We start from the raw sequence: 227795 nt of genomic DNA on the forward strand, positions 1-227795 counted from the left end.
AGGGGCAGAGGGAGAGGGAGGAAGAGAGAATCTTTAAAAAAAAATTTTTAATCTTGGGGTGCCTGGGTGACTCACCTGCTTTCAGTTCAGGTCATGATCTTGGGGTCCTGGGACTGAGCCCCACATCAGGCTCTCTGCTCAGCGGGGAGCCTGCTTCCCCCTCTCTTTCTCTGCCTACCTCTCTGCCTACTTGTGTTCTCTTTCTCTGTCAAATAAATAAATAAAATCTTAAAAAAATTTTTTAAATGTTTTTTCTTTTTTTTTTTTTAAAGATTTTTATTTATTTATTGAGAGAGAGGCAGTGAGAGAGAGCATGAATGAGGAGAAGGTCAGAGGGAGAAGCAGACTCCCCGTGGAGCTGGGAGCCTGATGTGGGACTCAATCCCAGGACTCCAGGATCATGACCGGGGCTGAAGGCAGTCATCCAACCAACTGAGCCACCCAGGCATCACTCTTTTAAAAATTTGTAATGTAAATTCAGTTTAACATATTCCATTTTATTAGTTTCAGAGTTAGAACTCAGTGATTCATCAATTGCATACAACGTCTGTTGCTCATTACTTTAAGTGCCCTTCTTTTTTTTTTTTTTTTTTTGTGCAGAAACAACTGGATCAGAACATTTATTTGTCAAAAGGGTTTGGGAACTGGGTGTGTGGACACAGCAAACACAGTGTGTCTTTAAGAAGGGGGACACGAGGGCTTTAAAACATCCGTGGGCTAACTTTTTAACTGAGGTACCAGCTCATTTGGAAAATTCTGGATACAGAAAAAACACTCTTATTCATGATTTCCATTTCCATGGAAATCCGTTTCCATTTCCTATTCATCCATTTCCTATTCATGATTTCCATTTCCATCCAAGTTAATCCACCATGATTTTCATGTCCAGCATGTAGAATAATCTCATATTTTTATTTTTTATTATTTTTTTTATTTTTAAATTTTTTATTTTTTATAAACATATATTTTTATCCCCAGGGGTACAGGTCTGTGAATCGCCAGGTTTACACACTTCACAGCACTCACCAAAGCACATACCCTCCCCAATGTCCATAACCCCACCCCTCTTCTTCCAACCCACCCCCCCCAGCAACCCTCAGTTTGTTTTGTGAGATTAAGAGTCACTTATGGTTTGTCTCCCTCCCAATCCCATCTTGTTTCATTTATTCTTCTCCTACCCACTTAAGCCCCCATGTTGCATCACCACTTCCTCATATCAGGGAGATCATATCATAGTTGTCTTTCTCTGCTTGACTTATTTCGCTAAGCATGATACGCTCTAGTTCCATCCATGTTGTCGCAAATGGCAAGATTTCATTTCTTTTGATGGCTGCATAGTATTCCATTGTGTATATATACCACATCTTCTTGATCCATTCATCTGTTGATGGACATCTAGGTTCTTTCCATAGTTTGGCTATTGTGGACATTGCTGCTATAAACATTCGGGTGCATGTGCCCCTTTGGATCACTACGTTTGTATCTTTAGGGTAAATACCCAGTAGTGCAATTGCTGGGTCATAGGGCAGTTCTATTTTCAACATTTTGAGGAACCTCCATGCTGTTTTCCAGAGTGGTTGCACCAGCTTGCATTCCCACCAACAGTGTAAGAGGGTTCCCCTTTCTCCGCATCCTCACCAGCATCTATCATTTCCTGACTTGTTGATTTTAGCCATTCTGACTGATGTGAGGTGATATCTCATTGTGGTTTTGATTTGTATTTCCCTGATGCCGAGTGATATGGAGCACTTTCTCACGTGTCTGTTGGCCATCTGGATGTCTTCTTTGCAGAAATGTCTGTTCATGTCCTCTGCCCATTTCTTGATTGGATTATTTGTTCTTTGGGTGTTGAGTTTGCTAAGTTCTTTATAGATTTTGGACACTAGTCCTTTATCTGATATGTCGTTTGCAAATATCTTCTCCCATTCTGTCAGTTGTCTTTTGATTTTGTTAACTGTTTCCTTTGCTGTGCAAAAGCTTTTGATCTTGATGAAATCCCAATAGTTCATTTTTGCCCTTGCTTCCCTTGCCTTTGGCGATGTTCCTAGGAAGATGTTGCTACGGCTGAGGTCGAAGAGGTTGCTGCCTGTGTTCTCCTCAAGGATTTTGATGGATTCCTTTCTCACATTGAGGTCCTTCATCCATTTTGAGTCTATTTTCGTGAGTGGTGTAAGGAAATGGTCCAATTTCATTTTTCTGCATGTGGCTGTCCAATTTTCCCAGCACCATTTATTGAAGAGGCTGTCTTTTTTCCATTGGACATTCTTTCCTGCTTTGTCGAAGATTAGTTGACCCATAGAGTTGAGGGTCTATTTCTGGGCTCTCTATTCTGTTCCATTGATCTATGTGTCTGTTTTTGTGCCAGTACCATGTTGTCTTGATGATGACAGCTTTGTAATAGAGCTTGAAGTCCGAAATTGTGATGACACCAACTTTGGCTTTCTTTTTCAATATCCCTTTAGCTATTCGAGGTCGTTTCTGGTTCCATATAAATTTTAGAATTATTTGTTCCATTTCTTTGAAAAAGATGGATGGTACTTTGATAGGAATTGCATTAAATGTGTAGATTGCTTTAGGTAGCATAGACATTTTCACAATATTTATTCTTCCAATCCAGGAGCATGGAACATTTTTCCATTTCTTTGTGTCTTCCTCAATTTCTTTCATGAGTACTTTTTAGTTTTCTGAGTATAGATTCTGTGCCTCTTTGGTTTGGTTTATTCCTAGGTATCTTATGATTTGAGGTGCAATTGTAAATGGGATTGACTCCTTAATTTCTCTTTCTTCTGTTTTGTTGTTGGTGTAGAGAAATGCAACTGATTTCTGTGCATTGATTTTATATGCTAACACTTTACTGAATTCCTGTACAAGCTCTAGCAGTTTTGGAGTGGAGTCTTTTGGGTTTTCCACATATAGTATCATATCATCTGCGAAGAGTGATAATTTGACTTCTTCTTTGCCAATTTGGATGCCTTTAATTTCCTTTTGTTATCTGATTGCTGAGGCTAGGACTTCTAGTACTATGTTGAATAGCAGTGGTGATAATGGACATCCCTGCCGTGTTCCTGACCTTAGCGGAAAAGCTTTCAGTTTTTCTCCATTGAGAATGATATTTGCGGTGGGTTTTTCATAGATGGCTTTGATGATATTGAGGTATGTGCCCTCTATCCCTACACTTTGAAGAGTTTTGATCAGGAAGGGATGCTGTACTTTGTCAAATGCTTTTTCAGCATCTATTGAGAGTATCATATGGTTCTTGTTCTTTCTTTTATTGATGTATTGTATCACATTGACTGAGTTGCAGATGTTGAACCAACCTTGCAGCCCTGGAAAAAAGTCCCACTTGGTCGTGGTGAATAATCCTTTTAATGTACTGTTGAATCCTATTGGCTAGTATTTTGGTGAGAATTTTTGCATCTGTGTTCATCAAGGATATTGGTCTATAGCTCTCTTTATTGATGGGATCCTTGTCTGGTTTTGGGATCAAGGTGATGCTGGCCTCATAAAATGAGTTTGGAAGTTTTCCTTCCATTTCTATTTTTTGGAACAGTATCAGGAGAATAGGAATTAGTTCTTCTTTAAATGTTTGGTAGAATTCCCCCGGGAAGCCTTCTGGCCCTGGGCATTTGTTTGTTTGGAGATTTTTAATGACTGCTTCAATCTCCTTACTGGTTATGGGTCTGTTCAGGCTTTCTATTTCTTCCTGGTAGTTTGTTGTGGTAGTTTATATGTTTCTAGGAATGCATCCATTTCTTCCAGATTGTCAAATTTATTGCCGTAGAGTTGCTCATAGTATGTTCTTATAATAGTTTGTATTTCTTTGGTGTTAGTTGTGATCTCTCCTCTTTCATTCATGATTTTATTTATTTGCGTCCTTTCTCTCTTCTTTTTGATAAGTCGGGCCAGGGGTTTATCAATTTTATTAATTCTTTCAAAGAACCAGCTCCTAGTTTCGTTGATTTGTTCTATTGTTTTTTTGGTTTCTATTTCATTGATTTCTGCTCTGATCTTTATGATTTCTCTTCTCCTGCTGGGCTTAGGGTTTCTTTCTTGTTCTTTCTCCAGATCCTTTAGGTGTAGGGTTAGGTTGTGTATCTGAGACCTTTCTTGTTTCTTGAGAAAGGCTTGTACTGCTATATATTTTCCTCTCAGGACTGCCTTTGTTGTGTCCCACAGATTTTGAACCGTTGTATTTTCATTATCATTTGTTTCCATGATTTTTTTCAATTCTTCTTTAATTTCCCGGTTGACCCATTCATTCTTTAGAAGGATGCTGTTTAGTCTCCATGTATTTGGGTTCTTTCCAAACTTCCTCTTGTGGTTGAGTTCTAGCTTTAGAGCATTGTGGTCTGAAAATATGCAGGGAATGATCCCAATCTTTTGATACCAGTTGAGTCCTGATTTAGGACCGAGGATATGATCTATTCTGGAGAATGTTCCATGGGCACTAGAGAAGAATGTGTATTCTGTTGCTTTGGGATGAAATGTTCTGAATATATCTGTGATGTCCATCTGGTCCAGTGTGTCGTTTAAGGCCTTTATTTCCTTGCTGATCTTTTGCTTGGATGATCTGTCCATTTCAGTGAGGGGAGTGTTAAAGTCCCCTACTATTATTGTATTATTGTTGATGTGTTTCTTTGATTTTGTTATTAATTGGTTTATATAGTTGGCTGCTCCCACGTTGGGGGCATAGATATTTAAAATTGTTTGATCTTCTTGTTGGACATACCCTTTGAGTATGATATAGTGTCCTTCCTCATCTCTTATTATAGTCTTTGGCTTAAAATCTAATTGATCTGATATAAGGATTGCCACTCCTGCTTTCTTCTGATGTCCATTAGCATGGTAAGTTGTTTTCCACCCCCTCACTTTAAATCTGGAGGTGTCATCGGGCTTAAAATGAGTTTCTTGGAGGCAACATATAGATGGGTTTTGTTTTTTTATCCATTCTGATACCCTGTGTCTTTTGATTGGGGCATTTAGCCCATTAACATTCAGGGTAACTATTGAGAGATATGAATTTAGTGCCATTTTATTGCCTGTAAGGTGACTGTTACTGTATATTGTCTCTGTTCCTTACTGATCTACCACTTGTAGGCTCTCTCTTTGCTTAGAGGACCCCTTTCAACATTTCCTGTAAAATCGGTTTGGTGTTTGCCAATTCTTTCAGTTTTTGTTTGTCCTGGAAGCTTTTTATCTTTCCTTCTATTTTCAATGATAGCCTACCTGGATATAGTATTCTTGGCTGCATGTTTTTCTCCTTTAGTGCTCTGAAAATATCATGCCAGCTCTTTCTGGCCTGCCCAGGTTTCTGTGGATAAGTCAGCTGCCAATCTAATATTTTTACCATTGTATGTTACAGACTTCTTTTCCTGGGCTGCTTTCAGGATTTTCTCTTTGTCACTGAGACTTGTAAATTTTACTATTAGGTGACGGGGTGTGGGCCTATTCTTATTGATTTTGAGGGGCGTTCTCTGAACCTCCTGAATTTTGATGCCCGTTCCCTTTGCCATATTGGGGAAATTCTCCCCAATAATCCTCTCCAGTATACCTTCTGCTCCCCTCTCTCTTTCTTCTTCTGGAATCCCAATTATTCTGATGTTGTTTCTTCTTATGGTGTCACTTATCTCTCGAATTCTCCCCTCATGGTCCAGTAGCTGTTTGTCCCTCTTTTGCTCAGCTTCTTTATTCTCTGTCATTTGGTCTTCTATATCACTAATTCTTTCTTCTGCCTCATTTAGCCTAGCAGTGAGAGCCTCCATTTTTCATTGCACCTCATTAATAGCTTTTTTGATTTCAACTTGGTTAGATTTTAGTTCTTTTATTTCTCCAGAAAGGGCTTTTATATCTCCTGAGAAGGTTTCTCTAATATCTTCCATGCCTTTTTCGAGTCCGGCTAGAACCTTAAGAATTGTCATTCTGAACTCTAGATCTGACATATTACCAATGTCTGTATTGATTAGGTCCCTAGCCTTCGGTACTGCCCCTTGTTCTTTTTTTTGTGGTGAATTTTTCCGCCTTGTCATTTTGTCCAGATAAGAGTATATGAAGGAGCAAGTAAAATACTAAAAGGTTGGCAACAACTCCAGGAAAATATGCTTTAACCAAATCAGAAGAGATCCCAAATCATGAGGGGGGAGAAAGGGGATAAAAAGAGGTTCAAAAAGAAAGAAAGAAAAAAAAGAAAAGAAATGAGAAAAGAAAAGAATTTAAAAAAAGAAAAGGAATAAAGAAAAATATAAAAAAGAAAAAATATATATATTAGATAAACTAGTTAAAAAACGTTAAAAAAGAAAAGGGTAAAAGTTAAAAAAATTTTAGCAGAAGAAGAGAAAAAAAATGAAAAAAAAATTAAATTAACTGCAAGACTGAAAAAAATCACAGGGAGAAAGCCATGAGTTCCGTGCTCTGCTTTCTCCTCCTCTGGAATTCTGCTGCTCTCCTTGGTATTGAAACCGCACTCCTTCGTAGGTGAACTTGGTCTTGGCTGGATTTCTTGTTGATCTTCTGGGGGAGGGGCCTGGGATAGTGATTCTCAAGTGTCTTTGCCCCAGGTGGAATGGCACCGCCCTTACCAGGGGCCGGGCTGAGTAATCCACTCGGGTTTGCTTTCAGAAGCTTTTGTTCCCTGAGTGTTTTCTGTAGAGTTCTGGAGGACGGGAATACAAATGGCGGCCTTCTGGTCTCCTGCCTGGAGGAGCCGAGAGCCAAGGGTCCCACTCGTCAGTGTGCCCTCAGAGAACAGCGCCCATCTACTCCCGTCTGCCTGACCTCTGGCCGGGCTCCGAGCTCACCGAGCCTGTGTCCGGTTCAAGGTAACCCTGAGCTGCGAGCTTACTGTCGGCTCTGTCTCTGTAGCCGGTTTCCCCGTTCCAATACCCGCAAGCTCTGCGACACTCAGACACCCCCGATCCTTCTCTGACCCTGCGGGACCTGAGGCCACGCTGACCCCGCATGGGCTTCGCCCCGTTTTAGCCTCTGGAGCGATGTCCCTCAGCGGAACAGACTTTTAAAAGTCCTTTTTATGTTCCGTTGCTCCGCCGCTTGCCGGGAGCCGGGCCCTCTCCCCGGGGTCTATCTTCCCGTCACTTTGGATTCACCTCTCCGCCAGTCCTACCTTTCAGAAAGTGGTTGTTTTTCTGTTTCTAGAATTGCTGTTCTTCTTCTCTTTGATCTGCCGATGGATTTGCAGGTGTTTGCAATCTTTAGATAAGCTATCTAGCTGATCTCCTGCTAGCTGAAGTAGTCTCAGGCTGCTACTTCTCCGCCAACTTGACTCCTCCCCCCAATCTCATATTTTTAATCTAGGGTTTACCAACTGTGGCTCCTCCAATGGCTCAGAATAAAAAGGGAAATAATCACATAGGATGATTCCAAAGAATTTTTGTTGCTATTGATTCCCTTCCTGTGAGGATGCGAGATGATATAATGTCCGTGGGGTAAGATGACGTGAGGGGAATGACACAGACGCTGTGACGTCAGGGACGTGGCATTAGTCTCCAGGTGACCTTCTGACCTCCCGCCAGGAGGACCTTCTCTTTAAGTGCCCTTCTTAATGCCCATCACCCAATTACCCCATCATCCTACCCATGCCCATCCAGCAACCCTTAGTTTGTTTCCTATAGTTAAGAGTCTCTTATGGTTTGACTTCCTGTTTTCATCTTATTTTGAGAGAGAGAGAGAATCTTAAGCAGGCTCCACACCCAGCAAAGAGCCTGAGACAGGGCTTGATCTCATGACCCTGAGATCATGAACTGAGCCTAAATCAAGAATTGGATGCTTAACTGACTGCATCCCCTGGAGCCCCAGTCTGTGCTCCTTTTTTTTAACTCTTATAAGGACACTGGTCAAATTGGATCATGGGCCTACCCTGCTCCAGTAAGACATCATCTTAGTTAATTACATCTGCAATGACCCTATTTCCAAATAAGGTCATATCTGGGTCTAGAAAGAACATAAACTTGGGGGGGGGGACACTATCCAAAATAATGCAGTCTCCATGTGGGCCTCTTCATAGACATGGCAAATGGGTCTCCCAGAGCAAGGATCTAAGAGAGCAAAGGCCATTCACTTATGGCCAGACATCAGATATCGCATACCATCACTTCCACTGTGTTGTATTTGGTGTGGAGGGATTAGACCAGGGAACAAATATCAGGAGACTAGGATCACTGAGGGCCACCCTGGAGCTGGCTACATGATACACATTTCTTCACTTGAAAAATACACCCATCCCCTCCTCAGGTCTCCTAAACGCTCATCCCATTACATTAGCTTCTGTTAGCTTAATGATCTTCTTTTGTTTATCTAAACATTTGTCTGAGGTTTGAACCTAGAAGTTTCTTTTTTTTTAATTAATTTATTTATTTTCAGAAAAACAGTATTCATTATTTTTTCACCACACCCAGTGCTCCATGAAATCCGTGCCCTCTATAATACCCACCACCTGGTACCCCAACCTCCCACCTCCCCACCACTTCAAACCCCTCAGATTGTTTTTCAGAGTCCATAGTCTCTCATGATTCACCTCCCCTTCCAATCTACCCCAAATCCCTTCTCCTCTCTAACTCCCCTTGTCCTCCATGATATTTGTTATGCTCCACAAATAAGTGAAACCATATGATAATTGACTCTCTCTGCTTGACTTATTTCACTCAGCATAATCTCTTCCAGTCCCGTCCATATTGCTACAAAAGTTGGGTATTCGTCCTTTCTGATGGAGGCATAATACTCCGTAGTGTATATGGACCAAATCTTCCTTATCCATTCGTCCGTTGAAAGGCATCTTTTTTTTTTTTTAAAGATTTTATTTATTTATTTGACAGAGAGAAATCACAAGTAGATGGAGAGGCAGGCAGAGAGAGAGAGAGAGAGAGGGAAGCAGGCTCCCTGCTGAGCAGAGAGCCCAATGCAGGACTTGATCTCAGGACCCTGAGATCATGACCTGAGCCAAAGGCAGTGGCTTAACACACTGAGCCACCCAGGCGCCCCAAAAGGCATCTTAGTTCTTTCCATAGTTTGGTGACCGTGGCCATTGCTGCTATAAACATTGGGGTACAAATGGCCCTTCTTTTCACTACATCTGTATCCTTGGGGTAAATACCCAGGAGTGCAATTGCAGGGTCATAGGGAAGTTCTATTTTTAATTTCTTGAGGAATCTCCACACTGTTCTCCAAAGAGGCTGCACCAACTTGCATTCCCACCAACAGTGGAAGAGGGTTCCCCTTTCTCCACATCCTCTCCAACACATGTTGTTTCCTGTTTTGTAAATTTTGACCATTCTAACTGGTGTAAGGTGGTATCTCAATGTGGTTTTAATTTGAATCTCCCTGAGGGCTAGTGATGATTAACATTTTTTCATGTGTCTGATAGCCATTTGTATGTCTTGATTGGAGAAGTGTCTGTTCATATCTTCTTCCCATTTTTTGATATGTTTGCCTGTTTCGTGTGTGTTGAGTTTGAGGAGTTCATTATAGATCCTGGATATCAACCTTTTGTCTGTACTGTCATTTGCAAATATCTTCTCCCATTCCGTGGGTTGCCTCTTTGTTTCTTTGACTGTTTCCTTTGCTGTGCAGAAGCTTTTGATTTTGATGAAGTCCCAAAGTTTATTTTCGCTTTTGTTTCCTTTGCCTTTGGAGATATATCTTGAAAGAAGTTGCTGTGGCTGATATTGAAGAAATTACTGCCTATGTTCTCCTCTAGGAGTCTCATGGATTCCTGTCTCATGTTGAGGTCTTTTACACATTTTGAGTTGATCTTTGTGTACGGTGTAAGAGAATGGTCGAGTTTCATTCTTCTACATATAGCTGTCCAGTTTTCCCAGCACCATTTATTGAAGAGACTGTCTTTTTTTCCACTGTATATTTTTTCCTGTTTTGCCAAAGATTAATTGACCATAGAGTTGAGGGTCCATATCTGGGCTCTCTACTCTGTTCCACTGGTCTATGTGTCTGTTTTTATGCCAGTACCATGCTGTCTTGGTGATCACAGCTTTGTAATAAAGCTTGAAATCAGGTAACGTGATGCCCCCAGCTTTATTTTTGTTTTTCAACATTTCCTTAGCGATTCGGGGTCTCTTCTGATTCCATACAAATTTTTGGATTATTTGCTCCAGCTCTTTGAAGAATACCAGTGGAATCTTGATCGGAATGGCATTAAAAGTATAGATTGCTCTAGGCAGTATAGACATTTTAACAATGTTTATTCTTCTGATCCAAGAGCATGGAATGGTCTTCCACCTTTTTGTGTCTTTTTCAATTTCTTTCATGAGTGTTCTGTAATTCCTTGAGTACAGATCCTTTACCAAAAAACAAGAGCCCAGGACCTGACGGATTCCCTGGGGAATTGTACTAAACTTTCAAAGAAGAAATAACACCTATTCTCCTGGAGCTGTTTCAAAAAATTGAAGCAGAAGGAAAACTTCCAGACTCTTTCTATGAAGCCAGCATTACCCTGATCCCCAAACCAGGCAAAGACCCGACCAAAAAGAAGAATTTTAGACCAATATCACTGATGAATATGGATTCTAACATTCTCAACAAGATCCTAGCCAACAGGATCCAACAGCACATTAAAAAGATTATCCACCATGATCAGGTGGGATTCATCCTTGGGCTACAAGGATGGTTCATCATTTGCAAATCAACCAATGTGATACAACAAGTTAATATGAGAAGAGAGAAGAACCACATGGTCCTCTCAATTGATGCAGAAAAAGCATTTGACAAAATCCAGCATCCGTTCCTGATTAAAACGCTTCAAAGTATAGGGATAGAGGAAACATTCCTGAACCTCATCAAATCTATCTATGAAAGACCCACAGCAAATATCATCCTCGATGGGAAAAAGCTTGAAGCCTTCCCATTGAGGTCAGGAACACGACAAGGATGCCCACTTTCACCACTCTTGTTAAACATAGTATTAGAAGTCCTAGCAACAGCAATCAGACAACAAAGAGAAATAAAAGGTATCCAAATTGGCAATGAAGAAGTCAAACTCTCTCTTCGCAGATGACATGATTCTTTATATGGAAAACCCAAAAGACTCCACCCCCAAACTACTAGAACTCATACAGCAATTCAGCAATGTGGCAGGATACAAAGTCAATGGTGCAGAAATCAGTGGCTTTCTTATACACTAACAATGAAAATACAGAAAGGGAAATTAGAGAATCGATTCTATTTACTATAGCACCAAGAACTATAAGATACCTGGGAATAAACCTAGAAGTTTCTTTTAACACAACTCTTAACAAAAGGTTTTATAGCTACACTCTTGCCTTCCATCTTTATACCATACATAGTTTTCTGACAGTACCCTGAGTTTTATCTTTGATCAGAAGCTACTTCTTAATTTTAACATTATTTGCCATCTAGAGGTCTAAGAATTTCCAAAAACACCAAGTCCTGACCTCTTTACGTTTAATAGTCCTCTATTTAGTTTCTTTCTTGGCTCTTACAATTTGCAGGCATACCTTGGAGATAATCCTAAAGCAGCAAAATACACATTCTTATCGAGTGCACATGGAAAATTCTCTAGAATAGATCCCGTACTGGGTCACAAATCAACCCTCAACAAGTACAAAAGCACCCAAGATCATATCATGCATATTTTTAGACCACAGTGTTATGAAACTGGAAGTCAGCCACAAGAAAAAGACTGAGAACACTTCAAATACATGGAGGTTAAAGACCATCCTACTCAGAAATGAATGGCTGAACTAGAAAATTAAAGAAGAAATTTTGAAAAATACATGGAAGAAAGTGAAAATGAATAAATGACAGAAGCCTTTGGTATATAGTAAAGGCCGTTTTAAGAGGGAAGTATATAGCAATACAGCCCTACCTCAAGAAGCAAGAAAAGTCTCAAATATACAAACTAACCTTACACCTAAAGGAACTAGGAAAGGAGCCACAAATAAAGCCTAAAGCCAGCGGAAGAAGATAAATAATAAAGATTGGTGCAGAAATAAATGATATAAAAGCAAAAAGAAATCAATAGAACAATTTAACAAAGCTAAGAGCCAGTTCTTCAAAAGAATTAATAAAATTGAAAAACTCCTAGCCAGACTTATCAGAAAGAAAAAAGACCCAAATACATAAAATCATGAATGAAAGAGAAATCATAACCAACAACACAGAAATATAAGAGAATACTATGAAAAATTATATGCCAACAAACTGGGCAACCTGGAAGAAACAGACAAAGTCCTAGAAATCTACAAACTACCAAATCTGAAACAGGAAGAAATAAAGAAAATTTTAACAAACCAATAACCGCAAGGAAATTGATTCAGTCATCAAAAATCTCCCAACACACAAAAGTGTTTGGCCAGATGGATTCCCAGGGAAATTCTACTGGATATTTAAACAAGGGCTAATACCTATTTTTCTGAAACTGTTCCCAAAATAGAGATGAAAGGAAAAGTCCCAAACTCATTCTATGAAGCCAGCACTACTTTGATCACAAAACCAGACAAAGACTCCACTGAAAATATTACAGACTTTATCTCTGATGAATATGGATGCAAAACTTCTCAATAAAACACTAGCAAATCAAATCCAACAGTATATTAAAAGGATTATTCACCACAATCAAGTGGGATTCATTCCTGGATGCAGGGCTAGTTCAATATTCACAAATCAATGTGATATACAACATTAATACAAGAAAGGACAAGGACCATATGATCCTCTCAGGAGATACAGAAAAATCATTTGACAAAATACAGTATCCTTTCTTGATAAAAACCCTCAACAATGTAGGGTAGATGGAACATACCTCAGTATCATAAAACCCATATATGAAAGACCCACAGCTAATATCATCTTCAATGGGGAAAAATTAAGAGCCTTTCCTCTAAGGTCAGGAACAAGACAGGGATATCCACTCTCACCATTAGTATTTAAGATACTACCAGTAGTCTTAGCCTTAGCAATCAGAAAACAAAAAGAAATAAAAGGCATCCAGACTGGCAAGGATGAAATCAAACTTTCACTATTTGTGGACAACAAGATAGTCTATGATGTGGAAAACCCAGAAGACTCCACCAAAAAATTGCTAGAGTACACGAGCTCATCGAAGTTGTTGGATATAAAATCAATGTGCAGAATCTGTTGCATTCTATACACCAATAAGAAAGCAACAGAAAAAGAAATCAAGGAATCAATCCTATGTGCAACTGCACCAAAAATAATAAGATTACCTAGGAATAAGCCTAACTAAAGAAGTAAAAGCTCTGTACTCTGAACTATAGATCACTTATGAAAGAAATTGAAAAGGACACAAAGAAATGGAAAAGCATTCCATGTTCATGGATTGGAAGAATAAACATTGTAAATTGTGCTACCTAGAGCACTCAATACACTTAATGCAATCCCTATTAAAATACCATAAGCATTCATCACAGAGCTAGAAAACATAATTCTAAAATTTGTATGGAACCACAAAAGACCCCAAATAGGCAAAGCAATTCTGAAAAAAAAAAAAAAAAAAAACAAAACCAAACTGGAGGCATTTCGATTCCAGATTTCAGGCTATATTACAAAGCTATAGTCATCAAGACAGTAATGGTAATGACACAAAAACAGACACACTGATCAAATGGAACAGAACAGAAAACCTAGAAATGGACCCACAACTATATGGTCAACTAATCTTTGACAAAGCAGGAAAAAATATCCGATGGAAAAAAGACCGTGTCTTCAGCAAATGGTATTGGGAAAACTGGACAGCAATATGCAGAAGAATGAAATTGGACCACTCCCTTACACCATACACAAAAATAAACTCAAAATAGATGAAATACCTAAACGTGAGACAGGAATCCAAAAAAACTCCTAGAGGAGAATACAGGCAGAAATCTCTTTGACATTAGCCATAGCAACTTCTTATTACACATGTCTCCTGAGGCAAGAGAAACAAAAGCAAAAACGAACTATTGGGACCTCATGAAGAAAAAACCTTCTGCACAGTGAAGGAAACAATGAACAGAACTAAAAGGCAGCCAACAGAATGGGAGGAGAAATTTCCAAATGACTTATCTGATAAAGAGTTAGTATTCAAAATATATAAAGAACTTATCAAACTCAATACCCCAAAACAAATAATCCAGTCAAAAATGGACAAAAGAGGGGTGCTTGGGTGACTCTGTGGGTTAAGCCTCTGCCTTTGGCTCGGGTCATTATCTCAGGGTCCTGGGATTGAGCCCTGCATCAGGCTCTCTGCTCAGCAGGGAGCCTGCTCCCCCCCCCCCCAACCTGCTTCTCTGCCTACTTGTGATCTGTCAAATAAATAAATAAAATCTTCAAAAAAAAAGAAAAACAACCATGATGGTAGAAGAGATTTTTTTTTTAAAAATGGGCAAAAGACATGAACAGGCACTCTTCCAAAGAAGACATCCAGATAGTTAACAGTCATATAAAAAGAAGCTCAACATCACTCATCAGCAGTGAAATGCAAATCAAAACCATGATGAGATTATCACCTCACACCTTTCAGAATGGCTAAAATGAACAATACAAAAAATAACAGGTGTTGGCAAGCATGTGGAAAAACGGGGAACCCTCTTGCACTGTTGCAAATGCAAACTGGTGCAGCCATGCTGGAGAACAGTTTGGAGGTTCCTCAAAAAGTTAAAAAAAAAAAAAAAAAAAAAGAACTACCCTACAACCCAGCAATTGCACTACAGGTATTTACCCAAAGAATACAAAAATATAGATTTGAAGAGGTATATGCACCTTAATGTTTATAGCAGCTTTGTCAACAACAGCCAAACTACGGAGAGAGCCCAGATGTCTATCAACTGATGAGTGGATAAAGATGTGGCATGCCTATACATATAATGGAATATAACTCAGCCATCAAAAATGACATCTTGTCATTTGCAGCACTGCGGATGGAACTAGAGTGTATTATGTTAAGGGAAGTAAGTCTAGTCAGAGAAAAACAAATACCATATGATTTCTACCGTATGTGGAATTTAAGAAACAAAATAGGTGAACATATGGGAAGGGGGAAAAGGAAAAAGAGTGAGAGGCAAACAAACCATGAGAGACTCTTAATAATAGAGAACTGAGGGCTGGTGGAGGGAGGTGGCTGGGGGATGGGCTAGATGGGTGGTGGGTATAAAAGGGGGCACTTGTGATGAGCACTGGGTGTTGTAGCTAAGTGATGAATGCAGATACCAATATCGCACTGTATGTTCACTAAAATTTAAGTTTAAAAAAATAAACAGAATGGAACAAAAACCTTAAAGTTAGCCCAGTGTGGATGAAGCATAAGTAAACTGTGTGGCAGCCATATGGTAGGTTACTATTTAATCTTGACAGGGAAGGGGTAGGGAAATATTTTAATGCCATGAAAAAAAAATGTTGGAGTAAAACAGGGCACAAAAGATTGCTATTTTATTCCCGTGTGTGTCCTTAAAGCAAGAGAGCTAGAAAGCCTGGAGAGATACCCAACTGTTAGCTTGGGACAGTTGCCAGGGATGTTCCTTTTCCTTAATGCTTCGTGTTCAGTCTACATTACATTTTCTGTAGTGAGCACATATTACTTTCATAATTAGTTTAAAAAACTAAATCCATGGGTTTGGTTTCTTTGAATGAAAAATATTAGCGGGGATTTTCTCGAGATGTATGAAGCATGATCCCATGTGGGGACCCCTTGGGTCCTTCCTTGCCTCCACCCAGTTTCACCCCCGCCCCTGCACCCTTGCAGTGGCCCTGGGAGGCATGGGCCCTGAGCTCAGCTGGTTGGGGCTGGCCTGCCATCAGCTCCCCTTGTGCCTCTCCCTTTTGGAGCGGTGCTGGGGGGACCCCAAGTGCTCTGCTTGGTCCTCACCCCACCTGTGTGCCTCTGTGGCTCTATTTTCCAGAGGGCGAAACGGAGACAGCCAGAGCTTCCAGGATCCCAGCGGTGGGGTGACACGCTGGCTTCGCAGTACCCAGGGACTGGCCCTGCCTCCCGCCCCACAGTCACACTGCAGTTCTGCCTGGGCCCGGATCTCTCTAGGACAGGGTGCACACCAAGAACACCTGTCCCATTGTGTCCTGTCTCCTAGAGCGGAAAGCCAGTGCCTTTACCCCTGCCATAAGGTGACGAGGCCAAGCTTTCTGAGGAAAGATGACTCGAGCAAGAGCAGAAGGCACAAAAATAGAGATGATCTCCAAGGTCGGTCCGGCCAGTGTGTCCTTGGCAGGTTCTGGGGCTAACACAGTGGGCAGTGGTCTAGGCTAGAAGTGGATAAAGCGAGCCTGAGCTATAAGGAAGTCCAGAACTGGGAAACACCTTCAGGGCACTAGACCAACAGACTATCTTTGCTAGGCCTCCATGTCTCTGTGAGGGATAGGGGTCACCTAGAAGGGTTCCTGGCTTTGCCTCTTCCAGGGGAGCACAGAGAGGGTGGAGAAACCATAGTACTTAGGCAATTGCTCACACAGAGAGCTTTTTTGCACTGGGCCTGTCCTGGATGGTAGAGCAAAGGACAGCATGGAGGACAGCCAGCCTGGCCCCAGGAGACCAGAGCCCTCACCACCCATCGGACTCTGTTGATCCTGTCCCCACCCCCACCTTCTGTACCTGTATTCTAGGGCTAGTCATAGACGTCAGGTGCAAGAGGTCCTGGACAACTTTCAGGCCAACCTTGTCATATTTGAGAGAAACTTGTCCAAGTGCATTCAAGTGGCCAGCAGATTTTTAGGGATGAGCCCTCTGATGAGAGGACACGATTTCCACAATTTCATCTTGATCTCTTTGTGCATCCACACTGTCACACTGGGAAGTTCTGCCAGACAATGACAAGCACGAAGTGATGGAATGATTGCCTTGTCCTCCCTTTAGGTGCTGATTAACAACCTGCTCCTTCCAGAGACATCGGGTTTCCTTGGAGAACTTGGTGAGAACCAAAGGAGTGATGGACTCGTGTCGGGCACACATTCGGGGCAGGAGACCAGTCCTCGCATCATTTACCAGACCAGGAACATACGGGGTTCCCACTAAACCTGTCTCCTGGGTACTCCTTAGCAGCACCTGATGCTGTTTTAGGACTGGCTCTCCAGCATCTTTGGACACTGGAATGAAACACTGAGCTACAATGGAGGGCCACCACCCTCTTGCACTGCCTACAGAGTGCCAAGAAGCAATTCAACCTTTTACCCCCCCCCCCCCCAAGACTGGCTTGTCACTGTTGTCACAGGGATCTATCATACCGGATATCTAGAGAATTGGGTCAGTTCACTAACAGTTGCGAACTATGTCACAGGAGGTTGAATTTCACCTTCAACCTTTTCATAATTAACTCAATTTTTATCCTTACTGGATTATGTGGTAAACAACCAGCAAGGACATAAGAGCTGAACATTTTCTTACGCACCCTTGCCCCACACTGTCCAATAAAGCAGTTACTCTGAACACGGGAGATGGTGCTAGTGAGCGTCACATTCATACAGGATTTGGAAGACAGCATGGAAAAAAAAAGAATGTTAGCATTTCTTTTTAATAAATTTTCTATTACACGTTGAGATGATGAAAATAAATTTCACTTTTTTTCATCTTTAGTGAAAAGCTATTGGAAACTTAATATATAACATATTTGGCTCACAGTATGTTTTTGATGGATGGTGCTGGTCTAGAAGAGCTATCTGAAAGCATTCCTCCTTGCAGAGTTTAAAGCAAAGTGCAAAATTCCTTTCTTCCACAAAACATGAAGAATTGTTTGTAAGGGCTTGTGTCCGGGCACGTTCCAAAGGTACATGCCTGGTATCATTCTCCTGCTCCTGCACAGTGAGTACCAGGTCTGTGGCAAATGATTCCAGGGCCTCGGGACTGTTTGCAATTTCCAGAGTCCAGAGAGACAAAAGCAGCTCCTGCTAGCATTCCTGTGACTATTGAAAAGAGATGGAATGATACCCCGCCTCCCTCTTCATACTCTTGGGACCAGCACAAGCACTCCCTCCCTCTGCCTTCTTCAAGGGTGGCAGCAGGGAGAGAAGCGTGTTGATAATCATAATCAATCCCCCATAGCATTTTAGGAGGGCTCTGTGCCCAGGAATGAAGCAGGATCCCTCTTGGATAGTGCGAGACAGCCAATCCAAAACAGGAACATTACAATAACAAGTCCTGGGGGGATGGGAGACAGCAAAAAAATACCCAAAGTAATAGAAACATACAAGAATATTGCTTGTAATTCGTGGCTTATTCTGGGGGTGCTCACCAATCGCATCTTAAATAAATGGCGAGGGAAAAACGCCCAGTGCCGGGCAGCACACACCATGTATTTTCTACCTTTATGTAATCAGGGTCCGAAAGGTGGCAAATACAAGGGGGATGTATTCAAAGATTCTCTCCCATACGCCCTGGGTCTCATCTGCTGACAGATGGGCAAAGGATTAGGTGGGAGTTCATTTTCCCTCCCTGTGCTTTAATTTCTCTTGCTAAAGGAACTGAGGAATGAGGGAGAACAGAGGATTTTCAGTATGACTCTCCATAGTGTGTCTGCTACAAGCCCGGTAGAAGCAACAGGTAGTGTAGTTCTCTCTTATAGTTGAGGAAACAGACCTGAGATCATTTGAGTGATGGAAACTTAAGCCGTTTGTCTGAAGACACAAGCTAACAGTAGACGCAGGGCAGGAGCAAGGCTGCCCATCTTCGGAGCCCACAGTCCGGCCGTGATACACAGTGGGTAGTTACGCCCATGCGGTTTGCCCTCATCTCTACTTTGTGCTGTCACCGTTGGCACTGAAAGAGTATTAGCAATTGAGAACTTGAAACTGTTAAGGATCACTTCAGCTGAAAGATGCTTGGCCAGTTGGGTGGAAAGGTCGGTGCAGTGCAAGTCAGGAGAAGGCTCAGCTGACCTTTCCTCCGGGGCCACAGGAAGCCTGCCCGCCTGTGGTCATGATTTCTCACAGGTCCTTGGGTTTCTGCTTTGCACGCATCTCTCTATAACCTTGCAACCAGGGCTGCGGGAACAGGATGGCAGGCCAGATTATGAATGTTTTCATTGACTGATACATTAGAAAATACTTGTTCTAATTGACTAATACATTAGAAAATGCTTACCTCACTTTAAAAAATTAAATGATTCCACTAACCCATCTCCCAACGCCTTAGGACACAGAGCGTCTCCGCTGTGAGAAACAGACTGCGGGACTAGCTGCTCCCCTTACCTGGGGTCCTGGGGCACAGAACACGGACCCCCGGCAGAGCTGCTCTCCAGAACGCCCACAGGTCAACACCTTGGCAAGGGGCCCTTGCCCATGCCTGCTCTCTGCACCTGTGAGCCTCACTGTGGACTTTTTGAAAAGCTCTCGCCTCCCCAGCAACCGTCTCTGAACATTTCAGTTTCAGTCTTCTCTCCCAATCAATCCTAGCTGGCATCTTCTAGTTAAGAATTACTCCGAATTTCTGTCTTGTATGTTTTTTTGCCGTGAGAGCCATTACAGATTTCTTGAAGTTCAATGACATTTGGAAGGAACAGAGAAAAGCGAGCACTCAGTCACTGTCTGCCATCTTAAGTTAGGACCTCTGACTTGTAAATAAGGCCGCTTCCAGTTTGCTGGAGGGAGTTGATAACCCGGTGGGGGTGTCCTGAAAATTAGCCCCGACTTCACCAGAGGAAGCTCCTTGACCTCTTCTGGCTTATGCCCTGTCCTGTTTTAAGATCCAGTGTTTCTTTATAAACATTATCTCACTTGGGGATTCATCTAAAATGCTGACTGTAGCAGCTTTACCCTCCAACAGATCTGTGAGAGAAATGCAGTTTCTGACCCAGCAGAGCTGTATTTATTTTTATTTTCTGTTCTCCTTCCTTCTCTTTCTTCCTTCTTATTTCTCTTTTCCTTTTCTCTTTTCCTTCCTTCCTTCCTTTCCTTTCCTCTTTTTTTCTTTTCTCTTCCCCCCTCCCCTCCCCTCTCCTCTCTCCTTGCCTTCCTTCCTTCCTATTAAGCAGGCTCTATGCCCAGGGTGGAGCCCAACACAGGGCTTGGACTCACAACCCTAAGATCAAGACCTGAGCCGGGACCAAGAGTCAGATGGACGCTCAGCTGACTGAGCCACCCAGGTGCACAAAAGCTGCATTTCTTAAAATCAAGGCTCACCTACTCATGGAAAGCAGATCCAGGCCCCCTGGATAACTAATTTCAGTATTACCTGTGCGTTTATCTAATTTATCCTTTTTCTACTTGCTTCAGATTATTTTTTCCTTAGCCAGACTTTTAAAATGTATTGGTGAACCAAACGTCCCTTGCATTCTTTGATGGCCTCTAATTGCTGGTGCTCCTAAGGTTAAGGGCACCACGGGGCCTCCTCCACCCCACCCCCACCGGGGGTTGGGGATGACCCATGTATGACCCATGACCCACTGTATGTCCTCCCTCATTAGAACTTCGTTTCCACCCTCTTTCCCCCTTCCCAGGAAAACAGTCGAAGCATGTGCCCAAATTTATTTTTTATTTTGCATACATAGGAAATGGGACTCTATCAAAAGAGAACAAAAAAGAGAAATGAGCCAAATGTTGCAGAGGAAAAACATGCACAGATCTGCTCCCAGCTTACTCCTAATCACTGACTCTCTAAGACTTCGACACACCAGGAGCTGGACCTACTCCGGGAGGGGGACACAGTCCACTGTCAGCACAGACGGAACGAGAAGGGCCAGGAGATGCCACCACGAGTGGAATTTCTACGCACAGTAGCAGTGTTCGCTGTAGCAGGGTTCTCACCCAGGTTCGAGGGAAAACAAAATTTATCTTCACAAACATGGAATACAAAATTCTTGAGCACTACCTAAATCATTCAGTCTCTGAGATCATTTGTTATTAAAAAGAGAAATGAAATTTAGTCATGGATATTTGGGTGCTTATTCAACTGCACCCGGATCCAATTCCAGGGGTGGCCCTTACTGTGCTTCTTCATTAAGACAACAACAAAAAAAAAAAAAAAAGGGAGAAATTTAAGTCAAAAATGCAAGATGAATGACCCGGAAGAAGAGGAACCTTCTGGACCCATGTAGTTGTCCTTGTTGTAAACAGCAAACGTTGTGCTTTGTTGTCTCCTTTGGATCAAGGACTAGATGAGCGGAGGTACTGCTGTCAGGGACAGGAGTTCAGAGGTCACATGAGGCTGGCCGAAGACACCAGCAGCAGCATCTGTGTTTAAAACCTGTGTTTCCAAGGCCCGTGTTCGGCTCCCAGCATTTCCTGTGGAGTTCCCTGGGAGGCTTGCAGGTTCTCCATCTTCGCAGGGAGGTCATTCTGGGCAAGGTGCCACAGTCCTATCCTGATCTCTCACCCAGGAGGAAAGGGACGCCCAGACTCCTGGTCTGGCGGAATGAAAACACTCAGCATCCATTCAGGTGACATGTTCAGAAGCTCAAGTCCAATGAGTATCAATTTCTCAAGAGGCTGGTCCAATTAGTTATTACAAAAATAACCCTCCGCCGCCCGCCGGCCCTATCCCACTACTACACACACAGGGACCCTCCCATCTGGACTACGCTGCTTTTCCTTCCTACACACCACCGGCTGGATCTCTGGGGGTTCACCTGCACAGCCAGCACTGCTTACTGCAGAAGCCGCACCTTCCTTTCAGCCGGGTGACCCTCACTAGAGCCCAGCGTTGAGACACTGCCAGGGTTTGCATTTCCAACCACATCTTCCATTCTCATTTTGATTAAGCTGTCAGTGAAATCTACTCAGTACTTTTTAAAGAGATCTTCCTGCAGTCCTGGGATTCTGCATTCCTCTTTTTTTCAGCAAGCTTTTCCTCTTTAGAGAACACCCCCCCACATACACACACATCTGCTGACATCAAACTGCAGGCCTGGCCTGCTGCCCCAGGGGCCACCACTCTCCAAGGGGATGGTGTGACTTCCCAGCTGGCGGTGCCTCTCCACTTGGAAAGTGTCCATCACAACCACCACCAGGGCTGCCGAAGGAAGGGTGTGGAGACCTCTGGTCAGACAGCTGCTGACATTCAGAGAAGACGCTCTGAGTCTGACCTTAAAGGACAGGACTCTACACGAGCTTCCACAGACTCACTAGAAAGCCTGGGGTGGGGTTGGGCGGGGAGATTGGCAAGGAGGTGAACCATTTTATTTTTGCCCAGTCAGACCAAGAGTTCATAAAATGCAATGTCCCAGTTTGACGCAAGAATCCATTTCCCATAAATTGCAGTAACTTTCCTTCGTGATTTTCGGGTAACTGTAGACATTCAAACTTGACCTCATCTGGATCCGCATCTCCTTGAGGTACACAGTCCCCTCCCAGCCCTGGCTACGCAGAAGGGAAGCCACTGTCACCTCTAGGAAGTGAGTAGAGACAGGAAGTGCTAGGAGGCTTCTCCCACAGCAGAGCTTCACAGCTTCCTGAAGAGGAAGACTGATAGGACGAGGGGCTCCGAGAGTGGAGCCTGGGAGGCCTCACTTCCGTGAGCTGTCTGCTGTGTTCTTGGGCCAGGAGTGGTCTCCTCCTTGTACTCACCTGCACACATGGGCCCTGCCTTGCCTCCTTCTCCTTAGTCTCTCTCCTGAGGATCTAGGGTGTCAACCCTTGGGGACTGTCCACACTCTGCCAGAGCTCAGATTACATCAGAAACAGAAGCAACAGAGGAGACACAGGATAAATTCAAATATTGGTCCTCCACAGAAAACTTGAAAGGGAGCTGTGCTTGCTTTGAAGATATCAAAGAGGAATTTGCCCTTAGTGGCTCAGAAGACAATTCCCGGAAGCGAACATTGATGGGGACTGAGAGGTGCGGTGAGAGCGCCCCTCCCCTTTCCTCCTGAGGTCGCACAGCAGGCGCCGGGCAGTGCCCGCTACTTAGCCTTCACCACCTGTTCATACGGGGGCGGGGGCGTGTTGCAGTAAGAAGGGGGCGGAGGGTAGGCCATGCTTCCCTGGGGTGAGTTGGGCTGAACCTGGAAAGCCATCGGTACAGTATTTCCGGCGGGATTCATCCCCGGTCCTCCAGGGTCGGTGTAATACGGCAGCCCCGGCTGCTGTGCTCCTGAAAAGAGAGATTAGCAGATATGAACACGGCAGAGAATACGCAGAGCCCACCACACCAGAGCAGTGTCCGGCCGGGGGTCTGTGGAGACCAGCACCCCGGTCCTTCACTCACCCGGCAAGCATGCAAGGCCAAACATCTGAACACAGTGGGGCACCTGGGATACGGTAACAAGCTAGAGCCACACGTGAGTCCCTGGCCTCGTGGGGCCTGTGCTCTACTGGGGTGTAGAGGGCTGAGAGGGCACACACAAACTCACCAGCAGGGCCAAGTGACAGGACGGACATTGACAGGATCAGGCATGGTAGGTGGCTGGTCACTAACTCAAAGCCTGAATGATAAACCCAGGAGGCTCTGCAAAGAGCTGGGGAAGTGTATGCTAAAAAATTACCAATGGAGAGAGCCGTTTCCACTCTCAAGGGAGGAAAATCGAGGCCACAGTAAAGTAAGCCGATTCGTAGCTCCCTCCTGGAAGAGCTGGAACGGGACGGGACCCTGGTTTCCTGACTCTTCCAGAATGATCACTGGCAGCTGCACACGCCCTCTGAGAACACAGTTTGCTGAAGCACATTTCTGAAGTACGGCCTCCATTCCCATGTGCTAGGTTAACATTTTGTCAGGGTGGCCAAGTTCACAGACAGGGAGACAATGGGAGCAAACACCAGAAGGGCGGGTTTAGGCATACGCAGAATCTGTTTTCCTTCGGCACTGCTGGAGGAGATGGTCGTCTGCTTTACTCCGACAGTGAGGCTATCAGATGCAGGCTGACTCCCCTGCTTCAAGCTGGGGTGTAGGATGTGGGAGGGGGGCGTCCAGAAAACAAAGAAGGTGACAAGACTAGTGTAACTCTCATTTTAATGGGTAGGAATATGTGAGCTGCTACTTTAGAGCCTAGTTTTTAGATCTGCTAACTCTGATCATGTTGATAACACTACAGAGTATGGGATGCATAAACAAAGAATTAAGAAAAACAAAACAAAACAAAACTGTGAGCTTTCCCTGTGTCCCAGGCTAAGCTAATTTTGTGGGTAGACTCGGGTCTATTTTTTGAGTTAGGCCTCATGTAATTCAGAAAGATACCTAGAGTGTCAGAGAAGTCATCCCTGTACATATATATATTGGTTAGGGCCTTTTTTTTTTTTTTTTAATTTCCAAGTGTCTCTTTCTGCAGTTTAACTGAATAAAGGTCAGATTACTAGGAAGACGCTCAACAACCTGTGAAAGGTGTCACAAACCTGGGATACGACAGATCTTGGAAATCTACAAATGTGCAAAAGGAGAGAATGTAAGACAGAAACCGAAGGCCAGAAAGGTATTCCAGGGTGTCAGCATGAGAGCAATCGGGCACAAATTGCACCTTTACCAACCGCCGCCTCATCTCGCACCTGTACGGCCCAGCAGACAACACCTGCTCCCATCTGTGCATCCCTCCGTGACCTTGGATGCATTTGCTCACAAGCCCATGACTGGCCATGACCATGAGTTTCCCAAGGGCAGAGATTATGATTTATTTATCTCTGGATCCCTGTATATTTTATATAAGCAAAAAATTAATTAAAGATTTTTTTCTTAAAAACAGGCAATTGTAATAGTTTGTAAAAGACATCATCAAAGTCCTTGACTATGAAAGAAGGAGAGATTAAGATATTCAGGAAGAATAACCGAAAGGCCCCAGGGACCAATTTAATGTGAAACGCTTGAGGACAGAGAAGAGGTATGACTAGAAAAGACCCTGGTTTAGGGTCTTGATAAAAGGGCCCAACCAAAAAAGAGGGGATACAAGGAAAGAGAGGGTGCAGGGTAAGGGCAGGGCCAATGAAAGCTCCACGCTGGGCCTGCTGGAGCTGAGGCAGCTTCAGGACTGTCCTGTCAAAGTGGGGACAAAAACATGGGTGGGTTAAAACCACGCAGGAGGTGTGCAGGGAGGCAGAAAGGATGGCTGAGGAGAGAACTGCAGGGCAGACCAACATTCAAGACCGGAAAAGAACCCCAAGCACGTGAGGTGGCGGAGAAGAAAGCAAAGGAGCCCGGGGAGAAATAATGAAACAGTGAAATAGGGGTTGGGCCATGCCGGCAAAGGGAAAGGGGAATTTTTAAGGAAGAAGTGACTGGTCCTCTACAATGTCAAATAGAGGGCAAAATAAGAACAGCAAATTTCCATTGGATATGGAATCTGGGATTTCTCCTCAGGAGCTGCAGTACAGTGGGAGGTACCAAGGGCAGTGGCGACACTCTCAGGGCAAGGAGGGAGAAGCCCAGATGAGGGGAGAGGTAGCAGCTGAAGGGTCTGCAGGAAGGAGAAAGATGTGTGTTTAAGGATGGGGAAAGCTCCCGATTGTGTACAGGGAAGAGGGGCACATATATAGGAAAGAAAAAGGATTTCTAGGGAAGAAGATAAGCTCAATGAGGGCAGGGACCTCATACGTCCGCTTCAACATCTGCACCCCACTGCCTAGCTGGGAGCCTGGTGTACAAGAGGACACCAATTCCTTCTGCTGAATGCGTGGAGGAGCACGGGGAACCCACAGTTGTGTTGGAAGGAGGACCAAGGTGCTTGTAGCAAACAACCTCTTTATGGAGCGAATCGGGGTGGGAGGTTATCTGAGCAGATTCCAAATGCTCCAAGAAGAGATGGCCATGGACAGTAGCAAAATAGTGACAAGGAGTGACAGAGCCCACTGGTGTGGGATTCAGTGTGACAGGGTTTATGAATAAGAGGAGAAGCCAGACACCAAAGGGATGCCAGCACCATCTCTTTACCCTGTGGGGGTAGAACATGGGGGAAGAGAGCCAAGCCCTTCAGGACTGAAGGTTCATGGCAGAGGGTCCAGTGAGAGAAAGAAAACATGTAGAGGATTCTATGAAGAAGCTGGAGTTACAGGAAGACTGTTTCTACAGTAGACAAATCGGAAAGGATCTGGAGGAGTGAGTAAAACGATGGTGGCCACACAATCGCTTCTTCTGTTTCCTCGTATTAAGTAAGTGTCTACAATGGCAATTTGTATGTCATTTGTATTCCATGGGTATACACATGTATTATATGGGTATGGTGTGGGGATAGTAAGGGGATGGGAATGTGATCAGAACTGTGTGTGTGTGTGTGTGTATGTATGTATGTATATATATATACTTAAGATTTACTTATTTGAGAAACAGCAAGCACAAGCAGGAGGGGCAGAGAGAGGAAGAGAGACTCTCAAGCAGACTTCCCATTGAACATGGAGCCCAACATGGGGTCCAATCTCACGACCCTGAGATCACAACCTGAGCCAAAACCAAGAGTCGGACACCTAACTGGCTATGCCACCCAGGCACCCCTAGAATCGTACGCATATCCTTGAAGATGCTGAGGCTCAGAAGAATGAATGAAGCAACTTGCCAAGGGCACACGGCTGATATCTGGAAGCACCAGGATTTGAACATAGGAGTGTAGTGGAAAGCCCAGGCTCTTTCCACTAGGACAGGTGTTTCTCATAATTGGGTGATGAGCTGGGAGAAATAGTTCAGGCTAGAAAGGGACAGGAAAACCAGGAAGATTGATGACACAATGGGCCTGAGCTCCAACCAAAAATGAAGGGCTTGCCGAAGAACTGTCATAACACGGACTTCCCATCTCGGCTGCGCTCTTATCCAAGGGGCACACCGTCTTGTCTCCAGAAGTCATTTCATTCTTTAAGGCCATCATCTCTTTTCTCTTTGAGCATCTAAGCATGATCTGAGAAGGAACTCTAGATTCAGCAAAGGTGAGTAGGAGCTTCTTAAAGAAGTCAGTTGACAACAGCTCCTCCAGTGAAGCTCTTTCCCACCTAAGCTGAAGGATGTTCTGGCAGCCAAGCTTTCTTAACAATGAACTTGCTACCACTCAACTAATCTGACTGGCCTGCAACCTGGCAATGGATGAGCTGGGGCAGTCTTTTCTTAAGATGCACAAGGATCTGGCTGGTAGCAGAGAATGGAGTGGAAATGCAGAGAGAGAGGCGGAGACAGCCTGAAGAAGACTGTGTGGCCCGGAAGAGATGGAAAGGTTTCCAGCCCTAGGGTGTCTCCATTTCCAAGAGCTTCCCTGTGTCTTTATAATGAGCCCCCACTTGGAGTTAGCTCTATGCATTTCGGTGTTCTTTTCACTCTACCTACTGCCTGTATTTTCAGTTTAATCAGACCCCATATCCCGCCTTCCCACATCCATGTCCTTTAGCCAGGCTGCTCAAGGTGTGTGCAGGTCTCCTAAACACACTGCGGGAGACACACGCTCATCCTTTCCACCCATGACTCAGACTTTCTGTATTTATTCTCCCTCGTGGTTGGGGTCCCTCTCTTCACCAGCCCACTCACGGGACTGCACACTAATTCCCTCATGAGGGATAACAGACTGTCTGTAACCAGGTTCTTAGTGGCTTCAGTCTCGGTTCTTACTGCCCTGCCTTATGCTCTGCCTCCCAACAAGAACCTAGTTGCTTGTATCCAGCTCACCTCTCCCTTAGCCCTCACCAGAGAGCACTTCCGGGGTGTTCCACACGCAGACCACTCCTCCGTCTCCACACCACCTCCTCCTTGTCCTCCTTGTCTAGCTAATTCCCATTTATCTCTCAAGTTTCAGATCAGAATCGCCAACTCCAGGAAGCTACATCTCACTGCCCACCACTCCCTTCCTGGCTGGATTAGGTACCCTGTCATCCTGGCATCCAGAACAGTGTAATTTCCTGAGCTTTCTGCACATGGAAATAGGATCATTCATCTTGGAACCCTCCAAGTACAGAACAGCATGTAGCATGTGATATTCCATAAATACAGGAGATGAATGACTGAAGAGGGACGAATGGTGATGTTGCTTTGGATTTCGCCTCTGCTATACTGTGCTGGGCACATTTGGCAGTTTCCTGAGGCACATCTATTTCTGATACAACAGGAAGAACAGGCTGCCCCAGCCCAGCAAGCCTGCGTCAACCCTGCCCATCACTCCTGAGAGCAGAGGCATTCGAAGATGACCTCAACTCCCTATCACAGATGACAGCAGGGTGGGCTGTGGTCTTTGTATCAGAGATGAGCCTCAGGCTGTGACTAATATCCATGCATCATGGCCACTCACACCAGATGATAATGAGATGCACTGGCAAGTGTGTCCAATTCAACTGGCATTTTTATGTTAAGAATCACAACTCATGGATATTGCCGGGAATTAGGAGGATAGGATTGAAATACTGAGGATGGAGAGGCACTTGGAATATTAAAGAAACAGAACAGATAGGAGGGGGATAAATTATGTATTTGCCAGGAACACGAGCCCTTAGGTGAAAACACTTGGCAAACACAGGGATGGAACATGCTGGAAAGACTGGTGTCGGTGGAAGGGCAGCAGAAACAGAGGATGGACCCTCGAAGAACACCTGGCCAGGTGGAGGCACCAGCTCACAGAGACATTTGCTAGATCTCTGCTCATCTGGCTAAAAGAGTGAGTCTTGATAAGACCCTGGCCTGGATGACCAGCTGGCCTCCCACAGAGAAGAGAAACCAAGGAGACAGATTCAGTTCTCACTCGTGCAGGGAAGTGGCAGATGGAACACTTCATCACCCATGGGAAAGCCAGAGGCAAGAACAGGTCTCTGTCCACAGGGCTGAGAGAGATCCTTTCAAAACCGTTCCCCAGAATGTATATATGATTCTGTGGCACAAAATTCCAGAATCCAAAGCATATTAAAAATCGAGATTTCAACTCCATAATCACAAATAGGCATGATGATAATGATTTCAAAGGTTACAAACCAAGCCAGTGTGAATGATTCTAATGAAGAAAACTGAAAAGTAAACTTAACACCAGAATGGAACCGGGTAAAATAAAGCCCAATGGAGCCAAGGGCTGACACAAAATGGGACGAAAAAAGAACCTGTTAAAAATGTATGCACGCGGGCACCTGGGTGGTTCAGTGGGTTAAAGCCTCTGCCTTCCGCTCAGGTCATGATCCCAGCGTCCTAGGATAGAGCCCCGCATCGGGCTCTCTGCTCAGCAGGGAGCCTGCTTCCTCCTCTCTCTCTGCCTGCCTCTCTGCCTACTTGTGATCTCTGTCTGTCAAATAAATAAATAAAATCTTAAAAAAAAAATGTATGCACGGAGGATAAAGAAGATTCAGAAAGAAAACAAAAGGCCAAGCAAAAAACATTCAAACTTACTCTCTTGTCAAAGAGAATGGTTTCAAATGGAAATGGAGATTAAAATGAAGGAAAATAAAACTCTAAGATAAGTAAGCACAGGCTGGGTTTGGGGAGAGCCATCAGATGGCCTGACTCTGACAAAGCGAGAAAATGAGCAAGAAAGCCGGGGGTCAAGTCCTGCCTCAGTCCTGTGAGATGCGCACCATTCATTCTTGTGTTGTATATGTAAAAGCTGAAGGCCAAGAATTCTCCACAATTTGCCCAGGAGGGTCTTCTTCCAGGAGACATTACTGGATCTCTAAGAAACAAGGAGTCCATCGTAGCTAGGAGCCAGCTGGGCTGTGCAGTGTGCCTGATGGAAGGAAGGAGCTTGAGAGCCCACAGGCCACCAAGCCATGGAGTGAAACCAGGGGCCTCCCTCTTTGTGACTTTTTATCATGAGAGGTAACTCTTAAAAATTGGGGTATTAGTTGCTACCAAAAATACCAGAGCTAATTCTTGCAGAGAACATTTTTGTCATCAGTAGACAAGTCTCCCCGCCTTCATTACTTGCCCCTTTCTTTCTTCTTCTATTGTATCTATTCATTTTACTAAATTGCTCATTGTCTCAGCTACAAAAAATATTTTCCAGTTCATTCTCCAGGATTTTTTTTAGATATATAATGATATATTGTTTACAATGAGAAACAGTTTTATTTCTCCTTCCTAATGGTTAAATATTATCTTTCATGTTAGTACTTTAGCCAGAAGTTCTAGAACAATGTTAAATGTTGATGATACTGAATATTCTCATTTTTTAATGGGGATACTTTGACTGTTGCACTGGAGATGATGTTGGCAGCAGGTCCAGAGTACAAATTTACTTCATCCTTATTGAACATTTCCATTCAAAAGGCACAGCTGGTAATAATACTAGGATATATCAAGTCCTTGCCTTCTGGAATCCTCAAGGAACATACACGCTAAGTCTTTATTATATTAAGAAAAAGCCTTACATTACTGGTTACATTACTAATTTACAATACATTAATGGTTTTGAAGCAGTTTGGGGAAGAGATTTATTTTATTTTTTTTTTTTAAAGATTTATTTATTTATTTGACAGAGAGAGATTACAAGTAGGCAGAGAGGCAGGCAGAGAGAGAGAGGAGGAAGCGGGCTCCCTGCTGAGCAGAGAGCCCGATGCGGGACTCGATCCCAGGACCAGAGAGCCCGATGCGGGACTCGATCCCAGGACCCTGAGATCATGACCTGAGCCGAAGGCAGCGGCTTAACCCACTGAGCCACCCAGGCGCCCTGGGGAAGAGATTTATACTGAATTTTATCAAGTTTTATCAACAGCCTTTTCAGCATCTACTGAGATCATTTTTTGTTTTGTTTTGCATTTTTTGTTGTGGTAAAATACACATAACCTAAAATTTACCACCTTGACCATTTTTAAGTTAATAATACGGTGGTAGTAATTATACTCCCATTGTTGTGCAATCATCGCCATGACAGGTCCCCATAATTCTTTTCATCTTGCAAAAGTGATACTCTTTATCCATTAAACAGTAACTCCCCATTATCCCTTTCCCTAGCCCTGGGCCACCACCAGTATACTTTCCCTCTTTATGATTCTGACTACTCTAAGTGACTCATATAAGTAGAATCATACAATATTTGTCTTTTTGTGACTGACTTATTTCACTTAGGATAATATCTTCAGAGGTCACTAATGTTGTAGCACATCGTAATTCTTTCCTTTCTGAATTAATATCAGATTAATAATAAAATATTGTGTATGATTGTGTACGTGTGTGTACATGCCACATTTTGCTTATCCATTCATCTGTCAATGGACACTTGTGTTACTTCTATGTTTCAGTAATTGTGAATAACGCTGCTGTGAACTTGGGTGTACATCTCTGAAACTTCTTTCAATTCTTCTGGGTATATTGCCAGATCATGTATGATGGTAATAATATTTTTAGTTTTTAAGGAATTGACACACTGTTTCCATAGTGGCTGCACTATTTCACATTCCCACCAGTGCAGAAGGGTTCCAATTTCTCCATATTCTTGCCAACAGTTGTTTTCTGCTTTTTGACAGTACCTATCTTAGCGGGTATAAGGTGGTTATCTCGTAATCTTGATTTGCATTTCCCTAATGGTTAGTGATGTTGAGCAGGTATTCATGTACTTGTTGGCCATTCATGTATCTTCTTTGGAGAAATGTCTATTCAAATCCATTGCCTATTTTTGAATGTTTTGTTTTTGTTTTGTTTTAGTTCTCCATATATTCTAAATATTGCTTATCAAATATGATTTGCAAATATTTTCTATTTAGGTATAGCCTTTTTACTCAATAGATCGTGCCTTTTGATACATAAAATATTTAAGTCTTTATGAAGCCAAACTTGCCTATTTTTTTTCTTTTATTATTCAGGCCTTTGGTGTCATATCCAAGAAATTATTACCAAATCCACTGCTGTGATACTTCTGTCCTTGTTTTCTTCTTCTTCTTCTTCTTTTTTTTTTTAGAAGATTTTATTTATTCATTTGAGAGAGACAGAGAAAGCACACAAGGAGGAAGAGAGGCAGAGGGAGAGGGAGAAGCAAGCTCACCGCTGAGCCAACTGGGAGCCTGATGTGGAGCTCCATCCCAGACCCAGAAAACACGAGCTGAGCTGAAGGCATACGCCCTACCATCTGAGCCACCCAGGTGCCCCATCCTTGTTTTCTTCTAAGAGTTTTCTTGTTTTACGTCTTACATTTAGGTCCTTGACCCATTTATTTTTTTAAGATTTTCTTTTCTTTTCTTTTCTTTTAAAAGTAGGCTCCACAGCTTGCATGGAGCCCAACATAGGGCTTGAACTCATGACCCTGAGATCAAGACCTGAGCTGAGATCAAGAGTTAGATGTCCTACTGAGCCACCCAGGCGTCCCTTAACAATTGTATTTTCAAGTAATCTCTACATCCAATGTGGTGCTTGAACTTACAACCCTGAGAACAAGAGTCACACGTTCTACCAACTGAGCCAGCCAGCAATCCCAAGTCCTTAATCCATTTTAAGTTAGTTTTCATATACAGTGTTAGGTAAGGGCCCAGTATCATTCTTTCGCATAGGGATTTCCAGTTTCCCCAGCATAATTTGTTGACCAGACTGTCCTTTGCCCATTGAATGGCCTTGGCACTCCAGCTAAAAGTAATTTGATCAGATATGCATGGGTTTATAATGCGGCTCTCTATTCTATTCCATTGGTTTGCTTATCTGTCTTTATGGCAATACCACACTGTTTTGATTAAGGTAGCTATTTAGTAAGTTCTGAAATCAGGAAGTGTGAATCCTCCAATTTTTATCTACTTTCTCAAGTTGGTTGGCTAATCAGTGTGCTTGGAGATTCCATATGAATTTTAGGATGGGTTTTTCTATTTCTGTAAAAAACACCATTGGGATCTTGATAGGGTTTGTGTAGACTCTGTAGAATGCTTTGGGTAGTATTGACACTGACATTTTAACAGTATTAAGTCTTCCAATCCATGAATATGAGATCAACTTCCATTTATTTACATCTTTTAAAATTTCTTTTATTTTAATATTTTATTTATTTATTTGACAGAGAGAGAGAGAGAGAGATCACAAGTAGGCAGAGAGGTAGGCATAGAGGGGGAAGCAGGCTCCCTGCTGAGCAACAGCCTGATGCAGGGCTCGATCCCAGGACCCTGACATCATGACCAGAGCCGAAGGCAATGTCTTAACCCACTGAGCCACCCAGGCACCCCTATTTACATCTTTTAAAATCTCTTACAGCAATGTTTATAGTTTCCATCGTACAAGTCTTTCACCTCCTTGATTAAATCACTATTTTATATTGTACTGCTAGGGTAAATGGAATTGTTTTTTAAACTTGTCAGACTGTTCATCACTCATGCATAGAAATTTAACTGGTTTTGTGTTGACTTGTTTCCTGATACATTGCTGAATTAATTTATTATATCTAAAATGTGGTGTGTTTTTTTTTTGGTCAAATCTTCAGAATTTTCTACATATAAGATCTTATCATCTGTAGTTTCCTTCCTTCCTTCCTTCTTTTTCCTCTCCTCTCTTCTCTTTTCCTCTCCCTCCCCTCCCGCCTCTACCTCACTTTCTTTCATCTTTGTCTGATTTTGGCATCAGGGTAATGCTGGACCATAGAATGTATTTGGAAGTTTTCCGACGTTTCCTACTTTTTGGAATAGTTGAACAATAGGTATTAACTCTTCTTTAAATGTTTGGTAGAATTCACCTGTGAGTCCATCTGGTCCTGAACTTTTGTCTGTTGGGAGTTTTTTGATTACCAACTCAAATTCATTACTAGTAATTGGTCTGTTCAGATTTTCTATTTCTTTGTGATTTAGTTTTGAAAGATGATATGTTTCTAGGAATTTATTCATTTCTTCCAGGTTGTCCAATTTGTTGGCATATGATTTTTGTAGTATTCCCTTATAATCTTTTGTTTTTCTGTAATGTCAGGTTTTATTTCTCTTTTGTTTCTGATTTTATTTATTTGGGTCCTTTCTCTTTTTTTCTTGATGAATCTGGCTAAGGGTTTACCAATTTTATATTTTCAAAGAACCAGCTCTTGGTTTCATTATTTTGATGAGGTAGTTAGTTACCCCCTATTCCTAGCTCGCTGAGAGAGAGAGAGAGAGAGAGAGAGTGTGTTATCATAAAAGGGTGCTGAATTTCATCAAATGCTTTTTCTATATCAACTGAGATGCTCATGTGGTTTCTCTTCTTCATTCTTTGATGTGGTTTATTACCCTGACTGATTTATATTTGTTGAAAAATCTTTGCAATCCAGGAATAAATACCATTTGGTCATTGTGTATAATCCTTTAAAAATACTCGTGAATTCTGTTTGCTAATATTTTGTTGAGGGTTTTTTCATCAATGTTCACTGAGGGCAATGGACCCCTATAATTGTCTTGTAGTGTCATTGCCTGACTTTGCTGTCAGGGTTATTGATGTTGGCCTCATAGAATGACTTATGAAGAGTCACTTCCTCTCCAATTTTGGGGAAAGTAAGAGAAATGAAATCACCAGGTTCAGGGCTTTACTTTGTTGGGATTTTTTTTCTTTTTTTAAATATTTTATTTCTTTGACAGAGAGCACACAAGCTGGAGGAGCAGCAGGCAGAGGAAGAGGGAGAAGCAGGCTCCTCATTGAACAGGAAGCCTGATGCAGGACTCAATCCCAGGACTCTGAAATTATGACACCTGAGCCAAAGGGACACTTAACCAACTGAACCACCCAGGTGTCCCTAAAATAACACTTTCTTCAAAAGATTTATTTATCTAAGAAAGAGAAAGAAAGAGTACCCATGTGTAAGCAGGAGGAGGGGCACAGGGCAAAGGGGAAAGAGAATCCTCAAGCAGACTCCCCACTGAGCACAGAGCCCAACATGGAGCTCAACCTCAGGACCCTGAATCATGATCTAAGCTGAAGTTGGATGCTTAACCAACTGAGCCACCTGGGTGTCCCTATAATAATACTTTTTATATTGCCAAGGCATCTCCCTTACTGAGATGTTTGTTTCTCCATATGACTTCAAGTTACTGTCTAGTGTCTTTTCTTCTCATCTTGCCAGACTCCCTTGAGCATTTCTGGCGTGTCAAGTCTACTGGTTGCAAAGTTCTTCAGCATTTGTTTATCTGGGAATGTCTCAGTTTCTTCCTCACTTCCGAAGGCAAATTTTGCATAGATATAGTATTCTTGGTTGACAGATTTTTTCATTTTAGCACTTTGAATATACCAGCCCACTGTCTTTCTGGCCTCCAATAGTTTCTGAAGAGAAATCTGCTTGTGTTCTTACTGAGGATCCCTGCTGTTTTTAAGATTCTCTCTTGGTCTCTTGCTTTTAAAGATCAACTAAAATGTGGCTCTTTGAGTTCCTCTTGGTTGGAATTGAGCTTTTTGGATGTTTATATTCATGTCTTTCATCAAATTTTGTATGTTTTCAACCATTATTTCCTCAAATATTCTCTGTGTCCCTTTTCTCCCTCTTCTCCTTCTGACACTTCCACGATGCAAATGTTGGTCTGCTTGATGCTGCCCCTTAGGCTCTGTTCACTTTCCTTCAGTCTTTTTTGTGTTCCTCAGACTTGATCAGTTCTCTTATCTTGTCTTTAGTTTGCTGATTCTTTCTTCTGCTTCTTCAGATCTGCCTTTGAATCCATGTGGTGAATTTTTCATTTCACTTATTGTACTTTTTAGTTCCAGGATTTCTTTTGGAATCTTTTTAGATTATCTCTTTAATGATATTTCCATTTGTTAATACACCATTTTTTAAAATCTTCTCTACATATTCCTGTAGTTCTGTGAGTATCTGTCTAGCAGATGTGGCATTATGTCTTTTTCACGAACAGTCTGTTGATTTAATTTTTTCTCTGAATGGGCCATATTTTCTTACTTCTTTATATGACTTGTGATTTTTTTTGTTGTTGTTGAACTCTGGACATTTGAATCTAATAATGTGATGACTCTAGAAGTCACATTCTCCTCTTTCCCTAGAGTTTGCTGTTTTTTGCTACTTTTTTTTAAAAAAATTAATTGTTGTAGGTTGTCTCTGTGCTGAGAATCAGCCTGAGATATAAACTTATAGTCTTTTCCCTGGGATGTGCAATCATATTCTAATTTTTTGTATATGCACTTGTTTTTTGAACATCCTATTCTTTAATGTCTGGCTCTAAAAGGAGAAAAAGCGGGAAATGAAGGGACAGGGAGAAGGGCACTGGCCATTTAAATTCCCCAAAGGTCACTTCTGCCGGAGGAGAAAGGGCCTGCAATCGAAGCAGCAGTGGCTGCCTGCCTCTTTAACCAGTAGTAACAAATAGCTATCAGAGTGCAGAGCCTCCATATTTGGAGGGCAGGGTCCTTTGTGCCCACCCTACTCTGCATGCTATGCACAAGCTCCTCAAGGAATATGTGCTCAGCTGCCTATCAAGTGGCCTCTGTTGAGGATGGGTAGCTGCTCGTGTGCTAAGAGCTGAAATTGACCAAATTAACTGCTATTTGCCCTCCAAGTATTCCCTGAAAGTTATAAGCTTTCAAAAGACTTAAAAATTGACCCTTGAGGGGCGCCTGGCTGGCTCAGTGGATTAAAGCCTCTGCCTTCAGCTCAGGTTGTGATCCCAGGGTCCTGGGATCAAGCCTCGCATCGGGCTCTCTGCTCAGCGGGGAGCCTGCTTCCTCCTCTCTCTTTGCCTACTTGTGATCTCTGTCTGTCAAATAAATAAATAAAATCTTTAAAAAAAATTGACCCTTGAACCACACTACAGTGAGGTGCACTTGCCACCTATACAGTTAAAATCCACATATAACTTTTGATTCTTGCAACTTAACTAGTAATAATAGCCAACTGCCAACTGGAAACCTTACTGATAACATAGCTAATTAATACATGTTTTGTATGTTATATGTATTACATATGGTATTCTTACAATAAACTAAGCTACAGAAAATGTTATTAAGAATACTGTAAGGTGGGGCACCTGGGTGGCTCAGTGGGTTAAGCCGCTGCCTTCGGCTCGGGTCATGATCTCTGGGTCCTGGGATCGAGTCTCGCATCGGGCTCTCTGCTCTGCAGGGAGCCTGCTCCCTCCCCTCTCTCTCTGTCTGCCTCTCTGCCTACTTGTGATCTCTCTCTGTCAAATGAATAAATAAAATCTTAAAAAAAAAAAAAGAAAAGAATACTGTAAGGAAGAGAAAATACATTTACAGAACTGTACTATATTAATTGAAAACAAAAACAAAAACAAAACAACCCTGCACAGTTCAAACATGTATTGTTCAAGGGTCTTCTTGTGAGTTACATCAGGACAGTTTCTGTCAATGCAATTTTTGCCTAGGTGAGGAGAGAAATTCCTGGTGTTTCCTATCCTACTTTTTCCAAGAATTCTCTGCCAATCATTGCTTTTTGATCTAACTTAGAATGTTAATAGCTTGCCTAACATTAGACTATCCTTGCTCTCTTACAAAAGATCAATGCTTGGTTATGGTGGTTTACTTCTTTGACAGACTGTGTAATTCAGTGTTCTAGGACTTTCATATTTATGCTCATTAAACACAATTCAGTATAAGGTAATTCTGTTGTTTCCAAGTTATACCGGCTTTATAAAACAAATTATGTAGATTTCTATATTTTTTCCCATAATTTTTTATACCTAGTAGTAATTCATACACTGTTAAAATGCACTGATTCTTAAAAGTTCTGAAGATACCATATGAATTTAGAGCCATTCTAGAAGTTAATTCTTTGAAAAGTTCTTCAAACTCTTGCTTGGTCTACTGAAATTTTCAATGTTCTGATGCATCTTTGATAATGTCTACTTTTCTATCTTTTGCCCAGCTTTCCATTTCATGAATACTTCCTTATAATGTTTAATCTTCTCTGTACCTTTGATTTTATTTTTCCCTGTTTTACTGATTAGATACATCAAGGGTAGGACTTGCAATGACATTTACTTTTATTGCTTTTGTACTAACTTCTAAATTTGCAAATCTATTCTTCTGCTTTATGCAATTAATTTATATTTTTATTATTTGCTTCTTATGCTTTCTGTGAGTTTATTAGTTTTGGAACCTCTTTTAAGGAGAGGTCATTTGCTTTCATATTTTAAACTTTCAAGAAAGAATAAAGCTATGAGAACACCTCTAGAAGTCAATTTCTTACATTTTTTATATTAACATTCATGCTGATTCCCACATTCACTTGTGTCTTCAACAAATACTGAATCCCTGCTACTTGCCACACCATTCCTGGCACTTAAAACACAGCAATGGCAAAAACGAAATCTCAGTCTTTATGATGCTTACAGCTAAGAGGACAATAAGATAAAGAACAAATATAGCACATTAATTGATATTAAGTGTTAAAAATGAAAATAAAGCAGGGGTGTTAGAAAAAAGCAAACGAGGGAGGAGGAAAGGGAATGCAATTTTCCACTGTGTACACACGGAGGGTCTCACGAGAAGGTGAAAGACATAAAAGAAATGAAGAAATCAGGGCACCTGGGTGGCTCAGTCGGTTAAGCCTCTGCCTTCAGCTGGGGTTGTGATCCTGGATCAAGCCCTGCATCTGGCTCCCTGCTCAGCGGGGAGCCTGCTCCTCCCCCTCCTCCTTGCTTGTGCTCTCTGTCGCTATCTCTGTCTCTCAAATAAATAAATAAAGTCTTAAAAAGAAAAAAAAAGAAATGAAGAAATCCACCATGAGCGTATGGGGCAAGGTAATGGAGAAGCGCACCATGTGTATATGGTAGGGAGGGTTTAGATGGAGAACGAGCCTTTCAGGCAAAAGGAATGACAGTGCAAAGAACACCAACATAGCAGCCTGGAAGGTCTGAGGAAAGCAGGAGGCCCGTGTGCAGTGGGAGTGGAATGAGCCGGGAGGACCGCAGCAGGAGCGGTGAGTGGGAGCAGGAGAGCAGCAGGAAGGGAGATGTACGAGGCAGGCAGGGGCCTTGCAGGCCAATGTAAGGACTTCTGACTGTGAGCAGGGTATGTGGCCTCAAGAAATTGTAAGTCTTCTACTTAGGGAGTGCCGGCCTTGCTCTAGGGTCTGCTTTGTTGGAAACAGACCAAAGCCAGGGAAGTGGGAAGCGGGAAGCAAGACGACTAGTTAGGAGGCTCCGGTGAGAAGGTGTATCAGAGGTGGGCAGTAGTAGGGGTGAGGGTGGGAGAAAATGTCAAGACTGCTTTAGGCCGGAGCAGCTGGAAGAACAGAGCTGCCATTTGCTCAGCTGGGAAGACTGGGTGGGCAGGCTCGGGGCGAGGTGGGGTAAGTCCCAGACCCTTAGGATCCTCCCTCACTCCTATCCTTCACTGGATCAACAGATGATTTAGGGAGGATTCTTTTATTTCCAAGTGGGAGCAGATTACTTATTTGCTCATTTACAGATTCCTTGAAACTGCAAGTTCAGAACCACTACTAGTAGTGATTACTGCCACTTATGGAGTGTTGCCTCGGGCCTGGGGCTCCACACTGTGTATGGACCATCATCTCATATGCAATGACCCTAAGAAAGTCTCTTAGGACCTCAGCCTCACAGCTCAGGAGCTTGGAGCTTAGGAAAATGGAGTCACATTCCCAAGATCTGCTAGAGAGGCATGAAGTTAGAAATGAAACTGAGATCACCCTAGCCCAGACCCTGAGGTATCTGACTTTTGCCTTTTTAGACTGATTTAGATTTAGATTTTCTTGGTAGTGCACAACTTGATAAATTCTTTTAAATGTGCCAGTAATTTTTATACTTTGGTCAGATTCAGAGTAGTGCACGGGCACTCCTACAGTTCACAGCATTCTTTCCTCTCATTTCTAAGTTTTCATTTTATACACTTGAATTTACTTAATACATGATTCAAGTCATATCTTCACAATAGATAATTATTTTTACCAGCATTAAAAAGACTTTTTAAAAAATATGTGTATATATTCAGGAAATCATGGGTTATTTATTGAAGGGTAAATAAAAGGCTGGTAATACTAATAAGCTGAAAAAAAGAGAACCAGGGCAGAAATGACTTTGTATATTCCTGCCTGCATTTATTACCCATCACAAAAAGAAGGGCCTTTTTCTACTGCTTCTTTGGGAGGACTGTGGAGGAAGAGTTAAAAAGAACATCTGTAGTAGGAACCTAATACTTTCATGAAGACCTGCCAGGGTTTATAGAGATGAAATATAGCTGAGACACATGTGAACACTGGGGCCCCAATGTCCCCCAAGAAAAGGCAGCCACAAGTTTTGTGAGCCAGGTAGAGCCGAGTAAGTAGGAAACAAAACCCTTCCACCAAAAGTTTTCACTTTTTCTTTCCTGGCTGAATAAATCAGAAGTTGAGTGAGGACAAGTTTTACTCACTACTGATGGATTTTTTTTACAACAGAAGCCAAACGAATTGTTCTGAGAATACACTGGTATTCCAAGAAGCAAACCTAGAGCACAAGGCAGAAAAAGAGTGGCAGTGATCACATCCCAACAGAGATTAAGGTCTGAATTCTACTCCAGTTCTGAGGCCCTCAAAGGTTCACAGGCTTTACTGTTTAGCTTATAGGAGATATAGTTATTACTACTAATGCCCACTCCCCATTGTTTTGCTTCTTATCAAACATCTAGTCTCCTCTGTGTGCCTGCTGTTCCAGATCACCTGGGGTCTTGTTAAAATGCAGCTGTCCACAGAGCATCTCTGGGGTGCAGCAAGAGGGTCTGCACTTCTAACAAGCTCCCAGGGATGCACTTAATGGTTTCCAGCTCAAATTTCGAGGTGCAAGAACCAGACACTTTACAAGTGTCATCTTCATAACATTACCTCCCTCCTCTCTTAGAAGAGAAACCTGAGTGTAAAGAGGTTAGGTCCCTCTGTTCACTGGAACTCTTCTACAAGTCCTGCCAACTCAGAGCCCAGATGGACCACACACCTGCCCCATTGCCACCGACCTCCCTGCTGTCACCCTGGCCCAGACTACCACTGCCTCCTACTGAGATGGCGACAGCCAGCTCCACCTGTGATTCTCGCTGCACCTTCTCCCAGTAGCTATCAGATCACCTTGGATCAATCTCTGCTGAACTCATGCACTCCTATTACTTTTCTGTTACATCCTTCAGCAGTCTCTCTCTAAAGCAGTATATCATTGGATTTTTAACACAACTTGATGAAATTTTAACACATTTAGAGTCACTGTAATATATATTGTAGGTAGTCTTCGACTGTCTTATTTTGCTTTTATGTTTCCTCAATGTTTCTCACCTAGTCTGCTTTCTTGCCTTAAAAAATGTTTATTACTATTTTTGATGCTGATTTAGAATGCAGACATGTTACTTTTTTTAGGGGGGAGAGGCAAAGGGAGATGGAGAGAGAGAATCTTTTTTTTTTTTTTTTTAAAGATTTTATTTATTTATTTGTCAGAGAGAGAGGGAGAGAGAGCAAGCACAGGCAGACAGAATGGCAGGCAGAGACAGAGGGAGAAGCAGGCTCCCTGCCAAGCAAGGAGCCCGATGTGGGACTCGATCCCAGGACGCCGAGATCATGACCTGAGCCGAAGGCAGCTGCTTAACCAACTGAGCCACCCAGGCATCCCCAGAGAGAGAGAATCTTAAGCAGGCTCCACACCCAGAGCAGAGCCCAACATGGGGCATGACCTCACAACCCCAAGATCATGACCTGAGCCAAAATCAAGAGTCGGATGCTTGATTGATTGAGCCACCCAGGTGCCCCAACATGTTACTTTTAATTACAAGAGCAGATACTATAAAGATGCGTAATACACTGTCAAACTGGATACTGGAGTTTCTTTTGTGGAAAATTAGCATTACGGACTTCCTTCCAGCCCTCTACCAGTCTTTAACTGAAGCTGTGGACAAACATGTTCTTTCCTCTTTCCAGCCCATCACGTGCTTCTCCAGTTTGTAGAAGCTTCATGAAGAAAAATGCCTTGGGCAGAGGTGCCCAAAGATGACAAAGATAATGTCAGAGCTGGCTTTCTTTCACTGAAGCTCTGGTGACAGAGAGGAGGCCAATTTGGGGGTATGGAGCAGAATACATGGGTGGGAAGGTGGGCTTGAACCTGATGACCAGTAGGATACTGTGACTTGTTACTTTCTATATTTTTCTGTCGTGTGCCTATGATAAACCAAAAGGAACTAATAAAATATTCCTGGTTGGTTACATGCCCACTGCTAAGCTCGCCTTGTTTTCAGTAACAATAATTACCTTCATGGGTCTCAAAGGAGCAGCCAACCTAGTTTTCTACTAGACAGTTTTCCTTCACAGGAACGTAAGGGTTAAAGTATCTTTTCCTTCAAATTCTGATTTAAATTCTAGTTAGTTAACATGTAGTGTAACATTGGTTTCAGGAGTAGAATTCAGTGATTCATCACTTATGTATAACTCTCAGTCCCATTACAACAAACACCTTCCTAAGTACCTATCGCCATGTAGCCCAACCCCCACCCCCTCCCTCCAGTCAGAGCAAGTCTTTTATGGTTTGCTTCCCTCTCTCTCTTTTTTTCCCCCTTTGCATATATGCATCTATTTTGTTTCTTAAATTCTACAACTGAGTGAAATCATATGGTATTTGTCTTTCTCTGACTTCTTTCACTTACCGTAATACACTCTAACTTCATTCATGTTGCAAATGGCAAGACGGTATTCCTTTGACGGTTCAGTAATATTCCGCTGTCTATTTATACCACACCTTTTTCATCCATTCATCAGCTGATGGACATCTGGCCTCTCTCCATAGTTTGCCTATTGTTGATAATGCTGCTATAAACATTGGGGTGCATGTGCCCTTTCATATCAGTATTTCTGTATCCTTTGGGTAAATACCTAGTAGTGGAATTGTTGGGTTATAGGGTAGCTCTACTTATAACTTTTTAGAACCTCCATTCTGTTTTCCAGAATGGCTACATGAGTTTGCACTCCCACCAACAGTGTAGGAGAATTCCCCTTCCTCCACATCCTTGCCAACATCTGTTGTTTCCTGAGTTAATTTTAGCCACAGGTGTACATCGTGATATTGATTTGTATTTCATAAGTGTTAAATATTAATACACAACAAACAGCAGACAGAAAACATTTTAAATTATCTCCCCAAGACATTAAAAGTCTTCTAAAAAAGATGAAATGTATTAGAGGACACTGAAAAAGTAAAAGGCAGATCAAGTAGAAAATGCATGTTGTGTTTTTGCTGAAGTTCCACATGCAACCCAAATATATAGGATAAGAGAAAAGAATTTCAAATTTTTAAATTTTTAACTTCAGGATCTACAGCCTCTACATTTTTCTATTAGATCAGCGGTCAGGGGTTACTACTGCTGTCACTCTGCTTCACTGTCCTTCCTGAAGAGCCCAGAGCCAGGGGCCATCTGTTTAATCTCCACTGTATGCACTGAGGTTAAGCAAGCACTTAACGCACAGTGCGTGCGCTTAAAACACACTGACAAGTGACAGAAGGAGACTGTGTGTGTACGAGACAGCATTTGGGGACCTCTCTGCAACAAGGAGCCCAAATCTGTCCTTACTTCCTCTCTGAAAGGACTAATAATAGCCCTTTCAAATACACTTAGGGAAAAAAGTTCATGATGACAGGCTTGGGAGGCAGTCTGGACAGATGAAGCAACAGACTTGAAAGGTAACCTAAGGACCTTTGATGCACATGAAGTGGGTGGGAACAGTCTGTCTGACCAGCTTTGCCCTTAGGAACCACATAAGGAACACATTTCAGACTTGTGTCATCTTCCCTCAAGTATGAGTGGTTTTTAAGAATGTGCACTGGGCAGGAAAGGGGATCAAACTCACAACTCTTTTCTCTGTCATTGGCAGAGCAGAGAATAATAAGCTGAAGACTTAAATGTGCTAGAAGTTTCTGTCCCCGATGATCAAAGATTATAGACGGGAACACTGTTGTAATTAAAGTAACAATAAACTGCCTACCAACAGGGCAGGCTAAAAAAAATGCCTTTCCTTTTGAATTGCACTCTGTGTGAAATGTTACCTATTTCTAGCAGCTAAGGATATTAAATGTTTTTAGGTGAAGAAAAAACCCTCATATTTTCAAATGGAAGGAAAAAATTATAACTCCCACTTTTATATGGTATGACATCTAGATACATCTATTTTATATGAACTAAGTAGTGCAAATCATACAAAATAGCAATTGAGTTGTCCTAGAAAAGGAAAGGGTGGCATCAAAGTTAGAAAGAATTACCAGAATAAGAATGACAGAAAGAGAAGACACACAAGCAGAAAATCAGACAAACAGACACATGGAACTTTCTGGAAAAATATTTCTGGTTAGCAAGAAGGAACTCCCTGATGTGAGGCTATAATTCTTGGGCTTCAGTAGATGAAACAGCCCTTGAAACCAGACCTCCTCACTCACCCGAATTATCTGGTCAACCAGGCACCTTCTGCCCTCAGGGAGGAAGTGGTAAGGAGTATTCTGGTAGCTATGAAAGTGTATTAGGACACTGGCATTTGTGACTTTTAAATAAATAACTTAAATATTTCCAGTAACTTTCTTTCATCCAAACCGTAAGTTCTGATATAATTTCCTCCTGAAGGGGGTGCTCCAGAGCAGCACAGCGGAGCGGCAGGGAGGAGACTCCCAGGGAAGCACAGGCTTTCCAGGCCCAGGGCAGCTGCTCACCCTAGGCGGCTCTTCACCCAGTTTCTTCAGTAAACACATAATGTAACCCTCAGAGCTACAGGGGTTAGGGACGGCAACAGGCTGTCTGGTCTCCGTCTCCACATTCCTGAAGCACCATCAGCCTGAAGTAGAATTATCCTTACCCCACCTGCTCCAAAACACCAGGCTGTCCCCAGAGCTCGAGCAGCTCTGTTTGCGTTTCGGCTCCGATGTGAAGGGTGATTAAACTATCAGACACGGCTCCGATATGAAGGGTGATTAAACTATCAGACATACCCCCCAAACCCCTCTTTCTACAAGTTCTTCAAGGGCAGCAGTGAGGACACCTTGGTCCTACCTCTGCTCCTGTGTGAACACAGCGGCTGCTGCCAGTTAGCTCGCACTTTCTGAATGAAAGAAGGAAGTCTATCCTTCCTCTCTACCCAGGAGGGCATACCCACATGCTGCCAGCAGCATGATGTGGAAAGATTTTGCGGGGGGAGGGCCTACAGCATTTAGGGAGCTCTGACTTTCTCCAATGACATTTTGGCTACCTCCGTATTTAAAGACTAAACTGAAACAAGGACTGTTTTTCTTCATATGATTCCATTTTGCAGCTGAAGTGCCTAGGCTCAAAAAAGTGGCCCACTGTGATCTCATAGACCTCAGGCCTCCTAAACCCCATCCAGCTGCCTCTTTTTGTTCCCCAAACATCAATACCCTCCACCTAGCTTGAGGCCCAAATGAGCTAAAGCCTTGGGCTTCAGCCTCTGCTTCTGTCGGAGCCCACCTCCAAACTTCAGCTGCACACCTGGTTTGTCAGCCTCTCCCCCCAGGTCTTGCTCCAAGAGCCCCCTAAAACCACGATGCTGTCACAGCCTTCCCCTTGCCCCAGTTAGGAGCGATCTCTGCAATGCGTAGATCTGCTTTTCCTCACTCGGCCAGGCTGTGCTGGGATGCTGGTCCCGGCTGGAACGCCACTATGTGCCACTCTGCATACCAGGACATGGGCCTCGACTCTCCCCCCATCCTGTGCACAAGTATGGGTTCTCTAAAATCTTCTGCTTCTTCTTCCTCACAAATAAGCAAAGCTCGCCAGAATCTACTTCCCCTCCCCCAAGCAAAAGAGAACAGGAGCCCCCCCAGCAGATCCATGAACCCTGTCTTGTGTCTCATGAACATGCTGCGTTCCTGAGCAAGGAACGGTCTATTCCTAGGCGTAACATTTATCCTGGAAGCCTACTGTTTAGTTAGCGCACTGCGTTTCTCTTGCTAGACGGCTGAGCTCGGCACGGCCTTCCTCTCCCACTGCACACCCCCAGGGACACAGTGCCCTGAGCATTACAGGATCTCAAGAAACTGCCGCGGAGGGGATGAAACCCACCGACAGCGTGAGATGGGTATGTACCTGGAATCGCTAAAAAGCCAACAGGCCCCATTTTTTTTATGACTAGTTCTAAAGAATCAAATCAAAGCACTTACACTGCTTCCAAGCTCAGCACTGTGAACAAATGGCACAGACCTTGATCTGGTCGTGAAATTATGGAAACTGCGCACGCCCGTGGCACAAAGCCAGCCTGCCCTCATGTGATACTACGGTGTATTTTGGGACTGATGGCTGAATCGGGCTACAGGCCCATATGAGGTGAACAAACAGAAGAAAGACGGCAAGGACTCCCTGCCGGGCAGAGGGGGCAGGTGTGAGAGGCTCTGGCACGCAGCTCCCATGGAAATGCATCAGGAGGGGGCCTGGAGGGCATGGAATGGCTCCCACTACTCTGAATGCCTCTGACCACAGGGGAATGGGCTCAACCAAACTCCCTGAGATGCTGGAGAGGCTCTGCTTCATCCCCACCAAGAGCCGCTCCCTGGTGTTTCTGGGCTTTCTTTGCCGTCTACAAAGGGACATTTTTTTACTGGGGACTCTTCTGCCTCAGATTCCTACATTTACGCTGCCTTCAGTAGTGTCCTCAGTGGATGTCATGGTCCCGGGACGGACAACAGGTGTTTAGAGCTCTGGGCGTGTTAAAGGCTGGAGGGGAAGGAAGACCCCAGGAGCCTATCTGACCACCTCCTGGACCCTCACTCCTTCCCTGCTCACCCCCACTTAAACAGGCATTCCCATCTCCCGGTGTGGCAGCAGCCTCCCACATACACGGCTTCTCCCTGCATCCTTAAGTTCTCCTCCACAGCCCTCACTACGGGTGGTGACTCTATAGTCATCTGTACAATCGCACAGGCTTTCACTCCCAGCTGGGCAAACTACACAATGCACCCGTGGGTGAGTGATGGCTGGAACCCAGGCTGCACCATGTCCCGCGAACCTGCTGCAGCACACTCAGGCTGAGTGAGCAGTTCAAGCCGGCCAGGGCTCCTGGCTCCGAGTGTGGCCACCGTAAACCCCCATCCCAGGCTGGCCGCTTCCCTCAGCTGGCAGAAAGGAGTCGGCCTGGTGCCTGAGATGTAAATCCTACTGATGCAGGGCTCGTGGGAGGGCCAAAGTAGACAAAAGGGATTAAAACTCACCCCAATCAGTGCTATTAAAGCACCTGGCAAAGCACCCAGGAGAGAAGGGCAATGAAGTCTGGGACAAGTTCACCAAGGGGGCATTTTCCAGGTAGAGAGCGCAGGTGGTTCACACAGGCCACTGAGCAGAAGTAAGGCCATGGGTGGAAGCATGAGGCTGTAAAGGTTTCTGAGTCCTTGGCTAAGAAGTGCGGACTTGCGGGGAACAAAGTGAGCTGGCGGAGAACCTTAAAGCATAAGAATAACATGACCTGTGTGCTTTTTAATTTTTTTATAAAGACCTTTCCAGTGGCACTGCGGTAGACAAAGAGCTGGAAGACACCAGTGACTGTGAAACTTTCAGCAGCCATTGCTCAGGGGTAAGAGTCTGAGATAAGACCGGGGAGGGTCTGATACCTGTTTATTGGGTGTGGTTGATAAGGGGGCTGAGGACCAGCGGAGTTGCACTGAGATGCAGGAAAGAGGCAGAATGAGGAAAGATGGTACATGGGGGACACACAGCGACCTCATTTGGAAATACCGAGACACCACAGACATTCAAGGGGTCTTATGCGGCCAGCACTGGAACTCCTCCTGCTCTCAGCATTCACCCTGACCATAAAGGGATGACAGACCTGACAGCACCATGGCAAAGGACATGTGGTGTCTTGCATCTGTGGCCATGTGGGACATGGACTGCTTTTCCCTGTACTATGAATTGACATAGTGCTAACAGGGGGGAAAAAAACCAGAGGAAATTTTGAAGTCTTTGACCCATTTCTCTGATCTACTGTTTCTTTCTTAGAAAAGAAAAAACAAAAATCAAAGGACTAACTCAGGTTAATCCAGATGAAATCTAATTTTGCACCCTCCCCAAATTTATCTGAAAATTTGCACCTCACGCTATGCTAGAGAGTAAATTTGAAGCTATTCAAATATTCCCAAATAGGAAAGATTAAAAATCCACCTGCACGTGAAAAGTCATGCTACCCCGACTGAAAATTTAAAGTATAGCAACTTCTGAACTGTTACGGGAAATCCATATTCAGATCTTTTAGTAACATTTAAAAAAATAATAAAGACAATTCTTTAAAAAAAAAAAAAAGCTGGTGAGTATCTGGTGTAAAAAAACAAATCAACAGATGTCCATCCTCACTCCCTTTGCATCGTGAGAACAACAGAGAAAAAACTTTTTATACTAAATTCCCCTAATTCTTTTTGGTTTTAGACAACTTTATAAAATCATGCCTGATATACAAAAAGCTAAACCACTGCTAACATCTACAACCTGGTGAGTCTGGAGATAAACATACACTGTGGAGTCATCACTGCAATATAAGTCATAAATCTACACATTACCTCTCAATTTATGATTATGAGGGTAAGAACACTGAAGGTAAGATCTACCCTCCCCACAACATTTAGGTTACCAGGGCTGTCAACTATAAGCCCCACAATGAATGTACAGTGCATCTCTAGACGTAAAAACCACGGCAGGAACTGCTCCTAGAGTTCTGTCCACTCGCGGTATGCACCGGAGATGCCCGCCACCTGGCCTCACGTACAGTGGCCAAAAGACAGAAAGTCTAACGGGCAATGCCGAGCCCATCCTCTACCCCTCCTCCTCAGAAGGCTCCCTCAAAGGGGAGGGAAACATCTCACACATCATGTCAAAAATAGGGAACCAGCGTGTGTCCCCAGGGAAGCTTGAGTTCACCCAACACAGTACCTGAGGGTTTTAGATAGTTAAAGCAATTTTGTAAAAATGAAGAGACCACTAATTTTTTTTGACTCTATGGCATCACTTTGGGTAACGCTGCCTAATGAGGCCAAATGGAACTGGTACAGCAGCACTATTTTCTGTAGTAGCACTATTCTGAGGCATTCCAAATACTAGTAGATTGCATAAATTATTGTTGAATGAATGAATAAACAACCAAGCAAGAGAAACAAATGATCAGCAATGACAGAATATCTAAGCAAATCACCACTTAGTGGCAAAATCAGTATCTAGTCCCAGTGCATAAGGAATGGCAAGGACACTCTTGTTTGTACACAGAAACTGAGACATGAAATTTTAAGGGAAAACAGCCAACAGGGTGCATATAGGAACCACACATGTACACATAAAAGGTGCGCCACGATTTGGGTGAGAACGCGAGGTGACAAAGGTACAATCCAACAGACACCGCAGCTTTATCAGCACAGACACACAGTGAGGCTGATCAGCAGAACTGAAATGAATACACGGGGCCTGAATTTTTGCTTCCAGCCCACGTGGTAGCAGGGACCCTTCCGGACGCTTGCAGGGGAGACAAACAGAACAGAAAGGAGAGACGAGGACAGAGGGCTGGGCTGACCTGGCGCAGGGTTCGGGGGCTGCCGGGTGTAGGACACGTTGAACGCAGGCTCCTCGATCAGCGGCGGCGGGTACATGCGTCTCCGGATGAAGAAGCCGGCTCCGCAGCAAAAGAGCACGCCCATCATCAGAAGGAACCTAAGGGAGAGCACAGCAGGGAGGGGCTGCTCGCGGCCCACCATGACTTGGCCCAGGCTCCAGGCCCTAGGACTCGGAGAGCCGGGAACAGGGACTCGAGAGTGAAGGGATCCTTGGGGCCCAGCATCTGGCTCCTCAGGCCGGCCTTCCCCTGACGTTTCCACCAGGACCTTCTTTAGTGGGTGGCACCTGGGAGGGCTCCTGGGATGCCCTTGAGCAGAGCTCGCTCACACGGAGAGGCTAAGTGAGCTTTCCATCTCAAAATGCTACAGCTGGTTAGCTGCCCTCAAAGACTTGATCGATCACTTTCTGTCCATGGCTCTGACCCCAGCTCAGTCCTTTCAGTCAAAACTGGAGATGGCTCCTAAATCTTGTCTGAATGCAAGCCACGGCTGATCCAGCTCTCCTCGCTGTCCATATCCCCTACTTTCCCTTCTTCACGGGGAAAGCAACAAGGATAAGCACATTTGTCCTTCCTAGCAGTTTTCTCTCTATTATTACATGAATAGTCAAATTTTAAATGGTGGCCTTCCTAGAGCACACCTTAATTACAGAAAACCTACAGGACCAGAGAAAATGCAGTCAATAAAACAGCTGCAGATGAGAAATCTCCTAAGTCTGGCTGACATTATCTTACTGTGACCTTAAAGTCTGACTGGTTTAATGGCAGGACCTTTGTCCAACTCAGATCTAAGAATTCTCAGGGTCTGTCACACTGCTGGCATTTGAGAACTGACAAATGGATAAATAGCTTCTTCCCACCTCACATTTATTTGCACTGTACCTTGTCTTTCTAGAAATAGGGGAAGTCATTCTGAGAAGAGCCAAGCTGTCTGTCCTGCACAGACACAGCTGGGAAACTCTTGCCTCTCTCTTACCTGACAGTATTATGGGACGCAGGGAACCTTCCAGAACCTCACCCAATATACCCACACTATGTGGGCAGCTTATCACCCTATGAAATATGAACACACAGCAGAGCCAGCTACATCATGGTTAAAGGCACCTGACCACACAGAAATGAAATTGAAGAAAATAGCAGACGATAAAGAATTTAAGATTCTTAATACGATGTTAAGAGCAAGTCCATCAGTCAGTCAGTCAGGAGTTACTGGACAACCTTGGAATGTGGAGTAGGAAGAGAGATCAGAGGCACCAGACAGGAAATGATTCAGGAAAGGGCTGAAATTGTGGCTTTCTGACCTGTCTCCTAATTCATTACACCTTCAACAATTTTTAAGCAGCTGCTCTGCTCTTGTGCATTAGAGAGAGTAAGGTGAGGTCCCTCCCCTCCCATTAAACCAGAATTCTGGTAGAGGAGGGAAGAGCAAACAGCACACTTACAAATTTATAGCTCTGGTCAGTGCTAAAAAAGAAAAGTGCCGGTGCAGACATGGGGCGGGGGTGTGCATGTGCACATGGTAAAATACACATAATGTAAAATGGACCACTGTCCCCATTTTTAAGTGTACAAGTCAGCGAAACAAGAGGTTTTAAACAAGGGTATGTGTTAGAGTGAGGCAATCAGAAAAACGTGCTTCCCTTCAACATTTGGGCTGAGTTCTGAAGGACGGAAAGCAAGCGGCAAGCTGGAGAGGAGGGAAGGCATGTTCTGTGTGGAGAGAACAGCTCCTGTGCTCCAGTAGGAAGCTGGGTAAGCAAGAGGCCCCAGAGGATGGCTGTGGGCCCTCGTCCTGGGGAGCTTCTAGGAAGCTCAAGAACCCCCACCGTGCCGGGGCCTGGCATCTCAGCGCTGGGGTGCTGGAATCACAGAGGGAACTGTTTCAGCTCTTAAAGCTAATTTCCCTGGGGTGGACTCAGTTATAATCTTACATTCACCAGTAGGTCCAACTGTAAGTATCTGAGCAGAAATAGAAAGCAGAGAGAGAGGCCGATTGTATGTAAGGATTTGCCTTTTCAAGTAACACTACAACTCACTTCCAACAGATCGGGCTCCCCAGATTGGAAAATACACAAGACACCTGAGCTATGGGTCTCTTCCCTGAGATAAGCTGAAACATGGTTTACACTGTCAAACGGAATTCTTATTCTCTCAGCCGAATAAGAAAGGTAGTGCTCCTCCTACTTCAGACTGCTGGCAAGTACAAGACAGGGACAGAACAAAGTCACAGGGCAGGAAACAATGGCCGGCTTCGGTATCAATCATCAACATCATTTCTCCTGAAATATTAGTCTGAAAGAACTCATTTTAAGAGAGAAACTGATAAGGAACAGGGAAATGGGCATATAGGAACAAGGAAAGAGAGAAAGCAGGACCTCAGTTAGGGAAAAGGAGTGGTACAGTTAGAAGGGCCGTTCTCTGAAGTACTCAGGACTGATTGCTGAGCAGGTTTGGGGAGCTTTCCATGGATTAAGAGAGGAAGTTCCTGCCTTTTCTATTATCAAAAGTAAGCTGGTTTGTTCAGTCCCATTTGTTTTTCCCAATCCCTTTCTGCCCTCCCCCAGCACTTGGTTCTCTCCCAGGACAACTCTGCAGGAGTGGGAGCCCCCCAGCAGCAGGGCTCATGGGCAGAACCCTGTCTGTTTTTCCTCCTTCCCAGTGAGCTTCCCAGCTGAAGCAAAGGTGCTCTCGGTCTAGTTGTTCTAAGCCGAATGATCTCATTCAAACAGTGTTGGTTAAAGATTACTTGAGATTTCAGAACTGGCATGGAGGTTTGAAAGCATTTTCCTCCAAAACCTTCGTCCTATGGTAAGTAGACAGACTTCTTCAAAAACAAGGTGGGACGCGGGTTGGAGAGCAGCCCTTGCTTCCCTCCATGTCCAGCTCTGTACTCCCATCCTGTCCCTCTCCCCCAAACACCTGCGCCCCACATGAGTTTCCTGCCACTCTCTCACCACATAGGCTCTTCTTATGTCTCTGTCCCATCAGTGTGCTGGTCCCTCTGCACAGAACACCGTTGCTGAGACCTGGTCAGAAGATTTGTCAGCTTTTCCCCATTTTTCTGGCATCAGACACTCTGATTTAAACACTGGTTTAAGACTCCCCACATCCATGGGTGCCTTTGGCTCAGGTCGTGATCTTGAGGTCCTGGGATGGAGCCCTGCATCAGGCTCCCTGCTCAGCAGGAAGTCTGCTTCTCCCTCTGCCTCTGCTCCCTGCTGCCATGCTCTTTCTCTCTCTAATAAATAAAAAATCTGGGGCACCTGGGTGGCTCAGTGGGTTAAGCCTCTGCCTTCGGCTCAGGTCATGATCTCAGGGTCCTGAGATCGAGTCCCACATCGGGCTCTCTGCTCGGCAGGAAGCCTGTTTCCCCCCCCCCTTCTCTGTCTGCCCCTCTGCCTACTTGTGATCTCTCTCTGTCAAATAAATAAATAAAACCTTCAAAAAAAAAAGTAAAAATAAAAATAAATCTGTTAAAAAAATAATAAAACTCTCCACATATAATTACCTATTTAGACATGTCTCTTTTAGGAGTCTGACTAAGTGCTCTCCAGAGGGCCCTGGTGCATACCAGACCCTTAATGTTTACCCCGAGAAGAAATGCATTGAGCGGGAAGAACCCAGGCATCCTCTGACTTCAGCTGGGGCACCTCAAAATTACACCTCAAAGTCTTTTCTGGCTATATCCCCACTTTAGGACATGTGGTGAGAATCTCAACACTAATAACTTGGCCACATCTGTCATCTGTCACTCCTTCTTTGATGACACTCACAAGATGTCTCTTTGTCCGGATCCCACTAGCTCACCGCATGCTGTCTTACTAATGTGCCCCAACTCTGACAAGGGGCCCTGGCCAGGGGCTCGATGGCACCTGACTGCTGGTTCAGGTAAAGCTTCCTGGGAAAGCCAAGAGAATATGCTCTAGTTTCCAGGACTTCATATTTTTCCTGGACTCTCGATATTTTAATTCTTTTTTTTTTTTTTTCAAGAGAGTGAGCACAGGGGCGGGGACAGGGGGATGTGAGGCAGGGAGAGAGAGGATCCTAAGCAGGCTCCATGTCCAGCACAGAGCCCAACACAGGCCTCTATCTCATGACCCTGAGATCATGACCTGAGCTAAAATCAAGAGTCAGATGCTTAATTGAATGAGCCACCCAGGTGCCCCCTGGACTCTCAGTTTTGCTTTAAGACTTTTATTTATTTATTTGACAGAGAGAGTCCAAGTAAGCAGAGCAGCAGGCAGAGGGAGAGAGAGAAGGAGGCTCTCCGCTGAGCAGGGAGTCCTTTGCAGGACTCAATCCCAGGAACCTGAGATCATGACTGAGTGAAAGGCAGAGGCTTAGCCCACTGAGTCACCCAGGCATCCCTGGACTCTCAATTTAAAAAAAAAAAAAAAATCACATAATACCTAAACTTTGACAATTTTTTTTTTCATTTTTAGGAACACTTGGTGCTTTAGGCAAGCTGGCTATTTCAGGATTCTTGTCCCAGGCAGTCTGGTCTTGTAGTACTACACAAGGCCCCATGGAGGAAAAACTCTGAGGGCCAGTAATGTGTGAAGCCAGGCCAAGCTCTGGAAGACCCCCCACTCACTGGTCCTCCTGTCCCTGCCGTGGTACTGATCCACTCCACGTTAAAGTGCACCCCAAAATGCTTGCAGTTAGAAAATCTTAGGCCAAAAAACATTTACCTTCATTTATAGAGTTTTAGGTACCAACATGGCACCTGATTCTTGCCAGAAGTGGTGACTTCGAGACAGGGAATGCCCAAGCCAGCCCTGAGGGAAGCCAGGGTAGGCTCAGATAGGACAGATGAGCTGAGCCCCCAAATGACTGATGCCTCATTAAGGAGGTGGTGACAGTGACAGGAGACTAGCCCCTCCTATCAAAGACAACGTGACATGTGGAATCCCCACTCACAGGTGTTTTCCCTAATCAAAAATGAGTAAGGGAACGAGAAAACCTCAAAAAATGTCAAATGGCTACTTTAGTATGCTCAGTAGAAGCCTTAAAGTCTCTGGAAGCCAGTGATGTCAGATCCAAAAGTGATCTAGAAGCTTTGGGAGTTTGCCTGGAGGGTAGCCTCACCGCAGGGAACAGAGGAGGGTGATTGCAGGAAATGCCCCACTGGCTTCACGCAAATCCTCTCCCACCCAGGCCCTGCCGTCCCTGGGTTCTGAAGCAGTATCTCATCTAGAGTGTCCAGTAAATTTTCAGATATACACCCAGACGGGCGTGCCCCAAGGACAGCAATGCAAGGGTTCTCCCGCTGTTACTGGAAACCACACCTCTGGCCTTCGGGGATGCTCTGTCAGCAGTACACTCTCATTCCCTCTGGGTAGAATTCTTCAGACTTCACACAGCTCCCGATTTCCCTCAGCAGAGCTGGAAGGCGGGCAGCAGGCTGTCCCTCCCAAAAGTTAGCTTCAGCTGACACAGCGTGAATGGGAACAGCTTTAAGGCAGCAGGGACTTCAGAGTGAGATTTGCTATTCTCAGTCTTTCAATCACCCTCAGTTCCATCTCAGAAACCAGGAGCTGCTGAAGGGACAACACTGTCATCCCGCCCACCCACCCTCCAACAGATGGGCTCCTCTTTCCCAGCCACAGCCTGTGAAAATGGGAACGAGCTTCCTGCAAACTGGGAGCAGAAGTGCTCATCATGAAGCCGGTCTGAACATACCTGTTTTCTTGACCGAGGCTGTCCCCGCGACCGGGACCCCAGGGGAAGGTGATGTGGTAATACTGAGTGTGGCCGCAGCTCTGGGGGGCAGGAGGCGGGAGGGAGAGCAAAGCATTGGAGACCAGGAAGAGTTGAGACCTACCAAAAATACCAGAGCCTCTGGATGGAGAGGGCCCGCACGCAGCACCTGGAGCCACAGCAGTCCTCGTACGGGCGGCATCTGCAGGAGAGAGAGGCAGAGGCTGCTCACTGTCAGGCTGGGAAGGCAAACAGAACCAGCATGAGATCCAGGCTGATTTCAGGGCCAAGGACGGAACCGACTGCTGTCAGTCTGGACGCCCAGACATAAAAGTACTGAGATAGACGCAACCGGCATCCTTCAAAGTGCCATATTGCCTCCACATCCCCATGTGCTGGACCACCTTCTGGTGAGGCGTTACCAAAGACCCACAGGAAACCCACCCACTCTGCAGCTGCAAGGAAACTCAACCACAGTCCTGCATTCATGCTCTGTAGGTCCCACTCAGAGCCCGACCCCCGCCATGATGAGGGGCAGGAGAGGGGCATCCCGCACTGGCAAGTCCCATGAGTTATGAAGTCGGACGGCACAGAGGGTTAGTCCTGGTCTCGCCACCTGATGGCTGCGGGACTTCTGACAAGTTACTCAACCTCTGTGAGCCTCAGTTTCCCATAACGGAGTTTTTGCAGTTTCCCAGTAAAATGGGGGGGGAAGGCAGGACCCCTTTATTTATTTTTTTTAAAAGATTTTATTTATTTGACAGACAGAGATCACAAGCAGACAGAGAGGCAGGCAGAGAGAGAGAGGAGGAAGGAGGCTCCCCGCTGAGCAGAGAGCCCAATGCGGGGCTCTATGCCAGGACCCTGAGATCATAACCCGAGCCGAAGGCAGAGGCTTAACCCACTGAGCCACCCAGGGCCCTGACAGGACCTCTTTAAATGACCACTGTAAGTTCTACAGCCATCGTCCTTCTCCAATCTACTCACAGGGCTGTCCTTGCTCTTGCTGAGGCTGGCCCCTCCCCGGTGCCTGAGGCGGGGGGCCTCAGGACTCAGTGTGGACTCTAAAGAGTCAAGTTAGCTTCCTTTACTGTTCCATTCCCCCAATCATTTTTGTGGAAAAGAGAGACTACCATGAAAGCTGAAGCCCCTTGGTTCGCATTTTGGAATTTACAGAGCAACTTTCACCCCAGTGACGTGAGTTCAAGTGGTCGTGGGTGGGGGAAAAGGAGCAAGGTGGGCTGTTTCTTAGTCGCTTTACATGGTCATAGAGCTGTGATCTACATTCCTATCAGTTTTCTTCTCTTAAAAGAAAATTGCTGGGAAGCAACACGGCACTTTGAACGATGCTGGAATTTGATTCTGGATCCTAGACACTGAATTTGTAGGTAAGTCCAGTACAAATTGACTTGTTAAATGAAGAAAAATGTGTAGAAAATAGCTCCCTAGGAAATATAAGTGAAGACTAGTTAAGATGGTGAGTTAGGAGTTAAGTGAAACTCAGTAAGCCTGCGCTCCAGTGCTGTTTGTCCTTAGTTGGCTCCCAGAGCTTGCGTCTGTCTTTTTAGCTCCCCAGCCCCGACTGCTGCTAAATCCTCCATCATTTCAAGGACCAACTGAGCTGAGTGACTCCTGCTGAACCACCACCACCAGCAGAACCAGAATCTCGCACACACACATTCTCGACAGGACACAGATGTTTTCCCACCCAGTTCTCCCACAGCCCACAGACATGGACTTGTATGTACCAGGTAGAACTCGTTACGACTGCCACGAGATGCTCCCATAAGTTGGTGACAGAAGGTGATCTGTTTAACCTGCTTTAATCAACCAACAAATAGGAAAGCACCAAAGTGTCTGCTTAAATAATGCTGCTGGTTGAACAAAGAAAAAAAGAGACAAACGAAAAACAGACTCTGACCTATGGAGAACAAACTGGTGGTCATCAGAGGGGAGACAGGCAAAGGGAAGGGGGACGGGTGATGGAGATTTCAAGTACACTTATCACGATGAGCACTGATAATGTGAAGAATTGTTGAATTGTCATATTGCACATGTGGAACTAATATAACACTATATATGAATTATACTTGAATTAAACAATTTAAAAAATGCTGCTGGTTCTTACAACCTATGCATCCATCAAAAAGCCACCAAGGCGCTAGTAGAAACGTGTTTCTGTGCTGGACCCTGGGGGGTGGAGCAATGAGAAGCCAGACAGAAGTCCCTGTCACGGAGGAGCTTCCTTTCTAGGAGAGAAAGACAAACAAGCAAGAAGAAAAATACAAACTGTGTTAGATGGCAGCAAGTTCTACTTTGGTGAAAAATAAAGTAGCAGCTGGCAGGCTAAAAGCAAGGGAGAGGGGGTGGCAGGTAAGACTAATTCCAACAGGGTGTTCCGGGATGACTCACTGAGAAGGGGACACCTGAGCAGACACCACGCAGAAATCCAGCCTGGCAACGACCTGGGCTGGCACGAGCCCTCAGTGCTGGTGGAGGAGTGCTGGCTCCAGTCCTAGCCACACAGACACTGCGGGTGCACGTGGAAAAGAACAGTTAAGCACAGAACATGAGAGGAAATGAAATGCCCGGTTCGGGGGCTGCGGGGGGGTGGGCAGGGGATCCAGGCCAGGGCTGGACCAGCAAGGACCCAATACCACTCAAGCAACACACTCTGCCCACGTGATGCACAGCACTATCCCCAGCAACTCCTTGGTGCCCTCCTCCTCAAGAATCTCAATGGTCTTGGGTAACCAGTACGTGTGTCTGTGTGTGTGTGTGTCGCGCATGCACACATACCACAAGGTGGTATGTAATCTAAGACTCTCCCGCTGGCTTTAAGAAGTAGCTGCTGTGTGTTAAGAGGCCACGTGCTGGAGATGGGGGGTGGTCTCCAGGAGCCGGATGCAACCACCAACCGGCCAGCAAGGGAACTGGGACTTCCGCCGGCCAACCACAGGAGCAGAATTCTGCCAACAACCTGCACAAACTTGCAGGAGAACCCCGAGCCACAGATGAGGACACAGCCCGGCCAACTCCTGACTTCAGCTTTGTGAGAACCAGAGCAAAGGACCTACTAGTGGCTGCTGTGCCCAGACTTGTGATCTACAGGAATTATAATAAATGTACATAATTTCAGTCTGCTAACTTTGCAGTAATTTATTACAAAGCAATAGAACACGAATCCAAATTAGAACAAAGGTTACAGGTAAGGAGCACTTCTTACATCCTAGACACTAGGACAAGTGTCTTTACCACTGTCTTTTTCTCCTAGAAGGAAAGCTCCTCCATGGCAGGGGCTTCTGTCTGGCTTTACCAGCTCTACCACTCTCTCATTGAACACGCAGAGCACCCACACACAAGGGAAGTGTTATTAGCTTCAGCTTTGAAAGAAGCTCAGGAAACAAAGCATCCGGGATATTATGCCTCCTTTCAGTCCAGGGCACAATCTGCTAAAGCTAAGAATGGACCTGGCCGGCATTTCGAGAAAGTGTTGGCACAGACACTGCCTCTTGAGTAATACTGAGTGTTCCATTACCAAAGGGTGACTTTGTCCCCACTTGGTTTGCCTCTTCTACAAGCTGCTATGGACCAAGCCATCCCAGCGATGGTGTGTGGTAACTATACTCAGTGACACCGATTTCATGACCATTTAGCTCCTGTGAATGAACCAACTGGAAGGGACAAAGAGAAGCGGGCAGTGAAGGGATGCCTGAGAACTAGCAAAAGAGGCTGAGAAAATGTAGAAGGTGAAGGTGAGGTTTACTGTGGTGAGCCAATCCCAGAGGGCAAATTCAGCCCTGAGGAAGTGGGAGGGAGAGGAAGGATATTCAGCAAGACCAAGGAAACTGAGACAATGTGAGCCAAGCACTGAAGCCTCAGGCAAATGGCAGCAGGTCCTGGGGACAGAGCTTACAGGCAGAAACTCAGCAACCAATTTTCAATAATGCCTGTGGGGGTTCTAGCTTTAATTTGGAACTGTATATTCACCACAAAGATTCCCCAAAATGCCTATACCACCCTATGTCAATAACTCTCTACAATTACTCACTTTATCATAAAAGATAGAAATAATACAGTAAGATATGATATCAGATAAAAGTATGATGTTCACTTGGAAAGGACTACCAATGCTCCCACAATATTATACATCAGAACCGTGTTTTTCAACTACTGTGACCCACTAGTGGGTCGTGAAATCGCATAAGTTGTGATATCTGTTTTATAAAGGTAAAGATTGATTTTAAAAAATCAGAGGGCATCACATATAATAACTGTTCTGTGAAACTTCTCCTTCGCTCACATATACACCATACAGATATGTGTGTACTTGGTCGCAACCAAGAAAAGGGTATTTCTTCAATGCTTCTGTTGTGTAAGCTCCAAGAGTGGACAAGCTCAGGTTTCTGTTGTATCTAAATGAGCTTCTTTCATCCTCCTGAGGGCAGTGTTCAGTTCCAACCAGAAGCTTACATCCTGCTGTCAATGGTGCTGGGCTAAGGTCTGTTTCAGGTCCCCTGTGACTTCTGCCTGGGTGCCACACTGGTCAAATGGCTGTTGCGTTTTTATACCAATTCTACTGAAAGATGCCTTGCGGTGATCAAATTCTAGAAGATGCAACTCTCATGAAAGACCTCTCAAGTGGGGACGCCCCCGCCCACGTGCCTACTTACGAGCACCCCCCTGAAGGGGGGCAGGAGGTGGCTGTGGGAGGTAGAGAACAGAGATGGCACATATTTGCAGCGTAGGAGGAATGAGACTGTTAATCTCTCCATTGCTCCACTGCCTTTGCCACCACAGTGTTTCCCATGTCCCTCCCTCTGGGCTCTGCCTCTAACTCTAACTAGAGCTGCCTCGAGGAACGGTTCAGAGCTGAAGCCGTACTCAGGGAGTCCATCCAATTCTGGTAAACGTAAACTTGGTATAAAAAAGGAAAGCAGGTAAAGGGATAAACATCTGGTGAATGGATCATCTTCCAGGAGCTGAATTTGATAAAAATGCTTCTCCTTCCCAGCTATACTTACAAGCAAGCATTTGGTACTTTGAACCCTAAGCCCCTTCAGCATCCTATTTCCCAGGTTAGAAAAAAAACACTTAAGACATGAACTTCTATAAGCCTCTTGTCTCAAACCCTAAACACACACACACTCCCCTCGGCCTGAGAATCAAGGCAGAAGTGTAAGGACTTCGAGTTCCTAATTCAAATTACTCTCTGTTGGCAAGAGTCAACATCTAAGTGCTCTAGCTCTTACTTTTCAGGATCCCAATTTGGAACGCTAGCAGTAAATATTTGTTGTCAACTGATTATCTGCTTTCTTTTCTCAAAACAGAGCAAGCTTTATGCTCCCTTGTTTCGCGGCAGACCCATTCACTCCAGGCCTACTTGTGGCTCATCTGTGGTCCTGGACTGGCTCCAAGTGTCGACGCTGATGGGTGCCAGCCTCTTGAAGGAGCATGTAATTACCCGTGGGGTGACACTTTTACCCACTTTCTTCCTGCTACTTTTTTCCCAGGGAACCTGCTGGCAAATTGGAGGCCTCAAGAACACACCTGTTGGTGTTCCAAACAGCTGTGATTGTAAGAGGAAAGTTAAGTGTCACACCGAGCTGAACTAAAAGTGGGAAACATTAGCAGGCGGTCCAGCATACTAAGTAAGCCATCATCTGACACATCAGGGCCAGTGCTCCTAGGGCCCAAGCCCAAAATGGCACTGATGTTCCCAAAGACCGCTGAAGACTAACAAGGCCCACTACCTTCACTGCGCAGGATGCAGAATAAATCAGATGAAATTTTCCTTCTTGTTCTACCCTGTGTGTCACCTTTCAGACTCGCAGTAGAAAGGAACAAACATTGCTTAAGTACATCCACCCCTCAACATAACTAATTGTAAGTCCAGGACACCAAAACACACACAACTGCTTCAAAGATGCAAAAACAGTATGTACTTCAGCAGCACCGGCTACTTCAGTGAGCCAGGTCCCCTCCACTGTATCCTAGGATCCACACACAATTTCTGAGGAGGTCAGAGAGGGGGTTGTGAGTTTGTAAGTAAGCACGTTACAGAGAGAGAATGAGACTGCTCAGCCTTTCGTGTCCAGTGATAGGAGCTGAGATCCTGAGGATACAGAATGTAAAAGGAAGTCTAAGACTGGACTTAGAAATGTGTCACAACAGTGATTAAATGCGACTGTAACAGGATGGAGCCCTCGGGAGTTTCAGGAGTCTGAGAAGTCAGCACACATCACATCTGGCACCGTCCAGGAGGGAAGGCGGTCTGGCCGCTGGACATGCGTTTCCTTAGCTGTTGAGTCTGAGTCTCAAGAGCAGAATCTCATGGAGCAGGGAACGCCCCATGTTAATGAAGTCACGGAATCTTTGTAGTAAAGAAAAATGGCCAAATGTTGATACGTTAACTCTTTCATGTGGCGTAAAATGGTCATTGATATTTAAACTGATTCATGGAAGATCATCTCGGCACCTGGCCAAACAACTAAAATATTAGTTAAGTATTCAGAGTGGAGGTCTATAGCTGGAGTGTGTGGGGTCTGTCATTTTTTTTAGTGTTCAACAGAGAACACGGCATGGTTAACAAATGACAACTTTAGAGTTTTAAGTAACTTGCGGTGGCCTGAGTGGGTTAAAGCCTCTGCCTTCAGCTCAAGTCATGATCCCGGGTCCTGGGATCGAGCCCCGCACTGGCTCTCTGCTCAGCGAGGAGCCTGCTTCCTCCTCTCTCTGCCTGCCTCTCTGCCTGCTTGTGATCTCTGTCAAATAAATTAAAAAAAAAAAAAAAAAAAAAACTTTATAGAGTTTTAAGTAACTTCCCATCAACATCGTGTCATTTAAAATTCCAATCTATTCCATTACCTGCTGGATTAAGTCTCAGCAAACTACTCCCTTCCCTTTAAGTTCTGCCAGTACAACATATTTTTCTTGTTCGATCCCAAGTTTCTTAGTCTGACAGGTGGTCTGGTCTCCCGAATTACATACTTTATGTACCTTGATATCTAGACTTGTTTCTTATCTTGCTTTTATCACCCTCTCTTTGCTCCCACAGAGCAAAGCACATGGCAGATGCGTGAAGACGATTTACCAAGTCAGAATCAGGAAATACACTCAGCATCATCAGAAATCCCCAATAATCTGCGAGAAACTAGACTCCTTGGAAAAACTAAACACAGTCTTACAAGATTTGGAGAGAACTCCAAGAGGTAAGTAAAACTCTGGGGGCACAGAGCAGAGGTCAACTCAATCCTCAGTATACCCGATGCCCCTGGGGTATCTCCTTGGCCCACCTCCTTATAAGAGCTTGAAGAGCTCCGTGCCTTAGTCGCAGGGAGGACGGTGGCCTCTGACCACAGCCCGTGATGGACTCCCACTTCCTCACACAGCGCTGTCCGCTCCCTCCGGCAGGATCTCCTGGGTACCAGCCTTCCACGGGGACAGACATTCCTCCTCATTCGGAATCCACGACCGGCTCTCACTGGGCCTATCCCGCTTCCCGCGCCCTCACAGAATGAGGAGCCCTGTCAGTGTCTGAAAGAATCCCCGTGGTTTCCAGAGTCTTCTGTCCGCCCGGAAAGTACGGGAAGTATACAGTACAGTTTTCAGACAGTCTCCGTTCCCCACACTCTGGAAGAACGTCCGTTCCCTCTCGCGTTTACACTGCCTGCAGCCTCAGACGGTGCTAACGTTCTCGGCAACCACGGAACACAGCGGAGAGAGGACGACCCACCAGCTAAAGCGTCCAGACTTTTCTCAGTCCGGAAGCTGGGTCTTCCCACCCTGCGCTGCAGGCTAGGCGGTCTAAATGCTGATCTAAGAGTGATCTGCAGTTCAATGCCTGAAACCCGGCCCAGCATTCCAGCCAGTCAGTCGGGAGCTTCTGGAACCTCATTCTGTCGCTCCAAGCATACACGAGTCCTTCCAGTTTTCTGTCATTTAAATGAAGACTCCGAGTCAAGTCTTCTTGGGACCCAGGAATGATGGACATACCCAGCCCCTGGGCTCCTCCCGTCGGCACCACCGGGCAGCGGACGACGTGACGCGCTGCGTCCGGTAACGCCACAGCAAGGTCAGGTGGAGGCGGCGGCTCGGTCCTAAGCATGAAGCGGGCCCTTTCCATACCTCACCACTGAAATCTAGAACAGAGGTCTTCCCAAAGTCCAACGGGCTGCCCGGAAGATGAAAACCGAAGAGAAAAAAAGAAACCTACGCTGCTACGTAAGCGATTCCTGGCCAAGCTGCACGGAATGGTAGCGGGTGGGCGGGGGTGTGCGCTAAAGCGGAGCACCACGCAGAAGCCGGAGCACGAGCCCCGCGCAGGCGCAGTACCAACCCCAGACGCTGGCCAATCAGATCAGCTCACTGTCTGGACAGAGAGAGAGCGGTTTTATGGGGCGCCTGGGTGGCTCAATCGTTAAGCATCTGCCTTAGTTCACGATCCCAGGGTCCTGGGATGGAGCCCTACATCGGGCTCCCTGCTTAGTGGGGAGCCTGTTTCTTCCTCTCCACTCCCCCTCCTTGTGCTCTCTCGCTGTGCCTCTCTCTGTCGAATAAATAAAATGTTTTTTTTTTTTTTTTTTTTTTTTTAAAAAGGCAGTATTGGAATTACATACGCATTTACAAAGGAAAGAAGAAAGAAAGGATCCAAGACCACCTCTCCCTACCCCCTATGAGTATGACTGCTGCAGCGGGCCTTCCACGCTATCACTGGAATCAGTGGTAATGTACGGGGGATGGAGCAAGTGGTGAACTCCATTGGAGACCTTCCTTCCATGTTGGTATTTTATTAATCATACTTTTATAAGTATAGTTCCTGCACCAGTTACGAACCCACCTAACTGGCCTGTTTATTTAGATGAGAATTCCCTGTCTCATTGTTGAGCTATTGTGTGAGAGGCTATTAAACGTCCCCATGAACCTCAGGCCCACTGTCAAGTCACACATCTCCCAGTCCTATGGTCTCTTTGAACAAATTAGCCCAACCTCACAGGACATTAGAGGGGCAAACCCTAATTAGTTGTAAACGATCACAAAATATTCCTTTAAAAATCTCTTCTAGATGATTCTCCTGAAGCCTCCACTTTGCCATCTGCCCTTTTAAAATCTCAGCTTGCTTCCTAAGCAGACAGAAAACATCACAAACTTAGAAAAATTAGAACTGGTTATACTTAGGGTGGCACTGGTATTTACCTAGGGAATTTTTACCTTTACTTTTACTTTGGGAGAAAATCCTATCCATGCTTACCATAAGTTCTAAAATTAACAGATTAAATGCGTTACAAAGGGCTCCTTCCCTGGCCCTCCAGCCCTTGAATCACTGCTGCCTCAGAGCAGGTGCACCCAGAGTTGAGCTGAGATGATGAGGTATAATGGACCAAGACGCTTTAGCTACTTCTGACCTGTGCTGACTCCCAAGTTTGGAGACCCTAACCTTGAGTTTCTGGGATAGAAGTTTCTCCTCTCAGCAAATTGCTCATCACTTAAAATCAGTTCTATTCAAGTCTATCCTGAAAAACAAAGGGTTTATTCCCTGTACCACTGGGTTAGCTCTCAGATCGAGAAACTAAAACTCCAGCCAGAATAATGAGTTAATATGGAAAATGAAAAACAGAAGTTCTCCTATAATCTTACAGAATTTAAATCTGATAATAATTTTCATCTTATTGAAACACACAGGCATGGAAAATAAAAATGAAATGATATCATTTGCCAATAAAATCTTGAAAATAGACAGATTCTAGTACCCATTAGCTCAGAAAGCAGGAAAGTGAGAGTCAGGCTGACACCTGGCTTCTTTTCTCCTCTTTACTTTCACTTGAGCTGGCTAACTGTTATTCACACGCTCAGAGCTCTTAACTCTCTACTCCATCTCCGGACTTCCTCCTGAGCTGCAAAAACAAAGCCTCCACTGCCCACGCTTCCAGGATGTTCTGCAAGAACTTCAAACTCAACATGCACAGAGCTGACATCCTCTTCTAAATGCCTCCCTAAACCTGCTCTCTTCATGGTCTCTCTCACTGTCTGCCCAACTAGAAATCTCTTGAGTAATGGGGTCCCTTTTCCCCACATCTGCTGGGAAATATTATTTAAGTCCACCACTGTGTTCTTTTGCTCCTTCTTCACAAAGTCAGACCTACCATATTTTGCCCCAACTGCAGCAACAAACTCCTCACTTTAGTCTCTACCTCTCACCCCTGAACTGTTCTGCCAGCTTTCTGGAAGGCCAATGGATGCACCATGCAGAAGGAAGTCTCAACCACTCAGACCCTTCTCAACGAGCCTCACCGTCTTTTTTTTTTTTTTTTTTTTAAGATTTTATTTACTTATTTGATAGACATCACAAGTAGGCAAAAAGGCAGGCAGATCAAGAGAGGGGAAAGCAGGCTCCCCGCGAGCAGAGAGCCCGATGCGGGACTCGATCCCAGGACCCTGAGATCATGACCTGAGCCTAAGACAGAGGCTTTAATCCCCGAGCCTCACCTTCTTTATCCATCTTACCTCCCGACACTTGCCAGGCACCCTAAACCCTAGGCTTGCAGTTCCCCAAATATCTGATGCATCTTCCTACTTCCATATCTTACACCTTCACTAGAGCCTCTGAAATTGCTCCTCACCCTTCAAAGGTCAGTCCTGTGAAGTCTTCACTAATGCCTTCCCTTCATTCTACCCCACACACTGTGATCCCCCCTTTGCTGGATCTCCATTTATACAGCTCTATCACATGCAGCATTACTGTTAGCTACTAATAATAGCATCTGTCCTTCACACTCGACCTTGAGCTTGAGAGCAATCCTATCTCATTCCTTTAGGTACTGCCCAGGTGACTATCATGGTTCCTGGCACACTGTAAGTGTTTTGCCTTACGCGGAAGTGACAATGCGATAGAAAGGAGACTCCCTCAAATGGAATAGCACAGTAACTAACACGAACTCAGGGTACAAAGGGTACTCTGATTACAACATTGCACCCAGTGCTGGTGAGGATGGTTGGAAACAGGTGTCTCCTATACTCTTGGCTGACTATATCATGGCAACATACGGGAGGTTAGTCCCACAGTGTTTATTAAAATATAAAATAAGCATAAACTTTGCTAACACGATTCTATTTGTGCAAAATCATCCCACGACAAAAGTAAGTTCTAGCACATAAAGATACAGTATTTTAAAAGATGTTCATTGAGCAGTGGGGCACACAAAAATCCCTTCTCCAAACTCCTGGGACCAGATACGTGGAGAACTCAGAACCGTCTGCATTCATGAATGATAAGATAGGCAATACCATGAATTATACAATGCAGCCGAGCAGAATCCGCATTGAAATACACAAAACATCTGTTAAAATAATCAAACAAGGAGGCCGTTAGACAGAGGTGGCGTTAGAGCCTATGTAAGCAAACCAAAATCTAAGCCAGAGTTAATTCCTGTAAATGCCTCAAGGTTAAAAACAACCACTCACAAACAGTGAGCTAGGGTTTCTCAAATAATGCAACCACTTAAACCACAGCCAATTAAATAATTTCCTTGCTTTGCTTCTCTATAAAATCCTTGCCGCCAGCACATGTTGGTGCAGTGCTCCTAACTACTTCCATTATGAGACTGCCCAATTTGAATCGATGTTTACTCAAATAAACTCTCAAGAATTCTAATACCTCAGTTAATCTTTTAACACATCTTATTAAATGGAATTTTAAAAAGAACAGCCTTATGTCTATTCAAATCCATTTTTACCACCAAATGAATTATTTAAAAATTTGTTTACATGGAACATTCTCTAGGATATCTCACATGTTAGGCCACAAAATAAATCTCCACAAATGGAAGAACACTGAAATCATATACTGCATTTCTTCTGACAACAACGTATGAACTAGAAATCAATTACAAGGAATAATAATGGGAAAAAAAACACAAACACATGGAAAATAAATAGCATAGTATTAAATAACAAGTGGGTTGATGAAGAAAACAAAGAGGAAATAAAAAATACATGGAGACAGTTAAAAATGAAAATACAATGGTCCATAATCTCTAGGATTCAGTGAAAGCAATTCTGAGAGGAACTTATAGTGAGACAGGCCTCCCTCAAGAAATAAGGAAAATCTCAAATAAATAATCTAATCTTACATCTAAAGACACTAGGAAAGAAAAAAAAAGAACAAAGCCCAAAGTCAGTAGAAGGAAGGAAATAATAAAGATTGGAGAATAAATAAATGAACTAGAAACTAAAAAGAACAGAAAAGATCAATGAAACAAAAAAAACCTGGTTCTTTGAAAAGATAAACAAAATCGACAAACCTTTAGCAAGACTCCTGGAAAAAAAAAAAAAAAAAGTGGGGAGAGGATCCAAATAAATAAGACCAGAAATGGAAGAGAAGTAACAACTGACACAACAGAAATGTAAGGCTTATAAAAGACTACTATTGAAAAATCATATGCAAAGTAGACAATCTAGAAGAAAGGGTAAATTCCTAGAAACATACAATCTTCCAAAACTGACATTTCAAAGAAACAGAAAATCTGAACAGATCAATACTGGCAATGAAATTGAATCAATAATCAAAAAACTCCAACAAACCAAAGTCCAGCAGCAGATGGAGTCACAGGTAAATTCTATGAAACACTGTATTCTCCTAAGGCTAGTCCAAAAAAATAAGAGGAAGGAAAGCTTCTAAATATATTCTATGAGGTCAGCCATTACCCTGACACCAAAACCAGACAAGGGCTCTGCAAAATAAGAAAACTACAGGCCAGTATTCCTGATGAACACAGACGTAAAACTCTCAACAAAATATTAGCAAACCACACTCAATACATGATCAAGTGGGATTTATTCCAGGGATGCAAGGATGATACAACACTTGCGAATGAAGCTATGTGACATGCCACATTAACAAAATGAAGGATAAAAATCACATGATCATCTCAATACATGTAGAAAAAGCATTTGACAAAATTCAAGATTTGTTCATGATAAAAACTCTCAACAAAGTAGGTTTAGAGGGAACATATCTCAACATAATAAGGGTCATAGATGAAAAATCCACAGCTAACATCAGACACCATGGTAAAAAACTGAGAGCTTTTCCTCTAAGGTCAGGAAGAAGACAATGATGTCCACTCTCACCACTTTTATTTCACATGGTACTGGAAGACCTACCCACAGCAATCATACAGGAAAAAGGAATAAAAGGCATCCAAATTGATAAGGAATAAGTAAAGAAGTTATATTTAGACATACAGAAAACTCTAATGCCGCCCCCCAAAAAACTATTAGAAGTAATAAATAAATTCAATAAAGTTGAAGGATACAAAATTAATACACAGATATGTTGCATTTCTGTATGCTGATAATGAAGCAGCAGAAAGAGAAATGAAGAAAAAAGGTTCCATTCACAATTGCACCAAAAAGAATAAAATATCTAGGGATAAACTTAACCAAGAAAGTCCAAGACCTGTGCTCTAAAAACTTTAACACTGATGAAATAAATTAAAGACAACACAAAAAAATGAAAAGTGCATATAATGCTCATGAATTCGAAGAGTTAATAGTGAATGTCTATACTACACAAAGCAACCTATAGATTCAATGCAATCCCTATCAAAATACCAATAATTTTTCACAGAATTAGAATATATAATCCTAAAATTTGTGTGGAACCAACAAAGACATGAAAGAGACACAAAAAAATTGCCAAAATAATCTTGAGGAAAAAAAGAACAAAGTTGGGGGTATCACAATCCCAGATTTCCACATATACTACAAAGCTATAATAATCAAATAATAATCAAAAGAGTATGGTATTGGCACAGAAACAAACTAGAGAGCACAGGAATAAACCCACGTTTATATGGTCAATAAGGGGACAAGAATATACATGGGCGAAAAGACCGTTTCTTTAGTGAACGGTGTTGAGAAAACTGGACAGCTACATCCAAAAGAAGGAAACTGGACCACTTTCTTATATCGTACTGATAAATAAACTCAAAATGGATTAAAGACCTAAGTGTGAGATATGAAGGCATAAAACTCCCATAAGAAAACATAAGAAATAATCTCTTTGATGTTGGCCTTAGCAACATTTTTCCAGGCATGTTTCTCCTGTCAAGGGAAAGAAAAGCAAAACTAAACTATTGGTATTACACCAAAATAAAAGCTTTTGTACAGCCAGGGAAACCATCAACAAAATGCAAAGGCAACTTACTGAATGGAAAAGTTATATGTAAATGATATATCCAATAAGGGGTTAAACCCAAACTACACACAGAATTTCTGTAGCACACCACCAAAAAAAAGAAAAGAAAAAAAAATCTGATTATAAAATGGGCAGAAGGCTTGAATAGATATTTTTACCAAGAAGTCAAACAAATGGCCAACAGACACACAAAAAGATGCTCTACATCACTCATCACCAGGGAAAAAAGCAAATCAAAACCACAAGGAGATATCACCTTGCATAAACACAGGAAATAACAAGTGTTGACAAGGACAGGAGAAAAAAGAACTCTCATGCACTGCTGACGGAAATGTAAAGTGGTGCAGCCACTGTGGAAAATAGCACGGAGGTTCTGCGAAAACTTAAACCTGGAATTACCATATGCATATGATCCAGTGATTCCACTACGGGTTATTTACCAAAGAAAACAAAAACACTAATTTGAAAAGATATATGCACCTCTCTATTTACTGCAGCATTATTTAGAACCATCAGCATGGACGGACCTAGAAGGTATGCTAAGTGAAATAAGTCAGAGAAAGACAAATACCACATGATTTCATCATATGTAGGATCTAAAAAACAAAACAAACAAACAAAAACAAGAAGCAGAATCAGACCCATAAATACCGAGAACAAACTGATGGTTTTGAGAGGGGAGAGGGATTTGGGATGGGAAAACTGGGTAGAGGGGATGGTATTGCAGTTAAACAATGAATAAGTCACAGGGACGACAGGCACAGCATGGGGCTACAGTCAGTGGCCTGGAATGGCACTGTATGGTGACAGATGGGGGAACCATGTTACACTTGTGGTGAGCACAGCAGTTAACATAGTCGTCAAACCACTATTCTGTAGACATAAAACTAATCTAACACTGTTTGTCAACTCTACTTCAATAAAGAACTTATTTATGAGTACTGCTTTAAATTTTAGAAAATTAGGAATGAAATTTGGACCTTAATGGTAAAAACAAAACAGGACGGACGGACACTACCTGAAAGTACAATGATCACAGGGAAATGTGTGAATTATGGTACACCCCCCACCCTGGGAATACTCTGTATTATGGAAAATATTGAGGTTGCTCTGTACACCAATTTAGAAGACCAGGTACAATACGGACACTCAAAAATCGAGTTGCACAATATATACAAAAACATGACATTTTCAGGTTGTCTTCGTTCATTTGGGTTGCTATAACAAAATACTACTGACTGGGTGGCTAATAAACAATATAAGTTTGTTTCTCACAGTTTTGGAGGCTGGGAAGTCCAAGATCAATTATCATGATCAAGTTCTCTGAGCGGGGGGCTTCTTTCTGGTTCACAGCTGGTATGTTCTTGTCCTCCCTTGCATGGTGGGAAGAACAAGGAATCTCTTTAGACCCTCTTTTATAAAAATATTCACAAGGGCTCAGTCCCCATGACCTAACCACTTTCCAAAGGCCATCAAGTTTGGGGGTTAGGATTCAACATATGAACTTGGAAGGGGAAGGGGAGAGCACAAACATTAAGATCTTAAGGGTGGATAACCAGGGAAATATTTCTCCCTGCTCTGAGGACAAGGAAATGCCTCTACCTTACACCAAAAACCTTCCTTGATAAGGCCAACAACAAGAAGAGAGAAAGAAGAAAAATTCTCCCTTAGCATATCTGTCCCTAGACTAGACCAGATGCCTTCTCTCCCAAGCGGCTAAGCAAAGGCTATGTTCAGCTGCTCCATCGTGGCAGAACAGCAAGGGTCTGGTAAAGGGGTGCACAGGGCAATGCACAGGGAGGGAAGAGCGCTGCTCCCTACCCCCACCACCCCTTCCCACTCTGCACATCCCTCAAGTTCCCAGTGCTGCAGGGAAGAGAGCAGGGCACATGGAGTCCAGCTGACCTGGCAGAGAGGGAGCTTTCCAAAAGACTTGGGGTCTGACAACAGAACAGGGAGGGGCGGTACACACCAGCACCTCCTAATCAGCAGAGGTGGCTGTGTGTTTCGGAGCCACTGGAACTGATTGTGGTGCCTCCAACTCTAGCAGGTGGGTAAGGTGGCCCAGCCTGGCCTGGCTCTGGCTCTAGAAAGCCTGTTTTCTGGGCTGTTGGTCTGACGTCGGCAAGAAACACTCCATCCACTCACACCATTAATTATTCACAACAGAGAAATGCACCCAGAGAGACACAATACACAAGGGTAATGTGAGTGCTTTGAAAGAAGCTTCCATACTCCAGTGGGAGACTCAGGAATAGGGCCTGAAAATGGCCCGGCCAAAATCAAGAGCAAGGAAAGAGCAGTATTGGAAGGAACGGCCTCTGCCCAAGCTGCACGGAGCTGGGCACACGTCGCTGCCTGTTAAGCCATGGACCATGAACTCCTGGACGGCAGGTCCTGGCTCCCTCATCTTCCCTTCCCACCGTCCCTCCCCTCACTCCCTCCTCCTTTAGTGGTGGTGTGGAAACAGCACGTACTCAATAGATGTTAGAAGATTTAACGCGTGACCGTGATGGCCACTCTCCCGTTATCGATCATGTCGTCAGTCTTCCTTTTTGTATTTGGCCAAAACACTTTCCATCCGTATGCTCCCTTCCATTCTCTTCTTCGAGGAGGCCTGGTGTGGACTCCCTCCAGGCTCAGTGGGGCTGACTTGTGAGAAACTTCCCCACACTCTCTCCTTCAGTGGTACTTAGATCTGAACCCAAAGCTAAAATAAGTAATCAATGGAACATCTAGAATTCAAATGCTCTGCATCTCTGTTCTAGCCATTTGGCAGTCACAGATGCGACCAAATGCAAAAGGCCCTTGAGAAAGCTACAGGCCTGGGTAAATGCCCTACTCTCTCCTCATGCCAATTATTTTATTTGTAAAACTAGGTAGGAACAGTTTTAAGATTTCCTTAGTAGTCTAAGAAAATATAGATAAATCAAGGACCATCTTTGGGGTCAAACCTTTCTCACCTGCCAGCTCTCCAGAGGGCTACTAGGTTATCTCACTTCAAAACCACAGGTCTAGTTAAGAAGACACAACCCACTTCTAACCTAACCTCGATTTTCTGGAAAGAATAACTAGATTCATTTCTATTCACATAGAACAGGAAATGTGCACATAAATCACAAGTTTTCTCGGGCTTATTTAAAATCCAATGAAAAAAGTCATTGTCCGAATTAACACCCATGTACCTGACTATCAAAAAGCTTCAGCTCAGCACCAAGGAAGATGCCTTATGAACCCCAAAATCTGAATCAGTGAGCAGCCAGGGCTCCTAGATCCATCCCACTGGCTGACCGCGTGATTAACATCTTCTTCCTACTGCCATGTCAATACTGAGACCTGCAGAAGATGACTCATTCCTTTGAAAGAAAATATTAGGTGGTTGTTTTGTATTTGGCAAGAAGGGTGGACCCTAAATGAGCTGAAATCCAGCCCACGTCTGCAGGCTTGCTTCCGCCACAATTCATAAGTGCACTCGGTCATTCATCTTTTACTCCCAATGCTCGCTCGACGTTATTGTGCACAGACAGCGGGAGGGTGTCCCAGAATGAGCAGGATGAGACCTTGCAGCTTACCTAGCATAGGAAACTGGGACCCAGAAAGGTTAGCAGATTTGCCCCTGATCACACAGCAACCTAATGGCAGAGCAGGACTAGAGAAAGTCTTGACTTCCAGTCCCTAAAACGTCTTCCATCACTGAAGAGTGGCAGTGACTCACTCCTGTCTTCTCCGAGAGTGAGGCCACCGTTCGCTGTGGTTCCTAAATGCACTGAATGCCTTCTGTGTCAGGCCCTGTGTCAGCACAGAGACAAAAAAGCCTGCTAGACAGACCTCTGTCCTCAACAGACTCCTGGTCTCAGGAGGAGACAACGGATGGTTTACTCTGGCAACAGTGAGTCTGATGATGGCACATGGTACCAAAGGACCAGAGAGGGACACACGCCCCTCAGCTGAAAAAGAGATAAAGGTAGAGAGGCCACTATCAGAAGCTTTCTGGAGGCAGTCACACATATAATGAGCTTAGAAAGGGCACCACACGGGGTAAGCACTCATGTCAGCTGTTGTCATTTTTAGTCTTTGAATTATTAGTAATTCCCTCACAATTCCCCTGACGTCGTGGAGGGCCCTGTGTTGGCTGCGGTCTGGGAAAACTCAGGGACACACTCTGTTCTGTCTTGGTCTGAGGGAGACACGGAAACATGGGTGCATCCTGGGGACCCCTGTAGGGCGAGCTGGGGCTAGGAGGTCCTGCCAACCCTCCATATGAGGCTGTCCCACTGCTGTCAACTTTGGAGAAGGCCTCGAAGTCCCTGGCCCCACCCTTGGAAACTTACCTGTCTGTGTCCCCACCACAGACTCAGCACTGGAACGTGTTCCACTTGCTTCTGCCTCCCAAGCTGTCTCCCACCTCCGCCCTCGGAGATACACATCCGTTCACGGATGGCGGCTGCCAGCGGGAGAGCCTCTGGGACAAGCCTCAAGCTGCAAATCCTAGCAGAAAGGATGCCACTTCTCGTAGAGAGGGGTGCCACTGCTCCTCGTCTGCAGCAGCCCCCCCACCATCCCCTGCCCAGGAAGGGGTGAGTTACGGCCCAGGCGCTACCCACTCAGGCACCAAGGGCCCCCTGTGCCAACCTCCAGGTACTGGAGCCAGATGGGGAAGGTCACCAAAAGCATGCCCCACAGTGAGCCAAACTCACCCAGTCCTCCTGTCCCTCTGGGGTGGCAATCCTGGGATATAAAGTTAGGGGTCCCGCCTGGGTGGCTCAGTTGGTTAAGCAGTTGCCTTCAGCTTAGGTCATGATCCCGGGGTCCTGGGATCGAGTCCCACATCGGGCTCCTTGCTCCACGGGGAGCCTGCTTCTCCCTCTGACTCTGCCTGCCACTCTGTCTGCCTGTGCTCATTCTCACTCTCTCTCTCTCTGACTAAATAAATTAAAAAAAAAAAAAAATCTTAAAGTTAGGGGTCCCACCTGGTCATCTATGCACACACATCCCGAGCCCCTCTGAGACATAATGCCACCACACATTAGTGACACACATGTTAGGGACACGCACAGCAGTGTCTACCCTGACCACAGCTGAGTACAGCAGCCACTTTCTAGTGGGACTGATCTGCCGAGCTGCTGCACGGATGAGGGCCGGCGAGCCCAGCCCACCTCCCCTGCACTGCCTGGCTGCCCCCCCCAACCCCCGCACACTCAGGAGCACTGGGCGCACTACCTGAGCCGGGACAGCAGCCCCCTGTCTCCAGGCAAGGCACAAGGAGCTTAGCACTTTCTGCAGCCAACAACAGGCCGTACACAGTGAGCTGGCTTTGCCTGCAGTGCTTTCTGGCCTCCACACAAACAGGGAGGAGAGAGTGCTCCATCAGATCCCAGTGGCCCTGTGTCTGCCATGGCCCCAGGACAGGCTCCTTGGCAGGGCCCTTCTCTTATCTTCTCCTCTCGGGCCTCCCGCAGCTCACACACCGTTCTAGGCCCTGCAGACAAAGGGGGTTGTTGAATGAGCAAGTCCTTGATAGAAGAACGATTTAAGAGGAGAATGAAAGTGAAGGAACGGGATTTGGTGAGGCCACGTGACCACCCAGCTATTTTTAAATCCTACTGTTGCTAGGAGGAGATACTAGGAAGCTCCGAACCAAAGTCAAAAAAGCACATTTTAATGAAAGGCTTTTGAAAGGGCAGCCTGTAGATAAGAAAGGTAGCAGAATAAAGGGCAGGGGAAAAGGAAAAAAAAATTTTGAAACATGTGTTGTTCCTCTGTTTGGATTTCAAAGGGACTTTTTCTTTAAAAACAAGGAGAATATTTTGTTTGTACACATACGTATGCAGGCTTCCAGCTCAACAGAGGTCAAAAAAAAAAAAAAAAAAAAAGAAAAGAAAAGAAACCAATGAAAGAAATTTGAAAAACTGACTGAAGGGAGAAGGCAGTGGGAGAAAGATAATTTAGCATAAAGAAATCCAAACAGGCAATGGTAATTTTGTACATCTAGGTAGCTATAGAGGAAGCCTAATTATCTTAAAAAATTAGCCTCTATTAGCTTGGTAACTTTAATGCTGGAATAAAATTCAGGAACATGCAGAGAAGCAAGAAAAGTAGGAGTACCATATGGGATTTCTGGTGAGAGACATGAAATCAGATTTCAAATGTACGAGTAAAATCTCTAAAACAAGTTTGCAAACGAGATGTTCTCTCCCTAATGCATTCCATGAAAAATTATAGGCACAAAACAGAGGAATCATTTGGAATATATTTTCTGCAGGGGAAAAAAATCCTGTCACAGAATAGGAAGATGTCATTTGGAGTCAACGCCTCTTTAAGAAATTCCCTATTTTGAAGGCTCCTATGCAGCAATGAAAGGCAGAACACACCAGAAGTGTATTTTGAAGGTGAGATCTGTTAACTCCTGGGATTTAATTTAATGTTAAAGGTGCTTCGAAAACAACTGCTCAGTCACACGTTATTACACTGCAGCTCCCGGGAGCACAGGCACCTTCCCCGACCCACACCACTGTCTCCCGGCAACAGCAGCGTCGGCAGACACTCCCCGAGCGTCTGGGGCGAGGCGCGGCCGTCGCAGCCCCTCGAGCTTCCTGTGCGCTAAACCCGTGTCGTGAGGCAGGCCTGGTTCTCCAGCATGGAGACCGGACAGCACTGGCATGGATGCTGGATCTCGACATCCAGGCTACAAGTGAGCGTGAGCTCAAGCCAGATACAAGTTCACCTTGACCTGCACCACCGTCTCCCTGGAGAACCCAAGAGAGCTGGCTCTGGGGAGCAACAGGGCTGTTGCCCGTGTCCTCCGCAGTCCCAAGTGCTTCTGGTTGGGGCTGTGATCTTCCTGGGCCTGTCATCTGGCTGGCAGCACACCGGTCCTTGAGCAGCAGAAGCTTGGACAGAGGAGAATTCATCTACACCATGTCCCCTCAATCCTTGTGTCCTTCAGCAGCCCCACTAGATGGAAAGCAGCGGGGAGAGCCTCCGTGGGGAAACTCGTTGCAGGTGCAGGACAGTGACAAGCGCAGCTTGTGGAGGAACTGACCCCGTGTGCACACCGAGGAGAGGCACGCGGCCTTGGGGGTATGTGTGTTTACACACGATTTCAGTGCTGAGCACGCCACACGCCCAGGTCAACACTCACGCTCACATTCCATGGGGGAGCTAACCGGGAATCGGGTCCAAAGGCCGGTGAAGAGTGGCGTGCGTGGCCTGGCTGCAGCGTGTGGAACTGGACAGAGGCCATGATTCACCATGTATTGATGGACGATACACAGCTGAACTGTTCCCTTCGAAATGGGGACTTCTGTTACGTGGGTTTCCCCGCAATTAAAAAAGAAAGTCATAGTGTGTGTGGTTGGGGCTTTCAAACGGCTGTGGGTTAAATGAAATTAACTCATGTCAGGGGCTATAGTAAATTCTCAATGTTACTATTATTACCTTTTATATGAGCTTCAGCACTGAAGTAATAGAGTGAGTTTCCTTTCTAATTTTTAGAACCCCCTCCACCACTGGTAAAGAGACGAGAGAAGAAACAAAATCAACAGACAAACCACACTAAAGACAGGACAGGGCTTATCTCTGTGTTCTCCGTTGATACAAAAACCTTTTCCAAATATGGAGGGAGTAAGTAAATAAATAAAGGAACAAAAAACAAGTAAACCCAAGAACAGCAATGACCTCCACCTCCCAAACTCTCAAAGACCAAGAAATGGGAGCACCAGGTGGCTCAGTGGGTTCCTGACCACCTCTCAATGTCGACTCATGTCATGATCTCAGGGTCCTGAGCCTGAGCCTGCCTCAGGCGTCATGCTCAGCAGGGAGTCGCTTGGGAGTCTCCCTCTCTCCCCCTCTGTTCTCCTGGTCACCCCCCTCCGCCCCCGCTCACATGCTCACCTGAACGCATTCTCTTTCTCTCTCTCTCTCCCAAATAAATAAATAAATATTTTTTAAAACCATAAGGAAATGATTCATCAGCTCATCTACAAGACAATTTGACAAAGGTCTGTTTTCAGGGGCGCTTGGGTGGTCTGGCCGGTTAAGTGTCCAACTCTGGATTTGGGTCCGGATCCTACGATCGAGCCTCATGTCGGGCTCTGTGCTACTTAGGGTTCTCCCTCTCCCTCTCTCCTCCTTTCCAATGCCTCCTGGTGGCACAAACTCTCTCTAAAAAAAGAACTAAAGTTTACCAAGGAATATCCATTATCCCAAGAACCAAAATATTTTATCTCCATGCTCTCTCATAGCCATGTTTATTCAAGCTGACAACTCTGTAATTAAAGCCCCTATGCTGCTGCTTTATTTCCCAAGTGGGTTTTTTTTTTTGCCACTGAAGAGGCCTTCTGCCAGGACTCCTGCAATGTGGGGCATTAAGGACCTTGCTTGTTGGTATGTTCCATTCCCAGGCAGGCAACATTTCTCCTCCTATACTGGTCTCTTTCAGATCAGAAATTCCACAAGAATGGCAGGTAATAAAAATGTACCTCTTGGCCAATTAAGAAATAACGTTCTTTGCTACTATTTCCTGTCCTATCTCCTTATATGCTAAAATATACAGTGTTTCTGCTCTAATACGATTATATACACTACTGAATGATCGCATGTTTTACAAAATTAACTACCAAAAATAACCGTTTCAGAAAAATCTGATTTCGGTCATTCCTCTCAAAACCTATGGAACTACAAAACACAATAAAAATAATAATTGATAACCTGGAGAGTTAATCTGACCCCTAGGCAGGTGGTGCAGCACAGCTAGCGGCTAACTCAGCCAACATTTAAAAAACACACACACTCATAAAACAATAGGGGAAAACACAATAATGCTTTAATTAGAGCAACACTGGCAGGGGCCCAGGCACAGGAAGAATCATAAGCTGCCAAGAGCCATGAAAGGCTGACTGCCCCTGACTAGGGAGGGGCCCAGGGCCAGGTGGTCTTTCTGATCACGGCCAACACACACACACACACACACACACACACACACACACATACACTCACAGTAACTGACCTAAGGACTTTGCCCTATGCAGCTCAAGTTCAGAATCATACCCCCCTATACTTATTCCCTTTGCCTAGGAAAATTTGTATAAATCAGTTTTACTCCAGTCCTGCTCAGACATCTTGCCCTCTTTGACCAATTATGTCTGAATGGGCCTGTCTCCCAAAACAAAGAACCTGGCATTTCGTGCTGTCCTCAGAGGAAGCGGTCTGAGCCAGCTGAGTGTTCTTATAAAGGTCGCCTGCACGTTCATGAGGAGAGGCAGGTGAAACCAAGGGCAAAGGCCTCTGCAAACTGAGTTTTCCCCATCCCATAACCAGTCCTATGTCCTATGAAAGAAATAATGCCCAGAGAAAGACATGACCACAGAATCAAACCCACAGAGAAATGCAAATACTTACATATAATATGTTGGATAGAGTCCTTCAAAATACCAGCAATGTTTTTTGGCCTCTGTGCACTGAAAATAGAAGAAAAACTTTATCAGTGAAAGTCATCTGCATATTGTTAAGAAGATCTGACAAAAAAACACAAGGATGGATGAATTAATATACCTTGAAGTGTGAAAAGCAGAGGGTTAGGGGAAACAAAGGATTAGAGGGAGATCCACCCCCATGATGACTTTCTTTTAAAAAAAGATTTTATTTATTTGAGAGAGAAAGAGAGCACAAGCAGTGGGAGGGACAGAGGGAGAAGGAGAAGCAGGCTCCCCACTGAGTAGGGAGACTGATGCGGGACTCCGTTCCAGGACCCTGAGATCATGACCAGAGCCAAAGGCAGTCTTTTAACCAAATGAGCCACCCAGGCGTCCCCACAATGATTTTTTAATTTTGCTAATTTTACATCTATTTCCCTATAATTTTTCTAGCCTTTATATCCCTAAATATATGGACATAATCAATTCATTAAAAACATAAACTGAAGACAATCCATTTTTAAAAATTCATATGGTACCATACTTCAAATATCTAAAATAAGCTAAAAATAAAGTATTACAGATATCCCCATTTCCCCCCAACCGTCATTTTTGAAAGGTATTTCCCAGTTTTAACATTTCTAGATCTTCATATTCCAATGTATTCCAAAGGACACATTCAAATCATTGATCTCCTGGTGGGGCTCTACAGCTGCCAGACTTTGTAAATCAGGATTCACTTGCCAGCAATAGTGGCGCCCCCTGCCCTCATTCCCGGGGTGGAGCAACCGAGGAGAAGGACGCGGAAGGATAACAGGTAATAGGAGCCTCCCCAGTGTTTTCCAAGGAAGTCTGACACTTGACATAATGGAGAGCAGAGCAGGTGTAATGTGACCTTGCTGGACTACCTTACACACCTCCAGCAACCGAGAGAACGTGGGCCAAGCGCTGAGTGAGAGCTCCAAGCAGAAACACTCTCATGGACCTGAACACAATTTGTCTACAATTCTTCAGCTTGTGCTATCATTTTTTCTTTAATTCATGACGTCCCACATTCATGGTCCAGTTCACTGGACCCTATGTATAAACAATAGGGTCAAAATATTCATAGTACAAAGCTACCAGCATGAAAACAAGGAGAGGCATCATGAAAACACATCTTCTTTGGGCAAGGCAGGGACTAACTGTCTCACTCCGCCCTCTCTCCCCCAGGGTAGCCTTCCTCTGCCTTTCCTGGCCCTAGCATATATATGGCAATGCCCTCTTGCAACGGTCTTCCCAACAGCTCTAAGGAAGTTTCAGAAGCAGACCCCAGCTCTCGAGCAGAGTGCCAAGGGAAAGGTGAAAGCAAATGCTATGTGTTACACTGGCTAAATCAGATGGGTTAGGCAAAGAGCGGGAAACACTGCATTTGTTAAAATGTGCTTCAGGACCCTCAGAAGCACACTCGGGCAGCCTGAAGTGACCCTGTTTTATTAATGGAAAATGAGTTTAATTTAGACTACGTTAGTTCCTGCCCAGTTCAAGAAATGAAGTTCAGACAGCCGAAGCAATCAATTTATTTTGGCAAGGAAGAGCAATTTCAGGTCTCTGCCCTAAATTACAATCCATTCCACTAGAGTCCTCTATTATAAGCTGAGAAACCAGGTCGTTCTTCCAGGTAGCATATTAAATGTTTCTTCTTCATTCTCTGTCACTACTGGAGATAGGCACACATTCTCTGCCCTAGACATTCAACTCTCCCCAAACTGTCCTATGACTACAGGACAGCAGAAAAGAGAAGCCGACCCAGATCTGCCATGAACAGGCTGACCGACTCTGGGAAAGGCAGTGCTCTCTGAGCCCAGAACCCAGCTGCCTGCGTGGTGGTGGTCTGTGACATACACAGAGGCGTGTATGCGATCTGTGGGAATCCATGGGAGCAGGTATGAGCTTCAGAACTACAACAGGATCTATTAAAGCTCTGAATCATTACAGACAGCATAACTCCCAGACACTCTCATGGGGAGCCTGCTTCTCTCTCTCTCTGCCGTCCCCCTGCCCCCCGCTTGTGCTCTCTCGCACCCACTCTCTCTCTCAAACACATCTGAACAAAATCTTAAAAAAAAAAAAAAAGGAAAATTTTATGGCCACACTTCCTGAACAGAAGAGAAAATACCTTTAGAACGGAGCTACCTACCATTGAAACATAGTTTCATTTTATCCTCACTTGAAATTAGTTTGAAATGTGCAAATGTCCAGGCAACTTCCCATTATTTTTGGTACCTGGACTTTTACAACAGCCTTCTTGTAAGGAATGTTAACACTGTAATAACACATCCATATACTTCACCAAAGGTAAAATGGGGTATTATTCCATTTTATAGCTAGATAACAGGAAAAACACAGAGTCACATATTTCATTAGCCAACTGAGAACACTGAACGAGGGCTATGAAGTCCTGGGAATTTTCACGTTGAGCCTTTCCTTCACTAAATGCTTGTGAACTGAACCCCAGGTGTCAAAGTCAGCTTGCACGCCAACCAAGAGCACGACGGTAAGACTGAAGATTAGGTTCCCTAGGAAAGGAGGTGGACAGGAAGATCCCTGCTACAAACCACCCGGGGCTGAGAGCCAGGTTCTGCCAAGTGGAAGTCTACTGCCAAACCCTATCAATCCCAATCCCCAAATCTAGCAAAAGCACCAGGATTCAGGGCAGAGCCAGAGAGCCGGAGCTTTGGCCATATGGTCAAAATGGGAGTTTGTGAGGGATGAGTAAGGGGGGGTTTCCGGAGCATTCCCAAACTCTCAGAAGGGACCTCATGAGCAAGCAGAGGGGTGGTAGGCGGACAGGGAAAAGAAAGGCACTGTGCTAGGGTCCACTGGAAAAAACACCCAAGTCGAGGGGGATGGACGGATCCGTCCCACAGAAGAGAGATGAATCAAAACCTAGAGAGCTGGGTTCTCATGCTGAGAACGTACCAGCCATGGTGCCAGTCAGTCTGGACCTCAGACTTTTTATTTTGAAAACAGGACAGACTCCCTTCTGTGCTGAATTTGTAAGATGGCTTTATGAAGTAACTGCGATCGAGTGCCTGGCCAGACCAGAGTAGAGTTCACTGAGTCTCAGGCCCAGCCAACAATTCTATCTCTAAATGTGTCCTGAATCAAGCTTTCTTAATTCCCTGCAACAGATGACTTCCAAGACTCATTTTCCTGTGATCGCAGACCATCAAAGAGAAGCAGTGCTTCCGAGCCCCTTGAGAGGCGACTTCTATGTATTTAGTACCTTACATTTGCAAGGAAAGTTTTCCAAAATCACCCTAAAATAAATAAGACCTTCTCTAAAAAAAATTTTAAGTATATAAACTAAGAAAAAAAAATTTCAGGGTTATGTCCACCCCAAAAATAGGCCTACCCATTCTACCATAGTTACTGACATGATGCTATCATGGGTTTTTGAGGATTGACCATCTACTGAAACAGAAAATATATCTGTTAGGGAAGTCCGGGTCAGCTGCTCTATTACTGACCAGGCAGTCCCACAGCCAGCGTGCTCTAGGAGTCTGGGCAAACAGTAGGCCCTCGATGCACTCACAGTGTAATATTCCTTCCACGGGGACAATGAAAGTAGTAATAAGCATAATCCTGTACTTCTCAAAGAGATCATAAGGAATAGCAACAATTTACAAACTATTAACAAAGCAGCAGAATATGCAGGATTGTGAGGAAACACATATTTCAAGGAGTAACTCAAATGAGGGTAATCTAAGATTTAGCCTGGAAAGGCTCATGAGACATCTGTAGTCAGGGAAGAATCCCAGTGATCTATTATTCAAGGACTCGGATATTTATAAATGTAGCTGAGCTCTCCTAAATATAGTCATCCACACTCAGCCAGGATCTAAATAAGCCCAAGGAACAAATCCTTGCTAATCCCCAACAGTAATCCTCACACTGACATAAATTATCCTACATCCATCTGTGCTGAATACGGGAGGCCCCAGAAGTCACTGTTTAATAAAATGGCACATCCTTTCCTAACCAAGGTAAAAGACGGGTTCACCACAATAAGGAAACGGGTGACTCTGAGGGAAACGAAGCTGCCTGTGACTTTGGGGCACATGCGAGTGAAGAGTTAAGGGACTAAAGGATTCGAAACACTGGATTTTATCAAAATTCCACCCTTTCTCTTCTGTTCAAAGGGGGGTGGAGCAGGATCTCTACATGAATAGCAAACTGGGGACCTGGGGCTTCACTAACGGAACGAATCCCACTGGCACCTGGAAAGCAAGGGGTTTTCTTTCTTTCTTTCCTTTTTTTTTTTTTTTTTTTTTTTAGCTTATTTCACTAAGTGTGTCCTGGGCAAATAAGTCCACGACTCGGTTCAAAATGGTAGGAAGGCCCTGGGAGGATCAACTTGATGACTCTCTTTGTCAAAGGGCAAGGATGTCCTGCTGTGCTTCGGTGCTGCCTTCCCATCCTTCAAGGCTGAACTCGACACATGCCCCAGGATCGCGGCTGCATTCAGCTGCAAGCCAATTAGAGCGGACGCTGACACGCCCCACAGACTCTGAACAAAGGGAGCCTCCTGGGTGCTGGAGGGGTTTCTGCTCAGGACCAGGGACAGAAGCAGAGGGCAGGGAGAGTCCTTGCTGAAGTCCAGGCAAGGACTTGTGGAGGCAGCAACGGGTAATTACAGCAAGGTCTCTACATTTCAAATAATAAACAGGAGTAAACACGCTGGAGGAAAACAGGAGAAAAAATTCCTGTAATGGAATTTTACTCAACTTCCCAAGTGCTAATTACTGAATCCTCTGGCGTACGGACATTCTCTTTTTCAGAACGTCTCATCTCCAAGGAACCTTGATTTTTTTTTTTTTTTAAAGAAATAAGAGTATGAGTTTTCTCATGAGCATCATTTATTAAAGGAAAGAAAGCTGAGAAACTTTTTAAACAACAGAAATTAAAGATCCTCTAGTGTCTTACAGAAGAAACCAAACAGACATTCCTATATTGCCGGCAAATAATCTTTAAAGATGCAGCACTGTCTATTAATATCTTAATGATTCTAGGGGCATGTAGACTACAAGACACAAATCAGGCCCAGCTGCATATCCCTGGAAAAATTTTGTGGACTCTCATAACTTATTCTGAATAAAGACTTTTTGTTAGCTTTATCTGCTAGCAGAAGAATTGTAGGGGAGCTTAATTAAGCCTGTAACCTTAATGCAAGTAAGTAAAAATCCTCATCTCCAGGAAATGAAAATTAATCAATAACCAAAATTAAAAGGCAGATAATAGCAGAAAATATAAGAGCTTATATAATTCAATAAGAAGATAAAAAATCCCAATAGCAAAAAAAAAAAAAAAACACAGATACAATTCTTCAAAGAAGAAAACCAAACAGTCAAAACAGTCAATAAAGCTATTTTAAGAGATAAAATTCACTAGTAACAAACTAAATGTAATTTATAAATGTAAATTATAGTGGTATGGTTTTAGCTTTTTTAAATTGTTAAAAAAAAAAAAAACCAACTGGTATCAACTGTTGATGAGGGCATAAGGCAAAAAAGCATACCACATAATAGCGTTGGGAATATTATGTCACAGGAAGACAATTTTTCAATATGTATCCAAAAACCTTGAAATGTTCTCCCCAGAGCAATCTACACATTCAAGGCAATCCCCATCAAAACACCATCGACATTTTTCAAAGCTGGAACAAAAAATCCTAAAATGTGTATAGAACCACAAAAGGCCCCAAATCGCCAGGGGAATGCTGAAAAAGAAAACCAAAGTTGGCAGCATCACAATGCCTAACCTCAAGCTACATTAACAAGCTGTGATCACCACGACAGCATGGTACTGGCACAAAAACAGATACGCAGATCAATGGAACAGACAGAGAGCCCAGAAATGGACCCTCAACTTTAGGTCAACTAATCTTTTACAAAGCAAGAAAGAATATCCAGCAGAAAAAGACAGTCACTTCAATAAATGGTGCTGGGAAAATTGGACAGTCACATGCAGAAGAATGGAACTTGACCATTCTCTTATACCATACACAAAGATAAACTCAAAATGGATGAAAGAACTCAACATGAGACAGGAATCCATCAAAATCCTAGAGAAGAACACAGGCAGTAGTAACTTCTTTGACCTCGGCCACAGCAACTTCTTGCAAGACACATCCTTAAAGGCAAGGGAAACAAAAGCAAAAATGAACTATTGGGACTTCGTCAAGATAAAAAGCTTCTGCACAGCAAAGGAAATAGTCCACAAAACTGAAAGACAACCTATGGAATAGGAGAAGATATTTGCAAATGACATATCAGATAAATGGCTGGTATCCAAGATCTATAAAGAACTTCTCAAACTCAACACCCAAAAAACAAAGAATCTAGTCAAGAAGTGGGCAGAAGACATGCACACAGACCTATCTCCAAACAAGACTTACAAATGGTGAACAGACACATGAAAAAATGTTCCACATCACTTGTCATCAGGAAAATACAAATCGAAACCAAAATGAGATACCACTTTATACCAGTTAGAACAGTTAAAATTAACAAGACAGGAAACAACAGATGTTGGTGAGGATGTGAAGAACGGGGAACCCTCTTACACCGTTGATGGGAATGGAAGCTGGTGCAGCCATTGTGGAAAAGTGTGGAGATTCCTCAAAAAGTTAAAAAATAGAGTTACCCTATGGCCCAGCAATTGCACTACTGAGTATTTACCTCAAAGATACAGATGTAGTGAAAAGAAGGGGCACACACACCCACCCCAATGTTCACAGCAGCAGTTTCCACAAGAGCCAAACTGTGGAAGGAGCCGAGAAGCTCTTCAAGAAATGAATGGATAAAGACGTAAAGAAAATTACTGAGTGTTCAGAAAGGATGAATACCTACCATTTACGTCAACAGGGATGGAATGAGAGGGTATTATTTGAGTGAAGTAAGTCAATCAGAGAAAGACAATTATCATATAGTTTCATTCATATATGGAATATAAGAAATAGAGCAGAGGATCATAGGGGAAGGGAGAGAAAACTGAATGGGAAGAAATCAGAGAGGGAGACAAACCACGAGAGACTCTTAGCTAGGGGAAACAAATTGAAGGTTGCTGGAGGGGAGGTGAATGGGAGGATGGGGTAGCTGGGTGATGGGCATTGAGGAGGGCATGTGACGTGATGGGCACTGGGTGTTCTATGCAACTGAAGAATCACTGAACACTACATCTGAAACTAATGATGCACTATATTGGGCTAAATGAATTTAAATAATTAAAAAAAAAAAAACCTTGAAATGCACCAAACTTAAGGTTTGGTTAACAAAATTATAATACATCCAAAAGATACTTTAGTAGGCATATACCATCAGATTCTAGAAAAATATATAATTGTATGAGAGCACTTTGCTCAGAAAAATAAAGCCAATAAAATAGCATAATTGGAGTAGCATATAGTTGTTTTACACCACAACAGAGAGGAAGTAATATGTAAAGATACATGCCAAAGTAAAGACAGTAAATTGTGTTCTTGGTGGCATTAGAGAGGGTTTTTTTCATTACTCAATTTGGTAATCAAATTTCCAAGCTTCCTCTATGTAACTTTTGTATGGAACATTTTGTTTCTAAATTTGTTAAATTTTACTTTAAAAAGCAGATCACTTGGGCACATGGCTGGCTCAGTCAATTAAGTGTCTCCCTCTAGCTCAGGTCAGGATCCCAGAGTCCTGGGATGGAGCCCCACATCGGACTCCTTGCTCAGTGGGGAGCCTACTTCTCCCTCTCTCCCCTGCTCATACTCTCTCTCTCTCTCTCTCTCTCTCTCTCTCTCGCTATCTCTCTCACTCTCTTCCAAATAAATAAAATCTTAAATAATAAATAAATAAATAGTAGGTCACTTACAGACCAAAAACAAGTGGAGAGTGGACATAAAGAGACACTTAAAATGAGGAAATATAATTGGTTAACAAAAGCAAACATTATCCTACTACTAATTAAATAAAAAGTAATAGATGAACAAGGTTTGTGGAAAATAATATACAAGGTGTAAAGAAGGGGCACCTGCACCCCAATGCTCACAGCAGCAATGTCCACAATAGACAAACTGTGGAAGGAGCTGAGATGCACAGACCTATCTCCAAAGAAGGGTGTATGAAATAAACACTCATACAGTCAGAAATTAAAACTGTATTTATAAAAATGTTTAACATCATGAAAAATGCACATTTCATGCAGTCATTTTAAAACACACTACATACATTTAATTTGAACAATGTAAAAACAAATAGTATTTGTGGGGAAAATGGGACAATACAAGCCTAAATTTATAGTGTTATTTGGGGACAGTGTGATTTCTTTTGGGTTACTTTGCAAAAATCTCTTTACTTGAACCTTAAACTCTTCTAACAATAATCAGAAGCTTTTGCAGCATGATGCAAAGGGCTTGTGAGTCCTAAACTGGTTTAAAATATGGGATCCACTAAAAGACTCAAAACAGGCACACAGGCATTCCTAGTCATGCCATTTCAACACAAGAGTTCTAAAAACCATGCTTTTCAAAAAACCGTTATCAACAAAGTATAATCATGAGACAGTCATGAGATCCAAGTTCTACCTCAATATGAGGTTTGATTTATATACCATTATGTTGGAAAACTTACACTCATGTTTCTCCATTACTCTCCCATGACTACCATACTCACAACACTTCTGATACCCCATGTGTGGGTGTTTTCCCCACTCCTCCAAGTAACTGCGACACCAGCTGGACGTCCTCCAGTTTAAGTCAGCTCTGACACTATGTACCAGGAGACAACATTAGATCACACAGGCTAAGGGCTCAGTCCTACAGAAGTGCCCGTTCTCTCCCTCCCACCTTGTCACCTGGGCTTCTGATCTACTGGCAATGGACCAGAGGTTCCCACAACCCCCTTCTTAGGTTCCATTTGCTGTAATGCCCCATAGAACATTTCACTCACCAAATCGCTGATTTATTATAAAAAGATATAATTCAGGAACAGCCAGATGGAAGAGATGCACAGGGCAAGATAAGAAGAGGTGTGAAAGGTTTCCCATGCCCTCTCTGAACACATCACTGTCTCCAAATCTCCACGAATTCACCAAACCAGAAGGTCTCTGAACCCAGTCCTTTGGGTTTTTATGGAATCTTCATCACATAGGAATTAGTGATTAAATCATCAACCACTGGTGAATCATTCAACCCCCAGCCCCTTTTCCCTCCTGGGAGGAATCAGGGGAAGGCCTGAAAATTCCAACCCTCTCACCATATGGTTGGTTCCCAATCAACCAGCTCCCCCAACCTCAGATGCTTTTCCAAAAGTCAAGTCAATAATATAACAACAGATGACTTCACTAGGATGAAAACCAAATACGTATTTCTTAGTATAAATCACAGTATCACAAACCACAAAAGTCACCCATTTTCAATGCAGATTGATGAGTTTTTAGAAATCTTTCTACCTTGTGCCTTCAACACCATACTCCAGTTCTAGAACATTTCCATCACCCCAGGATGTTCTCTCTTTTCCTTCTGCAGTCAATTCTAGCTCCCATCCCAGCACCAGGCCGCACCGATCAGTCCTTTAGCTTTGTCTTGCCTTTTCTACAAGGTCCAATTACATGAAATCATAAGCCTGTAGCCCTTTATGTCAAGATTCTGTCCAGCTAGTTGTGAACTAGATCAGCAGTTCACCCATTGTTAGGGCTGAATACTATTCCATTGCGTGATACGCCCCATTTTGTTTATCCATTCATCTTGCTTGTTTCCTTGTTCAGGCTATTGTGAACAAGGTGCTATGAATTTTTGCATGCAGATCTTTCTGTGGACATATGTCTTTATTTCTTGGGTTCACCCCCCAGGAGTAGAAGTGCCAGACTATAGGGTGACTCCGTGTTCAGCTTCTTGAGGAACCCCCACACTATCTTCCTGGGCAGCTGAGCGGGCTTCCATTCCTACCTGTGGTGTGAGAACTCTAGTTCCTCCACATCCTCACCAACAGTTGCTGTTATCTGTCTTTGTAATATCAACTGTCTGATATGTTACCAGTATCCTGCTGTGGTTCTGGCTGGCATTTCCCTAATAACTAACAAGGCAGAGCAACTTTTCACTCTAGCTGCCATTTATGCAACGCCTATTCTCCTCCAGGAACTCATCATATAAAATCTCACTGAACAGCATAACAACCCTGAGAGTTAGGCAGCTATGTAGGTACTTATAGCCAAGTAAATGAAGGTCTCAGACAGGTGACTTAAGGACACACAGGAGATGAGCAGGTCACCTGTGTGACACAGGTCACACAAGAGATGAGCAGAACAAAGTCTGCAGGTTTCTAACGTCTGTGCACGTTTTTCTGGCAGTGTACAGATGCCGCAATTTTCTGTGTCACAATAATTCATAATCCCAGGCTTTGTTATGTCTGTCACATCTCTCACAGGGAGCCAGAGTGAGATTTATTTCAGGCATGGTTTCATTGGCTAGAGGAAGACTAAAATGACAACTGAAACCGCATGAAGGACCCCACTTCCATCCTCCCAAAATAAACGTCCAGACTTATTAGAAATTACATGTTAGAACCCCCTCAAGTCTCAGCACTATCATTTACTGCATCCCCAAGAGCAGAATAAAGGACACAAGCACTAAGCAACACTGTCCAAACTGGGCCAACCGGCCACGAACAATCACAAACCCAAGGAGCCCTAAGCCTATCCAGGGGGCAAACCAACCACTTTCCCGCTCATGAAGTGTTCTCAGCTGCTAGAAATACTCAGAGGTGCTACTTTATAGCCCAGAACAGCACAAAGTGAACACACAAGCTGCAGCCAAAAAAGTCTATGTGACAAATTTTCCAAATGCCACAAAACATCATTCATTCAAAACCTGATGACTGGGAGATTTATTTAGAATAGTCTGAAAGCAGTGATAACAGATGGAAATAGTAGAGCTACTGTTATTTGCTGGCAATGAATGAATATAATCAACCTTAGTTACGGGCCCAACTCTAAAAAAAAAAAAAAGAACAGTGCAGAGATGAAACCTTTGGATGCTCTCCCTCAGGGCCTAGTCCAGGAGGGCCACCCCTTTGAGGATAAGAGCTATGTTATGAGAAGGTCAACAGACCGGTTTGGCAACAACCCGATCTCCAGCGTGGGTGCCCTGCTTGGGTGCCACATGGCACAGGAAGTGACTGAGAAAGCCTAGTCAGGCGTCCCCAACCACATCACACAGTGTCCCCCAAATGGGTAACAGACATAAACTGAAAACACCACTCTCCTCCAGTTGGGCCTAAATCCTTGCCAGCAGACCCAAAACTTAGCCACCAGACTAATGAAAAAATATCAGCTTCTTCTCTTCTGTTGCCAGAAACCCCTGGAAAGATTGATAAGCACAGCAGCTTCAAGAGCAAAATGCCAAAAGGTAAATACAGGCTTCTAACTTGGGCTGTGTTCTAGTCTCCCTGCGGGACTTCTACTTTAGAAGGAAAGCATGTTGGATTCTCTGAGAGCATCCAAACTGCTCCAAGTCTGGATTCTAAGTAAGGAGCCCAAGAGCCGAAAAAGAGCTGGGATTTGGCTAATCACGGTGAGAAGCTGAACCGTGGGGTCGCCCACATTCAAACATTCAAAAGGCAGTACAACATACGTCTCATCTCCTGCCAAGCATCCCCAGCCCATTCTTTGCCCCCAGAAAGCTCCACACCGTTGTTCCCTGGGTCTTGTTACCAGTGCAGCCCCACATCTACCCCCAGCACCCACTGCAATTTTACCCAACAGCGACTCGCCCTTCAGCTCTCAAATGCCATGTGAATTTCTTCCTAAGCCTGAATGTAGGAGAACCCTGGGGGCACCCCCAATATGGCCTGACCCACCATTTACACACTCTGGACTTGTCCTCTGCAGGCACACCGAGTTCAGTAACCAGCTGTTCACTGGGGCTCACCGCCCCCTTATTCTCCGAAACACAAAGGCAGGCACATTTCAGCGAAACCCATGTTTGGTTCCCTAAGGCAGCCACACTGCTTTGTCTGCACAGGGTACTTAATACTGGTGCTTAAAGAATGAAAGACAATTCGCCCCTGACACAGCCCCTGGGGGGGGTGGTCTGGGGTACCTGCCTTGCGTACCTCTAACTTGCCACTACACTCAATTCATGTGTCGAGATCTTTGACCTCACCCTCTTGATCCTCTGTTTTTAGGTGCCGGTAACCCTCCCAGAATTTTCTTCCTTACCTTTCTCCTGCTGAGTACTACGTGGGGTGGGGGTGGGGACGAGTGAAAAGAGGAAGGAGAATGGCAGAACTCTGGTCTAAAAGGAAAACAACTCTTTAAGTGTTGCAGACAGCAATGGAATTCCATCCCAAACACGACATTTCTGGAAGAATCCCAGCAGAATTTTTATAGCTCTGTCTCCTAACTCTGTCAGCTATCATTTCTAATAGCTGTCATTGTGTCCTGGGTTTTGTTTTTTGTTTTTTTTTTTAATCTATGATGGAAATAATGTTGTGTGGGGTTTTTCAGGGGATCGGCAGGGGGATGGAGAAAGAACAGGAACATGACGCAGTAGCATAGCGAGAAAAGCAGATGCAAAGCAGATGGCAGAACTCATTCTACAGACGTGTAGTAGACAGACGTTCTTTGGGTTTTCTAGGTCGGATATCTGAATTCCACTGGTCTGGCTTGGCTTCATTTCTCCTGTGTAATTCTCTAACCCCTGGTCTTGGCTCGTGCACGTCCTATGACGGTCACCAGCAGCGTGTGCCCGTTCTCACTCCTCAGGGTGAGCAGCTGTGTCCAAGACCCGGGGCTGCCCTGGGTTTACCCTGGTGGAAGGCATCTCTGTCTCCAGCCTTCGGAGCCCAAAGTTCAATATTTCCGAGGACTGAGTTTCTGCTCTTGAGCTCACTCTGCAGTTACCCCGTTTCTGACCCAACGACCCCCACGTTTCTCCAGGGTAGATCTCGTGCAGGTGTCTGCTGTGCAGGGCTCCGTTACAAGCCAGGGACCTTTTTCCAGCTGTCACCTGGCATCTGGACCACATGCCCGGAGGACCGTGAGAATCAGACATGCAGAGCAGAGAGCATCTATCTGCCTAACCCCACACCCCGGCTTCCTGCTTCTAAGAACAGCGCCACTCGCTCTCCACCACAGGTACGTCTGCTGCATGCTAAGCCCGCTCCCTCCCCAGCACGTCTCTCCTGGGCGGCCCTGGAGGCCAGGAGGTGAGGGGGAAGAGGGTGGATGCTTGCCTGTGGGGGAGGCGGAGGATGAGGAGGGGCAGGCAGAGACCAGCCGAGACAGGAGTGCCGACTCCAGGCTGGGCGGACGGCCTCAACAGCCCACATGGCACTCCACACTGAGTGGCTGCGGACACTGTCCTTGCCTCCCTCCCTTCTCACGAGACTTAATAACACTCACGGGGCTACACCTCGCTCTGTCGAAGACAACCCAAGAGAACCGGGCACAGCACATCAAGTCCTCGCTCCGCAGTCTCCAGCCCAAACTCATTACAGCTCCCGTCATTTTTCCTCCGTGAAGTCACAAACCGCTGTCTTCTGTCCAGTTTTACCCTGCACAGGGCTCCATCACACACACACAGAAGTGGTGGGGCTCCTACAGCACAGCTTCTGTCAGAAGCTCCAAAATGCCTCACCGGCAGACTGAACTCTAGACTCACAGTGAAGGTCCTGCCTCCACCTGGCCAAGCCCCCTGATTCCCAGCACCTCTGCCTCTGCTCCGACCTCAGCCGCCTTCCACCTCCCCCCACCCCACCCCACACCCACCAAAGCTCCCGAGGGCACATCTAGACTTCTCCACCTGCAGTGCTCTCTCCCTGGCGTTTCCATCATGGGGGCTCAGATGAAAACTTCCTGAACTTCCAGAAAAGGAGATGTTACTTACTCTCCTTGGGACTATGACTGAAATTTAGTAAAACAATAAGCGCTTAGGCATTCAAAGGATTTTCATGTGCATTATCTTCTCATTTGGTCCTAAAATGTATGAATGGGCAGGCTCCTGAGCCAGGAGGCATGCCCTGTACATGCTGTCCTGTCCCATGATCCGATCAGAAAGGGACTGTCCCTTTGTGGCTACCGTCCCAGAGCCAGCGTGAGGCCGTCTCCAAGAGCCTGCACTCTCTCCCTGGTGAGGGTGCACTGTGTCACACCTTTGCCTGCCCACTTGCACAGTGTGTGGCCTCTTCTCCCGCAGACCAGGAGCCTCGGAAGTTCGGGGGCCCTGCCTTGTTCACCTGTCAGCTCCAGATTCTGGCCCAGGCTAGGGGGTCAGGAAATGCTTGCCTCTTCCTCTTCCTGCTCACAAGTTTTAATTTGCTTTGACCAGACAGTAGTTTGGAAACTGGTCCTGCCTGCTTTCCAACGAAGACCCAGCCAGGCAAGATTTCATGTAACAAGGACAGAGAACTTAGAAAGCACCTCATGCGGGTGGAGGGCTGAGGGAAACAAAGATGAAAAAAATGCCATACTGTCTCTCCATGTTTTTATGAAGGTAAAAAGGAAAAGAGCGATGGAAATCAGAGTAAAACGGATGGAAAAACAAAGCACAGGTGAATGAGGAACACTGGGCTGAGGGGTAACAGGGGCAGGGCATGGGCCACAGGGAAAGCGTGCCCATGCCTACCCAGATTATCACAGGCACCAGCCTCCCTCTCAGCGGGGGAGGAAACTCACCCAAACTACCCAGAATGTTAACAGAAAGTGAACAGAATGAAACTCAGACAGTGTGAATCCACAGCTCTTGCAGCAGAACTGGGGGAAGGAAGAAGGAGGGGCCTGCCAGGCAGCAGAACCAGATTTAAAGTTATGTCTAAGAAATCTGGAAGGTTCGGCAGAAACTCCAGTCAGAAGCTTCTGGAGGGAAGAGGTTGGCAGTGGACTGAATGCACATGGTTAATAAAGGCTTCTACAACTGACCCTAATTATCGAAGCGGCAGGCCTAGAAGATCCCCTCCTCCCGACCGAGTGGGACCTCCATGGAGGGGAAGGCTGCTTGTGGTTGGCTCTGATACTGTCTGCTCTGCTCTGATGGCTTCTGCTGGTTTCCTCAGGCCAAACCCACAGAGCTCAGCTATGGCATGAAAGACGGAGCCAAATGTCTCACTGAATTCTCTCCTCTCAGTCAGATGGGCCTTAGCTCACATATAAGACCCAGGGCTGTTTTTACCAAGCGAAAATCTATGTGAACCAAACCCAGTCAGAAGAGCTACTAAACCTTTTTTTTTTTTTTTTTAAGGATTTATTATTTGAGAGAGAGAGAGAGAGAACGCACAAGCAAGCAAGGGAAGGGGCAGAGGGAGAGAAACCCTCAGACAGACTCCCCACTGAGTGTGAGCCCCCCAACGCAGGACTCAATCCCAGGACCCTGACTGAGATCATGACCCGAGCCAAAATCAGGAGGTGCTTCACCGACTGGGGCACCAAGGTGTCCACAGCTTTCACACTTTTGAGCAAGTAGAGGCACGTAAGTCGGACAAAGTAACGCCACATTTGAGTTTCTAGGAAGATAACATACAACACGCCCTATGATGCTCTCCTTTCTGAAGCTCAAACTTTGAGTCAGGCTTCCATCTAACCATCAGCATGCATGAGAGTATCCTGTGTTCGGTTCAGCCCTGCACCGGCTACTGGGACAGGCACAGAGCAAAGGAGCAGTTAGCAGCTGGCACACAGCTACTTGCCATCGATCAGGTCAGACAAATGAAGCCAATTACAGACCGATCACAAATAAAACGCCAGTAATATCCTCATTCACTGAAATATAGACAATAATATCTACCTCACTGATGGTATTATAAGGATTCAATGAGGATACAATGTTTGTAAAAGCACCAAAAATGGGCCTGCCCCAACTTGCCCAAGCCATTAAGAAACAGTCATCTCCCAACAGCTGCCACATGTTCCCACTTCTAACTATCCCAAAGCCTTTAAAGGAAAATCCAATTCTCAACCCATCTGCAAAAGTTCACTCTGCTAAAATCCACTTGGTAAGTACTAGTACATGTCGAAGGCAGTACCAGCCGGGGTGGAGGCCTGCATACATCCGAGCAGTGATCTGCCCACACCCGACACTGCTCTCCACAACTGCTCCCCACAAGCTGGTGAGGAGGCTGTGAGGGTCCCCCTGGGGAAACCTCAGCTCACAGTGAGCAAGGAGGCTCCACAGCCGGACCCAGGCATCAGCTCCGGCCTCGGCCATGCCCCGAGGCCTTCTGCCTCCTCTGGCCCTCAGCTGCCTCAGCTCTCCCGGGCTTCAGGACACTTCTCTCTTCAGCTGCTAACAGTCGGAGACTTTTACTGCTCATCTAGAGATTCTGTCTCCAGGACCTGCTCACTGGAAAAGTGTTTCTAGAACATGAACCACTGAAAAGTCTGGGACTACAAAACCAGAACGGGTAGGTGCTATTCACCAATGCCATCTCTTATGCAGTCGGCACTTTGGACAGCTACCTGTTTCCTGCTTGGAATTATCTTCTCTAACCAAGCTACACTGGTCCTTCCACCTGTCCCCAAGCCCAAAAACTTAGTCGTGATCCATCCAGCCTCCAAAGTAATACAAAGATGCAAGGAATAAGTTCAACACCATGAAATGGACAATATACTTGGGTCTTTTCCTTTCTTTCCTTTTGTATTTTTTTTAAAGAGAGGGAGAGCACACACTTGGGGGAGGGGGTTAGGGGGAAGGAGATGGGAAAGGGAGAGCGAGAATCTTAAGCAGGCTCCACACCTAGCACGGAGTCGGACACAGGGCCCAATCTCACAATCCTAAGATCACGACCTGTACCAAAATCAAGAGTTGGATGCTCAAATGACTTAGCCACCCAGGTGCCCCTATATTGGTCTTTTTCTTTTTAAGATTTTATTTATTTATCTGACAGAGAGAGACACGGAGAGAGAGGGAACACAGTAGGAGGGCTAGGAGAGGGAAAGCAGACTCCCCGCTGAGCAGGAAGCCCAATACAGGACTTGATCCCAGAATGCTGGGATCATGACCTGAGCCGAAGGCAGATGCCTAACGACTGAGCCACCCAGGTGCCCCCATTTTAGTCCTTTTCTAATTAAAGCTCAAGTATTTTCTCAAAATCTGAGTATGAGCTTTTCTACCAGGTTGCACTCAAACCACATACAATTAATCATACTACCATTAGAATCCACACAACTCCACAGCCAGCCAAAAACCACTGTAAACTATGAGCTTTCATGGTTTAATGGCATACGTAATGATCCATTCATGCAAACCTGCAGAAAAGCATGAGATAGATACTTGTCCAGAAGTTTCACAGAGCACTGTGTGTAACAGCAAAAAGCTAGAAACTACCTACACATCCTTCAAGAGAAAGCAGATTAAATGAGTCATCGTCATTCACATAAAGGAGCACTCTGTAATTCTCAGGGGAATGTGGTGGGTTCAGACACATTGATAGAGAAATATCTCTAAGTAATATCTCTTAAGAAGAAAAGAAGAAACAAGATGCAGAACACTGTGTCTAGTATGATCTGTGTACTTTTAACAAAGTATCTGAGTATATAAATTAGAAAATAAAAATTCAGAGGGCTGATAGTAGACTGATAGTAGCTGATAGGAGACGGATAGTAGCTCCCTATGCAGAGAAAGTCTCGGGTTGGGGAGGTAATAGGGAGAAGAGAAGCCCTCACCTTCTGCCTAATACCTTTTTCAACCATATACACAAACTTTGTCTAAAAAATTAAAACCATCAGATCAACTATCTATAAAAATAAAGAGCAAGATCAACATAGATGAAATCCCCAGATAATTTAAGAATGCCATTTCATATGGAATTCACCTGTTTAAAACAAAGCTTCAGACAAACTGAATTCAGTTTCTCCCTATTCCTCTCTCTCCATCCATCCTTAAAACAAAACTAATGAGCTGTGAAATGGCCAAAAGGAAGACAAACAAAGGCTCTGAGTGATTCACAACTGGATAATCGGCTCCTTCATGGGTGAGAACCACTGCTCCTAGCAAACCCTGCCATGTTCTCCCACAACAGACTGTGAGGTCTTGAGGGACAGAGGTCTCAGCATCCTGCCTTCCGGCCACGGTCCTGGGACAGCAACAGCCAAAGGCAGGCTTGATAAATGGTTGCAGAACCAACTATATGGGCAAATGGATAAGGATAAATGGAAAAGCATGATTATACACATACATACATACATCACACAAAAGCGTGGGTGCGTGCGCACGCGCACACACACACACACACAGTCCCCCATGCGATGGAAAAGCTACTGAAAAGAACACTAATGAATTAACACATGTACATCCCAATCTAGAAACAGATCATACTTCAAAACTCTATCTCCAAACTGGTGATTTAAATTTAGGATCCATTCTCTCACAGAAATAATGGTACAAATGTTGGCTACATTCCCTGGCCAGCTAACAAACGTCTATCAAGCTCATAAAATAAATGCATTGTGATGTGCACTGGGTATTACGTGCAACTAATGAATCGCTGAACACACACACACACACACACACAATAATAAACAAACAAACTCTCTAATTGTCTGCTGAGCAGATCCTGTGTCTCTCGTCTCCCTCAGCCCGCCTCGGAGCAGATGTAAAATGACCCTGTGTCAGGATGAGGCCTGGCCAGACGGTGCTGAGGAGCAGACATCAACCTCACTCTGCTTCTGTCGCTCATCAGTCTCAAGAATTAGCTTTATTCCTTGTTCTACCAGTTGCCCAGCCTGATGCCTATCCGAAGCAGACAGTAAGAAATTTAAACATATAGAATATTTAAGGAAGACTGACTGAAGGCTACTGATCCCTTCAGACACAGAAAAGGCTATTTTGCACCTGAACTATGCCTCCAGTAAGGCAACAAAATCAACAAATTTACCCTTGAATTCCCCACCAAGATACGCTCGGAGAGACAGAAGCCATTGTTACACTACTGTGTGTTATATATTTTTATGTGTGACTTAGAGCTCAAAAAGGGTCTGAGGAGGCTTACAGAAATAAATACCAGTTAAAGATACAAGAGAAAAACACACCACCAAAACAAAGTACCAAATAGGTAAATAAATAAATAATAAATTGGATGGCATCAAGACCTAAAACTGTTAGTCTGGGAAGATACAACCATGAGAGTAAAAAGGCAAGATAAAATGGGAGAAAATTTATGCCAATCATAGAGCTGATAAGGAATTTGTATAAAGAAATCTTAAAACTCAATAATAAAAAGACAACCCAAAGGAATAACTCCTAATGGTTACAGGGTACTTGGGGGGTTGGGGGTGGGGGATGATGAAAATGTTCTTAAGCTGAGTGTAGTGATTCTTGCCCAACTCTGTCATAATATTAAAAACCACTGAATTGTACTTTAAATTGGTGAATTGCATGTACGTGAATTATACGTCAATAAAGATATTATATTTTAGTGGGCCAAGGATTTGAAGAGACATTTCTCAAAGAAGACATAAAAATGGCCAATAAGCACATGAAAAGATGCTCACCATCATTAGTCATTAGGGAGAAGAAAGTGAAAACCAGTGAGATAGCACTCCTCGCTCACCAGAATGGCTATGCTAAAAAGGACAGACAATAACAAGTACTGGCAAGGAGGTGAGAAATTAGAACCCTCATACACTGCTGATGAGAATATAAGAGTAGATCTGCCCTTTTAAAAAAAAGGTCTGGGTGTTCCTCGAAGGCTAAGCAGACTTATCATATGACTCAGCAATTTCACTCCTAGGTATAATATACTTAGGAGAAATTAGAACATACCCAAATGTTTGGAGCAGCATTATTCCTAACAGCCAAAAGTGGAATCAACTCAAATGCACTGGAATGAAGTCAGATACCTGCTGTAACAGGGAAGAAGCCAATCACAAGAGACCACATGTTGCAGGACTCAATGTCTCCAACGTGACCAGAAGGAGTAAATTTACAGAGACAGAAAGCAGATCAGTGGTTGCTTGGGGCTGGGTGAGGGCAGGATAGGGAGTGACTGCTGATGAGTACAGGTTTCCTTTAGGACATGAACAATATTCTAAATTTAGATCATGGTGATGACTGCGTAACAATATGAATACTAAAATATATTGAACTGTACATTTTATTTATTTTTTAAATATTTATTTATTTATTTATGAGCAAGAGAAAACCCACAAGTAGAGGGTGGGGCAGAGGGAGAAGGAGGCTCCCCGATGAGCAGGGGACCTGATGCGGGACTCGATCCCAAGACCCCGAGATCATGACCCAAGTGGGAGGCAAACACTTAACTGACTGAGTGAGCCACCCAGGTGCCCTGAACTGTACATTTTAAATGTACAAAGTGTATGGTACGTGAGTTACATCTCAATAAAGCTGTTTTTAAAAATACAAGAAAAATTTGCATGTATGAATTTGTGTGATTTGTAAAATACATTTTTAGAAAGATGACAGCTGAGTGAAAGGGAACATGGGGAGGAAATTATGATCACACGGGAATAAAATAAATATACCAAATGGCATGGTATTGTCAGTTTGGGGCAGTAAAGGAGGAGGAGATGGCCGCCCTCGGCTCTCAGAGACCAACACACAGAGACAGAAACATGATCAACCACAATTTTGCAGGGGCCATCAGGTGGGAAAAATAAATCCAGAGAAGAAACAGTCTTTCTTGAGAGAAAAGTCTTTCTGATACTACAATGTGATGAAAATCTTCCTTTGGGTCTTCCCAGGGAGAACAGATGTGACTGGCCCAGGAGACTGGAGGGTTCCAGGAAAATCTCCCCAGAAGGTACCTGGGACTGACAAATATAATCTGATATTTAAACCGGAAATTTTGGGTGAGCTCTATAGAGCTCGTGGACACCTTGGGAACTCTGTCAAGCAAACAAAATAAACTAAGCTAATGAAAACATGAAGCCAGCTTGAACTCAAGGGAAAACAAAAAGGTTGTGCAATAAAAGAAGTGAAATATTAGTATTCTACATGGCAACAGTCAGCAACATTTAAACAGTCATAATAATGAGGATACTGAGTATGGATTTAACTGAATACCATATATATATATATATATATATATATATATATATATACACACACACACACACAGTATTGTGTGTGTATTTATCCAACCAAACACACTGAGAGGAGAGAGGAAGAGAGATGGAACAATGTCTAACATCACTGAATCAAAAGCTAGATGTACGTGTATTGTTTTAAAATTTGAAAGCAAATATTAAAAGAACCAGATAAAAAAGGTTGAAAAGAGCTGCCTCTGAGAAGCACACCATAATAGTAGAAATATGAAGGAGTTATTTTTTAAAATCTGGTCCTATTAACATTCCAATTTATATGACTTTTCTTAAAAATAAAAAAATAATTTAGAAAAATAGAAATAACTTCTTGCACTCAAAAAACAGATAATCACATCAAAAAATGGGCAGAAGACATGAACAGACACTCCAAAGAAGACAACAAATGGCTAACAGACACATGAAAAAATGTTCATCATCATTAGCCAACAGGGAGGCTCAAATCAAAACCACATTGAGATACCACCTTACACCAGTTAGAATGGCCAAAATTAACAAGACAAGAAACAACAAATGTTGGAGAGGATGTGGAGAAAGGGGAACACTCTTACACTGTTGGTGGGAATGCAAGTTGGTGCAGCCACTTTGGAAAACAGTGTGGAGATTCCTTAAGAAATTAAAAATAGAGCTTCCCTGTGACCCTGCTATTGCACTACTGGGTATTTACCCCCAAGATACAGATGTAGTGAAACAAAGGGCCATCTGTACCTCAATGCTCATAGCAGCAATGGCCACAATTGCCAAACTGTGGAAAGAGCCGAGGTGCCCTTCAGCAGACGAATGGATAAAGAAGATGTGGTCCATATATGCAATGGAGTATTATGCCTCCTTCAGAAGGGATGAATACCCAACTTTTGTATCAACATGGACGGGACTGGAGGAGATTATGCTGAGTGAAATAAGTCAAGCAGACAGAGTCAATTATCATATGGTTTCACTTACTTGTGGAGCATAAAGAATAACATGGAAGATATTAGGAGAAGGAAAGGAAAAGTGAATTGGGGAAATCATAGGGGGAAATGAACCATGAGAGACTGTGGACTCTGAGAAACAAACTGAGGTGGGGGTTTGGGTGAGCCTGGTGGTGGGTATTAAGGAGGGCAGGTATTGCATGGAGCACCAGGTGTGGCACATAAACAATGAATCTTGGAACACTGAAAAAATAAATTAAAAAAGAAAAGAAACAACTTGTTGCTTACAGCAAAAACCACTTAAAGTCAACATTACCCATGATAACTACTTCTATCAAAGAAGAAGGTACCAGGTGAGACCAGGTTGGGAGAGAAACATTCGCATCAGGAGGGGCATCCTTCTGGACCATTCCAGCCGCCGGTTTTGCGAAGTGGAAGAACCCGCAGTTCCCAGACAGTGTCCAACAACCCTCAACACAAAGGAGCACACAAACAGCACGGGTCAGGCCTGGGCACAGTCAAAGCTGCACCAGCTGGGGAGGGAGAAGTGTGTTCTTTCCTGTCCCATCCCCATCCCTTCCAGCTGGTGTGTATAACTGAATCCACCCAGAGATAAACACAGGTATGATTACACTCTGGGATGACTGCAGCTGGGCGTCCCAACTTGTGAGGCCAACTGGTTACACGTCCCACAGAGCTCAGGGATGGATAAAGTGTGCCCAGGAACCACCTGCTCCTATTCTGCTGCAAAGGCTCCTGAGAAGCCACCATTTATATCCGGTTTGGATGCTGTGCCTTCTAAGCCACTAGACCTATCATCTGGCAGGGGATTAAGGCTCCCTGTGTCCAAAAAATTAACTCGCAAATGAATATGCAATTATCCCCAGGGCGTTCACTAAACTGGAATTGTCTTAGAAAGTGAACACCTAATGAAAAGGGAAGCAGGAAGTTTTGGCAATTCAAAACTGAATTATGCTAAATTCAGTACGGGGTCCTGGATTGGATCCTGGAACAGAAAAATTGGGGAAAATGGTGAAATTCAAACAAAGCCTGAAGTTCAATTAATAGTAGTATGTCAACATATGTCTCTTATTTTGCAAACATACCATGGCACTACAAGACATTAAATTAGTGGAAACTGGGTAAGAGAACACACGGGAACTCTATATTAGCTTTACAAGTTTTCCATGAATCCAAAATTATTCCCAAATTAAAAATATGTTGATTTGTGGGTACATATTGTACCCAAAACAAACATACAACAACAAAAACCTGAATTAGAGTCCCTGGCTTTGAAATACAGAGGGTAAAGGCAGGAGCTGGGAGAAGAGGCTGCAGCGGGAGCGAAGGGCCAGGTCAGCCAGGGCTGTGCAGGACACTGTGGTAAGGATCACACTATTCTTCCAGTGGCTGACGGAAAGTCTGGAAGCTGCTGTTGGGCACTCTCCTCAGCAGCCTTCAGTACAGATGAATGAACCAGCAGGAGCAGAGATGACTCAGCGGGTAAGCAGGGAAGCGAGGGAAGAGTCGGCTCTCTGGACCCACCCCTGTGCCAACGGACCACTATGGCAGGCCAGGCAATCAGTCATCCCTCTGACCTGGATTTTAGCAGCCCCAGGTCAGCTGCAAGGCTGTGGGAGGCGCCGACCCAGCTCTAGGAATGCGTAGCGGGTTGGGTATTACTCCACAGCAGTCCAGTCCGTTAGGCACACCTAATGCCTCCCAGCATCCAGGCCAGACCCGGTCACATCTCTGTGGAGCAGGAGCAAGGAGACCTCTGAGGTATTTCTAACGCTGATGCCACACAAGACACTGACACCAGACAGGGCATTTGTCTAATTTTATAGGGAAATTCTGTTCTTCTCTGACATTTAGGAATTCTTTAATATAGGAATCTGTAATTTAAACTTAAGTCTCTATAGACCAATAAATCTTGTCCGCTTCTTGGAAGTTACAGAATCCTGCAAATGGGAGAGACAGCAGGGAAATAGCTCTACAGAGATCTCTGTATACAGAGAACTGAATGTGCCAATCATTCAAGGCCTTAATGGAAGCTGAGTTGAGGATGGCCATCTCCACTAGCCACCCACGGTTGTGTTTTGTTTGGACCACAACAGTTTTGTGTTTTTTTTTTTTTTAAGATTTTATTTATTTATCAGAGAGAGAGGGGGAGAAAGCAAGCACAGGCAGACAGAATGGCAGGCAGAGGCAGAGGGAGAAGCAGGCTCCCTGCCGAGCAAGGAGCCCGATGCGGGACTCGATCCCAGGACGCTGGGATCATGACCTGAGCCGAAGGCAGCCGCTTAACCAACTGAGCCACCCAGGCGTCCCAATGGACCACAACAGTTTTAAGATAAGAATACTTCACAGAAAAATCTAGATTTCCAACCCATGAAAAATCCAAAAACCTGTCCACAATCAGCTAGCCCTGAGCAGTGCCTGCCGCTCTGTCACACCTTTCCCACGATGAGCCCTTGCTAGCTATCTACACTTCCTCCCTCTCGCTACCTACTTGGGTCCCCCCAAAATTGGGTACCCCAATAATGGGTCCGTGATTAAAGGAGCGAGACTGATACAAAGCGAAAGTCAAGCAAAGCTTTATTTCACACCAAGCATCAGGAATCAAACCGGCCATCAAACTGACTGGTTGGGCCGCCCCTACAGAAGAGGAAGACCCCTCCCTGCTTTCAGACTAACTTTTATAGAGCAAAGGCCATGTGGTTGGGCATGGCCACACACTGGTGGCTAATGAGATTGTAACACACACAGGAAACTCGAGAGTGATGCTAGGTGACCAAATGAATTACAATTTACCCTAGTAGACATTTAGCCTATCACACCTTGGTTAGGATTGGCCCCAAAAGGCTCCCCAAGGGCGGGGCCCATACTCCTTGGTAGCTAGGAGACAGTACGCACCCCAACTGATTGAATACCTCCTCTGGCCTGACCCACCCTTGTATTTGAACTTTGTTACATGGGACTGGTTTCCCTGACTTGCTTTTAAATAAGTTCCCCTGAGTCGGGCAAGGCCAATTTAAGTTTTATAACAAAATGGCAGTTCAACCAGGGTAGGGCCGCTTTGGCTGAATAGGCCCTTACACTACTAGACGGAGCTAGTCCGGCCGTGCAAGGCCAGTTACCTCCCGGGCCCTGTGGCTTCTGCACACACCATCTCTCCCTTCCGCACAAGCACACCAGAAGTTTCACAGTCCCTGCTTCATGTCCTTGTCAATACTTCTCCTACCTCTTTGCCACCGTGCCCCCTGGCAATACCAAGAGCATGGACACAAGATTCTGGGAACGAAAACAAGAGAGCAGAGATGTGGTCTTCAATCACACTCCTCAGGGGAGTTCAAGGTCTTTCAACAACTTGAGCTTTACCTCAAATACTCACACCTGTGGCATTCCCGTCCGTGATGCAGCTGCATTAGGTTCCCTGAACATGTTTTCAGTTATTTATAAATTAAAGGACTACCTTTCCTCCCCTGCTAAAAGCGTGACATTCTAAGGAGGCTCCTGGCAGATGTGCGGGGTTGATGCTGTGTTCTTCCTTTCTCCTAGCACACCGCAGTGCCCCAGTTTGAGAAGGTCAGATGCCAACTGACCAGACCTTGAAGGCTCAAGTTCTCCGTCCCTCAGAACTTTGCAATACCTAGGAGGGTGCCTAGCAAGTCTCTGGCTCATTTTCTCACAGTACAGACTAAAATGGGTATTTGTCATTCCTCACAGTGACCTACATCAGTTCCGTTAGCAGCAAACCCAGTATTTTGCATTCGGATATCACACACGCTCCCAAACATACTGGCTTCTCTGCGCTGGCTGGCCAATATACATAGTGTGGGCGATCAAGTCTGCTATTGGTAATTATAAAATTCTCTTTTATGTGTGCTCTCGCTAATGGACTTTAATTATCTTTACTTTTATCAGCCTTGTGCTGGAATCTACCATATTCCTCTTGGCCCAAGACTGCATAGAGAAATGTGGGAAACATACTCTGTAATTACCCACACCCTTACCATGATAGACTTCTAAACTATGAAGCTTTGATAATCTATGATAATATATGAAAGACGAGGAAAAGATGGCACACATTATGGGTTCTCTAATAGGTACCTCACGATAATGAAATCCCAGCATCTCCTAATACCTAACAAAATCTGTGTCTTTGTTTTATCACCATTTGTGTCTAGGAACAACCTCATAGTGGGAGAGGCCACCTGGAGCAACAGCGGTTGGGACAGACCCACATGTGAGGCATGACAGCTAGGAAGTGAAGGGACAAGGCGAAGGTCACATGAGGTCCTGCCTGGCAGGGAGAATACCATATCCGAGAGATGTGCCAGTACCTAATGTCCAGCCACGTGGAGACCGAATGCTCGCAACAGACCTAAAGGTCTAATGAGGAAGATAGGATCAGTTCATTGTAAACAGTTCCCAAGTACTAGAAATACCCAGGCTGCTAAGTAAAGGCCCATTTTTACAGAGTCACAGGACAAGGTTAGCAAGTGGCCCGAGTCCCTTAATCATTTGTTCTTCACTTAGGGCGGGTGACCCTTATGGTCAGGCACACACAGTTCTTTCGGAACAGTAGACTGATGACAGATGCATATGGCCCATGCCTTAATTTCTACTAAAATACCCAAAACTGTGGCTCATCCAGACAAAAGCAGAGGAAGGAAATGACCCTCAAACATCACTTTTGCAACTGAGACTGAAGCAGATGCCATGTTCTTAGAGGTATTTTCCCTTTCTCCCATTCTCAGAAACAGGGTCTGCTCCATATTCTCCATTTTCCCGAGAGCGATAATCAGAAGGGCCGCACTGGCTGACACCTTGCACATGGCTGTTAGCTTACCCTGGGAGCAAAAACACAAGAAGGAAGCATCTGCTGATGTGAACTGCTTTCTCTCTTTCCTTTACCCCAAACACTTCACTCCAAACAGAGCACATCCATGTCCAGCAGTATGAAGAACACATTACGGGCTTTCCAGAAAAGAGAGTGTGGAACTTTTCTATTTAAAAAAAAAATCTCTCTTTTAAAAAAAAATAATCCTATGTATTAAAAAGCCTGCACTCCTCTCCTTCCTGAAGGAGACAAAAAAAAAAAAAGCTATGGTGCTCCCAAATGAGAAAAAAGCTCATTTTTACCCTATTCCCATCTTGTTCACTGCAGAGACTGACTGCCCTGACCAGGAATACCATCCTGGACCGCCCTTCAGGACCAGACAACTCTCAAGAACACAGGGGCCTGAGAGCCACATGGCCAGGGTCAAGGAGCTTGAACAAATGAGTAGCAGGTATTACTTCCCAGAAAATGCCCTTGCTTGGGAGAGGACACAGCATTTCATTTGCTACAGTAACCCAAGGATTTCTGGCAGAACTCCGTTTCCTAGCATTGTGTGTGTCAGTCATCAAAACCAAAGGCCCAACATCAGCTGAGAGACAGCCAATCTACTGGGCACAATGGGAACCTGGGCAAGCAGGTAGACCTGCCAGCCTCTCTCTGAGACAGAAAATCTGCCAATACCCAGCAAATGCAAGGAAGTGCTAAGATATTTTATTTATTTATTTGACAGAGAGAGAGAGCACAAGTAGGCAGAGTGGCAGACAGAGGGAGAGGGAGAAGCAGGCTCCCCGCCCAGCAGGGAGCCCGATGCAGGACTTGATCCCACAACCCCAGGATCATGACCTGAGCCAAAGGTAGATGCTTAACCAACTGAGCCACCCAGGCGCTCCAGAAGTGCTAAGATTTTAAACTCTGTATCTCATAGGGATATCTCATATTTTTTGTCCAAATAAGCAAAGACATAATATTGGACCCTGTGGTCATGTACACTGCTGGAAGTATAAATTTGGTTTAAAAAAAGATTTCCAAAAGTCAGTCTAGCGAGACAGATCAGACAAATCTTTAAATCTGTCAACAGACTGTGGTCTGATTATTCCATTTCTAGGAAATCCCAAATGCACAGAGATGTTTATCTAAGGATTCTTAAAGCATAGGAAAATAGGCAACAAGCTAACTAGCCACCATCAGAACCGATGAGTCAGTCCATAGCCTTGTCATAAAAGATTACACGACCACAAAAATGTCTACGAGTATTTGTTAATGGAACGGCAGTGCTCATGAGAGAAAAATGCAAAACGGCATATAGGTTAGGACTCCTGCATGAAAAATGCAAAGAAAACAGTCAGACAGAAAACATTATGCAATGCTAATAGTTGATCTCTAAGAATGGTGAATGATGAGTACCTTGTTCTTGTTTCTTTGTATATTTCTTTCTTTTTCAATTATTTCACAATTAAAATGCATCATTTTAACTTTCATAATGAATAAAGCAATGTTTCAACCATGAATTTTGAAAATCAGAGCCTGCGTTGGCTTGTGGGATCAGGACGAGCTTAGAGAAGATTGTATTTGAAATGACAACTGACGGACAGAGGGAGAGGGCATTCCCAGAGGAGGGAACAGCACAAGCAAAAGCAAGTGGGTAGGTTCTAGGAGGAAAACACAGCACTCTGGCTTGGCTGGCAAATTACTAACAGAAACTGCACATGCCCTTCTCCTCCCCCAGAGCCGACTTCACTCCTCAATCAGAGCCGTGTTCCTTCTTTTCAGCAAGGCACTCCTTGATGAACAGTAGCTGTGGCTACCATCCAGATCAGCAGGAGTCTGCAGGACAGAACAACCGGCCGCCATGCTTGCTGTAGTCTAACCACTTCTAGAGTCAATGTAAGTTTTTGTTACATCAAGTAATGCCCTAGACCATTAGGATATGAAACTTTAGAAATCAGTGTTTGCAGTACGACCTGTGTGGGTGAAAATTTCCTACTGTTTAGTGCCAACTCCGATTCTGAGCACTCCTCAAGGCATATCCCAAAGGTCCATTTTCCCATCCAAGTGGATGTCTAAATGCACAAAAGAGAGAGACAAAGGAGGTCTTACTCCATTCTCTTAAGTGAAACACTGAGCGGTGAGGGAGTCAGCTAGGCAGAGAAAGAGGGTGTTTCTCTTCGCACAGAGCAGGAGGTGGAGAGGCGGAGGGACAGTGTGAAGAGACAGATTAGGGACCAGTGAGATGAGAAGAAAGGAAGTAGTGGGACCCATTATTGTCAAGGTCTTTGCCCTCTGCTGGTTCTTAGTACGCACTTTATGGGGAAGGCAGTCCTTTAAAGAGCTAGATAAGATGGACCAATATAAGCACCTTTTGGACTTAGAAACACCAGTAAGAGAAGGAATACAAGTTAGCTGATGCCCCCTCCCAAGCAGCTTAAAGTGACTTAAAAAGCTGTTCTCTCCACACTGACTCTGGGGATGGGGTTAGCAAAGATTTTCTCATCACCATCTGAAATTAAATGGCTGTCCTATCCAAAACAAAAACAAAAACACATATTAAAGAGAGCAACCACCATTTATTGGAGATCTATTACTTGGCAGACCTCTCCACTTACACAGGATCTCTAAGCTCATATACCCTGCGACACAAGCATGACTTCCCTCCGCAGTGTTACAAATGAAGTCCAGGAAAGCTGTGACATCCCCAAGAAGAAAATGCTGGAATCAGTTTAAAACAGATCTGTCTGGCTCCAAAGTTGCCCTCTTTCTACCACATTATACCCAAAAGAGGGAGATCTCAGGTCATGTAGACCAACATCCCTCCTAAAGCAGGTGTCTAATCTACCAGATCAATGACACAGGATATTCACTCACTGAAGAAAGCAAGAATGCAGCCAAGGGAGCCCTATTCTCCCAGGAGACCTCCCAGTGCCTGAGCCACTCAACTCTGCCAAATCCAGAAAGGTGACAGAACACCGTGGAGACAAGACACAGGATTTCCTAGACTCTCCCCTTGAACCCAAAGGAGAAATTATTCACACTGCTTGTTGCAGACTTAAGCAGTGGCTCACACACTTTAGAAGACATGCAACCAAGATCTGTGCCTTGCACTATTCTAACCCAAGTCAGGGTGTAGCATTTTGTCTGGGTCTTAATGCTGTTGCCATAGCAAAATGACAAATGCTTGACAGCATAATCACAGCTGCCAATCTTCCTAAAATAAAGTGAACTTGGAAGCATTCAGGGAGCAACAGTATAGACATAGAAGTCAATTATATCTCAAAATCTCATTCCTAATATTTGTGTCCCCTACCAAGATCCACTGTTAGAAAGGGTTTGCAGTTCATCTGCTAGGCTGCCTATTTTTAAATTTGGATTCAAGAACCTGTTTTTCAAAAAGGAGGGGTTTGGGGGACCATTTTAAGTGTAATTCCTAACAATTAGTTCAACCACTTTGCAGAACTACATGGGGATGTATTTTCATTTCTCCTTTTGCACCACCTGAGAGGAGCAGTCAGGGTGTGCTGATGGAATTTTCAAAATACAGATCTCTGTAAGGGGCCTGCTTCCAGAGTGAGGAATGTAAAACACTAGCCAGGGACACACGGGACGTTGACCTATGATACAGATCCTAAGACAGGGTTCCTAGGTTGGCTGTAAGCTCCATTTCAACTACTACAAAACAAATAATATTTAGATTATAGATCTAGGCCTAACATCTTTGGTTTTGGTTTAAATATTTCCCTTAAAGAAACCAATGAAACAAAGTAGGGACAGAAGTAGATTACTTCCCTCAATCCTACATGAGTCTCTAGTCCCCTGTTCCCCACTTTCCCGCCCCTGACCCCACACACTCACGGTCCTGTGTACACGCGTACCTGTGAGCCCATACCTTCATTCACACTCTTCCTGGGCCCAGCAGCCAGTCATCAGTTCCATCCAGACCCTGGAGCCTCACAGCAGGGCTATTCCTGGGTCTGTCCTGTTTAGCATCAGAGGCTGGACACTGTACCAGTCAGGGAACGCCATTCAGAAAGACTATACTGTGACAGACACTGTACAGATGCATCTTGGCTACCCTGGCTGCTACTCACCCTTTGAGTAATTTATAAATCATTTATAATCTTGGGTCTCTTTCCCTCCCATCTTCTGCCATTTCCAAATTGCACAAGCTTATCCAGAAATGTGATTGATAGTAAAGAGGAGAGGCAGAGAGAACTACCCACACAAAGGTACTCGTCCTTACCTATTTCCTGCTGGTAAGACAGGCTCCAAAACCTGTAAAGTGATCAGTTAATTCTCAGAAGATACAACATATACAATCATGAATGCCTGCTACCTCACTACTGGACACAGCACCTGGTTAGGGCAAGAGCAGGGAGTCCTGAGGGCAGGGGCCAGGCCAGCTCAACCACATACCATCTAAGGAACTACCAGGGCACTGCAGGGCACCGTGAATTAAGACTGATGGGAATTTTAGGTCCATTAATGTTCTCAGTGGGGGGAAGTGACAGGTTGCATTAAAGTTTCAAAAGATCACACAGGTAGAAGGAGGAGATTATAAGACAGAATAGCCTGGAATGAGGCAGGTAGAGAGAAAACAGAGGCCTGGGAGAGGAGTATTCTAAAAACTGAAAGGACAAAGAATCAGTAGGGCAGAGGATGCATTGAGGTGGGGCTGGAATGGCCCCAGGTTTTGGGAGTAGCAGCCTGGGTGAGAGGTATGGCCACTGAGATAGAAACAGGGCATCTGGGGAAAGGATGAGCTGCTTCAGATACAGGATCAGAGAGACCTTGGCTACCCTGGCAGAGACTGCTACTGGACCAACAGAGGCTGGAGGCCAGCAGGGAATTCCTGGGTGAGAGACACAGACTTTGGAGACATCAGCATAAACACGATCACTGAAGATCTAGTCATGGATGAGATTCCCCAGGACTTTCCAGAGAATGAGGAGAGTAGAAAGGCCTCAACCCAACCCAGGAGACACCAACATCCAAAGTACAAAGGAGAGGTCTGGGAAGATAATGGAAAAGAGAGACCCATCGAGGAGGAGCCGCCCTGCTCTGTGCCGGAAAAGAGAAAAGCAGGTGCAAGGTTATCTTCCTAAAGAGATGCTGCTTCCAAGTTAAACCATGACATTAAGACACACTTCTAAGCCAAAAGACAAATCCATCTGAAACTGAAGTTCCATGGAGAAATATGCATTTTAAAAGTCTCTTAAAAAACTATCCATCTGTCTGCAGATTTTGGAGAAGTACTAGAAAAGAAAAAAGAAGGAAAGCTGCACATGGGAACGGGGAAGGGAAGGCAGGAGGGAACAGGGAAAGTAGGGGGCTGTGTTGACACGCCCAGCTGCCATGATGGCTCCACGTCCCGCCCATCAGTCCATCAGTCCGTGGCTCCCTCCCTTCTCCCCAGCCACGACCCCAGCCCTTGAAGGCTAGTACTGCATAGACATTGTGACGGTCACTGACCTTTAGTGCCTCAGTGTCCTCGCACATAAAAACTGGAAAAAGCAACTCCTACTACCTCCTTTTACTGCACGCATGATCTCTGATGAATCACTTAGCTTCCTGTCTTTGGCTTATGCATCTGCAAAGTGGAGTAAGGAGACTCATAGGGTTACTGCCGGAACACGGGTAAGGTGTACAATCAGAACAATGCCTGGCACAGCACTCCCGCCACGTAAGGTCCAGCTCTAACAGGTGGTTCCAGATGGCCCTTTTTCTACGTTTCAAAGGACCAAAAGCTCTTTAGGTACAGGCTTCTCCTAGTCTCCACGCCCTTTACCTCATTATTAATTATAGTAGCAGTGGTGAATTATTTTCATGTGAGAAGCTGTTCTTAGCCTTGGCTAAGAATAGAATTCCTTATGAAAAGTTTTGGGTTTTTTTTAAGATTTGATTTATTTATTTGACAGAGAGAGATCACAAGTAAGCAGAGAGGCAGGCAGAGAGAGAGAGGAGGAAGCAGGCTCCCCACTGAGCAGAGAACCCGATGTGGGGCTCAATCCCAGGCCCTGAGATCATGATGTGAGCGGAAGGCAGAAGACTTTAACCCACTGAGTCACCCAGGTGCCCCCTTATGAAAAGTTTTAAAAAAAGTTTTAAAAAGAAAACCAAACTCCATTCACATAATTTGTTACAAAGACCTTTCAAGAAGTATAATTCTCGGGAAATAAAGAATACTCACACAAGAATTCTTCCAATGAGGTCTTACTAATGAAAATAAAATAGAGCAAATAAATATACATTTTAAAATACTGAAAACAGTTCATGAACCAAAACTAAAACTGACTCTTTATTTTCTATTCTATGTGTTCTAATTTCCTGGTGGATTTTTCCTTCCTCGTAATTTGTACATGGCAAAGAGACAATGGATTTGTGTTCTAGGAGCCTCTCATTTGCCTGCAGGGACCAAGCATGCACACTTCTGAAGTAGAACACATTTGCTGAGCACCACTGCATTCACCAAGCACCTCCGCAGGCTGTGTCTGGAGTCATGAGGTGCCAGACAGTCTGCCAAGCCTCTTCTGAGCCCCCATCACGGCACAGAGCGTCAGGTGAACAGGAGGCACCCCCGACTACAACCCAGGGAAAGATGATCATTTGCACAGGTCTCAAAGGCCACGAAGACAACCCAAGGGGGCATGCTACTTTTTCAGCCACCTTTCAGTTCTTAAGTTTATTATCTGCTTTTGGATACCATGAATCTACAAAATTACCACCATGTAGATTTCCAGTTCCTATTTATAAGAAAGACACATCACTTAGAAAAACAAGACTGAATTTCAGTCTCTAACAACTCAAAAGCCCAAAACATGAGCCATCCACCAGGAACCTTTTCCAGGCCAGGCCACAATGAACCTGCATGGAAGAAAATTCTATCATGATATAAACTTAAAAACGTAAGGCAGAGGTGAAAGACATTATTTCAGAACAAAGACTCTGATGTCAAACTGATGGGGGAAGAAGACTGGCTTTAGCTAGAAAATCTTGGCCAAGCTTCTTAATCTCTTGTGTTTCATTTGGCTCCTTTGAAAAATGGACATAACAAAGCACTGAACTTATAGGTTGTCAAGATGAAATGTCAAGTACTTAAAATAGTACTTGGAGGACATTAGCAAGATGGTAGATCAGCAGGGCCCAGCTCATATTCCCCAGCACAAACAACCACTTGGCAACAAGTCTCTTTGTGGGAATTTTGGGATCCAAGTAGGAAGCTGCAAAACCCAATGAAGCCTAAGACCAAAAAGCGTCACTTGGAGAAGGCAAGCCCATGCCCCAATGGTATGCAGTGAACCCAGCTACAGACTGAAAGCAGACTAGTCCCTGTGGGCTTGGCTCCAACCCAGCCTAACCATGGTCCTAAAACCAGCTACAGCTACCAAAGGACACCAGAGGAGCCACATCCACCCATGGCCCTTTTATCACACCTACCAACCGCAGACCTGATTGACCTGAGTGGTCCTGTGACCTGACCCCAAGCCCCACTAGAAGGAGTTCTAGAGTCACTCCTGCTGGCCCAGGGACCCAGAAACAGCCATCTTTTCCCCTGGCAGCAGGTCCACTGGCCTCACATGTAGCTGTGGAATCTGTGGCAGCCCTGTGACTCAGTTCCAGGACTATGCAGTCTGCAAGCAATGCCATAAACTCAGGGAACTGGAGGAGATATGCCTGTACAGGCCCCCAAGGACAGGTCTTCCAACCTCAGTCCCAAATGTAGATCCCGAAGAACCCTGAGACCCTACTCTAACCCTCTTCTACCCTGGTCCAGAAGGCAGTGCTGCCACCCAGAAACCTGGTACAAATATACTCAGGATATAGGTGGAACCACAGCCATCCGCAACCTCCCTGGTGAGGTTCACCAACTGCAGACCTGAAGATGGCCCTACAACCAGCCTCTAAACCTACCAACTACAGTCTCAGAGTCAGTCCTGTCTACCCAGAATAGAGGCAGGATCCATACCTATCCACGCCCCTCATTTGCCAGTGTTGGACCCAACTGCAGACCCAGTAACAGAGAGATTGCCCTCCTCAACTGCAATCCTGAGGGCAGTCTCATCAATCCAGGGACACAGCAGGAGAAGGTCTTTACCTGGTAAAACCAGCTGTAAAGACAGGAAGAAGTGTTTATTGCTTCAAATACACAGACATCAGCTCAAGGTTACATAGAGCATGAAGAATCAGTCAAACCAGCAACACAACAGGAAACTAATAAAGCCCTAGGAACCAACACATCAGAAATGGATATATATAAATTTCATGACAAAGAATTCAAAACAATCATCTTAAGGTAGCGCAGTGAGGTTAAAAAAATAAAAGTAGCTCAACAAAATCAGGGGAAAAAATGCATGAACAAAATGAAAATTTCAACAAAAAGGAAAGCAAATCAAATAGAAATTCTCCAACTGAAGAATACAATGAATGAGAAAAGAAATACAATAGAGACCCCAACACTACTCTATCAAGCAGAAGAAAGAATCTGTGAACTCAAAGACAAGTCATTTGAAATGATTCAGTCAGAGAAGAAGAAAGTGAAAAAGACTGAAGAAAACCTATAGGATTTATAGGACGAGGACAAGTGAATCAATATGTGCATTATAAGGATCTGGAGAAGGAAAATAGGACAAACAAAAAGAGAAGAAGGTTTGTTTAAAGGAAAAAATGGCTGAAAATTTCCCAGATTTTCTCAGGTTCTTCAAGCGCAAAAGTTCCCAGATAGGATCCGCTCAAAGATTACACCAAGACATATTATAATTAAATGATCAAAAGCCAAAGATAAAGAGACAATTTTTAAGGCAGCAAGAGAAAAAAAAATGTCACATACAAAGGAACCCCTATACGGCTATATGCAAGTTTCTCAGCAGAAATTGTGCAAGCCAGAAGAGAGTGGGATGATAATTCAAAGTGCTGAAGAAAAAAACCTGCCAATTAAAAATAACATACCCAGCAAAGCTGTCCTCCAGAAATGAAGGTGAGATAAAGACTTTCTCAGACAAACAAAAGCTAAGGGAGATTACCACCACTAGACCTACCTTGCAAGAAATGCTAAAAGAAGCTCTTCAAGCTGAAATGACAGAATACTAATCTGTAACCAAAAAAACACACAAAACACAAAACTTACTAGTAAAGGTGCATGTATAAACAAACTTAGAATAATCCAATACCATAATGCTAGTAATTTTTAACTAGTATAAAAAGTTAAACGCAAAAATATTAAAAATAACTATGGTTACAATAGTGCAGTAATGGCCAAACAACACACACACACACACACACACACACACAAAATTGTGACATCAATGACACAAAATGTGTTTGGGCAGGGAGCAGAAGTGTAGTTTTTGTAGCAACTGCAGGTACATTTATGGCTTAGACTTTAAGGTGTTTCATGTGAGCCTCCTGACAACCACAATGCAAAATTCCACACTAGATACACAAAAAATTAAGAGAAATGATTCAGAATGACTCAGAACACACCCCCAAAAATCATCAAATCACAAAGGAAGACCACAGAAAGGAGGAAAGGAACAAAAACTACAACAAAGTCAGGAAATGATGAACCAAATGACAAGAGAAAGTCCTTACCTATCAATAACAACTTTAGATGTAAATGGATTAAATTCTCCTATCAAAAAATAGAGTGGCTGAACAGATTTTGAAAAAAAAAAAAAAAAAAAAAAAAAAAGACCCAACTATATGCTACATACAAAAGATTCACTTAAGCTTTGAAGATACACACATGCTCAAGGAAAGGGATGGAAAAAGATATTCCATGCAAATGGTAACCAAAAGAGAGCAGGGGTGGCTATATCAGACAAAAGATTTATATCAGACAAAAGAAACTTTAAATCATAAACTATCAAAAGAGACAAAGAAGGCCATCATATAAAGATAAAATTCAACATATAACAGCTATAAATATATATGCACCCAATATCAAAGTATGTAAATAAATAAAGCTAACACTGACAGATCTGAAGAAGAAAACAGATAGCAATATAATACTCAGAGACTCCACTCTTTGTAACAGGCATATACAGTACTGCCTACCAACAGCAGAAGAACAGACATTCTTCTCAAGTGCAAATGGAATATCCTGCAAGATAGATTCATGTTATTTCACAAAACAAGTCTCAACAAATTCAAGCAGATAAAAATCATTTCAAGATTAGATTTATTTTTTAGAAAATTTTATTTATTTATTTCACACACACACACACACACACACACACACACAGAATACAAGTAGGCACAGCAGCAGGTAGAGGGAAAGGGAGAAGCAGGCTCCCCATAGAGCAGTGAGCGTGATGTGGGGTTCAATCCCAGGACCCTAGCGAAGGCAGACACTTAACCAACTGAGCCAGTCAAATGCTCCAATGTTAGATTTAAATATAAGATCTAAAACTATAAAATTCCTAGAAGAAAATATTGGTCTTGGCAATTTTTTTTTTTTTTTAGTATGACAGACACCAAGAGCACAGCTGACAAAAGCAAAAAGAAACAAGTGGGACATTATTTTACTTTAAAAACTTCTACACAGCAAAGGAAGCAACCAATAAAATGAAAAGGGAATCTATGGAACAGAAAAAATATTTGCAAACCATATTATCTAATAAGGAGTTAATATGTAAAATATAAAGGAACTCATGTAATTCAATAGCAAAGAAACAAATTACCTAATTAAAAAATGGGCAAAGTATCTGAACTGATATTTTTCCAAAGAAGACATACTAAGGACCAATAGGTACATGAAAAAATCCTCAAAAAAATCCTCAAAAAAAAAAAAAAATCCTCAATGTCACCAATCTGGACAGGACATCGAAATCACAATGAGATATCACCTCACACCTATCAGGATGGCTTACTATCAAAAACACGAGATAAGAACTGTTGACAAGGGTGTGAAGAAAAGGGAACTGTTGTACACCATTCATGAGAATATAAATTGATGCACCTATTATGGATAACACATGGGAGGTGCCTCAAAAATTAAAAATAGAACTACCACCTCATCCAGCAACCTCACTTCTGGGTATACACCCAAAAGAAATAAAATCACTATCTTGAAGAGATATCTGAACTCTCATGTTCATTGCATTACTCACAACAGCTAAGGAAACAACCTAAGTGTCAATGGGTGAATGGATTTTTTTAAAAAGCTTTTATTTATAAAAAATACAGTATTATTCATCCTTTAAAAAGAAAAAAAAAAGCAGTCATTTTCACAATATGAATGCACCTAGAGAATATTATATTAAGTGAAACAAGCCAGACACATAAAAACAAATACTACATTATTTCAATTATATGTGGAATCAAAAAAAGTCAAACTCACAAAAGCAGAGAATAGACTAATAGTTGCCAAGGATTGGGAGAAGAGGAAAATGGGGAAATATTGTTCAAAGTGTACAAAAATTCAGTTATGCATGATTCATAAGGTCTGGACAGCTAATGTGCAGCGTGGTAACTAGTTAATAAAACTGTGCTGTAGACTTGAGATTTGCTGAGAGAGTTTATCTTAAGTGTTCCCACAATACATACACAAAAGATAATTATATGAGGTGATGGATGTGTTAATTAGCTTGATTGTGGTTATCTTTTTATAATGTATACATACATCAAAACATCACATTTTACACCTTAAATGTGTAAAACATTTGGCAAGTATACCTCAGGCAAGTTAGGAAAAAAAAAAAAAAAGAGTAAAGGAAAATTCGAAATTACCAAAATTTTTAAAACCAGCGTTTGGCATGTAGTAAGCCAACTATTAAGTTACTGCTAGTTATCACATCACCATTTTTTTTTTCAATAGTTTTTAGTTTAGTTTAGTTTAGTTTAGTAGTTCCAAGTTTTTATTTAAACTCCAGTTAGACAATATATAGTGTAATATCAGTTTCAATGGTAGAATTCTAATGATTTATCACTTACATATAACACTCAGTACTCATCAAAAGTGCTCTCCTTAATGTGTATAACCCATTTAACCCATCCCTCCATCCACCTCCCCTCCAGCAACCCATCATTTGTTCTAAAGAGTAGAGTCTGTTTCATGATTTCCCTCTTTCTCTTTTCCCCCTACGTTCATCTGTTTCATTTCTTAAATTCTACATGAGTGAAATCATACAGTATTTTTCTTTTTCTGACTGACCTATTTCACTTAGCATAATACACTCTAGCCCCATCAATGTCTTTGCAAATGGCAAGATTTTATTTTTTGTAACCAATATTCCATTGTGTGTGTGTACACACACACACACACACACACACACACACACATCTTTCTTATCAGTTAATGGACATTTGGGCTCTTTCCATAACTTAGAGTATGCTGCTATAAACACTGGGGTGCATGTGCCCTTCAAATCAGATTTTTGCACCCTCTAGATAAAACCTAGTAGAGCAACTACTGGGTCATAGGGTAGCTCTATTTTTAACTTTTTGAGGAACCTCCATACTGTTTTCCAGAATGGCTGCACCAGTTTCGATTCCCACCAACAGTGTAAGAAGGTTCCCCTTTCTCCACATCCACACCAATGTCTGTTCTTTCCTGTGTTGTTAATTTAGCCATTCTGACATGTATGAGGTGATATCTCATTGTAGTTTTGATCTGTACTTCCCTGAGGAAGAGTGATAGTAACATCTTTTTATGTGTCTGTTAGCTATCTGCGTGTCTTCTTTGAAAAAATGTCTATTCATATCTTCTGCCCCCCATTTCTTGACTAGACTATTTGTTTTTTGGGCATCATCAGCATCTTTTATAAATAGAAAGGTTGGAAAAATAAAATAATAGAGAGTCTAAAAAACACTCAAATGCAAGATGTTTCCTAAAAGTACCTTAAAAATTTCAACAAAGGAATGAATCCCATCTGATCATGATGGATAATCCTTTTAATGTACTATTAATGGATCCTATTAGCTGGGATCTTGTTGAGAATCTTGGCATCTATATTCATCAGGGATATGGTTTGTAATTTTCCTTTTTGATGGGGTCTTTGCCTGGTTTGGGAACCAGGGTAATGCTGGCCTCACAGAGCTGGTTTGGAAGTTTTCCTTCTGTTTCTATTTTTTGAAACAACTTCAAAAGAATAGGCATTATTTCTTCTTTAAATGTTTAGTAGAATTCCCATGGGAAGCCATCTGGCCCTGGACTTTCATTTTTTGGGAGGTTTTTGATGACTGCTTCAATTTCGTTATGGTATTCGGTCTATTCAGATTATCTACTTCTTCCTGTTTCAGTCTTGGTAGTTTGTAAGTTTCCAGGAAGGCACCCATTTCTTCTAGCTTAATTTGTTGGCATACAGTTGCTGATAATAATTTCTAATATTGTTTCTATTTCTTTGGTGTTAGGCATGATCTCTCCCCTTCCATTCATGATTTTATTAATTTGGGTCCTTTCTCTTTTCTTTTGGGTAAGTCTGGCCAGTGGTTTATCAATCTTATTAATTCTTAAATTAAGAATTCAGAATCCTATCCCTTTTGACTGGAGAATTTAGTCTATTTACATTAAAAGTAATTATTGATAGGTATATACTTACTGCCAATTTATTACTTGTTTTACAGTTGTTTTTGTAGTTCTTCTGTAATTCCTTTCTTCTCTTGCTCTCTTCCTCTTGGGTTTGATAGCTTTCTTTAGTGATATGCCTGGATTCCTTTTTTTTTTTTTTTTTTTGTATATCTATTATAGGTTTTTGATTTGTGGTTACTGTTAGGGTGATATTTAACATCCAGTACATATAGCAATTTATATTAAATTGATGGTGGTCAATTAAGTTTGAACCCATTCTAAAAGCATTAAATCTTTGCCCCACCCACATTTTATGTATGTCATACTTCACATACTTTTATTTTGCGAATCCTTGACTGATTTTCGTAGTTCTAATTGATTCTATTGCTTTTGTGTCCTAACCTCCACACTGGTTTTACAAGTGATCAATCTGCTCCTTTTTTTATGTTTTTATGTACCTGTGAAATTTTTTTCCTTTTGCAATTTTCTTACCCCTGATTATGGCCTTTCCTATACAAATAAAGCATTCCTTTTAACATTTCTTATAAGATTGGTTTAGTGGTAATGAACTCTTTTAGTTTTTGTTTGTCTGGTAAATTCTCTCTCTTCTATTCTGAATGACAGTTTTGCTAGACAGAATATTCTAGGTTACAGGGTTTTTTTTTTCCTTTCAGCACTTTGAATATAGCATGCCACTTGCTTCAGGCTTGCAAAGTTTCTGCTGAAAAACCAGCTAATAGCTTTAGAAGGTTTCCCTTGTATGCAACTGTCTTCCTTTTCCTTGGTGCTTTTAAAATTCTTTATCACTCCTTTTTTGCCATTTTAATTACAATGTCTTGGCGTGGACCTCCTTGGGTTGATTTTGTTGAGGGCTCTCTGTGCCTCCTGAATCTGGATGTCTGTTTCCTTTTCTAGATTAGGGAAGTTTTCAGCTATTATTTCCTCAAATAAATTTTCTCCCCCAATTTCTCTCTTCTCTTTCTGGGATTGCTATAATGCCAATATTGTTAAGTTTGATAATATTGCTGAGTTCCCTTAACCTAGTCTCATTCTTTATTATCCTTTTTTTTCTTTCTGTTGTTCAGCTAGATTCCTTTCCACTACTCTGTCTTCCAGCTTGCTGTCTGTTCTTCTGCTTCCTCTGGTCTATGATTTCCTCTCTCTAGTGTGTTTTTTTTTTTTTTTTTAAGATTTTATTTATTTATTTGACAGAGAGAGATCACAAGTAGGCAGAGACGCAGGCAGAGAGAGAGAGAGGAGGAAGCAGGCTCCCTGCTGAGCAGAGAGCCTGATGCGGGACTCGATCCCAGGACCCTGAGATCATGACCTGAGCCAAAGGCAGCGGCTTAACCCACTGAGCCACCCAGGCGCCCTCTAGTGTGTTTTTAAATTCAATTATTCAGTTCTTCATCTCTAATTGATTCTTTAAAAATAGAAGTAGAAAACATAAAAAGAACCAATCAGAGATGAAATTTCTATCTGGAATATTGCTTTATCTCCATTTTATTTAGTTCTCTTGTTGTGATTTTGCCCTGTTCTTTCATTTGAGTCATATTCCTCTCCTTTTTTTTTGTCTAACCCTCTGTGTTTGTTTCAATGTATTAGGAAAGTCATTTATGTCTCTTGATCTTAAAAGCACTGGCCTTACAGAGAATAGGTCCTATAATGCTCAATAGTGCAATGTTCCCGCTTCACCAGAACCTGGCACTTCAAGGAGTATCTCCTGCATGTGCTGCATGCACCTTACTCCTGTGGTTGAGCCATGTTTGCCTTCAGTTCACTCAGTTACAATGGCTCTCTTTACCTATTGTAGGCGGTCTGGTCACTGCATCATTAAGGGGTCAGTCTGGGGCCACACTGGGCTTGTAGTTCTGTCAGACCAGATGCCTTTCCTCAGCCCATTTGCCAGGGCTGCAGTCACACTTAACTGCAGTGTGTCTCCCTGAGTTGTTCTCCTGAAAGGCTTTCACTGGTGGGCAGGGCCTGCAGTCAGACCAGGTGTCTACCCCAGTCCATCTCTTGGGGTTGCAGTGAGTTGCTGTGGTTGCAGTGAGTTGCAGAGTTGCTGTAGTCACAGCACTCTCTCTTTGTGCTGCTCCCTGTGAAGTTTTTGTTGGTGGGTGGGACTGGCAGTCAGACTGAATGTCTGACCCCAGCCCACTGCTGGGGCTGCAGTGGGACTGTTGTGTATGGTTATCTTCTCCTCTTGATCTTAAAAGCACTGGCCTTATGACTTCCCTGAGAGGAGTCACTTTGGAGTGCTGTTGGGCACTGCTGGGGCTGACTAAAGAATGAGAAGCCTCTGGAGCTGCTTTAGATAGACTCCTGCCTAGTGGGGCTGGTTGGACAGGGAAGTCTGCAGGAGAATGTGGGAGTGCAGGTCACATGGTATTAGTTAGTAAGATGTATGCTGGTCTTTTTGCAGGATGAGACATGGAGCTGCTTTGGAGGGACTTCTGCCAAGTGGGGCTAGTTGGATGGGACAAGTCCATAGGAGAACATGGGGGCAGGGCATGTAGTATTAGCAAGGCCTATGCAGCTGCTTACTGGTACTGCTTGAAGGAGGAGATCTGACGAGCTGCTTTGATGGGACTTCTGTCAGGTAGGGTGGGTTGGACGGGGCAAATTCAAAGGAGAGCACAAGGTAGGACACATGGTGTTAACAAGCTATATGGAGAGTGTTCAAGCTGGTTCTTGCAGGTGTCTGGGTATTTAGCCCAGGCAGGGGGCGGTTGTGAGAAATGGCTTCTGCCAACTCTTTTATTCTTGGAGAAAAGTCTCACTGACTATAAAAACTCACAAAGTTAAGCCCCTCTGCTTTCAAAGTCAAATCTTATGGGGAGTGATCTTCACAGTGCAGGTCCCCTGTGTCTGGGGTACCTGGTGTGGGGTATATTCCTGTTCCTTCTCCATGCTCCAGGCTCCATGGTACTCCTCCAATTTATGGTTCATCTCACTGGATAGTTTGGATCCTGACTGACCAGGACCATGCCCTTCCTACCATTTCTCAATGTGGCTTCTCTAAGATTCATTGTGGAGTGTCTGTTCTTCCAGTCTTCGGTTCATTTTCTGGGTTAGTTACACCAGTGTGGCTATTACTAGGTGTATCTGTTGTATGAGGTGAACTTAGGATCCTCCTACTCTGCCATCTTCCCAGACTCCTTGCCAACCCCTTTAGTCTCACAGGAGTAGGATGACTCCTGTCCAGAAGGCAGTCTCCAAGGGCAGTCATTCCCCACAGAGACGATCATGAGGCAAGCCTAAGAAGCCACCACAGTGATGGCCCCAAACACCCAACTCAGGGGACCAGTGTGAAGACCAGTTCCTTTCCTGCAAGGAAGTGGAAAAAGCATCAAGTGCATCAGGTAACCTGTGGTCTCAATTCCATGATGACAGAAACCTTTTCTCTATCTATGATTTGCCCTCCTGTGCAACTCAGGAAAATTGGAAATAAACATCAACTTCCACAAGGCTGAGTACCACATATTTTCACACCTCCTACCAAGAACTCAAAGCATGAAACAGACTTACTAATAAATCTTCACTTCAACCCAGCGCAGCAAGTTGTGGCACACACTTACTCACTCACTCCACTGACCATCTATCTCAGCAGGGCTTTGGACTGCACAGGTTAGTTTCCCACAGAATAATCTTGTAGGCAATGTGTTAATGGACTGTAAAAAAACTTCACTAACAGTGATTTAGCCACAATATTTATGTTAAGCAGTAGTTTTTTCAACCTTGTATTATGCAAAATAATGCCTCTTCTTCCCTTCAAAGATGTCCACCAACTAATGTCTGAAACCTGTATGTCACCTTACATGGCCAAAAGACTTTCCAAATGTGATTAAGTTGAGGATCTTGAGATGGAGAGATTATCCTGGCTAATTTGGGTAGGCACCATCTATTCTATTCACAAGAGCCTTTATAAGGAACACAAGGAGGCAGAAGTGAGCGAAATTTGAACATACTATTCTTTGAAGATGAAAGAAGGGACCAGAAATCATGGAATGGGTGCAGCCTTTAGAAACTAAAAAGGCAAGGAAACAGAGTATGCAGTAGAGCCTCCAGTAGGAATGCAGCCCAGCAGTCCTGCTGACACCCTAATTTTAGTGAGTCCAATGTAAGACATCTGATCTCCAGAACCTCAAGATAGTAAGTTTGTGTTGTTTTAAGCCATTGAGTTTGAGCTAATATGTTATAGCAGTAACAGAAAACTAATACAGACCTCATAGCAAGTTTTTTTTTTCCTTAGCACAATATCCTCACTCTTTTCCCAATGGCTCAATTTATGGGGATGTGCCCCATATCCTCCACTTTCTTCATTTTCCAATCCATGAACCCCCTTCTAATTTTATACCTTCCAGATTGACCCTAAATTAGCCATCTTAACAATAACCTCTAAGAATTCTCATGCTCCTGACATACTACCATGGTCCCAGCACCAATCCCAACTCTAGTAGCTACCTTCTCATTCCTCTGCTCCCTTGTCATCAAAGGCAAGTCAGGACGCTTGGCTGTATCCACAGGACTATTAGAAATGTTCATTTAAATCTCAGCCAGCAATGTTCTGCAACGAAGAGGTATACACCATCTAAGTGGCCCTTCCCACAATACCTCTCTCAGACCTTTGCCATTACTTAAAGTTCAGATGCTTTCCAACTCGGCTTCTTGGATTACTTTAACAACAACAACAAGTATCTCACCCAGTTGCCCCACTAAACCTAAAATATTTCTACACCTTTCCCCTTGCTCACCTCCTCATTCCCCGACTCAAACCACATTCTCTTTCCTGAGGTAAACCTCTACATCCAGGCTCCTGCCCTCATTCCACACCCCCTCTTCCCATATCTGCTAAACTTTTCGGAACCAAGGTCCCCTAAAAGCTCAAGGTCTAACAGGTTCACAGACCACAAATGGGCAATTAAAATACCTCTGCTAGGAGGTCCTGAAAGTGGTTTGCCCAGCTCTGGCACTTAACTCATACCTGAGGGGACAATTAGCATGGTCTTCCTAGACATCACCTAATCATCTTCAACTATGGTGGGAGTTCAAATGGAAAAGTAAGAGGGAAGGGAAACAACCAGAGATCATGTGGTGCCTTCGGGGACCCGTAGCAAACAGTTTAGTCTGGCTGGGCTGACTACAGACTGTCGTCTCATCATCAGAAGCACTGTGCACCTGTTAAAAAATAAAGATGCCTGGGGCCTGCCTAGAGACAATGTTCACAATCTGTTTATCCAGCCTACACAGAGTTGTCTCAAGTGGGGGATTTTCCCATGGACTCCCTCAACACTAAGGCACTTCTCTTTCTATAGGTGAATCACCTGAGTCGATGAGAGCTTAAGTAATTTACTCAAAGACTACCAGCCCATATACAAAGAGTTGAGATTCTACAACACATGGTCGTGTCATCATCTATTATGGTCTGAATGTTCACGTTCCCTCAAAATCCATATGTTGAAACCCTAGTGCCTGATGTGCTGGTTTGGGGCCCCTAGGAGGTGTTTAAAGGCCCTCGTGAATGGGATTAGTGCTCCTCTAAAAGGGATCCCACAGAGACCCCTTGCCCTTTCCACCAAGTGAGGACACAGCTAGAAGGTGCTTCACTACAAGTCAGGAAGAGGGCCCTCACTAAGATTCAGCCATGCTGAAGCCTTGATCTTGGACTTCTCAGCCTCTGGAGCCATAAGAAATAAACTTCTGTTGTTTATACCAGTAGGTGGTATTTTGTTATAGCCTCCCAAATGGACTGAGACATCCAAGCAGATGCTGACAATTTTAACAAGATGACATGAAGAATGTAATGTGAAATATAATTAGAATAAATATATAGTCCTCAATTTCAGTTTTTAAAATTATAATAAATTATAATAAACATCTCCACAACTTTTCTGAGGATTTGTGGGTTACCCGGACCCCATATTAAAAAGATTGAAGTGTCACTGAAAATTCAATGTGAATCTCTTGGCTTATCTTATCTGCATATGACAAGGTCCACACTAGGGCTGTGATAGAGCCAGTCAGTCACACCTATAGAACAGTGTGTCCTTATTGCTCAAATAAGTAACAGTGGGGAAGAGATAAGAGGCAAGCTAAAGGCTTCATGACAAAATATACTCACTACTGAACTCTCTCCTAAAGCAGTGCACCAACAACCCAGCCCACTTAAGTATGTGACATCTTTGATGACAAGATCACAGGAGAGTACAACAGATACCACAGGAACAGACAGCAATGACCTTGTAGATCTCACAGAGATGCAGTAGCTCATGAAGCCTATGGAAGGGACAAAAGAATCTGGTAGCTAAATCACTAACAATGACCAAAGGAGAAGGATATGAATAAAAAAGATCAGGAGAAGCTAGAGGTGGGAATTGGGGGGGAAGGGTTGATTACTAGAATATAGAATTCTGAGGGAAAAAAAGACAAAAAACTTTATGATCATGCCTCTAATTTCCAATGTCGAGTGAAGACTATCCTATTATTCATCATAGATTTTTGTCAGAAAAATTAATCTCTCTCCCACCCCCAAAATGGATTCATAATTACAAAAATACTTAGATAAAATTAACTCATTTTTATAACTTGAGCTTTGCTTTTTCTCCCACTATTAACAACAAAATTTTGGCCCTTGTTTTAAACGGATTAGTTTTGACTTTTTCTAGGACCAATCAGTGAGAATTACTTGAGTCTTACAGAGTGACAGAGTTTTCAAAAGGCAGCTGTGAGGATGGTGAGAGGATTCAAAACCACGTCCTTGGAGAAATGACAGAAGGGAATGAACCTTGAGAAGAATACAGTGGGGACTATAATAGCTGTGGTCAAACACTGAGGGGTTGACACTGTGATTCTATTTCTTCTACAAGGCCCAAGAATGTAGAACTAGAACCAGGTAAAAACAACACAGTCATTTCTCCTCAATATAACAGAAAACTTAAACTACTACTGAGATTGTCCAAAAAACTGATGCATTGTTTTGAGAGATTTTAAGTTTCCGTCACTGCAGGTGTTCAAACAGATTAGAGCTAAGTCCTAGTACAGGTGCTCACAACTAAACAATGACCTTCCCCTCTCCTACTGTAGATCCACTCAGCTCCTTCACCCATGATCATTACCCACTAATCTGTTTACTCATTCAAATATTTACGGAGTCCTGTTCTGTGGCAGGTCCTGTTCTAGGAGCTGGGGATATTTCGGTTAACAAAATGGAACAAACTTTTGCCCTTATAATGTAAATCCCATCATATTTTAGAGGTAATAGATACAGAGAAGGGAAGGAATTGGTCTGAGCAGGGAGGCTGGGATTTATACAGGGTGTCACTAAGGGTGACATGGGAGAGGCCTCATCAAGAAGAGATGACAAACACGAGTTCTAGGAAAATGAGCTGTCATCCTATGGCTAGATAATCACGTGACCATGAGCCTAATCCATGCACTTCTGGAGTCACGTCCCCCCAGCTGGCCTTTATAACTGTGCACAAAAGAAAGCAAGGGCCAGTTAGAGCCCCAAGTCTGGCTCTCCTCACATACCTGGGCCAGGCTTTCCCTACTTCAGAGCAAGTGCTAGCCACTGGGTTCATTTATCAGTGCCAGCTCTCATCCTCAGCACCCCGCCTCCCTTGTGCCTCTAGAGGAAACAAACTCCCCACAGTCTTCTTTTGCATTCAAATTGCACATTGCTCAGATTCCAAAAGCTCTACAAAGTGGGAGGGCTGAAAAGGTTAATGTCAGAGAACTGGGACCCAAGGGCTGCCACAACTGCTGGCATTCCAGGGCACAAGAGACATATGGCAAGGAACAAACGAACAAACAAAAAAACCTTAAACACGACTTGGTTCTAATCTCTAGCCTCCCAGGTTCTAATCTCTAGCCTCTAACGTCATAGGACGTTAGAAAAATACTCAGTAATCCTCTTATTTTCCTTAGTTTCAAAAGACAGTGTTCACTTTTCAACCCTCTTTCTAGGAGAAGACCTCTCCCTTTTTTTAGCCTAAGAAGGGGTTGTTCTTCTGTGGCAACGACTTTGAAACACACGGAGCAGTCACCCTTAAAGGCTTCCAGTTTGGGGTGCCAGGGGAGAAACAGAAAAATACTGATGCCAGTCCCTCCAGTCGGTAACCCAGCAGAGTTCATTCCCCCAGTGAACAGATCCAACAGAACACCCGGCACTTGCACTGGGCAGAGTTGTATTAAATAGTACACTGCATGTTTCTAGGCTCATTTCGGAGCCCTTGGAACAAACACGACAAAGTATATTATAAAAGTGTCAACAACCTCACCTCCAGAAAGTGACTGCAATAACAATATCTAGAAAATGAGGCACTCTGACAAAAAGCCCCTGAGAGGCCCATACCCCTAGAGCCTAATTACTCCCCAGGTTCAACTAAAGCACAATCAGACTTAATTTTTTTTTTTTCTCTGGCTTCTAAGGTGCCACTGCAGCTCCATGAAGACCGCTGGGAATGACTTTCCCGGGGCTACCAGGAGACAGTCTAGCACTTTCAGTCTTTCTGGAGGCACTGTCCTCGGGGCCTCACAGGAGCCAGTGAGCAGAAGAGAAGCAGAGAACTTTGGAATTTTATTACCCAAAAAAGGCCTTGGGATTCCCTGATTCTGTGACCACATTCGTGACCTGGGTGCCTGGGACCTAAGCAGCTGGCAGAGTGACAGTGGGGGGAAGAGGGGGTTAGGGAGATATAATGAGCGGCCTCATCTGCTTTTCCTGCAATTCATAGGAAACTCTGAGATACCAGAAAGGAAAGGTCACTTCACTAATGAGCTCCTAAGAAGCCTCCCTGGGGAAGAGGCGGTGCTCTCAACAGCCTGTTGTTCCTACTTTAAAGCCCTCTCTAGGCTTTAGGGTGAGCAAATAACCAAATTTCCTGAGACAGTCCTGTGGACTGCCCAGTTACTAAGAGCTTCTGATTTCATTCTCCCATGCGTCACAGTTTGGACGCTAGATTACATGGGTCCCCTAAGGAAGTGTGACTGAACTCTAGAGCATATGTTGCTGGTTCACCTGCTTCATGGAACACAGACCTCTCCAAGCCCACCCCTGGCTTCAGGACACCCTATGTGCAAATCCTTGCCACGTCTCTGTGGTGTCCAGCAGTGGGAGAACCAGTAGCGCAGCACAGGGAGGCGGAGGCCAGCTGCCTGGGTTTCTATCTCAAGTCCCTCACATTTCACAGCAGCTGAGACTGTGGACAAGTTCTTCATAACATCTTCCCTTTGAAATAAAATGGCAAAAGAAGTCATTGCTAAGTTAATATTTGTAATCAGTTAATACTTGTAAAGTGCTTACTTAGACCAGCACCTGAAACAGGGTAAGTACTCTATAAATAATGTGTGATAAGTAAAAAATAAATATGTAGCCTTTATGTCTAACAGGTATGTGAATTTCTATAAAGGGATGGGGGCAGGGGGAGCCCTTTTCAAAACAGTTTCCGGTTGCCCTCCCTACTTAAGGACTTCTTGCTGCCTGGTCCCAGGTGGTGCTGGCTAGGAACAGAGTGCTGCAGGGCTGGAATGGAATGACTACTGCTAGGAGGATGCCCTTTTTCCCCCAGCAGCATATAATCAATTACAGTTAAACCCATTCAAGCAGAACAAAAAAATAGAGGCACACTCCTGGGTTGCCATTGGCTGTCAGAAGTCCCCAAATATCTCCATCGGTAGGTATTTTTACGTGCTTAACGTGCAGAGAACTCTTTGCCTCCTCACATATCTGGCAAATGTGATTGCACACTTACGTATGTGATTCAGGACTTCGAGCATCAAAGGTGCTCTGACAACAGCCAATTTTAGATGAAATTCAGAGCAACCAATTTAAGATGAAAACATCTCAGTACCTATCTCGTGCATAAAATTCCATGTGATGAACTATTTTTTAAAAAATCTTACTTCCTCAGAGAGACACCTCTCCTCCAGAGACAAATCAGGTGCTTAGGATAATCATCTCATGAAAGTGGGCTACACCACACCGTCGTACTGAAAGCAGAAATTACCCATCATCTAGATATTTGACTTTGAGAACATCAGCTTAGTCATTTCGTTTTCATTGTTGTCTCAGTTCTGCCTTTCATATCATCTCAACCTTTCAGACATGACTTGAACACTCTATTAAGATGAGAAATTCCTTTGGAAAAGAAGCTTCTTTGGAAAGCACTGGGTCCCTGAAGCAGTCTCAGCTACATAACAGGACACAGCACCACACACACTAAAGCCCAGAGAAAGGCAAGACAATGGAACGCTAGATAATTTTATCAAAAGCTGATTTGAAAAGGTGGCTGGGAGGCGGGCACTGCATGCATTAAGTACAGATTCATTGGTGTTTAGGGAAACAGCCCTTTCAGATTCACTTCCCCCATGTTCTGTCTGGTGAGTCACAGAGATGTGATACCTAAGGTTTTAAAATTCTCAACAAATGCAAAGAATGCATGTGAGGAGGCACCATACAAAAATACTAAATAAGAAACCAAAGAGCAATAACATGGGCCTGGTGGCTCCGTCAGTTAACCACCAGGGTCCTGGGATTCAGTTTCCCCATAGGGCTCCCTGCTCAAAGGGAAGTCGGCTTCTCCCTCTCCCTTTGCCCCTACCCCTGCTAGGGCACTTTCTCTCTCTCTCTCTCTCTCTCTCTCTCTCAAATAAATAAATAATCTTAAGGAAAAAACAAAAAGTCTGCCTGGAGCAAGAAGCTTTTCAAAACATCAACCTTACTTTAGAGTGCTAAGAAGACGTTCCCATCCAATATTTCCTAATAATCATCTTTTAATCAACTAAGAAAACCAAGTAATTTCCAGCACAGATACCCAACTATTAAAGTTTTACAGGCCTCTAAAATAGAAAACACAGAAAGGAGTATAAGTATTCATCACCCATTCACTCTGATTTCATTAATTTAATGCAAATTTCCTTCAAAGTAACGAAGACGAGCAGGGAATTGGACAAACCCTAAGTCAAACTCCACACCCCAGGATCCTACTAGCTCACCTTTTAAAAAACCCGCTTTAGAAAAAAGGGGGAGCCCCCCCCCATTGGGGGGCGCAACTTCCCAGCCCCCGGGCAGGGCGGGGTGGGTTGGAGCGGCGGCGGGAGTGTTGATTTCACCGGGCGCTGCCGCAGTGGCTTCAACAAGTTCCCTCTCTAGGCTTCCAGAAAATCACGCCCAACACCCAAACTCTCCACGGAATTTTTCTCTCCAAACTGGAGACCGTGCGCTTCATTTTCACGCTTAGGAATGCCTTCTCCCGCTCAGCGCGGCGACTTCCCTGCTATTCCGTGACATTTTCCCACAACTACGAGTCCGCGCGTTCGCACCTCCGCGCTCCCCCCACTCCAACCTCGAACCGCACGCGGCCTGGACACTGCGCCTGCGCCGCTCCCGGGACCACCGCCCCCTCCCCCGCCGCGCGGAACCCCCTCCTTCCCGCCCTCCTCGAGGGAACTTGGGGTACAACGCGTAAAGGTCACTCCTGAGTCCTCCAGACCGCCGCGACGAGCGAGGGAAAAAAGCCAGCCCGGAGCGCGGGAGAAGGGGTGTGGGGAAGCGTAGGCGGTCTTGGGTGGGGAACAGGAGGGGAGGCCGGGGGGAGCCCGGGGGTGGGGGACGGATGGGACCTTGTCACCAGGATCCCCACACATTCAGCAGCCGGACTTATGCAGGTCCGCGAGCCTGTGGCTCTCCGCCGCTCGACCTCTCGGGTTCTCCCGGATGGTCTTTCGGGGGCGTCCCGGCACTGCACCCCGCTCGGCCCCCGGCATTGTTCGCGCTCCGCTAGCGCATCTGAGAGGCGCCCGGGGAAGCGCGGCCCGGCCTCGGCCCCTACCTCCACGAGCAGCCCGAGCAGCAGCGCCGCCACCCTCCGGGGCAGGCGGCTCATGGCTCCGCGTCCTCTCCGGTGTGCCCTGCTATCAAGTGGCGGGCGCGAGTCGGCAGCGGCACGTCCCCTGTGGGCCGGGCGAGAGGGCGGGGGGCGGGGCGGGGATTCGGACCCCGGGCCAGCCGGAGCTGGGGGCGCGCGGCGGCCGGCAGTTGCGAAGCCGAGACGCGCCGCGCCGCCCCGGCTGCTCTCCGCCCAACGCTCCGCCCCTCGGCTCGCGCGCGCTCCCGGCACGCCCGCTTGGGCACGCGCCCGCGGGCACCGCGGTCCCAGCCCCGGCTGGTAACGCGGCTGCTGGGCGCCCGGGTGCGCGACGCCTGGAGGCGTCCGCCGGCAGCCGGGATAGGGCTTGCGGGGCCAGGCGGGTGGGAGAGGAGCTGTCAGGTGTCTCCTCCCTCGATCGAGACCGTCCTGTCACGCTCGAACAGACCCAGGGAGGTTTTTAACAGAAGCCAAGTCTTCGCGTGCTGAAGCTTGTTTCGGAGGGAGGTGGCTGTAGAGGAACCTGTCGCTGCGTCTGGCATCCAGGGCTTCTCTGTTCTTCGCTCTCCCTCCTCTTCCTACCGAGAGTGCACTCTGCCCACTTGTGACAGGACAGCCCAAGGGAGAGGGAGCCCGACTGTGAATAGAAGGCTCCTTACACCTCACTTCTCATTAAGATGTCGGTGCTTTCTCGGTCTGCATCCTTCTCCCCTGCTCCTGCCTGGCTCCGCCACAATCGGTCCCACGTTACCGTCTGCCCTCCCCCTGCTGAGTGTGGATGTCCTTCAACTCTGCTGAACCACCTTGCCACGTCCACTACCTGGCACCCACCATTTTTTGTTTTTCTTTTTCACAAAGTGGCTCAGATCCCAGCTCATCAGTAATGCAACAAGCATTATTGAACTTGTAAGATGTACCAGACCCTGAGCCGGAGGGCCAGTGTGTAGAGGTGGGCTCCTTGAAAACTTACGCCTGAAGTTTAAAGGGATAGTCACTTAGATGACTATGACACATACAGGGTGCTGAGTGGAGACACCAAGGGGTCAAGGGTATTAAAGGGCGTAAATAATGTGGTTGAAGTTGGCTGTTATTCCCAAGCCATGAAAATAGGAGATAATGTTATCCAATCAAAAGCATATGCGGGCAGAAACGTAATATTGACAGGGGCTTGCATCATCGGGGCTTGGTACAACCTGAATGTGTGAATACACAGTGACCTGTGGGACTGACTGCCTTCGTGGGCTGCAGACTGAGCCACCACAGCCCCAGATACTACGGCTGAATTTCCTGATGAAAACCTTGCTGAACTACACCACCTAAAGAAGACTATGAAAAGAAGGTCAACTCCAGTTAGGAACTAAGAACCGTATATGGGATCAAGATAACAGTTTGTCTTTGACCACTACCTTTTGAAAGGGCCACAGTGTTCCTCCCCCCCCCCCCCCCAGTATTTTTATTAGGGATTCCTGCCACCATATTAACATATAAAACAATCTGGATGTTGACATAGAAATGCATATTTTTACTATACAATGATAAGGCTCCAATCAGAGGTAACATGGCCCCCATTTCTCTAGTATTTCAATGAAATCACCTTTTGATTTCTTCCCAGAGTTGTCTTTATAAATATTAGGCAAACCACAAAATATATTCCAAATATATAACATTTTACAGTATGTTCCAAGCACAGACAGAAACACATGATACTTTACCTACATTTTTTTCCAAGATCCAACTTGCATTAGCACTAAAGACAAAATTGTGTGTGTGTGTATGTATTTGCCATATATATGTGTATATAAAACCACAAATGTACACACGGTTGTTTTCATGGAATTTGAAACCTTTGAGACTGGGTTTTATCCCATGATATCCGAGAGGGAACAGGAATAATAACATGTCACAAACTCCTCAAACTGGGGAAAAATAAACACAGCTATGTATTAAGAGCATATCAGTGTGTGTATACGAATACACACATATATACAGATTCATATATAAACACAGCTATAGCAATAATACGATATATACACATACTCACATACTTGCTTTGAATTCTGTATGTCACTATATTATATACTCTCCATCTTTGGAAGCACCCTTCTCCTCTTTTGATCCAAGCAGCTGGAGACTCTCTCCTAACAAAACTGAAGTGGGTATTTCTAAAATGCTGATTCTATCCTGAATGCCACAAAAAGGTATTTCAGGATCCCAGTTTTATGTTTGGTGGCTATTGCTTAAATTCAGTAGACCCTATTCTTTTAATTCCTTCACCTAAAAACATTTCTATTCAGTAATGATGTTTCTGCCTTAAAGAGATGTTAGCTGGAAATGTTAAAATATATTGATTACTCCCCAATATACATCTACATGGTTGGATTATGAGTAGTATTTATCCCGTCAGTATTTTTCAGTGTTTTATGATGGGCAATATATTACATACTTCCATAATTTAAAAAAATATATTACTTTAAACTTAACAGTTCACAGAATAACACATGTTGACTTTATTTTGTAAAATTGAGTCAGAGGAAGGTAATGGATTTTCACTGTAACTGTCCTCTGTAATTTATATAAAATACTTTATTTTCCTATATCCTTGCTTCTTTTCTGAGAATTTGCAGGTTTAGTTTATTTTTCTTTTTCATATAAAATATTGGCCATTGATTTTAGTTGTATAAAGGACTCCCAATGATAAGAAAAGGTATATTGTTATGTATTTATATTCTAGCATATATTGTACTAAATAAAAATGCTAATGGCAGGACTTTTAGTGAACACAATTTTAATCAATTTTTCTATTTGTGTTAACTTTCCCAAAGTAGATTTTTCATTTTTATTGCATACTATCTACATTAAAGCTGATGTGTTTATCTCCACCTATTTTTTATTTTTAATTTATTTATTTGACAGAGATCACAAGTAGGCAGAGAGGCAGGCAGAGAGACAGAGGAGGAAGCAGGCTCCCCACTGAGCAAAGAGTCCAATATGGGGCTCGATCCCAGGACCCTGAGATCATGACCTGAACCGAAAGCAGAGGCTTAACCCACTGAGCCACCCAGGTGCCCCTATAACCAAGTTTTAATAACTCAAATGTGTACATTTGATGGAATATTTTAATTTTTGAGCCAATAGCTATTAATACTAAGACATTAAATACTAAAACATTTTCACTTGAAATAAATAAATAAATGAAATAAAGTAAAATAAGCACCGCTGAACTGTACCTGTTAGAACCAGAACTTGCAAGAAAAACAGGCAAGGTTACTGTGGGCTTCATTGTCATGGTAAGGGCACCATCAGACAAGCCCACCAAGGGTCTTTGGACTCTCCTAACTTTGATTTACTGTTTACCATTAGGGTGTTTTACTACTTTTTTAAGGGCAGAAATTAACTTATAGAAAACTAAGCTGCGGGGCTCCTGGGTGGCTCAGTGGATTGAGCCTCTGCCTTCAGCTAGGGTCGTGATCGAGCCCCGCATCGGGCTCTCTGCTCATCGGGGAGCCTGCTTCCCTTCCTCTCTCTCTGCCTGCCTCTCTGCCAGCTTGTGATCTCTCTCTGTCAAGTAAATAAATAAAAATCTTTATTAAAAAAAGGGAAAAAAAGAAAACTAAGCTGCAAGCTTTGTTATACAGCAGGGATGCAAAAAAATTTTTTTTCTCCAATGGCAATGTAAATCCTATAAAAATACAAACGACCTTTGTTAGGGTGAGAACCTCAGCCAAGGATTTACAATTTAGCAACCCAAGCCAATTTAACACTCTCAACCCACGAGTCTCGGCCTCCCCACTGCTTCGTTGGCTGTATACACACCAGTTGCCTGCATTCTCCTTCAAAGAAGCTTCATATCCGACCAGTTCCTTCATACGATTTTTTTAAATAATTTTTTAAAATTTTTTATAAACATATAATGTATTATTAGCCCCAGGGGTACAGGTCTGTGAATCGCCAGGTTTACACCACACAGCACTCATCATAGCACATACCTTCCCCAATGTCCATAATCCAACCACCCTCTCCCTACCCCCTTCCCCCCGCCCCCACAACCCTCAGTTTGTTTTGGACATTAAGAGTCTCTTATGGTTTGTCTCCCTCCTGATCTCATCTTGTTTCATTTTCTACCTTCCTACCCCCCAACCCCCCCCCCCGCACTGCCTCTCAACTTCCTCATATCAGGGATATCATATGATAATTGTCTTTCTCTGATTGACTAATAAAAAATAGCATGGTTTTAATTTTAATTTTTTGAGGAACCTCCATACTGTTTTCTTTCCACAGTGGCTGTACCAATTTGCACCCAGACTTATTGTTTTACATCCTCACCAACACTTACTATTTCCTGTGGGTTTGTTTTTTGGGTTTGTTTTTTTTTTTTAAACCTTCTAACAGGTGTGAGGTGATATCTCATTGTAGTTTTTATTTGCATCTCCTTTAAATTAAAGCAACATCATTTGTTAAATACTAAGGACAAGGGAAGAAATTTGCAGTAATTGGGCATATATTATGCTATACTTACCCATTGAATATAATATAGAATTTAATGTTTTCACAGGTATGGAAAGCGGATAACATTATGGCTTTTTCACAGATTAGATACTACCATTCAGAGACAAAAAGTAACCTTCCCAAACCTGTCAGCTAGTATAAGGAGTTACTAGCCCTGAACTTGATCTGGCTCCAAAGCCTATACATCCTTTTTACACTAAAGGAAAAGTTCCTTTAAGAGCAACATTTCCATGGATAGATTTGATGAAGTTCAGGAAAGTTCCCTCTATCACCATACTTTGAAGCATTTTAATCAGGAACAGATGCTGGATTTTGTCAAATGCTTTTTCTGCATCAATTGAGAGGACCATGTGGTTCTTATCTCTTCTCTTATTGATTTGTTCTATCACATTGATTGATTTGCGAATGTTGAACCATCCTTGTAACCCTGGGATGAATCCCATCTGGTCATGGTGGATAATCTTTTTAATGTGCTGTTGGATCCTGTTTGCTAGGATCTTGTTGAGAATCTTAGCATTCATATTCATCAGTGATATTGGTCTGAAATTCTTTTTTTTTTTTTTTTTTTTTTTTTGGTGTGGTTTTTGCCTGGTTTGGAAATCAGGGTAATGCTGGCTTCATAAAAACAGTCTGGAAGTTTTCCTTCTGCTTCAATTTTTTTGAAACAGCTTCAGGAGAATAGGTGGTGTTTCTTCTTTCAAAGTTTCATAGAATTCCCCAGGGAATCCATCAGGTCCTGGGCTCTTGTTTTTTGGGAGGTTTTTGATCACTGCTTCAATCTCGTTACTAGATATGAGTCTATTCAGGTTGTCAATTTCTTCCTGGTTCAATTTTGGGAGTTTATAGTTTTCCAGGAATGCATCCATTTCATCTAGGTTGCTTAACTTATTGGCATATAACTGTTGATAATAACTTCTGATGATTGTTTCTATTTCCTTGGTGTTAGTTGTGATCGCTCCCTTTTCATTCATAATTTTATTTATTTGAGTTTTCTCTCTTTTCTTTTGGATTAGTGTGGCCAATGGTTTATCGATCTTACTGATTCTTTCAAAAAACCAGCTTCTAGTTTCATTGATACTTACAACTTTATCTCTAGATTCTATCTCATTGATCTCTGCTCTACTCTTGATTATTTCTCTTCTTGTGTGTGGAGTTGGTTTAATTTGTTGTTGCTTCTCCAGTTCTTTAAGGTATAGAGACAGCTGGTGTATTCTGGATTTTTCTATCTTTTTTTTGAGGGAGGCTTAGATGGTTATGTATTTCTCCCTTAGGACCGCCTTTGCTGTATCCCATAGGTTTTGGACCAAACTGTCTTCATTCTCATTGGTTTCCATGAATTGTTTCAGTTCTTCTTTGATCTCCTGGTTGATCCAAGCATTCTTAAGCAAGGTGGTCTTTAGCTTCCAGTTGTTTGAGTTCCTTCTAAACTTTTCCTTGTGATTGAGCTCCAGTTTCAAAGCATTGTGATCTGAGAATATGCAGGGAATAATCTCAGTCTTTTGGTATTGGTTGAGCCCTGATTTGTGACCCAGTATGTGGTCTATTCTGGAGAAGGTTCCATGTGCACTTGAGAAGAATGAGTATTCTGTTGTTTTAGGGTGGAATGTTCTGTATATATCTATGAGGTCCATCTGGTCCAGTGTGTCATTCAATGCTCTTGTTTCTTTATTGATTTTCTGCTTGGATTATCTCTCTATTACAAAGAGAGGTGTGTTAAGATCTCCTACTATTAATGTATTCATATCAATATGACTCTTTATCTTGATTAATAGCTTTCTTATGTAATTGGTTGCTCCCGTATTGGGGGCATAGATATTTACAATTGTTAGATCGTCTTGGTAGATAGTCCCTTTAAGAATTATGTAGTGTCCTTCTGTATCTCTGACTATAGTCTTTGGTTTAAAATCTAATTTATCTGATATGAGAATCGCTATCCTGGCCTTCTTTTGAGGCCCATTGACATGAGAGATGCTTCTCCATCAATTCATTTTCAGTCTGGGTGTATCCTTAGGTTCAAAATGGGTCTCTTGTAGACAACATATGGGTGGGTCCTGTTGTTTTATCCAATCTGCAACCCTATGTCATTTTATGGGCGCATTTAGGCCATTAATATTAAGAGGGATTATTGATAGATACATTTTTATTGACATCGTGTTATCTTTGAAGTCTTTCTTTCTGTAGATTGTCTCCATATTTCTGTTCAATGATATTCTTAGGATTTTTCCTCTTTTATAGAACCCCCCCTTAATATTTCCTGCAGTATCGGCTTGGTGGTCATATACTCTTTTAAGCCTTGCTGGTCTTGGAAACTCTTTATCTCTACATCCATTTTGAATGTCAGTCTTGCTGGATAAAGTATTCTTGACTGCATGTTCTTCTCACTTAGTCCCCTGAATATATCTTGCCAGGCCTTTCTGGCTTGCCAGGTTTCTGTGGACAGTCTGACGCTATGAACCATAAGATACCTGGGAATAAACCAAAGAGGTAAAGGATCTGTACTCGAGGAACTACAGAACACTCATGAAAGAAATTGAAGAAGACACAAAAAGATGGAAGACCATTCCATGCTCTTGGATCGGAAGAATAAACATTGTTAAAATGTCTATACTGCCTAGAGCAATCTATACTTTTAATGCCATTCCGATCAAAATTCCACCAGTATTTTTCAAAGAGATGGAGCAAACAATCTTAAAATTTGTATGGAATCAGAAGAGACCCCGAATTGCTAAGGAAATGTTGGAAAAGAAAAACAAAGCTGGAGGTATCATGTTACCTGAATTCAAGCTTTACTACAAAGCTGGGATCACCAAGACAGCATGGTACTGGCATAAAAACAGACACATAGACAGTGGAACAGAGTAGAGAGCCCAGATATGAACCCTCAACTCTATGGTCAAATAATCTTCAACAAAGCAGGAAAAAATATAGAGTGGAAAAAAGACAGTCTCTTCAATAAATGGTTCTGGGAAAATTGGACAGCTATATGTAGAAGAATGAAACTCAACCATTCTCTTACACTGTACACAAAGATAAACTCGAAATGGATAAAAGACCTCAATGTGAGACAGGAATCCATCAGAATCCTAGAGGAGAACATAGGCAGTAATCTCTTCGATATCGGCCACAGCAACTTCTTTCAAGATATGTCTTCAAAGGCAAAGGAAACAAAAGCAAAAATTAACTTTTGGGACTTCATCAAGATCAAAAGCTTCTGCACAGCAAAGGAAACAGTCAACAAAACGAAGAGGCAACCCACGGAATGGGAGAAGATATTTGCAAATGACAGTACAGACAAAAGGTTGATATCCAGGATCTATAAAGAACTTCTCAAACTCAACACACACAAAACAGATAATCATGTCAAAAAATGAGCAGAAGACATGAACAGACACTTCTCCAATGAAGACACACAAATGGCTAACAGACACATGAAAAAATGTTCATCATCACTAGCCATCAGGGAGATTCAAATTAAAACCACATTGAGATACCACCTTACACATGTTAGAATGGCCAAAATTAGCAAGACAGGAAGCAACGTGTGTTGGAGAGGATGTGGAGAAAGGAGAACCCTCTTACACTGTTGGTGGGAATGCAAGTGGGTGCAGCCATGTTGGAGAACAGTGTAGACAGTCCTTAAGAAATTAAAAATAGAGCTTCCCTATGGCCCTGCAATTGCACTACTGGGTATTTACCCCAAAGATACAGATGTAGTGAAAAGAAGGGCCATCTGTACCCCAATGTTCATAGCACCAATGGCCATGGTCACCAAACTGTGGAAAGAACCAAGATGCCCTTCAACAGACGAATGGATAAGGAAGATGTGGTCCATATACACTATGGAGTATTATGCCTCCATCAGAAAGGATGAATACCCAACTTTTGTATCAACATGGACGGGACTGGAAGAGATTACACTGAGTGAAATAAGTCAAGCAGAGAGAATCAATTATATGGTTTCACTTATTTGTGGAGCATAACAAATAACATGGAGGACATGGGGAGTTGGAGAGGAGAAGGGAGTTGAGGGAAATTGGAAGGGGAGGTGAATCATGAGAGACCATGGACTCTGAAAAACGATCTGAGGGTTTTGAAGGGGCGGGGGTGGGAGGTTAGGGGAACCTGGTGGTGGGTGGTGGGTATTATGGAGGGCACATATTGCATGGAGCACTGGGTGTGGTGCATAAACAACCAATTCTGTTACGCTGAAAAGAAATAAATTTTTAAAAAATTACTGCAGAGAACAACAACAACAACAAAAAAAGCAACATTTCCAGGGGTGCCTGGGTGGCTCAGTGGGTTAAGCTTCTGCCTTCAGCTCAAGTCATGATCCCAGGGTCCTGGGATCGAGCCCCGCATCAGGCTTTCTGCTCAGCAGGGAGCCTGCTTCTCTCTCTCTGCCTGGCTCTTTGCCTAGTTGTGAACTGCCTGTCAAATAAATAAACTCTCTTTAAAGATTATTTATTTATTTATTTATTTGACAGGCAGAGATCCCAAGTTGTTAATGCTTTGTTTCATTATTTGAGGGCGGACTTAAATTATTTTGATCCAATTAACCAAAGGGGAGAATTAAAGCCATACTTGTCCCTTGCTTTGTTTGCTACTGACAGCTATTCTCAAAAGCTAGTCTTGAGTAAAAACTGAAAGTAAGCTACAGTAGGACTCCGGTTTTGCTTCATGAGTAAATGTCCTTGGATTCTGTTTGGCACCAAAAGCCTGACGCATGTTTTACAGTGACCAGACAAGGTGGGACCTCTGAGTACCAGGCAAGAACAGCTCATATTCCTAAAAAATAAAGATAAAATAAGAATAAATTTTAAAAAATTAAAATAAAAGAGCAACTCTTCAAAACCCCTCTCACTCTTGAGAGCTTTTTCTGTATTTTCACTTAATAAACTTCTATTGCTTTATGCCCCCCCCCCCGCCCAAAAAACACAAACAAACAAAAAAACCGAATAGGTCATATCCCCTTTCTATAGTAGAGCTTCCAGCCTAAATTTTACTGATGAGTTATGAGAGTAACCTCTAGCTCGCAGCAAGCTACAGCAAATTCTAGACTATTTCAGTCAGATGAGGTCTTCTAAGATGTTTCAAAAGACAAAGAGCTAAAGGTTTAGTGGATGCCTCTCACTCTTTCCTAGATTTGATCTAAAATTGACACATCATTTTGTAAACTTTACTCCCCTCTTTGCCTGCCTCAAAACTAACCTGTGATTACTTTGAGTCCATGCATATATCAGATTCATTTCCGTGTCCTTAAAAACTGGTACAATGTCAAAGACATTAAATAAATATTTAAGTAAGGGAGAGTATGTTAGATAAGTTAAAGGAAGGAAGGTGGTTAGGAGTAGCAAGTATGTGTTATAAATATGAGTTTTAAAGTCCTGCTAAGTTCCCCCCTGGAGATATCTCTGCTAAATTTTGCAATCTTAGTGAAATGTCTACATTATTATTCTGAGTCAAAGTTTAAAGAGTTGGGAAAGTTTTAGTCGCCAGAACCTTTGAAACAATTTAGCAAATAAAATCCACTTCCATAATCCACTAAAAGTTGTGCTAAGCATAACCCAAGCTTAAACCTAAGCATAGCCTTGCTTATTCCATTGTGCCCTAGAAATACCCTTGACCGCTTTTCAAAGCCCAGGTCTGCACAAAGGGTTGCTAGGTGAGCTGTCCACATTCAGCCAAGTGATCTTTGGCTGCTTGCCTTGATTTGATAGTTCCCGGTTTATATCTACTCTGTCCTGTCGGTTCCTAAAAGCTATTTTCCTCCTTTCTGTCTCCTCCAAATAACCGAAAAGTCACTATGTTGAGGGCCACTGATTAATTCTTTTTCTGTGTAAGCAAACTCTCCTGATTAAAATCATACAATTTCAAGACAGTATCTATCTCTTGCTGGCATAGAGAAGAGATAAATGGTAGAGAATAGCTCTGGGATAATTCAGACAACCTTTAGCCTTGTACATTTTGTTCTCATGTAATAGAGTACACACTAGGAAGAACCAATGTAAATGACTGCATGGATGAGGCATGAGTCAGTCTTCAAGCAGGAAGAGGTTTAGTATAAAGCAATAGGGAGAGTTGAGGACTGTGGCCAAATTAAAAAGTAGGTATCTAGTGAAAGGGTCATCCAATTATTTTTAGAACATTGATCTGGCTATATAAATCATATTTACAATTACTGTGGGCTACGTTCAGTTGGTGACCTTTGGTCTATAACACAAAGCTGGGCCTAAGTAAGTCCTAACTATGAGGGAAAATTTGGAACGTCCTTCTACCAAATTCACACCATACATCCCAACTCTTGACTCTTTCACAGCGTAGTTCAAGTCTTTCCTTACCCAGTTTGCTTCAGGCCTAGCCTACCTGGCAGAGTTGGCACTCAATTGCTCTGAATTAAACAATTGAAAGACTTGCAAGCTCGCATTCTTAAGTTGCTAAAGCACTCCTCAAGTAAGTACAAAATAATTTAGCCCCTAACTGCAGATGTTACTCTACTTCAATGTTTCTCAATTGTCAGCATTACATGAACCTTTTTAAAAAGAAAAAGTTCTTCTCAGCATCCAAAACCTCTGCAGGGGTTATGAGAGAGGCCAAGAGATAACCCTACCATATCAGTTCTCCTCTGCTTCCATAAAAATAAATCTCCACTTTTTAGAATAATGAAGATTATAATTTTATTCTCCCTTGTGCTAGGTAATTGCAGGTAACCTACAGTACGGATGTTTTCAGGTTGCTATAACAAAATGCCACAGTCTGGGTGACTTCAACAATGTATTTCCACATAGTTTTGAGGACTGGAAATTCAAGGTCAAGGTGTCAGTGGGTTTGGTTTTCTCTGAAGCTTCTCTCCTTAGTTTGCAGATAGCTGCCTTCTTATGGCCTCTTCATGTGGTTGACCTTTGTGCCTGTGGCCCTGGTGTCCCTCTCTGTTTAAAAATTTTGTTTTATGAGATCACCAGTCAATGTGAATTCTAATGGCCTGCACTAGTAGCTTCATTTTAATTTAATCACCTCATTAAAGGCCTTATCTCCAAACACAGTCACACTCTGAGGTATAGGTGTTGAGAACTTCAACATATGAATTGGGGGTGGGCAAAATTGAGCTCATTATACTCCACCCATTGGGCCCCCAAAATTCATGTCCTTGTCACATGCAAAATACATTCACTTCCATCCCAACAGCCTCCCCAAATTTTAACCCATTCCAGTATAAATGTTAAGTCCCACATCTCATCTAAACATCCTTTAAAAAAAAAAAGATTCTATTTATTTATTTGTCAGAGAGAGAGAGCACAAGCAGGCAAAGTGGCAGGCAGAGGCAGAGAGAGAAGCAGGCTCCCCACTGAGCAAGGAGCTTGATCCCAGGACTCTGGGATCATGGCCTGAGCTGAAGGCTCAGGAGAAAAATGTATTCCTCAGTAACTCTGTCTTCAGGCTGCCTAAATTCCTCATCATAGATACAGCTAATATTCCTACCATTTTCATAAAAATAGATGTTTTTAATAATTAGAATAATTAGCTATTAAATTCTGGACTAAGTAGAAAAATTACAAGTGTATGTTTTTAAGAATATGTGCTATGACATTATTGCAGTGCTTCCAAACAGAGATTAACAGACTTTTTCTTTAAATCTAAATTTTAGTTAACATACAGTGCAATATTTGTTTCTGGAGTAGAATTCAGTGATTCATCACTTACATACAACACCCAGTGCTCATTACAAGTGCCCCCTTTTATATCGATCACTCATTAAACCCATCCCCTACCCACCCCCCTCCACCAACCTTCAGTCTTTCCCCCATTGAGTTTCTTATAGCTTGTTTCCGTCTCTCCTTTTTTTTTGTCCCCCCTTCCCATATGTTCATCTGTTTTCTTTCTTAAATTCCACATAAGTGGGGTCATATGGTATTTGTCTTTCTCCATCTGAATTATTTCACTTAGCATAATACACTCTAGCTCCATCCACGCCCTTGCAAATAAGAAGATTTCAATTTTTTGATGGCTTAGTAAATTTCCATTATATATAATTATATCTATAAATCTCACATCTTCTTTAACCATTCACCAGTTGATGGACTTTGGGCTCTCTCCATATTTTGGTGATTATTGATAATGCTGCTATAAATTTTGGGGCGCGAGTATCTCTTTGAATCAGTATTTTTGTATCCTTTGGGTAAACATCTAGTAGTACAATTGCTAGATCTTTGGGTAGTTCTATTTTTACCTTTTTGAGGACCCTCCAAACTGTTCTCTGGAGTGGCTACACCATTCTAATTTCCACCAACAGAGTACCTTCACCAACACCTGTTGTTTCTTGTGCTGAGAATATATTTTAAATTAAGGTTACAATTCCTACCCCATCAGATTCATTTTCTTATAAAAAACTATAGTTATTTGCAGATTTAAAGTGTGAAAATAATTTTTAGAAAAGTATTAGTCATTATTTCACATCAAATTAAAGGTTTAGTTCAAATTAATATATAAGAAAAATTTTAGTAAAGGACTTGCACTTTGGGAAGGATGATATACTCCTTTTATCTTTTTTGGAATATCTAGGATATTATTGAGCCTCTGTGGATGATTTCTTTCATTTTCAGATCTTTACCATTGATATGCTCATGATCCTTAAATCTTTATCAGTCCATGGTATTTCTGAGCATGACATAAACATATCCACATCCAGTGTCCTACTAGAGTGTTTCATTTGGGTAACATATCTTCAAGCTCATGGAAAACCCTGAACTTTATATCTTCTTTGTCAGCCCCCTTTCCTGTTTTTCCACTCTGTCAAGGTCACCAGACCAAATCCTGAGAGCTTTTTATCTATTTCTCTGTCTCTTACCTCTCAAGTTGCTTATTAATTTTATTACATAAGAGTATCTTGAGTGTGCCCTCTACTCTTTCTTACAAAAAAAAAATGTTTCTAGTTCAGGTCTTTACATCTTCCCTCAATATTTTCTGTGTTATTTGCTGTTAATCTGTTCTCCATGTTACTGATAAAATAACCTTCCTAAAATACAAGGGGAAAAAAATCTCCTTTGCTTAAAAACTCCCCAATTTTTTCCCATTGCTTTTTATTTTCTTTATTTTTTAAAAAAGATTTTATTTATTTATTTGACTGACAGATCACAATTAGGCAGAGAGGCAGAAGGGGGTGGGGAAGCAGGCTCCCTGCTGAGCAGAGAACTCAATGAGGGCTCCATCCCTGGACCCTGAGACCATGACGTGAGCCGAAGGCAGAGGCTTTAACCCACTGAGCCACCCAGGTGCCCCTGCTTTTTATTTTCTTTAAGTAACATATTTTTACCCTGGTAAAATATACGTAACTTTACTATCTTAATCATTATAAGTGTAGAGTCTGGTGGTACTATGTATGTTCATATGGTGAAACCTTCATCACCATCCATCTCCAGAACACTTTTCATCTTTTAAAACTGAAACTGTATTCATTAAACAATGACTCCCCATTCCCTTCTCCTCCCAACACCTGGCAACTACCATTCTACTTTTTATCTCTATGAATGTAACTATCCTCGGTATTTTGTATAAATGGAATCACAAAGTAATTATCTTTTTGTGACTGGCTTATTTCACTTGGCATAATGTCCTCAAGGTTTATCCATATTATATGTCAAAAATCCCTGCTTCTTCAAAACTAAATCATATTCCACTATACATATATAGCATATTTTGTTTATCTGTTTGTCAGAGGACCTTTGGGTTACTTCCACATTACAGATATTGTGAATAATGCTGTTATAAACATAATTGTACAGATATCTTTTTGAGAACTTGCTTTCAATTCTTTTAGATATATACCTAGAAGTGCAATTGCTAGATCAAAGGGTAATATTCAATTTTTTGAGAATGCTAGGTTAATTTCACAGAAGCTGTACCATTTTACATTACCAACAACTGTACACATATTCCAATTTCTCTGCTTTCTTCCAATAGCCACACTTGTTATTTTATATTTTTTCTCTTCTTTTTTTTAAAGATTTATTTATTTGAGAGAAAGAGAGAAAGTCTATGAGAAAGCAGACTCCCCACTGAGGTGGAACCCAACCCAGGACTCAAGCTCATGACCCTGAAATCATAATCTGACCCAAAACCAGAGTCAGAGGGTTAACTGACTGAGCTGCCCAGGCATGTCTCTATTTTTTCTCAATAATATTTATTGTACTAGGTGTGAGGTGAGACCTCACTATTGTTTTGATTGGCACTTCCTTAAAAATTAGTAATGTTGAGCATCTTCTAACGTGCTTAGGCATTTGTATATCTACCTAGAAGCATTTATTCAAGTGTTTTGTTCATTTTTTAATTAGGTTGTTTGGAGTTTTAGGAGTGCTCTATATATTCTGGATATCAATCCTTTATCAGATATATGATTTTTTTTAATTTATTTTTTATGTGTAATTTTTAAAATATTTTCTTTTATTTAAATTCAATTAATTAACATAAAATATATTATTGTGATTCATCAGTTGTGTATAACACCCAGTGCTCATTATATCACGTGCCCTCCTTAATGCCCCTCACCCAGTTACCCCTACTCATTTATACCAGGGAGAGAGAGAGAGAGAGCACATGAGTGGGGGAAGGGTTGGAGGGAAAGAGAGGGAGAGAGAGGGACAGGGAACAAAGTAGATTCCCCACTGAGCACAGAGCCTGATGCAGGGCTTGCTCTCATGACCCTGAGCCGAAGTCAAGAGTTGGACACACTTAACTGCCTGAGACCCAGATGCCCCTCAGATATATAATTTATAAATATTTTCTCCAATTCAATAGAGCAAGTCTATCTATAATAAACTTATGATCCCCATAGAAACAACATTACCTGAAGATAACCAATAAAGATACTTCAAATGTGAAAACAGCAATATAGTAACACAAGGAATTTCAAACTAAGAAAATGTGCCATAGTCGAAAGCTATCAGTGTTTCTCTGGCAACTGGAAAAACAACAAATCTGTGATCCAGCTGATAAAAAAAATTCAAAAGAACGACTGAAGAAACTCAACAAGCTACAAGTAAACTCAGAAAGACAGTTAATAAAATTCATAAGAAAGTATATGAATAGGGGTGCCTGGGTGGCTCAGTGGGTTAAAGCCTCTTCCTTTGGCTCAGGTCATGGTCTCAGGGTCCTGGGATCGAGGCCTGCATCGGGCTCTCTGCTCAGCAGGGAGCCTGCTTCTTCTTCTCTTTCTACCTGCCTCTCTGTCTACTTGTGATCTCTGTCTGTCAAATAAATAAATAAACAAAATCTTTAAAAAAAAAAAAAAAGAAGGTATATGAACATGTATTTTGAAGTTGTAAATCTTGTGACATCTTTGAAATGTAAATGCCCCAGCAGATAATCACAACATTGCTCACTGAGACTGAAGAAAATAAAAGTGGGTTAGAGGAAGTCTCGTTAACACTGTGCCTTGTCAATTGCATTATAACGATGTCTCATAAGATCTTTAAGTCTGGCCATTTTTAAGTCTTCCCTGAAATGTTTGCTGTTGCTATTCTGATGCTTTGGCAAAAAAAAAAAAAAAAAAAAAAAAAAAAAAAAAAAAAAGTTCTCTGCAAAACTGCTTCATCTTTTAGGACATCCATAGAAAAGACTCTGGTGAGTACAGGTCTGATAGCTAAGATCAGTCTGCCTTCATGTGGAAGGGACCATGATGAGCTTTCAAATCCCCTCTCTCCCCACACCAAGGAACCTGAATAGCAAACTGCATATGTCGTGGTTGGTGTCTGGGGTTCTATCTCTGTTCTCCTTTCCCACATCGGGGAGATGGGACCATTATGTTTATGATATAATTCTAACATGCAAAGATTTACCTCTCCTCCAGGACACCTTGCAGTGGACTGAAACATCTGCAAGAGAAAGGATGTAAAATAAATCCATGGAAAATTCAAGGCACAGCCCCTACATTAGGGTTTTAGCTAGACAAGACTCATATTATTTCAGAAGATGGAATTAATAAGATGCAAGCCTACCCAAACTCTAAGAGGTATGAGCTTTTGTAGGGATTTGGGGGTTTTGGATGAGTTTTATTCATCACCTGGCACAGTGCCTCCATATTTTATATCACCCGACTTAAAAAAAAAAAAAAAAAAATTTATGGGATGGGGAATCAGTCCAGCAAGCCACATTTCATAAAGTAAAAATAATAGTAAAGCAGTTGAAAGCTCTGGGTTCTGTCAAGCAATGCTTCTATTTGAGTTAGATATTTCTTTGACTCCAGAAGGCATGGGTTGGGCGTTGTGGCGGGGACGAATAAGGAAGGAGTACCTTTAGGACTTTGGTCAAAATCCTACATACCACCATAGAGCAGCAGTTTCTAGCAGTGTTCACAGCACTCCTCCAGATGGAGTCTCTCACTAAAAAATGCATTGGGATGAGAATTTCCATGACTTTCAAGGAGAGGACTAAAAATATGTTCCACCAATCCATATTTTGACTAAGTGGCATGCTCATTCTCAGCAGAGGAGCACCCTGTCCCACAGCCCACTCTCTCTAGACATACAGGCACCACCAGGCCCTATGGAGTATATAGAACCTCCAAGTGTCCCTGCACCTAGACCTTTACTAGCCTGTAAAGAGTGGGTAGGGGAAAGTTCCACTGATCCTTGGTAGACTGATGGATCTAGTCAAGGGAAGCCACCTACAAGGCCTGCAACCACTACTCAGCCCAATACTGACACCATCTGGACGGAAACAGGAAAAAACCATAATGCACAGGGTGGACAGCAGCCCTCTGGCTGTTAACCCTTTGCGCTGATAGTTGGGCTTTCCTAAAGAGATGAACGGTATGGCTCAGACAATGGAAAGCTGTTCCGATGATTATGAATAAACACTTATGGAATCGAGATATGTGGAAAGATATCTGGGTCTGTCTGCAGGAACCTAAGGCAGTCTTCGCTGTTTTTATTTCATTATAAGACACTGACATCTCCTGACAATCAGAAAGGTAATGCCCTAGCTTGGCTACAAACTTTAACTACTGGCCCTTCAGTAGTACATCGGATTGGGTACATAGAAAGAATGGCCACTCCAATACCCAGATGAAATGGCATTTTGCCAGGCATGCTGAATTACCCTTGAAGTACATGGACTTGCTTAATGCAGTAACAGTCTGTCCGGCCTATCCCCTGAGTTCTAAACCATGCCCAAAGAAACTGCTGAAAACATCTGGAGCCATTCCCTGAAATTCCTAACAGGTAAGAGATTGCAGTGCAAACTGATCGTCCTCTGAGTGAGTGTTCTAAATGGGCCCTGGTTTCTGGGGTTACTGCATCTGGCCGAACCCAAGCTTTCCCTTGCTGTCGTGCAATCCAGGCGACCACCATTAGGGAATTAGAGAAACTGAATGCTATATATCGATACCTTCATAAAATAGACAGTGATGGGGGAGGGTCACATTTCAAAGGTATAATATAAGAATGGGCAAAAGAACATGGCATTGAATGGATGTTGTACCTCCCCTATAACCCACAAATGGCAGGGTTGGTAGAAAATTAAAAAAAAAAAAAAAGAATATTAAGGTAAGAAATTAAATTACTAATGAGAACACTGATCTTGGCTGGTGTGCTAAAGCACCGTTTTGGGCTTTAATACATTTGGAGAATGAATCAGGAAGGCATACTGCTCCATAGACCAAACTTCCCCCCTCCCATGAAATATCCAGCAAATAAAGGAGTAAAAATTGTGGGAAACAGCCTTTACCCTGACTCTCACTTATGATCAACATCTTATGCTGTTGAGAATACCCAGCCCTATCACACCTGGAAAAGGAATTATCTGTTGAAATTTACAATGGGACATCTGTCTGGGATGGATAAGCTACTTTGCACCCTTGGGTAGAGGAGAACTACTCAACTTCCGCTTGGATCTCATCACCCATCAGCAAGCTGGACTTGTTGAAATAACCTATGCTTGAAATGGAAGAAACACCTTGAAAGAAAGAGGGGAGAACATGGGCATCTCAGACTGGCAGAGCCCATCCCTCTCATCTTGTTAAGCTTGCCAATCTTTACTAGCCTGGCCAGCACGCATTGTAAGAGAGAGAGCAGATGAGATGGTAAGAGCCAGTTGTGAGGACTGGCGTTCTGGGGAACATAACAAAACTGACCGGTGAGCCAGACCCAGGCTTCTCATTCCATCTCCTGTCCCTAAGTGTGGCTTCCATCTACTTTTACCACTCCTAGAAACCACTCCAAGAACATAGCCATGAAACGGTGATGCAGTGTTGAAAATACCTGCGTGGGATATGGACTGAGGTTTAGGAGGGCCTCTTTTTAACTTCTAAAATTTGGTAGACAGGTGTGGGGATTCGTTCTTCTTGTTGCCACTGGAGACAAGCCTTATATATATGTTCACTTTGCTTACTGAAACAGCCACCTACCAACCTGGAGTGGCCTGTCTCTTCCTTTGACCTCTTCCTGCCCTCTGCTAATGGTGGCCATTCTCATATTGCAAATGGGACGCTCTTGAAAGGTTCTCAAGGATAGGCCATATGTCACGTCACAAATTAAATCTTAATAGATTTAGAAAGATGCTATCATGATATCTTTGACATTGATGGGGTGAGTTAGAAATGAATAACAACAACAACAACAAAACCAACCATGGAATGTTTACAAAATTTTGGAAATTAGACAAGAAACTTTTAAATAATTGAAGGAATGAAGAAGAAATCACAAGGGAAATTTGAATAGACTTAGAGATAAATGAAAAGGAAAACAGAACATTACCAGAACTTATGGTTGCAGCAGTGTTGCTGACAAGGGGAACTTTATAGCCATAAGGCTTATATTAATAAATAAGAATTGACAATGAATTATATGTCGGCTAATTGAATTTAAATTAAAAAAATAAATCTATATAAAATAAGTAAATAAGGAAGATTTCAAGAAACAACAAGTGTTGGAGAGGTTGTGGAGAAAAGGAAACCCTCTCACACTGTTGATGGGAATGCAAGCTGGTGTAGCCACTTTGGAAAACAGTGAGGAAGTCCCTCAAAAAGTTGAAAATAGAGATACCCTACAACCCAGCAACTGTACTCCTGGGTATTTACCCCTAAGATACAGATATAGAGCCAAGAAGGGCCATATGCACCCCAGTGTTCATAGCAGCAATGTCCACAATAGCCAAACTGTGGAAAGAGCCGAGATGTCCTTCAGCAGACGAATGGATAAAGAAGACGTGGTCCATACGCACAATGGAATATTACTCAGCCATCAGAAAGGGTGAATACTGACCATCTGCTTCAACATGGATGGAACTAGAGGAAATTATGCTGAGTGAAGTAAGTCAAGCAGAGAAAGACAATTATCATACCGTTTCACTCATATGTGGAACAAAAGGAATAGCATGGAAGACACTAGGAGAAGGAAGGGAAAAATGAAGGAGGGGGATCAGAAGGGGAGACCAACCATGAGAGACTATGGACTCTGGGCAACAAACTCAGGGCTTCAGAGGGGAGGGTGGTGGGGTGGTGGGTGAGCCCAGAGATGCGTATTAAGGAGGGCACGTACTGTATGGAGCACTGGGTATTATATGTAAGCAACGAATCATGGAACACCTCATCAAAAATTAACAACATACTGTATGGTGGCTAACATAACATAGTAAAATTTTTAAAAAATGAAAGATTTCAAATTAATTATTACTTTACAATGTACTTTTTTAAAGTTTTAATTTAAATTGTAGTTACTTAACATATACTGTAATATTGGTTTCAGGAGTAAAATTCTGTGATTCATCACTTATATATAAAAACAAGTGTTCATCACCAGTACCCGCCTTAATACCCATAACCCATTTATTTTTTCCAGTTTTTAAAATTTAACTTCAATTTACTTTACCTACACTGTGTTATTATTTTCAGAGGTAGAATTTAGTTGCATACTGATGCTATAAACATTGGGGTTAGTTGAAAGATGCTTTCAACACAGTGTTGTTTCATTGAGTATCAGGCATTTTCCTTATGAATCCACACATACCTTTGAACACTTGGTCGTTATGAAAGAAGATGTTAGTTGAAAGATGCTTTTACACAGTATTGTTTCACTAAGTATAGGGCATTTTCCTTTAGTTTCCATGCATACATTAGAAAACACCTGTATCTTCATATAAGAACGTGTGTGAACACATACCTATATCATGAGAGAACAGGTTAGTTGAAAGATCCTTCCTACACAGTGTTGTTTCACTGAGTATAGAGCATTTTCCTTCTGCATACACATAAACTTTTGAAAAACACATCTATCATCATAACATCAAGATGTTAGTTGAGAGATGCTTTGTAAACAATGTTCTTTCATTGAGTTAATTATAGGGAGTCCCAGTTTTGAACCCCGCATCCAGGGGTTCAGCTGGGAGTCTGCTCCTCCCTCTGCCCTTCACCTGGCTTGTTTTGTGTTCTCTCTCTCTCTCTCTCTCAAATAAATAAATAAATAAATAAGGGGCACCTGGGTGGCTCCGTGGATTAAAGTCTCTGCCTTCAGCTCAGGTCGTGATCTCAGGGTCCTGGGATTGAGCCCCACATCGGGCTCTCTGTTCAGCACAGACCCTGCTTCCCCCTCTCTCTCTGCCTGCCTCTCTTGCCTACTTGTGACTTCTGTCTGTCAAATAAATAAATAAATAAAATCTTTAAATATAAATAAATAAATAAAATCCATATGTATATTAGAAATCACTTCCATCATTTTTAAAAAATTTTAATATATGTATTTTTATTTATTAATACATAATACATTTTATTTATTAATACATAAAATGTATTATTTGTTTCAGGGGTACAGGTCTGTGATTCATCAGTCTTACACAATTCACAGCACTCGTCATAGCACATACCCTCCCCAAAGTCCATCACGAAGCCACCCTATCCCTCCCATCTCTCTCCCCTTCAGCCACCCTCGGTTTCCTGAGATTAAGAGTCTCTTATGGTTTGTCTCCCTCTCTGGTTTCATCTTGTTTCATTTTCCCCTCCCTTCCCCTATGATCCTCTGTCTTGTTGCTTGAATACCTCATATCAATGAGATTATATGATAATTGTCTTTCTTTGATTTATTTCACTCCAGTTCCATCCACTTCATTGCAAAACCACAATTGCAAGGTTGTGGTTTTTTGATGGTTTTATAGTATTCCATTGTATATATATATACCACATATTTATCCATTCATTTGTTGATGAACATCTAGGCTCTTTCCATAGTTTGGCTATTGTGGACATAGCTGCTATAAACATTCAGGTGCCCATGCCCCTTCGGATCATTAGGGTATCTTAAGGGTAAATACCAAATAGTGCAATTGCTGGGTTGTAGGGTCGCTCTATTTTCAACTCTTTGAGGAACCTTCATACTGTTTTCTAGAGTGGCTGCACCAGCTTGCATTTCCACCAACAGTGTAGGAGTGTTTCCCTTTCTCCATATCCTCGCCAACACCTGTCATTTCCTGCCTGGTTAATTTTATCCATTCTGACTGGTGAGAGGTGGTATCTCACTGGTTTTGATTTGTATTTCCCTGATGCTGAGTGATGTTGAGCACTTTTTCATGTCTCTGTTGGCCATTTGGATGTTTTCTTTTGCAGAAATGTCTGTTCATGTCCTCTACCCATTTCTTCACTGGAGCTTCGTTTTTGGCGTTGAGTTTGATAAGTTCTTTATAGATGCTGAGTACTACCCCTTTATCTGATAAGATATTTGCAACTATCTTATCCCATTGCTGCCTTTTAGTTTTGTTGACTTTTTCCTTTGCTGAACAAAAGCTGTTTCTCTTGCTGAAGTCCAAATAGTTCATTTTTGCTTTTGTTTCTCTTCCTTTGGAAACGTGTCTTGCAAGAAATTGCTGCAGGTCTCTGCAGGTCAGAGGCTCTGCTTGTGTTCAACCCAAGGAATTTGATAGATTCCTGTGACACATTTAGCTCTGCCATCCATTTTGAGTTTGTTTCTGTGTATGGTGTAAGAAAGTGGACCATTTTCATTCTTTATTTTTATAATTTTAAAATCCAATTAGCCAACACATAGCCCATAGTTTCAGATGTAGTGTTAATAATGTATCAGTTCTGTATAACATCCAGTGTTCATCACACAACATACCCTCTCTAATGCCCATTACTCAGTTACCCCATCCCTCCACCAACCTCACCTACAGCAACCCTTGTTTTGTTCCCTATATTTGAGTCTCTCATGGTTTTTTCCCCTTCCGATAACTTTCCATTCAGTCCTCCCTCCTTTCCCCTATTGTCCTCTGAGCTGTTTCTTATATTCCACATATGAGTGAAACCATATGGTAATTGTCTTTCTCTGATTGACTTATTGTGTTCAGCACAATACCCTCTAGTTCCATCCATGTTGGTATAAATATTTGTCTTTTCTATTGGCTGAGTAACAATCCACTGTATGTATGTGTGCATGTGTGTATATATATATATGTGTGTGTGTGTATATATGTGTGTGTGTGTGTGTGTGTGTGTGTGTATACATACATACGCACACATACATACCACCTTCATCTGTCAAAGGACAGATTAATTCTTCTGCATGTGGCTTTCCAATTTTCCCAGCACCATTTATTGAAGAGACTGTCTTTTTTCCTCTGGATATTTTTCCTGCTTTGTTGAAGATTAGTTGACCATAGCATTGAGGGTCCATTTCTGGGTTCTCTATTCTGTTCTTTTCCTCTACGTGTCTGTTTTTGTGCCATTACCATATTCTCTTGATGATTATAGCTTGTAATATCCATTGAAGTCTGAAATTCTTTTTTTTTTTTTTTTAATATTTTTTTTATTTATTTATTTGAGAGAGAGACAGTGAGAGAGAGTATGAGCAAGGAGAAGGTCAGAGAGAGAAGCAGACTCCCCATGGATCTGGGAGCCCGATGCGGGACTCGATCCCGGGACCCTAGGATCATGACCTGAGCTGAAAGCAGTTGCTTAACCAACTGAGCCACCCAGGCGCCCGAAGTCTGAAATTCTGATGCCACCAGTTTTGGTTTTCTTTTTCAACATTCCTTTGGGTATTCAGGGTCTTTTCTGGTTGCCTACAAATTTTAGGATTATTTGTACTAGCTCTGTGAAAAAGTTGTTGGTATTTTGATGGGTATTGCACTGAATGTGTAGATTGTCTAGGGAGCATAGATATTTTAGCAATATTTGTTCTTCCAATTCATGAACATGGAATGTTTTTTTCCATTTCCTTGTGTCTTCCTCATTTTCTATAGTGTTCTATAGTCTTTAGAGTATGGACCCTTTACCTCTTTGGTTAGGTTTATTCCTAGGTATCTTATGGTTTTTGTTGCAATTGTAAACAGGATTGATTCCTTAATTTCTCTTTCTTCAGTCACACTGTTAGTGTATAGAAGTGTAACTGATTTCTGTGCATTGATTTTATATTCTGCCACTTTGCTGAATTCCTGTATGAGTTCTAGCAATTTTGGGATGGAGTATTTAGGGTTTTCAGCATAGTATCATGTCATCTGTCATTCACTTTGATAGCAAATAAGTGAGAGTTTGATTTCTTCTTTACTGATTTGGATGCCTCTGATTTCTTTTTTTGGTCTGATTGCCGAGGCTAGGATTTCTAGTACGATGTTGAACAACAGTGGTCACAGTGGACATTCCTGTCATGTTCCTGATCTTAGGGGAAAAGTTTTCAGGTTTTCCCCATTGAGAGTGATATTGGCTGTGGGCTTTTCATAGATGGTTTTTATGATATTGAAGTATGTTCCCTGTATCCCTACACTGTGGAGAATTAGTCAAGAAAGAATGCTGTATTTTGTCAAATGCTTTTTCTGCATCAGTTGAGAGGGTATTATGGTTCTAGTCCTTTTTAGGTTATTTTACACTTTTAATTCAACTAGCCAACATCTACTATATCATAATTTTTATGTAGTGTTTAATGATTCATTAGTTGGGTATAATACCCAGTGCTCATCACATCATGTGCCTCCTTTTTTTTTTTTTTTTTTTTTTTAAGATTTTATTTATTTATTTGACAGACAGAGATCACAAGTAGGCAGAGAGAGAGAGGAGGAAGCAGGGTCCCTGCTGAGCAGAGAGCCTGATGCGGGGCTCGATCCTGGGACCCTGGGATCATGACCTGAGCCGAAGGCAGAGGCTTTAATGCCCTGAACCACCCAGGCGCTCCCATCATGTGCCTCCTTAATGCTCATCACCAGTTACACCACTTTTGTCAATTTGGTGTATCACATTGGTTGATTTGTGGATGTTGAACCACTCTTGCATCACAAGGATAAATCCCACTTGGTCATGATGAATAATCCTTTTAATGTACTGTTGGATCTTATTTAAGAGTTTATCTATTTGTTCCAGATTGCCTAATTTCTTTGGTGTTGGTTGTGATCTCTCCTCTTTTGTTCATGATTTTATTTATTTGGGTCCTTTCCCTTTTCTTTTTGATAAGTCCAGCTAGGGACTTAGGGATCTTATTAATTCTTTCAAAGAATCAGTTCCTAGTTTCATTGATCTGTTCTATTGTTCTTTTGGTTTCTATTTCATTAATTTCTGCTTTAATCTTTATTTCTCTTCTCCTCTAAGACTGAGGCTTTATTTGCTGTTCTTTCTGAAGCTCCCTGACCTCTAAGGTCAGGTTATGTTTTGAGACTCTTCCTGGTTCTTAAGAAAGGCTTGTATTGCTATATGCTTTGTTGCATCCCAGTGGTTGAATTGTCATGTTTCCACTTTCATTTGTTTCCATGAATTTGTTTAATTCTTCCTTGATTTCCGTGTTGACCCATTCATCCTTTAGCAGGGTGTTGTTTAACCTCCAAGTGTTTGAGTTCCTTCTGAATTTCCTCTTGTGATTAAGTTCAAGTTTTAAAGCATTGTGATCTGCAAATATGCAGGGGATAATCCACTCTTTTAGTACCAACTGAGACCTGATTTGTGATCCAATATATGATCTCCTATCCTGGAGAATGTTCCATGTGCACTCAAGAAGAATGTATATTCTGTTGCTTTAGGATGAAATGCTCTGAATATATCTGGGATTCCATCTGGTCTAGTGTGTTATTCAAAGCCCTTGTCTCCTTGTTCATCTTCAGCTTAGATCATTTGTCCATTGCTGTGCATGTATATTACAGTCTTCTACTATTGCTATATTATTATCAATGTGTTTCTTTAATTTTATTATTAATTAGTGGATGTAATTGGCTACTCCTAAGTTTGGCATAAGTATTTACAGTTCTTAGATCTTCTAATTGGATAGACCCAGTATGATATACTGTCCCTCTTCATCCCTTACTACACTCTTTGGCTTAATATCTAATTTGTCTGATATGAGGATTGTTACCCTAGCTTTCTTTTGAGGTCCATCAGTATGGTAAACTGGTTCTTTATCCCCTCACTTTCGATCTGGAGGTGTCTTTAGGTCTAAAATGAGTCTCTTCTCGACAGCATATGTATGGGTCTTGCTTTTTATCCAATCCGAAACCCTGTGTCTTTTGATAGGAAGATTAAGCCCATGTAAATGAGCTGAATGTAACTTCAGAATAACATTGAGAGTAATGACTTTAGTGCCATTGTATTGCCTATAAAGTCCCTGTTCCTATAGATTGTCTCTGTTTTTTTCTGGTCTATGTGACTCTTGGACTCTCTCTTCACTTACAGGATTCTCCTTAGTATTTCTTACAGGGCTTTGTTGTCCTATATTCTTTCAATTTCTGTCTGTCCTGGAAGCTCTTTATCTCTGAATGTCAGCCTTGCTGGATAAAGTATTATTGGATGCATGTTCTTCTCATAGAATACCCTGAAAATATCATGTCAGCACTTTCTGGCCTGCCAGGTTTCTTTGGGTAGGTCTGATGTTAGTCTGATGTTTCTCCCTCTGTAGGTAAGGAGCCTCCTGTCTTGAGCTGCTCTCAGTATTATCTTGTTTTCTCTAAAATTTACAAGCTTCACTATTATATATTTGCCTGTTGTTGATCTATTTTTGTTGATTTGGGGAGGGGTGTTGGACAGGAATGCTTGTTTCTTTCCCCAGATTAGGGAAGTTCTCAGCCATGATTTGCTCAAATACACCTTCTAGCCCCCTCTCTCTCCACTCCCTTTAGGATCCCAATAATTCTGACATTGTTTCATTTCAATTGTTTCATTTAATTTCATCATTAAACTCTCAAAGCCTTTCTTCATGGGCTCTGAGTTGTCTTTCTCTCTTTTCCTCAGCTTCCTTCCTTTACATCAGCCTGTACTCTAGATCATTAATTCTTTCTTCTGCCTATTGACCCTAGCTGTTAGAGCACCCAATTTAGACTTCATCTCATCCATAGCCTTTTTAAGTTCAGCCTGAGTAGATCTTATTTCCACCCTTAGAGATTCTCTACTATCACTTATGTTTTTTCAAGCCCAGCTATTAACTTTATAATTGCTATCCTGAATTCCATCTCTGACATCATACTTCTATCCATATAGATTAGCTCTGTGGCAAAGAACATCGCCTCTGGTTCTTTCCTTTGTTGTGAATTCCTCCTTCTAGTCATTCTGCCCAGAGAATGATGTGTGAGTGGGTGAGCAGAGTCCAAAATATCAATCATAAACCAAGCAAAATACACCCCATACAATCTGAAGCAGTTGGAAACCACAACAGAAAAGCACACCAAACTAAACCAAAAAACAAAAACAAAACAACAACAACAACAACAACAAAAAAACAAAATAAAAGGGGTTGGGAAAGAGAGATTATAATCTCACAAAGCAGAGTGATCCATTTGTTCCTGATTGAATTTTGGTCTCTGTGTTAAAAGACACTATATCTGAAAATTGCAAAGAAAGCAAAACTTACCTATCTATCTATAAAATTAAATAGAGTGAAAAAGAAAAAGACTAGGATGAAGCATAAATCTATAAAATGTAGATGTGAAAAAATGAAAGTTAAAAAGCAACAAAATCACAAGTTGGTAAAATAAGAATTCAGTTGAAATGGGGAAAAGCTTTAAAAAAAAAGAAATGGAAAATTTGAGACTGAAGGAAAATGAGTCATGAGGTAACATCTGGAGCTCAATATACTATTTTCCCCTGGTGCTGGAGTTCTACAGTCTTGTGGGATGCCTAAGTTTGTCATTCACCTGTTCTTCCAGTCTGTCTTCTGAGGGAGGGGTCTGCTCTGCTGCTTCTCAGTGTCTCTGCCTGGGCAGAGTTGCTTCACCCCTTGTCAGGGGGATGGGCTCAAGGTAAGTGGTTCCTCTGTGTGGCTTTTGCTCTGGAGGCTTTCCATGCCTCTTCAGAGGGTCAGAGCAAACACTCTGAGGGTTTGTGTCTGTATCTCTAGCGCAGAGGCTCAAGATCACAGTTCCCCTCTGCAATACACCCTCCAGGTCAAACAGTCTCCATTTCTGTGTGCACCAAACCCTGCAGACTCCTGTGGTTCATGTCCACAGCAATCCTCCTGGGGGAGTCCCAGAGACCAGCAAAGGTCACTGTGCTTTGGGTCTTTGAGATTGTGTGCAGTTGTGGGTTCGCACTTGCACCCTTCTCCACTGCTCCCAGGTCCTGGCTAGGTGCCACCCTACTGTCATTTCCAGGGCTACTGCCACCCTGAGAGTTGCTGCCCAGTAGTGGGTGCAGCCATTTCATCCCTCTCAGTGGATGGTAAATGGCCTGCATGTTCAAGTCCTTTTCACGGTGCTGAGGCAAAGAGCAGTCTCCCTACTGGCCTGGCTCATGGTTTATGGCAACCCAAGCAGAGTGTCCCCTCCTGGGCTTGCTGACCATAACCCGTTTCCCCACTCCACTGCTTGGGCACTACACTGGTTCAGGCATCGCCATTTGTTCTGTGTCTCCCAGAATCCTGAGACCACAATAATCCACCTAGAATTCTGCCCTTTTCATCCCCTGAACCTTTTTCAGAAAGGGACGACTCTCACTGGAGCAGATTTCTAAGGGTTCCAAAATTGCACTCTGGTGTTATATCACTTTCTGGTAGCCAGCTTATGGACGGCCACTCCCACCTCCATTTATCTTCCAATATCTCCCCGCTGATTTATGATTCTGCACCTCTTACCTTGCAAAAAAGCAGTCATTTTTCTGCTTGTAGAGTTTCAGATATATTTTCTTACAACTCAGGGTGAATCCGTGGATATTCAGCATGGTTTTATAGATAACCAGCTAAATTTGAGGGACCAGATGAATGAGGTTCCCTTATCTGCCATTGCACCTTCCTCAGATCTGTATTTTTTAATTATTAAACTTATCTTTGTCACATTAAAAAGCAGGGCAGTATGTTATTATTTGAAAATAACAGTAATTTTTCTGTGTAAGGCAGTTTATGCCAAAACATTTTTATATGTTCGCAAGTATAATCTGCAGTGTTTATCAGGTCTATATGCAGCTGAAGAAAGAAGAGAAATGTTATAAGATTTCAAAGGAATTTAGGAAGTTGAGTTCATATTAATGTCTTGCATTTGATTAGTCTTTTAAAGTTCAGAAACCCTTTCACAAACCTGTAGATCAGGCCTTCAGTGCATTCTTTAGGGAAGGCTTTCCGAACTTCTTGCCTAGAAAAACTCCCTAGCACAAGATTTTAAAATCCACTTTTTAGCATTCTTCATTGTTGTGCTTTAACACTTATCATCTGAGTCACATTTTTCTTCCTTACTTGTCCACAAGCGCCAAGAGACTGATATGCACATGAATCACTATTAAAATAGAATCCTATTAAAATGAAGATTCTGGTTCAGTAGGTCTGAGGTGGGTGGGCCTGAGATTTGCATTCTAACAAGTTTCTAGGCCAAGCCAAAGCCAAGGGTGCTGGTCAGCATCCCACATTTTGAGTATCAAGGAGTTAGTTGCCTTGGGCCTTATTCCCCTCTTCCCATTAAATTCCTGTTAATTACTTTTGCAGAGAGATGTGTCTATTTTTTCTTTTCCTTTCTACCCATCAACCTAGGTCCCCAAGGCCTTCTCTTCTATTACAGTCTCTCCTTCTATCCCCCTCCATCTGCAAAATCAACATTCTTAATAGACTGGCTTAGCGCACTTTCCCAAAAGAAGCCTCCTCTTGAGGAACTCTAGTGTCATTGACTAAGATGTTTTCTTTTTTTCTTTTTCCTTTTCCCACTTGATTCCTTCAGGCAATGGACCATGGGATTTAAGGGACCAGCAAGGAACATTCCTTATTCTCCCTTGCAGTTCTGGGGACCAATTCAGTTACAAATGCAGAACAAAGATACTGTTGTGATTTTTTTTCCAGTTTTATTATGATAAAGCTGGTTGGGCAATGTGGCTGGGATCTATAGCCAGAAAAGTTTGCTACTCTGCCCTCTCTTAGAGTAACTTCAGTTTCTTTTAAAGCATCAGGCCACCCCACTGCAGAGGAAGAGCCTACCCCTGTCATCTACCAACATGGACAAACAAGACTCAGGGGCACCTAGAGGGTGACTGGGTTTTGCTGCCTAGTCTCTTTCTCAGCTTTACCACTAAGGCAGATTGCTCCTACCACAGAACTGGGTCAGGAGCAGAGAGGGCTTGAGGGCACTACTGTTATTTTCCTCCTGGAAGACCCCCTAACACTTACAAACACAGTGGGATCAAGTACAGGTACAGTACAAGACCTCCTAGCACATACAAGTACAGTGGTATAAAGGGCTTTTTCTAGTTGGACAGAAAGCCAAATGTGTTCTGAAATCTCAGATCCCAAAACCCCTTTTTCCCACTAACCTTCCAAGGAAGTCAAGATACCCTTAAAGCAAAGGAGAAAGCGAAGGTCACTAACTTTTGGGTCCTTTATACAAATGGAACAGATGCTTGTGGCTTCTTCAGTGAAACCCTGGAAGAGAGTTAGGCTTGGAGATGGGGGGGGGGGGCGGTGACCGGAGGAAGGAGTATTCGGAGGAGAGCCAGGATGGCCCAGTAGCCCCAAAGGAAGACGAAGGCAGTTGTAAACAGCAGAGTACGAAGGCCTGCTGATCCCCGACATGGATGGAACTAGAGGGTATTAGGCCGAGCAAAATATGTCGGAGAAAGCCAAGTACCATATTTCACTTATATGTGGAATGTGAGAAACAAAACAGGTAAACATAGGGGAAGGGAAGGAAAAAGAAAATAAGATTAAAATAGAGAGGGAGGCAAACCTGAAGAGACTTTTAAATATAAGGAACAAATTGAGGGTTGCTGGAGGGGAGACGGTGGGCAAATAGACAAAATGGGTGATGGGCACTAAGGAGGGCCCTTGATGTGATGAGCACTGGGTGTTAGATGCAACCAGTGAGTCACTAAGTTCTACACCTGAAACTATAATACAGTATATGTTAACTAAGTTGAATTTAAATTAAAAAAAAATTTTTAAGGGACTGCTGCACCCTCTCTCTGGCGTTCTCCTCTCTCCCCTCCCTTCTCCTTCTGCCATCCTTGCCAATTCGTAACACTGATGGTTGTTTCCATTTTCAATCTCTTGACCATGCATGAAACGAGCTTGAGATGAGTCGTCATCAACTGGTAACCACATATCCCGTGACAAAGACTATGAGCAAACTTCCGTCAGGCTTCTCCGAACCCTCTTCTCAACCAGGCCTTGACCTTCGGACTTCCATGTCTGTCTTTGTAGTGCCTAATGTAGCAGAAATCCTACTAAGTCAGTTCTGTAAGAATCCCTCAGCCTCCCCCCCTGCAATCCGATCATGCCGGGCCCGGCCTTTAGCAAGAGCCTTATCAAGCTCATTTAGACAGAATCCCCCCTACCCCTGATGTTTCCTCTTAGTAATTTTCCATCCTGACCCCCACCCTGCCCCTTGGCTATGTTATGGCCCACTTGCCCATGTTGTATTCGGAACTGAGCCTGGTTCTGTACTGGGGTCTGTTTTCCGCTACTGCAGGAGTCTTGAATAAACCCAGCTTGTACCACTCTCCTGTAAGCTCTGGTTTTGACACCCATCCCCACCTCTAGTATCAAATATGGCCAACATTTTTGAAGCAGCAGAATTATCAGGCCCAAAGGGGAGTTGCTATTGCACTACATTTTAATCATATTTGATGTTTACCTCATGCTAGATGCTATATAGCACACAAAAATAGATATAGTATTTCCTGGCCTCAAGGAATATTTGATGTGAATAATAAAACAAGAGAACTAATTGGCCAATATTCATCAAATTATTTTACATGGCAAAGAAAGGAATACCATAAAGAATTTTTGGTTTTTTACATTTAAATTAATATATATATATGTCTGCTTTATCTTACGGTATATGGTGAGAATAATGGAAATCGAGGTAGAAAATCAATGACTGCCTAGCTCTGGAACCGGTCAAACCTCACAATGGGGTGGTAGTAGGCAAAAAGCAAGAGGGAGACACTTACAAAGGCAAGAAATCTAACACAACCTTTGAAGGAAATGCAACAGGACCACCACTGAAAGGAAAAGGCAGCTTCTTGGGAATCAGCTCTGCCTCAAGGTCAGCAGTCTCACAACAGGAGCAATGAGTGTAGACAAGCCAAGGACTGCAAATATGAACACGTTTGTTGGGTATCTACTGGCTGCCTCCTCCTTGGTCTCAACTTCATTTCCTCCTGGCAGCCTTCTGAGTGCTTTACCTACATTGGAAACCTGACCCACCACTCGCCTTTTAAACAGCACTCTTCAGTGCCTCTGCACAAGACCCCAGCTCCTTCTGCTGGCTTCCCGGGATCCCACGATCAGACTGACCCCTCTGGACTCCCTCCTCCAGACACAATGCTCTGGCAACACTGCTCCAGGGACTCACCAGGCCGCCTCTCATATCCTTTACTTTGCTCGGGTCAGTCCTCTGCCGGAAAAGCCCTCCTACGCGTAACCTAGTTGTCAAGATCGATTTGGAGGCTTTCCCTGAACCTTCCTGCAGATGACGGGGGTGTGTATCTCCTTTCCTAGACCCATGACTTTACAGTGACTGGTTGGCATGACTTGTTTCCTTTTGACACTGTGAGTTATGGAGGGCAGCGTCTAGCTCTTACTCATTTTCAGGATCCCCAGCACCTACCTTACTGACCCAGTGAAAGTTTGTTGGGGGAAATAAAATTCCTTCAAGCAGGGAGGCTCCAACACACTCCTCTGCAGTGGTTTCCAGGCATGAGTGGGGTTGAAAGGCTGGTTCTTTTTCCTGTCTGGGTGACTTCAGACAAGGTTTTCCAAGGTACTACTGAAAACAAACCTGGCCACACCCATCTGGCAGGGCTGTCGGGAAGAGTGAATGAAATTAGGTGAAGCATTTAGCCCAGTTTGACCAAGCATGGTTCCTTCTTCACCCCTCCAACACGTGCCCCCAACTTGCAAATCTCACTCCCAACACAGCTCGGGACAGTAAACAAAAAGCCTGTTTACCCAAGACACGTTTAATTGTCAGACTCGAGATGAAGGCCAGCTCTTTGTAAAGAGGAAGCTGTGGTCCCGCGTGTGTCCTCGGCTCACTTCTTGGAGGAGCAGTGCTTCTGGATTTCTTCTGCGAGCCAGAGGCAGTGCAGGATGCGCTTCTGCTCGGCCGCCAGCTCCTTTTCAGAGAACTGGCCCAAGAGTTTCTGGACAAATATATTTTGATCTTTCAGAAAAATATTCTTATTGACTCCGACATTCGGCATATTCTCCAGAGACCCAGATTTAAAATGGAAGCTCAAGTGTCGGTTTCGTTTTAGACCAGGCCCTTTCTCCTCGATCCAGGTGAGTGGACTGTGAAGAAAAAAGAATCACAAACGTCAGGTCACAAGGGAGAGCCAGCGGATGCTCACGGGCACCTGAGGCCCTGGTGACAAGGCTTTCATTTTGCTCCCATCTACCTGGGAGCTGCTGCTCGACGGAGTGGCCCCAGGGGGCATCTGGACCTCCACCGGCCTCCCCAAGGCCTCAGGCGATTGTTCCCAACTTTGCTGCCCAATGTCCTCCGCTGAATTTTGCCACCAGGCAAGGGAATTCGTTCAGTGATTTCTGTGTGAACATCACTTTGGCTTTTCCTTTTGTGACTGGCTTATCCGTAACTCTTTAAGACAGTTTTTAACTCCAGTTAGCTAATCGACAGTATTAGATTAGCTTCCGTGTACAATATAGTGATTCAACAATTCTGCACATCACCCCGTGCCCGTCACAGGTGCTCGCCTTCATCCCCATCACCTGTTTCACCCATCCCCCGCCCACCTCCCCTTCGCTCGCTCTCCCTTCCTTTCTCTCTTTCTCATTTGTCTTTATCCTGAATCTCATACATAAAGGGATCCAGATAAGGGCTACAGGGAATGTATATACCACCTGAGAAGGTGTGCAAAACTGTTTTCTCCCTGTGTTTGTGCATTTTAATGGAAAGCAGTGCTTTGGTCACATTCTCAAAGAAGTCTATGAGCCCAGCGCACACTCCGGAAAGCACCTGCCTGCTGACTAACAAAGCACCTGTTTCTGTTTCAAATCTGCCTCCCCCCAGCTTCCTGCTACGGTCAGCAGTCACAAAACCTAAAATCCAAATAGGACAGACTCCACTTCTCCAAAGTCCCTCCTTTCTCTAGGATTAACCTTTCTGTCTTTGTAGTAGATCAAAGCTGTGTTATCTGCTTAATGAAACACAGAGAAATCTCCTAGGTAGGCTCTGACCTAAAGTAGTTCCACTGAATAAAATGACAGTAAAAGACACAAAATCTGCTTTTTAAAAATATATTCTAGGGGCACCTGGGTGGCTCAGTGGGTTAAGCCTCTGCCTTCGACTCGGGCTATGATCCCAGAGTTCTGGGATCGAGCCCTACATCGGGCTCTCTGCTCAGCAGGGAGTCTGTTTCCCCCCCCTCTCTCTGCCTGCCTCTCTGCCTACTTGTGATCTCTGCCAAATAAATAAATAAAGTTAAAAAAATATATATATATATATATTCTAAAAACAATATGGTACTGATTTAGGGATATTTTGAATGGAAAAAAAAATCACGGTTCTTTCACCTAAATAAAACAATCTTCAACTTGAGAGAATCCTTCCAAATCTTTGCCTATATGCAGATGGCATACAAATCATCAAGTGAAAATACTTTTTGATTATGCTGCTTCTACTTGTTTTACAATATTTGTATGATCCTATGGTGGTGTTTTGATTATTTTTTCGGCACATCATGCACAACTAATAATATTTTAATACTGCCAAATATTTAAGCCTCTTCAATTTTAAATTAACACGAACGCTCTGCATTCAACATCGTCGCACATATACATGCATATATAGTTTTCCCGTCTTTTTCTTAGAACAAAGTTCTGGGAATGAGATGGCTTGTGGTTGGCCTCTGGCTACTTCTTTTTGCTTTCCCCTCCCTTTTCTTTTCCTAAAGCAATGAGTCAGGGTGAAGGACAAAGCAATTTTGTTGGACAACTGTGCTGACAGTTTTCAGTGTGAATAGGGAAGGTGTTAAATCTTGAGTACACTTCAAGTTCTCTAGCCTTTTCCTCTCCTGTCACCATTCCTCAGATGTCCTCTCTCTTCTTCCTTTGAGCTGCAATAGGTCAGGCCTGGGGTAGGCAGATTAGACCAGTGTCACTAAGGAAGAAGGGAAGCTACCTTTTGGATTTTTCTGCCTCCAGACTGATGGTCCCTGGTACGGTTTAAGATTTAGGTGTGAGGTTATAGGAAAAGGAAAAGGACCCAAGCAGGTCACTCAAGAATGTTTTGGGTGTTGGACAGAACTCAAGGCTGCCTTTGAGCTGGGAAAAGGGGTCCTCCCCTTCAGCTAACCTAGCTGCCCAAGGCCTACACTACAGTAGGTGTGTGTTTAAGAGGAAGTACATAAAGGGGGAGCCAAGCCAATACCTATGTATGTAGGGAGACATCAGGAGAGATGTTGACAGATAAACTTCCTTATTCTGTGGTCCTGTCCGTGAAGAACTTGAAAAGTCCTGGTTTCCTAATCTCCTACTCACGTTTAAGTGAGAATACTGAATGTTGGCACTTTATTGCCAGCTGAGGATGGGACGGGGTCCGCTCAAGCTCTGAGCCCAGACAACAGTTAGCTCCAGACATCCCAAACAAAAACGCAAGCTTTAAACTCACAGACAGCTTCTCCATGCTTCCTCTCGGTGAAACCTTCATTTGCAAATATCTGCATTTGTCAACGTGGGCATGGACTCCCTACAAAAATGCTTCCTACTTCTCACCCTCTCCAGGAAGGTGTTCAACCACATCCACATCCCTAGTATCAGCACAGGTCTGCCGGCCCAGCAGAGGCGGTGATTTTTAACGGTGCTCTCCCCCAAGGCCTGGAAGGACGAGCAGGCAGGGAAATGCACGGCTTCCATAGCACTCCTGCCGGCTGGTCTCGACAGGACAGATGAAACCTGTAACTGCTGTACGCTGACTATCCACATAGGGTTTGGATTAAAGAAGTATTTTGTGTCTTTATACAAAGTGTGAAAACCGCTGGCAAGATGGAAAGAACATGGGCTTGAGAATCAGCTGCACTGGGGTTTCCTGGATGACCTTGGGATCTAAGACGGTGACATCTGCCCCGCTGCTGGGTGAGGACTGCCATAAGGGAAAGACAAGGTCTGATGATGTTTTGTAGGGTGTAACTTTCTTGTAGCCTTCCCATGCATTTTTGGGGAGAAGGTGTGACAACTTGGGGACAGGAGATAGGCTGCCTAAGTGTGACTCTCACACAATCACTTAGTTCTGTGCCCTTAGCAAGTTTCTTAACCGCTCTGAGACTCAGTTTCCCAGGTGTGAGTAATAAGGCCACTTCAGAGAGTTGGTATAAAGATTATATGAGAAACTCTTTGTTAAAGGGCCATGTGCCTCACACATATAGTAACTGCTGTAAACAGTAAACATCCACTAGCACTGGCACAATGGGGATTCAAGTAATGATCTGTCTTGCTTGTCTGTCCTTTTACTTTAATTTTTCAAGATCATGCCTCGTCTCCTAATGTGTAGTAACAACCCTGGAAGGACATTTTTTGCAGCTTTAGGAAGCTCTGGCCTGCAGACTGGGACAAGCTTACTTGACAAGGTACGGTCAGCAGCCAAGACCGCATTCACGGGATAAGCCGGCTTCTCTTTGTCACGGGGCACGCTCTACCAAGGGCCATGTAAGCTGAGCAGAAACCCATGTGCTTTGAAGAGCTGCCGGTCAGCCGAGATTTCTATTCTGAAAGTTACTGAAATGATTCACGTATGAATCCATGATAGCCTATAAATCAAAAATTCATATTCAGGTCAGACAGAGAATCTAAGAGACAGAAGTTAAATTAAGGTGTTAAGTTAAAACTAAGGTGTTGAACCGCTCATCTAAAAAAAATTTGGTTATGGGGCGCCTGGGTGGCTCAGTGGGTTAAGTCGCTGCCTTCGGCTCGGGTCATGATCTCGGGGTCCTAGGATCAAGTCCCGCATCAGGCTCTCTGCTCAGAGGGAAGCCTGCTTCCTCCTCTTTCTCTCTGCCTCCCTCTCTGCCTACTTGTGATCTCTCTCTGTCAAATAAATAAATAAAATCTTAAAAAAAAAATTTGGTTATGCCTCAGACTTTTAAAAATAAATAATTATTACAAACTCTTACAAAAAGTTGGTCTCCCTTTTTAAACATTAATTTCCATGGCCAGTTTTGTTGGTTTTAACTGAGGTTGACATTTAACATGATATGAGTTTCAGCCCCCAGCTAGTTCTTGTTTTTTTTGTTTTGTTTTGTTTTGTTTTGAAGAGTTTTATTTATTGATTTGAGAGAGAGAGTGTGTGTGAGCAGGGGAGAGACAGAGGGAAAGGGGGAAGCAGGTTCCCCACTGAGCAGGGAGCCCAATCCGGGTCTCCATCCCAGGACCCTGGGATCACAACCTGAGCCAAAGGCAGACACTTAACCCACTGACGCCCAGCCCATGGCTAGTTTTAAAAGCACACAGGCTTTAAAACATTTCATAGTGTGATGACAAAAATTAACATTAATGCTGTTTATTTACTGCTTTAACACTGGATACAAACAAATTAGAGATATTCAAACCATTCTGATCCACCTACAAAAACTTATGTCCTTCCATATAACGTGAAGTTTAAGGAAATGCAAAACCTCAGATGTTACCTCCACCATAATTTCCTAATCAGTGAACATGAATATGGAGCGTATCACTCTACCTCCGCAGTTGTGGTGGTGTGAGATTAAAAGTACAGTCCGTGAAGTACAAAGTATTCTACGAAACTAAGAATTTATTATAATACGGCGTTTGCCATCTGCCCCAGGCCCTCGCATGATGCTTGCCTCCCTTTGCAATAATGACATCTTATTCCCTGACTCCTACTCAGATTTCGAGGCTGAGCAAAGCAACTTTTCCTCTGAGAAGCATCCCCTGGCCTCTCCAGGTTCCCCTTTCCTGAGTTCTTGCAGCACCCATGTGACCTCTAGCTCTTGCTACACATGCTGCGGGGACGCTCAGACCACAGCCACCATTCTAACACTCACAACGTCGGCGTCAGGGCCAGGCCCCACCAGTGTGATTACCCCAAATGCGGTACTTCGAAGCTCTGCCTACTTTACCTGCATCTATGACCTCTGCCTTTCCCTTCCTTGCCAAGAGGAAACTCCTCAAACGGACACAGATCAGACTTCATTCAGGAACTCAAATACTTTTCTCATTTTGTCAAAACCCACCTGTTTCTCTTATTACCAAGAGACCCAGCTACCTGGAAACACATACTAGAAACAGTACAAAACACGTGCTGTTTTAAATATTTTACAAAGCCTCAATGCTTTTCAAGGAAAACTATGAATGTGCTTTAAAAAAAAAAAAACACTTGGTATAAAAAAAATAAAGAATTAGAACATTTTGGGAACAGTATGGCAGTATGATATAAAGCTGAGAAACAAAACTTTAAATTTTGGTCACACTGAGGGATGCCATAGGAAGCAAGCAGGGTAAAATGTTAAGGGCAAGATCTAGGTTGTAGTTTTGGGAATTCACTGCAAAATTCGTCCAACTTCACCATATGTCTGAAACTTTCACAATAAGATGTTGGAAAAAAAAATTCAGGTCACAGAGGTCACTGGATTTCTGCCACTGGCTGTGTGTGGCAAGTACTGCTTACTTGTGTGGCTTACACAACCTGCCCGAACTCTGTAAGCCTCTAGTTCCTTCCTGGCAAAGGGGCTCATGTCTGTCTTACTTACCTTACTTACAAGGCTGCTGTGCGGATGAAAGGAGGCAACCGAAGTGAAACTCCAGCACCTGTTCTACCTACAAATGCAGACAGCCCTTCTAGAGTCGGGGGTCGGGGGCTTAGGCCCGCCCAGGCTTTGTCTAGATTCACCTTTGTGGACACACAAGTTTCCTGCCCCTCAGTTTCCCACAACCTACCGTTTGTTCTCTGTCTCCAAGCACACAGTCATTTTCATATACTGATCTTCCTTTCGTTCTTCCAAAGTGGCAGAGACGAGAGAAAGCTCCCCGAAGAGGGAGACCAGCCAGGTCAGGCGAGAAATGCCACTGAACGCAGGGAAGCCAAACCGCTCTTCTTCCAACGGGCTAGCTGTAGGGAACGACAGGTACCGTGGGACTGGGAAGGAAGGTGGACAGCAAAGTGGGCTTGTGGGCAGGGGCCGCAGTGGGGCAAAGCAACCTCACCTCCCGAGTGCTGCACAACGTGACCACTGATATTTAGTGCCCAAATGAAAACTCTTTCCTAGAAGCGTCTCTCTTCTGCCTTCTTTACTCAACTCCATTGTGTTAGGAGGAGAAGACATTTTATTGGAAACAGTCATTCATCTAGCCCACGGGATAATAAAAATATTTCAGGCTTCTAATATATATGTGTGTGTGTGTGTGTGTGTGTGTGTATATATATATATATTCGATATCTCCAGATATGGATATGGATGTATAGCTTGCAGACAGAACATATATACACTTACATTTACAAACATCTACACCCTCTTCAGTTAGTGACTTAAAGGTTTGTAAAAGAAGAGGAATCAAGGTATTTTAGCCCAGGTCTATATTCCTATAAATACCATATAACTACCAGTATAAATGACAATAGGGTGAAGGCACCAAGATACTTATGAAGAAAACAGCAATACTTATAAATATGTCAAAAATCAAGAAAATTGATATAGTGTTAAGTGTTTCCTTAGTCTTCATAATCTCCTATATAAAAGTACATTCAAAAGAATATTTGTGTGAGGGGCGCCTGGGTGGCTCAGTGGGTTAAATCCTCTGCTTTCGGCTCAGGTCATGATCCCAGGGTCCTGGGATCGAGTCCCACATTGGGCTTTCTGCTCAGCAAGGAGCCTGCTTCCCTTCTTCTCTCTCTGTCTGCCTCTCTGCTTGCTTGTGACCTCTGTCTGTCAAATAAATAAATAAAATCTTTTAAAAAAAAAAGAATATTTGTGTTAGAAATATGTGTGGCCAAGATAGTGTTCCTGACTATCCCTGGCCCAAATTTTAAACATAATCCAAAGCTAAAAGGCTACAGACCTGCTATGCTGTTTACAAACCACTGATTTCTTATAAATTTGAAACTGACTTGAAATCCCTAATTATGACTATGCTTTAAAAAAGGTAAGTTATAAGTAAAAGCCAACAAATTTATCTGTTTCATAGACAACACAGTTTGAAAACATGAGGACGTAAGCATCAAACTCATAAAAGCAAGACTTCTCCTCCTCAGTGGGTCACTCTCTGGTCTTATGCTTTGGAGAGGATGAGAGCAGCCGTCAGATGTCTGAGCCATGAAGTCAGGGGCCTGAGCCCGGGTCTGGCTCCACCACTAGGCTCCCCTTGTCAACTCTGTGAAGCTACTCACATCTCTGATCTTCCTTTTTTCCTGTATAATGCAGGTATTAATACCCACTTTATAGGATTTTCATATGAATTAACATGAACTAATGCATATCACATACTTAGCACAGTGCCTTGTATAGATGAATGGTTATTATTTGTTACGACTCTATTGCTAGTTAAACAATGAAGGTGGATTTCGAAATGATATCCCACTGTTATTTTCTGGACGTGGACGTTCATAAGGAGATGAATGGTTTTACCACTTAACGCCTGGCCACATCAGGGTTTTGCTTCCATAAGGAGAGCCCTCAGGAGAGGTGGCCCTGTTACCTTAGGGTAGAGCCAGATAAGGAGTCCATACAAAGGAGCCTCAAGGATGCTCATTTCCTATTGCTAATGGAGCTACTCAAGTAATGACCAACTTTATGTAATCAAATATACAGTGGATCACATAGTCTGGCTGCAGCCAATGCCCTTGTAACTTATTAGAGGCAGAAAGGGGCCATGCATATTCTAATTGCTCTGCAGAGAGATTAAAAATGTTCTCCTCCCCAAGAACCTGTCTCAGTCCATTTTGAACCTCCTATGGAAAAATCACCTCCAATTCGTTAGGATTTAACAAGGAAAATTCTACACCTAATAGATTTGGACGGCAGCATTGGTCAGTTTAAGATTTCTAACATACTTTTTCACCTAAGGCCTACCAAGCACTTCAGTCTCATTTGAAGAAAGAAGAAAAACAGGTATTTCTATTGTTTGTGGCCACGTGGGCAGATAACATTAAGTGGCCTTCAGTCAGAGAGTCTTTAGCGAAAATGAATCCAAACACGAGAGAGAACTAGGTAAGAGCCCAGTTAGCCTGCCGGCCTCACCGGTTCCACATGACCTGTGACCCCACCTTGAACTGACCTGTGAAGAGAAGAGACCCTTTCAGCAGATCCTTCCCCACCACTTCTTTTTTCAGGAACGCAAACTCCTCCATCAAGAGTTCAACGTGCTCCTCATGCAAGACCTTCCCTGTCATGACAAGAACGGGCGTAAAAAAGGCAGTCATCATCAGCTGTCATACGTGCATCCCAGATTCTAGGTCTGTCTTTCCCCAGCGCAGGACACAGAGACCGCAGAACCAGCCGGGGGACCCCGGTACCCTTACATACCCCAGCTGAAGGCGGTGCAAGTTCTAGGCTTGCCACAGAAATGGCAACCTAAGAAACCAAGATGGTACCCACCTGTCCCAAAGGCAAGATTAAGATCCGGGAAGCACTAACTTCACTTCTAGCCAGAAGGGGGCAGCACAGCATAAAAATATAAGAAACACAGAGCCAACTAGGAACTGGCTTATTTACTACTTGTTGCAACTTCGTACACTGAAACTTGAATATTACCCCACACACACATCCTATCCCTTGTTAATCACCATTTCACTGGGTCTTTTTACAGGTTTGCCTCTCTGGGCTCCACAAAATAGTGATATCATATAGTGCTTATCTTCCTCTAAATTATCTTATGTAGCATATTTTGCTCAAATATTGTAAATGGCAGGACATCCTTCTTTCCCGTAACTGAATATTCCATTTCGGGCACGGACCACACCTTTGTAAAATATTCATCTGTTGCTGGGCATTTGAGCTGTTGCTATTGGGAATAATGTGATAAATACGGGAGGGCAGAGACTATCTATAGAAACAATGACTTCACTGGCAACATGATGGCAATAAAATCATATTTTTCAAAGTGAATGACCTAAATGCTTCCATGAAAAGGTAAGGGTTAGCAGCCTGAATAAAAGGACATGACCCATCTATATGCTGTCTACAACAGACTCATTTTGTACCTAATGATATATCAAGACTGAAAGTGAGGGGATGGAGAACCATTTTTCATGACAACAGACCTCAAAAGAAAGCTGTGGTAGCAATTCTCATATCAGACATCTTAGATTTTAAGCTAATCACTGTAGTAAGAGATACAGAAAGACACTATGTCATTCTTAAAGAGATCCAACAAGAAGATATAACAATTATAAATATCTATGCCCCCAACATGGGAGCAGCCAAACTACATAAGCCAACTGTTAACCAAAATAAAGAAACATATTGAGAATACTACCTTCACAGAAGGAAACCACAACACTCACTCTCAGCAATGGGCAGATCATCTAAGCAGAAGATCAACAAAGAAACAAGAGCTTTGAATGACACACTGGACGAGATGGACTTCATAGATATACATAGAATATTCCTCCCTAAAACAATAGAATAGTCATTCTTCTCAAATGGACATGGAACTTTCTTCAGAATAGACCACATACTGAGTCACAAATCAGGTCTCAATTGATACCAAAAGACTGAGATTATTCCCTGCCTATTTTCAGACCACAATGCTTTGAAACTGGAACTCAATCACAAGAAAAAATATGGAAGGAATTCAAATACTTGGAAGCTAAAGACCATCTGCTAAAGAATGTCTGGGTCAACTAGGAAATTAAAGAAGAACTGAAACATTCATGAAAACCAACGAGAATGAAAACACATCGGTCCATAACCTGTGAGATACAGCAAAGGCAGTACTAAAGGGGAAATACATAGCCATCCAAGCCTCACTCAAAAAAGCAGAAAAATCCTGAATATACAAGCTAACCTTACATTTAAAGGAACTGGAGAAAGAACAACAAATAAAACCTAAACCATGCAGGATGAGAGAAATAATAAAGATTAGAGCAGAAATCAATGAATTAGAAACCAGAAATACAGTAGAGCAGATCAACAAAACTAGAAGCTGGTTTTCTGAAAGAATTAAGAAGATCGATAAACCACTGGCCAGACTTATCCAAAAGAAAAGAGAAAGGACCCAAATTAATATAATTATGAATGAAAGGGGGACTATGACTAACCACAACTAACACCAAGGAAATAGAACAATTATTAGAAATTATTATCAACAACTATATGCCAATAAATTAAGCAACCTGGAAGAAATGGATGCCTTCCCGGAAACCTATAAACTACCAAGACTGAAACAGGAAGAAATTGACAATCTGAATAGACCAATAACCAGCAAGGAAACTGAAGCAATGATCAAAAACCTCCTAAAAAACAAGAGTCCAGGATCTGATGGATTTCCCAGGGGAATTCTACCAAACATTTAAAAAATAAATAATACCTATCCTCCTGAAGCTGTTTCAAAAAACAGAAAGAGAAAGAAAATTTACAAATTTGTGCTAGGAGGCCAGCAGTACCCTGATACCAAACCAGCTAAAGACCCCATCAAAAAGGAGAATTTCAGACCAATATCCCTCATGAATATGGATGCCAAAATTCTGAACAAGATCCTAGCTAACAGGATCCAACACACAGGATTTCCCATCACGACCAGGTGGGATTTATTCCTGGGATGCAAGGGTGGTTCAACATTCACAAATCAATGTGCCAAAAAACATTATTAAAAGAAGAGACAAGAACCATATGATCCTCTCAATTGATGCAGAAAAGGCATTTGACAAAATACAACATCCTTTCCTCATTAAAACTCTTCCGAGTGTAGGGATAGAGGGAACATTACTCAATTTCATAAAAACCATCTATGAAAAGCTCACAGTGAATGTCATTCTCAACAGGGAAAAGCTGAGAGCATTTTCCTTAAGATCAGAAACCTGACAAGGATGTCCACTCTGGCCATTATTGTCCAACATAGTAAACCATAAGACACCTACAAATAAACCTAACCAAAGAGGTAAAGAATCTATACTCTAGAAACTACAGAACATTTATGAAAGAAATCGAAGAAGACACAAAAATTTGGAAAAAACATTCCATGCTCACGGAGTAGAAGAAAAAACATTGTTAAAATGTCAATGCTACCCAGAGCAATGTATACTTTCAATGCCATCCCGATCAAAATACAATCCTAAAATTTGTATTGAACCGGAAAAGACACTGTATTGTCAGGGAAATGTTGAAAAAGAAAACCAAAGCTGGGGGCATCACAATGCCTGACTTCAAGCTATAATAAAAAGTTGTGATCATCAAGACAGCTTGGTACTGGCACAAAAACAAACTCATAGATCAATGAAACAGAATAGAGAGCCCAGATGTGGAACCTCAATTTTATTGTCAACTACTCTTCGACAAAGCAGGAAAAAATATCCAATGGAAAAAAGACAGTCTCTTCAATAAATAGTGCTGCGCAAACTGGACAGCTATGTACAGAAGAATGAAATCGACCATTCTCTTATTCCATATAAAAAGATAAACTCTAAATGGGTGAAAGATCCAAATGTGAGATGGGAATCCATCAGAATCCTAGAGGAGAACATAGGCAGTAACTTTTTCAACACTGGCCACAGCAACTTCTTTCAAGGCATGTCTTCAAAGGCAAAGGAAACAAAAGCGAAAATGAGCTTTTGGGACTTTGTGAAGATCAAATGCTTCTGCACAGCAAAGTAAAGGTCAACAACACAAAGAGGCAACCCAAAGAATGGGAGAAGACATTACAGATAAAGTGCTGGTATCTAAGATTTATAAAGAACTCAATCTCAACACTCAAAAAACATAATCACATCAAAAATGGGCAGAAGACATGAACAGACACTTATCCAAAGAAGACATACAAATGGCTAACAGACACATGAAAAAATGTTCAACATCATCAGCCATCAGGGTTTCAAACCACTTTACACAGTGATTCGAACCACTTTACACTGGTTAGAATGGTAAAAATTAACAAGGCAGGAAACAACAAATGTTGGAGAGGATGTGGAGAGAGGGGAACCTTCTTACACTGTTGGTGGGAATGCAAGTTGGTGCAGCCACTTTGGAAAATGGTATGGAGGTTCCTCAAAAAGTTGAAAACAGAGCAACCCTATGACCCTGCAATTACACTACTGGGTATTTACACTAAAGATACAAATTTACCTAAGGAATTATGTAACATTCCTTTACATAAGCTTGAGAAAATACCTACCTCCAAGGGTTTCTAGGAAAATTAAATAAAATGACTTATAAAGTGCCTAGCAGAGTGCCAAGTTGCTGGGATATAGTAAGTATTTAATAAATGACACTCCTCTTGAGAAACAGCACAAACTATAAAGTATGCAGATAAGACAATCAATTACTCTGATTTGGACATTTTTCCATTAGCAATGTAAATATCGCATGAATAACAGTGGAATAATATCATGACACTAGCGTAAGTCGAAGCTAATTCATGCTTCTCATTAGAGTAAAAGCTGTAAGTCTCTGACAAAAGTTTGCAAATCCCCACTCATCTCTCCACCTTCTTAGCCCTCCACACACACCCATTATGTCCGCAGGACAGGGGATGGCTAGGGGACTGGGAGCCCACGGGACATATCTGGCATAGGATTGAGTTTTGAAGGCATAATAAAGATGGTACCAAAGACATTTTACCTGCAGAAACTCTAAAAGAGGGTCCATGTTCCACAGACTATACATTACCTTTCTGCTCTGCCAGCTTCCACAGGTCCCGAGCTGCTGCCCAAGACAGCGTCATGGGATATTCCACAAGGACATGCTTGCCAGCATTGAGGAACTGCCTTTGGAAAAAAGAGAGAGACAGAGAGAAAATACACTGCAAGTAAGCGTCAATAAAACACCTTGCATGACAGAGAACGGGCTGTGAAAAATACATGTAAGTCTCTGGGTCACGAAGGAATGCAGATGAGAGTGGGGGCCAGAGGCTAACCTGTACTTCCTGTCCCTTTCTCCTAAGCTAGAAGAGGCGTTCCGGTTATGTGTTCATTTGAACATTCATTCGTTCACTGACTATACTCATCATTCATGACTACACTCATATAGTCAACTAGGTACTATTTGCCTGCTACTCCGGAGGAGAAACAAATGACATTAACCTGTAAATTGCCTATTATCCCGTGGGAGCCATACACACAGCCTACCACACCCATTAACAGCCAGCGCTGCCTTGGTCAGTATGAAAAGGCTTCAATCATCTGACATGTAAGGAGGCATTTTCCAGGTGCGACCTACAAGATGAGGGTACGGAGATTTGTCCACTGGGGTCATGGCAGGAGTTTCAGCACAGCTGGGGAGTAGACTACTGGCGGGAGAGGGAAACAAAGTCATAAAAGTAGCTGAGAGCCTGACTGTGCAGAACCTAGAATGCTCTGCTCAGAAGTTTGGATTTTATTCTCCAGATACTCCTAAGGTGCAAACATTTATAAACTACAAAATCACCTTTTTAAGGAAATACACTCTGGTGCCAAAGTAGGGTAAAGGGAACCAAGGAAAGGTATTTCTTTCTACACTGGAGCTGAAGCGGCCAGGAGGGAGCAGCCTATCCTGGGGAACAGCACGCTGGCAGCTGCGATTTAATGTAAGGACCGAAAAGGGATGTGAGACTCAAGGGCGTGGCTGTCAGGTCGTGCGTGGGGCTCCCCCTTCCAGGCGCAGTCCCCCCAAAGGCTCGAAGGGCTCTAGGCTTCACATCTGAAGGTATGGCAGGGGGACGTGTCACTTCTCTTGCTTTATAATGTCATCTGCCCTCTCCGATGTCACCACTACCTTCTTTCTGTCCCTCTCTCATGGCAAAAGCCATTCCTGAACTCTTGGAGATACTTAAAATGTTAAAAGCAACAAAGGATACAATGGTGACAGCTGATCCAAACTTAGAAAGGATTACGACAATTTGCCAAAGTGCCATGAAGATACTGGCTCCACTTCCCAGTATGACAAGAGGAAGCACTATTCAATCTGCTGTCAATGAATTCTTTTATAAAGAACACCCTTCAATTCTTTGTATTGTTTTAAATTATAGTATACCAAATAAATATTAGTTTGACGTAGTTTTCATTTTCTTCCACATTTGTAACTCATAGTTAGAGTTTTTAGCATTTTGACCATTTTTTTTAATGGATTTTATATATTTATTTGACAGACAGAGATCACAAGTAGGCAGAGAGGCAGGCAGAGAGAGAGGAGGAAGCAGGCTCCCTGCTGAGCAGAGAGTCCAATGTGGGGCTCGATCCCAGGACCCTGAGACCATGACCTGAGCCAAAGGAAGAGGCTTTAACCTACTGAGCCACCCAGGTGCCCCTAGCATTTTGACAATTTTTAAAGGTGATGGCTCCACTGTGAATTTCCCCTTCAGTTATTAAAATTTCTTTAAGAGATTTCAGTTTGCCCCGTCATTTTTATGCTCCTGCTCTGCTGTGCAAGGTAAGGACCACCGACATTGAAAACCCACCTGATATAGTCTTCGTGGCTAGAGCTCTCACTGCAGATAAAAGCGACCTCAACCTCTTCACTGGAAAGAGCATCTTCCAAGGAAATCTGCCGGACTTCGTCAATGTTCCCAAGCTCTCGTCTATTTGAGAATAACAAAAATGCTACCCAAAAGTCCACAGCATATCTGATAAGTGAGCACCATCCTTTTCCTCACCTCCCAACTATGTCCTGGTAACCAGCTTTTGGAAAGAAGAAATTAATTCCCTCCCTCCCTCCCACTTCCAGGACATTACCCGCCACAGAGTGAGAAATACAGGTTTAAGTCAAGACACCTGGCATTGAGTGCCGACACTACTGCTAACAGCTTGTAGGACCTGGCAGTCTTTGAATTAGTCCGTCTCTAAAATGAAAACAACTGCTCTCCTTTTATCACAGAAGAAGTGGTCTCGAGGACCACTAAGCATTAGGACTACCAGACTTCACTCACAGTCTAAGAAAAGAAGGAAGACACACATGTAAATATGTAAGCTCAACACTACACGAACATGAGAGCTGTCGTGCTTGGCGGTTCAGGTGGGAAGTTCAATTAAGGTGAGGAACATCTAATCTAGGGTTTTGGAGGAGGCTTCCTGGGGGGATGGTAGGACTTAGCAGGTAGCATGTGAGAAACAGAGCATGTGAGAAGGGGAACAGTGTGATAAAGGTAGGGGTGCAGTAAAGCAGGGGGTGTGAGCTGGCCATCTTCCCATATGACTTGAGTAGCTTAGAAGTCGTCACTATATCAGGCACGGCAGCCAGCTAGCAGAGGACTGGGGTTTCAGGGACAAGGAGAGGCCCCACTTCAGCCTTGAACCCAACTATTGTGTTCAATCCAGCTTCAGGTAGGGCTGTAATGGGAGTTACAGCGCTGGTGAATAGTCATTTTGATCTCCCGTTTATGTGCAAGTCCCTTCGACTCTTACTGAGGGGAGAAGACTGACCAAGGGCAGATTCCTACCACTTCCGGGTCTCTCTAGTGCCCCGGATGGTCTGTGTGGACCATCACAGCAGTTAACCACGCTTTGTTCGATTTCTCTAAAGCATTAAAAAGCAGAGAGAGGTACCTAGGTTGCTCCCCATCCTCTCTCCTCAGCCAACACAGTGTCTACATCTTGTTCACAATTAACACGCATAAATGACCTCATACCGTGTGAGTTCGGTGACTGGCGTATGTAAGGAAGTGGTGAGTGGTGGAGGAAGGGACTGCGTGAGTGTGTGTCAGAGAAGAAACACAGTGAGAAGTTTGGTTTTGACTGAGTTACAGGGGATAAAAGTGAGGCTCAAAATTACCAAAGGGAAAAGAATACATGTTGCTTAGATGATGGGCTTTGGAATCGAACAGACGTGTATTCAAAGTTATGCCTTAGACTTTCTAGCTGTGTGTCCATAGGCAAATTACATAACCTCTCTGTGGCTCAGTTTCTTTATCTGTAAAGCGGGGTTCATAATGCTATCTGTATCAAATAGCTGGTAAGGCTTGTAAAGCCCAGGGCCATTGCATGGATGGCTATGACGATAACTGATATAATGATTAAATGGCACACACCGATGGCCTTCTTTCAGGCCAAGCCACCATGTGTTCACTGTGCCCCTTGTGTCACCATCAGGCCCTACTCTCATCTTCCCTGCCTTTGTCTTCGCTGTATATCCCCACTGCAGGTCCAGGACTCCGGCTCCCAGACTCATCCCAACTTGCGATCTAGTGGGGTTGACCCTGAGCACGGTTCCCTGGAATGACCCCAGAGCTGGCTCTCTCTCTTCCTGGGTCTGGAGAATCTCTATGTCCCAAACCCTAATTCACCTCATTGGTTTTGCCACGAATTACAAGGCACAGGATAAATGCCAGCCACCTGGACACGAAGCCAATCAGGTTCAGGAATGCTGAGGAAGGATGCGGATTCCGCAAGTCCCTGATCCGCACAGAGCCGGCTCTGCCAACGCCAACCACCACCACTCCGAACTTCCTCTCAGGCTGAAACACAAGGACCAAGGAAGGATTTTTAAAAACAGTCAAAGCCTCCAGCAGAGAACAGCAAAACAAAGACACATCAGCAGGACCAGTAGAGTCCAGACAAGGGAGAAAAGGAGCCGACCCAGAACAGACATGAAGCCACAGCATATGGGGGGGACTAAGACACTCCCTGAGCCGAGAGCCTGGGAGCAGTGAGCTCCACCCAGCATATATTTCTTTCTTTTTTTTTTTTTTTAAGATTTTATTTATTTATTTGACAGACAAGGATCACAAGTAGGCAGAGAGGCAGGCAGAGAGAGAGAGAGAGGAGGAAGCAGGCTCCCTGCTGAGCAGAGAGCCCAACGCGGGGCTCCATCCCTGGACCCTGAGATCATGACCTGAGCCGAAGGCAGAGGCTTTAATCCACTGAGCCACCAGGCATCCCCCAGCACATATTTCTAGAGACGCTCTGACGGTGTCATCCGCAGAGAAGGCTCCTCACGCTTGGCGTTCCATTTCCACCACCTCCTCTCCAACGATGAGAGATTTCCCTCTTTAAGACGTACCTCTGTACTCCCTGAATCCTTTCTCCAGGGGGCATGCAATCTGATACAGGAGGGCTCATTCTTAGAGAGATGCTGCCACCCAGGACACGGGGCAAGCCATGAGCGGTCGGTCACCTTATTCAGATGCCCCACTACAGCTTCTGACTTCCAGCCAATTTCACTCCCACTCTCCGGGGAAAGCTTACCTAGCTTTCCCTAGTATTCGGGTGGACTGTGAAGGGCTGTATGCAAATAGTACCAGAGTGAAAAATTAAGTCGATTCTTAAAGTTACAGAGCCTCTCAATTCATCCAAACTGATAGAAATGACCTCTACCTCGAACCCAGTCCTCCTAGGGTGTCTCCGAGTGTAGAAATGGGAATGTCATCTTGGATTCACCCATTCCTGCCACCCGTGATATGTGTCTGTCACCATTTCCTACTGATTCTGCCCCTCCTTGTGTCCGCAGCTCTAGGGCTGGCCCAGGATTTCTTTGCCTAAGTCACCTGGTCTCACTCCTTCCAAGCCCATCCTTCCCACGCATCGCCCACAGGCTTCCCAGAGCAGCTGCTTAAGATAAAACTGCAGTCCCTCCCCTGTTAAAGCCCTTCATTTCCCAGCTGTTACTGGCTGATGGTGTCCTCCCAAAATTCATATATTGAAACCCTAATCCCTAGTATGATGGTATGAGGAGATGGGGCTTTTGGGGAGGTAACTGGGTTTAAATGGGGTCACGAGGCAGAAGCCCTCATGAATGGGATTAGTGCCCTTAGACGAGTCACAAGAGACCTTGCTGCTTCTCTCTGTGCTCTGCCCAGGTGTCAGCAGTCTGTAACCAGAAGAGAGCCCTCAACCAGAACTTGACCATGGAACCTGATCTCAGACTTCCAACCTCTGGAACTGGAAGAAATAAATTTCTGTTTTTTATAAGCCATCCGGTCTATGGTACTTTATCGGCTTTGATAGCAGCCCAAACTAAGACACCGGCTAAAGACAGAAAAATACTTAAGTCCAAGTTCTTTAAAAAAAAAAAAAAAATGCTGAATCATTATGCTGTATACCTGAAACTAATATATTATTCTATGTCAATTAAATCACAATTAAAAACATACTTTAAGATAGAAAAAAAAAAAAAACCCTCTGCCCCTGGGTGTTCATGGAACAAAAACATTAAAAATACTTCATTCTCTACTCCAGGCCCTCACCCAAGGTGTAGTTCCCTCAGATTCTCCCATCTCGGTAAATGCCACACCATTCACTTAGCTGCTCGGGTCCCTAAACTTGGGAATTATCCTTGCTTTTTTCCTCTGTCCCCCATTCCATACCCAATTCATCAACAAGTTGTCAAGATCCATCCAAAAGCCTTCTATCTACTTCTGTCCATCTTCATTGCTACTCCCTCTCCCAAGTCACAATCTCATCCATTCGACAGTTCCAGCAAACTTTCTAACTGGTTCCTTTGCTTTACTCTTTGCCCTATTCTGTCTACTCTTCATACAGTAGCAAAATGATCTTTAGACTAAATATAATCAGTTAATTATCTGCCCCTCCCCACCCAGGTTTCAACTCTCAGGAAGCCACCTGTTATACTCAGAATTAAGCCCAAACCACTTGCTGTGGTCTACAAAGGCCTTTGTGATCTGGCCCCTGCCTATTTCTCTAAGCTCATCTCCTAGCCCTCTCCTTCTTGTCACATTGGCCGTCTTAAGTAAACCATACATGCAAAGGCCCTCTTTTAGCATGTCACAGTCATTTTGCACCTCAGGGCCTTTGCATGTATAGTTTACTTTGAAAAAGTGTCAGACTCCAGGGATGTATTGTGGACAGACCCTGCTCTTTTTTTTTTTTTTTTTTTTAAGATTTTATTTATTTATTTGACAGAGAGAGATCACAAGCAGGCAGAGAGGCAGGCAGAGAGGAGGAAGCAGGCTCCCTGCTGAGCAGAGAGCCCGATGTGGGACTCGATCCCAGGACTCCGAGATCATGACCTGAGCCGAAGGCAGCGGCTTAACCCACTGAGCCACCCAGGTGCCCCGACAGACCCTGCTCTTAACAGAGATCTTAAAGAAGGAAGAGAGCAAACAAGTCAACACATGAATAAATGTCAAGTGATAGTGTGCACTACCAAGATAATGAAGTGGGGTAAAGGGCATAGAGGGAGATTATAGGAGGGGGTGCTTTGGTTTTGAAGGGGTGGTGAAGGAAAGCCTCTCTGAGGAGGCAGCTTTGAACAAAGACCTGTATATACTGAGTAAATGACCCACACAGTTACATGGGGGCAAATGAGGCAGAAGGAGGCATTCTTTCAAAGGCTTCAAGGGAGGCAGATACCTGCAGGGCTTGGAAATAGTGGATATAATCATAAAACATGCAACAACATACGTCTTGTACTTAAATATGAAAGTCTTAGGGTAACTGGGTGATGGACATTAAGGAGGACAGGGGATGTAATGAGCACTGGGTGTTATAAGACTGATGGATCACTGAACTCCACCTCTGAAACTAATAATACATTATATGTTAATTAATTAAATTTAAATTTTTTTTAAAAGGCAATTTAAAAACAAGCAAGCAGAAAGGCCCGAGTATTAAAATAAAAACAACCATTTTGGTTGACTGCATTAAAAAAAAGAAGAACACATAAAGCTGTCTGGTATCTCCCATCTCTCTCTTATCTTAAAACTTTTCTTCTTTATATAATACTTATCACTTAAATATTTTAAAACCACTTTTGTCTATAAAATTTAAAAACAGATATTTAATAAATAAATAAATAAGAGGGTAGGAAAATCTTTACCAAAGACTTCTTTACCAAACATTGAGGACTTCCAAACTTGGCTCTACTTCTGGTCACCTCTCCCACTGCGTACCTTTAGACTTCTAACTTTCCAAACAACTGGAAAGTACGTAAAACTTTGTACGTTTGCTACCTTTAAGCCTTTGCAAATCCTGTGTCCCTTGAGCTCCTCCCTACTGCCCACCTGTAAGTCTTCAAAGCTTTGAAGACCTGGGCATCTTATGAAGTCCTTTCTAATGCTATTGGTTAGATTATTATTATTATTTTTTTTTGCATCCAGTAAAATTCACCCATTTTAGTAAATGTCTATGAGTTTTGACCAACATACAGTCATATTACCACCACAAATCAAGATACCAAATAGCTCTATCATCCTCCTCCAAAATTACTTATGCTCCTTTGTAGTCAAACCTGACTCCCACTCCAGGCAACCGCTGTTTGCTTACTCTCTCAATAGTTTTGGCTTTTCCAGAAAGTCATATAAATGAAGTTATACAATATGTAGTGCATAAAAAATGCATTTTTTATCTACGTTGTTACATGTACCAGTAATTTCTTTCTTTCTTCTTCTTCTTCTTTTTTTACCTAAGTAGCAGTAGTTTACTGTATGAATACACAGATATGTTTATCCATTTGACAAATGAAGAGCATTTCTCCTGCTCCCAGTTTGAATGAATTCATAATTTATTCTATTATGAATAAAGCTGCTATAGTCTCATTGACTAGTTTTTGTGTAAATTAAACATGGTTCTTATTTAACTTGGGTAAATACCTGGGTATGAGTGCTGGGTCATATATTTAAGTGATTTGTTTGAGACTTACAGTAAATCATATGTTATGTTTGCTGGGTTTTATGTCACGCGTAGATTTAACTTTATGAGAAATTGCCAAACTGTTTACCACAGTGAATCCTGGAATGACTCTATGTACTATTGTGCATTCTCATGGCGTTCCACCAACATCTAGTTCTATCAGGTTTTTCTCCTCCTTTTCATTGTAGCCATTCTAACTGGTATGTTGTGGTATCTGTGGCTTCTACTTACATTTCCATAATGACTAGTGATGTTAAGGGCTGTTTCATGTGCTTATCTGCCATCTGTATATCTACACTGGCGCTGTGTCTATCCAAATCATTTGCGAACCTCTATTCGGTTGTTTTCTTATAGTGAGTTTTTAGAGTTCTTCATATATTTTTGATACTGAATTCATTTGTCAAATTTGTAATTTCCAGTCCATAGCACGTCTTTTCATTTTCTTAAGAATGTCTTTCTAGGAGCTTGAAGTCTTAATTTTGATGAAGTCCAAATTATCAAAAAAATTTAATGTATCATTCTTCTGGCTAACACAAAGACACAAAGACTTTCTCCTATGCGTTCTCTCAGCGATTTAACAGTTGAAGGCTTAAAGTTTCAGTTACTTTATGTTCTCATTTGAATTAGTTTTTGTATATGGTGTAAGGTATGAATCAAGGTTCTTCTAAAAACATTTTTGGGTAGAGAGGCAGCCTCTCGAATGTGTATTCCACAGGCTGAATCAATTGCCCACAGTGAGGCAGAGGTATGCCAGGCTTGTATGTAAATATACCCAGACTTCACGCCCAGCTAATGTACCATCTGCTCTGGAAGCCATAATGAGCTTTTCCCCCTCTTTGCGTATGATATCCAATTGTTCCAACAAAAATTTATTGAGAATAACTTTTTTTCCCACTGAAATCCCTTTGTACCTTTGTGATATTGTCTCAATTGTTGCAGTTTTATAGTAAGTTTTAAAATCAGCTACTGTCAACCTTCCAACTTTTTTCCCTTCTTTTCCAAAACTGTAGTTCTGCCTTTACATAAAAGTTTTACCATAAACTTGTCAATTTCTAACAAAAAGAAAAAATCTGCCAGGATTTTGAATGGGATTACATTGACTCTATAGATAAGTTTGGGAAAAAAAGAAACAACTTGGGATAGTGAATCTTCACATTCATGAACATGATATATATCTTCATATGTTATTCTTTGATTACTTTTATTCTGTCATTTTCAGTGTAGGAATCTTGTTTTGTTAAATTTATACCTAAGTATTTTGTGATTTTTAGTGCTGCTGTAAATAGTATTTATTTTTTGCTTCCACTTTTAAACTGTTTATTGCAAATATATAATTGATTTTTGTATATTGAGTCCGATTTTCTACATAGACCATAAGTCAAACATAAATAGAGATGGTTTCACTTCTTCCTTCTCAATCTAAAGTGCTTTATTCAACTTCCTTGCCTTATTGCACTGGTAGGTCTTCTGCTATGATTCTGACTTAGATTAGTGGGAACAGACATTCTTGCCTCATTTTTAATCTCAGGGAGAAAACACTGGGTCTTTAATATGAAAAATGATGTTAAATGTAGATTTTTTTTTTGTAGATACCCTTTATCAGGATGTGAATATTTTCTCCTATTCATATTTTGCTGAGATTTTTAAAAAATTATAAATGGTCTAGTTTTATCAAATGCCTTTTCTGAGTCTACTGATGTGATCATTTAAACTTTTCTTAAACTCTATTAATACAGTAATACCTTTCATTCCTAGGATAAACCTCACTTGGCCTTGCATTATCTTTTTTATATACTGATGATTCTAGTTGCTAAAATCTTATTAAAAATGTTTGCATTTATGCTCATGAAAGTTATTGGTAATTTTCTTATAATATGAAATGATTCCTAGCATAACTAATTTTATAAAAGTATTGTCTTTTTTTTTTAAGATTTTATTTATTGCTAGAGAGAGAGAGCGCATGCACGCAGGCTCAAGCAGTGGGGAGAGGCAGAGGGAGGAGACTCCCCACTAAGCAGGGAGTCTGATACAGGACTTGATCCCAGGACCCTGAGAGCATGAACCAAGCTGAAAGCAGACCCTTAACTGACTGAGCCACCCTGGCACTACATTGAGCATTCCATGCTCATGGATTGGAAGAATAAATATTGTTAAAATGTGTATACAGCCCAGAACAATCTATACTTTCAATGCCATCCTGATCAAAATTCCACCGGCATTTTTCTAAGTGCTAGAACAAACAATCCTAAAATTTGTGTGGAATCAGAAAGGACCCCAAATTGCTAAGGAAATGTTGAAAAAGAAAAACAAAACTGGGGCATCACATTGCCTAATTTCAAGCTTTACTACAAAGTTGTGATCACCAAGACAGCATGGTACTGGCACAAAAACACACACATAGACCAGTGGAACAGAGTAGAGAGCCCAGATATGGACCTGCAACTCTATGGTCAAATAATGTTCGATAAAGCAGGAAAAAATATCCAACAGAAAAAAGACAGTCTCTTCAATAAATGATGCTGGGAAAATTGGACTCAACCATTCTCTTACACCATGCACAAAGATAAACTCAAACTGGAAGAAACACCTCAACATGAGGCAGGAATCTATCAAAACCCTAGAGAAGAACATACGCTGTAACCTCTTCTACATCAGCCACAGCAACTTCTTTCAAGATGTGTCTCCAAAGGCAAAGGAAACAAAAGCTAGAATGAACATTTGGGACTTCATCAAGATCAAAAGCTTTTGCACAGCAAAGGAAATAGTCAACAACACAAAGAGACAATCCACATAATGGGAGAAGATATTTGCAAATGACACTAAAGACAAAGGGCTGATATCCAAGATCTATAAAGAACTCCTCAAACTCAACACTCAAAAAACAGATAAATCACGTCAAAAAATGGGCAGAAGACAGGAACAGACACTTCTCCAAAGAAGACATACAAATGGCTAACAGACACATGAAAAAATGTTCATCATCACTAGCCATCAGGGAGATTCAAATCAAAACCACATTGAGATACCACCTTACACCAGTCAGAATCGCCAAAATCAACAAGACAGTAAACAGCAAGTGTTGTAGAGGATGTGGAGAAAGGGGAACCCTTTTACACTGTTGGTGGGAATGCAAGTTGGTGCAGCCATTTTGGAAAACAGTGTGGAGATTCCTTAAGAAATTAAAAATAGAGCTACCCTGTGACCCTGCAATTGCACTACTGGGTATTTACCCCAAAGAAACAGATGTAGTAAAAAGAAAGGCCATCTTTCTTACCCCAATGTTGATAGCACCAACGGCCACAGTCACCAAACTGTGGAAAGAAACAAGATGCCCTTCAACAGATGAATCGATAAAGAAGATATGGTCCATATATACAATGGAGTATTATGCCTCCATCAGAAAGGATGAATACCCAACTTTTTGTATCAACATGGACAGGACTGAAGGAGATTATGCTGAGTGAAATAAGTCAAGCAGAGAGAGTCAATTATCACACGGTTTCACTTACTTATGGAACATAAGGAATAACATGGAAGACATTAGGAGAAGGAAAGGAAAAGTGAAGTGGGGGAAATGGGAGAGGGAGACAAACCATGAGAGACTGTGGACTCTGAGAAACAAACTGAGGATTTTGGAGGGCAGAGACATGGGGAGTTAGGTGAGCCTGATGGTGAATATTAAAGAATTTGGTGGTGGGGGAGAAGATTTCTGAAAAGTCCTCTTCCCTCCCAGCTATTCCGGTTCTCATGCTCCCAGGCAAACAGAGTTAACTAGTTTATTGGCTGTCCTTTTAGAGAGATTCTAAATGTATACCACAAATATTTCTTTTCTCTCCAGCTGTCCCCTCCTTCTTTTGCACAAACTGTGTTACACTGATCTGTGTCTTGCTTTTCTCACCTAACAAATCTATCTTGGAGCTCAGTCCCTTTAAATACATAAAGAACTTCCTTATTCTTTTCTATAGTGGTGTGATATTTCATTGTAAGGACATACCATAATGTACATAGCCAGGCATTAACAATATGTATCTTATTTGCGATTTTCTGCTATTACAGGTAAGGTTGCAGTAAACCCAAATCTTTTCATTGTGTATCTATGTAGGATGCATTCTTAGAAACAGATTTACTAGACCACAGAGTATTTGCATAAGTACTTTCCAAGTTGTTCTTTTCTCTTCCCCATATCCCTGGATTTCAGGGACAGGGGATCCCTTCATTCCTAAGGTTTCCATGACCACCTTTATGCTGAGGACTCAAATCCCGAGCTGTGAGCCATCCTTTCCTCCAAGCTCCAGCTAAGAAGAAATGCCAGCTGGTCATTTTCAATTTCCACCTGGCCATCTCACTGTGACCTGGATCACAATCTTCTGTGCCAGGTGCCAACCATCCATCCCACCTGGCTGGCTCTGCTTTGATCTTCTGGGCAAAGGCCAGTGGCTCCACGAATTCCCTAAGGGACCCAGCTTGAAAGGCTAGAAGTCCTTGGAGTCGTTCATGTATTCAACAGACTTCCTCTGAGATCAGACTAGCTGAGGCTGAAAATCCCTCCCCACCCTTCTACTCCAGCTAGACTCTGACCCACAGCAAGTCTTCCCTGAAATTTTCTGGTGTGTGATTTCCTTCCTCTGTATTTTAACTAGTCCGTCTAAGTTCTGGATTGCATGACAAGACTACTAAACAGTTTCTGAACCATCCGCTCACTTCACTAAAAGATGACCACCATTTTCTGAGTACAAACAACGTATGAGGCATCACACCAGGTGCTGCGGGTATGCTAAGATGAGTAAGATACAGAGAGAGCTATATTAGATGTCAGAGAATGGCAAGTAACAAAAAAAGAGGAGTTAATGAGAAGGAGGTATCACTTCCAGAAAGAAAGACCTGAGAAACTTTTCATGTCTTAGAAATGAACTGCATTGACAACATTAGCTGAGCTGGGCACCTGGGTGGCTCCATTGGTTAAGCCATTGCCTTTGGCTCAGGTCATGATCCTGGAGTCCTGGGATCGAGTCCCGCATCGGGCTTCCAGTTCTGCGGGGAGTCTGCTTCTCCCTCTGACCGTCTCCCCTCTCATGCTCTCTCTCTCACTCTCTCTCTTTAATAAATAAAATCTTAAAAAAAAAAAAAAGATTGGCTGAACTTCTTATGCACAAGAAGACGGGCATTAAGAGAGTCAGACATCAGCGCTCGCACGACCATTCTGCCCCCAATACCCCATGCCTTGAACAAGCTACTTAACCCTCATTTCCTTCACCTACAAAACAGAGGTGATAATAGCATCTTGCTCATAGGTGTCTTGTGAGGATTCAATTATGCACAGTGTGGGGTACTGTGCAGCAGATTAACTCTATGTTTTATCTTGAAAATGTAGTCCTGAGTGGAAAAAATAAGAACGAGAACAAGCTAAAACCATAACACAGTAATACAATTAGTGAAATTAAAAGTATACTACACCGTGGTTGCCAGGGGCTCGCGGTGAGGAGCAACAAAAACAAGGAGTATTTCGGAGTGAGGGTCTAAATGCTGATTGTGGTAATGGCTATGCAAACTGATACATGTGCTTTAGTTCACACAACTTGTGCACCAAAAAAAAACAAAAACAAAAACAAAAAACACATTTTATGAAATGTAAATGTAAAGAGTATTTGTACAAAAACAGTAACATATACTTTCATGAATACACGGAAACAAGAAGGTAATCATTTAATCCAATAGGACAATAGCATAGTTGTCTTGGGAAGGGGAGAACAAGGATAAAGACCACAAGGAATCAGAAAATAAATACAAGAGAGGAGCCCTGCACACACCAGCAAGGACCACACGTCACAAATCGGGGCTGAGGAGTACCTTCTATGCTTGAGGTGTCCTCCTCTGCCCCCCAAGAGGGAGAGAGAATGACCTAGAGGAGGGTAAGGAAAGGAAAGGAGAGTAAGTACTGGAAGTGAAGAAGGGACAAGGAGGCAGGAAGTCAAGCAAGAAAAAGAAAAATTTGGAAGGTATTATGGTCTCACTTACCGGTAAATCCCATGAGTACAAGTACCGTATCTATAATTTTTTTTGCCATTAAAGCCATCAAGCTGAGTCTAAAGTCTGGTACAGTGTACTGCTACACTTCCACTTTAGTGACTAAATCAAGAAAACAGGATTTACAGCATGGAGCTTGGGAAAGGAGGCTTCCAGGCCACGCACACAGGTGACTGTGGTGCCATTCCTGAGAAGCCTATTTGGGGCAGCCGAAAAATAGCAGGTCCACTTGTTTTGGAAAGAGTTGGAGCACTTGGAGAACCTCTCAGTGGAGACGAGCAATCCAGGCTTCTCATGTGCAGATCTGGAGGTGGGGAGTAGGACGTGGTCGAACAAATCCACTGGGGACATTCCTGAGCATACGACTAACAAAAACTGTAGGATCAGATGAGCAGCCCGGGACGATGGGCGGGAGGAGGAGTATCCTGGGAAACACAAAGTTTTCAAAAGCAGACAGAACACAAGCCTAAAAGTCTGAGAAGTGAGTAGAGAGCTAGGCAGAAACCCTGGGATGACAAGGGAACTACTTGAAGAACACGGCCAACAGGGTCAAATGCTTCAAAAGGGAACTTTCCACCAAATATAGCAATAGGGATGCTACTGGTGACCCTTCCTTGCAAAGTTTTGGTGGAACAGTGAGAACCAAGTCGGACTGCAATGAAGCTGACATAAAAGGGAAGTGAGAAAGTGGTCACAGACACTGAAAGATGGGTGTATAAGGCGGAAGAGGAGTCGGGACAGTTAAAGGGGAACCCAAGGCCTAGCGATGTTTTCAAAGGTTGAGAGGAAAAAGCCATCCAAGAAGGAAGGGTCAAAGTGACAGGAAAGAAGGGGTAACTGATGAGTGGGGGGACTGTTACCAGGCCAGGCTGTATAAGCTTCTATCAATGCAAAGTTTCTAATTTTTCTTCAGAACTCCTAAGACCATGAGAATTTGAGTGAGTCACAAGGCCCTTCACATAGGGGGTCAGAGGCACCAGAAAGTGCTTAAAAGAAGTCAGCCCTAAAGTGGGGAAGGCCAGTAGGCTAGTTGGATCAGTCAGTAGGAGACTCACTTTGGACTTTTACCATTTTGTGGCTTTTGAGCTTTGTACTATGTATGTGTATTGAGATTATTACAAAAATAATTTTTTAAAAAATTATTATTTAAGATGAATTTCACTAAGAAAGACACCTGACTGCAGTAGTTTGAGAATGACTTGGAGAGAGGAAGATATGGAGAAATTACCTACGGACATCTCTTTCAGGAAGCCTCCCTTTGAAAGACACGAGAAAAACAGGATTATAGTAGCTTGACAAAATGTCACGTGTGGTTTTTTCTGAAGAAAGTAAGAACTAAAGCATTTTGAGGGGAGCCTGCATGGCTCAGTTGGTTAAGCAGCCGACTCTTGGTTTTAGCTCAGGTCAGGATCTCAGGGTCCGGGGATCAGGCCCCACGTCCGGCTCTGTGCTCAGTGGGGAGTCTGCTCGAGAATTCTCCCTCTCCCTCTTCCCCCACCTGTGCTCTCTCTCTATAAATAAATAAATAAATAAATCTTTAAAAAAAGAAAATAAAGCCTTTGGAAATATGAGTCAGAATGAGTCAGCAAAAATGAGGCTAACAATACAGTTGGTAAAGGAGATAATTAGGGAGGCAGGGTGAGGTCTGCAGAGGCAACAGAATTTGCCATTCAGAGTATGGGCAGGGGTTTCTAGGGACACTGGATACGACAGGCCCACTCTCCTTTCTTCTTCCTCTATCCAGCCCAGGCATGGGGGTAAGGTGCTTCAAGGGCGACCTGATTAGTCCAAGCCAATTGGTAAAATCTTAGCTCCTCTAACCCAGTAACTAGTCCAGGAGTGGGCATGTGGCATAATTCTTGCCCCTAAGACCTAAGGAGGCATTAGGTGTTACTTCACAAAACAGAGGTCCCTGCTTATCTGGGAGAGCTGCAGGAAGCTGTCTCCTTCTCCTGCTCAAAGTGAATGAGGAAGCACGTCGCCTCAACTGTGGCTGGCAGCCATCCTATAGCCATCAGGGGCATTGTCTCCAGAGGAAAGCTAACATCTGGACGAAGAGCAGAGAGATGACATGATCCTAGATCATGAGGATCGCCGGGCCAGTGGATCAGCCGGCCCTGAAGCCTGCCCTCCACTGGGACTTCCCAGATGAAAAACACATGACGTTGGGTTTTTCTACACTCACATCCTGGAGCTCTCTCACTAATAAACATCCCTTTCACTGTGACAAGAGGAGTAAGGCAGATGGGAAGGCAGGAATTGAGAGAGATGATGTCTGATGGTTCTCATTTTTCTCTGTAAAGTAGGAAGTGGTCCAGGTACCAAGAGTGAGGAGGGAGCAGGGAGGAATGAGAAGACGGGAGCTGGCCGTTCAGGGCGATGGGAAAGGGGGCCACCTGCAGCTCCGCGGAGGCCGGGGGTGCTGTGCTGAGCACCCCACGAGGGTCTGGACACATTCGCCAGCTGTCAACAGCACGAAGCTGTGCCACTCACCCAAGACCACTGTCCTGGGTCCACCATGTGGCTCAACGGGAGAAGAGGAAAAGCAGTTGGGGACATCGGACCAAGGGTGATCCTCTCCTCTTGGAGAGGAGTAAAGGCAGGAAGGAGCTGATCAGTCAGGGAAAAACAGAAGGGCAAAGTGACTGGAAATCTCAGCAGATCAAAGAACAGGGATAGTACAACTGAAAGCCCCTAGGAGACAATGCAGAGAAATGTCGTAGTAAGCAGACGTTAAATGTCCCCAGAATAACACAAAGTAAGGCTCTAGGCCCAGCACCCTTACACCCTGCTGCCCACTCAAGCCCCAGCCCTTCAGTGTTATTTCAGCTTGAGGTACAATCAGTAAATTCCAATCTAACTGAAGCCTGTCAGACACAGATAAGAACGCAGAAGGGCCCAATTTTTCCATATCGCCCAGAGCCATGTACACGTTGGCAGGCGGGAAGGGAAACGTTTTTAAGTCTGTGCCAATGTTTTTGAAAGTTGTGTAGGGAGAGAAGAAACTCAGTGAAGGAAGAATGAGGAAAAATGCAAGAAAAGCATTCCTTACACCGGTCCTTTGAAAGCACTCACCTCTGCATTCATCTTGTTCTCCTACTTCCGTGGCTGTGAAGACAAAAGCAGAGGTTAGGACACCTGCCCCAGACTCCATGCAGACACTCCCTTTGCCATCCCACTTTCTCCCACACCTTGTTTTTTTTTTTTTTTTTTTAAGATTTCATTTATTTTAGAGAGAAAAAGAGCGCACGAGTGGGAGGGGGAGGGGGAAAGAGAGGGAGAGAAGGAGAATCTCAAGCAGACTCACAACTGAGTACAAAGCCTACCATAGAGCTTGATCCCATGACCCTGAGATCATGACCCCAGCCAAAACAAAGAGCTGGACGCTTAACCCACTGAGCCACTCAGGTGCCCGTCTCCCACACTACCTATCATCCCACTGGCCCTATCGTCCCCAAATGCCTCCACCACTTTTACCCCTCCAGTAATGGTATCCAGGCCAGTGTCTGATTCTGAGGCTGGTGGAGGCTGGGATGTCATATGCCAATGATGTTCTAAAGAAGGACATTTCCAACCCTGAAGGTCTGTCCCCTATATTGGAAGAGTGACTGTAACTATAATGCCTATGTGTACTTAAAAGAATGGTGCTTGTCCCAAAGTTGGTGCTTGGAAGGGATAGCTTTGGATCTGCCTTTCTTTTTTTTTTTTTTCCCCCCCATGAGGCTCAAACTCATGACCTCCTGAGATCAAGAGTTGAATGCTTAACTGACTGAGCCACCCAGGAGCCCCAGATCTGCCTTTCTTGTATAGAGACAAGCAAGGCAGTAGGAAAAACATCTTTTTCTTCCTCCTAGCTGACTTTCCAGAGGACTTAAATGTATTATGTTAAAAGAACAGTTTAACGGGCTACTTTGAACCCACAGCATGAAGGAGGAGGAAAGAAGGAGCAAACAGGCACATAGGAGAGACATGAGAACTCAGAGTAGAACCGAGAGGCCTATAAAAATGAGCCTTCTCATTCACTTGTCAGCACTGTTAGAACTGCCCCTTTATTTCAACTAAGACTCGGGCAGGCAATGGCAATGGCAGGGTGACTGCATGACTAGAGGTGACAGAGAGAGAACTAAAGCTTCTCCAGCCCCTCCATCAGAGTGGGATGTCTAGGAAGCCGACACACAGGATGCCCAGAGCTGGAGGGGAGGGAAGAGGGCCCTCAGGTCCTCTGGGAAGGGAAGGCAGTGGTGGCCTCGGTCCTTGGACCTATCCTTGCATTTGATCTTATTCTGCTTCAAAATATATAAAGGGTTGGAAGTCCTGATGATAACCACAATTGAGAAGAACAAAATCAAGAACACCCGTTATTAAAAATAACAAACACAAACAAACAAAGAAATTGACTCCTGACAGCCCTAGGAACATTTGGGATGGTCACCTGGGCTGTGTGTTGAAAATAACCCATTTTCAGTTATTCCCTTCCCTTCCCTCTTCTCGTTCCTCCTTTGTGCTTTGAGATGGGGCCTCATGACCTAACCAACCCGGCACGCATGCCGTCTTTCCATTAATAACCCAGAGCCTTTTCATGATTCCTGAAAAACATGAAAAGGGAACCTGTAGAAGACAGACCTAAAAAGGAGGGAGTTACAAAGCAGGTAAGCTTTCCTCTCAGATCTCAGGAAGTCAGGATGCATGTAATGTCTTCCTATGCATTAAATATCTCAGAAGGACAATGAAGACACTAATAGCAAAGTCGGGGCGGGGGGAAGCTAGAACTTGGTGAGGATGTGTGTTAAGCAGCAGCCTGGACTATAGGGTGCCCCCAAAAAACACCCCCCTGGTTGCTCTCTCCTGCAGATGCCCTACCCAAAAGTCTATAGCGTTTTACTCATATTCTTAAGAACTTAAAGCTTCCCTTAGAGCTTACATGTGGGTGGTAAAGTCAGGTAACAAAATGCACAAATCCAAGGAGGATAATAACAGCTGTGAGCCTACTTGTATCAAACTACTTGATATCAACACTAACCCACAGACCCTCTGCAAAAAAGCTAACACCAATTCTATTTTCCAGATGGGATCCCTGAAGTTCAGTGTGGGTAAAAGCATTTGGTCTTCCAGTCTCAGCACTGCAGCACTGCACTGTGATTTTTCAGACTTTCTGGTTCTAGAGCCAAACCCCCGAGTACTCCAGAGACCTCTACAGATCCTGTCTTACACTCGCTCAGACAGTGACTATGACAAACAGGAGAACTGGTGTTGGTCCTGCAAAGGGACCAGTCCAAACAGCTTCCTCATCTGTAGGCTGAATGACTGGATTTTGTCCCTAAGGTCCGTTTCAGCTCTAAAATGTTCTCTGATTTCCACAAAAGGGAATTCAGGAAACTCTTAAAACAAGAACAACGCTCAACCTCATTTATGATCGCAGAATGCAAATTATTATTTCACAAAGACGCTCCCATCAGACTTCCAGAGATCGAAATGTTTGCCACGGTGCGGCGGTGGTGAAAGGGTGGGGAAGAACACGCTCTCTGACATTATTGGGAGCCTACAGATGGGGATCGGCTCTGTAAGAGGGCAGTCTGCATCTATGACAATTCCAAATGCACACAACCCCTGACCCAGCAATTCTGCTGCTTCCAATTATCTCCAGTGCCCGCATCACATTCAAGAGAAATCATTAAATTGTCCTGAGTCCTTTGTCCTTGTTGAAACATTGCTACTTGCCTTTCCTTTGAAATGAGAACTTCCAGGAGAGTTTTCCTATCAAAAACGTCTACAAAACACTGTTTATAAACTGCTTCCCCACAGAATCCGGGAAAGCGAAACAAAAGAAGACATAGAATGACCTGGAGAAATGCGCGTGTGTGAGACAGAAGCTCACTGAGAAATCCTATCTCACAATCATCATATGATCTCTCTGATATGAGGAATTTGAGAGGTGGGTGGGGGGTTGTGGGGGGTAGGGAAGGGAAAAATGAAACAAGATGGGATTGGGAGGGAGACGAACCATAAGAGACTTAATCTCACAAAACAAACTGAGGGTTGCTGGGGGTGGGGGGTAGGGATGGGGTGGCTGGGTGGTGGGACATTGGGGAGGGTATGTGCTATGGTGACTGCTGTGAAATGTGTAAGCCTGATGATTCACAGACCTGTTTCCCTGGGGCAAATAACACATTATATGTTAATAAAAATAATTTTTAAAAGTAAATTAAAAAAAAAAAAAAGAAATCCTATCTCATTAGGCATCAGTGGTCTACTACCTAGGATCAATTACTCTCATGTATAAAGCACATTCAACTGAGGTATCCTCGCCAGATCCTTCAGCTGGGGTATCCTTCCCATGCTCCTTCCCCTCCAGCTTTCAATTCCCCTTATAATAAGATGGCACCGCCAAGAGGAACGACCCCCCCCCCACCTCACCCCCCCACCCCCGCCAGGAGAGAGCTGGCTCTGCCTTTCTACACTCTCCCAGCTCATCACACCGTTCTCCTCCTCCCCACTGTCCTGCCAAGACTAATTAAAGTTTGAAAAGAACCCAGGGAGAATTTTATTCTATATTTTAATATATTCTTAAATATCTAAGACCTGGGGCGCCTGGGTGGCTCAGTGGTTTAAAGCCTCTGCCTTCAGCTCAGTTCATGATCCCAGAGTCCTGGGATTGAGCCCCGAGTCGAGTCGGGGTCTCTGCTTAGCAGAGAGCCTGCTTCCTCCTCTCTCTCTCTGCCTGCCTCTCTGCCTGCTTGTGATCTCCATCAAAAAATAAATAAAATCTTTTAAAAAAATTAATTTAAATATCTAAGACCTAATCCTATAGCAAGAAATTTAGGTTTGTTTGTCTCAAGGGTTTAATATTTAAATGGTCAAACACTAAAAACCTTTACGTTTCTGACTGTTGATATTATGTTTAGAAACATTTATAGATACACTTTTATTTTTTAGATTTTTAACCTTTTCATTTTTGTATTTTAATCCATCTAAGTTGTATTTTGGTGTATGGCATGAGATAAGACTCCATCTGTATTTTTTCCCTTTTCCCTCAAATAGTTGAGTTGTTCCCAAATCATTAATGGACTATTTCACCATTTCCCCCATGACTCATTCATAAGATCTTATGATCTTATTCTTTTTTTTTTTTTTTCACTTTTTCTGCTGTGTCATTGACCTTTAGTCCCATGCCTATAATACATTGTTTATATGACTATGGCTTAACAATATGTTTTTGTTTTCCAGTATCTCAAGTTCTCTCATTAACTTATGGAGTATTCCTATCTATTCTTGCTTGCTCGGGCTTCCAGATTAATTTTAGAACATCTTTGTCAAGTTAAAAAAAAATAAAAGCAAAAAAATCCAGTTTTACTGGGACTGTGCCTAAAACTGTATCAAACTTGTATATTAATGTGAATTCATTGGTCTTCCCATCCAGAAATATATGGTATTTCTGTCTAGGATCAAGTACGTAAAAAAATGAAAAACAAAAAACAACAACAAAAAAAAAACCAGAAGAATCTTGAGTGAGTTCCTGAATTACCACATAATGACAAATGATAGTTCAGGCTGCAGTGGTTCACTAGACAGCTAAAGAAAAAGAATCAACACTTTTGCATAAAAACCCTGCTTAAAGCAATTTAAAGTAGGTTTCTCCTTTCCCCACATCTACTGCAGCAGATCTACCAAACAGTACTGGTGTTTGAGCTTTGACCCCAAAATATAATGCACTATGAAGGTCTCTTCAGACAAGCTATCATTCTGGGAGATAACAGCCCGCCCATGACTCAAGAACCCAGAATCCTATACCTGGCATGGGCACCCACCACCAACCTGACCAAGGCCAAGGTACATGCGTTGGTTTCTGCACCACAAAAAGAAAAAAAAGAAAGGGCACAGATGAACTTAGACATAGTTAGATGACCCCTAGGCTCTTTTTTGGTGCTGACATGCTGTAATTCTAACCCACTTTACTTCTCCCTTTTTGTTCTCCTTTGGTTTAGCTTTCTCAGTGTTTATCTTGGTTCACTGGAGGTTATTAACTTTTCTGGTTCTCTCAGGGGCACCGACACAAGGAAACTGGGACAAGGCTGGAGTTGTCAGAGCCAGGGAAGCAGCTGCCATTGAAACTAAAACATACAAAAGGGCTGAAGAGGGAAAGCTTTCCTGGATACTCTCTCCAAATCTAAGCTACTCTCTTCCCCTCCCAACCTTCCTGCCACTACTACTTGCTCTGTTCCTCTTTATCAGCATTCTGAAACATTCTCCCTTTTCTTGAAAGTACCACTTTTCAACATTGTAGTCATGATGACTAATACAGATTATTTGTGGTGTTTTAAGATTTTATTTTTAAGTCATCTTTACACCCAACATGAAGCTTGGGCTCACAATCCCAAGATCAAGTCACATGTTCCACTGACCAGACCAGCAAGGAGCCCTTATTTGTGGTTTTCTATGATCCGCAATTCTGTTTTCTATTGGAATTCATGATAAATGATAAAGCATTAATTACCGAAAAAAAAAAGAAAGTGATCTTGATGTTGATAGATATGATAGGAAAAATGATATAACAGGAGTCAAAAATATTCTTATTAAAGGAACAAATCTCTAGTGTACTCAAATTTATAAGGGTATGCTTCTGGGTTTTTTTTTAAAGCAACTTAATTAATTCAAATAATTACAAACAGTGTGCAACTCCGTTTCAAAACTGGGTTGAGATCAGAACATTCTGGGGCCCATAGGTGTTGTTAGACATTGATCTCCCAGAAAGACGGGAACTGTGGTTCCCTGTTACTGAAAGACTGGTTCTTCCTGCTGGAGAGCTACAGGAACCCATGAACTCCACAGCATGACTAACAAGTCAGGGAGGAGAACTGAACACAAACCTTCCACACAAGAAGAATGTGTAGGAGTAACCTGTGTTTCTAACATGTTAAAAGCTCTTATAAACAGAGAATAAAGTGATGGTAGCCAGAGGGGAGGTGGGGAGAAGTCTATAGCATGCCCTACTTTCCAGATGACCAAACTATGTAACTAACCAAGTTTACCTTCCTAAAAACAAATATGAGACCCATAGAAACCTGTGCTGTGCTGTCAGATAGCCACAGACACATATGGTTATGGATGCTAGTTAATTAAATATAGAACGTTTCCACTATCACAGAAAGTTCTGTCGGACAGCACTGACACACTTACTCTTTTTTGCGCCCAGACTTATTTTCTGTTCTTACATTCTCTGTTCCCAGTAACTAGACAGGTATATGTATATGTATATGTATGTATTTCTGACTATTCTACGCGGTTTTGTTGTGAACTTCCTTAATTCCTTCGTCCAACAACTCAGGGTTATCAGCACCTGGAAAGATCTTTGTATATATTTAACCCTGCTGTTGCTGGGAGCTCAGCCTTAGTTTTTTAGTGTCCTTAATTCATGCAACTCTCACAAGGGTCTATGAAATACCCGTACTTTCCAGCTTCCCAAGAGGAAAGCGCGGCCAGGAGAGGTTCAGGGTCTTGCGCATGATTCGTACTCAAGGAGCAGAACCCCGGCCACGCCGAGTCGCGTGGACCGAGCTGTCAGCCCACGTTCGCGCTACCGCGACAGAACCACGGGCTCAGCCCTGGCCCTTTAGACGACGCTGTGCACTTACACAGCTCCGGCCGACTTACGTCTACATTGCAACTGAAACCATAAACACTTCTAAAATAAAATAGATTTAATTTTTTTGAACAGTCTGCTTTTTGGCTATTTGAGGGAGGCCCTTCCCGGGAGGGCTTGCCCCGATGCCCGGCCAGCCAAGCCTCGGGACGGCCCGCTCCCCTCCAGACCCAGTGGAGCTGGAGAGGAGGCGCCCAGGAGCCGCCTGGGGGTTTGGGCCTTGGGCCTTGGGCCCGAGACCGCGGGCGGAGCCCGATCTCTCGCTGGCCAAGTTTTCCAAGCTCCTGCTCAAAGGTTTTCTTAAAAGCTGCCCGCGACTCCCATTCCCTCCTCCGCCGCGCGCCTTACCTGCCGCTGGGCACAACGCTCGGCTCCCCGCAGTCTCCGAGCTGCCGCCAGCCCGGCCCTGGAGGCAGGCGCGCGCTCCGATTGGGCGAGGCGCGCGAGGCAGGAAGAATCGCAGGGGGGCGGGGAGAGCGCAGGTGGGGGGCGGAGAGAGGAGAGCCCCGCCCCAGAGTCCGGCGCCGCAGGGCTGGCTGTGAAGCGGCCTGGCGGCGGAGGGACTCTTCTTGCTCCGCGATGGGGAAGCTGGGAAAGACGTAGCCCCAGATTTGTGAGGCCTCCGCGCTGGGGTCCGAGGAGGGGGGTGGTTGGGCCCTCTGTGCTCTGCTCCTTTTCTGGGCCGCACCCCCAACAGGCGAATCCGCGCCGTCCTCTTTGGCTCCAAATCAAAGAGCAGGCAAAACATTTTTTTGTTTTTGTTTTTAATTTCTTTTTCTGTCGGTGTGGTAATACACATAACATAAAATTTACCATCTTAATAATTGTAAGCGCACAGTTCAGTGATATCAAGTACATTCACATTGTTGTGCACTGATCACCACGATCCCTCCATCGTGTTCATTTTGTGGAACTGAAACTCTCCACTCGTTAAACAGTAAGTGCCCCTTATCCCCTGGCAAAGTATAGTTTTTGCCTTTACGATCCCATTGCTCTTAAGGACCTCCTATAAGTGGAATCACACAGTATATGTCTTTTAATGACTGGCTAATTTTAATGACTGGCAAAATTCATCCATATCACCTAGTTGCAGAATTTCCTCCCTTTTAAAGGCTAAACATTTAAGGTTTATCCGTTCATCCACTGATGGACACTTGAATTGCTTCCACAGTTTAGCTGTTGTGAATAATATTGCTATGAAAAGGGGTGTGCAAACACCTGAGACCCTACTGTTTTCCATGACTCTACCACTTGACATTTCCACCAGTAACGCACAAAGGGTTCCCATTTCCCCGAGAAAACACTCCTTACACCCATTTTCCCTTTCTTGATGGTAACCATCCCGATGGGTATGAGGTTGCATCTCCCAATAGCTTTAATTTGCATTTCCCTGATAATGTTGGACACCTTTTTGTGACCATGTTGGCCATTTGTATCTCTTTTGGAGAATCTTCAAGTCATTTTGAATCAAATTGGATGGTGTTGAGTTCTAGGAGTTCTCTATATATTCTGGATATTAATCCACTATTAAATATATGATTTGCAATATTTTGTCCCATTCTGTGAGTTATGTTTTTACCCTGATAATAGTGTATTCTGATACAAAATATTTTTACATTTTCATGGAGTCAATTTCTCTAATTTTCCTTTTGTTACCTTTACCTGTAATGTCATATCAGAAATCATTGCCAAATCTGATATCACAAAACTTCTCTCCTATTTTCTTCTAGAAATTTTATTGTATTAGGTCTTGGTCCTTGACCCATTTTGAGTTAATGTGGATATCCCATTTTCCCAGCACCATTTGTTGAACAGACTATCCTTTCTCCATGGAATGGACTTGGCATTTTTGCCAAAAATCATTTGACCATATATGTGAGGGTTTATTTCTGGGGTTCCTATTTTATTCCATCAGTCGATATATCTGTCTTTTGGCCAGTACCACAGTTTCAATTGCCTATAGCTTTATAATTGAGTTTTGAAATCAGGAAGTGTTAGTCCACCTCCTCTCTTATTCTTTTTTTAGATTGTTTTGGCAATTCATGGTCCCTTGATAATCTATGAATTTTAGGATGAGTTTTGTTATTTCTCTAAAAAAAAAAAAAAGCCATTGGAATTTTTGTGGGGACTGAATTGAATCTGTATATTAGTTTAGGTTGGTATATAATGATATTAAGTCTTCTAATACATGAACATGGGATGCATTTTTATTTATTTATTTCTTCATTAATTTCTTTTGGCAAGGTTTTATAGTATTCATTGTGCAAGTTTTTCACCTCCGTAGTTAAGTTAAAGTCTTAAGTATTTTATTCTATTTAATGCTGCTGTAAAATTACATTTTTTGTCATTCTTTGCAGATTATCCATTGTTAGTGTATAGAAAGTGATTTTTTTGTGTGTGTATAGAAAGTGTATAGAAAGTGATTTTATCCTGCTACCTTCCTGAATTCACTTATTAGTTCTCATAGTTTTCTGTAGGATTTTAAATTTTCTACATATTTAATCATATCATCCATGAACAGAGATAATTTTACTTCTTTTTTCCAATTTGGATTTTTATTTCTTTTCCTTGTCTAAATGCATTGGCTGCCACTTTGGACTCTGTGCTGGATGTGGAACCTGCTTAGGATTTCCTCTCCCTCTGTTTCTCTCTCTCTCTCTACAATAAATTTTAAAATAATAATAATAATAAATAAATAAATAAATAAAATATAAATAAATGCACTGGCTAGATCTTCCAGTACTATTTCAAAGAGAAGTGGTGAAAGTAGGCATCATTGCCTTGCTCCTGATCTTACAGGAAAAGCTTTCAGTCTTTCACCATTGAGTATTTTGTTTGCTATGAATTTTTCATGTATGACCTTTATGAAGATGAGGTAGTTTCCTTCTGTTCCTAGTTTTTATCATGAAAATGTTTTGAATTTTGTCAAATGCTTTTCCTACATTAATTTGAAGTGATCATATAGTTTTTTTTCCTTTAATCTCTTAATTTGGTACATTAAACTTACCAATTTTTATGTTGAACCATCCTACTTGATCATGGTGTATATGCTTTCGGTATGCTGCTGAATTATTTTCTCGTGTTTGGGTGAGTATTTTTTCAACAAGGCTAATGGGGATTTTCATCTGTATTTTCCTTTCTTATAGTATCTATGTGTGGCTTTGGCATCAGGGTAATATAGGCCTCAAAATGACTCAGGAAACATTCCCTCCTCTTCAATTTTTTGAAAAATTTGAGGATTGGTACTAGTCCTATTTTAATGTTTGGTAGAATTCACAAAGTGTAGCCAGCAAGTCCATGGTTTTTCTTTCTGTGGGGATTTTTGATTATTGGTTCAATTCAATCTCCTACTAGTTATAGTTCGCTTCAGATTTTCTATTTTTCCATGATTTAGTCTTTTTAGCTTTTGTGTTTCTAAGAATCCGTCCATTTCATCCAGGTTATCCAATTTGTTACTGTACAGCTGTCCCTTAGTACTCTCTTAGAGTCCTTTTTATTTCTGCAGAATAGATAGTAATGTCCCTACTTTCATTTCTGATTTTAGTTATTTGCATCTTTTTTATTTTTTTCCTTAGTTCATCTACCTAAAGGTTTGTCACTTTGCTGATGATTTTAAAGAATAAACTTTAGGTATTCATTTCCTCTATTATTTTTCTCTCCTCTCTCTCATTTATTTCTGCTCTAATCTTTTATCATCTCCTTCTTTCTTCTAGCTTTGAATTTAGTTTGTTGTTCTTTTCTATTTCCTTAGGTTGTAAAGTTAGGTTGTTGACTTAAAAATCTTTCTTTTTTAAATTTTTATATATTATTTATTTATTAGAGAGTTGCAAAGTATGCAAGCAGAACAAGCAGGGAAAGCAGCAGGCAGAAGGAAAGGGAGAGGCAGGATCCCCACTGAGCAGGGGACCCGATGTGGGGCTGAGTCCCTGGATCCTGGGATCATGACCTAAGCCAAAGCCACACACTTAAACAACTGAGCCACCAGGTGCCCCTCTTTCCTTTTTTTAAAATATAAGTTTCTTTAGCTATAAATTTCCACCTTAGTACCATTTTTTGTTGTGTACCATAAATGTTTTGTTTTTGTTTTCATTAATCTTTAAGTATTTTCTAATTCCCCTTCTATTTTCTTCTTTAATCCATTGGGTATTTAAAACATGCATTGTTTAATTTCCATAATTTTGTGAATATTCCAGTTTTGTTTTTGTTACTGACTTTTAATTTCATCCCATTGTAGTCAAAGAAAATACGCTGTATGATATCTATCCTTTTAAATATATTGAGACTGAATTTGTGACCTAACATGGTCTGAGAACTGTCCAGTGTGCACCCAAGAAGAATGTGTAATGTTATTGTTGAGTATTCTGTGTATGCCTATTATATCTAATTGGTTTATTGTGTTCTTGAAATTCTCTAGTTCATTATTTATATTTTGTTAGGATGTCCTATCCATTATTGTCATTGGGATATTAAAGTCTTCAATAATTATTGTAGAATTGTTTGCTTTCCCCTTCAATTCTCTGAGCTTTTGGTTCATATATTTTCATGGTCTGTCACTAGGAAATTTTTATAATTATTCTATATTCTTGCTGTATTGAAACTTTCATTAATATATAATGTCATCTTTGCCTCCTGTAAACTCTCTTGACTTAAAGTCTCTTTTGTCTGATATTAGTACACCTATTTCTGCTTTCTTTTTTTTCTTTTTTTTTAAGGTTTTATTTATTTATTTGTCAGAGGGAGAGCGAGCACAGGCAGAGTGGCAGGCAGAGTCAGAGGGAGAGGCAGGCTCCCTGCGGGGCAAGGTGCCCGAAGTGGGACTCGATCCCAGGACGCTGGGATCATGACCTGAGTCCAAGTCAGCTGCTTAACCAACTGAGCCACCCAGGCTTTCTTTTGATTACTGTTTGCATGGAATATCTGTTCCCAACCATTTACTTTCGACCTGTTTGTGTCTTTGGATCTCCTGTGAGTCTTAATATAAATCATGTGTTTTTGTTTTTGTTTTTGTTTTTTTTAAAGATTTTATTTATTTATTTTACAGAGAGAGATCACAAGTAGACAAAGAGATAGGCAGAGAGAGAGAGAGGAAAGCAGGCTCCCCGCTGAGCAGAGAGCCAGATGCGGGACTCGATCCCAGGACCCTGGGATCGTGACCTGAGCCGAAGGCAGCAGCTTAACCCACCGAGCCACCCAGGCGCCCCGAAATCATGTGTTTTTATCCATTCTTCTAATCTCTGTCTTTTGATTGGAGAGTTTAATCCATTTACATTTAAAGTAATTACTGATGTGGACTTACTTCTGTCACTTGCTATTTGTTTTCTACATGCCCACTAACTTTTTTTGGTCCCTCATCTCTGCTGTCTTTTTTTAGTTGACTTTTTGTAGTGCAAAGTTCAAGTTCCATTCTCATTTCTTTTGTAGATATTCTATAGCTATTTTCTTTGTAGTTACCATGGGAATCACATTTAATATCCTAAAATTATAACACTGTAATTTGAGTTAGGCTATCAGCTTAAGTTTGATAACACACAAAAAGCTATTCTCCTTTATCGTTCTGTCCCCTTTCCTTTTGGTTGATGTCACAAAATTATTTCTTTATACTTTGTGTGTCCTAAAACATAAACTAATGATTTTTAAAATCCACTAGTCTCTTAAATTATCTGGAAAATGTAATTTGGACTTAAAAACCAATGTTAGATGGTTAGATGAAGGATGTTCATTGCTATTCAACATGGTACTAGAAGTCCTACCCTCAGCAATCAGACAAAAAAAAGAAATAAAAGACATCCAAATTGGCAAAGAAGTCAAACTATCACTCTTTGCAGATCTTATGATACTTTATGTGGAAAACCCAAAAGATTCCACTTCAAATCTGCTAGAACTTGTACAGGAATTCAGTTAAGTGTCAGGATATAAAATCAATGCACGGAAGTCAGTTGCATTTCTATACACCAACAACAAGACAGAAGAAAGAGAAATTAAGGATCCCATATACAATTGCAACCAAAACCGGAAGATACCTAGGAATAAACCTAACCAAAGAGGCTAAGAATCTATACTCAGAAAACGATAAAGTACTCATGAAAGAAACTGAGGAAGACACAAAGAAATGGAAAAATGTTCCATGCTCCTGGATTGGAAGAACAAATATTGTGAAAATGTCTATGCTGCCTAAAGCAATCTACACGTTTAATGCAATCCCTATCAAAATCCCATCCATTTTTTTCAAAGAAATGGAACAAATAATCCTAAAATTTATATGGGATCAGAAAAGACCCTGAATAGCCAGAGGAATGTTGAAAAAGAAAGCCAAAGTTGGTGGCATCACAATTCCAGACTTCAAGCTCTATTACAAAGCTGTCATCATCAAGACAGCATGGTACTGGCACAAAAACAGACACACAGATTAATGGAACAGGATAGAGAGCCCGGAAATCAGCCCTCAACTCTAAGGTTAACTAATCTTCAACAAATCAGAAAAGAATGTCCAATGGGAAAAAGGCTCTTCAACAAATGGTGTTGGGAAAATTAGAAAGTCACATGCAGAAAAATGAAATTGGACCATTTTCTGACACCACACAAAAAATAGACTCAAAATGGATGAACAACCACAATGTGAGAAAGGAATCCATCAAAATCCTTGAGAGAACAGGTAGCAACCTCTTTGACCTCAGCAGCAGCAACTTCTTCCTAGGAACATCGCCAAAGGCAAGGGAAGCAAGGGCAAAAATGAACTATTGGGATTTCATCAGATCAAAAAGCTTTTGCACAGCAAAGGAGACAGTTAACAAAGCCAAAAAATAACTGTCAGAATGGGAGAAGATATTTAAAAATGACATATCAGATAAAGGGCTAGAATCCAAGATCTATAAATAACTTATCAAACTCAACACCCAAAGAACAGATAATCCAATCAAGAAATGTGCAGAGGACATGAACAGACATTTCTGCAAAGAAGACATCCAGATGGCCAACAGACATGTGACAAAGTGCTCCACGTCACTCGGCATCAGGGAAATACAAATCAAAACCAAAATGAGATACCACCCTCACACCAGTAAGAATGGCTAAAATTAACAAGTTAGGAAATGACAAATGCTGACAAGGATGCAGAGAAAGGGGAACCCTCCTACACTGTTGGTGGGAATGCAAGCTGGTGCAGCCACTCTGGAGAACAGCATGGAGGTTCCTCAAAAAGTTGAAAATAGAGCTACCCTATGACCTAGCAATTGCACTACTGGGTATTTACCCTAAAGATACAAATGTAGTGATCCAAAGGGGCACGTGCACCTGAATGTTCATAGCAGTAATGTCCTCAATAGCCAAACTATGCAAGGAACCTAGATGTTTGTTGATCTATAAGATGTGGTACATATATACAATGGAATACTATGCAGCCATCAAAAGAAATGAACTCTTGCCATTTTCAATGATGTGGATGGAACTAGAGAGTATTATCCTGAGTGAAATAAGTCAGTCAGAGAAAGACAATTATCATATGATCTCCCTGATAGGAGGAATTTGAGAGCCAAGGTGGCGGGTTGGGGGATAGGGAAGGAAAAAATAAAACAAGATGGGATCGGAGGGAGACAAACCATAAGAGACTCTTAATCTCACAAAACAAACTGAGGATTTCTGGGAGTGGAGGTGTAGGGAGAGGGTGGCTGGATTATGGACACTGGGGAGGGTATGTGCTATGGTGAGTGTGTAAGCCTGATGATTCACAGACCTGTTTCCCTGGGGCAAATAATACATTACAAGTTAATTTAAAAAAAGAACCCAATGTTAGAATAATACTAATTTTCACAATAATATTTTCTTTAAATAACTTAGTCTCTTAAATCATATAGAAAACAAAGTACAATTATAATCCATTGTTATAATAATAGTAACTTCTATAATTTTGCATGTATATACCATTATTGATCATTATATCTCTCTAAGGCTTCAAGTTACTATATAGTGTCCTTTTATTTCACTTTGCAGGGCTCCCTTAACCATTCCTTGCTGAGTTTGTTTGGTGGTTACACCTCCCTCAGCTTTTGTTAATATGGCAGGCACGCGTGCTCCACTCCGAGGAAGGAGTCTGGGCAAAAGGCAGCCCTGTACTGTGCCTCTGGGCCCAAGGGGACAGCAGCTACTTGGCCACCTGTCCATAGGGCAGACATGGGCTTGCCACCAGGCACCAGACCCTGACTTGGCTGAAACAGCTCCTAGAGGAACGGGCAGTCAAATGCCGTTTTCCTCCAGGATGTTGCAGCGTTGGCGGAGGCAGGGGGTGTCCTGGGGAAGGAGGGACAGTTACCCATTACTTCCCATTCCAGGGCGCGGGCGGTGTTCATTGATCCTGTCGCGTCTCCTCTGAGCTGGGGGAGGCACTGGCCTAGTCCCCTGTCCACTTGAACGCCAGAGCAAAAGGGCAGGCCTTGCCTACGCCAGGAGATGGCATTGTGAACAGAGTGCCATCCTATGCCACGCACGCTACTGCAGGGTCGAGGCCATGTCTGCTTATTTCGCCTTGGCAGGGTGAACCCAGGGCACGAACATGGAGCCCGGGAAAGCAAGGCCCAAGAGGCACCAGCTCTCCCACAGCTCTTCTTCCGTGACACGACAGACCGAATGCCCAAAGCCTTGCTGAGGAAGCAGCAGAAGAGTGCGGTTCACTCCAAACCCAAAGCCTCTGCAAAAGCACAGCATTCCCGGAGAAATCAGAGTCGGTTCCGCGGGCTGATGCTGCTGCTTGCCTGAGCCCAGTCTCACAGTGGGAGAAACCCGCATACAGCAAAAGGCTCTTTGCCCGGGTATCTCCTCTGGGAAAGCACAGCATTCGTTGGGAAATCAGAGTTGGGTTTGTGGGATGCTGCTGCTGCTTGCCTGAGCTAGTCTCCGCAGTATGGTGGAGGAAAACCGCATGGAGCAAAATTCTCTTTGCCCTAGCATCCACTCTGCCTGAGAGAGAAGCGTGGTTGCACATCTGGAAAGGGCCTTAAGGAAAGGGACTCGTCTGTCACCGCGCTCCCCAGGCACAGCAGGCCGCCCCAGGAGAAGAGAAGGAGCCCTTGACCTTGTTGTCGGGAAATGGTAACAAAGCATGAGAGCCTGCCATGGCAGGCACAGCGGGCGGGTGGCAAGACAAGTGTCACCTTCTCCTTGTGCAGAGAGAATGAAATCTGGCTGCTAAGGAGACACGAGTGGACGACTAGCGCAGGGACGCGTTGCTCCACTCTGAGGAAGGAGTCTGGGCAGAAGGCAGGCCTGTCCTGGGCCTCTGGGCCCAAGGTGACAGCAGCTCCTTGCCCACCTGTCCATAGGGCAGACGTGGGCTTGCCACCAGGCACCCGACCCTGAACTCGCTGAAACAGCTCCTGGAAGATTGGGCAGTCAGATGCGGTCTTCCTCCAGAAAGTGGCAGCGTTTACGGTGGCAGGGGTGTCCTGGGGATGGAGGGACAGTTACCCATTACTCCCCTTTCCAGGGAGCGGGTGGTGAGCAGGGATCCTGTCAGGTCTCCTCTCAGCTGGGGAAGGCACTGGCCTAGTTCCCTGTCCACCTGAACGCCAGAGCAAAAGGGCAGGCCTTGCCTATGCCAGTAGATGGTATTCTTAGCAGAGTGCCATCCTATGCCAGGCACGCTGCTGCTGGTCGAGGCTGTGTCTGCTTATTTCGTCTTGGCAGGGTGAACCCAGGGCGTGAACATGGAGCCCGGGAAAGCAAGGCCCAAGAGGCACCAGCTCTCCCACAGCTCTTCTTCCGTGACACGACAGACCGAATGCCCAAAGCCTTGCTGAGGAAGCAGCAGAAGAGTGCGGTTCACTCCAAACCCAAAGCCTCTGCAAAAGCACAGCATTCCCGGAGAAATCAGAGTCGGTTCCGCGGGCTGATGCTGCTGCTTGCCTGAGCCCAGTCTCACAGTGGGAGAAACCCGCATACAGCAAAAGGCTCTTTGCCCGGGTATCTCCTCTGGGAAAGCACAGCATTCGTTGGGAAATCAGAGTTGGGTTTGTGGGATGCTGCTGCTGCTTGCCTGAGCTAGTCTCCGCAGCACGGTGGAAGAGACCTACATGGAGCGAAATTCTCTTTGCCCTAGCATCCCCTCTGCCTGAGAGAGAAGCATGGTTGCACATCTGGAAAGGGCCTTAAGGAAAGGGATTCTTCTGTCACCGCGCTCCCCAGGCGCAGCACACCGCCCCGGGAGAAGAGAAGGAGACCTTGGCCTTGCTGTCAGGAAACGGTCGTGAAGCAGGAGAGCCTTCCATGGCAGGAACAGCGGGTGGGTGGCAAGCCAAGTGTCACCCTCTCCCTGTGCAGAGAGAATGAAGCCTGGCTGCTAAGGAGACATGAGCGGACAACTAGCGCAGGGGCGCGTACTCCACTCTGAGGAAGGAGTTTGGGCAGAAAACAGGCCTGTCCTGGGCCTCTGGGTAAGGGGACAGCAGCTCCTTGGCCACCTTTCCATATGGCAGACGAGGGCTTGCCACCAGGCACCCGAACCTGAACGCGCAGAAACAGCTCTTAGAGGAACGGGCAGTCAGATGCCATCATCCTCCAGGATGTGGCAGCGTTCACGGAGGCACGGGGTTTCTGGGGAAAGAGTGGGGACAGTCCCCACAGCACCCCATCCCAGTGCACGGATGGTGTGCAGGTTTCCTGTCGCCTCTCCTCTCCTGTGGGGAATGCACTGGCCTAGATTGCGAGTCCGCCTGAGTGCCAGAGCAAAAGGCCAAGTGTTGCCTACACTGGGAGTTGGTATTGTGCCTAGATGGCCATCCTAGGCCACGCACGTGGCTGCAGCGTTGTGGCTGTGTCTGCTTAGTTCGGACTGGCAGGGTGAACCCAGGGCGCGAACATAGAGCCCAGGAAAGCAAGGCCCAAGAGGAACCAGCTCTCCCCCAGCTCTTCTTCCTGACGCGACAGAGCCAATGCCCAAAGACTAGCTGAGGAAGCAGTGGCGAAGTGCGGTTCGCGCCAAGCACAAAGCCTCTGCGAAAGCATAGCAGGCGCTGGGAAATCAGAGTCGGTTCTGTGGGCTGCTGTTGCTGCTTGCCTTCACCTAGTATTCACAGCACGTTGGGAGAAACCTGCATAGTGCAAAAGCCTCTTTGTACGTGCCATCCCCTCTGGGAAAGCACAGCTTTCGCTGGGAAATCAGTGTTGGTTCTGTGGGATGCTGATGCCACTTGCCTGAACATAGTCTCCGAAGCACGGTGGGAGAAACCCGTATGCAGCGAAATCCTCTTAGCCCGGGCATCCCCTCTGCCTGAGAGACAAGCGTGGTTGCGCCTGTGCAAAGAGCCTTAAGGGAAGGGACACGTCTGTCACTGCGCTCCCCGGGAACATATCTGGGGAAGGCACACTACGCCGCTCCAGGAGAAGAGAAGGAGCCCTTGGCTTTGCTGGCGGAAACGGTCGTGAAGCAGGAGAGCCTGCCATAGCAGGCACAGCGGGCGGGTGGCAAGCCAAGTGTCACACTCTCCTTGTGCAGAGAGAATGAAATCTGGCTGCTAAGGAGACACGAGTGGACGACTAGCGCAGGGACGCGTTGCTCCACTCTGAGGAAGGAGTCTGGGCAGAAGGCAGGCCTGTCCTGTGCCTCTGGGCCCAAGGTGACAGCAGCTCCTTGCCCACCTGTCCATAGGGCAGACGTGGGCTTGCCACCAGGCACCCGACCCTGAACTCGCTGAAACAGCTCCTGGAAGATTGGGCAGTCAGATGCGGTCTTCCTCCAGAAAGTGGCAGCGTTTACGGTGGCAGGGGTGTCCTGGGGAAGGAGGGACAGTTACCCATTACTCCCCATTCCAGGGAGCGGGCGGTGAGCAGGGATCCTGTCAGGTCTCCTCTCAGCTGGGGAAGGCACTGGCCTAGTTCCCTGTCCACCTGAACTCCAGAGCAAAAGGGCAGGCCTTGCCTATGCCAGTAGATGGCATTCTTAGCAGAGTGCCATCCTATGCCAGGCACGCTGCTGCTGGTCGAGGCCGTGTCTGCTTATTTCGTCTTGGCAGGGTGAACCCAGGGCGTGAACATGGAGCCCGGGAAAGCAAGGCCCAAGAGCCACCTGCTCTCCCGCAGCTCTTCTTCCCTGACGCGACAGAGTGAACGACCAAAACCTAGCTGAGGAAGCAGCGGCGAAGTGCTGTTCGCGCCAAGCCCAAAGCCTCTGCGAAAGCATAGCATTCGTTGGGAAATCAGAGTCAGGTTTGTGGGATGCTGCTGCTGCTTGCCTGAGCTAGTCTCCGCATCACGGTGCAAGAGACCCGCATGGAGCGAAATTCTCTTTGCCCTGGCGTCCCCTCTGCCTGAGAGAGAAGCGTGGTTGTACATCTGGAAAGGGCCTTAAGGAAAGGGACTCTTCTGTCACTGCGCTCCCCAGGCGCAGCACACCGCCCCGGGAGAAGAGAAGGAGACCTTGGCCTTGCTGTCAGGAAACGGTCGCGAAGCAGGAGAGCCTTCCATGGCAGGAACAGCGGGCGGGTGGCAAGCCAAGTGTCACCCTCTCCCTGTGCAGAGAGAATGAAGCCTGGCTGCTAAGGAGACATGAGCGGACGACTAGCGCAGGGGCGGGTGCTCCACTCTGAGGAAGGAGTTTGGGCAGAAGGCAGGCCTGTCCTGGGCCTCTGGGTCCAAGGGGACAGCAGCTCCTTGGCCACCTTTCCATATGGCAGACGAGGGCTTGCCACCAGGCACCCGAACCTGAACTCACAGAAATACCTCCTGGAGGTACGGGCAGTCAGATGCCGTCCTCCTCCAGGATGTGGAAGCCTTCCAGAGGCACAGGGTTTTCGGGGAAGGAGTGGGGACCATCCCCCACAGCTCCCCATCCCAGTGCACGGGTGGTGTGCAGGGATCCTGTCGCCTCTCCTCTCCTGTGTGGAAGGCACTGAGCTAGTCCCCGAGTCCGCCTGAGCGCCAAGCAAAAGGCCAAGTGTTGCCTACACCGGGAGATGGTAGTGTGCATAGAGTGCCATGCTAGGCCACGCACGCTGCTGCAGGGTTGTGACTGTGTCTGCTTAGTTCGGCCTGGCAGGGTGAACCCAGGGTGTGAACATAGATCTCGGGATAGCAAGACCCAAGAGGAACCAGCTCTCCCCCAGCTCTTCTTCCCTGACGTGACAGAGGGAACGCCCAAACCCTGACTGAGGAAGCAGGGAAGTGCGGTTCGCGCCAAGCCCAAAGCGTCTGCGTAAGCCTAGCAGGAACTGGGAAATCACAGTCGGTTCTGCCAGGTGCTGCTGCTGCTTGCCTTAGCCCAGTCGCACGGTGGGAGAAACCCGCATACATCGAAAGGATCTTTGCCCAGGCATCTCCTCTGGGAAAGCACAGCATTCGTTGGGAAATCAGAGTCGGGTTTATGGGATGCTGATGCTGCTTGCCTGAGCTAGTCTCCGCAGCATGGTGGAAGAGACCCGCATGGAGCGAAATTCTCTTTGCCCTAGCATCCCCTCTGCCTGAGAGACAAGCGTGGTTGTACATCTGGAAAGGGCCTTAAGGAAAGGGAACCGTCTGTCACCGCGCTCCCCAGATGCAGCACGCTGCCCCGGGAGAGGAGAAGGAACCGTTGACCTTGTTGTCGGGAAATGGTCGAGAAGCAGGAGAGCCTGCCATGGCAGGCACAGCGGGCAGGTGGCAACTTTAGTGTCACCCTCTCCCTGTGCGGAGAGAATGAAGCCTGGCTGCTACAGAGACACGAGAAGACGACTAGCGCAGGGGCGCGTGCTCCACTCTGTGGAAGGAGTCTGGGCTGAAGGCAGACCTGTCCTGTGCCTCTGGGCCCAAGGTGACAGCAGCTCCTTGGGCACCTGTCCATAGTGCAGACGTGGGCTTGCCACCAGGCGCCCAACCCTGTACTCGCAGAAACAGCTCCTGGAGGAACGGGCAGTCAGATGCAGTTTTCATCCAGGATGTGGCAGCTTTGGCGGAGGGAGAGGGTGTCCTGGGGAAGGAGGGGCAGTTACCCACTACTCCCCATTCCAGGGTGCGGGCAGTGTTCAGTGATCCTGTCAGGTCTCCCCTCAGCTGGGGAAGGCACTGGCCTAGTCCCCTGTCCACGTGAACGCCAGAGCAAAAGGGCAGGCCTTGCCTAAGCCAGGAGATGGCATTGTGAGCAGAGTGCCATCCTATGCAACACATGCTGCTGCAGGGTCTAGGCCGTGTCTGCTTATTTCGTCTTGGCAGGGTGAACCCAGGGCGCGAACATGGAGCCCGGGAAAGCAAGGCACAAGTGGCACCTGCTCTACCACAGCTCTTCTTTCCTGACGTGACAGAGTGAACGCCCAAAGCCTTGCTGAGGATGCAGTACCAGACTGCGGTTCGCTCCAAGCCCAAAGCCTCTGCAAAAGCACAGCATTCGCAGAGAAATCAGAGTCGGTTCTGCAGCCTGCTGCTGCTCCTTGCCTGAGCCCAGTCTCACGGTGGGAGAATCCCGCATACAGCGAAAGGCTCTTTGCCCGGGCATCTCCTCTGGGAAAGCACAGCATTCGTTGGGAAATCAGAGTCGGGTTTATGGGATGCTGATGCTGCTTGCCTGAGCTAGTCTCCGCAGCACGGTGGAAGAGACCCGCATGGAGTGAAATACTCTTTGCCCTAGCATCCACTCTGCCTGAGAGACAAGCGTGGTTGCACAACTGGAAAGGGCCTTAAGGAAAGGGACTCTTCTGTCACCGTGCTCCCCAGGCGCAGCACGCTGCCCAGGGAGAAGAGAAGGAGCCCTTGGCCTTGCTGTCGGGAAACAGTCGCGAAGCAGGAGAGCCTGCCATGGAAGGAACAGCGGGCAGAGGGCAAGACAAGTGTCACCTTCTCCCTGTGCAGAGAGAATGAAGCCTGGCTGCTAAGGAGACACGAGAGGACGACTAGTGCAGGGGCGCGTGCTCCACTCTGAGGATGGAGTCTGGGCAGAAGGCAGGCCTGTCCTGGGCCTCTGGGTCCAAGGGGAGAGAGGCTCCTTGGCCACCTGTCCAAAGGGCAGATGTGGGCTTGCCACCAGGTGCCCGACCCTGAACTCGCAGAAACTGCTCCTGGAGGAATGGGCAGTCAGATGCCCTCTTCCTCCAGGATGTAGCAGCCATCGCGGAGGCACGGGTTTTCCGGGGAAAGAATGGGGACAGTCCCCCACAGCTCCCCATCCCAGTGCACGGATGGTGTGCAGGGATCCTGTCGCCTCTCCTCTCCTGTGGGGAAGGCACTGTCCTTGTCCGCGAGTCCGCCTGAGTGCCAGAGGAAATGGCCAAGTGTTGCCTACACCGGGAAATGGTAGTGTGCCTAGAGGGCCATCCTAGGCCATGCACGCTGCTGCAGGGTTGTGGCTGTGTCTGCTTAGTTCGGCCTGGCAGAGTGAACCCAGGGGCGATCATAGAGCCCGGGAAAGCAACGCTCAAGAGGCACCAGCTCTCCCCCAGCTCTTCTTCCCTGACGCGACAGAGCAAACTCCCAAAACCTAGCTGAGGAAGCAGCGGCGGAGTGCCTTTCGCACCAAGCCCAAAGCCTCTGCGAAAGCATAGCAGGCGCTGTGAAATCAGAGTCGGTTCTGTGGGCTGCTGGTGCTACTTGCCTTAACCTAGTATTCACTGCACGTTGGGAGAAACCCGCATAGTGCAAAAGCCTCTTTGTATATTGCATCCCCTCCGGGAAAGCACAGCTTTCGCTGGGAAATCAGTGTCGGTTTTGTGGGATGCTGATGCCGCTTGCCTGAACATAGTCTCTGAAGCACGGTGGGAGAAACCCGTATGCAGCGAAATCCTCTTAGCCCGTGCATCCCCTCTGCCTGAGAGAGAAGCGTGGTTGCGCCTGTGGAAAGAGCCTTAAGGGAAGGGACACGTCTGTCACTGCGCTCCCTGGGAGCATATCTGGGGAAGGCACACCACGCCGCTCCAGGAGAAAAGAAGCCGTTGGCTTTGCTGTCGGTAAACGGTAGTGAAGCAGGAGAGCCTGCCATGGCAGGCACAGCGGGCGGGTGGCAAGCCAAGTGTCACCCTCTCCCTGCGCAGAGAGAATGATGCCTGGCTGCTAATGAGACAGGAGCAAACGACTAGCGCAGTGGCGTATACTCCACTGTGAGGAAGGAGTCTGGGCAGAAGGCAGGCCTGTCCTGGGTCTCTGGGCCCAAGGGGACAGCAGCTCCTTGGCCACCTGTCCATAGGGCAGACGTGGGCTTGCCACCAGGCGCCCGACCCTGAACTGGCAGAAATAGCTCCTGGAGGAACAGGCAGTCAGATGCCGTCTTCCTCTAGGATGTGGAACCGTACGCGGAGGCACAGGGTTTCCGGGGGAAGGAGTGAGGACAGTCCCCCACAGCTCCCCATCCCCAGTGCACGGGCGGTGTGCAGGGATCCAGTCGCCTCTCCTCTCCTGTGGGGAAGGCACTGGCCTAGTCCGCTAGCCTGCCTGAGCGCCAGAGCAAAAGGTCGCGTTGCCTACACCGGGAAATGGTAGTGTGCCTAGAGGGCCATCCTAGGCCATGCACGCTGCTGCAGGGTTTTGGCTGTCTGCTTAGTTCGGCCGGGCAGGGTGAACCCAGGGTGCGAACATAGAGCCCAGGAAAGCAAGGCCCAAGAGACACCAGCTCTCCCGCAGCTCTGCTTCCCTGACGCGACAGAGTAAATGCCCAAAGCCTTGCTGAGGAAGCAGCAGCAGAGTGCGGGTGGCGCCAAGCCCAAAACCTCTGCGAAAGCATAGCAGGCGCTGGGAAATCAGAGTTGGTTCTGTGGGCTGCTGTTGCTGCTGGCCTTAACCTAGTATTCACAGCACGTTGAGAGAAACCCGCATAGTGCAAAAGCCTCTTTGTACGTCCATCCCCACTGGGAACGCACAGCATTCGCTGGGAAATCAGTGTTGGTTCTGTGGAATGCTGATGCCGCTTTCCTGAACATAGTCTCCGAAGCACGGTGGGAGAAACCCGTATGTAGCAAAATCCTCTTAGCCTGGGCATCCCCTCTGCCTGAGAGACAAGCGTTGTTGCGCCTGTGGAAAGAGCCTTAAGGGAAGGGACACATCTGTCACTGCGCTCCCCAGGAGCATATCTGGGGTAGGCACACCACGCCGCTCTGGGAGAATAGAAGGAGCCGTTGGCTTTACTGTCGGGAAACGGTCGTGAAGCAGGAGAGCCTGCCATGGCAGGCACAGCGGGCGGGTGGCAAGCCAAGTGTCACCCTCTTCCTGTGCAGAGAGAATGAAGCCTGGCTGCTAAGGAGACACTAGCGGACGACTAAAGTATTAATTCCTCTTTCATTTTTTTTTCTCTCTCACTTTTTACAGACAATTTTTCAGTATTCTTGGTTGAGTTTCTTTTCTTTTAGCATTTTGTATATAGCTACAAAGTTCTGGCTTCCAAAGTTCTTGATGCGAAATATGCTTGTAATTTTATTGAGGATTCCTTGTATATGAAGGTTCATTTCTATCTTGCTTCTTTCAAGATTCTCTTATTGCCTTTTGAAAGTTCGATTACAATGTTTCTTGGTGTGATCTCATACTTAGAGTTCATTGACTTTCTTGGAAAATTATATTTATGTCTTTCATCAAATTTGGAGTTTTCAAACTGAAAGCTAGAGTTTCTTATTGGTTTCTTTTTAGGTTTTCTATCTTTTTATTGGTGTTTCCATTTTGTTCACATATCATTTTATTTACTGTATCTACATTTCCTTTAGTTCTCTGAACATATTTAAGACAATTGTTTTAAAGATTTGTCTAGTGTGTCGACCTTTTTTAAGGACAATTCTGTTATTTTTTTCCTTTGAGTGACCCATACTTTCCAATTTCTTTGTATGCCTTATGTGTTTTTGTTGTTGTTGTTGTTTGTGCAACACTGATCATTTGGATCTAATAGTGTGATAATGCTGGAAATCAGATCCTCCTCCTTCCCTAGTGTTTGCTTAATTTAGTTGTTTAGTTGCTGATTTTAGTTGCTTTGTGGTGAAGATCAGCCTGAGGTGTAAATGTAAGGTCTTCTCAGATCTTTTTTGAGCCTTTTCATAGAAATGTGCAACCGTGTTCTAATTTTTCCCATAGATGCTGTTGTTTATGTTGTAGTATTTAATGTCTGCCTCCCCAAAGGGAAAAGGCAAAAAAGGAATGGGGGGTGTAGGGGCCTGGTTAGCCAGAGGGAACCATTTTGTTGTAAACTTGGATTGACCCTGCCCCTCCCAGAGGAACTTACTTGCAGGGCCCAGATACAAGGGCGGGCCAGGCCGGGTGGAGATATCCAATCAGTAGGCCACACATATATTTACTATGGTAAATTGAAATTCAATTGGCCACCCATATTGCCACCCTAGCATGACTGTGCAGTTTTCCCTGTGTACTGCAATCTCATTGGCCACCTGTGTATATGCCAGGCTCAACCACCACTATAAAAGTTATTCTGTGAGGCTGGGGTAGGGTCGTCATCGTTGGGGTCATCGTTGTCGGGGTCGTCGTCGTCATTGTTGCATCTTTGTAAGAGATGGCCTGTGGAGAGCCATCCAGCAGATGCAAGGAGTCACGTAGATGAAAATGCCTGAAGATTGTGGAAGTGAGAATGATTGGCTAGGTAGGGTATGGGTGCGCTCGTGGCTGATACATGAACAGCACCAGGAGCCAAGAAAGAAACATTATTACTGCTTGAGAACAATAGAGCCCTATGTGGTTACATAAGGGTCCATGAGGAGACCGCGTGCACGGGGCCGTGATTGGATAGTCAGGCTGGACTGCTTACATAAATATATTGCCAGAACTTGCTGTAGGAAGAGAACCCTAATAAAGAAGTTTGCCACTCATCACGTCTGCGGGTCGTTCTTGCGGGCCGAGAGCGACAATGGCCCTGACTGGTCAGTTTGATTCTCGAAACTTGGTGAGAAATAAAGCTTTGCTTGACCTTTGCTTTGTATCAGTCTCGTTCCTTTGATCGCAGACCTTAACATTGGGGCTCATCTGGGATCAAACGACGAGAACTGAGCCAGCATCAGAATTTCTGGGAAAAGCCTCCAGACGTAAGATCTAGGGATCCTGTCTGTCTGTCTGGTTGTGGAGCTCCAGGGTATAGCCCACCAGGGAGAAGCTGGACGCAGCCATGCTCCCCAGGGCTGGAGTGTATGCGGGGATGCCCCATCCCTCTGCTGGTAGATCCATGGCGGGTTCGAGCCCCCGGGGCAGTCGGGGGTTTGAGTCCCCCTAGGCAGTTACCAGGGGCTCGAGTCCCCCTGGGTGGCCAGGGGGTTCAAGTGCCCCTGAGTGGCTAGGTGTTTGAGTCCCCCTAGGTGGTCACTGGGGACCGAGAAAAATTCCCACTGGTGGCAGGTTCTGGGTAAGGACTGCTGGGTCTGCGGTTGTCTTTGTATTGTCTTTTTGTTGTCTGTTGTGTTGTTTGTTGTGATTGAAGGAATGGGGAAGAGAGTAAGAGGACTCTGACTTTTGTCTCTCCATTCCTTATAATAGATGTGGGGCTTCTCCCTCATTTCGTGTGTTAAGAGCTATAACTGGAGCCAACTGGGGTTAGTCTAACTTGGGACAGAGACTTTAAGGAATATTCCCAAGCAGCTGCTGAAACTCCCTTTGTTTTGGGGAATCCCTTGCCTTCTCTGGCCCGATGTGACTGCCTAGCCCCTTCCCCTTGCAGGCGGGAAAGCATGGCTTCTGAAGTGGAGTGGTCCCATGTGGAACGTGAAATCTGTTAGCAAAGAGATGACTGAACTGATGGTTAATTGTCCATCTCAGGATTTTAATGGGTAATTGTTAAAGTAGCTTTCAGAGTCTTTGGTAACCTGAAGCTTTGAAGTTTTGCTTGGATGACAAATGGGATGAAATGCTATGGCGCTGGTTGCTGGAACTGGGTTTATGCTTTTGAAATCTGTTGGTAAACATAGTTTGTGCTTAACTGCTGTTGCAACAGTTCACAATTGGTTAATATTTAGTCTTCACTAGAGATTGAGATGTTTCTAAGAAAATGTAAATGGTGTTCTCTTTGCCCACCCAGAGCTGTAAATGCTGTAACTACTTCAGAGGTTTTATACATTTCCTAAAGTTTTGATGTTTTGATAAGGGTCATCACTTAATATTTAACCATATCTATTCTGAGTTGTTGTCATTTGTAATTGTTTTAATTCTCTTGTAAGATGGATTCTGCCTTAAAGGAAATTCATATGGGAGACTTTCAGAACAAATACAGGTCTTTGATATGTTAAAATCCTGGAACTGAAATGGTGAGAATTTCCAGAAGTAAAAGCTGCACCTGGACTCAACCAGAATTAGTACGGTGACTCAAGGTAAGAATGAGTCTCCAGGAGCTTTCCTAGAAAGGCTTATTGAAGCCTATAAAATGCATAGCCCGATCGACCCTGAGGCACCCGAAAATCAGGGGACAGTGAATCTTGCTTTTGCCATTCAGTCAGCCCAAGATATAAGGAGGAAACTTCAGAAAATTGAAGGATTTGAAGGGAAGAATCTGACTGAGTTAGTGGGAATAGCAGAAAAGGTATTTTATCAACAGGAATGCACAGGAGGATAAAAAACAGACCGAAAAAAACTGGTTAAGGTTTTGGCATTGCATGAGGCAGGTAGGGGATGATAAATGGAAGGAAAAGCCTAAGCACAGAGAAGGCAGACAGGAAGACTTAGATTCAGATCAGTGCACTTACTGTAAGGAAAAAGGACATTGGGCCAGGGAGTGCCCCAAAAGGAAGATGGTAATGTTGGCCACCAGAGTAAAAATTAAAGTGGAGGGGAGGGGTGCCTGGGTGGTTCAGTGGATTGGGGCCTCTGTCTTCGGCTCAGGTCATGATCTCAGGGTTCTGGGATTGAGCCCCACATTGGGCTCTCTGATCGGTAGGGAGCCTGCTTCCCCCGCTCTCTCTCTGCCTGCCTCTCTGCCTACTTGTGATCTCTGTCTGTCAAGTAAATAGATAAAATCTTAAAAAAAAAAAAAGGTGGAGGGGAAATCAATTGATTTTTTGGTGGACGCTGGAGCACAATTTTCATCCTGCACATCTTTAGCAAGGGAGTCTCAGCCCCTCTTTGCTTTTGAGTGGCCCAACCCACAGGAAGGATTCCAAGGCCAGCTCACCTGGACAAGACTTCCCCAAGGGTTCAAGATTTCACCCACTCTCTTCGATGAGGCCCTACATGAGGATTTGAGTGAGTACAGAACCTCCATCCCGGGAGTCACCCATGTTACAGTATGTTGATGACTTGCTAATAGCCTCTGAGGACTATGAGTCATGTTTGCAGGGGACAAGAACTCTCCTACAGACTCTGCAGGAAAAAGGGTATCGCTTGTCAGCAAAGAAACCACAGCTCTGTCAGAGCCAGATCTAGGCTTTGATCTCCACGAGGGAGTGCGTTCACAGTCTGAGTCCAGGAATTGGTGATCACCCGATACTCCCGCCCCACCACGTCCTGACAAGTGAGGGAGTTTCTTGGGATGGTGGGCTACTGTAGGCTGTGGATACAGTGGTTTGTGGAGATTGCCTGACCTCTCTACGAACTGGCAAAAGGTGGGCTTCACTATGATAGAGTGGACAGCTGAGGCAGAAGGAGAATTTTGGGAACTTTCAACAGCGTTACTGAGTGCCCCAGCCTTGGCCATCCCAGAAGCCCTTCCACTTGTATGTGGATGAAAAACCAGGGGTGGCCAAAGGAGTTTTGACTCAGACTCTGGGGCCTTGGCAAAGGCCAGTAGCCTATCTTAGCAAGAAACTAGATCCAGTAGCAGCTGGGTTCCCCCCTTGCCTCTGCATAATTGCTGCCACAGCCCTCCTGGTCAAGGATGCAAGTAAATTGACTTTGGGTCAAAATCTCATTTTGACCACCACCCATGCTATCGAGGGCCTTCTCCAGACTCCACCAGACTGATGGATGATGAACGCCTGAGTGACGGGGTATCAGGCCCTCCTCCTCAGTAAACCAAGAGTGACCTTTTCATTCTGGTTAGAGGCTTTTTCCACCAAACTTGAGACGGCAGGAGTGGTAACCAAAAAGCTACTGGAAGAAATAATTCCTAGGTTTGAGCTGCCTCTTGCGATCGGGTCAGACAATGGCCCTGCATTTGTGAGTTCAGTCTCACAGGCATTGGCCAAGGCCGTGGGCACTAATTGGAAACTACATTGTGCCTACTGGCCCCAGAGTTCCGGGCAAGTAGAGAGAATGAAACTCATGCTCTCTTAAAGAGACCTTGACAAAGCTAATTCTGGAGACTGGTGGTGCATGAGTGGACCTCCTTCCTTTTGCCCTCCTCAGCGCACGGTGTACACCCTACTTAAACAAGGTGACCCAATTTGAAATAATGTTTGGGAGACCCCCCCACCCCATTCTGCCCTCAGCTTGTACAAGAGGTTGCCCTAGCAAAAATGACTGATCAGCCTGTACTCCAGTCACTGCAGGCATTACAGTCTGTCTTAAAAAGAGCCCACACAGGGATCTGAACTGCCCACACTGAGACGGAGACAGAGGTGGAACCACATCCTTACCAACCCGGGGACTTGGTTTGGATACATCACCATCAAGTGGGAAATTTGGAGCCTCGCGGGAAGGGACCGTTTACTGTCATCCTGACCACCCCCATGGCAATAAAAGTAGAAGGTATCAGGGCCTGGATTCACACGGGTCATATCAAATGAGCCGAGGACGAGGACACCCCCCAGAGATGGAAGCTACAGCCAATGGACCCCACTGACCGTGGACTAAAGCTAAGACTCAAAAGACTGAGTTCATTGTTGTTCTTATTGTTACCTGTTTGTGTAAGAGCTTCTGAGTCACCTCATAAGACAAAAAAGTATAGGTGGGAAATTAGACAAATGGAATTAAGAAAAATGAAAAAGTTATACAAAGCAGAGAATGGCTAATGCATCAGCCGACTGTGCACTAATGTTACTTTTTGGCCCCTGCATTATAAATGCCATAATGTCATTTGTACAAAAGAAAATTAGAGCGATAAAAATGTTAGTCTTACATGCTCAATATAACCCCTTACAACAGGAGAACATAGAACTGGCTGAAAAGTCAAGGATTTGACTAATTTCCAAAGGAAAGGGGGGAATGTAGGGGCCTGGTTTGCCAGAGGGAGCCATTTCATTGTAAACTTGGATTGACCCTGCACCTCCCAGAGGAACTTACTTGCAGGGCCCAGATACAAGGGCAGGCCAGGCCAGGAGATATCCAATCAGTAGGGCACACATATATTTACTATGGTACATTGAAATTCAATTGGCCACCCATATTGCCGACCTAGCATGACTGTGCAGTTTTCCCTGTGTACTGCAATCTCATTGGCCACCTGTGTATAAGCCAGGCTCAACCACCTCTATAAAAGTTATTCTGTGGGGCTGGGGTAGGGTCGTTGTTGTTGGGGTCGTCATCGTCATCGTGTCTTTGTAAGAGACGGTCCTGACCAGTCAGTTTGATTCTCAATGCTTGGTGCGAAATAAAGCTTTGCTTGACCTTCATTTGTATCAGTCTCGCTCCTTTGATTACAAACCCTAATGGGGGAGGAAGGCATTGGCCCTATAATTCCCCTGAAAGTCAATTCAGTTGAGGTGGACAGGGCTTGCAACAACAAAGGGAACTGCAACAGTAATGGCTACCCACTTCTTGGACTAGACTTACTTGATTTTAATTAGCAATCAGTGATCAGGGTATGGATATTTTGTAGAAAGACTCCTGGTTTCTGCAAGCTGCATGTAAGCTGCTACAGAAACACATGCCTAGCTGCCTGCCACGTGGGCTGGAGATAGGGGATGGGGAGCTTCTACTATGCTAAGAGCTGAAATTAGAGCAATTTACCAAATCCTCTTCTTCCCCTGTATGTTACAAGCTTTCATCAGACTCAGGAATTCCAAAAATAGTTGCCTCAGACTGATTTTGCCAGTGCACTTATTGTCCGAGAAACTGATTTCTGATTTTTCAGACTCTACAGTCTTCCAAGAATCAGGACTCTGGCCTAAGGTTGACTGTTTTTTTCCCTCAGCAAAGAATTCTTATCCTTTTTCCTATGACCTAATAAGCCTGCTTAACTAAATGAGGCTTTTGTCCAGCATGGGAAGAGAAGGCAAGCTTTTTAATCTTGGCTTTAAATTTTTATCCCTAGCCCATACCTGTCTCCTGAACTCCATACTCTTCTCTCCAGCTCTCCACTTAATATCACTTCTTGGTGTCAATTATATAACATGTGTGGCATATAACATATAACATAGCATATAACACAAATATGTGTCAATAATATAACATGTCCTAATCTGTGCCCTGAATTTTTCTCCTAAATTTATCCTTCTCATATTATCACCACATCAATGGCAACTTCAGCCTTCCAGTCATTCAGTTCAAAAACTTTGATGTTATCCTTGACTCACCTTTCTCTTTATTCTACATCCATGTGTGAGGAAATTCTGTTGCCTGGATCTTCCTAGCATATTTAGAATCTGATTACCTTTCTCTCGCTTGAGTCACTGAGATCTCTTCTCTGGCCTTCCTGCAGTTTATCCCCATGCGAGACAAGAATGACCTTGAAAAGGGCGCCTTGGTGGCTCAGTGGGTTAAGCCTCTGCTTTCAGATCAGGTCATGATCTCAGGGTCCTGGGATCAAGGCCCGAATTGGGCTCTCTGCTCAGTAGGGAAGCTGCATCCCCCCATCCTCACCCCTCAGCTGCTGCTCTGCCTACTTTCTTTCAAATAAATAAATAAATAAATTTTTAAAGAATGACCTTGAAAAAATGAAAGATCATGTCTCTTCTTTGCTCAAACCCTCCAGTGGTTTCCCATTTAATTCAGAATAAAAGCCAAAACACTTAAGAGGCCCTACAAGGCCCTACACGATCTGCTTCTCTATTGCGTCTGCAGCCTCATCTACTGACTATGACCCTCCCCTTGGGTTACTCTGGTTCAGTCACTCTGGACTTCATGCTCTTCCTTGAACATGAAATGCAGGCTTCTGCCATGAGGCCTTTGCACTGGCTGATCCCTCTCTGGAATGCATGGCTGATTCCCACTCTTTCTGATCTTTGCTTAAATTCCACTTCAGTGACAACTAGTCTGACCACTCTATTCAAAATTATTACCTGCCCTGCTCCTGATTTTCTTGGTTTGCTGTATTTCTTCCCATAGCACTTACACCTTCTAGTGTCTTCTATTATTTATTATGCCTATCTCTATCTCTTCTATCTACCTTAATACTTCCTCTTGTGTCATGATATGCCCTTTCTTAAAAAAAAAATAACTGCACAAAAAGGATGCCATATTTTCACCAGCAAAGTCTAGGTTATAAGCTAACCTCAGGGATCTGAATGCAAGATCACTTCAAGTAAACTATTAGGGAAGAGGTGGTTTCCCAAAATGGAATGTTGAACTCTGTTACTGGAAAGAGAGAAGCTGGCTAAGCAAAACCCACAGATACTCACTGCTGAGTCATAGTAGCATACCCAGAGGAACTTTGAAAAAGCCTGTGAGAGGTGTCACATGTGTCCTTGAATATAGAGTGTAAGGATGGAACCACTCACACTCTAACTTTCTGGAAATGATGTGTTGCAAATGTGTTAGTTTACTTAATCCTTGTGAAGTCTGATTTTATGTTCAGTTTCTAATCCTTTTTTTAAGAACTTCCCATTGTACAAAGTAGTAACTGTCTTTGGCCTGAAGGACTCTGTGGTAGGTTGTGGGGACAAGTAATAGACTGTCTTCATCCACAAGTAACAGAAAAACCCCACTCAAAAATCATTAAACAAATAAGGAGCTATGGTAGAGCTCCAGTGCCATTTCTCTATCATTCTCTGCACATTTTCCCCCCATCTATGAGTAACAGATTTTATATAGATTTTTATTAAAACAACAGGATACACTAAGTGTAAAATTCTAGGATCAGAGCTCCAAGGATATAAGAAAAAACAAAAATGGAAAGAAGATTTGGTGAAGAAATCTCTGATGAGTCCTTGTGCTGTGACTTCCCCTTCTTTCCATTTGAGAAATGCTGCAGCAGGCCTATTTCCCTCATATCACACTTATGGGCTACCAGAGTCAGGCTACAGAACCAGAGTACCAGAGTCAGTACAGCTAGGGGACTCTCTGGACAGTTATCTATCTCCCACCAGGGAGAGACAGGTCTCAGACAGCTGGGGTAGACAATCTAGCCGTGTGCTGCTGTGCTGGAGTTGGTCAGCATGCACGGAGGGTCAGTAGTTCATAGGACACATTTGTGTTTCCCATGGGTCAGCTGTGGGCCATGCAGGAGAGACAGTTCTCTTGGGTCCAGTCCAATAAAGCTTCCTGAAGGGACAAATGGGTCCCCTCAGCAAGAAGCTGGAGGTGAATGTCAGATTTGACTCTCCCAATAAAAAATTTCCTCTAGACTTAACCCCACCTTTGATAATTTCATTTTAGAGCAGATTGAAACACATTAACTCCAAGCTCCAGCTCTCTCCCTTCAAAGTCATATGAACACAATTTTAAGGCTCTGTAGCCCATTGGTTAAAACTGGTGCCATGGTTCCATCTAACTGCAGGATAGACTGGAGAATAAAGGGGACCAAAAGCAATGGCTAGTAGGTCATACTTACTCTGACATCTAAGGCTATAACGTAGTCCAGCATTCTACAAATATTGACTGGGCATATACTATGAGCACTGGTGTAAGGCACTGGGAAAATATGTTAAAGAAATAGTTCTGGATGATAGAGCTTTGAGAGTGTTGTAGTTTTGGAAGCATGTCAGGCAAAGTCTGGGGAGTGCAGTATCCAGTGTATACTGGCCTGATTATGAACCTTCTGAGATACCACCTGAGGAGGGGGGCACTGCATAAGGACCTGCATATGTGGGTAGGCATGATCATCTTGAAAAACATGGGGAATAAATGAAAATGTGACTTTATTTATAGAAGGAAGCAGAAAAAATTTGGAGTTATAAAAAACATATCTGTATGTTCTAAAAATGTTGAATGTGAGGAACACACAGCTGGGAAGGGATTACCACATTGTCCACTATAACAGTAAAACCCTTGTGTCTTTCAAAGAGTTACATAGGGATCCCCTTTAAGATTTGGAGGGATTCCTCCTTTCCTGGGAATATTTCTTATGAAGACTGCTTCATTTTATGCTGTTTAAATTGCCTACCCAGAAAAAATGGCTTCACTACCTGCCTCATCATTCACCTCTCTACCCCTTTAGTTTCTTCCACAACTGACAGTGGGCTTTCTGTAGTGACTCCTTGTATTAGCCTATATTTTCTTTACTCTCTGCAAAACGGATTGACGAATGCTAAATACTCATAGCCCCAGTATGACACGCCCACTTTTGTACCCACCACCTGGGTAATGCTTGCCAAGTAGTGAGAGAACTGTTATGGGTCTCAACCCCTAAAAAGGGATGTATGTTATGTCCCCTAAAAAAGATCTGTTAAAGTCCTAATTCCCAGCAGCTCAGAATGTGACCTAATTTGGAGATAGAGTCTTTAAAGGTATTCAAGTTAAAACAAGGTCATTAGGGTAGGCTCTAATCCAATATTTCTGGTGTTCTTATGAAAAGGAGAAATTTGGACACAGAAATAGACATACACAGGAAGAAAACAGCCATGTAGAGACAAAGAATTGGAGTAATGCATCTATAAGCCAAGGAACATCAACAATTTCCAGCAAACTATCTGAAACTAGGAAGGGACAAGGAAAAATATACCCTTTACAGGTTTCATAGAAAACATGGCCCACTTATACCTGATTTCAGACTTCTAGCCACCAGAGAAGTGAGATAATAACTTTGTGTGGTTCTACGTCACCTAGTTTGTGGAAGTTTGTTATGTCAGCCATACAAAGCTAATACAGTCCATGTATGCCAATGCCAGTAGTAGTTATTATAATTATGTCCTTTAAGTAAATATATAAATATAACAAAGAATTAATATAAAAAGAAGCTCTACTGTTTCTAAGATTTAAGTTGAATGCCTTAGAAA

At 43.7% G+C, this 227795-nt stretch overlaps 2 protein-coding genes and 1 long non-coding RNA gene across 3 annotated transcripts; 1 reads left to right on the forward strand and 2 right to left on the reverse strand.

Annotated features, from left to right (window-relative positions):
- Positions 1 to 20433: 20433 nt before the first annotated feature.
- Positions 20434 to 130947, reverse strand: VOPP1 (VOPP1 WW domain binding protein). The gene is made up of 5 exons (XM_082691744.1): positions 130677 to 130947; positions 78502 to 78560; positions 55030 to 55107; positions 49167 to 49303; positions 20434 to 23008 (listed from the first exon to the last, which is right to left on the reverse strand). The coding sequence occupies exons 1-5, from the start codon at positions 130728 to 130730 to the stop codon at positions 22818 to 22820; spliced, it is 519 nt and encodes a 172-aa protein (XP_082547870.1). The 5' UTR covers positions 130731 to 130947; the 3' UTR covers positions 20434 to 22817.
- A 32570-nt stretch (positions 130948 to 163517) lies between these two features.
- Positions 163518 to 200497, reverse strand: BLVRA (biliverdin reductase A). The gene is made up of 8 exons (XM_082691738.1): positions 200263 to 200497; positions 193353 to 193385; positions 180000 to 180121; positions 178130 to 178249; positions 176365 to 176462; positions 171818 to 171925; positions 169484 to 169655; positions 163518 to 163864 (listed from the first exon to the last, which is right to left on the reverse strand). The coding sequence occupies exons 2-8, from the start codon at positions 193362 to 193364 to the stop codon at positions 163606 to 163608; spliced, it is 891 nt and encodes a 296-aa protein (XP_082547864.1). The 5' UTR covers positions 193365 to 193385; positions 200263 to 200497; the 3' UTR covers positions 163518 to 163605.
- Positions 200498 to 218698: 18201 nt separating this feature from the next.
- On the forward strand, positions 218699 to 223313 carry LOC309844648. The gene is made up of 2 exons (XR_014300800.1): positions 218699 to 221007; positions 221101 to 223313. It is a non-coding gene; the product is annotated as an uncharacterized lncRNA (long non-coding RNA).
- The last annotated feature ends 4482 nt before the right edge of the window (positions 223314 to 227795 follow it).

The sequence above is a fragment of the Mustela nivalis genome (genome assembly GCF_964662115.1).
Source record: "Mustela nivalis genome assembly, chromosome: 12".
Lineage (NCBI taxonomy): Eukaryota > Metazoa > Chordata > Mammalia > Carnivora > Mustelidae > Mustela > Mustela nivalis.

Excerpts from the sequence above, each read along its gene's own strand:
- VOPP1 (XM_082691744.1), bottom strand. The coding sequence starts at position 130,730 with ATGAGCCGCCTGCCCCGGAGGGTGGCGGCGCTGCTGCTCGGGCTGCTC. Across the intron at positions 55,108-78,501 it reads CTCTATCCAACATATTATAT|ATGCCGCCCGTACGAGGACT; the intron begins GTAAGTATTTGC and ends TCTCTCCTGCAG. Across the intron at positions 23,009-49,166 it reads GCCCCCGAACCCTGCGCCAG|GAGCACAGCAGCCGGGGCTG; the intron begins GTCAGCCCAGCC and ends CTCTCTTTTCAG.
- BLVRA (XM_082691738.1), bottom strand. Across the intron at positions 178,250-179,999 it reads CTGATTGGCTTCGTGTCCAG|ACGAGAGCTTGGGAACATTG; the intron begins GTGGCTGGCATT and ends ATTCTCAAATAG. Across the intron at positions 176,463-178,129 it reads AGCCACGAAGACTATATCAG|GCAGTTCCTCAATGCTGGCA; the intron begins GTGGGTTTTCAA and ends TTTTTTCCAAAG.